The sequence below is a fragment of the Crotalus tigris genome, unplaced genomic scaffold (genome assembly GCF_016545835.1).
Source record: "Crotalus tigris isolate CLP2741 ecotype Arizona unplaced genomic scaffold, ASM1654583v1 scf7180000024445.887990, whole genome shotgun sequence".
Lineage (NCBI taxonomy): Eukaryota > Metazoa > Chordata > Lepidosauria > Squamata > Viperidae > Crotalus > Crotalus tigris.
Genome location: NW_024100614.1, coordinates 149,409 through 378,815, shown reverse-complemented (window position 1 = coordinate 378,815; position 229,407 = coordinate 149,409). Strand labels below are relative to the sequence as shown.

Genomic DNA, 229,407 nt, shown 5'->3' with positions numbered 1-229,407 from the left:
TTCTCTTATCTCCATGAGACATTTTCTCAGAAAGTCCAGTTAGACAATATATTAAAAATTGTGAAACAATCATATGCTCAGCAATGCTGTTTGGATATTAATATCCTATTTTTTTCAGTGAAGATGGATACTGTGAATTAATTAAGTTTGCCTGCAGTCTCATATCTTTAATTTCACTTTCTTCTAATCAGGCTTCTATTTAGGAAATTTGCCTCAATGTCTGTAGCAATAGCCAACTACGATTGCATTTATTTTGCCAGACTCCTCTGTTGATAGCAATCTGAGAACTTCTACTTAGAACAGACTTTGACTGAATTATGTGTAATGTGCTATTTAATGCTGCAGTAGCACATACATTTTTGTATAATTGTACCTCATGTTTATTGTTATTAGATAAGCAAACATGAATCCATTTTCAATGCTGCTGCTGCTGACTTGAATTGGGTCGCAGATTGTCAGATGGGAATACTTACCAAAACACACCAAATGAAGCATATGAATTGTTTTAAAGTAATTCCAAATCTTCATGTTCTGGTCCAAAACAAAACAACTTAAATTGATTATTGTGAAAATTATTTTAATTCTTTCATGAATTACTAAAAACTGGAACAGGGAAGATATATTGGTTGTTAAATTTCATTAATATAATCTACAATATTTGCAGTGAAGGATGATCAACTGGCAGGATAAAATAATATAATTGTTGCTAGTAATTTATTAAAATGTGATAAAATTGCTTATATATTAAGTCATTCCTATTTCTCAGCATTTTCAGACCACCAGTTTTGTCTAGGTGCAAATGACATGGAACTAGTTTTAGTATTCAGTACTGTATCTTTCATGCTGTTTATAGTTAATGCCAATAAAAAAGGATAGGTGCACAGAATAAAATTCAGTAGACATTTTTGCATTCAACTGCTAAATTGGAAAGGAGAAAAACATATAAAATAATCTGCCTAAAGATGTCTAAAAACTGCATCTAGCTGCACTTTATATGATTTCCCTTTATATCCATTTACTTTTTTAATGTTTATTGTGGATACTATAACTTTTCAGTAATATCAGGAAAGGCAGCCAATGGAAGCAAAATAAAATGTAAACATTAAACATTCTAAAACAACTGAAAGGTGGTTGAAATGATGTGCTTTTCAATTGCTTTTCTAAAGTTTATTGAGATAGAATATAGTCTGAAAGTTCTCTCTCCCAGAAAGTTCTCTCCCCTATCAAATATAAAATCCTTTTGAAATGCGTTAAAGGCTCTTTATAGATACATAGCTTAATTTGTATAAATGACATGACTCTTTAACATTTTGGGGAAAAAATAATATACGGCAATTTATCAAATGTAATCAATTGTATCTTAAATTTAGAGTACATTGGTAGAAATCACTTGACTCACAGCTTGTACTTAATAGCACATAGTCCAGGGGGGCTTTTCCCAATTTGTCTTATGCACCAGTTGTGCCATTCTAAGATCAGAATATTCTTATGGAATATACATACCTTAATCAGCTGATGGTTGGATGACTGCAATATATTTTATATGAGGCTGTTCTGCAAGCTACTTTAGAATGGTCCAAAATACAGTGGGGCAAATTGGTATGGGTGCACCATTGAATACCCATGTCATACTTTGTGAGCTGCATTGGTTACCAGTGAGCTTTCAAGTAAATTCAAGGTCCTGTTGGTCATCTATAAAGCCTTTGTGGTACAGGGCTAGATATTTGTAGCTTCTAGCCTATTGTTTCTGGCTGCCTTAAAAGAAATATATCAGGATCAGCATGTTTACGGTTCCATCAATTAAAGAGTGCCATCTTAGGGGACACACGAAGTATGCTTTCATTGTTGCTGCCCTTGGAATGGTATCCCCCCCCCAAAAAAAATCCTAATGACCCTAACCTTGCTGGCATTTAAGGAAGACATTTAAGAGCTGGCAATTCCCATAGGTTGGAAAGGTTTATGTTTGGTCTTGCTAATTTCCAGGTAGTAATAGTAATAGTAGTAAAGTTGGAAGGGACCTTGGAGGTCATCTAGTCCAACCCCCTGCTCGGGCAGGAAACCCTACACCATTTCGGACAAATGGCTGTCCAGTCTCTTCTTAAAAACTTCCCGTGTTGGAGCATTTACTGCTTCTGGAGGCAAGCTGTTCCACGGATTAATTGTTCTCACTGTCAGGAAGTTTCTCCTTAGTTCTAGGTTGCTTCTCTCCTTGATTATTTCCACCCGTTGCTTCTTGTCCTGCCTTCAGGTGCTTTGGAAAATAGCTTAATTCCCTCTTCTTTATGGCAGCCCCTGAGATATTGGAATACTGCTATCATGTCCCCCCTTGTCCTTCTCTTCGTTAAACTAGACATACGCAATTCTCGCAACCGTTCCTTATATGTTTTAGCCTTTGATGTTTAATGTTTGGTTTTTACTGTTTTGAACCATTGCAAGCTGTCCAGAATCATTGAGTGGTCTTAGATATTGACTAAATAAATAAATAAATATTCCTGCAGAATATACAGACTGCTTGTTACACAATTGCAAAACAGCAAGTCTCAGAGCTTTGCATAAAAGCAACTGAAAGCTCCACAGACTGTTGATGGAGGCAGACAAATGTTTCATGTCAACAATTAAGTCATAAATAAGTCATTTGTGGAGAGAAAGATATGAGGAATTTCATCTGGTACTTCAGTCAGTAGTGAGGGGAGATGGTGAGAGAATGCCAACAGGTCTGCTAGCTGTGGTCCAGGTGATAGCACAGAAGTGTCAGGCAGGGAAAGGCTGCTAAATTGCTTGCTAGTTGCTTGGCCTGAAAACATGCATCTTCTAGCAATAAATTCCAAATGGGACGTCCCACTGTGGAGAAATTGCAGCAGTCAACAACATGGTAAATAGAGGGAGGTAGCAAAGGAAGAGAAGATGCCCATATTCCTCTCTCTAGCTTAAACACTTGCAACAGCAGTTCAACGGTGATGTTAACTTACTAAGGGCTGTGTTTACATGACAAGTCCAAATTTCTATACAGTTAAATAATCAGATCTAACCCAGTGGCGGGGAATGGAGGATACTTGTAAGGGACAAGATTGGATGGATGGTGGATGCGAAGAAGTGGAGGAATATTTCTAGTTACTTGAATCAAGTAGCATGCATTGTATTAGGGTACCCCAGTAGCAAGAGCTAATTCACCAAGGTGAAAAATCAGACTTGAGACAGGAAAGGCCAAAATATAGGCTGTGCAAAAAAAAAAAGGAAATTAAAATCCATGTCTGCTTTCTCTTCTAACAAAGAGCTGTATCAGTTGTTTGATAACCCAGGTGCTGGGTTGAAATGATGCCCAAAAGTGCAAGAAAAGATCAAATAAGTTACCTGGCATTGGGGGCAGGGTGAGTGGGTGGAAGGATGATAGAAAATCCAGTACTGAAATGCACTTGTTTATGGTTTACCACCAATAAAAGCAGAAAAAAATGTCTTGTACTCCTTCAGGTTTATATCATCCAAATAAAAGTATTGTTAAAGGGAAACGTCTTTTCTCCATCCTGGGACTGAATCCAGAGGACGGCGGTGCCTTCAGTTGCCACCGGAGGGCGCGAAACACCACTCGGGGTTTGGGACTGGGAGGCGCTGGGGAAGGTGATGCAGAGGCGGCTCTTCGCACGGTGAGAACTTGGGGGGGGGGGGAGCAGTCCCGCATAGAGACGCTCCAACCTAGGCCGAATGGGCTAGGTCCCGGCCAGAAATCGGAGAGCGAGCCGCCATGGCGTCGGCGGCTGCGCCTTATCGCGGCGTGCAACGAGAGTGGAAGGGTAGAGAAGCGGTGGGTTGGAGACGACTTCCAAGGCGGGGTCGCTTCTTGTTAGTATTCGCCGATTTTGACGACGTCTCCAAAGTGTACCGGGAACCAGGTAACCTTGGCCGTACGGCCCGTTGCGAGGACGGCTGGAGCGGACTCTTCCAAAGCAGCCGCCCTGGCCTTGGATAGCCGCTGGAGATGCTGCCGCGGGACAGAAAAGAGCTGCCTCCTCCTGCGGCCTGTAGAGAGGAATCGAGCTGCGCAAATCCAGCCCTGCCTCTTTTGCTCGTCACAAAATAATAGAGTTGGAAGGGAACCTATAGTCCAACCTCCAACCCTACACCATTCCAGACCTGGGGTTGTCCAGTCTCTCTCTTTTTTAAAAAAGCCTCCAATAGTATCTTCTGAAGACAATCTCGTTCGGCTGAGAGACGGGACGGCGGGGAGCCTCTCGTTGTCCCTTCGAGAGCCCCTTATCCGATAGGACAAGGAGCGCCCAGGTGATATATCCCACCTTGGGAGCCTCGCAGTGTTTCTGAAAGATCAGTTCAAATCGGGATGTTCAGGAAACATGTCAAGGACTTATTTGTGTATATATATATATACATACACACATCTTCCCATGTAACTTAACGGATGTCCCATTTGACTTAGTTAGGTCCGGGGCTTTTTTTCTCATAGAATGCTCAGAACGGAGTTCCAGCAATTTTTTGGATGGAACCTTGTAGGGTAGGCAAGGCGGGTTGTATGTGTGTGAGTTCCGGCACCTTTTTTTTTTTTTTTTTTTTAGAAAAAAAGCACTGGTTAGGTCTCATTTCACTTAACAAAGCTTATTTCTGAAATGTATAACATCACAGATATGTAATGTTTTTGAACAAAAATATACCCACATAGTTAATCATTATTCCTTCAAAACCTGAAAAATTTTGATATTAACATTGTACCAAAAGTAGAACTAAAACAGCATATTTTCATTGTACTGGTTTCATGCCTACTAAAATCAAACTCATAGATATGTTAAATAATATTGTTCCCAACGCCTTCCTCTCTTAATTGTTCTCTTGTTTGGTTTTTCTTAAAGAACATTTCAATGATGAAGGCAAAACTATGTTCTAACTCTGTATAATAAGTTTGGAAGCTAGTTACTTGAATAAATTCTAGACTAAATGAAAATTACACATGCTATAAATAATTACAACTAAATATGCTTTCTTGAATTATTTAATAAATATATATTAAATTTAGACTCAGCATTCCTTTTAAGATGTCTGGGCAGGCCCTATGTTTAAGATGGTCTGGTCCTTCACTATGATCTGGTTCAGACACTGAGATATGATTAGATATTCAATGTCAACCATTAGTTTTGTGGCTGAATGGAATGCTGAGCCCATCAGTTAGACCAGGGGTATGAAACGGGCCAGTTTCATCATACCGAAGCCAAGCCCACCCCATTGCCGGCAATGCAAAAAGAATTGTGATACGTTGTGACATGTCATGTGACACGGCGAGTTTGACACCCGTGAATTGGATTAACTGAAAGTTTATTTAGATGTAGCAGATATTTAGATTCAGTAGAGCATGGGTGGCAGCTTTAAGACTTGTGGATTTCAACTCTCAGAGATTTCCTAGCCAACAAGTCTTAAAGTTGGCAAGATTGTCCAACCTTGGCAATATTAAGACTTGCTGGTACTGCAAGAATAGAGTACTATGTTCCTAATCAATGATATTAAGAAAAACCAAATAATAAATAAATTGTTATGCCAGTTGCACATTTTAGTTTGGCTTGATGGTATTTGAGAAAGTGACTGGTTTGTGTTTACACAGTGTATTTATGAGGGCTGAATGAAAAATAATGTTTGCAGTGTTATAAGTCATCAATACATGGCACTGCTAGCACACTCAAAACTCTGATATCTTCTTTAGCATTTGTTCTTTATTTTAACTGATGGGAAGTTGTTATAAGAAAATGTTGGTGTTTCTGTTATTTTGTGATATAGAACCCTGCAGTGAGTGCACATTGGTGCACTTTAAATCACATGTTATAACTATTTTTTTTCTGGCAATGGGAAGAAATTCATCACCAAAAGCAACTTGTTTATAGAATTGATTGAATTGGCATGAATAGTGGGCATTGCTGGCCCAAAAATATAAAGTTGGTAAGCCAGAAAAAGTTGATCTGGGTGAGCATGAATGAAGAAGATAACATCTAACAGCAGCCAATGAGTTTCACAAGAGAAGAATTGATGAAGTGATTAAAGACAATTGATGGATAACTTAAAGGGAAACTGCTATCAAGCGTGAAATTTCACAGAAATGTGTGGGTCACATTATTGATGTTTTGTGTAAGATAAGTTTTTAGCATGTTGACTGCAGAGATGAAAGCTTCAGGAACTGAAATTTGCTAGCAGTTTTTGCCACTTTACGAGAATGAAAGTGAAGAACCTCTTGACATCATGATGACAACACAGTAGCTCATCATTATGATCCAGAAATGAAACAGTTACAAAATAATGTCACTAAAATGTCACCTGAGGGGGGGGGAATCAAAACAAAGAGGCAGGAAGACTTGTGGTCACATTTGTTTGTGACATAGATGATTCTGTTAGTATGGATTTATTTGAACCTGGTATGATTATCAACTCAAGAGTATTGACTATCGTAACTTTTAAAATAGTGATTAAGAACCGTTCAGAAGCAAAGAAGGAATTTTTGCTATAATATAATAATGCTAGGCCTCACACCTCACAAGCCATCCAAGAGGCCATTGTGAAGTTCAATCTTGCCATTTTACCCATCCCCATTTAGTGCAGAACTGGAAATATGCAACTTCCACCTTTCCCCAAAATTGAAAGAATACCTTCAAGGGCATCTGTTTGATTCAAATGAAGAAGTAATAGTAATTTCAGTCTCTAATTGAAGAGACAAAGCATGTAGTTTTTTCATGATGGCTTCAAGAAGCTTGTCTGGCATTGGCAGAAATTTTGTATAATGAATGGCGGTGAGTATGTGTGAAGAAGTAAATACAAATAACAAAAGAACTCAATCTAGGCTATTTTCCTGTTTTACTTAACTAAACATCTCTTTTTAAATTAAATATATGGAGATGGAGTTTCTTTTCATTCAACCCTTATTGCTTTATTTTTTAATAGTTTGTGCATATGCAATCAGACAATAGTTTTGATTCATTTTACCCCGCATTATATTTAGATTGAGGTTTCATAAGTGTCTGTATTTTCTGGATTTTATTATATGTAAATATATGTTGTGACATATGTCACACATCACAACTATTTATTTTACAGAAGTAAAGTTGGTGGTCCTCAATTTAACACACAATTAAAAAAGAGAGGGGGAAAGCAAAATGCTCATTATATGTAATGAGCATTTTGTTTCCCCCCCTCCTTTCTAACTGCGTGTTTCATTTAGGACCACCAGTTTTACTTCTGTAAAATAAGTAGTTGTGATTTGTGAGAGCAAACATGAGATTAGACATTGAGGTTCTGAGATGTCAGATCTTTCTAATATTCAGCTTGTAGGGCATCTGAAATGAATGTTAAAGTAGAAAATTGTGCATTCAAAAGAGTTGCTTTATGTTTTGGATCTTATCTCATACCTTGAGGAACTTTGGGGGGTGTTATCTCAGAAGGTGCCTTTTTTATTTTATGATTGATATCCTCATTGTGAAGGAGATTTCATGAAACACAATTAAACAGATACACAAACATTTTGTGTAAGAATTCTCATGTGTCCATCAGCTACCACTCCTGAATAGGAATCACTGCTTTATTCCTTTTCAAAGTGGCCATTCAGAAAAATTAATTGGTGATTAATATTTTATGCACTACTGTAAGAATAGCCATGTGAATGCACAAGCCTTTGAAGTTTTAATTTTAATGTTTTAGCGTCTTTTGTCATACTGTGTTTGTACACACAGTAAATAGCCTCTATCTTAATGTAAACACCTCATATTGTATCATTCAATGTTCATTATGTTTAGTTTGACAATATAAATTTTCCTTTTTAGCCTACTTAACATCTTCTGGAGTAGCCTCCTGAGTAAATGAGATTATCTCCAGGTTTAAGATTTAGAGATTTTGTAAATTTAGATCCGAATGTTCTAAATCAGGGGTCCCCAACCTTTTGGGCACCAGAGACTGGTTCCATGGAGAGACGTTTTTCCGCAGACCAGAGGGTGCGTGGTTTTGTGTGCTGCCTGCATCCTGGACTGGTTGCTGGCATGCCGCAGCCTTGTACTGATCCATGGACCAGGGTTTGGGGACCCCTGTTCTAAGTTAGTGGTGCTTTCTGGATATGATATTTTGTGATTCAAAGGTAGGAAATAGAAGCAATTGATCCTGGTATTTCTGTTATGTCTGTTAAATATAGATATACATTTAACTATAGATATACATTTCTGTTTTTACAGCCTGTATTATTCCAACAGTGAAATTGAATTGTCTTGCTATGAAAAGACAGAAGGCTGCCATCTCTATACCGTTATATCAAAAACCAGCCCCACCTAGAGAGCAAATTATAATTTTTGTGGTATGTATGATCGGATGTTTGTGCATTTTAATTATATTTTTAATTATTGTAGGTCCAATAGCATTTTAAAACACCAGCAGATTTTAACTTTTTAATTTGTGTATGCTGCATTTCATTATTTAATACTTTATCTATTTCAGGTATGCTTTAGTTTCTGAATTTTCTTTTCCTTCACAGTGAGAGAAAGCATGTGGAAAATTAGCAGGAAATGAAACAGTTTCCCAATCTCGGTAGATATATATTACATTGTTTGGTTTGCAAACGTTACTTGATATCATTTGGTTTATTTTAAAAAAAAAAACTCCTCATTTTACATTTTACAAATCCTTCTGTTCAAGACATGTGGAAATAGATGGGTTATAGTCACTGCGTATGAATAGAAAACCTTCCTGACCAATCGCTACACTAAAAAAAATTACCATTTATGAAAGTGTATTGTAGAGGCAAATGTGACAATAGAGATATTTGGGTTTTCTTTCTGCTATCAGATGATATGTGTTTTCTCAGCACTTTGAGCCAGTTAGGAATTTCTGTATCGTCAGTATGGTTTGTAACTTAGTCATCTAAAACAGAGCTGGCTGTACAGTTCTTTAAAAAACAAACAAATTAAGGCTTCAATTGATTCTTGAGTGGCAGGCTAGTTGCATTTCAAAAAGAAGCTAGGGCCAAAGAAGTTGAAAGGCCAGTACTTTAATATAAATATAATATTATTCCTAATTTTCCTCAAATTTATTTTAACAAATAAATAAGAAAAACAGTTCGGACTGTACTGAAGGTTTAAGAACCTTGAGGCCTTTCATCCTTTGCATGCTTTTTCTATCAATTATTAGTTGAGAAAATTGAGGCTGCATTCATATATCATAACAGTAGTACAGAATACCCGTGCTACATTAGCACGATCACATAGGACTCAGTTTAAGAACTTAATTTACTTAGAAGTGGACAATCACTTGACTATGAGCCAGCAATGTGCAGCAGCAACCAAAATAGCTAACATAATCCTGGGTTATATAAACACAGGCATAGAATCAAGATCACGAGAAGTACTATTACTGCTTTATAAAGCCCTAGTAAGACCACACCTAGAATACTGCAGCCAATTTTGGTCACCATACCACAAAAAAGATGTTGAGAGTTTGGAAAAAATTCAAAGAACAACTAAGATGATCAGGGGACTAAAACATACGAAGAATGGCTATGGGATTTGGGTCTGGCTAGTCTAAGGAAAAGAAGAAATAGAGGAGACATGATAGCAGTGTTCCAGTATCTAAGGGGCTGCCATAAGGCAGAGGGGGCCAGGTTGTTCACCAAAGCACCAGATGGAAGGACGAGAAACAATGGTTGGAAACTGACCAAAGAGAGGAGCAACCTGGAACTAAGGAGAAATTTCCTAACAGTGAGCACAATCAACCAGTGGAACAGCTTACCCCCAGAAATTGTGGGTGCTCCATCACTGGAGATTTTTAAGAAGAGATTAATCCACCTGTCTGAGATGTTATAGATTCTCCTGCTTGAGCAGGGGGCTGGACTGGAAGACCTCCAAGGTCCCTTCCAGCTCTATTCTATTCTAAATAAATTTGGGAGTGGGACACGGTGGGGAAGTGTCTGTACGGTCCTTTACAGTATATTAAAAACCCTTGTGCTCTTATTTGGAGTTATAACTTCAAGATTATCTATATATTATACAAAAATTGCACATAAGCAGTTCAAGACCTGGGAATATCTGCTTACACCCAAAGAAGTAGAAACTCAATAAGGCTTGAGGAAATGATATGGGAAGCTCATGAAAATGCTGTCACAAAGCTTGTGCTCATGGTTTCTATTTGCCTAGAATGATATGAAAGTCAATCTGTGGAAAAAAAGCTTTGAAAATAATGGTTATTTATCCATGCAAGAAATGAAGTTTACAGGATCAATTGTCACTCTATGTTTAGAAAATAGTGTAACTTAAAATAATTTTTATTGGCCATCAGAGGGCAGTATGAATTTATTATTTGTTTTTAGCTTTGACTACAGAAGCTAAGGCATTTTTCAGCAGACTATTCTTTACACTCTTTTTAGACTGCATTATCCTGTTCCATATTATGTTTTTAAAAAGGGATTAAATTTTTAACTCTGGCTATTATAACATTTTGTAACAGCTTCTTATTTTGAAAGGCATGTTGAGTTTATGCTAGATGTTAGAAAACCTAAAGAACACAGCATATGGCCTATATACCACAGAAGTATTTTTAACCTATGCCATTATTTCTTGCAAAATGCTTGTTTAGTACTATACCTATACAATTATTTCTTTTCTTTCTCTCCTCTTTCCATGCTCTCTCATTTCTCAACATACTTCACATACACTGAAAGTCTATGGCTGAACAGTATACCGTGGTCATTTTCCCCAAATCCTGGCAACAATTTAATTCTAGTCTGTGAAATAGTAGATTCTGTTGAGCTGCATTCAGAGAGTAGGAAGGTTAAATTAGAAGGCATCCAAAACTAGGAACTGGGGAAATACTTCCATTATGGGGACAAGCCTGGAGGAGAAAGAGGGTTGGGGTTTGATACCTGCAATCTTAACCAAACTGGGTTTTAGGCAAAATAACTTTTGCCTAAACTTTAAATTCAGAGAAGATTTCCCCAACCTAATATCCTCTTTAGTTAACGAAAGCATTCTCTGGATTTTCCCTATCAATGTATCAGTGGATAGACCGGCTTATGAATTTTTGGATTTTAAGTTCAGCACATTTGAAAGGTATCAAGTTCAGGAAAATTGAGATCAGTGCTTTTTAATGAGATAGTGTTTGATCAGTGAAGCCCCTGGCAACAATTCTCATGTTCTTACATAATTCAAGAGTCCATGCAGTTGGACTCTTGCACTGCATTATCTATAGGACTGAGATTGAGGATAACTCTTTAGAGTAAAATCAGCAGCCCAGTTGTTATGAGGTAGGGTCTACTGCTATAGAATAACAGCTATCTTTATTGTTGCTATACAATACTGGCTTTCAATAGACATCCAGGCTCAGTTCAATAGTATTTGTTATCATCTTTAAAACCCTATACAGATAGTCCTCACTTAATGACTGTCCTGTTTAGTGATCATTTGAAGTTAGGGTGGCACTGAGAAAGTAATTTTACAACTGGTCTACCCACTTACGACATTTGTAGCATTTTGCAGTCATATGATCATCAGCTGGCTTCTGACATACAGAATCAATATAGAAGCCAGTAATAAAATTGCAAATCCTGGTCATACGATGTCTTGCTTAATGGCTAGGTGATTCGCTTAACACCTAGGAAAGGTATAAGTTTGGCAGTCATGTAATCTCACTTAAAAACTCTTAGTGACAATATTACCAGTCCCAATTGTGGTTGCTAAGAGTGTGATTGCAAGTTTGATTGCCTTGTTCAGAATAAATCTGCCCATTGTGTCAGTTCATCTAAAGCATGGGTGTCAAACTCGCCATGTCACGTGACATGTCGCGACGTATTGCGACTCTTTTTGCATTGCCGACAGTAGGTGGGTGCAGCTTCAGTATGATGAAACCGGCCTGTGGGCTGGCAGTTTGACACCCCAGATCTAAAGAGAGGTTATGAGAGTTTTAGCCCATTAATAGGTAAAAAGTACAAAGATTAGAATCCATACTTTCTTGATACTATAGAATTGTTTGGATCCCTTGCTCCTGGATTTCAGGAATAATCTCAAAGTTTTTCTTTTTAACCCAACCTTAAAGGCTGAAGCCTAGTTGTTTATGTTGGCTGCCATCTTGTATATACAAAGGGAAAGCTTGCTTAAATGTGGGATGGGTGATATAATGTGAGGCTTTGTTTTTAAGGCTGTTAGTTTATATTGCCCTTGCAATCTTGCAGTTGGGGCAAATTCATAAGAATTCCCAGTCAGAATTCTGGGAATTGTGTTCTCATAACATCTCAGCATGGTATGTTGGGGAAGTACTGTAAATGTGAAGATAAGTAAAGAATAATGGTTGATTATAAAAGTTGTACTATTTATAAGTAAATATAAGGACGAGCCCTGAATTTACACGATTTATGTTCTCTTCCTAAAAAAAGAGAATCTTCTTTGTGAAAAATTTGCCTTAATGTCTTGGTTGTTATTCCAAAACTGAAAATACACTTATGAATGAAGAATAGCATTTATATTTATTTAATCCCCTCTTGCCTTGATTTTTTTTTTTCTCCATCTCTTTTCTTGCCTTTGCTGGAGGCAAATTTTAAAGTATAAACTTGGGATGAAGAATTGTCTAGGATTTTTTGATTTCAGATTTTTTTTTGTTTCTTTGATTTATATAATGTTTTATAAACATTAGCAATATTGTCAATAAATTATATTGTATATATTAAAGTAAAGTAAATCAGAGGTCCCCAACCTTTGGGGCACCAGGGACCAGTTCCGTGGAGGGAAGTTTGTCCGCGGACTGGTTTTGTGTGCTGCCTGCATCCCATGGATGGGGCTTTGTTTGTGTGGACCGGTTGGGGACCCTTGAAGTAAATTATTCTACTACAATTTCTAAGCAGTGGAGTGAGGAGTAATCTGGCTTCAAGACTGCAGAAGTATAAAATATGATAAAAAAATACATCAGTGGAGGAGATCTTGTAATTGGCCATAAAGATTGAGTAATCTCAGTGGGCATAGAACGTTGATATCATTGCAGTTATATGTGTAAATAAATAAAGTTAACAACAACAACAACAAAACTAGAACATGATTTAAGTACAATAACCCTTTTTTTCTAGGACATTTTGTCCTTTCAGTGAATATAGTACTTTTTATATCTAGATCATTAAGTATTATGTGTAATCAAAACAAACCCTCTGCTAAACCTTTTGACTCTACAATTTAACTTTTTCTCATGAAAAGCTTAGGTTTTCTTATGCTTGCCATTGTTCATTCTAATTTTTAAGCATTATGTAATAAGGAAATATTCATCTTAATAAATTGTCCAGATTAGCCTGATGTATATAACATCAATAGGGATAAATATAATGCTAAATTAAAGGGTTGAAATACCTTGTTTTCTTTCCTTATGTAGCCAGTATGGTGGCAAATACAGCATTATTTTCAGGTTACAAAGATGATACTGCAGTAAGATATACAGTATTTTTTATATTCTTCTGTTTCAAAAATTTTGAAGTATTTAGTAAATTGTCTTTCTAACCACTCAGCATGGTGGGTTATCTAGTTCATGGAAACATTTATGTGCTGAAATAGGTAATAGAGTTGAATAATCTATGACATAGATTCTGCCTTTTTTAGTTTGCAAAAGAAACTTTTTAATTTCTTGCCTACTTCCAATCCCAACTGCCATCATAACCCCAGGACTACTTCTATAAGAAGTAATGCCTTCTGTCCAAAAAGTATTACATGCAGAAAATCTGAATTCAAATTACATTTACATAATTGTAATACAATTCAAATGCATTAATTTACTTAAAAGGGTAAATTTGTATTGTCCTCTAACTCAGCTATGAGAATATACCTCTTTTCCTTGTAAATTTTTGTCAGCTTATGAAAGATATATTTGCATTATATGGATAGGGTGCTTCTTAAATATATCCTAACTAGTAAGTCCAAAAATTAATATAGTATGACATGATGTCACCATATATTATTTCAGACTCAGAGAAAATGTTCATGAATTCTAGAGCAATTTTGGGAGTCTTGTTCAAACTTTTTACATAACATTAATCTTGTTAATTTATGGAAAGGATTAATAGTTCATTTAAAATACATATAGTCCTCAATTTACAACTACAATTGAGCGTGAAATTTCTGTTAAGCAAGACAGTTGTTAAGTGTATTTTGTCCCATTTTACAACTTTTCTTGCCACAGTTGTTATGTTAATCACTACAGTTGTTAATTTAGTAACATGGTTGTTAAAATGAATCTGGCTTACCCATCAGCTTTTCTTGTCAAAGGCCACAAAATGTGATCACATGACCTCGGAACATTGCAACTGTCATAAATATGAGTCATTTGCCAAGTGTTTGAATTTTGATCATATGTCCATGGGATGTTGCAATGGTCAAAAGTGGAGATGTTTTGCCTGCATACAAAGTTCTTTTAGATTCCAGGTAATGCGTGGTGTAGAAATTGCTGTCACATGGGTAAATATGTTTTAGAATTGTAATCTTCCTAAAACTATGGCAGAATACAGTGATATGTTTTCAGGAAGAGTAGGTCTTGCTTTTCTTCCATACACTACTCTCAAATACTGCTTTGGGGTTCCTTCAGCTCTGGAACAAATTTTGAGAATGCGGAAGGAGGACATCAAAAGGAAGAATTGGGAGATGGATGTACTTGTTTAACATTGGATTCTACCTCCATATTTTGTTCATAATAGAGGCAATCCTCCTCCTCTTCTTCCTCCCCTCAGCTCTTCCTCTTGCAGTCACACCTACCCATGTTGCCTAGACTCTGAAATGCGTTTTTCCAGGATAGAACATGTTTGGATTTTTCTGGTTAATTTAATCAGAAAAACCTCTTAATCAAAGTTATTTTAAACCTGTAGGTTAATACTTCTCCTTTTTTACTTCATCTTTAGTCTTTTAAAAGGCACAGTTTGTTTAAAAAAATTGAAGAAGGATCACATAAATTGACTTTGTTCCACATACCAAATTGTATTGTGCCATTGATCAGCTATAGATGGATGTGAATTCTATAGGAAACAGGGGTCACTAGTTGACATGGGCAGCTATAGAAATCAATAATAAATAAAATAAAATAAAATAAAACATAATTTCTGCTAATTGAATTTTATTTCTGTTTTTTTTAATTGTTACTTTATGGCCTTTGTTTTACAATCAAAATTAATAATTAAACAAGCTGGATCTACTGAAAACCTTTCTAAATTCTTCCATAGCAGCAACTGCGATCACAAAACTGATCTCAGCTACATGACTGCCTTGAGATCAAAATAAACAGTCAGATGCCTTTAATCTACTTTGTAAATGTCCCTTAATGATGTCATTATGTAACCAGATCAGAGAAGTGTTTAATAATACCATTGTTCTTTGAAACAAAAAGTATCATTTTTTTTACAAACACCCCCCCACACACACACACAAACACACACAGATACATACCCATGCCCCTGGGATATATGCCCAATGTGATAAACTGCATGGCTATGAAGGAGTCACCCTCTGTGCTAACAGACAGTTATAGTGTAAGAGCTCTTTAGAAGAGTATCAGAGAACACTTCCTCTAATGGATTTCTCTAGATCAGTGGTGGCGAACCTATGGCACGGGTGCCAGAGGCGGCATTCAGAGCCCTCTCTGTGGGCATGCGCGCCATCGCCCCAGTCCTATGCCTTCATCTGGGTTTTATAAAACCTTTTCGCCTTAGGCTTCCGCCGCCATGTGCAAAAAAAAAAAGAAAAAAGAAAGAAAGGTTGAATCAGTCAATTTCAACTTCTCGCGGGAAAAAAAAGATCTTGCAAAGTTGGAATTGATTGATTGAACTTTTTAGTCCCGCCCAGTCTGTCGTTACCACTGCAGCCACGCCCACCCAATTGGCCACACCCACCCAATGGGCCACACCCACCTAGCACTCGACAATGCATAAGTGAGTTTTGAGTTGCAGTTTGGGCACTCGGTCTCTAAAAGTTCCCCATCACTGCTCTAGATGGTCCAATTCTCTTTAAAGGTTCTTCTCTGGATATTCCTGCTGAGGAATGTTAGGTGCTTGACTCCAGCAAAAGGTCTTTTTCACTTGCAGGTACCTACTTGTAGAAAGACCTTCTAAAGAACCAAGAATTGATTTCCCTTTTATTCAGGAGATTGCTCTTCTGGCATTTTTGTAGTATCTGGATACTTTTTAAAGTTCTCCTGCTATTTTAAAGTAGTCTTAGTTTAGCAACTGCCTAATTTAGCAGTTCTTCAGTTACAGTGGTGATGAAAAAGTAGCTTTACAACCAATCCTTGCATTTACAACCTTCACAGGTCTGTAAAACAAAGGAAAGCTGAAGTAAGATCATAAGCAGAGTTGTGGTTTCAGAATCACTTTGTTTAATGACTGAGTTGCCAGTCCCAATTGTGGTCATAAAATGAGGACTCTCTGTAATGTCATTTACTTACAGAACTCCCGTCATCGGATTGATTAAAAATGTTATAATATATTTTTAAATGAGTTTTCAGGACATTTGTATTATGTTTTATTTTGTCAATAAATGTTTTGCAGTAAAAATAGAGAATCTTTGATTGCCTCAGAAATAATGTGGTATAAACATGTTTATCCAAGAACTTAATAGGCAATTCAGAAAATGCTAAAGGAGGCAAACAGTGCACAGACCTAGCTTTATATTGCAAATTATAATATACAAAGAAAATGGAATTAAATACAAGCAGTTCATACTGCTTTGAAATTTTACCCAGTTTGTTAGAAGGTTTGTAAAAACATCTACTCTTGAAGGAATGTTGATCCCATAGAGGAATCTGAAAAAATATGGGAAATGCAATAGGTTATTTCATAAAATAATACTTTACTTTTATGCATATCTAGTGGCCATACATGGAGAAGTTTTAAGGCATATTTAGTATGCAATTAATATTTGGCTAGAAAGTATAGGATTGATTCAGCATGTGTGTTTCATATGACATCATATTCCATTAAAGTTAAAATAAACATAAATTTTGTTTGCCTCTGTGGCAAACCAAAATTAGTTTTTTAATTGTCAACAGTCCATAGCAATTTATTTAATTACAATGGCGCCTAATCACACCAATGTGAAGGCATATTACAAATCCCTTTTCAGATGCTAAAAACTAGTTGTAAACATTCTTTATTGCCTAAGAACTTTGTGCTGGATCATAGCTTAGAAACTGAGTTCCAGTTTAATATTTTTAGTTCTAAAATGGTCTCCTATTGGTGGTCTTCCAAAATAGTTGCCTATCTTGAGAATTTATTTTAAACCTTATTAAAATATTTACGAACCATATACTAAATGTACTGGGACCTTTGAATTTTTCCCAGGCAAAACCCCTTTGATGAAATTTTCAATTATACTTGTAGATTTGCCACAGAAAAAAAGTATCTGATCATTATTGTCATTTCAATGCTTCATAAATGTTACATTAAGATAATGTGAGTAATGGCTTCAGGAGAGTCACAGTTCACTTATATATTAGTTCTCTTGGTAGTCACTCATAAAACCTTTGCTTGGGTTGATTAGAAACATATACTAAAAAAATGAACACCCTAATTAACAACTAAAGCCACACACAACCAGGCACCATATACAGTATTTATTTATTTATTTATTTATGAGACTTATATACCGCTTTAAGTGCAAGCACTCTCCAAGCAGTGTACACCAGTAAGCAATGTATATATATATTTACATTGCCCCCAACAATCTGGGTCCTCATTTTACCTACCCCAGAAGGATGGAAGGCTGAGTCAACCTTGAGCCGGTGAAATTTGAACCGCTGACCTGCTGAACACAGTCAGCTAAAGTGGCCTGCAGTACTGCACTCTAACTGCTGCGCCACCTCGACTCTTACAACAGGTAGGACATCCCAGTGCACATATTAAGGAAAGAGAGATGTTCCCTGATTATGGCCTCCAGCATGAGCCTAAAGCTTGGAAGAATAAACCTTTGATCCAGGTGGCCAACTCAGATTGGATCCTGCAGAAAGATTTAGATCAGATTGATTTTGAAATTTGCTGGGTGTTTTGGGGCTAGCATTAGAAATTCATCTGTCCTGAATTTTTTAGAAGAACTGAATGATAAAATGAATGATAAAACTACAACTGAAATATAGTTTGAAAAATGAAAAAATGATAGTTTTTAATTAATGTATCCAACCAAAATATTATACCAGATCTTAGCTCTTGGTGATATGTTTCACTTATATTTATGTACAAATTGTTTAGTATGTGGATTTAACGTGTAGTGACAAACACTTTCCCCATATTTTTTTCTTAGATACCACTACCCAATGCCTAAGTTTTTCTATGTTCAGTTAACTAGAGGTGACCATTCTTTTTTTGGTGAAGGAAAGATTCTTCAAGTTGCTAGACACAATGCTGCGAAGAGCAATACTCTTCAGAATGAGCCAATCCCTCCAGAATTCTCTTAGATGAGTGATTTATTTTTGCCTTCTAAACACAGCATGCACACATTTTTAATTATATAATTAAATGAAGTAATTAAATGGAATAATATTTGGAGGAAAGTTGGATTTTGCTGTTCAAAGGAAATGTGCATACACACAGTCACACATGAGCTAGTGAAGTGGAATGTTGGATTAGAGCCAAACTCTTGCTAGATTTACTACCAAGCCTTCTACCTCCCTTATCAGCACTTGTTTCAAGTTTTAATTTTGTATTTTGTTTTCAATGTAATGGTTCTCATAGATCATTAGTCTCAATCTAGTGCTTTGGTATGTGGCTAGAGTACTGTGTCTTGATTGACTCTTCCATTTCTATGGGCATGTTAAAGGTTTTCTAGAAAGAACAGTTGTTCTTAAACTTCATCACTGTTGATTCTAGCATTAGGACCATGGAACTGCAGTTCCCCACCATGCATGGGGCAGAACAGGTTGAGAAAGAATGCTTTATATGTCAGTTATGTGGCATTCCAAATTGATGGTGGAATCTGTGGAATATATTGCTTTTTCGTATAAAGATCTCTACATGGTCATTTTTATTATTGTAACGTAAATATCATGATATAGTTTTATTTCAATGTAGATTTCAATGCAGTAATGTGTATATGATTAAAATTATTAACATTCTACTATTTAAAAACATTAATTAAACTAAAAAGAGAAAAGTAACAATTTTATCATGATTAATTATCATCTAGGTGTCAGTGAATTAATTACCTAATATTGAGATCTCCATTGTATTGTTACTTAATGTGTGTACATAGCTAGGTGTAAGGGACTATATTGTGTGTGTGTATGTATGTGTATACACACAGATACATGTATACATATGCATATATACATGTGCACACAGAAACACACATGAAGCAGATTTAACAAAAATTAAATTATAAAATTACCAGATATTAAAAAAAACCCAGTTTATGGGTTGTATGTCATATTATGTCATATTTAGTCATAACAGGCGCTATCCAATTGAATGCAATTCCATGCAAAACATCAGAGACATTATAGGAAAGTATTTTGATTGTGAGAAAAGAATTATTAATGCAGTTTGAAATAATATTTCTATCTCTTCTAGTTTCAATCACAGCATTACAGGAATGCTTTCATGTAGCAAAAAATAAAAATACAGACTGTTAGATCAACTGGTTCCAACTACCTATTCTTAAGAATTTGTTTCCTTCAGATCTTCTAAATGATGACATTTTAATGTTTTTGTGAATGAGAATGAAATTACAAAAACATTTTGACTGAGCTTCAGAACAGCTGTCAGATGGTTTTAAGCAGTCTATTAATCCCTTGGTGTATCACTAAGCAGTTGTATGAAGCTAGAGTTTTGTTATTCTTTCCGCCTGCCCCCAGCAGCATTTTTTTAAAAAATGTAAAGATATTATGAAAATATATAGGACTAAAATAAAAGGACTAAAGTAATAGCATTTCTATATTTACCAGAAACGTCTAAATGAAGTTGAAAGGGACAGAATAGATTGGAACTTTGAAAGTAGATGAATGTAGTCTTAGTTTTCTCTCATACTATTTCCAGATTTAAATTACTTTCAGAGAATCTTTAGATCCTGCTTGGGAAATTCAAGAATTTTCTCTGTTTGCTAAACAGATTAGAAGGAGTTGGGAGAACTTTTCCTCCTAGCCCTATTAATATTAATTCTTCCCATCCTTGAGTCAGAAGGAAAGTATATTGATATAAGTTGTATTGCTCCTATAGTCTAATTTTAAGTACCTCAGCATCAAGGCTGGGCAGCATTGGTATCTTCACATAAGTTGGTGGGAATAGTTTCACCAAGGGTAATGCATAATAGATTCCATTTTGTCCTTTCCTATTTCACCTAGCATCACCTGCTGGCGGAGAAACCAACCACCAATTTCTCTCCTGAATGTGCAGTGCATCAGGGTTGGGAATTAAAGACCTTTTTAAAAAATCTACTCAGTTTTAATTATTATTATTATTGCATACTTATTCTGCAAATTAATTTCATAGATACTGCTCCCCCCAAATGTCTGAATAATTGAAAGAGGTTATTTGAAATACAAAGCAGAGAAACCCATACCAAAAAACTCTCAGTGCTGTTAGTACTCTCTGGATCTATGTTATCTTTCTCCCTCCTGAGATCACTTTTCTGAGAAAATCCCTTTTGATTAGACAAAAAACCTCTTTTCCTTTTCACTTCCTGTTCCTCCTTTGAGTGTGTGAATTTCAAGGGCTTTCCTGAATTTATGATCATCCCAGCACACACATACTGTATGCATGTGACTTACACACACAGACACCAGCATGTTTGCTGACTGACTTATTGCTAAGAGTTATTCCAACATAAAGCAAAAAAGACCAGGTGTCTGGCCCCTCTTTACAGCCAAAAATGCTCAAGGGGGTACAATACCCAGCAATCCAATAGAGAGGGAGCATTTTTAGTAGTCTGGCAGATCACTGTCCCTGACTAGCTCATCTCCAAGTTTGTCCTAATGTCGGCTTAGATTACTATTATTAAGGATGGCTTTAGGCTGCCTTAGCAGTATATTGGGGATGACATGAAGAGGAGGTCAAAAGGACACATCTCTCAAAAACAATTAGCAAAATACATTTTTTGCAGTGGCATGCATGCTGTGAGTCTGAGCCCTGAGAAATAACGCCTTTCCTTCAGCACTCAGTACAAGTTACTTGACTTTGAATAGCCACTTTTAATTGGAATTCCTAAATCCTGAACATGGCTCTCTCATATTCCATCTAGCATAGAATATATATAGTGGCTAGATATCAAAGTGGTTAGAGCATCACCTTCAGGTGGGAGACCGGGGTTCAAATCTCAGTTGGTACTTACCAGTAGGGGTCCTTGGAGAAAAACCCTCTAGTATTCCACATGCCTACCTCAAATATGACGGTGACACAAACTAGTAGGGTCATGCTATCTCACTGTCACCAGGATGAACAAGGTCTGCCTCAGATGTTGGAAACCAGGGACTGTCATGCCTCCGTCCGAGCCTGACTCTGAGGACGACATGGAGTTCCCTATTGAGGCCCAGGAGGGGGTGTCTGTGGCTTCGGAGGACTGTGGGGAGGAACAGGCTGAAGCAGGCCAGGGCCCTTCAAGTTTGGAACAGGGAAGGCAGAGCTCAGGCGAGGAGCAAGGCCCCTCCCTAACAGATCCCAGAGCAAGGAGAGCAGAGAGGAGGAGGGAACAATGGAGGCAGGCTCACTTGCTCGGGAGGAGAGCGTCACACCCCACTTCACAAGGCACACCTGGGGAGTAGGTATTTAAGGAGACGCTGTGGGATGGGGCATTTGCCGGGAACAAACGTGAACTCTTGTGATGTGAGCTCTTGTACCTGGACTCTTTGTATTTTGGATCAAGTTTGTTTCCTGCTGAATTCTCCTTGCTGTCCTCAGTTTTGCAGTTTGTAGGTTACGCCTGGGGAGTAGGTATTTAAGGAGATGCTGTGAGGTGGGGCATTTGCCGGGAACAAATGTGAACTCTTGTGATGTGAGCTCTTGTACCTGGACTCTTTGTATTTTGGATCAAGTTTGTTTCCTGCTGAGTTCTCCTTGCTGTCCTCAGTTTTGCAGTTTGTAGGTTACAGGCAAGCTGGGCGTGGAAAAGATCATACTTTGTTATCTGTTTTAGTTTAAAGAACTGTTTAACTCCATTGACTGTTTTATTGAACTTGTGCCAGCATATGTGGGGGCTGTTGGATGAACGTTGGCAGTGCTTACAAAGACAATTATTCTGACCAGCTAAGTGCTTTGCCTCCGTTCGGGCCCTGGGTCACCACAGGGACAATCTGAAGATAGGTATCCTACTGGAATTGGACAATTAGGCTTGACTGAGTCTGTTTTGGAAGGAGGCAGATGAAATACTTTTATTCTTTTCTTGCATTCAGTAATAAGTGTTGTCCATCGTTTGGACAACATCTCTTGCTTACTTATTTTAATCCTATTTAATATTTATGTTCATTCCAAATATTTAAAATTCTTTACATGTTAGCACAGTAAACAATCTAATAAGACTAACAGTATTACTACTATCATAGATTATTTCATTGTTAGTTTTGTAATAGGAAAATCCAAGAGCCCTGGTGGCGCAGTGGTTAGAATGCAGTACTGCAGGCTACTTCTGCTGACTCCCAGCTGCCAGCAGTTTCGCAGTTCGAGTCTCACTGGCTCAAGGTTGACTCAGCCTTCCATCCTTCCAAGGTCGGTAAAATGAGGACCCAGATTGTTGGGCAATATGTTGATTCTAGAAACTGCTTAGGGCTGTAAAGCACTGTGAGGCGGTATATAAGTCTAAGTGCTATTGCTATTGCTATCCACGTATTCTGGGAAACCTGATTCTATATGGTCCTCAGATCAAATTGCTATAAAAAGTGCTGTCCTGATAGCTGGTTTTGCAGCTGATCAGAACAATCATGAATCGTGTAATGGAGCAACGGAGATAGTAGATGTGTGACACATTAGATACAAACTTCTTACTGAGCAACAAGTTTCCAGTGTGTTTTCCTTTTGCTTAATGTTGGACACACAGTCTTTCCAAGTACTGTATGGTGGAATGTTATGAGTTTGAATATTTATTGGGACTGTTTGGTAAGATCACAATGCAAACAGCAGTGATGAAAACAGGGAGTGTATGGGAACACAAACTTGCATTCATGAAAGAACTGCTGTATAGTTGCCAGCTTACCCCTGCCAGGCAGCCAAAGTGAAGCCTGAGAAGGGAATAAATAGCCAAGAGTTTTAGTTTTGTGATGAGACTCACACGTAAGTCAGGGATCTCTCGGTACCACCAATCATCCATCCAGCCCTTTCCTTTATTTTTGACAATGGTTAGGAAGCTGATGTGAAAGGGTCTCAAAGACTTACTGTTTGGTGCCAATGCCAATAAATAATGCAGAAGAGTTGTTTTCCTGTTTACTCTTGGCTTGACTTTTACTGTCTATTTTTATAATGTGATTTGAGTGTAAAACATTTAGTTGCTCACTAACTTAGAAGTTATGTTCTTCTTATATTTGATTATTTAGTAAAATATAAAGTTGATATACTGATGTCATATAGATCAACAACTGGGCTTCTGTTGCTTAAATTTTGTGAAGACATACTTTAGAATATGCATGCTGGTCAATATCTGGGATATGAGATCATGAATTAATGTGGGTTTGCAAACCATTGCTTGTAGCAATAATAATCATTATTCCTATCCTGAACAACTCCTAATTAAGGACATTTCAAATATCTCTAATAGGTGGGACTTAATATTCCACTGTATATTAGTTGCCATATTGAGGGTAAATATATGTTTTCAATCTCATTTACAAATGGAAAATGTGTTCTTTTCCAGTAGCAAATTCAGCTATTTTTATAGTAATAAATGGCAATCTTTCATTTAGCTGTTCTGTGTTTGGATTTCAAGAACTAGTCCATGTGCATAGAATCAGAAATAAATTTGTACCCAAAGAAAATTCTGTTTGATTTGTGACAATAACTCTGTGTATGCTTAAATGCAAGAACTTTTTTTTAATTTAGGGCACTTTAAGAATCATCAAAAAATGAATCAGTCATTGAACAGAAAAATAATTTTCAACTTCCTTTATTACTTTGCTGACTGAAAATTTTACAGATTGCTTTTAAAATAAGTCCAAGGAGTATGGATACATACAGCATGGATGACAAAAGCAGACAGGATGAAGGGAAGCAACCCACATAATCTAACAGTCTCCAGAGCCCTTTAAAACACCATTAGGTAGGGGCAGTTCAGATCTTCATGAAGTTCATTCCAGAAGGCAGATGCTTTTACAGAGTAGGCACACTTCCAGGCTATTGATAGATGGTATTGTGTAATTGAATCTTCAGTGAACCCTGACCAGCTGATCAACACTTTGAATCATACCTGGAAGCAAACTGGGAACTAGTGTAGCTCACAAAGTAGAAGTGTTATATGGGCATATTGAGGCACATCCATCGTGCCACACCACTGCGTTCTGGACCTGTGGAAGCTTTTGACTAGTCTTCAATAGCAGCCCTGGGTAGAGGATATGGTCATAGTCAAGCCATAAGGCAGTGGTTCTCAACCTGTGGGTCAGGACCCCATTTGGGGTCGAATGACCATTTCATGGGGGTCGCCAAACAAGGCTGTCCGCCATTTTTTTACCCCTTTGGCCACACCCCCGGCACCCAGTGATGTATAAGTGGTTGGGGGTCACCACAACATGGGGAATTGTATTATGGGGTCGCGGCATTAGAAAGGTTGAGAACCACTACCATAAGGTGTCCAAGGAATAAGTGAATTTCAGAAGGGCTCCCAGATTTTGGCCAGCTGGCACAGCAGCTGAAGCTGTGCAAAAGCTTTCCTAGTACAGCTGCCACCTGCTCATCAAGTAGGAGCTGGGAATCCAGGAAGATCTCAAAATGTGAATCACCCTTGAATGGGGCTGTGTCACTCCATACAAGATTAGTTATAGAATATTGTGAAACCTAGGTGGTCTAAACACCCAAATTAGGCAGTTTAAAGGTTTCTTCCAAACCTGCCCAACTTCCAGACACTATGACAAAACCTTGACAGCTTGGATGGCACAGGTTTGAACAATATAATTATGTATTATTATGTACTGATGATACTAAATCCCAGACTGGTAGATGATCTAATCCAGCATTTTCATGTATGTGTTAAAAAGGAGGCAGGGGAGGACTAGAACCCTGAAGGACCCCAGAAAGAACAAACCTAGGAAGTAATCTCTCCCCCCAGTCAGCACTGTCTGGAACCAGCTCCAGAAAAGGACAAAAAAATATCCAGAAATGGTGCTCTCAATTCCCAACCTGCGGAGCTGGCTCATAAAGATACCTTAGTCAAAGGTATCAAAAGCTGCCAAGGGTTCAAGCAGAAGGATGGTGACATCACCATTATCCACCACAGGTCATCTACAAGTGTAACCAAAGCTGTCTCAGAAAATTCCAGACTGAAAACCAACTCAAATTGGTCTAGAATAGATAAGTCTGTTTCCTGTAAGGTTCTCATCAGCTGCAAACCAATCACCTTTTCAATTTCTTTTCCCAACTTGGAATGTTGGAGACTGTTCAATAGCTAGCAAAAAAAAAGTTAGTCCCAAGGATAGCATCTGGAGAAAGGGCCATTGCACTGCCTCTTTCAAGGCAGGAGGCACCATATGCTGCATCAAAAAGCCATCATTGCTTCATGGATCCAACTATAGATCACTTCCCTGGCCATTTTGTAATGATGGCAGATGACTTCCCCAGGGGTTTCATATAGAATGGACACAGGAGTGTCTACTTTGAGGCACTGCATAAAGTAGAGAATTCTTGTTAGATCTTCCTTCTTCCAGCACTACATCTGGAACCCACCCTGTAGAAAAGAGAAGAACCACTGCAAAACAGTATTCTTTTGTCCAGTCTCTCATAAACTGGTAAGATAAATACCATGTTCAATGGTATCAAGAACCACTAGGACAGTGGTTCTCAACCTGTGGGTCGGGACCCCATTTGGGGTCGAACGACCATTTCACGGGGGTCGCCAAACAAGGCTGTCTGCCATTTTTTCCCCCTTTTCTTTGGCCACGCCCCTGGCACCCGGTGATGTATAAGTGGTTGGGGGTCACCACACCATGGGGAACTGTATTATGGGGTCGCGGCATTAGAAAGGTTGAGAACCACTGCACTAGGATATCAAGGAGGACTAGAATGATTATACTCTTTCAATCTCAGTCTTTCCAGAGGTTGTTCACATAATCAGTGCAGTTTCCATGCTGATCCTTTGCAGTTGTAGTACCACCACTTTTTCTACTGCCTTTCCTCCCAAAAAAGTATAGCTATGTCTATACTTTTGCAAGATAATTAGGTCATATGAAGAATTCTTGAGATGTACCACCATTTACTTCACAGGTGATGGAAACATTTCCCACTCAGTGTTATTTAGTAGTTGGATCTTAGCTCCCACCACCTCAAAGGAGGTCCTCGTTAACCTTGAAAATCAGGAATATAACTTAGAAGTAGCAGAATTAACTTTGCAGAAGACCCTATTGTAGAGAACCATGGAGGTGGCCTTGAGAGAAATATTGAAAGTTATTACAAAAAACAAAAAAGACCAGAGGCATTCCTTTATCCCTGGGGAAGGAAGGAATATTAGGAAGATATTCTGTTCTGACTCCCTGCTAGAGAAGAAGGCACACTTATTTGATGAACTGTTGATACCAAACCTGAAATCCTTAAAAATGTACTGTATAGATAAATTACAATAAAAAATTTAAAAGAATATAAACAAATATAAAAATTGCATTCTTTGTGTAGTTTTGAAGAAAAATATTGGATAATTGATTCTGTTCTTAGAAGAAAGATGGTTCAAGAGTAACTTCTCATGTTTGATCAGAATGGATCAGACAGGAAATGAAATGGAAGAAGAAAAAAATGCAAATAAGTCAGAAACCAGTACAATGTTTCAAATTGCACTGAAGCACAACATGCCTGCCAGCTTTGAGGTATGTTTTACGTGATCTCTCTCCCTCTCTCTCTCTCCCTCTCTCCCTCTTTCCCTTCCAAAGATGATGATGAAGGAGAAGAAGTAATAGTTGTTCTTCATTTTTATCTCATGGCTTAATTGATAAGCCTGATTTAATGGCAAAAATGAAGTAGATTTCAAGGAAGTATGGATTTGAAAGAAGCAAGAATAATCTGGATTTCAGTAAGGGATCTTTCATGTTAGTGTGGGGTAAATAAAAAATCTTGCAAACTGTAATAGGAATCTCCCAGCCTCACTCATAATTAGTTAAGGCAGAGCCTCTTTGTAGAACTTTTTTCCCAGATCTCTCAGCACCTGGACTGAGTTGCCATTTCTGAAGTAATCTTTCAAGTGACTTGCCCCCAACCTTCTTATCTCTCACATCAACATTTATTCCATTAGCTCTCTATCCTTTATCAAGAGGAAAATGTTGGTTCAAGATATAAATCATAGAGATTAGATTCAAGTCAATTTACTGGCACCCAGGTCCCACTGATATCAGTGGAAAAGTTCAGTCATAATTATCTTGTATCTTTTTGATTTTAGTGAATATTAAGTGTATTGAATTTTCTGTCAATATGTGCTCCTTTGTATAAACATATCTAAGCTCTTGTCAAAATAGGACATGAAGCAAAAATAACACTAAAGTGGGAAAGGCAAGAAAAGAAACAGTTAAATATAGCAAATAAATAGCCACTGATGATTTTCCCCCTAGTATACACTGTAGGTAGTTCAGCTTTCAGTTTCTTGTTTGGTTCTGACAGTTGCTGAAATTCTTTTCTTTGGCCTTCGGCCATGAATTACCAATAAAGTTCCTTTGTCATACTGAGACTTATATGCCGGACAGTAGCCACGTAGAGATTCAAAGGGATAGTAGACCAGGATAAAGTTTGGTTTGATCTCCAGCCACTAAATGAAAATTGGTTCCCTACTTATCTCTTTCTAGCTCATTCCTCTCCCTTTTATCCTTCCAACATTTTGAGAAAGATTTTCATTCAGATCACTGTGACAATATGACTACAGGAATATTTTGCAGGCAATATTTTCTGAAAGTAGTGACTATGGCAAATTTTCACAGAATGTTTTTTCACAATTATAGCTAATCTTATACCTGGGTTAGACCAGTAAAACCACCAGGTGAAATAGGCTGTTAAGACTTGTGGACTTCAACTCCTAGAATTCCTCAGCTAGCCCTGGCTGGCTGAGGAATTCTGGAAGATGAAGTCCACAAGTCTTAAAGTTGCCAAGTTTGAAGACCCCTGGTATATAACATAATTACCTTAAGGCATAGCCTTCACTTTGCAGAAACTTCCTCTGAACACATTTACCCTGGGGCATTCTCTTAAGTAAAAATTTTACAGAGCACAGAACGTATTTCACCTGCTGTTCGGTTTCCGTTTTGACCCAGGTGTTATATTTGGAAGCTAGATTTTAGAACAGGGGTGTCAAACTGCCGGCCCATGGGCCGGATGCATCATAGCAAAACCACGCCCACCCCATTGCCGGCAATGGCAAAAAAATCGTGATACGTCGCAATTTGTCACATGATGTTGCAAGTTTGACACCCCTGTTTTAGAACATACAATGACACACTATCTTGTAATTTGCCATAAGATTTGCTGTTAATAGGATTTTAATTTAAGAATTTTCAGTATTCAATTACGGAAAAAACAGAAATCACGTATTATAGAGAAAATAGAATATAAAGGTAAAGAGATATACCAATAAAAGTTGATTTTTAAGAGTTTTTTAGATTTTTATACAAAATTATATGCTAGTGAAAATATACAAGCTTTAGATATAGATAAGTACCTACAGGCAGCACATTTTCCTAGACTTTCAAATGAACAACAAAAGGAGATGAATTGTTTAATTACTTCTGAGGAAATTATTTTGGCAATTAAACAGTTAAAAGTGGGTAAGGCTCCTGGTACAGGTGGATTATCAGCAATTTATTATAAAATATTATCTGAAGAGATGATAGAACCGTTAAAGGAACTTTTTAATAGTATTCAGATTGGAAGAGAAGTGCCTCCGTCATGGAGAAGGGCTTTTATATCGCTGATTCCAAAGGAGGATCAAGACCTTACCAGCCTAAGAATTATAGACCTATATCGCTTTTGAATACAGATTATAAGATTTTTTCAAAAATTTTGGCAAATAGATTAATGCAAGTTTTGAAGCAAATGATTCATAGTGATCAGTCTGGATTTATAACTGGAAGATATTGAAATATAATGTAAGACAAATTGTTAACTTAATTGAGTATTTGGATAAGAACAATCAAGTCCCTGCGGCATTGATATTTTTGGATGCTGAAAAAGGTTTTGATCAGTTGAATTGGCAATTTTTATTGAAAGTTGTTGATAAAATGAATTTTGGGGATAAATTTTTATATTCTCTTAGGGCTATATATCAACAACAATTGGCACAAATCATAATTAATGGGGGATTAACAGAGACATTTAAAATTGAAAAGGTACAAGACAGGGATGTCCGTTGTCGCCATTGTTGTTTGTTTTAACATTGGAGATTTTACTGATTAAAATTCGTGAATCAACTATAATAAAGGGAATAAAAATAAAAAAGAATGATTACAGGTCGAGAGCTTTTGCGGATGACTTGGTGGTGACATTATCTCAACAGATTCAATCGGTTATAGATTTGATGGAAATTATAATTCAGTATGGGAAAGTTTCTGGTTTTAAGGTAAATAATAATAAGATTAAAATATTATCTAAAAATATGACTATGAAGGAAAAGTAAACGTTAGTTAAATTGACAGGTTTTGAAATAGTGAAAAAGGTTAAATATCTGGGAGTATATATTACAGCTTCTAATGTAAAATTGTATAAAAATAATTATGAGATATTATGGTTAAAAGTTCAAAAGGACTTAAACAATTGGAAAAAGTTGCAATTATCTTTGTTGGGGAGAATTGCAGCTGTTAAAATGAATGTTTTACCAAAGTTTCTTTTCTTGTTTCAAATGATACCAATTTTAAAAAAAGATGCCAATTTGGACGAATGGCAGAAGGGTATTAATAAATTTATTTGGGCGGGGAAAAAACCAAGAATTAAACTTAAGATCTTACAAGACGTACGGGAAAGAGGAGGACTTAAGGCGCCTAATTTGAAATTATACTATGATGCTGTGGTTTTAACACTGGTTAGTGATTGGCTTAATTTAACAAATAAAAGTATACTTTATCTTGAGGGATGGGATTTATTATATGGGTGGCATGCATACTTAATTTATAATAAAAAAAGTTGACCAAGCTTTTAAATCTCATATTTTAAGAAGTGCTTTATTGCGTGTCTGGAAGAAGTATTATTATAAGTTAAATATAAAATACCAATCTGGGGGATTCCTGGACAGGCGATAGAGGGGGTATCTATGGGTGTGAATTTGGATAGGATTTCTTATAAGGGACTACTTAGATTGGTAGGGAATGATTGGCAATTAAAACCGTTAGTTGAGTTAAAGCAAGAAAATATTGTACAATCTTAGTTTCAGTATAATCAATTGTTGGCTAGGTGGAAGTTAGATCAAAAGGTTGGTATTACTTCAATGGATGAGAATTTGGTAAAACAGATTAAAGATCAAAACCAAGCGCATATAAAGAGAATTTATAATGCTTTAATAGAATTGGATTCAGAAATGGATTTAGTTAAAGATTGTATGGTAAAATGGGCCCAAAATATTGAAGAACCGATTCCATTGGATATATGGGAGGTAATTTGGGTTAGAAATGTAAAATTTACCCAGGACCAAAATTTAAGAGAATTTTTTTATAAAATGTTTTATAGATGGCATCTGGATCCTAAAAAGTTGTCTTGTATGTATCCTAATTTACAGCCCAAATGTTGGAGATGTGGTAGTTTGGATGCTACTTATTTTCATATCTGGTGAACTTGCAGAAATATAAAAGCTTTTTGGATTAAGATTTGGTGGAACATTCAAAAGATTTTTAGGAGAAAGATAAAGTTTACTCCACAATTATTTTTATTGGGTATTATTGTAGATTATGATGCTAAAGAAACTAATTTGATGTTGAATTTGATAACAGCTGAAAGGTTATTGGTAGGGCAATATTGGAAGAAGGATTGTTTGCCTACTATAGAAGAACGGATGCTTAAAGTCTCAAATTTAGCAGAAATGGCTAAGATTTCTGCTTATTTGAAGGATCATTCACAAGAAAGATACATTTCGGTTTGGAGAAGATGGATAGATTATATTCAGAATAAATATGGGACTAAAAAGTTCCATTTACTTTATGAGTAAATTTTAGATTATTATTATTATTACTAGTTTACTGTAGTGGAATTTTTATTAGTTTTATTATTATTTTTAGTATTAATATTGTTTAACAATTTGGATATTGTATTGTTCAAGAATTAGGATATTAACTTGTTTATATTAATATGTTTATTTTAAATTTGTTTATTTTAATGTTAAAGGGGAGTTAAAGCGCATTATGGACTTGGTTATTTACATAGTTGGTTAATGTTAGTTAGAGTATGATTATTATATTTGTTACCCTGTACTCAGCTCTGGGAAGTGGGGGAGGGAGGGGGGTTAAGGGTGGGTGGGTTTTAGGGTGTATATTGTAACTTTTATAAAATTTTTCAATTAAAAAAAAAGAACTTTCAGTATTATTTCCTGTCAAACACAGATATAAATTTTCACAGAGCAAACATGATATTTACAAAGTAGTTTGTATTTATTTTAGGTTACAAGACCCACAGAAAATGTATCAGCACTGTTACATAAGTTAGCAAACAGTTAAAATATTTGAAGTTGCATGTAAACAACTTCTTGGACTTGCACAATATTTGATGAATGGGTAGGGTGTGTAATGTGACTTGAAGCCAAGTTCTGCCCAGTGAGGTCAGCCACATAGCCTGAGGGCAAAATCTTGTCCTAAATATTAAGTCGAAAAGGATTATGCGGTCATCTAATCCCATTTACTCTGTTTTATGAAATAGACTTGAGTTTTATTTACCTTTTTAAAAAGAAATGTCTCAGAACTCTTTAGTAAATTGTCTGGTTTTTCGTCATAGTTTTTCCAATTAAATTCTATTGTTGTCTGCTGTTGCTGTTCAGCATTGTAACGACAGTTTTTCTAGCCTGCCATAGTTCAATTGTGTTGGCTGGGATTTCTTACGGACTGAAATCTATCACATCTAGAGGGGATCAAGTCAGTATCAGTGCCTATAAGAAAACCCTTGCTATGTAATGACCATTGCACAGATAAAGAGCTGCTGAAGCACTTTATATATGTCAGTGTTAACAGGATGAAAATCAGGTTTTAAAGAAGTTCTAAATCATAAAAATAGTAAAAACAATGAAAATGATACTTCGTTATCTGAAAAAGAAAATACACTATGAAATCTATTTAGCACAATAGATTATTCATTTATTTTCAATAAATGCAGTTTTATATTTTAGAAGTTCAGTTTTATAACCATTTTATTTATTTTTTTCTTGGCAAATAGATAATAAAGAAAAGTGGTCTCCACATATGAAGAGTTTTGTTACTCAAGTATCAGTTGGAGATTTCTCAGCTTAAGGTGATGGAAACAGCAAAAAGTTTTCAAAGAAATATGCTGCAATAATTGTTCTGCAAGAACTTCGAAAACTTTCTCTTCTTCCTGTGATTTAAAGGCCAAAAGCATTTTAAGAAATAATGGAGCTATAAGAAGAAATAATGGGGCTATAAGGACAAATATTCTAAAGAAGAATAAGGGGGAAATGTAAATATTAGATTACCGTTACATAATTGCTGTAAAAAAAAAGGAGGAGTATATATTGTATGTGTATGTGTGTTATATTTTGCTTTGTTCTGTTTTGTCTTGTTGGTTAAAAATAAAAAAATAGAAAAAAATAAAAGCCAAAAGCATTTTAAAAATGTCAAAGAACAATGTTAAAAGTAAGAGACTTTGTATAAGTGACTTAAAACTTGGTATGTCCTAATAAAATAGCTATGAAATCTTCCACTTAATCTGGAAATACTGTATATATCACATTCATTGACCAACAAGTCATTTTTAATTCCTAGCAACCATATAGATAGAAGGAAATAACATTTCTGGGGAAAGCTTGCAGCAGGTAATAGGCTAAGCATTTAATTCCCATGTTCCCACTTTCCCAGAGCTGCACTGCAACTTTGATTTGGACAAAAAAAAAGTAATTTAACTGCAAAGAATAGCAATGATTATACAGGTGGACTGCAGTTTATGGCAGCAATCCAGGCAGTCCTGATGCCATTGTAAGATGTGTTGGTTGTTCAGTGGGAAATAATGAGTGACATAGGTAAGGAGTGCAGGAGTGTTGCAGGGAAGTGGGGGTGGCCTTAGCAAGCCTGGCACAGGGATGCACAAATTGGGATACAGGGGTACCACAGTGTGACAAGTGCAGGGAGACCAAGAAAAGGAGGGCATGGGACAGTGGAAGCAAAGGAATTCTAAAGGTAGGAGGCATAATCCATGTGCACACAGGGAGGTTGACGAACGGAAGGAGCAATTTGGTGCAAATGCAGGGGAATCAAAGGAAGGAAGCTCCAGGTTGGTGTGGTGCACGGGTAGGCTTGGTGGGACTTACCTTCGTTGCCTTTGACTTTGTTTGTGAAAAGTTGACAGGAAGGATCATAAATGGTGATCACTTGACTGTGGGATGCTACAACCATTGTAAATAGGAATTGGTGGCCAAGTGCTTGGATCATAACTATGTCACTTCAGGGGATGCTGTAATAGCCAGAACTTTGAGAACTGATCATAAGTTAAATTTGTTCAATGCCCTTGCAACTTTAGACAGTTGCTGAACAGGTGGTCAGTAAGTGAGGGCTACCTGCATCTAATGCATCTATGATATGAATTAAAAATGGAAAAGAATACATTTTAGAAAAGATAGATGGTTAAATTTTGCATTGTTATCCCATTCATATTAAGAAAAGGTATGAGATAGAAAGATAGTCATTTAAAAAGATTGCCATATGTTATATCATGTGCTTAATATAAATTGAGAATACAAAATTAGCTAACCATTGCTTTTCCTGAGAGCCTGGGCCACCAGAATGTTTTTATGAAAGGACAATAGTTCTCACATAATGACTCCTATATGATGAGTAGCTTTGTTTGTTCTGTTTTTGCTTTTATCTTTTCTCTAAAGATCTCTGATACAGACACAAAGCAGTCTGGCTGCATCCAGTTAGATAGACCTTATGGGCTAATGTATATAGTCAAAGCTGAGCAATATTAAAAAAACAAACATATATTTTATCATCTATGCATTGCTGTTTCACCAATCTAATTCCCCCCACTCCAAAATTAACTGAGGAAATAGATGCTCATTTGTTCAGTAGCAGCCTGAGAACCCAGGTCATTTCTAAACAAGTGTAAAGCACTGAAGCAGTAGCAATGGAAAAGGCCCATAATGCTTCTCCTACCTTTTGCTTTCTCTTTGAAGAGTTTCCTCTACAGCAGTGGTTCTCAACCTGTGGGTCGGGACCCCATTTGGGGTCGAACGACCATTTCACGAGTATCACCAAACAACGCAGTCCGCCATTTTTTTCTCTCTTTTCCTTAGCTGTGCTACTCCCTTTTATTCTATTGGCTTTTGAAAGCCAACAGAATAGACTGTCTTGAATAGAGTCTAATTCTATTGGCTTTCAAAAGCCAATAGGAATTGTCCAAGCTGTCTCTGCCCTGCTGAGCCCACCAAAAGTCCCATTCTGCAAACGGTGCTGCAAGTTGTCTACAGCGAAGGCGAGCTGTCTGGAAGTTTCCACCCCTCCCTGCTGAGCAACTACTAAAAATGTAAGTAAAAGAGGGCCAGGGGTGGGAGGTGGGAGGCCGGCGGGTGCAGGGAGGGTTGCTGGCATGTGTGGGGCCCGGTGGGTGCCTTACCTCCCTTGGTCTGGGCTAGCTGGTGGCCCAGCCGGTGGTCAGCTTGCTCCATCTCTGCCGCTTGCCAGCTACGTCTCGGCCGGCGCAGGGGGCAGCACCATGCATACGCGGCACTCGCGGGCAGGGAAAGTCCTCGACTTACGACCGGTTGGGTAGTCCTCGACTTACGACCGGTTGGGTAGTTCTCGACTTACGACCGGTTGGGGTCGCGGCATTAAAAAGGTTGAGAACCACTGCTCTACAGCTCTTCCTTCCTTCCTTCCTTCCTTCCTTCCTTCCTTCCTTCCTTCCTCCCTCCCTCCCTCCCTCCCTCCCTCCCTCCCTAAATTACATTCTGACATAATCTTACTGTGTAAATAAATAAACCATACCAAATAGATTGATGAGGTAACTATCAATATATGAAACATTAAAACATTCTATGACACTATTCTTATTATTGTGGCTCTAGTTCAAAGCAACAGCTAATGCTTATCTGTGTCCCCATTGGATGTAAGGCTTAGTGTTGATCTAAATACTAATATTGATGATTGAAACAGGTCCCCCAAACTTGCCTATTATTGAACAATTCTCTGCTCTTACTGGACATGTAGCAATTCCATCTTGTTATGTGTTTGTGTTCCTAATCTCTCATACATAGGCAATTGTCTTATTTGAGATTAAGCAGATATTTTATTTTTGATTTTTTTAAAAAAAAACTAGAAATGCCAACATTTGTTAATGGTATTATCCTTTAAAAATTATTATTTTTATTATTACAAAATTTTTCAAATCTGAAAATTTCAATTGGAGTTTCATAATTGCCTTATAATTATTATGTCTATAAGTACAAATTGAATAGTAACATGCTTATCTATCAAAGATGTGGGTTTTCCCCCCTTTTACTGAATATTGGTGTGCTTTCCTGTGCTTTAATGCAGCTTCTTTCTAAATTTCTGTGAGGTCAAGTTTCCTAAATGGAGTGTTTATTTCTGGTTGTAGTAGATTTATTGCCACTTCTGTAATTCATGAGCTTCAGTTTTGAGGGGCTGGCCCTAATTTGTGTATTCATCTGAAATTCCTTTTGAAAATGGGGGAAAGGACTACACTTAGTGTTATCTGCATTAAATCTGATCAAACTCAGGTGTGTAAGTCAGCCATATGCCATTCTCTGTATAGTTTGTGAAACATTACCACTAGGTCTTCATCATAAAAGCCATTCTTAGCCTCTCAGCTAAGTAGTCAGTTTTGTACAAATCCCTTCTTATGTTATTTTATTGAAATAAGTTAGGAGTCAGGAAAAAAAATAATAATGGAGTGAAGCAGTTAAAACCCTTTAATCATAAGTGATGTTTCCTTACATAAACAGCAACACAATACAAAGCAACATCTTTCTCAATTAAATTTCTTTCATTATAGTTACTCACTTTACAAGCTTTATTAATACCTGAGCAGCAAAAAAATATCAGTCCAAGGAATGTGAAAGCTTATTTACTTTTATTGGAATTTAATTGATAGATTGTCCATAAATTTGATTGGAATCTAATGTATATTCATCATATAAAAATCACTTTCTAATTAATGTACTCTGCTAAGATAATCCATTTTACTTAAAGTCTTTGTTTTCTATTTGGTTTTTGTGTGTGTCTATGTGTCTGTCTCTATGTTTTTTTTCTATAATCGTTCATTATTTAATAATGTAATATGTACCCAAATGAACATTTTGGATAACTGAGTTGCTTAAATCCAACAACTTTATCTTATCTGTTATACTGATATACAAACCCCTGCTGACATCTGATTTCTATATTAGTGCTGCAGTCTTACTTTATTTATTTTGAGTTACCTGTAGATTCTTCTCTAGTACTTTACAAATATGTGTTTTACTTTCTCTCTGCATATTATATCCAGCATACAATTCTGTACTATTAGTATTGATAACTAGCTATATGACTAATCATTTTTTTTACTTTTAATTTATCATGAGGGATCCTTTATATAGATTGTTTAGAGGAGGAGTGATGTGTGTCAGCCCTAACTTTTGATCCTATCTAGTTGTGTACTATTAGGAAAGGTAATCTCTCTGACCCTTCTCCTTTTTTCCTGCAAAAATAATCCAGTGAAATTAACATATCTTACAGAATTGTTGCAAGGTTTGAAGCAGTCAGACGAAGTAAATCAGGATGGTAGGTTTGCTGTTGTTTGTACCATTTAAAGCATATTGTATATAAATGATGGAGAAGAATTTAGAATAAAAAAAACTTAATTATCTTGATGTGAGGCAGAAAAGTTCCTGTGAATTAAGAAAGTTGACACAGAAATTATATAGAAATGTTAGTTTGATGTGTATTGCATTTGTAAGATTTTTTCCTCCCAGAATGGGCTTATGCAGTTTCTCTTTTCAGATCAGAAACTTCTCTCCATTCAGTAGGAACTGAATGACTCTCTAGAATTTTGCAATTCTAAAACTATGTAATATTCTGATATATAGCTAAGTCAGTCATGGTGACTGCTAAACTGTGAATGTGGGTACTTCCCTTTCATTTCAGTTAAATCACTTTATCTCTAACATTTTAGCTAACATCTTGTTAAATGCTGTTCACAGTTTAACTTTTTTATTATCTTTTCCTACAGTCCATTTTAAAAAAATTCTTAGCTTCCTGTCCCGCTCAGTGTATTCATCAATATACCATATTTTAGAAGAATTCCTAAGATAGCAGAGCACAGAGACTCATTGAGAAATATGGATATAAAAATCTAAAACTTGCCCTGCTTGTTTTTTTCAAACATATATGTATGGATCATCCAAGAAATCTACCCAGAATTCTTATCTGAGGCACAAATGACCAGGCTCAAATTATCCTACTTCCAACGCAGTATGCAAAGACCCAGCTCTCTGGAAAAGGTTTTTAATACTTGGAAAGGTGGAAGGAAAGAGAGTAAGAGAATGACAATAGCAAGGTGGTTGGACTCAATTATGGTGATGATGAGTATACCCTTGGAAGACCTGTAAGACCATGTTAGGACAGATCATCATGCAGAAAATCTGTCCATTGTTTTTCATTTCAAATAATAGGAAGATCTTAATTTTCTCCATTGCAAATACTCTGCTTGGGATTTAATAACAGATTCTTTTGTTTGCCTTCTTTCTCCTAATAATACAACTGCTGTAGTATTAACTTTGTATACTTTTATCTATACACTTCTCTAATGGGAAAAGGAAGCCCCATCAGTACGAATTTTGAAGCTAGCTCTGGGGATTCACAGAGAAACCTTCAAAGCTCCAGCTGACTCCTAAGTCAACAGTTTCTTCTCAGACACATATAATTAATCAACTTTGAAAACAGCTCTGTGTTTATATTCATGTTCCAAACATTTAATTTGTTTATTTAGTTGTATTTGACTTACTTGCTTTGTTATTTTTAACATTTCCTACATGGGCTTCATTTATTGGTTTGTTCAACACTGTTCTTGGGTTGTTTTTTTCCAGACAAACCTTAAAAATGGTTAAAATGTTCATCTGTATAAATAGCCAGATATATAATTATTTTCCAAACCAAAAAAACCACTTTGTGATGCATTTACTTAGAAATGAGATTTGCAGGTTTTAATAAATAGGCTAAAATTAAAGGTTAACCATTAGATAGTGCTTAGTAACATACAGCATAAACTTTTATACAGGTTGAGTAATTTTATCTTATTTATATAACATGAATCATATTCTAAATTGATGTATAATTATTTGATTATTTATAATAATCATTTTTATATAGCTGCCCATCTCACCAAAGGCAACTCTGTGTGGCACACAGCAAAAAAATCCCAAAATCTTCAGAAGGGATTCTAGAGCCTTTGGGGTGAAGGGAAGGCTCCCATTTTGATCACAGTAAGGGGGTGGAAGAGATAGACTTCATTTCCCAGTAAGAGGTCCTAGTCTTTTAATTATTTAAAGAAAAACAAGTTAACATAGCTATAATCAATCAGTGTTGAATACTTTCACGTCTTGTTGATTTCAGTCAGAGCATTAAGCATGGGTTTTAATTGCTCCCATGAAAGTCAAGAAGAATTAACATGATTTAATGTTTTTGGGTACTATTGTTTTTAGTTTGATTGCTTTGAGTAATTATAAATAAACTTTATGGCTTGAGACATACAAGACTGTTTTCAAAATATTCACACTAAAATCATATGATATCTGACAGAAACAAAGTCTTGGTAGATTTATTACTGCCTTCAAAAACTTATCAAAGCAAAATGACTTTTGTATAAAGTACTTAAACCTTGCTTTCATTTGTTTTAATTGAATGTGGAAGTAAAATATCTGGAGATAATATGTTCATTTTTATCTGTCACACAAAGAACAAGCTTAGATGTGATGAAATGGATCCAATTACTTATGCTGGCTGTTAGATAAACAGAAGAAAACCTCTGATGACATTAGTTGAAGTTTTGTTCCCAAAGTTAATTTCAGAAAACTCTTTCTTTGTAGTCAGACCTTTAATCCTCGATAGAGGTTATAATAATACTTAAATCAGCTCTACGAGTCTGAGAAATAGCAGTCCATGCATCAGGCATTGAATTTTCACTTCACTATTTATTTTAAATGTTATTTTATTTAGAGTGCAATCATAAACATGTCTTTTAGCAAGTATGCCCTACTGAATTCAGGGGGGATTATTCTCTGGCAGCTCATAATTCTGTTCATTTGGTTATAATTTAAGACATTTAATATTTTTTAAAAAAATAGCACTTAGCATTTTGACATATACTGTTCCATAGTCCTTTACAACACTCTCTGAGTGGTTTACATTGTCAGCATATTGTCCCCAACAATGTGGGTCCTCATTTTACCAACCTCAGAATGAATGAAGACTGAGCCAACCTTGAGCTAATCAGGATTATTTTTTAAAAAATGATTCATTTTAACTTTTTAATTACATTTTACTTTTTTGTTACTGTATTTCACATATTGCAAGAAAATACTTTATTTTCCAAAAAACTGAGAGACTTAGTCCATATCTAAATTACAACAGCAACTGAGACTTATCCTCACAAAGTGATGCAATCACATGATACGCTTTATGATTTCATAGCTTAATAATAGCAATTTGGGAATCCACCTGTACAAATATCAAGAGTTGCTTTCATACTTCGCTATAATGTGCTGTCACCTCTTCTATCTGTCCCTCTTCCTTTCCTATATCAGTTTCCTACCTTCCTTCTGATTTGAGGTTGATCATAATTTATTTTTTGAACCATGATTAAAACGATATCATTATCATGTTATTGTTATGTTATCTCTTTTTTCTAACAATGTAGGTATCATATATAGAAAATATTCCTTGCAATCATAACTAGATTAGGCTAAGACAAAGTGACTAGCTTTGTAGCTCCGTAACTTAATGAGAACTTTGGTCTTTGCAGTCTGAGCCTAATCAATAATATATACTGGCAATTGCCTAATGTACAAGGTGAGAAAGAAGACTTGAATAAAAATTCCTCAGGTATAATTTGCCTTGTGGTTATATTATTTTTTTATTCATTTTACTAGGTTAAAGTGGGACATGAAATTACAACTGGAACAGGACCCAAGAAGAAAATAGCGAAACGGAATGCCTCTAAAGCTGTGTTATTACAGCTTGGCTGTAAAGCCTCTTCTCTACTTCAGGAACAGTCAGAAACGGTAAGGGTTTGTTCAATCACAAGAAGAGAAATGCCTCATGCTTCTTCAATATTTGTTTTTTAAATATACTCAGTCCAATTGCTGTAAGAACATGGTACAGTTATTTCCGATCTTCCCAGCCAGCTTCTCACAAGCAAAGTAAATTGGGAAGTTGGATTCGCTTAATGATCTTATGATTTCCTTAACCACCACACTAAAAATGGTTGTAAAATTAATCCAGTCATGTGACAATTTATTTAATGACTGCATTGCTTAGCAATCAAAATTTTGGCCCCAATTGTGGTTGTAAGTTGAAGAGTGCCTGTATGGTTATTGCCTTCTGTTCATGTATGGACTTCTCCTAACCATCTGGTTGGCCACTGGGGCAAATAGGATGGTAGAAGCACATACCACTCAACTGTTCTCATTGAACAATCTGGTGTCCTTATTTTCAAAGCATCTCATCTCCTATGTGTACATAAACAATATTTAATAGTGATTGTATTCTTCTGTGTCATGCACATTTTATGTTCTTATGTATATTTATATATCAGCTAGAAGAGATCAAGCGATGGAATTGTCAAAATGTTGGCTGTCCAGAACCAAAAAGTTAGTGAAACATTTGTATTCATCCATTTTTACATCAATTATATAAAAATTTTAAATAAAAGATATATGATATAATAAGATGCAATAATGCAAATGAATAATGTTTTAAAAATGTGATCATTTTAATATTTTAATCAGAATAATTGTTTCAACAAAATTATGGATAAAGCTAATTTGATCAGAATCAATTGCAAATGGTGATCACGTGACTGCTATGTCTGTTACTGAAGGCCCACATTTGAACATGTGACTGTAGGGACATTGCAATAGTTGTAAATATGATCATAAGTCACTTTTTGTAACTCAGAAGGGTTGCTAAATTAATGGTTTTAAGTCAAGAACTACGTGTATTATAGGAAAGGTACTATAAAATCCAGTGACTGACTGGTTAGCTTGCAAAATACAACTAATCCTTGCCACCATTGGTTTGTACCACCAATGTTTGGGAGAAATAGAGTTGAAAAAAACTTTAGAAAGTTTATTCAACTTACCCCTTAGAAGTTATAAGTTTCATAACTATCCTGTTTACTAACTTAAGAACTATATCTTTTTTAATGCTCTTTGCCCTTGTCAATCAGCAGTGCTTTAGACAAAATCATTTGAGACTGTCTTCTAGTAATTTATCACAGATAGTTCTGTTTGATCTGCAAGTTTCATTAATGTTTTTCAAAATAAAGTTATGATCATTTTTTTTATTGAAAATTTTTAAAATTTTACAAAAACAACCCTGCCCAACCCTCCCCAACCCTCCCATTCCCTCCCCCAATCTTCCCAGAGCTGAATATAGGCTTAATTGAAAGTTCTTCAAAAAATCTTTAAAAAAATTATAAACCATAAATAAATCTAAATACATTACTTAAACAACTTATAAAATGATTAACAATAATATACATGTAAAAAAACATAAATATTAAGAAAAAAAATACTTAGAAAGAAAAAAAAATAAATAAAAAAGAAAGGAAAAAAGAAAAGAAATATAAGAAAATAAAATAAAAATAAAAAATAAAAGAAAAAAAGAATACAATCTATAAAATATTAAGTTTTATATATAAGTTATTGAAAAACTAAATAATATTTTTTTATATCCAACTTATGTTGTATAAAATCTATCCATTTTTTCCATACCGCAAAATACTTCTCTTGCGATTGGTCCTTCAAAAAAGCCGAAATCTTTGCCATTTCGGCCAAATAAGAAACTTTAAAAAATCACTCTTGCAAAGTAGGCAAAGATTCCTTCTTCCAACATTGCCCTACTAACAACCTTGCGGCTGTAATTAAATTTAACATCAATGTAATCTCCTTAGTATCACAATCAGTAACAATACCTAACAAGAACAATTGTGGGGTAAATTTTACCCTCCTTCTAAAAATTCTTTGAATATTCCACCATATCTTAATCCAAAAGGCTTTTATATTTTTACATGACCACCAGATATGATAGTAAGTAGCATCCAAACATCCACATCTCCAACATTTGGGCTATAAGTCAGGATACATATGAGACATTTTTTGTGGATCAAGGTGCCATCTGTAAAACATTTTATAAAAATTCTCCCTTAAGTTCTGGGCTTGTGTAAATTTGACATTCCTCACCCAGATAATTTCCCAAGTTTCTAGTAGAACTGGTTCACCAAAATTTTGTGCCCATTTAATCATACGTTCTTTAATTAATTCTGCTTCTGAATCCAATTCTACTAGTACCCCATAAATTCTCTTAATGTGAGTTCGTCTTTGATCTTTTACTTGTTTAAAAAAAATTTCATCTTCTCTAAGCAAACCCACATTACAATCTATCTTCCATCTATCCACTATTTGTCTATACTGAAACCATGAGTACATAATATTTTCTTGTGCTAAATCTTCCAAAGATTTTAACTGCCAATTTTTACCGTCCCATCTAAGTAATTGTGCGTAAGAAACACTATCCATCTTGACTCCTCTCCTTATCCCCTCTATGGCATGCCAAGGTATAGCCCATAATGGAATTTTAGAATCACTTCTATGATATTTCCTCCAAACCCGAAGTAAAGAAATCCTTATAATATGAGATTTAAAAACCCTATCAACTTTTTTATTAAAAATTAGGTAGGCATGCCATCCAAAAAGTAAATCCCAACCCTCCAAGAGGAGTATTTCTGCATTTGTTAAATTAACCCAATCACTAATTAATGTTAAAACCACAGCATCATAATACAATTTCAAGTTCGGTACCTTGAGTCCACCTCTCTTACGAATGTCTTGTATAATTTTAAGCTTTACTCTTGGTTTTTTCCCTGCCCAGATAAATTTATTAATACCTTTCTGCCATTCATTTAAATTAACCTCATTCTTTAAGATGGGTATCATTTGAAATAAGAAAAGGAACTTTGGCAGAACATTCATTTTAATCGCTGCAATTCTTCCCAAAAGAGATAATTGCAACTTCTCCCAATTTTTCAAATCTCTTTGTATCCTGACCCACAACCTTTCATAATTATTTTTATACAATTTTACATTAGAGACAGATAAAGTAACCCCCAAGTATTTTACCTTATCAACCACCTCAAAATCTGTCAAATTAACCAAAGTCTGCTTATCCAGATTGGTCATATTTTTGGGTAATATTTTAGTCTTATTGTTATTAATTTTGAAACCCGAAACCTGTCCATATTGATATATCAATTGTAATAACTCTACTACAGAATAAGTAGGTTGAGATAAGGTAACCACCAAGTCATCTGCAAAGGCTCTTAATTTATATTCTTTTTTATTGACTTCTATTCCTTTTATTTGTTGTGATTCTCGAATTTTAATCAACAATATTTCCAAAGTTAGAACAAACAGCAGTGGTGACAATGGACATCCCTGTCTAGTCCCTTTTTCTATTGTAAAAACCTCTGACAAACTCCCATTAACTATAAGTTGTGCCGTTTGTTTTTGATAAATAACACCAAGAGCTTGTAAAATTTTTTCTCCAAAATTCATTTTCTCAATTAGTCTTAACATAAATTGCCAATTCAATTGGTCAAAAGCTTTTTCAGCATCTAAAAATATCAATCCTGCATAAACTTGATTATTTTTGTCTAAATATTCTAATAAATTAATAATTTGTCTGACATTATTCTTCATGTACCTTCCAGTTATAAAACCTGTTTGATCCTCATGTATAACCTGATGCAAAACCCTCATAAGCCTATTAGCTAAGATTTTTGCAAAAATCTTGTAATCTACATTTAGGAGAGATATAGGTCTATAATTCTTTGGTAAAGTAAAGTCTTGATCTTCTTTTGGGATTAAAGATATAAAGGCTCTACCCCATGACGGGGGAGTCTCTAAACCCTGTAATATATTATTAAAAAGCTCGCTTAAAGGTTGAATCATCTCTTGTACCAAAGTTTTATAATAAATAGATGTCAAGCCATCCGTACCCGGTGCTTTACCTAATTTTAATTCTTTAATCACTGTCTCAATTTCCTCACTAGTAATCGAGCCATTGATTTCTTGTTTCTGATCTTCTGTTAATTTAGGGAAGTTTGCTTCATTTAAATAATTATCTATATCTAAAACCTGTACTTTAGTACTCTTATATAATTTTTGATAATAATCTAAAAAAGATTTCTTAATCAACTCCTTCTGATATACCAATTTGCCATTATAATTTATTTTATCTATAATTCTCTGTCTCTGTTTCTTTCTCAATTGGTAAGCCAACCATCTCCCTGGTTTATTAGCATTACAAAATGTATTTTGTTTCATATACAATAAGTTAGTTGCAGTTTGATCAGCCATCAACATATTGAATTGTGATTTAAGCAATTTTATAGATTCTTTAACTTTTTCATCTGTAGGATTTAAAATCAAAGTTTTTTCTTTTAATTTAATCTCATCTTCCAATTCCTTACGTTTCTGAATCTGCTTTTGTTTATAAGCATTATTCATTTGTATCAAAATCCCTCGCATGAAGGCTTTACCTGAATCCCATACCATTGACATTGAAGTTCCCTTATGCATATTTAAAGCAAAATAATCCTTTAACTGTTCCTTTAATTTTTGAACATTCTTTTCTTGTCTAAATAAGTTTTCATTCCTCCTCCATGATCTCCTCTCCTCTTTTTCATCAACCAACTCCATCCAAACTGGACCATGATCCGTCAATGTCCTAGGAAAAAATTTAACATTCTTTACCCTAAAATATAAATCAGTTGTAATCAAGAAAAAGTCAATTCTTGAGAAGGATTGGTGTCTATCTGAAAAGAAAGTGAAGTCTCTCTCCTCCTGATTGTGTTCACGCCAGTAATCTCGCAGCTCCCAGTCCTCTTTCAAATCAAAAAAAGCTTTAGGTAATTTAGCCTGTTTAAAAGAAATGGAAGATCCTTTTTTATCTCTTTGTGTATCTAACACACCATTCCAGTCACCCATTAATATAACAGATATGTAGTCCAACAAAGTTAATTTCTGGTGTAACAATCTATAAATTGTTCCGTTGTTGATTTGGTGCATACAGTCCCACTATAAGTACTTTCTTTTTTTTTTTTTTTTTTTTTTTTAAATTTTTATTCATTAATACAATTAAAACAACAATGGACAAACATGACATTCCAGAGTGAATTTTTCTATCAGTTCCTATCATAGTACAAAAATTTTATAATTTTATAATTTTTTGTTCTTAACCTCTATATAAACCTCATCTTTTATACAATACAATTATATATACAATTATATGTACAGTTATGTATATCTTTTAGTTCTACCATTAGTTTGAAGTCCGAGCAGTTCTTAATTCATACCAGCGGTAAAATTTGCCCCAGATTTCGAAGTATTCGTGTTCCGTTTTGTCTTTCATAATCATTGTAAGCCTGTCCATCTCAGCACATATTAAAATTTTATGCAGGATCTCTTCTTCCGTTGGGGTTTCCTTGTTCCTCCAATTTTGAGCAAAAACCAGCCTGGAGGCCGTTAAAATGTGTAGCATTAAATAAAATACGCCTTTGTCATGTTTTTGCGTAGTTAAACCTAATAGAAAGAGTTCTGGTTTTGGTTCTACCGCTTGCTCTAATATTTCTTCCAACCAAATTTTAATCCTGTTCCAAAAATCACGAGCTCGCGTGCATTCCCACCACATATGATAGTAAGTTCCACTTTTCAAATTGCATTTCCAACATTTAGGGGAGACATTGGTATACATTTTAGACAATCTTGTGGGTGGGAGATGCCATCTATAAAACATTTTGTAAAGGTTCTCTTTGTAAGAGGTGGCCAAAGTAAGCTTCTTGTTTCTTGCCCATAGTTCTTGCCATATATGCAGATCAAAATTAAGACCAAAATCCTTACTCCAATTCAACATAGTCACTTTTACTTGTTCCTCGTACGTTGCCTGATCTAGCAAATAATAGTATAGTTTTTTAATCATTTTATCCTCCGACCCCAAAATTATTTTATCCAATTCTATTGGTTCTAATTTAATACCTAACTCTTTTTTGTCTTTCCGATATCTTGCCTGCAGTTGCAGGTATGCCCACCATTCTAATTCTATCCCTTCATCGTGGATGGTTTTCCTGGATTTCAATTCCCCTCTTTCATCTAAAATATTTTTATATGTTATGATCTTGTCTAATTGAGTAAATTTTGGGTGTACATATATTTCTAACGGTGAGATCCAACTAGGTACTTGGGTATAATTTGGTTGCCAAATTTTTGTCCATACATCAATAAGAGCTTGCCTAATATAGTGACTTCGAAAATATTTATGTACTTTATATTTATGATCCCATAATATGGCATGCCATCCTATTTGTAGGTCATGGCCCTCCAGACACAATAGTCTCCTATTTTTTAGTAATATCCAATCTCTTACCCATACTAATGCTGCGGCCTGGTAATATTTCTCCAAGTCTGGAAGACCAAATCCCCCCCTTTCCTTTGAGTCCTGTAGTAATTTTAATTTAATCCTTGCTCTTTTTCCTTGCCAGATGAATTTACACATCATTTTGTTCAAATTTTGAAAAAATTTCTTGTCTAATTTTATAGGTATACATTGGAACAAAAATAAAATTTTTGGCAACACATTCATTTTAATCACCGCGATTCTGCCCGTAAGAGAGAGCTGTAGGTTAGTCCAAATATCAAAGTCTTTTTGAATCTGTTCTATTAACTTATCATAGTTATCCCTTTTAAGCGTAGCGCATTTGGCAGTCAGTTGTATCCCTAAATGTCTAATTTTATTTGTAATTTGAACACCAATTCTATCAACCAATTCACTTTTCTGTATTTTAGTCATATTTTTGACAAGCATTTTAGTTTTTTCTTTATTTATTTTTAAACCTGCTATTTCCCCGTATCTATTCAATGTTTCCATCAGCCTAATCCCTGATTGTAGTGGTTCTTCAATAATAAAAACTAAATCATCTGCAAAGGCTTGTATTTTAAATGTCTCTTTCTTGATTTCTAGACCTTGGATCTGTTCATCTTGCCGGATTGCTCTAGTTAATACCTCGAGAGATAATATAAATAACAATGGTGATAGTGGGCAGCCTTGCCTTGTGCCTTTTTGCATTTGGAAACTCTCAGTCAGTTCTCCATTGATTATTACTTTGGCCACCTGCTTAGAGTAAACTGATTTAAACATATTTAAGAAATTTTCCCCAAAGTCCATATACAATAATTGATTAAACATAAAATCCCATTTTACATTGTCGAATGCTTTTTGGGCATCAAGAAAAATTAAACACATTTGCTTTTCATTATGTACTTCATAATATTCCAATATGTCCAAAACAGTCCTAATATTGTTTCTTATATATCTTTTAGATAGAAAGCCGTTTTGATCAATATATATAAAATCCACTAAGAACCTTTCCAATCTTTGTGCCATTATTGCCATGAAGATTTTGTAATCTGAATTCAAAAGAGAAATGGGTCTATAGTTCTTAATTTGTGTCAGGTTGGTGTTTTCTTTAGGAATCAACGTGAGGAAGGCTTCTTCCCATGAAGCTGGTATTTTAGCTTGGGTTAAAACCTCGTTAAATAAGTCCAACAGCATTGGGCTTAAAGATTCTTGTGCAATTTTATACATTTCTGCAGGTATACCATCTGGTCCAGGTGTTTTATTATTTTTCTGTTTCTTAATTGCAACCGAGAGCTCTAAATGTGTTATCTCTTTATTTAGGAGAGTTTTAAATTCTTCTGGCACCTTGGGTAAATCGACTAGTTGTAAATACTGTACTATGTCATGGTTATTTCTCTTTTCGTCGTCCTTATATAAATTCTTGTAAAACTCATATGCCACTAGCTTTTTTCCTTCGTTCTGGCACACCATATCACCTTTGGCGTTATAAAGGTTGGTAACTCTCTGCTTATTATTGTGTTTTTTGATTTTATAAGCCAACCATCTCCCTGGTTTATTAGCATTTTCAAAGAAATTTTGTTTAGTACGTTTTATCTGCTGTCCTAGATCTTCCTTCGTAATAATATCCATCTTATGTTTAATTAAATCAATCTGTTGTTTCAAATCACATCTTTGTGGTTCATTTTGCAGGTTATCCTCAACTTTACGTAGTTCTTCTTCCAGTTGTCTTTGGCGTTGTGTTTTGATTTTGTGTTGCCTAGCCATATAAGAAATTACAACGCCTCTCATGTAGGCTTTGGTTGTATCCCATAAATTTTGGCAGTTTGTATCCTCCTTTTTGTTTGACTTAAAAAACAGATCCAATTGTTCTTCTAATTTTGATTTGAATTCTTTATGATTTAAGATTGCCCTTTTTAGAGTCCATCTCCTCGTGTTTTTTTGCCCCTTCCATTTAATTCTAATCGGATTGTGATCAGCCCAGGTATTTGTATCAATCATAATCTCCTCTACTTCTAAATTTAAGTCAGCTGACATCCACACCATATCAATTCTGGACCAAGATTGATGACGTCCAGAATAAAAAGTAAACTGTTTTTTCCCAGGATTCCTTTCTCTCCAAATATCCTGTATATTAAACTCATCTACCATTTTAAAGAAAATATCAGATATTGTTCCTCTAATTCTTTTTCTATTCTTTCCACATTTATAATCTAGATTATTATCCACAATTGCATTATAGTCACCCATTATACAAATGCTATCATGTTCCAATTGGCTAATAATGTTGTAGAGTTTTTTATAGAAATGTTTTTGCCCCTCATTCGGGGCATAAATTCCAACCAAAAGAATTTTGGTTTTATTCAAAATTACTTCCACAATTAGAATTCTGCCATCTTCGTCCTTATAAATTTGCTTAGCCACAATTTCTTGTTTAATATATACTACCACACCTCCTTTCTTATATTGCGAAAGTGCTGCGAACATATTCCCCAATTTGGGACAATTTAATAAGTATTGATGTTGTTTTTTAATGTGGACTTCTTGTAACATTATTATATCTAAATTCATCTTATTGAGCCTATTGAAAAACTTCTTCCTTTTTGTTGGAGAGTTGAGGCCATTAACGTTGATAGATATAGATTCAACACATTTCTTCCCCTCCTTATCTATGTTTAGATCTAGTTACTATTGCTGGTCTAGACTCTTGAGTTTGTAAATCCTTCCCTCTTTCCACTGTTGATCTTATCGGTCTAGCCTCTTTAATTTCCTTAAACCTACTCTCCTCCTGCTTTTCTTCATTTTTCCCTTCATCAGTGTCCTCTCGAAGCTCAACTCTTTTACCTCTAGCTTCAATGGCTTGCACCAGTGTCTCTCCTTCCTCTCTTGCTTCTCTTTCAACTAAATCTTCCTTACTACCAAAGTTTTCCCTGTAGAATTCCTCTGCTTTTTCTATTGAGTCTAGGCGAAACTTTTTCTCCTGCCATGTTACCAGAATTCCTTCCGGAGTTAGCCATCTAAAATTGATATTTTTCCTTATCAGTTTGGAAGTTATGTATTGGTAAGGCCTTCGCAGGTCTCTCACTCTTTTGGGCACTTGTTTAAGTACAATCAGCTGTTTACCTCGATATTCCAGTGTATCATCTCTGAATCTGAAAAGAATTTCATCCCTAACTGATTTCTTAATAAACCTAATGTGCACTTCTCTGGGAAGATTGTGTCGTCTTGCGTAATTTGTGTGTATTCTATAGGTTTCATCTATCTCATTGGCCATCTCCTCTCTTGTAGACCCCAACGCTCCTGCTAGAATATCTGACATTATTACTGGGAGATCTTCACCTTTCATCTCTCCTACATTTTGAAACCGTAGATAATGTGCAGCCTTCTCAAGTTCCAAAGAAATAACTGTGGTTTCTAATTCTTTATTGGCTTGAACTAGCCTTTCATTCATTTCATCCACTCTCTGCTCTTCTTTATCAATCCTTTCCTCCATTTCTACTAGTTTTTGTTCATTTTTCATAAGTTGGTGGTGGAAGGATTCAAATTTCCCATCCATAGATTTAATTTTATCTTTAAGTTCACCTGTATCATTCCTTATTTCACCTATTTCTTTTTTCAGATCTTCATGGTTTTTACACATTAACTCTTGCATTGATTGCAGCATTTGTTGCAAGTCTTTAAGTGGGTTTGCCCTATCTTTTTGAGCCATTTCTTCTAGTGATCTTTGCCTAACAGAACCTGGTTCCAGCAATGTAGTTTGAAGTGTCTGCTTTCTCCCTATTCCAGCCCTTGTAAGATTTGGAGTGCTAGACATTTTTTTCAATTTTCCAAACCAACCTCCCCACTTATTTACAATTGTTAAAATGTTTTCCAGAGTATCAAAGTTGTTACTAAGAATCAAGAAGTTCTTAACATTACAAGGAAAGGGCAAATTTGCTACACAGTCTCTTTCCCTAGTAGTTTTTCCCTTCCCACTCTTACAGCAATTCTCGATTTAACCAGCAGGTGTCACTCTAATATTGTCTCTGGTATTAAACTTGTCTATTCATTCCAAAATGTCTACCTCCGTTTTTTTCCTTCCAGACGATCTCTCTTGTGCCTTAGAGTAGCTAGCCTTCCAGGGCTAAATTTCAGTCTCTGGAGTAAGGGAAGAAGGAGGACGCCCCCTTTCTCTTCTCTACAAATCCAGCCAACGTAGCAAGTAAGCAGGCAAGCCTTTTTAGCCAAACCTTCCTTTTCGCCGCTTTTCCAGGAGTGAGGGAAATCCCTCCTCCCCTCTTGTAGGCTACTAAAGTCAGTAAGTTTCAAGTGAAATCCTCCAGTACGATCTCACACCGGATCCCTTCTAGCCAGAATCTCTGCTCAGATGAATTTGACTGGAACTGTCATGTCACCGTCCAGCTTTTCCACCGCTAAGCTTCGGCCAGCTGACTGCTGGCCGAAGCTTAGTACTTGTATCGTAAGTACTTTCTTACGATACAAGCCAACTTCAATCATAACATATCTCCCTTGAAGATCAGATTCTACCAAACAGGCTGATAGGTTTTGCTTGACATAAATGACTACACCCCCTTTTTTCCCAGGAGCGGGAGATACAAAATGAGATCCCAAGCGAGCATTAACTGAATATTTTTGATCTTTAAATATAATATGTGTTTCCTGCAAACAAATAATATCATTATTATGTTGCTTTAAATAATGAAAGATTTTCTTTCTCTTCTGGGGGGAATTAAGGCCATTAGCATTCCAAGTCAGGAGCTTTACCATCTCCCTTGACCAGAAGCCTGGAGAAGACTGCTTGAAGATCTGCCATTGAAGAATGTACCACAGAACTCTTGGGTCTTGCTCCTCCCACCGGCAACGAAACAATTTCTTGAAGAGATTCTTTAACTTCTTTCTTCTGTTGTTCCTTTTCCTTACGTCTATGCGCTGCACGGATCATTCTTTGCTCTTTGATCTCTGTTTGTCGCGACCACTCCGCCTGTAACTCTCCAGCCAACATCACACCTAATCCTTCAGACTGCTGTTCCACCTCTTTGCCATCCAAAACTTTCTGCATCATAGATGATGGTGAGCCTGCTCCCAGGACCGAGCTGTAAAACTCCTTTGCTTTAGTAACTGTATTAAGTCTATAACGCGTCCCCGCATGGCTCATAATACCCATCGGAATCTCCCATCTGAATGGCATCATTCTTTTTTTCAGCTCGTTAGCTAAAAAAGCAAAATCTTTTTCTTAGAATTTTAGATGGGATCTCCTTTAAAATAATGACGTCTTGAGCAGCAATCTGAAACCTCTTATTATAGAAAGCTTGTATGATTTCATTACGCAGAGATCTCTTTGCAAAATAAATCACCACATCTCTTGGTAAATTTTTCTGTTTTGCGACCCAAGAGTTAACTCTGTAAATTTTTTCAACTTCTCTGAATATCTCCTCTTTCTCTCTATTCAAAATAACAGCAAGGTCATTTACCACAATCTCTGTCAGATCTTGATGCATGTCCTCTTTCAGACCTCTGATTCTTAAAGCGTGTTCCATTTCCCTGTACTGAGACATAACAATGTCATCTTGTGAAATTTCCATCTTTTTTTCCATGCCTTCAAACCTATCTTCCAGAATAGCAACCTTGTCTGCGACCTCTTCCACTCTAGAATCTAGCTTCTCAACCAAGAAGCAAGTCCTGATATAGCCATTACTATATCTTGCCTCAGAATAGTATTATTCTGCTCTAAAAGATTCTTCATTTCCCATCTGATTTGAGATACAGCATTTCCCATTATATCTTTCATATCTTGTACAGTTATTGCTGACAGAGGAGGAGAAGGTGGTGATGTAGCTTTAGGTTGTTGTACAGGTAGAATCGCAGGAGAAGAAGCCACCTTAGGAACTGTAGAAGCTGCTTGCCTCTTTAAAGCCATTTTAAAAAAAAATCTTACTTCTTCTTTCTTCCTTCTTAAAGAAAAGCAATAAAAAAATCCTCAAAAAATAAAAAGCAAAGGAGAGTTTAAAGAATATTTCAAAAACACAAATCCACCTTCAGAAAAAGAAAAAGGTTTAAGAAAAAACTATAAAAACTATAAAAAAAACTATATAGTCCATAACGTTCCGTTTAACTCACTTTTTTCCGGAAAAAAAAAAAACTTTCAAATCGCCATTTTACTTTCACTCTCCACACAAACAAAGAACAAAGAAAAAAAAAAGATCGACCTAAACTAAAAAGCAAATAAAATCAATAAGTCCAATCCTTTATCCAGCTCTGTCCGCTTTAAAAATCACTCACCCGGTCCCTTTAAGCGCGGAGATGGTAGCGGCGTTTCACTTTGTTCCCGAGGGAACAAAGACAGCTGGGAGGCAGAGGCAACCCGAACTCCAAGGGAGCTCTCTTTCCGCCCCCCAAAGAAAAGTTCCTGGGGGGTTTAAGAGGCTCTACCTCTATTCGCGTGGTTCTCTTCCCCCTCCCTTCACCCGGGAGGGAGATTTCAAGCCGCGGGACAGCTGGTGTCTGCCATACTCCACGGTTCTCACGCTCACCCAGGAGGACGGCTACAAAGTAGCCGCCATCATCGACGCTATCCACCGGAAGTAAAATAAAGTTATCATTAAAAAAAATTAAAGGCATGTAGCTTTATTCAGTAAGGCTCTGCAATAGTTTCTGTGACATTTGAGCATAGTTTATCTATGTAAAATATTCTCTCTAAAAATGTCATCATAACCTGATAAGAAGCAGTGCTATAGCCATTTATTTATGTTTTTCCCATGCTAGATTATGAAAGGGTAGATTATGGGTTTCAAGAATAAGAGACTGGTTAGAATGAACTAAGCCAAGACCAAGGCATAGTGGGCAGTTTTCCCAACTAAGAGTTCTGCTTTGAAGCAGGTCAGCTTGTCCTTGTAGAGTCCTACTGTTTAGTATCTGTTCTGTCTCATTCCAGTTTTTGAAGAGTGGCCAATTTTTATTCAAAGCCCAAAATGTAGCTTTTGGTCTGACAGCTTATTCAGCTCTGCAATGGAAACAATCCCTGTATTTTCATATCAATATTTAATTTAAACTTTTTATCTATATTTACTGATTTGAATTTAGAGGAAGAAAAAGGAGATATATTCCCAGTCTCTATCTTGCAAAATCTGTTGGGATAAATATTTAAGTACTGAGAATTATATATACATAAAATTATATTGTATGAATATTCCATAGTTGGTATTAGATTCCTGGAAGCTTTTATCTTTAGAGAAATATCTATTTCTGGGCAACATTTGCATGACCACACTTGGCCCAGTTAGTCACTGACCCCGTCACCTCTCATTGCTTATGGCTGTAGCAGCATATGGGTTTTTGCACTAAAACAATATTTATAGCTAGGCAGCAATGGGTATAGAAGGAAGTACAGTACATATGGAAGAACTGATAAAAGACAACTCTTTCACTCTGACTGACTGTCCCTTTTTTACCTGCAGACCATCACCCATTCTTCCTTTCCTCTGTTCATCATGACCTCCTCCATTTGTGGTGCAGAATCTTTCCCCTTGTCCTTTCCCCAATTTGGCCACACAAGTCAGAAGGCAAGCTGCCAGAGGAAGGGCATTTCCTCCCCCACCATCCATCTTTCAGGCTAATCTTCATAAAATGTCCTTTAAAAAATTAGATGTATTCTTCTGGCAAGGAAAGCAGAATTTTAATTACAGAAGAAAAGCAACTGCAAATGTAGTAGATGTAACATAAGCCCCACAAGAAGCATAAACTAATCCAATAGAAGCAGAAAGGGAGAAAGTAAAACACACAAGTACCTTAGGATATACCCCTAGCACCAGGATCTCTAAAAGAGGAGGGGCATCATTAGGACTCTGTTCACATCATCTGTGCTGGATGCAAGCAGTTCTCCAAACAGTATTATTTGGAGCTTTGCTGTTTGTTTACATTTGGAAGTGTATTGCAGAGTTTGTGAGTATTTTCCCAGCTTAGGTGTGAAGAGCTCTGCCAAGTGTTTTTTGTTTTTGAATTATTGATTGTAAGTAAATGCCTGCAGAAGAGTACTGTATTTACAAGCTATGTGATGTCCCAATGGTTAGTTGGCCTGGCAGCCAATAAGCATTAGGGAGATGTGCTCAGTGGCTGTGAAGATTGAGTTTTAAAATGAATATCCTGGCTCTTCTGGCCACTCTTCCCAATCCTTTTTCTTGAAGGACTGAGTATTTAAGTTGGGCAAGTGGAGAGAAACTTTACCTAAAAACAAATCCAGGACTATTTTAATCAAATGGTCTACAACCAACTGTATTGAAGAATTCCCACGAAACATTAATCCTAATTAAGCCTGCCATGGGAACACAGCCAGAATAAATATTTTGTGATTAGTTATACTAGAGGTGATTATATAGAGGAACTACTTTTTATCTATAAAACAAGACAAATTGTATTCCGTGCACACATTTCTCAGTTAACATTCTGGTATAGGGAAGAATAGTATTTTAAGTAGAAAATTTGTGGGCAGTAGGGAAGCTGTTCTCCTCTGTTGATTCTCAGTAACAGTGATTGGTTTGGGTTCCTCATAGCTGACCTTATTTATGGTTTCAGAACTGTGGAGAAAGATTTGGACAAGAATTCTTGGGTGGAAAAAAAGATCCACGCAGATTTTGAGATTCACCTTTTGGTGGGGTGGTTTACAGAGTATGAAGAATAATGTGTGAAAGATATTGTGAGAAAATTGAAGATGTTAAGGAACTGTTTAAGAGAAAATGCAAAATTTGGAAATGTGAAGGAGTTAGCTTTAGAATTAAAGGAGATTATGAAAGTGAAGTGAAATAGAAAGAAGGGAAGACATAGAAGATGGAATGTCAGAAATTGCTGAAAATTGAAAAATGTATCATCCCGAAAAGGTTCAGGGCTGGTGGAATGTGAAGGAAGTTAATTGTATGATAGAATTGATCTGGCAGAACACGACCTGAGAAGAACAGTCCCCAGCTAAGGAATGAGTAGTGCTCAGTATTAGATGAAGAGTAGCATCAGCTGAGGAATATGAAATGGGAGCTGCTAGCAACTAGAGGGAGAGAGTTAATACTAATGTCAATGTCAGAACACTATTGGAACAGTACTCTATCACGTAAAAGAGGGAAGAAAATTCACTTTCTTTGAGAATGGAGGACTTGAGATTTGTTTTTATAAGGAAATAAATGTTGGTATATTTCTGGGTTTCTTTTTGCTTGATACAAAAAATGGAGAAATGGAGATGGAAATGGAGTCTGTTCTTTTAAGACCTTGGCTCTGTCCAATGTTGAAGAGCGTTCTTTAAAAAGGCCCATACTGTTGTTCTTCCATCATTCTGTAACAGGACAATTTCAATAATGGATGTGCTTGGATCTCTTAGAGCAGTCAAAACCATTCAATGGTTTTATGGGAATCGTCTTATGGAACTTATTTCACCTTTATTATTGCATCTTCCTGGATGGGTCAGATTTGTTTTTCAGAGTGAACAAGCATAAAACAGCCAAATTTTATGTTGTTACTTGTAGAAAATGTGAGAATATTCTGAGGTAATGTCTGGCTCTGTTATAAATGGGATATTTCCATTTTAAATCTGTGCCATTAATATAAAGCTATATAAAAGCTTATGTAATAAAGATCAATTGTGTTATACTCAAAGCTTCCCTGATTAAAGTTATGAATAATATTAGAGGCCCAGGACTATTCCTGGATATCAGTAAAATAATAAATAATTTCAGAGAAACCAGTTGGTAGTAGAAACAAATGTCATTTTGTTTTTTCCCCCAATATGTTTTAAAAAATTAATCCAAATAGTATTTTCTATGACTCACAGCTATTAGAAAAATGTATTACGTATATATGCAAATTTTAGTGTAATTGAAAACTATTTCTTAGTAATGAAAAGTAGCTACACCTTTACAAATAAAATCAATAATGTTGCTTAGAGTTCTAAATAATAACTTAGTATTTCTTTGTATCATTGTCCAATAAAAAATAATGCAGCTATAACTATACTTCAAGAATCAGAGTAAATATTTTCAGTCAGACAACCAAGTATATCAAGTAAATTAGCTTCTGAACTTTAGAATAATGCTTGAACATAATTCCCCAAGCTTGTTGGTATGTATATTTTTTCTATATGCATTGGGACTAAATTCTGTGTGCATCTAAAATGTTCATGTGAAAATCAAAACCATGGAAAAACATTTATTTCAAAACACTTGTTTTTCTTCGTAACTCATTTATTACTTTGGACTTATGCATGAAACCAGGAACTTTGTTCCTTAGGAGTCCATCTGCTCCTGCTGTTTGTTCACCATCTGAAATCATAATCATCTGTTTGTGACACACTAATCATTTTCACAGTAACTAATTGTGATGTCACAAACAGATGATTATGATTTCAGGTGGTGAACAGCCAGCAGGAACTAATGAAGTTTGAAGGAACAAAGAAGAAAAAGCATGGGGAAAATAGATATTCATGTCATAGTTGTTGTTTTTTACAAATTCATGTTTGCATGAATATAGTTATTTCTGGCCTTTGGACAGCACCAGGTAGGAAAACATGTCAAAACATTTTTAATCCCCAGTTGACTAAATCTCCCAGAAACACATTGTCATTTACTTCATTTTTTTTGCATAAACACAGTACACCAAGACAGATACTATAAAATGCAGCATATTTGCAAGTATTTTATGTGAAATGAGAACCACATTTATAGACTTTGTGTTGAATAATTTTGAAAATTCTTTCTTGCATATCTCCACATGTTTCTTTTGATCGAGGGAGGGAATATTAGTTGAGCCTTCCTATGGCTAATGGAACACTTGTGAACAATAACTACAGCTATGTAAGATTGAATAAAATACCTTCCTTATATTTTTTTTACCTGCTAAAATCTGATGTGGTACTTAGAAAAGAGATTGTTTTATGAGTTGATATACTGTATGTTTTTACTACATCTAAAATTTTACAGGATACCCATTTGTATTGTGTTTTACTAATTTGGCTTTTATTTTTTAATATGTGTGCATTTTTTCTTTAGATTTTTCAATGTGCCAAAAATCATATTTAGCACAAGTTCCATAATTGTAAAAAAAAATTGACAAAGGAATCAGCAATCTGTACCTTGATGCTTTGTTGGGCAAAATAGGAACATTCTCTTAAATTCCTTGACAGTGATATCCCTAAAACTTTTTCCTGCCTATGAGAAACTTTATAATTTCATTTTTGTTGTTTATTTTTATTAAGTGATACTGTCCATCTACTTTCCTTATTTTCAGCGCATATGCATCCCAAAGGTGCTTTTTCATGAGGTAACTGGACTTTCTTGTTTTTTCTTTGAAGACGTTTCGCTTCTCATCCCAGAAGCTTCTTTAGCTCTGACTGGATGGCGGGAAATTGAAGGATGGAAGGGAAGGAGAAGTGAAACGTCTTCAAAGAAAAACAAGAAAGTTCAGTCGCCTCGTGAAAAAGCACCTTTGGGATAACTATGACCTGGATGACTGAAAATCTCCATAAACATCCAGTGCATACGGTTTCAAAATCTCTTTTTTATGGTCTAGGTTCATACTCTATCTATTGTGAGTCACTTTCAGAATTTATAAGTATTGCCTTAGTATTGGTATCAGCATTTTCACAATGTTCTCATTTTTCTCAAGGAATTGTTTTACTTTAGGAAGTTATTGGACAACTTTTGAGAACAGAAAAAGAATATTGATCTCTGCTTCTTCAATTTTGTTACACAGAAGCTGTTGAGTTTGAATACGTTGTTGAAAATTATGTACACTTGACATTTTTCTGCATGTTTGTGGACTACTCTTTATTCTTTGCATTAGCAAAAGAATTCATCAAAAATTTCTCAAATTTTGAATAAAGCCACAATGTTTCAAGTCAAAGGAGTTACAACCTTTTTACCAGAATAAACTTTTTCCATCTATTGATAGATGAATACCTCATATTTTTAAAATTTCTCAGTAGCATTTTCTAGAAAGTGCAATAATTGGAATTAGTTTTTCTTAATTTATGTTTTTACTTATAGCCATATTAAGCTATTTGTTCACTTACCATTGGCTTTGTGTCAGCAATATCCATCAACAAGGTTAAGAAACTGGTCATCTGTCATATGAGATAAGATTGCCCTTTGATAGCATTAAGAAAAACATTAATTTCCTACTCCTGACCCCAGGCTAATTGTGAACAGATGCAAAATAATTTGAAGAATCTGAAGGTTGTCAATTTATATTTTCATTAAACTTTGCTATCATATCTTTTTATTACTATAAAGATGTGTGCATAAGCATTTCACAGTCTTGTTTTTAGTTTCCTTCCTTGAGTTGAAGAGATTTGCTTAGTATTGCTTAGTATCTATTTTTACACAGAATCTTCCATTTTATTGTCAGGTTTTTGTGACCCATAATACACTTTCAAGTGATAATGCAAATATATTGTCAATGAAAGCATTTTATGATGCTTAGCTGTACTTTATCATTGCTGTTATTCACACTTCTGAATTTCCATCTATTTTCTGGTTCCATTAGCTGTGCCTCTTTATTTTTTATTCTCCTTTTAGGTCATAAAATTTAATAACATATAAGACTAGTGTTCCAAGATGTATTTTTAGTTAGGCTACAATTTCAGTTAACAGATTTATTTTCACAGGTGAGTATCAAGGTTTCAGAGCATTTAGTTGTGATTTCTTTATTTTTTATCTATTAAAACCTAGATAATCAGGTATTTTTATTGATTTTATATGTGTATGTATATGTGTGTGTATAAGTGTATACATATTCAATTAAGCAGATAGGTGTGCATATTCCTTACTCGCTGGAAACCAATTCTTTTAAGAGAGATGCATGCTGAAATACACATTGGGCTGTAGTTATTGTTTTTCTACAGAGCATTTCTTTCAATGGAATGCATATACATCTTGCTGTACAAATCAGCAGAGCTAGTCATGTATACATTCCTTTTCAAAGTGTAATATAATTGGACTAGATTTTTACAATTAAATTAGTTCCAGAGATAAAATGGATAATATTTACAGTGACAACATCAGGATGTTTTGCAAGAGATTTCATAATTATTTTACAGTTGTTCATATTCTTTATAAAATGAAGCAAACACAGTAATAAGAAAGTGAAATGAATTCAATTATTTTTATTAAATATTATTGATAATTTAAAATGGGAAGAGGTGAGTTAATGTAATAGAAAAGCAGAACTGAAATTAATGTTACACTGTTGTATTTTTTTTATTCATTAACCAGATATAAAATGAGAATTCAAAAATGGGTATTTAAAATGTAATTGAAATTAAAAAAAATCATTTACTGTAGGGACTGAGACAATTATATTTTAAATGTTATTTCTAGATAATATGGATAGTAGAAACCTCAAAAAAGTATTGGGTGACATATTTGTTTTTGTGTATACTGAATAGCTTCCAAAAACCTCATAATAGAAGGTGTTACATAAGTGGAAAGTCCTTGTCATTATTGCTAATTGAATGATCATATTACAATAATGTGGATGCAATTTAGAAACATATGGTATATCATGACAGAGAGCTTTTTATTCATCCTGTGATGCATATTAGTTGTTTTAACTTTTAAAGAGATTAGTAATCTGGAAGAATTCCCAACTATTGTTCCAGACAGCAGTTAGATATTTGGGTGGATCGTGTAAAAACACTGAAAAGGCTGAGAGAGCATGTGAAATGTTTGTTTGAAGAGATATTACATCAGTGAACAAGACATCTGTACTTTTTGATGTGGTTTTAGAAGGTTTATAGTATTGTACAGGAATTTTAAATGGGCACTCTTTCGCCATATTAATTCTATTATTTCTGTATTTTTCAGTTATATTATTAAAGATGTGGCATCCTTATATATCCGGAGTGCTTTTATGTTAACTGAATTTGCACAGGTCCAGTTCAAAGGAAATATGAGCACTTGCAGTTTCCCTGAGCTGGTGTTGCCTTTTGTTTTGTTTTTCTGTAGATATATCAAGAAAATCTTGTTTTACCATTGTAATTCACTACTTATTATAGAACAAAAAGAGGAATATTTTCCTGATTAAAATAGGTGGGAGGTAAGGCACAATTAAATTAATAAATTCAGTATTTTGCATTAGGGACAGTGCTTGCACCTGGCATTGCAGCTGCCAGCTGAGTTTACTATGGATACCCAGTTTGGATTCCCTCCCCCCAAATAAAGAAGAATTGTGCTGGATTAGGCCAAAGACCTATCAGTCCTATATTCTGTTCACATTGTGATCTGCATGTACTTATGAGAAGCAACTGTGTGCCTCAGCAACTATATTGACACATATATTAAATACTTATATAATATCTACCACATTGATAGCTACTGTATATTAGTGGCAGCATTCATAAATTTATATAATACTTTTGAAAACAATATAGATTGATGTCCATTAATCTTATAGTTGTAAAGTAATATTTTCATATTTCTCAGTCTGAAATTTTATTTTCTATCGTGTGATTTGATATCGCATTGTTTAGTCACATTGTGAAAAATAAAATGTTGCCCAAGTACTTGGCTCAAGGCCTTAAAGTAGAGGTTTTCTTAAATCTAGATCTACAATTGTAGAAAGTCCTTATTATCAACAGCCAATATATATGTTAAAAATATAGGCTAGACAATTGCTCCATTGAACTGTATTATGAAATTGTCTTATAGATAGGCAATAATTCTCTAAGGATTGAAACAGAAATGTTTCTTACATATGCTAAGTATTATGGATTGGACCTGGGACTGTACATGTGAAAAGTTGAAGTTCACTGAAGTAAACCTTATAGCCTCTTCAATTCACCAAGAGTGCCCAGACAAGATGGTGAACTTAGGAATCATAGGCCCAGATCTGATATTCTACTGAATCACACTGAAAATAAATTTAATTATATTTTGTAAAAAGCAGGTATGGGATGATGATAGGTGATAGACAATGATGACTATTAGGAAGAGAACACAAACAGAGAGGCATTATTCTATATACTACCTTAAATAACTGAGGGAAATACATTGTTTAAAATTACAAATAATTAAATACATGAAAATTACATGAAAATTTAGAATGATTGTTGCTCTTAATTTTGGCACCCAAAATTAAATCATCTGTCTCCTAATGTTTATCAATGGAAACCAGCTGCAACAAAACATCCCCCAGTGCCTCCATAAACTATCTGACATCCAAGGAAATGAGCCAGACATCTATTTGTTTTTTCAGTATATCTCCTGCCACTAAGAATACTGCTACAATTGCAAGAGAACTCCTCATGAATGGAACATCCTCAAGTGGTAAAGCTATAGGTCTAAAAGGAGTGTCATTCAAATCCCATTGTTGTATAGTATAGCCTTCAAAACAACTGAAATACATGGCAGGTATAGTAGATTGGAATAAATTACTCTTTACAACCAGTACTCAGACATTGTTGTATTATAATTGTGATCTTAGTAAAAAAAAAATTTGCACAGCATTTGTAAATTTAGCCAGTGTTCTAAGAAAGTAGAAGCTCCTGTAGGAGGAATGGCAGAGCCAACAGAAGGGCTAAAAAGAGGGGCCAGTTTAGAGTCTGTTTAGAGTTTGTACCCACAAACAAGTTAAGTTCAGACCCCCTTGATTGCTAATGAACCTTATCTAGCTCTAGCCCATGCTGATAGTTGAGAAGAGTCTTGTGCATAAGCTTTTAGAAATAATAAGTTAAATTGAATCTTCACATGGAGCTGGTTTTTCATGCTCACTAAAATAATCCACTTCCAACATGCTTTGATTCTTATTGATAATGGGTGACTATTATATTAGTTGTTATATTATTTGATATTGATTTTTTTATTGTCTCACTATGCTTTGTTGTACACTGCCCAGAGTATCAACTGATTGGACTCGAAATAAAATATTCCATATGCTAAATGAACCCATAGATACTGACCTCTTACCACCCATCATGGTTTTGGTCAGTTGAGGCTTTCATATAATGTTTCTGAATAAGATTTAGACATAAACTAGGATCTTAGCCTCAGTTGTACACATGCTACATTCCCTTTCTTTGGTAAAGATAGTACTAGTCAATTTTGGCAAATTTTGGCCAGTAAGACTCAAGCGCAACAAAAAGAATAGCCCAGTTTACCCCAAGTGTGATGATACTATTCTGTGCTCAGATAATTACACACTATGCAAGCCACATATTGCAGCCTACATAGGAAGTATATGCAGTACATATACACTAAAAATATGTTTCATTCTTATACTGTAGTGTAAAACCCTGTTCAAGATAATATTTTTGCCAAATTATTTTCATACTACCCTAGCTCTAGGATACTATTACTAGACACCAATTATGTGCGCATTTCCCCTTTCCCCACCTTCATTATTTATTTGAGCTTGAAAAACAGAAGCTTTGTTTTCTTTTTGCCGAGATTGTAGCTAATCACGCTTGCTTCATTCTTACTGAACTTTGGCAGATATTATCTGTAATTCTCACTTATACCTTTAGAGTTTCAAGAAGCTTGCGATTTTGGCTTCCTACCCATATTCTTTTGTAAAGTTCAGCTTAATATCTTGGCTGCCTGAATTTTTGGAAGGAGCAAGAAGCTCTGTGCTGGATCACTGAGCACCAAGGAGAAAGTTGAACAGAATCTCTGTGGGAAATGGCTTAGTGAGTTGTCAAATGCCTGTCACTGGTCTCTTCACTTTCTCACCACAGAAAGCAGTTTCTGTTCATGATTTTAAAAGTCTTTTCCTTTATAAGTTATTGTGTTCCAGCCGGTTTCCAATTTAAAAAACCCTACATTTACTGAAATACTGCACCATATTTTAAAAGAATAAAATAAAATGAATTTCCTATTTTCTCAAGCAATAATCATTATCTTGTCCATCTTTTAAACCATAAACCTATCTTTGTTTTTTACTGACAATCCTTGCATGTACAGTTCAATGTACTGTTATACTTTTAAATTATTCAAAATGTAAACATTCAAAAATTACCTTGAAGGGTATTATTCACATAATAAGAAGGGGAAAAAATCACATGAAATCATAATTAATCTCCAGCTAGAAAATGCAACATCTTTTTCAAGATGGTTATTTGATGTGAATTTTTCTTTATTCATATTGCTTATAAAACAATACATGTTCTACAAGCAATAATTATTATTGGAAATATGGTCTGATTTTATTTATTTTTGCTATTTAAGCATATCAATATATTCATTTTCTCCTTTAGCAATTTTTATATAAAAGCTTTAACAGTGTACTTCGATTAATTTCAAATTAATGGAGTCAAGTACTTGACGTTTTGCAGTACTGAATAAAGCATTTTAATAGATGAGGTTACCTTGAGTATTTAAACCATTTCTTTATATCAGTGTTTCCCAAACTTGACAATTTTAAGGCATGTGGTCTTCAACTCCCAGAATTCCACAGCCAGCAATGCTGGCTGTGGAATTCTGGGAGTTGAAGTCCACATGCCTTAAAATTGTCAAGTTTGGGAAACACTGCTTTATGTATTACCTTTAAAATCATATTAGCTATGTGTAAAAACAAGATTGCAATTTATAATGTTAAAACACTTAAGTAGGATTTTTTTAAAGGTTACAACCGCTCATTCTGTGACCATTCAAAGTTATAAAAGAACTGAACCCATGTTTTCCCCAAAATAAGACCTACCCCAAAATAAGACCTAGCTTGATTTTTGGAGTTGGGCCTAATATAAGCCCTACCCCAAAAGTAAGCCCTAGATTGTGGTTGCCCATGGGGGTTGGGCATGGCTAGCTTGACGTTGCTCATGTGGGACGTGAGGGAGCCCGGCTGGGAAAAAGAGACAGAATCTACGGAGTTTCGCATGGTACCAATGAGGTAGAAGATACTGTTACCATACCAAAGCCATTTAGTCCAAGGTGACCAGTGAATGTGGTTTCAGCTTTTACATTGTCCCTTGACTAGAAAAAGTCTAATTCAGGGATTGCTCCCATGTTCCTTCAGCATGGCCCAACCTCCTTGTGTTTCTTTCCAATTCTGACTCAAAGCCTCAGTGATTCAGCAATTCAGCCTTCCTAGCATGCAAGCATAACCCTACCCCCTTCCTTTGACTACCACCTCCTCATTTACCTATTTCCACCCACCAGGGACAGGCTTTCTTTCTTGTTGCTTGTTCTTCTCTGGACCAGTCCATGAAGTTCCAGTCATCACAGCATCCCTTCAGTCACATGATCACAATTTGTGTACCTGGCAACTGGCTTGCATTTACAACAGTTGTAGCATCCTGTGGCCACATGATCACTACTCGGAATTTTCCCTGCCAACTACCCACAAGTAAAGCCAAATCACTTTGATAAGTTGTTTCCACCACTTTTTCTGTTATGGAATATGAGATCCCAAGGACAGGGATCCCATCATAACCCCAAGAACTCCCTGTACGTTGCAACTGTTATTGCAGTGCCTCCTTGCTAACATATTACCATGCATGTACTACGACAATGGCTAATCAAACAAGTAACTAATAAAAACATATTTAGGTCAATTGAGTGGATTTATATTTATATATTTATTTATTATTTATTATTTATATATTTAGAATATCTAAAGTGTAAACTCCATCACTTGAAATTACGTAAGGAGCAAAATACTTGATAGTGAATAGAATGAACAAAAGTCATTGTGTACTCGACATGGCCAGTTTATAAATGTGATAAACAAACAAATAAATATTATAGCAAACTCGGAGTTTAGGAATATTTTTTTTAGTAAAAATCAAGCCTATTAGTGTTCCAGTATTGCTTTTAGATGATCAAAGTATGTGTAGTTTTAGTGTCCTAACTGGAAGATATCCTTGACAATCTTAGCATTGACACTTCCTTTTCTGGTGAAATTTTACTACCACCTATCAAAGTTCTAACAAAAGTTCCTTCCCCTCCACAATACATTTAAATAGTAGGAAGTGTGACCTTCTCAGAGGTTAAAGGTACTGTAGTCTATATAAAGTTAAGTAAATTATTTTCAGTTCTCTACCTGCAAAGATTAGTTTTATGTTTAATGCATACAATATGCCCTTCAGTGCAACTGCAGTATTTTTGCTCTTTTGACACTTTTTACAACTATTCATCAGAAAATACGCAGATTATCCACATTTGGTGCACTTCAGAATAACTCTGTTAATGTCAGAATCATACTGATACTCACCAGCGACTGGAGCATAAGATCCAAGGACATGGATTATCTAATAATCAATCTAATCTGGATATTTTTCTTTAAAGTAGGGTCATATAATAGATAGGAGTCACAGTTGTGAGATGTGTAGCACATATAAATCAATATATATTAAAATGAATAAACTATTCAAAGAGCATAGATTTGTAATGAACATTATTACTGAATTTTTATATGAATTTTTATTTATGTTTTAATTTTTTATTTTAAAATAGACATTTTGAATCCTTATTTGAATACAAAAGCTGGTTATGATTCAAAATAAATAATAGAATATTCTATTCTTATATATATTAATGTTTTATGCAATAACAAATGGCATTCTTATTTTCTCTAAAATATGCTAATTGGGTTTGGATCTGTCCATGCTATGAATATTCCTCTATCACATAGGCTGTATTGGCCTGAAATGGACTGAAGACTCAGGCTGTATGCCTACTGTGACATGATTTAGAAAAGCACCTGTAAAACATTATATTTTTTGAACAGACTGCATATATCATAATGGCACCTGTTTAAGTAAAATAGGTTTGTATGATTTAACTGTGCATTTTTATGCTGTCATGTACTCATGGTAGCTTACAAACTTTAGAAGCAAAAACAGAATATAAAGATGTTTAAAACAGATTAAAAATACAACAAAATAAATATAAATATTGAAATCCTAAATCATTTAACAATTAACAGCCAAGCAAACAGTGGGAGCATAGCATAATGTAGCCTGGGGACAATGCAAAAAAAAAAAAAAAATGTTTCTTATTCCAAAACAAAACAAACAAAAAAACAACAACCCTAGCCTCTGACAGCAGGGCCATCTTCAAAAAAAGTTCTCTTGTGGACCTTAACAACTAGTTAGGGTCATAATCTTTTTTGAGCTATAAAACAAGTCTGTTTCTCCCAAATGATTGGCATTCTGAAGCTCTCTTTACGAAGCTGCATTTTCAGAAAACTTGCATTGCTCTTAGGAATGAGGCCTGCATGTTTTGTTTTGTTTTTTTTAAAAAAAACCTCTATATTGATAGAATCTAGGATGTGTTCACATGTTATGTGCAGGTCTGTCACTTGGTAACAATTGCCAAGTAATATCTTTAATTTGAGAAAGAGGAAGGACTATAAATTCATAATCAAGGTTATTCAAAATAAATTGCCAGTTTGAAGGCATTTAAGCACCTTTATTTGATGTTTTATACCTAATAATAAATCCTAGTCATCATAATATGTATGTGCTTTTGAGAAATAAAATGCAGCAGATAACTTGATCTCTAAAGTGCATTCCAGGGATGAATGACTCCCACCTTCTCTTCTCCCTCAATTAACATTTTATTTATTCTTCACACCTTTGCTGGAGAATTCCTCAACCTTTTAAAGCAGATGAATCTTTCATATTATTAGAGAGTTTGTTTTATTATTTTAGACTGATCTTTTCAGTGATAGATTATTATTTATGATTATTTGAACATAGTGGCAATTTACAGTCAAAAAGTTGGGTTAGTCTTCTATTCTAGTTATTATTATTGATGTTAGTCAGTAATCTATCTTCTTTCATAAGTTTATTGGTGCATTTCAGTGTTCAGATTGCTGGATATTTGTGGTGACTTCACGCTAACTGAGCAAAACAAAAAACCTTTCTATTTTATCTAATTAGATGACCCTCTCCCGTAGCAAAAAAGATAGTCATTGGTTTAATCTTTTAGTCAGTGCTTTTTTGTTAAAAAAAAAAAAAGTGCCAGAACTCACACACGTCATACAACCCGCCTTGCCTACCTTACAAGGTTCCATCCAAAAAAGGTGCCGGAGCTCCATTCTGGGCATTCTCTGACAAAAAAAGCCCTGCTTTTATTGAAAAAAAGGACAAGGGGTGACATGTTAGTGATGTTCCAATATTTGAAGGGTTGCTACAAAGAGGAAGGGATCAACCTATTTTCCAAAGCACCAGAGGCAAGAAACAATGGATGAAAACTAATCAAGGAGCGAAGCAATCTAGAACTAAGGAGAAATTTCCTAAAAGTGAGAACAATCAACCAGTGAAACAGTTTGCTTTCAGAAGGGTGCTGCATTCCTGGAGGGTTTTAAGAAGAGACTGGACAGTCATTTGTCTGAAATGTATAGGATCTTTTGCTTGAGCAGAGGATTAGACTTCAAGGTCCTTTCCATCTCTGTTATTCTGCTAATCTGTTATTCAGTTAGGTGCCCAAAAGTATTTTATTTTGAATTTTGTGCAGCATCTAGGGACAGATTTCTCTATTTTTTTCATCGTTTAGCTTTGAAAAATGCTGTTCAGAAAGTAAACAAGAGTCAGTCAGATATTTACAGGGAAGAACACTAAAGTGTTTGGACTGACATGGACAGTTGCATGAAGTTGATGCTGATTTTTTCTTAAGATAGAGAAAGCAATGATACTGACTCTGAAATCCGAATTTCTGTGGTGTAACTTTTAAAATTAACACATTTAAGATCACATAAATTGTATGTGGATGTTCTTTAAGTAGAGCTTGAACTTGTTATGCCTCCTTTCTGTTCCCAGTTCAAGGTTGCTCAAAGTTTCCGGATCTAGTCATGCTTAGATTAGATTTAGTGAACCCCAACTGGTATGAGTATTTTGTCCCATTGATTTCAGTAGATCTTTTCTTTTGCACCTTTGTTATCTTCACCAGGCTCTTCCAGTCAAGGTCTTTATAGTTCTATGTAAATCTATTCTTCAAGGTCTGAAGTTTATTACGATGTTCTCTGGTCTGGCAACAGGACTTGGTTGGTTTTGCTAGTTTTTACCTAATAATTTGCCTATGATCCAACTTAAGATGAGGAAAACAACAAAAACTGGATTGACACTGGGATTTTTTCTGCTTTTAATTCCGACTGCATGAAAACAACCAAGCTTAGAGAGCACCAAGGACTCCTCATTTCAACCTTGAGCTACAAATATTGTTCTTCATCGGCTTCTGATTTCCTTTGAAACTTACTAGGCCATAGTAGATCATTTGATGCAATGAAGAACCACATTTGTTATCATCTGCAGTACCTATTTCCCATAGCAGAAAAGGCCTTTTAAATTTGGGCTTCTGCGATATATGAAATTAGTTTTTTATGCATATATGCATTTTCACATAATTGTTGGAGTTGGGAGGATTAGTAAACAGTAGGCATCCAGTTGAACTGTATTGTTGAAAAATGAGAAAGAATTGTATTTTTAAAATATTTGAGTATATTGCATGTTTATATAAAGTATTATTGTTCAGTGGTGTAATTCTTCTGGACTTTGGGATATCTTTCTCTTTCATTTCACTTTTGTATGCTACAATTCAGTATCGTTCAGGAAGCATCCCAATTTTATGTGTAGCATTTTCCATGGATTCTGGGATACGCCCATTGAAAGAAGAGATGCTCCCATCTTTGAGCTCAATTTGATGGCAGAGTACTGAATGAAATGAAGTATTATTACTAAAAAAATGGAAAGATTATATAAGAAAATAGAAGTGTAGTGATCATAAATGGAATAACATAATTCTGAATTGTTTATTAATATGCTCCACAATGTAACTCATTATTGAAACTACTTTTACAAATGGATAAATCTAAATGACATTTTTAACACTGATACACTGAAGTTTGATTTTCTAAAATAGCTGTAAAACTGTTAGAACCTTTCACAATAATGTAACCAGTACTAAACAAAGCAGCTTGTGCTCTCTGCCAAATTCCTGTTAAGCAAATCTTTGATAAAATTAGAAGCCAACCTTTTACTGGAGTGAAGCCAACACTTCAAAAAGCTTAAGTTGCTACAGACAGAACAGCAAAAGCATAGTGCTGAATTGTTTGTCAGGTGATACTTGCTCAAAATTAAATTCAGCGCATTTAATTTATAAAAATATTTCTTCACAAGAAAAGCCAGAAAGAAAAATTAAAATGGGAGGGGGGTAGAGAGAGAATTTGACTGGAGAATATCAGTTTGTAAACCTCCAGCATATGGAGAATGAACGAGCTTTTCTTTTCTTTTCAACAAATGAAAATCGCTCTGGTTGCTCAATGTCATATTGTGAGGCTATAATTGAATTACCATCATAATTTTCAACAGTTTTGAACAGATTGATCAATATCATTTGCCAATTAGTTTGCATGCATTCCAGATCTGAGTTCACTAGCAAGCATAAAATCTTTCTTCATTCTCACTTTAGACAAATAACAGTTCTACTAACCAAGAAGAAAATTAGTAGCAGGTGAAAAACATTTCCACTGAAGCAGAAAACAAAATATTATTTGAAATATGATCTTTTTTATTAACTAAACCTACCTTAATTCTTTACTGAGATTGGATACAGCTTGCTCAGTTATTCAGCAGGATCACATATTGTGAAAAGAAATGTATTGTATTCTATATATAGAGGCTTAGTAGGCTTTGAACTAGTTTTTTTTTTTTAATCTTTGTGAGTCTTTACTTTGCCTATGATGAAATAAGAGGTAATTGAGACCTCTCTCTATATATTTGGCAATCTCTATTTTTTTACTATGAAATCTAAAGAAATTTTAGGATTTTGCTTTTGGATATATTAAGCTATTGTCAACAGAATTCATGCCATGCAGAATAATAAATTTGGTTTTCTATCTCTCATTGTTCTCATCATTTTCGTGAAGCCTCTAATTTTTTCTTAAATGACTGAGATATATATATATATATATATATATATATATATATATATGTATATATATATATATATATACATATATATATATGTGTGTGTGTGTGTGTGTGTGTGTGTGTATATGTATGTATGTATGTATGTTTGTGTGTGTGTGTTTTCTGAGGTTTTCATGGGTGTTTGTATGTAGGTCTTTGGTTATTCGGGTTTTCTCCCGCGATAAAATTGGGAGTGTCTTGGCGACGTTTCGACGAAGTCTCATTCGTCATCTTTAGGCTGGTGTTTTCAGCTTTGTGCTTCTGGGAGCAATGTGTGAACGTAGCTGTTTCTTCCTTTTAACTGCCAGTGGGGGTATGAATTGATTGGATGAGAGCTTGGCTGTGTTCTGATTGGATGGAGGTGTGTTCTGATTGGTTAGGAGCTTGGCTGTGCTCTGATTGGATGGGGGGTTGCCTGTGCTCTTATTGGTTGGGGGAGTGTTCTGTTTGGGTGGGGGCTTTGTTGTGCTCAGGTTAATCTGAGTTGCAGGGGGATGTGAGATGATGCGCATTGCTATTGTTTGGCTTCGCGTTCGTGGTCGTGCCTCATCTTCATGGTGTGTGTCAGTTTGCTTCATGTATGGATTGGAGGGGTTTAAAGTGGCTAATGATGCAGCTGTGGTCTGGCTTCTGGTTTGTGGTCGTGCCTCATCATCGGTGTGGGTTTGGGTTTGCTTTTTGCGTGGACGTGTGGTGGTGACATCCTGTGTGGCTTTCATGAGTGTGGGTCTGGTTTCATTCTTTGTGTTAGGGAGTCGTTTGTCAATAAGGGTGGGTTTCCAAATGGCTGGTAGGCGGGAGGTATCATCTGGTTTCTTCATGCTGTGTGGGCGTTTTTCTATCTCGATGGCTTCTCTGATTATTCTGTTATTAAAATATTCAGTTTTGGCAATAGTTCTGGTATTTTTAAAGTCAATTTCATGTCCTGTGGCTTTAAGGTGTTGGACCAGGGAAGATGTTCGTTCCTCTTTTTTGACTGAGTTCTTATGTTCTTCAATGTGTGCACTTATTCTTCTTTTGGTTTGTCTGATGTATGTGTTGGGACAAACAGTGCATGGATTTCATATACTCCTTGATTTTCTAACTCAATTTTGTCTTTGGGGTTTCTTAGGATGGTGGATATTTTTCTGTTTGTGCAAAATGCTGTCTTGATGTTGTGTTTATGGAGGATCTTGCTGATTCTGTCTGTGGTTCCTTTTATGTATGGGAGGAGGGCTTTGCCGTTTTCTTGTTCTCTGTCTTGGATTTTAGTGGGGGTTTCTTTTTGGATTAGGTTTGTAATCTTATTTCTTTGGAATCCATTGGATGTTAGTACATTGGTGAGAGTGTGTAGTTTTGTTTTTAGGTGTTGTTCATCAGCTAAGCGTTTTGTTCTGGAGATGAGTGCCTTGGCTACGGAGTTGATCTGTGCTGGGTGGTGGTGTGAGAGAGCATGCAGATAGCAGTTTGTGTGTGTTTTCTTCTGGTAGATGGTGCATTCTGCAAGACAGAGAACAAGAAAATGGCAAAGCCCTCCTCCCATACATAAAAGACACCACAGACAGAATCAGCAAGATCCTCCATAAACACAACATCAAAACAGCATTCTGCACAAACAGAAAAATATCCACCATCCTAAGAAACCCCAAAGACAAAATTGAGTTAGAAAATCAAGGAGTATATGAAATCCCATGCCCCGCTTGCCCCACCACATACATCGGACAAACCAACAGAAGAATAAGTGCACGCATTGAAGAACACAAGAACTCAGTCAAAAAAGAGGAACCAACTTCTTCCCTGGTCCAACAACTTAAAGCCATAGGACATGAAATTGACTTTAAAAAGGCCAGAACTATCACCAAAACTGTCACTTTAATAACAGAATAATCAGAAAAGCCATCGAGATAGAAAATGCCCACACAGCATGAATAAATGCCTACCAGCCATTTGGAAACCCGCCCTTATTGACAAACGAGTCCATAACACAAAGAATGACACCAGACCCACACTCACGAAAGCCATACAGGATGTCACCACCACACGTCCACGCAAAAAGCAAACCCAAACCCACACCGATGATGAGGCACGACCACAAACCAGAAACCAGACCACAGCTGCATCATTAGCCACTTTAAACCCCTCCATACATGAAGCAAACTGACACACACCATGAAGATGAGGCACGACCACGAACGTGAAGCCAAACAATAGCAATGCTCACCATCTCACATCCCCCTGCAACTCAGATTAACCTGAGCACAACAAAGCCCCCATCCAATCAGAGCACAGCCAACCCCCCATCCAATCAGAGCACAGCCAAGCTCCTAACCAATCAGAACACACCTCCATCCAATCAGAACACAGCCAAGCTCTCATCCAATCAGTTCATACCCCCACTGGCAGTTAAAAGGAAGAAACAGCTACGTTCACACATTGCTCCCAGAAGCATGAAGCCGAAAACACCAGCCTGAAGATGACAAATGAGACTTCGTCGAAACGTCGCCAAGACACTTCCAATTTTACGCGGGAGAAAACCCGAATAACCAAAGACATATATATATATATATATATATATATATATATATATATATAGAGAGAGAGAGAGAGAGAGAGAGAGAGACAGAGAGAGACAGAGACAGACAGACAGCAATAAATGCAAGAGCACCAGGAAATTATAAAACTATACAAAGTTTTAATAAATTTAAAACACCAAACTTTCGCCGGCAACTGCCGGCATTGTCAGGGTGGTTTCCAGTCGATGGGAGAGGCTATTTATGGTTGTGACGTTCTTTGCGCCCAGCTCATGGATCTCGTCATGGGCCCCAGCCAATCCATCTGCACTTTGATCCTAGTTTCCGTGTTACTGATCGTTGTTTTCTTGCTTTCCTTTGTATCAACATTCTCATCCTTTTTCTCCTCATGTGGTTGTGGGTTGGGGGAGCTTGCACGTTTTTGTTGTTTGTTTTCCTTATCCTACTTCCTGTTACTCCCCCTTCTCATTCTCCTCCCACCTTCCCTCTTTCCATAGTCTTTATTCGCAATTATCACCTCATTGCTTTCTTCTATATAACCAGCTTTCATTGTACTTGTCTTATTGTGACTCCAATGAAAGCTGGTTACGTAGGAGAAAGCAATGAGGTGATAATTGTTTTATAATTTCCTGGTGTTCTTGCTTTTATTGCTAGCTAAACATGAGTTTACCCAGGAATCACCTTTTTATTTTTAATATTCTTAATTTAAAGTTAAAATGAAACACTTGGATGTATAATAAGAATGGTGGCTTTAAAGCTACATGTGCCACCAAAAACATTATTCTAGAATTACTAAATTCTAACTTTGAATATATATATAAGCAAAATCATATTAATGACATTGAATTAAATTTAGATTACAGTAAGTTATAGTTAGTTAATTTCTCCTTATCATTGGTTTGCTTCAGTCTACACATATTTAGAAGAGTCGCCCCAAGCATGTTTTTGTGCCTATCTGTTCTAGTACTATACTTCCCATTTGGTGCCTTTCCAGATAATTTGGAAAGTGTCACCAGTGTTAAGAACTGTAATGTAAAAATCCTAGGGGGATGCAGATTGAAGTTAGAATACTGGAATAAAACCTAGCTGTAGTTTTCACGCAGCTGTGCAGCTGTGTTGGGTGACTCACATTCTTTTCTTAAACTGCTTTATAGAATTGTTTTAACCCTGAAAATGAAAAAAGGAAATAAATAATTAGTTACATGAGTCTAAAAGTTTGAATATGTTTTATCTGCTTCATGCCAAAGCCAAATATGAACATGTTATTCAATATTTTTGTACATTTCAAAGTATGCTAAATGCTGCACAGCGCATTAAAAAACATTTTGCAGTGATGTAGAATTCATTCATTCATAATAATGTACATAGCTTTGGTTCTAGTAATCTATGTTTTATTTTGTTCTGCTTCTCTATAACTATTTATGTTTTCTCTCCATAAAGTCTTGTAATATCATATATTAGGGATGACACTATAAAAAGTTCTCATTTAGCAACCATAATTGGGACCACCAGTTCTGTTGTTAAGAGAAACAACCAATAAATGGAAATCACATGATGAGGGAACTTCTCTAGTAAGGTGCTGCCGGTATTCAGCTGCTTTGTATCTCCTCCTTGATTCAATAGCTCATCACTATAAGGCAAGCACAGCAGATAATGAGTCTGAGGAGTACTAATCAAATAGTATTATATGCTATTATATATATTATGTATTCTATAATACATTCTAATAGTATAGCATAATAAAGCTTACGACATTAACATGTGATTAATAGTTTTGGGAGAAAGACCCGGAAAAGAATGTTAAAAGATAATAGGAAGCCTCAAGAAAAGACAGAAACTAAGGTATGGATGAATTAATTAGTTACCGTACTTCAGATGTAAAAATGGTTTATCTGTTTAATTTATTTATTGACCCAAAATCACCTAGGAATGTTTCATACCCAATGTGGTACTAGAACTCACAATCTTTTGGTTTCTAGGTCAGCACCTTAACCTCTACACCAAACTGGCTCTTTTAGTAGACATAAATAAGTACCAAATTATGTCTTGATTTGTTACTATAATATACTAATAAGTAGAATTAAAAATACAAATACAAAACAATGTATGTAAAAAATAACAAAAAAGAAAAGAAACTAATGAGAAAACAATACATAATGCATATTACAAAAGCTCTGTCTTGGCAAATCACTCAAATAAAGGTTTAACCTGTACAGAATCATATTCTGTCCACATAGAATCATATTGATCAGTGTTTTCATGGTATTGATAAGTAATACAGTTCAAAAATTGAAAGTGAACTTATTTATAATTCAGTGGAAATAGTAGCTTCTTTCCCAAAGCACAGCCACTGCTTTAGCTATGCTTCAAGTTCAAGAAATCCAAAAGTCTTTAAAGATAAATTCCAAAGTTTGATGTATAATTGAGCATGACATTAACTTATTTAAATCTTATTCCTCTTGGCAGAATCATAGTAATAAAGTTTTAAATGTCAGTCTGAAATAGAATTACTTTATAGCAAGCCCAAATCATATGTTTAAAACTCCTCTCAAATAGAGTGCACTGGTAGAGTTCAAATAGTTTTGTAATCTTGGTGAACATCAACTGTCATTTTTCAGTTGTCAAAAATCTCCTTTGTTTAAACCGCAACACATTTCCACATGTCTGCATTGTAAAGATTAGACATTTGTCATGAATATCCTGAATTCTGTTCTTTAAATAGGTTTTTCCACATTTGCGTGGGATTATCAATTCTCATTGAATGACTCTAATATCTGCTTGAAATGCTAGAAGTTCAATACTTTCGCCACAATGAGCTTTGAATCATTTTCCTAAATGAATAAGTGATGAAGATACATTTGTTTAAACGGGCTGTCTTTTAAATGAGTTTTAGAAAAAGATCATGTTTTAAGTTATATTTATGCAGAAATATTAAAAATGCAAGAGTTCACAAGCTGGTAAGATAAGATAAGACAGGACAGGATAGGACAAGATAAGACGACAAGATAACATAACCTTTATTGTCTTTTTTTTTTAACTGTGGGCACAATGGCACACATCAAAAATGAAATTCAGTTGCCCGCTCTCGAAGTGAAACACATAAATGACACACACCTAAACATACTATATATAACATATATATAGACCCACACCCCTACATATACATAACAAATATTAAATACTGTCCATCTTGAATATATAACGGAAGGAGGAAGCTTGAGAGTTCACAAGGTTAATGCTGTATGGAATGAAACTATGGCTGAATATGGATGTTCTGCTACAGATACCATGAAGCCTCCTCTCAGAAGGAAACAAGGAAAACAGGTCACTTTAAGTATATTGCCCATTAAGTAATTGTATGGGTTCTCTAACAAATCTTGTACTGACATAAATCAGAAGCCATATCAAATTAATAATGTGCAACTGGATATTTTTTTTTTCATTGTTTAAATAAATAAATATTAGAGATATTACTTTAAGCAGATTTCCCCTTGGCAAATGGCAGTAAGTTGTCAATGGTTGGGATTTGTGCACTGAAGGACATAGACGTATTTTATTTCTGTCTGGCCTTCTGAAACTCTTGTTATTGTTTTGAGTCACACGGGGTATGTTTCATGGGTTGGATGCATGAACTTCACTGTCATCACTTTTAAAATAATTTTTAAAGTTAATAAATGTTAAAGGAAGAAAGCATGTAACCAGACCGAAATGTGTTTTCAAACTGTGAGCAGCAAAGCTGTGGTGTGAGAAAATTTCTTCACCTAACTAATTTTTAAATCCCATTGATATCTGCTTAATGAAAGGCCAATGTGTTTTACATACAAGTGTCTGGAAATGAAACAGACAATATCTTTTAATGATTTGCAGCAAATAGCACTAAATAATAAATGGCTGCTTCAGAGTAAAACCTTTCACCTACAGTTCCTGTCCTAAGCTTCTAGTTTGCCAATTTTCTTCTTGAGCCCTCTGATACTATGCCCTCTGACATAGATTTCTTCTTCCAAGAATCAGCAACAAATAAGTCCAGGACAGGAAAATGAAAATACAGAGACATGGCAGAGCATCTAAAAAGTGAAATAGCAGAAAGTGAAATACAGAGAATCAGAAAAGGAATCCATCAAATCATTATGTTGAACCCCTTAACCTTTTGAGATTGTGAATGAGAAATCTTCAAAGAACCTCAGTAAAAAGCAGCTGAGCGGAATAAATGTATTTGGGTTAGCACAGGGATTGAAGAATTACTTCTCCAAGGGATGATGGGTCTGGGTACACAAATTCCGAAATCAGGTATCTAGCATGCAAGCAAACTGAGTGTGCCAAAATTAACTTTATGTTTAATTCAGATAGAGTTTGTGCCCCATTCCTGGCTCATTTTTGGAAACTGTTTCAGGTTAAAATATTTGCTTTATATTTGTTTTATTTTTATTTTGCTTATTATTAGGCTCCCTCAGCTGAGAGTCAGAGATGAGCACCATCCACTTGAGTCTGTCATGACTGGACAAGGGAAACCTTCAAACATTTCTGCTGCTGCAAACTAGATGTTGTTCTATACACCCGTAGTCTCACATCTTTTTTAGTAAGCACAGCTTCAGCACAATACAGTGCTACAGTGTTGCCCTTTTTCCGGATGCTTGTGTCCATCTTTGTGACTTTGTGACTTATTTAAATGAATGGTTAATTGATGTCACCACATGAAAAACCTTTAGTTCCCCAAACCATTGAAAAGCTGGATGCTATTTAATATTCTGAAATCCAAGGATGAAAGCACCGTCTGTTAATTGTCAACATTTGATTAGAAGTTCTATTTTTTTAAAGGATAGATTAATGAATTTTGGAACATTAGCCTATCATTCCTGTAATATAAAACTCCTGACAAACTGGCGCAATAATTCATTCTGTGCCTCAAGCCTTATTCATCCTTTTTCCAGTGGAAATAGGGCAACAGACAACACCCTTGTATGTATGTTTACTAGAAGTAAATTTCACTTAGTTCAATGATTTAAGAGAATATAGGATTATAAATTACATTTAGTATTTTTTTTCCTACTCATCTTTCTCTATCTTTGATTTCTTTGGAAACCAGATAACATTCTTAAACATTTTTAAGAATTTGTCTCTTTTGAATTTCAAATCTTTTTGCGTTGTCCAAATAATAAATTCTACATCTGTGAGACTTCTAAGAAGTGTTCCAATGACAGTTGAAAGCACGATTCAAAGCACAAAATTAAAATGCTAAAATTTAAACTAGAAAACTTTTGTAGAAAATGATTCAAATTATACAGAATAATATAAGGAAATCATAACACAATATTATTTATTTCTGGCTTAATAGTTTTATTAGAAGGAATATTTCTTGGTTAGGGTTACATGCAGCAAGATCATACAATTCCAGAATACTGCTAGTAAAATGAATTCAGACATAATTTGAACAGGCCATAGGAAGAAAATCAAACTGCATTTTGCTTTGTTACAGTGAATAGGATTATTAGCTCAAGAAATTTCTCTTCAGTCACCTTCTCCTGTGTTCTCTTTTTTCCTTTTCTACTCAACAGAAATTTAGCATACTCAATGTTATAGAAAATAAAATTTTCATTATATTGTTTTAAAAGTGAAAGTTATCCAAAGTCCTGAAGGCTTTCTATCTCCTGACCAGGCCTGCATCTTCATTTTTTCAGGCCATAGGCTGAAATATAAAGCCTGCTTGCATTATGCTCTTGTGCTCGTTCTCAGCCACCAAAAGTGACAAAAGCATTCAGCAACTATCCAGTTCTGAGTTTTTCAATCTTTTTCATCTCATAGGTGGGACTTCTGGGTCATCAAAATAGATGGTATGATGTTACATGTTACTGGGGCTTGCAATGTGAAATGGAGGCTGTCCACCCCTGGATATGTCACAGAGGTGGGGCTCCAGCACATGCAGCACACTTGTAGACTTTTCAAGGCACATTAGTGTGCTCTAGCACAGTTGTTGAAAACCATTGATCCAATCTCAGGACAATGTTCTAGTTTCTAAACATGTCCCTTTAAACTGATGTAGAGGAAATATGACCCTTTTCTTGCTTGATTTATCAGATGTGCATGTTGGGTGTTTATTTATTTATTATTTAATATTTCACCCCATATCATAACTCTTGGTTGTTTACAACAATTACAAAATACAACAATTAAATGTTCACGATAAATCAAAATGTAAGCTGTTCAAAGTTACAAGTTAACAGAACCTTGATGATATCATAATGCATTCCAATGTTCTCTGAAATAATTTGGAAGGCTTTTAATGATGGAGCCAATCTTTTTCCAAGGAGAGTCCATTGTAGAGAATAGGGACATCATGGGAGTCTTGGATTGGCTTCACTTCCTGGAAAGGGGCACTACTTCATCATGGAAGAGACACTTTGATCCCAAACATACCCAGGTGGCAAGCCATATAGGATTTCAAACATGCATAGAAGAGGTTTCCAGAAGCACTATGAACTGGGGGGGACTTTGGACTAAGTTACTTCCTTTCTACAATAAAAATATACAGGAAATTTACATATTTATTTAAAGACTTAGAGGACAGCACAAGAACTACAACTATGGTTACCTAACCACCATTGACTTCCCAATCAAACACAAGAACACATTTTTCTTATTGCAGAAGTGGCTGTTGCTATGAAATGCCAATAACAGCAAGTATCTGCACTGTTTTAAGGCTTTGCACTGTTGCATCTAACTTTCTAGCATACCAGAGAGAAAGTAAAAGTGTGTTTTAAGTACTTTTCTCTGAAATTTTTCAGAAATGAAAAAAAAAGAGTCCAGAAAATTGCTTGTGGTTCCCTTCCCTCTTAAACTCTATATTTCAATAGCTGCTTCCCTTCCTTGATTTTTGTGAAATGGATTGTTTTTTTCAAGTATAGTGAAATGCATGCCTTCGATTGCTGTATGAGATATATGCCAGTCTAATACACAGGTCGGCAACCTGCGGCTCCGGAGCCGCATGCGGCTCTTTGAGCCTTCCCCTGCGGCTCCCAGCCTCCTCTGCCTTTGCAGAGAGAGACAGAGACAGAGAGAGGAAGTGCGCTTCCCTGCTTCTCTCTCTCTCTCTCTCTCTCTCTCTCTCTCTCTCTCTCTCTCTGTGTGTGTTTTTGTGTGTGTGTGTGTGTGTGTGTGTGTGTGTGTGTGTGTGTGTGTGTGTGTATAAAAAAAGAGAGTGCACTCACAGTGTTCTCCGAGGAGCTGAAAAGCTTACTGGGCGGAGCTCTTCCCTTTGCTGCGTCTCTGCAGGAAGCAGGAAGGGCAGGAGAGAGCTAGCTAGCCCAGCTAGGCTGACTCAGGAATTCTGGGAGTTGAAGTCCATGAGTCATAAAAGAGACGAGGTTGACTACCCCTGATCTTGTTGGACAACAGCCTGAAGCTTGTCAGGTGAGCAGCAGATAGGAGAGTGGGGGGAGAGAGAGAGAAAGAGAGGGAGAGAGAGAGAGAGAGAGAGAGGAAAGAGAGAGAGAGAAAGAAAGAGAGCGGGGGAAGAGGAGTGGTAGACCAAGGGCAGATAGAGAGAGAGAGAGAGAGACCCTTTTGACATCTAAAATGAAGATAACACTGCATATATCCTTTTTTTACCTGTGTGTGTGTGTGTGTGTGTGTGTGTGTGTATACATACATACATACATACACATACACATATACATATACATATACATATATATATATATACACACACACACATACATACACACACACAAACACACATACACAAACACACACACACCTATAATAAAGGTAAAAAAGGATATATGCAGTGTTATCTTCATTTTAGATATCAAAATGGTTTTGCGGCTCCCAGTGTTTTGTTTTTGGTGGGAAACGGGTCCAAGTGGCTCTTTAAGTGTTTTGGGTTGCCTACCCCTGGTCTAATAGATTCCACTACTCTTCAGTCTCAAAGAAATAAATGAAATTAAAAATAAGCTTTTAGTAGTTTACAAAAATTTTGAAATGAACACAGGTGTTTTTTAGGATACCAGACCAAACTGCATTTTATAACAACTTTGAAAGATTGTTGTTTTCAGCAGCAAAATACTGCCTTTTGGGTACTGAGAAAATTTGATATCTTGGCAAGACAAACATTGCTTGGAAGGGGGGCCTCTGGATTATATTTCATGTCATTGAGTAGGAACCAAGAAGGAATTTTAGTACAAAAAACAAGTCATAGGTTCAAAGATGTATCTGTTAGACATAATCAGTTTTAAATCACTGAATAAAGGCTTGTATTTTTAGAGCAACTTTGTCACATACAGACATTACATACACACATAGAGTGTAATAACTAGAGATGTAACTACTGTGGAGTAAAAAACAGGAATTATTAGGTAACTGAGAAGTTAAAAATCGATTTTACATGTTTATAAGAATATGTATTTCTCTTAGTTTTCCTCCTGAATTTTAAAGTAAAAATTTGTAAAGCAAAGTGATAAACATAAACAGTTTTTTATTCTTATAAACCTCTTTTAGATTCTGCCCTTTTCAGTTTATTTTTTCCAAGAAAAGTTGTTGACCATAATATATTGGCAGTCCCATCTACAAAGTTTTCGTATACTTTGTGATGCTGAAGTTCTCTAGGTATAGTTTTCTCTAGCTGTCTAGATATTCCAATACATTTGCTTCTTACAAGGGAATTTGCTGACAAGATTGTTTGAGATCAGCCATCTTGCAAACTTTTAAAATGAACTATTGGAAAGAATAGCTGATCAAAAATAGTATCAGTTTATTTACTTCCACCAGTATGTGCTGAACTTGGTCTGATTAAATTGATTTGATTTAAAAATATAAATATATTTCCATACTACTTACTAATCCTTGTGAGCTAAAGTCCTTATGAAGTCTCTCTGTTAAGTTTATTTGCCAACTTTCTCATTTTTCCATTTGTGGCATGTGTAAAATCAGCTAACAATACACCTTCCATCTGCTTTTGGAATTATTGTACTGCCCCGATCTTACCCAAATGATATATATATATCTTATTCTGTTACAGATACATTACAGTAATAGAATGGCAAAGAATTCATTACCTACTTGATTCTGAACTGGAAGCTCCACTGAAGCTAGCCATGATCAGATATGAATAGATTTAATTGATCTCCATTTTTTTTGCCTGTTCCAAAATTCATGGCTATAATACATGAACATTCTAAATTATTTTATAATAATAATTATAAAAAATTGTGGTTATTTAATTTTGCACATCTCATCATGACAATGGAAGGATTAATCCAGCTCTATCTGTAGTAAAAAGATGAATATTATGGTGGCATTTTAAAATTGAAAATATGAAAAGTTGTTCACTCATAAAGGTGTGTGTTCCAGTTTGAATCAACAGTGTGAGTATAGAGACTCTTCATATATTATCTGAATGATATAAGACATTGTTCAGATATTTTTTTCAATGTACAGTGAGATGAGAAATGTCCCCCGTGGTTTGTCTCCAACATCTGATAATTACATATACTACTTTACAACATAGAAGTTCCATTTTAGCTATTGTAGAAAATAACTGTCATCTATTAATATAGTCATGTCATCTATTAATATAGGTAATCATTTTGAATGCCCTGTGTACTCATAACATACTGTGGTAATGAATTTTAGAAGTTGTTTATTTGTTATTGCTTTATCAACTGAAAATCTATTACTGCTTTCACAAGACTTCCCAAAATGCAGTATTTTTAATATAGTTTTAGCTTTAACATAATTAATAACTGTATATATCTTTTTCTTCTTCCTCTTCTGTTTTTATTAATGTATTTTAAAATACTATAAATATTTCTCAAATTATTGGTGTATTATCTCTCAAGCAAATAGCAATATACAATAACACAAATTATTTCTAGATGAGGCAGAATATATATAAATAAAACCATATTTAAGCACTTAATAACAGAAATAGTTTTACAGATACATTTCAAGAAACAATCAGAATAAGAAACTTAAAAATAAAAACATATTATGGAAGCAAAACAATATTTAGATAACATTCTTAAAATAAATTAGTACATTTTTATCAAAATGCTTGAATACATCTATATAAATTTATAATATTTTACAGATTTATAAATTGATCTTTCCCTCATCATTTGTCATATGAATTTGTCTATTATATATAAAATATTCTACACACTATTTAGCTGCTTAATAATCTCTGATTCTTTTCTTGATCTACAGTTCCCTTTAAATGTATCCTTTTATAGTTATACAATCCTTTTGATATGTGATAATACAAATTATATACCATATTATAAACTAAACTTTGTGGAGGTTTATATAGTGATTCTGACTGTTTTATTTTCAGTACTCCTCTTATACATTCCTAATGTTTACTGTGCAAAATAAGACATTCTTTTTCAGTGTTCATAATACGTAAATGAATACTAAACAATAGTTCTTTATATTTTATATCCTTTGCAAAAATAGTTATTAAATTTTCTTTCTTGAGTAATAACTTTCTTATTTTCCTCTATTTGAAAACCTAATTAAATCATATTTAACATGCATTTACTAATACTAAATTAAATTTGGAAACTACTTCAGGTTATTTAATTGATTATAAGAATTGTCATATTCTTATAATCAATTAAATAACCTTATAATTGGGAAACTATTTGGGTGAAAAATGTTGAATTTACACAAGCCCAGAATTTAAGGGAGAATTTTTATAAAATGTTTTACAGATGGCACCTTGATCCACAAAAAAATGTCTCGTATGTATCCTGACTTACAGCCTAAATGTTGGAGATGTGGATGTTTGGATGCTACTTATTATCATATCTGGTGGTCTTGTAAAAATATAAAAGCTTTTTGGATTAAGATATGGTGGAATATTCAAAGAATTTTTAGAAGGAGGGTAAAATTTACCCCACAATTGTTTTTGTTAGGTATTCGTTATTGATTGTGATACTAAGGAGATTACATTGATGTTAAATTTAATTACAGCCGCAAGGTTGTTAGTAGGGCAATGTTGGAAGAAGGAATCTTTGCCTACTTTGCAAGAGTGGTTTCTTAAAGTTTCTTACTTGGCGGAAATGGCAAAGATTTCGGCTTTCTTGAAGGATCAATCGCAAGAGAAGTATGTCGCGGTATGGAAAAAATGGATAGATTTTATACAACGTAAGTTGGATATAAAAAATATTATTTAGTTTTTTAATAATTTGTATTTAAAATGGAATATTTTGTTTTTTTTTCTTTTTTTTGTTCTTTTTTCCTTTTCCTTTTTTTATTCTTTTCTTTTCTAAACATCTATTTTTTGTATTCATGTTTATATATATATATATATATATTAATGTTAATTATTTTATAATTTTTCTAATTAATGCATCTAGATTTCTAACTAACGTTAGATTCACTTATGGTTTAAGATTTTTTGATGAAATTTTAGTTAAGTCTATATCCAGCTCTGGGCAGGTCGGGGGAGGGCATGGGAGGGTTGGGGAGGTTGGGGGGAAGATTGTTTTGTTTTTGTAAAATTTCAAAATTTAATAAAAATTATTTTGAAAAAAAAAAGAATTGTCATATTTTTCACTGTCAAAATATATGTGCATATTTGACAAATCTCATCTTTCAGCATGAAAATGTGTCGTTCAATCATAATGTCCCTGTTGTTATAGTCATCCAATAAGGTTTTACATGTGTCTGGAACATTATGGCATATTTTTCCTGATGATTTAGAATTTTCTTCTTGTTTTTTTACATAGAAGCCATTATATATCAATCCTTTCTTTGTCTTCTGCTTCATATTAAGTTACTTTCTCTCTCATATATAGGAACTATACTACAGAATGTTTTCTTTTCTGGCAATAGCTGGAGATTTTTCTGGCACATAATCTATAAAAACAATGTATTTGCATAGAATGTCATATTTCTTCCACACAAGTAAGTTATTAGTTGCATCCCAATTAGAATCTGAACTGAATGATTTAACTGAACTACAAAACAGAATTGCTAGATTATGTATCTTTTCAATATTTAGGCCAGGTTTACCCAGTCTGACATCCAAGATACTTTGAGATTACGATTTCCAAAATTGTCAGGCATCAAACTGGGAGTTTAATCTTGTTATAGCTGAAGGACACTAGATTGGAGAAGATAAATCTAAGTAAACATAGAACTAAAATGTTTATTACCTCATTCCTGTTCCATCAGACAGAAAAATGTGATAAGAGTAGGGAAGATACATAATAAAAAGTCTCATGTTACATGTGCATAAAAAGTAAAGGAAGAGAAATCAGAGACAACTGAAAGCAGAAGTTGTACATTTTTCAGTCTATTTAAAGTATGCAAAGTGTGTCATCTAAATATATACAATAATAAAACTAATGGCAACTTGCCTGTTCAGAGTGGAACAGGCATTCCAAAATTTAGTTATTAGTAAGTTTTTACGTTTTCTGTAAGGTATGTGTAATTCTGAAATGATTTTTTTTCTGTGCTTTTATTCTTTTATTCAATAAACCATCCATGGGTATGTCACAATAGAGAAAACAGTACAAAATGCCAGCAGTTCTTAATTCTTTCCTCTGAATGTTGACCAAGGATATTTTTTGAAACAGATTCAATAGCAGCTTTGCTCAAAGCTCTTTACTGAGTAGGCTTTATTTTTCCATCACTCCATCATTCAGTCTCAAAATTTTAACTTTGGCTTTTTTTTCTGTTCTTGTTATTTGTCCCAAGAAATGGAAGAATTTTATTAAAAGATCAAACGCTTAACTGCAAAGATAATAGTTGTAAGACCAAGTGCTCTTCCATACTTTGATCAGATTTATTACTCAATAGATTCTTAATCATTTCAAAGCAAATGTAATGTTGTGTTGTAATCTGTTTCTTGATCTAAGTCAAATTATTTGTTCTTACTGTAGAAAATTTCTCCTTAGTTCTAGGTTAATCAACTAGTTAAATGACTTGCATGCAGATGTTATGGGTGCTCCATCAATGGAAGTTTTTAAGAAGAGATTGCCCAGCCATTTTTCTGGAGCTGTACAGAGTGTCCTGCTTGAGGAAGGTTGTGGGGTTGGACAAGAAGACCTCCAAAGTCCGTTCCAACACTTTTATTCTGTATTCTCTAAATAATTTAATTTCCTTACATTAGGAGCATATTGTCTGGAACCAGATATAGATTTGGAAAAAGTATGTTATGCCAGTTATACAAAAATGATTTAAGTTCAGAACAAGATGAAAATATTAAAAAGAAGCTTAAACTGACTCTATCTTAACACTCTTGAATAAAACAGAGAGGCACAGAAAACATTGTCAGGCTTTCAAGTTTCCAATCAGTATTCTGTTTCCTGATCTGGTCTACTAGCTGATAATTTTGGGGGATAAAATTTAAAATTTAGAAAATATTCTAAGCTATAGAGACAGTGTACTATAATTTAAGTAAATAAATAGCTGAATAAAGGTATTCAACTGTCACTGGAAGGTAGAACTGTGCATTATATGTTTATTATCCAAATAATTATTTATTCTTGAAAAATAAACATTATTTGTATAATAAATGTATAAATGAATCTTTTTTTGATAATTTAACTATTACAAACTTCTTTTCCAGTATAAAAACTTGACCATATATATGCACTTTTAATACAGAAACATATGAATAATCCTGTTTATAAGGTGTACAGAATAACCAACGAATAATCATTGGCATGTATATCTCCTCTTTTGTTTTATTTTCTCAGTATTCAAAAGTAACAGTCAAGTTAGACTTCCTTAGAAAGATAAAATAATATTAAGTTAATTAATTCTTTTTATCATTTGAGAAACTACTGAAGAGAATGCTTTTCTGAGGAGCATTTGCTTAAATAGTTTATTACTGTTATTTTCTTATATAGGTTTAATTATTGATATTATTTTATTTCTTATGATTATTTTTTATTATCACAGGTATTTCAATTTATTGTATTATAGTTAGTTAATTTGTATTTATTGTGGATGTTTTAATTGCTATGGATGTTCTTTGCATAAGTCATAGACTAAGCTAAATCAAAGTTTGTCCGATCTCTTTTTTATTATTTTTTGCAGATAAAAGTATATACTTTAAAAGTTCAGTTTTGAAATACTTTCTGTCTTAACAATTAATTTTGTACATTATAATTTTATAATTGTATATATTTATATAAAAATCATGTTATATTACTATGTTTTCAGAAATTAATATTAACAGATACAGTTATGGTTAGCTAATCTATACCTTTTCTATCTTATGGAAAAACTTACCTGAAAGTTTTGATTGGTTAAAACACAATGGGCAGTGGAAATCAGTATTAGTGGGCCCATGTGATGACAACCACATCATACGGAAGATTATAAATTAGCAAAGGAAGTGAAAAAAAGAAAAAATAAATTACATTGTGTTTCTGTGAAACTAAGTAAAAAGAGAAAGAGCCTATCCTACCGGGATTTTGAAGAACACTAAAGTTCTGGCTCTTTGCTCAGGCCTTGGTGAAGATGATTGATGCCCTTTCTTCCTTTCTTGTTCTTCTCTTGGTTTGTTTTCTTTGCCATTATTGTTCTTGTGCTGTTTTTGTTGTTTTGTCTTGTTTCTAAATGGTTTTAAAAACATTTAGGGTAAACCACCCAGAGTCACAGGAAGTTGGCAGCAGATAAATTTAATAAATTATTATTTTTTGTCTACTAGATCTTAATGAAGTTATATTGGAATGGAGTTGATGAACACAAGCAGGGAAGGGAGAGTGTAAAATATATGTCAGAAGTACATATGTAAGAAAATATTAATGAATACAGTTGTGTGCAAATGATAATAATACATATTCTAGAGATAAAGTTTGAATAAATGTGATCCAAAAGAAAAGGTTAGATCGTAAAAATGATGGAGAAAGAGCATTACAAGTGCTTGCATCATTTCAAAATCTAAGAATCAATGATAATGGTGACTGTTGAGATTTGCAATGAAAAAGGTCTTGACCCAGAAAATGGCTCAATCATAAGTTGAAAAATATGAAACCTGTATTTAAAAGATTAGAAGTTAATGTCCTAACAAAGTGAACAGAAATTAGACATAGGATAGGAGAATATGAAAAGTTACTTGGAACAGAGTGAAAAGAAATACATTATATAGTGCTAAAGAAGTGTGTAGAATTATGTCGAGGGGAGTATGAAATGGATGATTAGTAGAGAGGTGAAATAAGATAAGCTGGGGCTGAGGAAAGTATAATGTAATTGCTGCAAAAATGAGAAGAGAGATGGTACAGTATAATGTACCTAGAGAGAAACAAGTTCAGAAAACAATTAAAGGCAGCAAGGAACAGTTAAACAAAAATACAGACTAATTTGGATGGAAATAAAACATTGTGTATTTACTGCTTTGCCCACTTTGTTATATAGAAATGAGGGCTAGGTTTGCTGTGGGATATTTAAATGTGTCTTGTAAAATAAGAAGTAGCAGGTCTAAAATGGAGGGGATAAATGAATGTGAATTGAATACAAAAATGAATGAGGATTGAATTACAAAATGGATACGTGAAGGGTCACTGCTCAAGAGGAATTGCAAGACTGAGCTAGTGGAATTACTAATTAGTATTTTTACTTGATATATGTTTATGTCTAAGCACAGAAGAAGGCTACTCCTCAAAATAACCATCTTTTGAGCTGGCCCAAAGTCATTGAGACCTTGAGTGGTTAGAGGGGGACGAGAGTCTAGAATCCTGCCGTTCCTAATCCATCACTTTAACCTCTGCACCTCACTGAATCTGGTCTTCATAATCATGGCAGGCTGTCTGTCTGGAGCTGACAAGAGCGTAGAAAAGAGAGAATTGAGAAATTTAATGAAGTCGTGCTTGGAGTTGGGAAAGCCAGATAGTTTGTAAGGCAATGAGAGGTATTATGAATGTGGCTTGTGTAAATTAGTTTTAACTATTTTTCTTTTTCTTATCTCACACCTTTAATTTCTTCCTCTCATTTTTTTGTGTTTCTGTTCTGTACTCTGAAAATATTGCTTATCATGAAAGGAATAGCATGATGGGTGTGTATGGATGTGTATATGTAGATGGTAACAAGATTATACATCTTTAGGTTCTCCAGTGGTGCATTAACTAAACAAAAAAGACAGCTATTTGCTTTGGGAGGCTAAATTAGACAAGGAATTCCACACAAAAGATTCTCCTATGTTTAGACTTTATAATATAAACAACTAATTTAATGCATCACCAATGATACACAATAGATGCCATCTTACAACTTGACAATGGGTAAAACACTGATGTAATCTGAGAGAAATTTCAAAGTGATTAATTTGGAATAGAAAAAGATCTGTTGTGTAAATTTCCTTTCCTCCCTTTTATTAAAAACATACAGTTAATGTAATTTAATTGTATATAATTAACAAGACATAATAGCAGCTGGTTTCTGTAATATGAACAACAATTTTGGGACTTTGTAGAAAAAAAAATATGGTGCATTTGATGATTTTTTAAAAAATTTCATTTCTTTTGGCATTTAATTATGAAAATAAGTTATTTTTTCCTGGAATACCTTTCAAACTCTTATGACATACACTTTTCTACTAATTTTTCATAAAATACACCTTTACATAATATATCTATATTTTTATAGTCAAATATACATTTTTTCTAATTTGTCCTTATTTATAGGAAGTATTCTTTGAAATTAATACATTTAATAATGGGCAAAAATAATGTTTATCTTTGTTCTTAGTACATTGCTTAAATTGACATGCTATGTTTTGTGTGTGTGTGTGTGTGTGTGTATATATATATATGTGTGTGTGTGTGTGTGTGTAGGTCTTTGGTTATTCAGGTTTTCTTCCACGTAAAATTAGAAGTGTCTTGGCAACGTTTTGACAAAGTCCCATTCGTCATCTTCAGGCTGGTGTGTTATACTTTCTCTGCTATGCTTCTACAGCTTTTAAAGACACATTAAAAATAGATTTGGGCAATTCTTATTTTTTCACTTTTATTACCACTACTATGTTCTTTAAGGAAATTTTTAAACAAAGTTCATGTTTCAGGTGGGTGTGGATACCAGCAAGGGCTGGCTGAATGGAAAGATTGCTTGGCTCACCTGCTGTTTAGCTTGTTGCCTGTCCCTACCTCAAGACATATTTAGAAGGCAGTGGTATTCCAAATTAAGAAAGCTAGCAATTTGACCTGTGTTGTGTGAGGGAGAGGGTGATTTAGAAATACACAATATAAATAAATAAATAAATCCCACCAAATGAGAAATCCTCAAAGTTTACTCAATTTACAAAAGAGCTGATGAAGACAGTTAAGGGGTTTGGTGAATTTCAGGATATAAAATTAATCTTAAAAAAACCCTACATAATAATGAAACACCTATCTGGAAGAATAAAAGTGATCTCAAGAAAGAAGGTGGGGCAAGGGTTTTTTTTAAAGTCAAATGACAAAATTTGAAACACAGAGAAATAAGAACTCTTGTTAAGACATATATAAAATTGCTATTAAAATATGGCAGGGAGACAATAAATAAAAGACTGTATGATTAAATGGTTGCAAATTTTTTAAAAAACAATTTCATTACAGCAATGGGAGAACTTATATAAATATTCAGTAAAATTTACCACAAGATATAATTTGAGAAGAAATTGGTACAAAATGTTATAAAGTAGTACATAACTCCACCCATAATTGCTAAAATATATAAAAATCATATAACAATAAACGTGGAAAATATTTTTAATACATTAAACATTAAAAGTATTGGAAAGAAATACACAGGATTATTTTAAAAAATAAAAATAATGCATAAAGAAAGTTTGTTTTGCCTACTAGTAATTTTTCTAGATAAAATAATTTTTAGAAAATCACTACTTATTAGTTAAATTCTAATGGTAATATAAATTTGCTAATAAACAAATTGCTAATAATAGCAGATAGGGAAATCTGCTTGATGTATACCAGCAATGGCAAAATTAAGAGAATAATTCAGAGCAGAATTTTGACTTAATTTAGACAAGAATGATTTCTCTATATATTATCTAGCACTCTGATAGTACAGGTTTTTAAGGTGGAAATATTTAATGTAATATTAGTAGCCTGAAGCCATTTTAATGTGTATAAATATTTATTATAATTATCAGTCAGGTATAATGGGAGAAAATTTAGAACTTAATATTTTTACTAGGCTTTTTAAAATTATTAATTTTAGAGGATTAAGTGCATTTATTTTAGGAATAGTGATAAATTGTAGTGACACGTAATATAAACATTAGTGTTTTGTGGTCATTGTCAATTATTTCTTAAGATGACATAATGAGTATATAAATTAATTAATGAAATGATGAAAGTTAAATTTTATGACAATTGTAAATTCTTTGTTTATTTACTAGTATTTTATTTTTAATTTGCTATGCTCTTTTTCATTTTATTCTTTTTCTTTTTTTCTTAAATATTTTAAATTTAAAACATTTTTAAAAATTTAAAATGTATTAAAATAAATTTTAGATTGTCCCCCCCCCCAATTTACATAATTTAGTCCTCTCAAATTCAAGGAAGATTTGAACTTTCCCTGTTTAAGGGATGATGGTGGTGGTGATGATTTCCTGTTTATACTGATGTGAATCTTTTATTCAACCTCCAATGGTAGGAAATTATGTCTTCTTGCATCCATTTGGCACCAACTAACATCTGCATTCAGCATATATAGAAGAAAGAATAATTCTTCAGCTATATGGAATTAATATTTTCAAAGTGCCTCCATACTAATAAGTAATAGCCATTGAAAAGCTAAAGTATGCTCAGTTTAATCATTGAAGCAGAGATGCTATGCTTCCTTTATGAAACTTGCTGAATGTTTATGAAGTTTTATAGGTGTCTTATTCTATATATATTTACTCATAAGTATTCCCAGGTGTCTGTATGCGTGCTTACAGTCAGCAAGGTTCTAGGAGAAATTCATTAAATTTACTTTCTATGTTAAAACTATACTGCTATGTTGAATTTTGAAAAAGTATAAGCATTAATGTGTACTTGTAAAATAAACAGCTTAAGAAGTAAAGCAACGTTTTAGAAATTAGCAGTAAAATTTGTCATATGAATGTAATTATTGTCACCTTCTACTTAAAATTAGCAGAGTAATAATTATGTTTCTTTGGGCATTAGATCATTCAGTTTTGTTTGCAGGTGCAAAATAGCATGTATCATATTTAAGTCATTTTAGGAAGTATAGACACTAAAATTTATTTTATTTATTTATTTATTTATGAGACTTATATACCGCTTTAAGTGCAAGCACTCTCTAAGCGGTGTACACCAGTAAGCAATGTATATATATATTTACATTGCCCCCAACAATCTGGGTCCTCATTTTACCTACCTCGGAAGGATGGAAGGCTGAGTCAACCTTGAGCCGGTGAGATTTGAACCGCTGACCTGATGAACACAGTCAGCTAAAGTGGCCTGCAGTATTGCACTCTAACTGCTGTGCCACCTCGGCTGTAACTGAATTCTAAAGAAGTTAAGATAGGCTTGAGTTATTTGCTCATATGTCCAGTCCCTTTTCTCCTTTTGTGTGCAACTGCTAAACTAAAATCACATTTCCCATATTTTTCCAAATCTAGAGATTTAGAAAAAACTAGACTATTGAGGGTTTTTTAAATGGAAGACAGCTTAATATTCTGACATGTCCTAAAGCTAGTAATCATAATTTTCCACTTTGAACAAACAAGAAAATATGGATAGAGTTTTTCTTGTTTCAGTATTGTAAAATGTGAAATTAAGGAGCTGCTTATGCAGAAGGAAAGATTATGTGTAGATGAACTTAGTAATAAAATTGTACATACTGAGTTGCATAGAATGTGGCCTGTAGCTGTCAAGATTTTATTTTCTTATTTATTTTGTTAATCAAATTTACATAACTGCCCATGATTCTGAGCAATGCACAACAATGGTTAACATTAATTTGCGGGTCTCAAGAATTGCATCAGGAAATCTGAGGGTTAATGGCTATAGTCAAAAGTCAATAATAATAATATCTATAAAATATCATCTATAAAAAAGCAATGGCAAACAGAAGAGATGTCTAGGGCACTAGAGCAGTAGTTCTCAACCTTTTTAATGCTGCGACCCCCAACCGGTCGTAAGTCGAGGACTACTCAACCGGTCATAAGTCGTGGACTACTCAACTGGTGCAGCACCATTTGCAGAATGGGACTTTTGGCGGGCTCAGCAGGGCAGAGACAGCCTGGACAATTACTATTGGCTTTGAAAGCCAATAGAATTAGACTCTATTCAAGAGAGTCTATTCTATTGGCTTTCAAAAGCCAATAGAATAAAAGGGAGTAGCACAGCTAAGGAAAAGGGGGGAAAAATGGCGGACTGTGTTGTTTGGCGACCGCCGTGAAATGGTCGTTCGACCCCAAATGGGGTCCCGACCCACAGGTTGAGAACCACTGCACTAGAGAAATATGAAGAGTGAATCCAACTGAGCATATGGAATAGCTTACATTAGCGATTATCCTGCGACAAAAAGGGTGATAAAATATAACTATTTTCATGTTCTTACTGCCTCTGAAGATAATCATCCATCAGCCTCCTTTATGGTGGCCCTCCCCTGTAAGAGCGCAATGGGACACAGGAATATCTATTCTATAGGGTTGTTGTGAAGAATTCTAAGAATATGACCATAAGAATCATTTAGATACTCTCAGGGTTTAATTGACTTGGCCAGTCCATTCTTTGGAAGAACCATGTCTCTTTTGGTTGTTGAAGGCAACTGGAGCTGACATATGGTTAAGTACATTCAGTAATGATTTATTTGAACGGAAGGTGGTTTCATCTGGCATGAAGGAGGCTCACTCCTCAATAGACCATTGCTAACTTTGTTCAATTTCCAATTTCCTCTTTATGCAGAAGGTTGCAGAAAAATTGCTAGGCTGCAGCTTCAGAAGAACCCTATTCAGCCAGGATTCTTAGTGAGATATTCACTGATATGACATTGATCTACTTGTCAATAACCATTAGCAGAGCTGGGATAGACATGGTACAACTGTCTTGGATCTCTTTGAGTTCTTGTTAGCTATTGATTTAATTATGTGTATCCTTCTTGTTCAATTATGAGAATTGAGACCAGGAGGATCAGCATTAGTGTTGGTTTTTCTCCTTGTATCCAATTGCATTTGGTGTTGATGGGAGACAAGAGATCAAATCCAAAGACCCTGACTTGCAGGGTGCCACAGGGCAAAAAAACTCACCCTTTTTAAAACATGTTCATGAAGCTACTGAGTGAGATCATCTGTTGGCATGGGGTCAGATATAATCAGTACGCTGATGATTCTCAGCTGTATATCCTGATTCCTGGCCAACTGAATAATATTGTCAAGATCTTGTCTCAGTGCCTAGAAACTATGGGGATCTGGATGGGGAAGAGAATACTTAAACTCATCCTTAGCAATACCAAGGAAATGGAGATGTATGGACCTTCCAGATTTAGGAACTTTCATATCTAGCTCTGAATGGTGTTGCACTTTCCCAGACAGAACTGGCACACCTTTTAGGTCTTCTTAGAATCTCTGCTACTGGTTAAGGAACAGGTAGCATTTTTAGCCAGGAAAGTCTTCATACAGATTTGTCTTGTGTACCAATTGCACTCTTTCCTGGATTGGGACTCCTTCCTCATGGTTATTCATTCTTCCCTACATTATTTCATATATGGACTTTGCAATTTATTTTATATGTGGCTGTCCTTGAAAACCATATGTCAGCTTCAGCTGGTCCAGAATATAACAGCAAGAGCAATTATGATGGGCATGCCACCATATGCCCATGTAAGTCTTCTGCTTAGCAAACAATAGACTTCTGGCTGCAGTTCAAGGTGTTGCTTATCACTTATAAAACATTACATGGCATAGGTCTTATTATTTGAGGGACTGTTTCTCTTCCATTTTTTCTGCCCTGAGTCAGCATGTTCTGTATCCTACTCGTTAAACAGATCGTCCAAATCAAGAAATCAAATCCACACGAAGGCTATAACTAGTTTTATTAATTTAATAACAGAATCTTTCAAGAGTGTATCTGTCTGAGCCTCTCCTGAATATTTTCTATCTATGTGAACTTGGACTTAAAATATATTTGATCCTTCATCTCTTTGGTAATAGATTTTGCATATCTCCATCAAAATCATCTTCCTTACTCTGTACGTGCCATCTGATGGGACCCATGAAGCATGCTTTCTCTGTCATAGTGCCTATTCTCTGGAACAGTTTTTACCCCAGAGATTCAAGTGACCTCAACCTTACTCTTTTTTACATAAGCCTTGGAAAAATGAGTTTCTTTCCCAGGCATTGGCCTAAGATGTGGATGTGGGTTTCCTATGTGAAGCATTTTATGTCTCTTTAACTGGGATGATCCTCTTCCTGTCTGGTGTTGTCCTGTTATTTTGATTTTACCTTTGTGCACTGCTCAGTCATCAAGCAATTGGGCAGTTTTAGAAATAACTAGCTAACCAATTCAGGGATTTTCTCTTGATCTCCATCCAAATACTAACAAAGTCAGATATTAGGGTTTTTTCAGTCAGGTGGGAGTGAAGGTCAACTCAAGGGAGTCTTTTCATTTCTCTGAGCATTAAAGTGACTCCCTGAAATATTACACTTGAGATGTTTTTGTTCTAAGTCCCAGATAATTTGTTCCATTCTGTCCTTACAGAATAACTGCTAAAACTCTCTATTCTACCCTAGATAAGCATTTGCAGCAGTGTGGCATGTTGTGGAGTACTGTTCTGAGACTCATAAGAACCCTCTTCTCTTTGTTATATCTAAGCAGATATCAAAATGCTCATCTCCATTGTTATACTGCATTATAAATTTAGAGTTTGAACAGATGTGTACTTAATCAGAATCTTTGTGTGGCTGTGTAATCTCTATTCTACAAAACCAAGTTAAGAGCAGGTGATATCTATAGTTCACTGATGATGCACATTGTATTTAAACAAGTCTTTGCACTGAAGTAATATGCCATACATTTTAGAAGTAAGGTGACAGGAACTACCACTACACTTTCATGTTCTTCAGCGGTGTGGAAGAAATGTTGACATACAGCCAAAGCAATCAAACTGAACTAATTTTCTTTTCTAGTTTGATTTAACATGATGCTCGGAGCCCTTGGAAGTTATTAAACTCTGCAGTGTGTATGGTCAATTTAATTTCCCCATGGAGATTGTTTATCAAACAATTATAAGAAGGCACTTAAAATCAGAAACCTTATGGGAAAACTCTAATCCTCTGTTCATTTGTTTTTAATTTCTGATATTTCATTTATGTTTTGCACCTTTTATTTTATGAAGGGCACTTTTTTAAAAAATATTTTTCTCAATGTTCTCTAAAGCAAAAAAAATTCATAATTTTAAATATTTTTAAGTAAAAAAAGGAGCATTGTTTGCTTTGAATTATTTTGAAATACACTTTCATTCTGGTTTATATATACAGTTTACCAGTTTATATATACAACTAAGACAGATAGATAGATAGATAGATAGATAGATAGATAGATAGATAGATAGATAGATAGACAGACAGACAGACAGACAGACAGACAGATACAAACACAAACATTATATATGAAAACTGATGCCCCAGACTGAAAATAAATTTACAGTGTTCATTATAATAATTAGAATAAAATCAAAGATCTTGAATTTGTTTTTACATGAACAAAATCTCCATGTTGCTCTATATTAAAAGAAAAAAATGTTTAGAATTTTGGTATGCTTATTAAACTGTCTAGGCTGAAGTAGATTTATATTATCTGCAAAATTATTTTTCTCAAACTTTGATTTTATATTATAGAATGAAACTGGGATGGTAGTTTCCAACCATTCTTTGCATGCATGAATAATAGTAAATAGTATAAACATTGCCTAATTCCTTCAGCAAATTAGCCAAACTCAGGGAAAATTGTCTTTAAAATAATTGTACAAAGAGCTCCATTAAATTATTATTTTTATTCAGTGTAGAATTATTTTCTTCCTTTTTTCTGTTGATACCAAAAATTAGGCTGAATCAGGGTAGTTGCAGGGGAGGGGTATCACAAAACCTAAAATGGCCATGTGATTGAATCCCTGTCCTTTTTATATAGTTGCATGAATTAAAGGGTCAGGGCTTTGATCATGGGATTCTAGTCGCCATCTTAACTTTTTTGACATGCTTCCTCTCATTGGCTGCTGCTGCTGCTGAGTCTATGACTTGTATGACTAATGCAGTTCCCAAAATAATTTTTCCCTCTAGTTATTAAATTTGATGTGTTGGAAAAACAGGTACTAATTCAAACTGATGTCTACTTTTCTATGTGCAAGGATTTTTTTTAAAAAAAATAACCTCCATCAGAAAAAAATTAGAAATTAAAATTATGGGAGAGTATTTTGTGCTTTTCTATTGGCATCCTTAACAGTAGTGAAAACCTGAGGCTTGAAAATCAGAATTGTATTTCATAAACAGTTTCTCATATACAGACTTATGATCTGGAGCATATATTTATTATTTTCAATTTGCAGCAGCATGTAACAAGCCTCAAATTAGCATATTTAAAAGTGTATATACCTCTTGTATATTATCTTGACTCTTGCTCTTCATTAAATACAAATTAATATTTGAAATTAATAATATAAGCAAAATTGTTGCTCTCCAGTCAGTGCTAATTTGTAAGAAGCTACATAGAAGAGTAGGGAGGAATGCTTTTGGAGTATGATTGAGAAACCTGTTGAGAAAATAGGCAACTATTGACAGGTCTGATTCATGACTGAGTGACTGTTCTGCTAGTCTTCACATGATCCCCACAGAGGGAAAGCTTTGACCACCTGCTAAACAAGGTCTGTTTGAAGTTTCTTCTTAACAGTTCCAAGACGTTAATTCAGCAGGACAGCTCCACTGGAGTTCTCGATGTCACCAAATCAGCAGCTGTTGAGGTCCATTCACTCCAGCATGAAATGTTTATATAAGGGGTCCTCCCCCAATTTATTTTATTTATTACTATGGAAAAATAAATAGGAAACTGAAATGTTCACAACATTCAGCTTTTACAGATGCCAATATATTAATGGTTCTACTGTTCTTAGGATTTCTGTTCAGTCTCTCCTTTCCAAACTTGATCTGCCCATAATAGAGGAGAATAGCTAAAATGAAGTAGATTATAGCACAATCTGTACATACAGATGTCCTATTAAGTTTGATAAGTCTTAATGCCTCATATACATAAGTTTCACTTTAAACAGTTAAGAAATGCTATATTGAGGAAAGAAGTCCAAATATGAAAGCCTTTGTTCCTTTTTCATTATTTAATTTATCAATAAAGTACTGCGGGGGGGGGGGGAAACGGGACAGAACAACACATTCATGTGATCAAAGTTTTTGATATTTAAGTGCTTTAATTTGCTAGATGTACTGTCAGTTGTAAATATTATCAGGAGAACTGTTTTAACCTTAGGGAATATAACCACATAATTTTTTTTCTTGGTATAACCAATTTGTTTTTCTTTTTATTGTAGACTTGTAAGTCTTAAGTGTATTTTTATAAGACTGTTAATGTGTTCCATTCTTTCTGATGTGTTTTGTCCTCCCTACTATTATCAGATTTCATTATATGAGTAGAATTATCAGCTCAACCCATTGTACAGCAAAGCAGTATTAAGTCTGTCTGGAATTTGCTGCTCTTTAAGTTTACAGAAAAAAATTGTGTAAATCAGGCTCTCTAGTTTCAGTGGGAGGCACAGGGTTGAACAGCATCCATTTGTCAAGTTGATTGCTCCTCACTGAGGTTGCCTTTGCTTGTCTTTGAACAGGAGTGAAATCCTATGTGAAGCCCCATTTCTGTCATTTACACTAACATCCATCCTCTTAAACCAAGGCCTCCAAGAAAAAAAAACAAAGTGTTGGCACAATATAATCAGTCACTCAAGTTGTCCGTCATTTGTTTTTTAAAAAAGGAAGTTACTTTTAAGTTAGTAGAGCAGAAAATTGTGGAAAGTTGGGTATAGAGCTGTAGTAAAGGGAGGACAATTTAAACATAAAGAGAAGACATCCTGTCTGTTTTGTTCTTTTTTGTCTTGTAACCAGAGAGTATTCATTTATTTGTACATTGATTTCAGTATTCTTGGTAGGTGTATAAATATTTTTTTAACTTTTATTTCAAAGAAATACTAGGTTTACACTTTGCCTATATTATAGCTCACATGAATAATCAGGATGGGACCATTAGGCACTAATCAGAACAATGAAATTTAATCAGAATAAGAATTAGCAGCAGACAACAAATTCCACACTCATATAATTCTTTCCTGGCTCAAACATAGCTGGATATGCAAAACAATGTGCACAAAATTCCACACTTATCTGTATTCTTCCAGGTAGAAGTGGTTCAAGGTGAGGGTAACACAAAAAAGAAATTGGTAGTTAAGAGAAGGAAGAGGAAGAGAGGCTAGAAAGATTGAGGGAAAACAAGCTGGCAGAATAATCCATGATGGGATTTTATGTATTTATTAATTAAATTTATATCCCAGCCTTCTCACTGTCAAGCAACTCTGGGCAGCTTATAACATCATACAGGTTCTTCCAATTCTGTTATTCTGTTATGTTGAAGCCAAAGGGGAAAAGTGTAAGCTTTCATGACTTACAGCTCCCTTTTCTTTACATTCTCCCCATAAGACGCAAGTCCACTCCCAGATAGAACCTTAAAACATTAATATTAAAATTCATAGAAATTAAATAAGTTAGGAACCAGAAAGAACAGTGCCTGAATGAAAAAAAGACAGGAAGGTGGTCAGACGCTGGCCAGCCACTGGGAGATGCCGTACAAGGCATTAGAAGCAATAACTATGATGAGGGAAGACCCAGGGATGATCCGGAATGATCTGATCCACTTGCCATTGTCCATGATTTAATCAAGAATTCCAGATGACTAGCACAAAAGACCTTATGAGCAGTTAGAAATCTATGTAGATCCCCATTTTTTTTTTACTTAGATTGTGGGATAGAGACAAACTCTAAAGCTGCACCACTTAAGAAAAAATATATTTTAAAACTAAGCATATTAATACAGCATAAATGCAAATCTATGCTTGCTAATAATGTATCATTAAATTCCATACTTTATTTTTTTTAATCTAAATCAGTGTCTGGAAAGTGTAATCCAAAAAGAAAAAAACTAATCAAATGTTATTCTTTGTTTTAAATAAAAAAATATTACATTGTAATATGATGTGAACTTCATAAATATCACAGCTCTCCTTTAGAGCAGCCCGTGATTATTTTTCTTACTAAAGATATTGATAACATTCCTTATTCCTCTGAAGAGGAATGAAATATTGTTCTAGCTTCTGCACTTAAACTGTGAAAAAGTATTTGGGTAACTTAATCTGCAGTATAGTGAAAGCTTAAACTCAAAGTTGAGTTTTAAATTACCCCTTTACCTCATAATTCTTCTTTATTTAGGTTAAGTGGTAGATTTTAAAGTTAGGGCTTAATTACACAGCTTTATTTGGAGCATAGGAATTCTGTCCTAAAGCAATTTACAATGGATTTTATCCATGAAAAGAATGATAATATTTTAAGTAAAGAAATATTTAATAAGATTAATTTATGCTCTGACTGGGTATTTCACCTATACATGTTTCCATTTTCAGTACCAGTCTAGATTCTAAGAAACATCCACTTACAGGTATCTTTGACTTGCAACTGGTTGCTTAGCAACCATTCAAAATTTCAACAGACCCTGAAAAATTACTTACAATCAGAATTCAAAGTTCAGATGCCTGAGTCACTTGTATTTTGGGTGCTCAGCAACTGGTTTGCATTTATGGCCATTTGCAGCAGCCACAATCAAATGAACATTATTTACAATGTTTTTGCCAGAAACTGGTGTTATTTCTGGTTTCTGGCAAAAATCACCCCATAATGAACAATGGGTTCACTTAACAACCACAACCACAACATTTGTTTAATGACTGCCACATTTGCTTAACAATTGCTCCCCCCAAAAAGTTGCAAAATTGGGCATAGTCGCATGATGACCTGCTTTATGACTGTCTAGAGTCTTATCACTGAAATTGTGGGCTGCCAATGTGGTAAGTGGACTACCTGCATCATAATAGGCTATAAAATTACATATACATTTTGCATGGAATACTTTCAAAATTTATACTTGAGCTTTTTCTGTGTGAGGTTTTGATGAACACTACTTTCTACTGGTCTAGACAATAGAACAAGAGTGTGGAAAACCAGCATGTAAGATCCCTTAATTTAAGGGTAAATTAAGGGCTCTTACATGCTGTTTTTTTCCCACTCTGGTTCTGTTGTCTGGACCTAGCAATGTGTCATGAGCATAAGTATGCAAAAAAAAAAAAAAAAAGGCAGAAACAGTATACAGCAAACCACATTTGACATTCTATTAATTTATAATATTATGAACTGGTATTCTGAAAAACAAAATCTATGTTTTTCTATCATATTTACTTATAGGATCATTCAACATATAAAATAGGTGGGATCCTAGCTTAATCAGAGTACAGCTATCGAAATGAATGTGCAAATTAATATGACTACCATTAGTATGGCTGATTTAAGTGGCTTTGCTCTAGTTTTGATCAGTTATATGCAGCTGATCATCCCAAAACATGAGTTTCAGATTTTAAAACCAGCTTTCTATTTTTACCTTTTTATAATTTAGAAAAGTATTCATCAAACAAATTAAGCCTATAGCAAATCATGTATATATCCTAATGAATATTTTAATTTTTTTATTCAGTTGTGGACCGTCAGAAACTGTCTGTTTTTTTAAAACAAATAATTGTCAAATAGGTTCCCCAAAAAATATTCCTGTAGTAAATGAAATGAAAGTAAAACTAGAAAAGTTATTTTTTTAAATGTTGATATTAAAAATGTTCATACATTTTTCATTTGATTTGTATGAATTTGAACTTAGCTATTACTAGGACTGTTCAAAACATGGTTCAAAGAAGGAAAGTAAAAAGTTTGTCAATCTCTTAAAACATTCAGTAGACAAATTATAACAAGAATTAAAAGGACAGCACTTTTATCTATGTAGAGGAAAGAGGAAACGGCCTTGAGGGAGAGAAGAAAGAACCACTCCCAAGGCAACAGATAGAGAAAAAACTTCTAAGTAAGGGACAGCAATGTAATATTTGCAGACATCTCAGACCAGCCCCTTCCTAGTTCATACAAAGATAAAGAGAGGGACACCCATTCAGACTTACAAGATTTTGTTTCTATAACTTTACAATAAAACTAGTATTGACCTACATGACTTTGATTTCCTAGTCTGGTCTATCTTGAAGGACTGACATGCATGAGTATGCCAAGTCAGAGTCTGACCTTTTTTTGCTTGAAATAGTGATCCCCACTTCGTCTCACAATATAACATTATTATTCATATCTCTGCTCTCTTGAAAGTATAAATGCACAGCAATTGCCCATAATTTTTTCTCGGAGGGAGACAGGAGCAGTAAGTAAATAGGGAGATTTAATAAGTAATTGCATCTCTAACGTATTAAATATATATAATTAATAACACCAGAGGGAAAACTATCCATTAAAATATTTTTAAATCATCCTAAAATGTATTTTTAGGATTAATAAGCTTTCACAGCCTCACACAGTACAATAGCTTATTAGGTTTTGTTAACATAGACTACTTAGTTGACTCTACAACCTAGATAGTTCATGTTTCTTGATAGGATAGACTGTATTGACTTTAACAGCTGGAATTTGTATTGATAAAGATTTGTTTGCTTCTTTCTCTAAGAACATTTTGGAAGAGCCTTTATTACTGAATAATACAGAAGCCATAATAGCTGTCAAATATGGCCAGACAAAGTAAGGGCCTCTTTAGAAGAGGTGTGCCATAATCTCCTTCAAGACTGCATGTAATGCTTTCTTTTGTTAAAGAAGTGTTCACAATCTCCTGGATCTAGCAACTGCTGAACTACCTGTGTCCCAAAGGTGTCAGCATCTTTTGAGAAAATATACAATGAAAAGGATGTTATGGTTAGAAAATAGAACACTGATGTTTTTTATAGCAATCTGTTTATTAGCCATACAAAACCAGAAGAAATCTACTCCTTAAAACTTTGAAGTGTCCTGTTCTCAAGGCAGCTACTTTAAGGTCCTTCTCATCTATCAGATCACGTATGCATGCATAGACAATGCTTGCAGTGGTGTGACTACAAAAATATTGTCCTGGAATTATTAGAAAGCCATTATGCATCCATTGATAAAGAAGCCTAAGCCAATAGTATTAGAAATTTAAAAAAGAACAGATCACAAGATACTGTACAATTCATAGAGAAGAGCTGAGGATTTTTATGCAGAATACATAAAATTGTATCAGGCATGACATGTAACCTATTGAGGCTGTTGAGTATATTGAGAAAGAATGCATGCAGGTACTGACAGCATTGGGTAAAGATGAATATGAAAACAGCAGGTTTTACTTCTTTTTTGAGAAAATATATTGCAAGACTTAGCACTAGAATTCATAAATAAGTTTACATTTCAACCTTGTATGGTGGATTTGGAAATCTTTGTTCTTTCCCAAGTGCTTTACATTTTTAAATATATGTTAGACTATACACCTGAAACTATAATGTATGGAAAGGTTTTTATGTGAATGCATAGCAGACAGATGCCAGTGTAACAAAAATTCTTTCATTATCATGAATCTTCATGGTAAAGTATTGATTGCATGGCAAATTGAGCTTGAAGGTCATACCTAAGAAAAGTTGGCAAAGGAGTATACTGTAGGTTTCTTTCCCTTCAAATATCTCAAGATTACATCCCAAGAAGTGACTGAAACACAAAAGAATATGATAAATACTTTGTGCCTTCCTTTAATCTCTGCTGTTCAAGCAGTATTTTGATCAGTAGTGGGCAAAGATTTATATATAGTTCAGGAGAAAGAGAAGCAAGGAAAAAAAATCTTCATTATCTGTGTATCTAATTCCTCCCTGTAAATTTCTAGCTACCTCACTGCTTCTCTTGCCAATTTAATGAGTAGATAAAATTTCTTATGTGTGTGTAAGTGATTTTCTTTTCCTTTGTAAATGATGTGAACCTACGATCAAATGTTATCTTTGCTGCTGACGCAAGGAAATTAAAAGCGGTATTATCGTTCTGTTCAGTGTTCTTTTTAGAGAAAACTGCTGGTTAGGTCAATTTACTTGGCTCGATACCATGCTTTAATCTTAACCTGGGGCGTACTTCAAATACACAGCAGCTGGCTCAGACATCTTCATGCATGATTGCATGTTAATTTCTCTTCGTTGAGAGGTGGGAATCCAGCAAAAAATTCTCTGCTGAATGAAAATGTTATGGGATTCCTAACGGGTGAATAAGCACTCTCACATGATCGAATAAACCTGGAATTGGTTGCCTGAACTTTCAGGGGCCTGATTCCTCCAGGGCATAAGACTTTAGTTGTATTACAGTATGGATAAATTTGTCCCAACAATTTTCAGTCTAAGAATGTGGCAAGAACAAAGCATAGCATTCTCTTCTGCTGCTTTGCCCACTTTAAGTGCTCTAATTAGAACAAAATGTGCATGATTTTCCAGTAAAAACAAGAATTAGGAGATTTGGGCATGTGACGGCTAACTGCTGGAATTACCTATCTGTGTGAAATATTGAGAAAGAAAAGATGCTGTAAACAGCCTTTACCTTGTAATATCTAATGAGTACCCAACATCCCATTCAGCAGATTTTATGGGCAATTCATCAGATTGTTCATGCAAATTAAACATATGCGGTTGAAGCTCTGTTCATATTAATCAGGGTGACTAGTTTTCAGTACAGGTTGGCAGAGAATTTGGCATCAGGAGCGTTGGCTGTAAAACTCCCTTTATAAATACTACCTTACATTTACTTTTCAGGCTTTTATTATTGCATTTTCTAATCTTCCAATATCTTTTTTTAACTTCTTTCTTGAAACAAATATTACACAGAGCAGACAAACTTCAAGAAGAAAGTATTTTGCAGTGGAAAAAAGTTAAACTCTAGTCTTGAATAATGTTGTCGTCGTCATCATCATCATCTACTTGTAGTGAATTATGAAACTAAACATGCAATCCTTCATCTAGGGTGAGGAAGAATACAAGTAGGTTTAGCAAAATTTCACAGAAATTTTTAAAAAGAATTTGATAAACAAAAAAAAAATAAAAACTACCCATCTAATATTTCTACTACTTTCACAATCTTGTTTGAGGGAGCTGTTTTTTAATTAAAAAGTTATATATATTTGTCACATATTATATTAGCCATTTGTACATGAATAAATGCAGGCGCCAATCTTGTTGAAGCCTCTAATTTATTATGTGTCTGGATTTGTACATAAGTGAGCTAAAACTAGTACAAAGCAGAACCAATAGGACCTGTTTGAGAAAGGTTCTTGATCATTCTGTTACCTTACAGTCCACAATGGCTGGGTTCTGAGAGCTACTAGCATAGCATTTTGCAGAATCAGTTGCTTAATGAACAGTCTGTTTTCTCTCCCTGTTAGATTAAGTGTTGCTTCTTTTAAATCATGTGTGTCATTTTTGTATAAATTTATTAGGAAAGACAAACTTCCTTTGAATTGCTCATTATTGTTGTTTCCTGCTGCGGTGTATAAAGAGGAAGGCTGTCATCTCAGAGGGGGTTGTGAATCAGAACTGTGGGGCATGTCATTGTCACATTGTTTTTTTTCTGCCATGCCTCTGAAGAGTTTGCCAGAGCTCCCCATTAAATATTCTTATTTTTGGATGCAACTTGATTGTCACTTCTACTTAACTGCACTCATTTCCAGCCTCCAACAATGTGCAAGCTTTGTTTTAGGACCATGAATTGTGTAAAGAAGCACTTTAACAAAATATAAATGTTGGCCTATTTAGTGTAAGCAAATCTAGAAATTAACCCTGTTTATAACAAATACCTTCATAACAAATGCACAGAACTCCGTTGCTACATACTTTTATGTACCTCATTACATACCTACATACTTTTACATATCTACTACATAATCATCACATAATTTTCATAATTTTCTCCTTTTACATAATGTTTTAAGTGTATTCCCTCAAGTATAATTATTCAGATTGATATAATGAAGATAAATTATCTCAGTATTTAAAAGCTGTTTTCATAACATGGGCCTTCTTTGTTTTTGAATAATAGCCATAGCTCTTAATGAGTTCTGAGCTTTATTTTGGGTTTTAAGTCACAGTTGAAGTTGAATAGTAGGTGCATTTTCCCCGTGGCTAAAAGATGTTACTGTTAAAAGAAAAGTTAAACTTAGAAGCTTGAAGACAAAGAATTCTATCTTTAAATTAGAAAAAAGTTGTTTCTGATTGCTGAGATATTTGTTTGACAAGCAGTCAGGTGGAAGTAGTACAGTATGAAAGTTAATAGTGTACATAAAAAAAACCTAATCCAAATTAGAAATAAAAAAAAACTTTGCCAAGGTACACTTTCCTTTTATAAAGATGACTAAGGCTAGAGGTAGAAGGACTTAAGAAAAAATGTAATTTAAAAAGAGTTTATGTTTGTAGTTTATTTAGATTTAAGCAGATTGGTATTCCAGGTTGTACTGGTCTGTTTTATTTTATATCTCAAGGTAACACAAGTGTCCAGTACAGTCATTCTATTGAAAATATACTGGCCCTTCCTTTTTCTGCAGTATATGAAATTAATTTTTACTGAGACAAATTAGTCAGGTTTAGGCAGTATTGTCTTTCTTTAGCGGAAACATTTTCATTAAGATCCTTTATCTGATAATGTTTTACTCAGAGTCTTTCTACTGAGGCTATGTAATCCCTCAGATTCAGTTTTAAAAAGATGCTTTGGAATATGAAGGAGCATGAACAGCATTGTCTGTGACCCATTAAAACAACCAAGCCTGTTCCCAGAATTACATGATCACAGCATGTACATAATCCTGCAAATAGACAAGGCTGCTGGAATTAATCACTGATAGGTGCTGCATATATGCTCCCATGATTTCTGAAGCACTCTTCTGAATCAAATGCAAAACATCCTACATACAAGGCATAAATTTTGTTATGGTATTCTAGCATTCTCCAATGCTTTCTACATGTCCACTAGCAGCTAACCAGTAAAGGAAGATGCTGCCTGGATGTTTTTTGTGATACATGACATCAAGAATGCAGTAATTCAGTCATAAGGCCATCTCAGACTAACTGACTATCTACATTGGTCAAAAAGCACTAAGCAGGCTAATGTAGTGGGCAGGTGGGAAGGAAGGAAGGAAGGAAGGAAGGAAGGAAGGAAGGAAGGAAGGAAGGAAGGAAGGAAGGAAGGAAGGAAGGAGAAAACTGTATAACATTTAAACTAATGCCTTTATGGGGTCAGGGGAAGTATGCTTGGAAATTTTCAACCTATGGATAACACAATTTGAAAAAAATGTTCAAACAAACAAGTTAGAGTACTCCAACAAATCCATTGTTCTGCTTGAAATGAGTGTGCTGGAGTTAAAAAAATGCATTAAAAGAGAATTCACTGCTTTTTTCTTTGGTATATGTACTATAAGGAAAAAGTCCCTTCTAATGTGAACAATATAATTTCTGGTTAGACTTTTCAGGATACTGATCCAAGATTTGATTGCAATACAAATCACACTAGTACAATCAAGGAAATCTAAAATATTATAGATTACTAAGCACATGAGCATTAATAATTAGGCAATTACAAAAAAAAATATGAAGTACACATTATTGTTGCTGTTATTATATTTTTATCCCACCTTTGCTAAAATGTTTACAGTAAACAGTTCAAAATCAAATCAATCTTTATTATGGTCATAGACCTGGATAAATAAACCATTTCTCTTGAACCCCAAAAAACAACAATAGTGAATACTGAAATAAATAACAAACTACCATTAATCCTCAATTTATGACCACAATTGAGCCTAAAAGTTATGTTTTTAAGTAAGAAATTTGTTAAGTGAATTTTTCCCCATTTGACGTCTTTTCTTGCCACATTTCTTAAGTGAATCACTGCAGTTGTTAAATTAGTAACAAGTTTGTTAAGTGAATCAGATTTGCCCACTGACTTTGTTTGTCAGAAGATTGCAAAAGGGGATCACGTGATCCCAGGGCACTGCAACCATCATAAATGTCAGCCAATTGTCAAGCATCTAAATGTAAATCACATGACCATGGGGATGCTGCAATGGTCATAAGTGTGAAAAATGGTCATAAGTCACTTTTTTCAGTGTTGTAACTTTGAACAGTCACTACTAAGTGAACTATTGTAAGTCAAGTACTATATTAGCTAACAAAAGATAGAATATCTGAATATATTTTTACATATTGCAGAACATAAAGAATAAATATATGTAAAATAACTATGATTTGTGGAAAAAAACCCTGAATGTGGAGTTTGTAGTTGAAAGATTAAAATTCTAAGATTGCATTCAATTTACTTGACAGTTCTTAATGAATTTCGTGTAAAAATATTGATTCATTATCAAAATGATATGATGTTACTAAAATTGGCTTCTATATGGACGACTAGAATGTTAGCAAGAAATCATTGATTTTTTTTCCTAAATAGTACTTAGGAAGTTATTGCAATTTTAAACTTAACATCTGTATAAATAGATTGAAACTAGAGTTTTTATTAAAGCTACAGTTGTTAAACATAAGGAAGAAAATGCTCTCCCAAGAATATACTGTATTAGCTGATTTTTAAAGAAGGAAATCCTCACTATTATTTTGAGATATTAACGGAGAAATTAAAATTTTAATAATGATGATGGAATGATGGAATAGATTAAATACACTTGGATTCTGAAATATCATTCCAAAGGGTCTTGAATAAATTTAGAAATCATAAAATAATCCATTAGTCTTCAATCTTTTGGGCTAATAGCACTGATCATCTTACACAGACAATCTTTTTATAAATAAATGTTTCAAAGCAGATTGATGATTCCAGTTGCCTGTCGTTGTAGTCTTCATTTACAACCATAATAAAGAAATATTCTAGAAAATGAAAGTAACAGATAACCAAAACATTTCTCTCTTTTTTAAAAAAGCCACATTAAAAATAATATAAACTACTAAAATCAGGAGCACTTTTGGGCATTGGAAGAGGATTCAGGGATCATTGGAATTGGCAGTGCAGAACTTTTGTCAGAGTTGAATGAAATTTGGTGGCATAAAGAACATTACATGAAGGAGATAAATTTAATATTCTTTTCCTATTGGAATTTCTTCTGTTGCTTCTCTACTATTGCATTCAAATTTTACATCAATGTGCACCATACAATCTTTTTCTTATTTGGGTTGTTAATTATATTTTGCCAACAGTTTATAGATAAGGCCCAGCAAATGTTCCAAATTACGTATTATGAGATTTTGAAATTCAATTACTTGTTTCTGCAACTCTTTTAGTACAATACTACTTATCTAAAAATATTGAAATCAATCAGGTAGACTGGACCATTATAAATCAAGTCTCTGAAAATATTTTATCTTTCTCTTATTAATAATTAAACTTTGCAAACTAAATGACATTAGTTCTTTACTGAGCTTTTAATGCTTTTCTATTCATGGAAATAAACATTTAATAGCAAAACAAGAGAAGAGAATTTGGACTTACTGTTTTTCTGTTTATATTCCAGACAGTCAATATTTTACTTACTGCATTATCTTTTATACATTGTTTATCTCTGTTTATATTATCCCAAAGATATTTATGCAAATTCTCTGAAAATCCTGCTCCTTCCAGAAAGGTAGCTAGACTATAAGGGGATACATTCTCATCTGAAATCTGACAAATACCACTGTTTCCACTTTTGATCTCTCTCTCTCTCTCTCTCTCTCTCTCTCTCTCTCTCTCTCTCTCTCTCTCTCTCTCTCTCTCCCTCCCTCCCTCCCTCTCCCTCCTCCCTCCCTCTCCCTCCCTCCCTCCCCCCCTCTCTCTCCATCATGTCTTTTGATCCACTATATCTTATAAAATTCATGAAAATAATTTTTAAACAATGCATTGCTTATTTTTCTACTTATTCAGAGTAAGGGTAATGTTTTCAATATTTTCTAGCAAAGGTTCACCATATTAGTTGGTTACAAGAGAAACACCAACGTGTTTTCACTATCTTAAAGATTAAGAGTACATTGTGACATTTGTTTGTTGTGGTCAATTTTCTTCTTCTTCTGTTCAGTCCTGTCTGATTCTTGGAGGCTGCCTAGACAAATCCCTGTAGTTTTCTTGACAAGGTTTTCAAAAGTGGTTTGTCATTGCCCCCTTCCTACGGCTCCTCCAGGGGTGCATTCAGCCAGTTCTCCGAACTCAACAAAATTTAGCTACCGGTTCTACCAAACTGGTGCGAACTGGCTAAATCCCATCACTGTTGAGAACCACTGGTATACATCATTAAAAGTCACAATAAATGACTGAGTCTTACAGATGCTACACAAATTTTCCAGCCATGCTCCCACAATGTTTTTTAGTGGATTGAGTTGGGAATTAAATGCATTGTGGGAATCCCAGAAAGGAGCCAGCTATGTTGGATTTGGTACCAAACAGATCCAGTCATGCTATATTAAGCTAACAGGTCATCCATGTGACAGGAACTCCCAAATTATGAGAGATCAAATAGGGTTTGAAGTGAGTGGGATGTAAACATTTTTGTATGAATTGGATCTTAGAATATCACCAGTTTTTCTGTTAGTTATTTTTCTTCCTTCTCTCTTTCCCTTTCACACTCATTGGTCCTGCTTGGCCAGTGGGGAAAGGGTGAAGATGTTATGAAACCTTGCCAATACTTGTGTGAGGTCAGGTTCATGGGGTACCTGGCACTTCCTTGAGAAATTGGTTGATTCCCAAAGTGTATCTTCAGTAATTGTAACCTATCAGAACCATTGTAAATGAGATTTAACAGGATTAATGATTGACCCAATCAGTCTTTAACAAGTTTTTTTCTCCCTTATAATTAGCATATTTTCTGCAATCCAGAAAACAAGTTCCTGGAGCAGTTTCAACTCCATCTACAGCCCAGGTAACATCTATTACCAATACGTTTAGACAGTGTAGTTTAATGTGAGTCTGTGAAACCAAAAAGTTACTTCTAGAGAGGACTCAGGAGATAACCAAGACTTGTGGGAGATTTCTGTCAGCACATCATCAAGGCATGGTATTTTGGTGAGTTTTTATGATCCCTGCTAGATTGGTCCAGTGACTTGGCATATTGTCTAGAGAGACTTTCTAATCTATAATGAAAAAAGAGGCATATTTCCAAGAAATGTTTGTATTTTGTTAACTAGTGTACACATTTTCTCTGGAATTTTTCCAAGGTTTATAATGTTACAAGTTTGAAATAATGCCATAAGGAAGATGGCCAAATTAGTATTGTGCATGAAATTCAAAATAGTGGTTGAAATTAGTCAGCAACCAAAGGAACCTTACAAAAGGCAATTGAACAATTGATACGGAATACCATTTGCAGTGAGACTTGGGCCTGGAAATCTGTCTCATTTCCTGATACAGTTGGGGTTTCAAAATCAGAAGAACACCTGACAGTCAATTTGAACAATATTTATCAAAACAATATTGATCTGCTGCTACCCCAGGACTGTATATAGCTCATGAGCCCTATTTATCAAAGCCCAGAGTCTCCTTTTGTCATAGCTGCAAAAAAATAAGTTTAACTTTGCTTTAACAAACATACTTCAAAATTCTTTGCCCAAACCATGGCACATAGAATTCAACAACCCAAGCCACATCTCTTTGCTTCATCACTCTTTCCACTGCAGTCTTCGAACTCTTTCCAAATACTATGTACTGTAGTTTCAAAATATTGTCCAGTCTTGAACTAGATGAACCATAGCTTGACTTGCTTTAAAACATCTTATTATGTTCTTAGAAGTTACTGAATTGACTTTATTTTGGGAGACATGCTCCATAACCTATTTGGCCTTCATAGGTAGGACCGAACAAATAGTATCACTTCCTCATCTATAAATAATAATATCTTTATTTTGAATAGATGAAGCCTTCTACAAGTCACAACTTTAGATTCATACTCATTTTGTCAGCTTCTTGCTCACCCAGAATTCTTCTTTTTCCACAAACACAATTGCACATTCCATAAGATTTGTTGTTTTTGATGGTTTGTACTTATCTATCCACTTGCAAGAGAAAAGAAGGCATATGACAACTGATTCTCTGAGATATTTAATAGTCTAGTATTTAAGTAAATAGGTATGTTGATGCAACTGAAGTTCAAAACACCTGTTAGATTGTCACAACAATAATGTACTGATTATAACAGATTGAATTGAAATTTATTTTACAAGCAGTTTTTTCATGAATGAGCAAATAAACCAGATGTTTGTGGTTGAAAAACCTGAGGAACGAAAAAAGGAATCACACACTTTAGGGTATATTCACATGGTCTATCTTCCATACACAAATTTTATAAACATGCAGCAAGATGATGACCAGATGGTGACCAGGTGGTGGACAAATGTGAATAATCATACCAGATTTCTTGTGGGAATATTCATATTATACACAGATTATATGGGCTAATTTCAGCCGTAGGCTTTACATTTAAACCTCTGTCATTTGAACTGCAAAAGCCACTAATAAGCTTTTAAAAAATAAATTAGTAACAGAAATAACTTCCCCAACAAAATGCAAAGCACTTTCTAGAAGACCATGCATTTTACCAGGCAAAGCAGCTGAATGACTAGACTATAGCATTAGCTCAAATAGAGTTGTTGTTGTGGGCAAAGTAGGAGGCAGCCAAAACTTAACAAATGTAGTTAAATAGAATCAAATGATATAATTCAATAAAGTATTCCTTGGCATCCCTCCTCTGGCAACAATTTTAACAATTAACATCTTCGTGAATCTGGGTCCTACCTATTTTCTTGAACATCAGAACGAAGGGTAACATATCTATTTCTGAGAGGTGACTGTTGAAGTGGGATGGAGGCTTAACTGAAAAGCACTGGATCATGTTCCGACCTAAATTTCAAGTAGTAGGAGAACTCTTAATTTCATTATGTATCCATGTGGGGTGTTTGTCTCTCTGTGTGTGTACTTATTATCAGCAGTTAGTCCATTGCAAAATGAAAACATCTTCACTGAAGGTTAAAGATTATACTCTATCAAGCTGGTCCAACTGCAGGTTAGTAGATAGAGTTTTTTTCTAACTTCTCAGTCTAGGGCTGAGAGAAAGTATCTGGCCCTAAGTCACCCAAACAGTTTTCCATACCTAAAGAAGTACTATAATTGGTATCTCCTGTTCCTACCCTAGCATCATAGTCACTACACTACATTGGGTCCTGGATAAGCATCAATCTAATGCTCTTCAAATAGCTTAGACTTTCAGAGTTCATGAAAATGTGTCTTAGAATTTCACATTGTTGCTTTTATATGATGTCTAAATATGTGAAATTACTATTTTCTAAAATTAATATAATTCTTGCTTTCATGTCTATCAAAACTAAATAGTTAAAGTGAATATATTCCATGTGAATATATAATATTCATACTTCAAGAAAAAATGTTGGTTGAATTTATTATTTTTTGCTAATTCAACTGTTTGGGCTAACTTGTTTCATAACTGAAACCCTGAAGTGCTTATAAACATATCATTTATCCATGATGGAGGTATATACAATCACACAATATCATCAGACTAAAAGTTGAAAACTGGATAATAATAGTTTACTAAGAAATACAGAACCATAAAAAAATGATAGTTTCTCTGTGTTCTCCCTATTTAAAAAAATAGACACATTCTTTTCTACACCAGATGAAGCAACTACTAAAGAGTCTTGAGGTTGTAATCTGAGATGTATTTTCCCAGCCTATGATGAAGTAGTGCTACACCCTCTTGAAAAGACAACAGCACCCACCGGGTTTATTAGCACTAGCATTCTCTTGATCCCCCAAAGATTGCCAGAAATTTTCAAAGGGGAAAAGATAAATCAGACCATCATGTTTAATCTTACAAGAGTAATCAAACAAGTCCTTTCTAACAATTTGAAAACTAATCTGTCTTAGTCCATTCCATGACAGAGTGAGATACTAACAGCCAATCTCCCTATTTTATTTTCACCACCACCTTCTTAACATCCAACTCTCAGTTGCCAAATACTGAAAGTTAGGATTACTTGGCATTGTGAACTGTATTAGAGTTTACAGCAGGAGCAGCCAACCTGGGTTAAATAAATCAGTGACCAGGAACAAATGTGACCTTTCTTTCATATCCCTGTCCAAGCTCTGAGTATAGTTTATTGCTTTTGACCTTACTGGCCCATACCCATGCACTCTATTTTTTCTGAGCCATAGATACTTTAAATGTGATATATATAGCATTATAAATTAACATGGAACAGAGATGGACTTTGTTCAAAATTGTTGATAGAAGCTGATTCACTGTCATTTGACTGTCTTTTATCCAAAAAGCATTTGCAATAAATAAGTTACTTTATTGCCAAATAATATCCCTTAATGTAACTATTGCAAATAGTAATTTCTTGATTTAAGTCAAGAGGCACACAATATTTGGAGGCTAAGGTATGGTCTTTGAAGGCGGTACCAAGGCAGCACGTCCAAAAGCAGAATGAATAAAGACACAGGAATAGCAGGGACTGATCAAATATTAAATTTGTTGAAGTTCAAATTTCAAATGAATGTGATTAATATGATTATCCTCCTCTGATTAATATAGTTAATATGATTACCCTCCCCCCTTTAAAAAATCATATTCTATCACATTAGATTACAGTGCACAGAAAATGATGAGAAAGTTCTGTGCAGTGGGTATCAAATTTGAAAATTTTTGGAGCCACATAGAGCTCTTGTTCATTTCTGTATCGATAAGGATAGGATGCTGCATAAAGCAAAATTGTTGCAGAAGTCCGTCCCTGAATCTTTGAGAATAGTTGATGTGTCATCATCATCATGATTAACAATGCTTGATAATGTGACTCATTATGCTTTTTTATAATGTACAGAGTATATTTACTGTGATCATCCACAATACCACACAATTTATTTTGGAAATTCTTTCATTCACCTGTGTCCTATGCTCTATAATATAATAATCCTTATAAAAACAGTCTTTCAATTTTACAAAATCCAATCTGGGTCAGTCATCAGGACCAGAGGTTTAGTCTTCTGGGACACCTATATTTGCCTTCATTTGTGTTTAGATTTTATTTATTTATATATTTATATAAATAATATACATGTCACATGTTCCGACTAATGAAGCACTTCAAAGAACTTTCAGGCATGTTTCCTAAAATCTTTATTGCAGAGCTACAGTTTTGCCGGTCGCCATGATGGACTGGTTGATGCCAGAATCTGAACTTCCTTTCGCTGGCATCAAGCTTTCCTTGCTAAACCCCTCCCTTCTTATGCAGTCACAGGTCACATTATCCAATTAGTGAGAAGGTCAAAAGTTTGCTTCCTCTTTCTTTCCCGGGCTTTTTCCCCCTCCCAGTCTAAGCTAAGTATTAACCCAATAAATGCCAGACAGTTTTGCATATTGTCAAAGCAAGAATATACAGTATTTGCAGCATTGACAATACATCTATAGCTTTTATTTATACAATATGGGGTGTGATGGCTCAGTGGTTAAAGACACTGAGCTCGTCAGCTGAGAAGTTGATAGCCTGGGTTTGAGATCTAAGCACCACGCAACAGTGTCAGCTCCAGTTCCTGCCCCAGCTCCTGCCCACCTAGCAATTCAAAAGCATGCAAATGTGAGTAGATTAATAGGTACCACTTTGGTAGGAAAGTAACAGCAGAATAACAGAGTTCGAAAAGACCTTGGAGGTCTTCTTAGTCCAACCGCCTGCCCTGGCAGGAAACCCTATACCAAGGGTAGGCAACCTTGGCTCTTTTATGACTCGTGAACTTCAATTTCCAGTTAAAGTCCACGAGTCATAAAAGAGCCAAGGTTGCCTACCTCTGCCCTATACTATTTCAGACAAATGGTTGTCCAATCTCTTCTGTAAAACTTCCAGTGTTGGAACAATCACAGCATTCCGTGTGCCTTTGGCATATAGCCATGCTGGCCACATGACCACAGAAAATGTCTTCTGATAACTCTAGCTCCCTTGGCCAAGAACCAGAGATGAGTACTGTGCCCTAAAGTCGGATATAACTGAACAGAGAAATCTTTACCTTTTACCTTTATATTTAGTGAATATGGAAAAATTATGGACTAATTGCAATATATTTCAGTAGCTTTAGAATCAACCACTACAATTCCTAGAAAACTGAAATTTATGGACATTTTTTTCCAGTTCCCTTAAATGGATAACATGGAGGAAAATCCACTTCTTACCACCTATTGAGGAAAAAAAACATTCTGTAGAAATTACTTTGGGGATTAATGGCAGTTGCCAGCTGCATAAACAATATAGCAGCATTGTTCAATTTGGGGAGTAAATGAATTCTCATCAGATTAGTGCAAATCTGTAATTAATATGACATCTTGTAAATATTTTCCTTTAATCTCCAAAAAGCAGGCCGTGGACAGCTTTATGTAAGGATAGGAAGCTGGCTGGGATTCTGTAGAGTGATGAACACATCCTGCAAAATGTGCAATCATTTTGACTCCCACTGAAAACAGCATGTGATGTTCTTATAGAAGAGGAGATCCTTTATTCATTAAGAGAGAAAGGAGGGGAAGGCCTCCTCCTGTGAAATGCTTAGCATTCACTGTACTAATTAACTTGCTTTGGTAATGGGACCTGTGAGAGATCACAAGCTCACTGGGTGCATGCGATACCCACAGGATCGGGGTGATCTTCTTGTAGGATTTGCAGTATCCTGGTCTATTTCAAAAGACTTTCCTTTATTTCAGCATTTTCAATAGAAGTGTACACATCTGTCTTTATACCCAGCAGCTTTCCTGGCCCACAACAAGTCCTCTGTGAATTTCCCCAACCAAGCTCAGTGGGATCTCTGTCAGCTGCAAGATTTATGTCATCTTTTTCAGCCCTGAGAACTGTTCCTTAAGCTTTTCACATCTGGATTTAATTGGAAAGACATTAAAAGACATTAAGTGTGCTGGAAAAGCATATTTTAAGGAGGATCTTTATAGACACTTCCATTAAGGGAACTAGGAGAGATTGGAATGGGATGTGGACAGGACATCAGCTGTTATTAGGGACAAAATTGCACTACGAATGGCTTCCTAACAGTTCTTGAAGGAGACTCTGTTGTACTCCAGTGCGAATTAAAGGCAAGGCACAATCATAGAAATTTTAAATATTCATAAAACTATATTTTGGGCACTATTTATTATTGCTCATTTATTCTTTTAAGTGTCACATTTTTAAGTTCTGTTGTTTGGAATCACAGTAAGTTACAATGTTCAAAAATAAAAAAATACAGACTGTGTTACATGTTTTTGGTGATAAACTAAGACGGATTGGAAGGTTTGCTTTACAGATCAGAAGATGCTGCTATGAGCCAGCATAGTTGGCCAAATAAATGATCATCTTAAGAAAAGAAAGATAAGTTTCATATCTGAAGGACATTGGAGAAAAGGGCTATATCTCTATTATATCAGATTCCTCATTCCAAATATGGGCACCCAAAAGCAAATGTTCTATTACAGTGGTTCTCAACCTGTGGGTCGGGACCCCATTTGGGGTCGAATGACCATTTCACGGGGGTCACCAAACAACGCAGTCCGCCATTTTTTCCCCCTTTTCCTTAGCTGTGCTACTCCCTTTTATTCTATTGGCTTTTGAAAGCCCATAGAATAGACTCTCTTGAATAGAGTCTAATTCTATTGGCTTTCAAAAGCCAATAGGAATTGTCCAGGCTGTCTCTGCCCTGCTGAGCCCGCCAAAAGTCCCATTCTGCAAATGGTGCTGCACCAATTGAGTAGTCCTCGACTTATGACCGGTTGGGGGTCACGGCATTAAAAAGGTTGAGAACCACTGTTCTATTAGATTACAATGGAAGGAGAAAAGGGCAGAGAGGATTATATTGCTCTTGAATACTTACTAGCTGACTTTGATTTCCTTTATCCTAAATTATTTCTATTCCATATAATTCTTAATTAAAACTGTAAGAACTTATTCTTTTCCCATATTTTTCTGTTTTTTTCTTTTAAATTGTGGTTGATGCTAAGCTGTTCTGGCAGTCTATGATTAAAAGGATGTCTAAATATAATCAATCAATCAAACAGACCATTAAACAGGGAGCTATAGAGACGGGGGTCTATCTTTTAACATTGCATGGTAATGCTATCCTACAATATAAATGTATTTATATCCATGAATCTGCCTATTAAAGCAATATAAATAGAAAAGTCCTTCAACAAGTTGGCCTATTAATGTGTACTAGGATATCTAAGGAGACAAAATGACCATGGAACAATCATTGATAGTTTAGTATGGTTTTTAAAGCGTTGATCAGCTCTGAAACCTTCACAACAGTTCAAAAGGAGAATACATATTAATGCATAGATGTATACCTTAATATTGCATAATTGCAAATTACATTGGGACTATTAAAGATTTTTTTGTAAATTACACTAAAATTGGTACCCTAACTTGGAATTAGAGTTTAGCAGATAGCTGTTTGCTGTGGTCAAATAATTTGTTGCTGTTGACAAATAATTTAAGATGTTAGGCTATATATGGATTGATAAGCAGTTAAATGTAAACATTTTTTGTTGTGGAAGCAGAGTACTACAATCTTTCTTTCATTGTTCTTAATATATTCTTGAAATAAAGGTGATATTAAAATACTTTTTCCGAAGCAAAAGTATCTGTAGCTAAACAAACAGGCCTTTGAAGTTAAAAAAATGTGTATGTGTGATGGTTTCCTTTTTATCTTTCAAGAAAAGCAAAACAAACAGTAGTAAAAATCTCCTTCTGTAAACCATCCCAGCAAAACAAATGGGTTTGATTTATGATTCTCCACCTAAGTCTGGGGGGGGGGGAGAGATGAGTTCAAGATTTAGAGCACATAGAATTATTATTTCTAAATTATTTACTCACAGATAGCACTGCTCTGAGTCAATATCCACCCATCCGCATACACAGTTTTGCATATTATCATATGTAACGGATGCCAATGAGAAGAGGGTTGTTGGCATGGAAGAGGGTGGGCTGGAACTAAAGGGTATTATGAATACAATACTGGTTTTGTATTCAAGTAGAATAACAGTCCCATTGAGACATCTCATCAATCTATTGAAACTGTTACAGTTATATATGGATTCCCCAAGTGCTTGAGTTCTAAGATAACTTATGAATGAATTGGAGGGCTTTTTTTAAAAAAAAAGTTATTAAACAAGTAATATTGGCTTATCTTTAAGCCAAACTTGAAAATACAAATTCTAAAGCCTTCAAAATGTTAATATCAATCTGTAAAAGCAATTGATAGAGTTAGGAAGGAATAAAAATATACTGGACAACTCTTGCCCCATTAGGTCATTGTTTCAGAGATATTTCCTCACTAGAAACAGAATAACCAAGGACAGGCAAAAAAGCAGAGGGATAGGAGCAATCCCAACGTCCTATGGCTTCCCCATTGAGTTTCCGCATGATATTTGTGGCAGGAGGCATTGGAAATTTCCCTTCCCCTCTCTTCCTTTTCCTTGAGGCAGGTAAGTCACTGCTACTGAGTGGGGGGGGGGGAGCAAGGGATTGCAGCACTGGCTGGGAAACTTTAACACAACACTGAAAATGAAGATCATGTCACAGCATAGCAGCATAGCAGCAGTTACTAGCAATGAAACAGCCAACATTTCCCCAAATTTCATTCTTGTAAAACTTGGGTCCCAGATTTGAACATATTTTATACGTTAGCCCATTTGAAGTACCTTGGTTCAAAAAGTGTTGCCCTATGAATACACCATTTTGCTTAGTTAAATATCATGATAATGAGAGTTTTAGTAATATATACGTAGATTTCAAAGAATTTTATTCCACATTAGAAAAAAATACCTTCTATTTAAGAAATTTTCTTCTTTATGTGAACTAGTTAAAATATAAGTTATGGTATAGCTATGATATAGGTATCAATAATGCCTGGTTTGAAAGTCAGGTGTAGTAGTTAAGGCCAGGACTGACAACAGCAAAGCACTTCTGAAAAATGTTGCCAAGAGAATTTCATGGAATTAAATTAACTAAAACTCAATTAATTCAACATACTAAATATGAGTATTTAATAACTTCTCTTCTGTTACATTATAGACAATGATTTGTTACCAGATTTTGAAGAGGTTCTAAAAAGGCCATAATAAAAATTGGCAAGAACAAAGATTATTTAAAAAAAAAACCAAATGCCTAAAATATATATTGCAGCAAGATTGGTGTTGAATAGAAAATCATCTGGAATGAAAACCTTGAAATTCCTCCAAGTTATATATGTAATTTGATTATGTAACTGAGAAAATAAGATAGGGAAAGCATGCAGAATATGACTTTTTGAATTCTTCTCACCCACTTTATCAGCAATAGTCACAGAAGGCATCTTTATTTTCTTCCATGTAGTGATATAGTATCTATAGATGCTCTTGATTCATATCATTGTAAAAATGCTTTCCCTAATATTTTGAAAATATTCTGATATATAATTAAATTATAACCTAATCTAATATTTCGGGAAAGGAGGAATATGATGAGAAATAAGCCTTTCCTTTCCTGACACCTCCTAAAGATAAAGCAAAAAGACACTGATAATCAAGGGTTATTAGAAAACTATTTTCTTGAGAAATTATTTTAGGAGATATTACAGGTAATCCTCAGTTTGTGTTCATTTATTCAGTAACTATTTGAAGTTATAGCAGCACTGAAAAAAAATAAGATATGACTGACCCTTGAAGTTCAAGCTATCGCAGCACCCTCATGGTCACATAATCATGATCCAGGCGCTGGGAAGTGTGGTCACGTGATAACATTGATGACTTCTGCTGGCAAAGTTAACGTGGAAGCCAGCAGGGAAGATTGCAAGGTACTCTGGTAAGGTTGCTCCCACTTTTTCTCCCACTCACAGCACACATGATCGCACACTCTAGTCCGCATGCATCCTCCACCAATCCTCCCCTGGCTCCTATAACTTATATGCAGCTGGCACCAGCTCTTTCAAGCCTTCCCTGGCCTACACATCCACCCTCCCAGCATCCTTGCACTCCTTATCTGGGACTCCTGCCTCTCCCTGCTTCTTGTAAACCCAAACATTTTGGGTTTACAATGGCAATCAGGACTGCCAGGGATTGCTGTCACTAAGCAATGTGGTCAAATGATGTCCTTTATGACTGCATCATTTAGCAACAGCTATCCCAGCCCCAATTGCCATTGTAACCAAAGGAGTTCCTGTATTCAATTAATTGCATAAAACTTGCCCTGGGAATCTATTTTATCTTCCATACTGAAGGTATGTGTCTCTTTTTATGCAGATCTGAGATCAAGAATTGTGGATATGCTAATGATACTCTGCTTTGCTAAGCAATTTGTTTAAATATCAGGAAGCAGGCAGAAACCTGAGCTGGGGGCTAGTGAGGAATATAATATTTAAAGGATTGAAAATTAAAAGGATAGAAGACTCAAATTAATCTCAGTTATCCCAAGTTTAAACAGGCCTGTGCTGAATAGCATTCCAGATTTCTTTAAAATGTGGTTTTGCTGCTTTTTTAATGTACCATAAGTTGCTTCCAGATAAACCTTTAGTGATGTAAGCCATAGCTTTTTTGGGGGGGGGGGGCTGGAGAAAGAAACCCTAAGTTTTCTCAATCTCCTCACTTGACTGTTGTAATGAATTGAGTTTCGATCATGTTGCCCTTAGAAAACATCTACAAATTGTAGTTAGGCCAAAGTATTGCCATTGGACTATTTTGTGGCAGGTGGAATGCTTACAATCTGTTTAAATGTTTGTTTGCTTCAAGGTGCTGGTACTTTAAAGATAATAAATGGTTAACTCAGACAGAAAATAGATCAGGATCTACTGGTAACTTTCTGGAGAATGTAGTAACATGAAAATTTTTAGGCTTCCAATGTTTAACAACTGCTCCTTCTAAAATAGGCTAATGAAATCAAGAAAGAAACAATTCACCAGAAACTAATTTGTGAAATAATTTATGTGGAAACTTCTAGAGTGAGAACAGCATCATGGACTGCAACTGCTTAGCAGCATGTTGTTCTGCAACTTTTTGTCTGCCTTTTTAAGCCATTTTTGCACCTAACTCTAGTCAATGATCTTATGGACCTAGTAAGTCCCATATGTCTATAATCTGCCCATTCCTTCTTTGAAGAGAACTTTTTGCTCCACTGGACAATAGCCATTACTTGTTTTCTGTTCAGTAACTGAGGTCTTATGCCATGTTCCCAAGCTTACCTGAAGGTTCATAAGTAGCCTTGTAGCATAGAACCATTTCATTTCCATCATCTAACTCTGGTGATCTTCCCAAGAGAAGTCTGGCTGCTCCAGATGCTAATTATATATACTGCTCACAAAAATAAAGGGAACACAAACGTATAGGATCCTATATGTTTGCATTCCCTTTATTTTTTTGAGCAGTATATTTTGTTCTATAGTATTATTTCTATAGTTTGCCTTGGTGGTATCATATCTGTTGTGTGCTCATTATGTCCTTTTTTGTTATTACTGGCATTCCCCACCACTACCACACATTTAGTTTTTCTTTCTTTCTTTCTTTCTTTCTTTCTTTCTTTCTTTCTTTCTTTCTTTCTTTCTTTCTTTCTTTCTTTCTTTCTTTCTTTCTTTTTGTGGATTGATTTTTCGTCCAGTATTAAACTGTTAATATTTTTGTTGGTGGTGTTTTGTTTTTCTCAGTTCCTTTTACTGTTTTATAAGTTTTGTGTTCGGAGGGCTTTGGATTGCAATTCAGAACTCATAATATGGAACCACCAACAATGACATTTCTATTCTTTCATCTAATTTTGTAAGCTTCTTTACATAGTTGTCAAAAAATCTTAAGTCAATTAACAATATAATACCTAGAATTAATCCCATTTTGCTCAGTGCTATTTGCTCCCACTTACTCAACTTGCTCCAGCATTTGTGGAAAGATTTACTTAACAGCATTCTTTTAAAATCATAAGAATTCAGAATTAACTTAGAAGTGGACAGCCAAAACAGTAGATTGGTTCAAGGTTTAGGAGCATTATTGCTTTAATAACAGATTTTTTTTAAATAACTGCTCATAGAACATTAAGAGCTCATGCCCAAGTTATCTTGTTTTATTTCTCCCCCATCATCTTCTTTTCTTAATGTGCTGCATTCTTTAGTTTATAAGCCTGAAGGTAGAGACTGTGTGGCTTTGGTTCTGTACGTTGCTCTGAGAGCCTTTCGGCTAAATCTTGAAATAGGCATGTTTTAGATGAATGAATAAATATAGGAATAACTAAAGAGTGTCCTTTCTATAAAAATAATTAGATTAGGCTTCCTTCCAATCTTCAGAATGTCTGCCAGTTGTATAAGCTATCTTATACAATCTTCAGAATGTGTGCCAGTTGCCTAAGATATATGCACAGGAGAACTATTGAGTCGCACCTTGGAAAGAAATTGAAAAGCATTGTTATTGTAATAAGAACTATGCTCTTAAAATAATTAATTAAGACAGTCACTACATATCAACTGCAAACTATTGTCATTATCATAAAAACCAAACTGAAATCATGTTTTTCTAGAGTAGCCTCTGGATGCAAACTGTTTTTATAAGAACGATCTGATGTTATTAAATTGTCATTACAATATCCAGTTTCCCACAAAAGAGAACCAAAGGGAAATAAATTAACAAATGTCAGTATGATTTTCTAATTGCTAATTGGCTTAAGGAAAGCTAAAAACCACCAAGCTGATTGGAAACATACATCTCCAGCCAGATCCAGACATATTTATAATAAGAAGAGGAGCCAAGACAAATAAAGAATGGAATTGTGCATCCTGTTGGCATTGTGTTTTGGCATTGCTGTATCTGTACAGAAAACAAGTGATACATGAAATGTGTAAAGACATCTGTTTTGTAACCTATGGGGCTCTTCTTGCAGTTATAAAATCTTCTGAGGGAGAGAAATATTTCTGTATATCTATGCAGATGCTTTTTTGTTTAAAAATAATTCAAAGAGGTTCTAGAAAAGAATTTGTTCATGTTTGATATTCCGTCTGTCTTCAGTTTAACAAAAATTGACTAGCATCAAGTTATCAAGATTCTGACCCAGTTCATTGCAAATATGCTGAGTTTAAACTCACTGTCTTTGGAACACATCATGGATATGATTCCCATTCATTTTTTCTCCACAAATACTGTATATTGAAAAGTCTTTCAGGATATTACAGGGGAATAGTTAAAAGATAGTAAAATGTATTATAAAACGTTAATGTTTCATTTAATTCTTTCACTCTAGTATTTGATTTTAAGAACCAATCCTCAAATCCCTATCAGATGCACAAAACATCCTGGAGGAAATTAAATATGCTTTTATGATCAAAACTCAGGAATCTCCAGAAACTAATGACCTCAGAATCTAATGACCAATGTGACTTTAGTGGACACTTTATTCCCATCCCAAGCAATTTATTCCAAATATTTGTGCTACTCAATTTTTGCAATCTTCAAACAAAGAGTGATTGTTCTTTTTCAGAAATTTCTACTTCTCAGAGAATTTCATGTTTTATTTCTTTGTTTATTTGTTTGATTATTTCCTGTTATGTCCCCAGAAACTCAAATGGTCCAGAATTATACGTTCTTCTTGTAAAACACAGGCACAGGTATTATTCTACCTTTCACTACCTTTCACAAAAACCTCTATGGAGATTTTTTAAAAGATTACCATAATGTTAATGAATGAAGGCTAATGCTTTCATAAAGTAGATGTTGTCTTATTGTTTTTATAGTTTTTATTGTTAAAATCGTGCCACATTATACCTTAATCTTTCCATGATTAAAAAAATACAGTACAAAATGTGTTTTCATTAATGCCCCTTCCTTGCATTTTAGCACAGTGTTTTCATAGAGATTAAAAGTACTTTAACTAATTCACAGCTATTTCATCATTTTAATAAAGTTCTTCATCCTGCATTATTTCTCAGTCTAGTTAGGAATTACTTAGAAAATAACATAAGAATTCAAAGCCATGTTGTTAATCAGATGGGACTTGAAGGTAATGCTATTTAGAATAAATATAATTACCTTCATTCTAAGAGTCTGAGAATATTCATTTCTTTCAGCCCTATCTCAACCAAGTCTCTTTAATTTGTGTGTTTATGTGTATGTGTGTGTAATGAAATTATAGTATAGTGAAAGATGCAATGCAGTTATTCTATCATGTAAAGGGTTGTAATAAATATTTAACTACTTTGTTTTAGCAAAGAATTCAGACAGATACATGTGTTTCACCTTTTTATCCTTGGAATTCCTTAAATGGGAACTAGTGCTCTTACCCAGAAGAATTACTTGCTTTTGTTGTAATATTTTCTTCAAAGAATTAGAGATACATGTTGTGGGTAAAGAAAGAAACAGAGGTTCCCATGAATGAATTCTTCAAACTGTGTGAGAAACTAGGTTAATATTTCATTAAGGAGCTACAAAATTGCTGAACAAAATCAGAAATACTCAACTGAAGTGACAATGAAACTGTTTTATGTTAATCCCTGTTTTAAAAAAAATTCACTGTCATCATTTGTGAAAGTAACACCAGAAAGAACTGTGAGAATGTTTAAGAAAAGTTGTCTCCAAGAAGTGATCAGCCTATTGAAAAGTTTTATTTAGCAAACCAATGCCATGTTCTTGCTTTGGAAAGCTCAGGGTGACATTCAAATGATTTCCAGATGGTCTTTCTTCAGGAAACCTTACAACATAATGCTTATTTTCATCACCATCTTCCAGAGTTATTGTTTTGCTAGGAGATTAACAAAATAGGGAATCTCACAATCTTATATTTGCTCCAGTCTATCTAGCAAAGTAACAACTATTGTATAAGGTGATGAAAATTTAGCTTCTGATTTAAAGTACATAATGATGAAACCCCATCACATCTTAAAGTTGTTGATCAGATGCCAGAATGATATTCATATATAATAGAAACACATCATATTAATGAGTAGCTAATGGAATAATGGAAATACGAAAAGACCATTTTCTGTGTATTCTTAGAGGAGAATACTTCAACTTTATTTTATTTATTATTAAATTTATCTGCCCATATAAAGCAAATTATTCAAGCAAAGGATATGATGAGACAATTGGATCTTATTCCTGCTTTTTTGGAATCTGTATTGCCAGGCAGATATCATTAGAAAGTGCGCAACGCAGGAGAAAGCAAGAATTTTCAATTGATATATAGTGGTTCTCTTAACTGATTTAATCAGAACCATTTACCACATGATCTCACCACCATAGTATCTGAACATAAATATTGTTGTTCTATTTTCAAAAAATCTCCCCTTGAGGTGACCTTTGAATCTCATGTGCCATTTGCTAATAAAAATGTCTTGAAGATGTGCAAACCTGGACTTTACTTCTGTTGTTAATGTATTATTAATCTTTCAGAAGCGTCAAGCATGAGGGCAAAAATTTAGACAATAAACAGACTAACTCAGGCACAGTTGCTCAGGACTGCAAAGATTCAAAGGCCATCATCTAGGAACATCCCAGCACCTGTGACTCTCACTGCATCCTTATAAACCTGTCATCAGGCAATGTGATGTGTATGTAGAAGGAATAAAATCAATTATGCTATCATTTCAGTCTTATGTGGAGACAGTACCATAATATTCATAATACTGTTTATGAGCAATAGAAAAAGAAAGAAAATATTACATTTTTTTCCTATCTATACTGATTTTTTTTAAAAAAATTAGTTATTTAGGCTGCCCCAGAGATATTGAAAATCTAATTCAATAATCAGAGTTCTTAAAAAGCAAGTAATTAACAGTTGACCCGGAAGGGTAAAGAAAGCTACAGTTGAATCCAACTCATGGAAAACTAGAAATCAATATTGAATTAAGTTTACTTTTTTGCAATGTAGAACAAATTCAGCTTTTCTCCTCTAATTAACCAAGGGTAATGCTGTGATAACTGTTTTTATGTCAGCATTATACATTCTTCCTACTATTATATTATAGTTGTAAAATGCACTTTTCAAGTTGTTTCAAACTGAAATGTAGATCACGAATTTTTGCTTATACATTAGTGACAAATCCCAGGGGAAAACTATGGTGCTTTTAAATTTCTTTTTCTGTTTGATGAAATATTTCTCTCCTCAATTCTGTTCTCCATGGTGTGAAACACATTTATACTTTGTTCTGTGTTTTTATTTGCCCCTCCATTGTATTTACATTGCCCCCAACAATCTGGGTCCTCATTTTACCTACCTCGGAAGGATGGAAGAGACCTCCAAGGTCCCTTCCAACTTTATTATTATTAAGGAAGGTTAATAAGGTCAAAATGGGAGGTGTGGCCAGGCAATTGAAACTCCTCACCTTTTGTAAATACATAAAAAATGGTGGTGCTTTGTTTGTCAGATCATGCCCACTATTGAAGACTGAAACACACACATGTACAGATTGCCCTGCTATCCAGCTGCAGAACTTTGAGTACAATTCAGCGTGTTAAAAAACATCTGCACTAATATTTTTAAGATTATTATATGGCACTTTATGTTAAAGATGGATTTCATTGGACACATCTCAACAGTCAGAACCAACACTAAGCTGAATTTTCAATGGCTAAGAATATAAGTCTCAAATGTCCTCCCAAAATCCTTGGCTTCCCCATGCCAATTTGAAACAAGAGATTCAAATGGATGCAACATGTAAGTGCCTGTTGGTCATAGATTCTAACTGTATGGATTGTATCTAGTTTTTCTCCCACAGCAGAATAGACATTGCTAGCAGATTGCATTCCTCTTCCACCTCCACTTCTAGTAATGTACCTGGCCCTCATCTCCAAACATGAGCAAAAGAGACTTCCAGTGTTGATGGCCGTGGCGATGGCAGCTTTCTTCAGCCGTCCACCCTGAGATGTGTCAAAGCCAGCTGAGACAGCGAGCAACAGCTGTCTCGCGGCTTGGAACCTCTCTCCCCAGGCGAAGGGGAGGAGGTGAGCTTTCCTCAGATAGTGGTAGAGCTCCCTGAGGCCCCAAAGTTTTCTTTTTTGGTGGTCAGAGGGTGAGCTCCCACGGAGTCTGGGGTGTTCTCCACATTCCAGGATGCCTTTGCCCTGATTTTTCCAGGGCAAAGCTAGACGCTGCTTCCACATCTGCGCTTAAAATGAACTTGTGAGTAAAATTTAAAGCAGACAGAGCTGACCAGGAGAGATTAAAATGGGGATTATTTCGGACTTTAACTCTGGAAAAGAACTTATCTTCTCCTTCCTTTAATTAAGAGTGGTGAAAAATGGCGCTGAGATGTTGATTCATTGAGTGAAAGGACCGGAACTTCTACTTGGAACAATGTAACAGATTTTGTATTTGTATAAATTGCAAGAATCTTGTTTTTTTCTTTTAAGGGGACTATTGTCTTTTTTCCCCTTCTCCTTTTTTCTTTTTTTTGGGGGGAGGGTATTTGTTGATTTTATAAGATTTTAGCAGACTTTTACAAGTGGTCTTAAAAATAAAATGGCTTCAAAGCGTCTCAGAGCTTCTGTTGCTTCTAAAGCCTCGATCTTCCTGGTAATGCAGACGGCTCAGCAAGCTAAGTCTAAGTTTCCACTACCTTCTCCATTGCCTCCAGCATGTATACTTAAAGATTTACAGGATGCCTTGGAAAAAAAGGCACGACAGATTAAAGAAGAGATGGAGGTTTTTATTGAAAATAAATTCATAAAATTGACAGAGGACATAGCGTTTGCGTTTCAAAAGTTTGTTGGTCACATAGATCTTCTGGATGAGCGTATTGATGATGTTGTGGAAAATTTTGAAAAACTGGAAGATCGAATTGACAAAGTGGAAAATAATGTGGAAATAATACAGGATGAAGTTACTATGTTATAATACAAAAACATGGAATTTGCTTTAAGAATAAGGGGAATGAAGGAAAATATTCAAGAGGATTTGAGACAAGTGGTGGTAAAAGATATAGCTCTTATTTTGGGGGCTGAGCCTCAAGAAATATTGAGAGAGATGGAAAAAGTTTTTAGGGTTAATTCTAGGGTTGCGAGACAAAGGAATTTGCCACGAGATGTGGTTATCTATTTTTCTAGGAGATCACTTTGTAATGATATTTTACAGGCTTTTTATAAGCAGAGATTTCAAATTGCAGCTCAAGATGTTATAATTTTAAAAGAAATACCTTCAAAAATTCTTATAAAAAAAAGGATTTTTCTTTTTTGGTTGATGAGCTCAAAAAACGCCAGGTTCGATTCAGATGGGATATACCTGTTGGGATAGTCCTGAATTATGCGGGGATATATTACAGACTTAATACAATGTCAAAGGCGAAAGATTTTTACATTTCGGTTTTGAAGGTGGGTTCTCCCATTATCTTTACGACCTGAGATAATAGAAGAAAAGTTGGAAGAGCAGTCGGTTGAAAGTGCTATGCTATTGGATGTGGGAGATAAACAGGCTGAACCTTTGCAGCAGTCTCTTGAGACAGCAGATTTTTTAAAGGAACTGAGAATGACTCGTGCAGCCTATAGACATAAAATAAAAGAACTGCAGAAGATGGATGTTGGAATAAAGAAAAGGAAATGATGAACTTTTGTAGTAGTTTTTTGAGATAGAAGATGTTTTAAAGGAAAAGTGAATGATTTGTATTTAGTATGTTTTAAAGGAACAGTGAATGATTTGTGTAGTATGCAAATGTAAAGTAAAAGAATAATAGAAGGTGTTGATTTAGTGGAAAAGTTTAAATATTTGGGAGTATATATATTATAAATTCTTAATTTAAAGTGAAAAATAATTATGAGACATTATGGGTAAATGTGTAAAAGAATTCAAAATTTTGATGATCTCTGTTGGTGAGAATTTTAGAAGATGAATGGTTTGCTGAAACTTTTTAAGTAGGAGGGTATTAATAGACTTTCTTAGGGGTAAAAAGCAAAGAGCCAATTTTATCGAACGTAAGTTTGTTGGTTAGGTTATATTGGAGGGAAAATTTTGTGTTTATTATGGACAAATGGTTGTTTAAAAGAAATATACACTTCAGCAAGGTAAAGATGGATAAATTATATGTAGAGTAAATATGGGTTATGATATGGGTTTAAAATGCATTATGCAGATTATGAATTATTTATAGTTTTTAATTTGGAAATGCTTATATTATTTTTTTTTCCTTTTTTGTATTTGAGTTAAAGTATATTATCGATTTTATTATTTGTATAGTTGGATAAGTTTATTTAGAATTTGTTTATTTATTTGTAACCCTGTAACCAGCTCTGGGGAGGGAGAGGAGTTATTTTAGGGGGGGATATTGTTTAAAACTTGTATAAAACTTTTCAATTTAAAAAAAAAGACTCCTGTTGCACCAACAAATGTTTACTCACATGATAAATTGATGAGAATGTGTGTGTGTGTGTGTGTATGTGTGTGTGTCCATATTAACCATATATTTTATTTTGAAATTTAGATCATAAAGCAACCTACTACCGGTATCTCCCAGTTGCTGAGAAGAAATTGTTTTAAACTTAGTTGATTTACAAATTAACATTTTAATTTGATAGATAATATCAAAATATCCACATCAATTTAGCCAAGACTATGACATCCTAAAAACTCCTCTGTGGTCTTGCTCAATGTCTCATTTTCCAGAAGCCAATAGGCTTTCTTGCATGTGATCCTAATGAACAGAGATTTTACTCAAGAGGCAAAGAAAGCATGACCATTGGGAGGAAGTGACTTTGTCATCTTGGATCAAATGCTGCTGAAATTAAAATTGGAATCTAATTATTTTATGCACATGACATTTCAGAACATCCAAGTTCAACAACCGTAGAGAAATATTAGGTCAGATGATCCATGGAGAGAAATCCTGAGGTCAAAGGAAATCTGAATACAGGAGGGTTGGGAACTACTGAAAAATAAGATACTGAAAGTACAATTGCATATCATTCTAACAAGGCAAAGTGCAGCTGGGAGTCAGTTTAGGAAACAATTGGAGTATTGTTTTCCTTCCTTCTTCCTTCCTTCCTTCCTTCCTTCCTTCCTTCCTTCCTTCCTTCCTTCCTTCATCCCTCTCTCCCTCCCTTCCTCTCTCCCTCCCTCCCTCTCTTTCTCCCCCCCTCTCTCACTCCAGAATAGAACAGAATAGAATAGAGCTGGAAGGGACCTTGGAGGTCTTCTAATCAGGCCCCCTGCTCAAGCAGGAGAACCTGTACTATCTCAGACAAGTGACTGTCTAGCCTCTTTTTAAAAATCTCCATTGATGGAGCGCCTACGATTTCTGGGGGCAAGCTACTCCACTGGTTAATTGGCCTCACTGTCAGGAAGTTTCTCCTTAATTCCAGGTTGCTTCTCTCTTTGATTAGTTTCCAACCATTGTTTCTTGTCCTGCCCTCTGGTGCTTTGGTGTATAACATGACCCCCTCTTCTTTGTGGCAGCCCCTCAAATATTGCTATCATGACTCCCCTATTTATTCTTTTCTTTAGACTAACCAAACCCAAGTCCTGCAACCAAAGCACTTAGAGCAGGGTTTTTCAACCTTTTCACCCTTTGTACCACTTTTAGGATATGGCAATATTCGAGTACCACCAGTCGCCTAGCAAGGTGTCAAAAACTTGATGACCCATTAAAAAAAGGAAAAAAAGTAATGAAGTTCAGGTAGTCGACTTACAACAGTTTGCTTAATGACTATTTGAAGTTACAATGGCACTGAAAAAAGTGCCCCCCAAGCCCCAGCTGAGCAAGACTCCTGCCTGCCCACCTGGCGGCGCTCTTCTTCCTGTCCAAGGTTTTCATTGTTGTGAGCATTTCTGTTGAGGATTGGCAACGGGGGTGGGGTGGGGGATGTTTTTATTCCCCCCATCTGCTGGGTGATTGCAGCAGGTTTTGGTCACTTCACATGACCCTGGGACATTGTGACCGTCATAAATATGAATCAGTTGCCAAACATCTGAATGTAAATCACAAGACCCTGGAGATGCTGCAACATTCCAGCTGATTGGCGCTTCTTCTGGGCTCAGCAGAAGCGCCAGGATCAGCGCTGAGCTTCAGCTGGAGCCTGGCGCTGATCCTGGCGCTTCCGCTGAGCCCTGACAGCCCTGCAGCTCCAGCCATCTCTTGCTCAGGCTTGTGCTGTGCTGCCACCGGTTCAACTCATTCCCCCGCCACCACTTTTCTCGGATGGTCGCGTACCACCTGCCAGGTGCCAATGTACCACAGGTGGTACCTGTACCACTGATTGAAAAGCCTTGACTTAGAGGACTCAAGGGAAGCTAAAAGCAACAAGAAAGGCTTCCTGACTATGTCAGTTGTAAAAGGAGAAAAAATGAAATCATAAGTCTCTTCCTAGGAGTGCAATAAGAAGAAGAAAATGGAATCATCAATGCCTATTTTGCTCCAGTCTTCTCCCCAAAAGAGAATTATATTATTCCAAAGGTTATATATGTTTAATCCATTGCAGTGAGTAGAATAGATATAATGTTTTTCATTTCTTCAATCAGTTTGTGAGGGATCATTTTAATATATATTCCAAATTATAAACCTTCTGAACAAAACATTTTTACATATTTGTCATTCATCACTATGGATTTATACTAAAGATAGTATTAGCAAATGTATCATGCTGATTATTATAATAATTTATGTAATACTAATTTGTACTCTATATTTTTTGAATTACTTGTACTGAGTTTACATACTAAGCCTAGACTAAAAAGGTACATGCCACTAACTTAGATGCCACTAACTGGGTAGAGCACACCTGCATGAAAGTTCCTTCTGTTCCAGGGTTAGATGACCAGGAGAAACATAGATGCGGCAAGTGGGATAAATGTGGCCTGACAGGGCAATACCTCTTAGTCAGAGAAAGAAACAACAAAGCCAAGTTCTTTATAAACCAAGATCAATCTGAGAACATTATCCATAGATCCACAAATTGTATACAAAAACTCTACTTGAAGATGGATGTTGTCTAAGCTTCCATTTCTCACAGTGGCCAACTAAACGAGTCTAGGAAGCCCATCCTTAGGACAGAAGGGGCAATAGCTTGTCCAAGACTGTTCCTTAGCAACCAGAAAGTCAATGGCAAAGCACACTGACAGGATGCTGAATGTGCATTTCTCCCACAGGACTGCGGCTTGTTTCAGCCTTTGCTATGGCAGTGCATCTCCAGAAATCCCCTTTGTTGTAGAATTCTTTCTTGCTGACTCAAATTTTTAAACCCAAGTAATTTAAAACCAAAGCATAAACTTGCAAAAACAGATTTTTAAATGTAAAAGTTGTTAAGAATATATAATATAATCATTTCTTTTGGCTGCTTTGTTAAAATCTTTGAATTGTTTATTTGTGATTTGTGTTATGCTGTATTAAGAATTCATAGTTATTCATACCACATGAAAAGAACTGGTTTTAAAACAGTTAGCTCATCTTTTTCATCAAATATTTTATACATGACAATATGTAAATATTAAGAAAAACATGGACACATTAAAACAAAATCCTTTGATTGTTAGCAGCGCTGTATATAATTAACCAAATGTATTCACAATACACCCTTGGAAACTTTTTTGGCATAAGATACATCTTTGAGCCAGTTACAAGAGAAATTAACTTCACTATCATTTGAGATTCATGAAAATCAGGGACATCTGTAAGTGAGTTAAAAAATTAAAATGGCAACTTTGTGATTGAAGCAGCCATCTTGACATTTTACCCCCCAAATGGAAACACTAAGGAATGGGGAGAACAACTTGACCATTCTCTTACTTTTAATAGACATCTCTAGTCTTTCCCACAGATACAAAAATATTCTGTAAGCTTTTGTTTACTTTATGGACATAAAAACATTACTTGTTTTAAAAAAGAAATAATCAATGCTCTAGTGAGTGATTTGGTCCAGTATTCTGCATCCCAGAGTGGTCATCTCTTCCTTCTAAGGATGTCTAAAATAGGACAAAGGGACAAAAACTCCTCCTTGATGCAGCTGATTTTTAATGTGAATCAGAACATAACCATCAAAACAAGGCGCTATAGATAGCCTTTTTTTCCATGAATTTGTCTGATTCACTTTTAAAACTAACTCACATCCTAAATCTCTCTGCATTTTACTTCAATGTGAGTAAAATATTGCTGAAGTTTTTTTTAAAAAAAGCTCTTTTTATACCTCTATCAGCCTCCTGTCTAATCTAAAAAGCCTCAGATATTGTATATTTTTTCATTATAACGCCTAATTATTTTGATTAACACTCCTTGTATTTTTTTCAGCTCTACAACATTCTTTTGAAGAAGTATGACCAAAATTGCACACAGTGGTATGCATAATTGATGGCTTAAAATTAATTTCTCAAAGACACACAAAACCAAATCAACATTTAGCAGGTGGGTATTTTGAAAATGGCATGAAAATATCAGTCATACACCACCAGTTCTAAGAGTTGCAGTGTTGTGGGTCAATTTATATATTAAAAGAAGAAATTCAGAGCTCTGAATTCAATATACTGGTCAATGGAGCATATCCCTGTGCAACAAAAAAATTAACAATAATAACAGCCATAGTTTAAAACAAGAAATATAGCAATTTCATAACTCAATATTGAGAATCTCAGTAGGTGAGTCCCCCTGACTGAACTTCTCTAAGCTTAGAAGTTAAACAGAGTTAGATGTTTGGAGTCTTGGACTTGCAAAGAGCAGGAACTAGTTGTGGCCAGGTGGGCCTTTGTGTTGCTTTAGGTGGCATGCCAGTTGTGCCTGCTCCTGAATTGTGTATCTGTTCCTGGATTGTGAAACCCCTTAGATCACTGGTGTCAAACTCGCCGCGTCACATGACATGTCGCAATGTATCAATGATTTTTTTTGCATTGCTGGAGCGGGGTGGGTGCAGCCTCCGCATGATGCAACCGGCCCATAGGCCAGAAGTTTGACACCCCTGCCTTAGTCACTTATGCCTTAGTTACCTTACAGTTGAATTATTGCAGAGTTCTATATGGGGCTGCCCTTGAAAATCATTTAGAGGCTACAATTAGTCCAGAATGCAGTATTGTAGGCAGTATTGGGCCTGCCTCTATATGCCCATATACTACTGCCCATGAGCTACGTTGATTGCTGCTAAGTTTCCAGGTACAATTCAAGTATTGGTTATTACTAGAAAGTACTTCGTGACATAGTTCAGCTAGTTGAGGGACAACCTGTCTCATATACTTTCTATCTTTGAATTCCTTCAATCAAACAATGGGGATTGGGATTGGGAAGGAGAGCTTCTTTGTGATTCTTTTGTTCTTTGAAATGATAACCCCTCAAAAATCCATGTAGCTCCCATGTAGGTTTTGGGGTAGATTTGAAAATATGACTGTCCTGTCAGACATTGGGGTTGGGTGTTTGTGGCACCCTCTCCATGCTGGGAGTTTTTTTATGTATGGTATATGGATATCTGAACCCTTAAGATTATCTCTCTGTGTATTTCTTTTTTAAAAGTGTAAGCCATAATTCTGGAGTTGGGCAGCCTCTAAATCTTAACACCACAAACAATACCACCAGCTTGCAACCCCTGTGCAGCAGGCTATTATTGTCTACTGCAAAATCTGGGTGGTAATTCTGACAGAAGGGAGGGAGGGAGAAGGAGAGAGAAGGAGTAATAATGATGCCCAATTTATCTATGTTTTATTATTTTAGAAAGGAGATGCTTTAAGAATAACCAAACATTCTTTTTTAACACCTGACATTAAATGGTTTTGTTCCCATAGGCTCTCACACAATTGCTACTTCAGCTTGTGATTTATATGAAACTTTCCTTTCACCTACAAAAGCTTCATTCTTCCTGTATGAACCTGCTTTGTCAGTATTTGCTCTGATTTATGGAAGATTTCAACCAAACAAAATAACTATCCTTTTTCTTTTCATTAGAGCTAATCCCCAGAAAGACACTTTCATCTGCTGATTAGTCATGCCCCTGCAAGCCTCAATAACCTGAGGGTAAGTTATTGATGTGTTAAAGATGTAATCGCAAAGGCTCAAGGCAGCCAAAGAAATCTCACTTTGTTATCTAACCATGGCATCATTTTGAGTCATTTTAACCCTGATAGGAGATCCAAAATGAGTCCATTCATATGGGTGTCTTGATTTATGACTGCAACATCTGGATTTCCATCCTAACTGTGGTCATAAGTCGAGGACTGCCTTAAGCCTTAATTACAATTTTAATTGCTTTTTTATTTCATTTTTATAATAGCATGTTTGAGTGTTCTATGGGCAGAAAGGTGGAACATTTATTTATATGGTTTATATGGTTGCGATCTCACCTAAGTGGCTGTGGGTTTATATATATATATATATATATATATATATATATATATGATATTAATCATACCAAACAACAACAGCAACAACAACAAAAAGAAATGAATTTGAATATACCAGTATGGCTATTCAAATGTAATTAAAAGTACATCTTCTATAATTTCTAATCATTGCAGTGGGAATACACTTCTTTTGTTTTCTCCCTGCCAACCGTTCAGATAAAAAATGCACCCTTAATAATTTTTTTCCAAACTAAACTTGCACAGCTATTTCAACCATTCCTTATAGGACTTGGTTTCCAACCTCCACACTGTTCATTCAGTTTCTTATCTTCTAGACATATTCCAGTGCCCTTAAAATATAGTGTAGGGAAAATTATAGAAAAATAAAATGAGAAAATGAAACATCCAGAATATATTACAGGGCATTAGACAAGGAAGAAACAGAGAAATGACAAGACTGCATCATTTTTACAGGGTCTATGACAACTTTTCCCGGTTATTCTGTAGCTGCATCCTTAGCAAATCTCTTTGGTTCTGCCCTCCACTGGCTCTCAAGATAGAATAGGGCTAATTGGCATAAACTGAAGTCAAAATCATCCTAAATCTCATTCAATAAAGAAGACCAGGAAGAACCCAAGCATTGCACAAAGTATGTATTGCCTATAATGTAATGTATACTCTATACATGTAATATATAAATGTAAGTGTAATGCACATGAATAAATTTGGAAATAATTGTGGACATTTAAATATAAATCCAATCTTCTATCCATGAAATGAAGATAATAATCTCTGTGACTCTTATTGTCCAGCTGCCTGATAACTTGGATTAGGGAGCCCTTTAACTGGATAGCACATTTAAACAATCTGCTTAATGGAACAGAATCCTATTTAGCAGTGTATCTCCACCTCAGTATCTTTAAGGTAAAGATACTGTGCTTCAACTCCCAGATCCTGTAAGCATATCTTAAAGTTGTTCAAGTTGAGAATCATTGCTATAGACAGTAGGAGATATTGCTGAGGTTTTCAGGAATATTCTTAAACATGATCTGCAATAAGGATGGGGATCTGAATCTAAATAGAATGACGATCTAGTTCTGCTCATGCTCTGTTGGGTAAGATTTGGTTGATCCTTAGTGAGGAAAATCTCTGCCTCCTCTGCAAAAATCATCATCATCATCATCATCATCTTCTGTATCACCACTTAGTTCAAGCTCAAAGTGTGGTGGGTGCCCCCTAATGCTCTATGTGGGGCAATCTCAATGGAATGCTTTTGTTTATGCAAAGCAAACCAGGGAGCCAGATTTTTCTTTATATGAAGAAATGTCAAATATCCTCTATCTTCCTTGGGGAAAAGACAAGATATATAAAAGCGCAAGGATGACTTTTGCTACTTTAGGTTACCTCATACTTTCCCACATCTTACTTTCCCTCCCCCCTGGGAAGATATGGGGTTGTACAACCCCATATTGGCATTGTAGAGCTTTTAGGAAGATTCTTAGTTGAGGCCCCTTTGGCAGGATGGCCAACCTGGATGACCAGACTAAGCCTGTGGTCAGTTACAATTACTAATTTACAAGTTATTTTAAAAAAATCCTTCATGGTAATAAAGCTACAGCTGGGATTAGGCTTTTCTAGTTCTCAGCATCAGCAAAGTGTAGTGCCTTTCACACAATGTTGGCTACTGGACCTTTGTGTATCTATTTCGGTATCTCTTTTTTCAATTTGTTTTCTCTGTATTCCCTTATTTTTCTATTCCTTTCCAAAGAAAGACCTCATTCCACAGAGTGCTTTTACAGTAACTGCAATCTAATTATTTTAAATTATCATGTTTGTTTTTCTTATGGAGTTTCAGCGTCATGCTCTGTGGTCCAAGTTCCCATATTTCGTTCAACAAACAAATGACATCTGGTTTCCTTTTACTTGGAAAGAGATACTTCCTGTTGTCTTCCTTCCTTCCTTCTAATGCTAAATTCCTGAAAATATTATATTTGAAAATGATTTTAATCTTTTATCGCACAGCCACGCCACAGAAGGGTTCTTCCTTTACACTCAAGGAACATCTTTTGTCATTTTAGGTTTTGGTAATCAATTCAATGAAAATTGAGTGGAATTTGATCATAGAGTTATAACTCTTAGTCATAAATATGGGAATTTAACAAACCACAATCATTAGTCAAAGAGGTCAAACCAGTACAGAATTTCTTTGCTCAAGAATACAAGTTAATTGCCTTACAGATAAATATTTTAGAAAGGAAAATATTTCATGAACCCCAGATTATTGACCTCCTTTTGTAAAAAGACATGCAAGAACGCAAGTATGCAGTCCAAGTGCTATTTTTTATTAATAAAATTAATGTTTTATTTTCACAAGCTCTAAAATTAAAGACACAAATTCCTTGGAGACTGCAGTTGCATTCTTGTTTTGTTCATGTGCTTTCTGTAGACAACTAGCTGGCTACCAGTTTGAATGCCTCTGATAGCTACCAACTGAGATAAATTAATGGTGGGGAGGATCTTTTAACAGCTACTGGTTATGATGGTTATTTGTTGCTTCCAACAAAAGCCCATTTTTGTGAAGAAGCACTTTGCCATCATGTTCTGCTTGTGGGCTTCCCATGAGTCACCATTAAGAGCCACTGTACGAATAGAATCCTTGATTAGATTGCCCACTAGTCTTTATCAGTACAATCCTTATATTCTTACATTAAGAGAATAAGGAACTAACAGAATTAATGAAAAAGAACAAAAAAAGCAAGGATAACTGAAGTTTTTCTTTTAAAAAATTGAAATAATAAGTGACACATCTAATAATACTCAAGGTCTGAATAATGTTCTGAGCATGTGTCAATATACTGCATGTACCTCCAAATTAGTGGAATGGTGTGAGGACTTAAGATATGCCAATATAACACCACTGCTTCATGAACTACATTGGCTTCCAGTAGGCTCCTTGATACAATTCAAGTTACTATTATCAGTTATATAGCTCTTCACAGCATAGAACCAGGTTATTTGTGAGATTATCATTGTTCATCCTATAAGATTCAATAGAATAAAAGTTTCTACTATTAAATTATGTCATCTGATGAAACTGAGATGTGTCTTTTCTCTTATAGTGCCTGCTCTGTGAAGCAGCATACTCTGTGTGATTAAGACGGTTCTGACTTTGTTGCCTTTTTGTAAGACATTGAAAACTTGTTTTTTTCCTCAAGCATTAAGCCAGGGTGCTCTGTGAGCCTATTTTTAGTGGTTATTGGTTTTGAATAAATTGGCATTGGATGCACTACGTTTTTAATTTTTTTATGATTTGGGAAATTTTAATTCAAGCTAACTGTTTGGTGGGGCCACCAAAAATAATCAATCAGTAGGCAAACTGATTGTACAGAGAATGAAATTGGTCAGAGAATGTTGTCAAAGAGAGTGAAGAATGTTAAAATTAAAAGAGACAGCAAAAATGCACAGCTTTTACAATGTTTTGTAAGTGAATGGAGAAGCCTAAACATAGAGACTCCAATAGAGTATGGAATTAAGAATAAAATTGGGGGAAAAAACTTGATTTGGGATGAAATTAAAGTGACTGGAAGGATAATTTAGAGATTTCTATGAGAATGATTTGTTGTGACAAAAAGTGGAATTTAAACAAATGCTATTAATGTTAATATCTAGGAAGCTTTTTCTTTAGCAATTTCCATCCTTGAACCAGTAGCTCTTGCCCACTTGTTGTGGTGCTTAGTTGATGCCAATCTGCACTGTCTTCAGGGAACATCCTAGCATTGTTCAGCATTCTATATGTCTGTTGATCCATTGGTTGTGACAGTGTCAGATATGAAAGACCAGCTCCATATGTGAAAGTTGATTTATTGCTAAAAGCCTATGCATGGGAATCTTCTCAACTGACAATCAGAACCTGGTTAGAATTAGATAAGGGTCAACATCATTCAAGGGAGAGTTGGATTGTGATCACTTGTGGTTACATAGGGATTCTAGGCTGATCCCTCTTTTCACTCTGCTCCCAGATTCTGCCATTCCTTCTCCTACAGATAGAAATTGATATACCAGTTTGTTGACTGAGCCTCATGGTTAGTCCATGTTCAACTCAGTGTCACCCTTGCAGGAGGGCAGTTTACAGTCAGTCAACAAAGAAGAATATACCTTGATGCTGTTAGTATCTAAGAAGAAGCTGGTAAAAAAGAAATTGAAAACACTGTAGAAAAGTGGGGAAATGGTAATGATGCAGGTGCAGTTTGTGTAGCTGGACAAATCTTAAATTTTAAGGAATGTTAAAATATGGAATGTAATTTGCTTATGGAGCCAGTGGCATCCATAGCAAACCACAATAATGTCAAAATGACAACATGGACTATTCTGTTCCAAACTGAACAGGTTGCTTTCTATACAGTCCAAACAGATAGATAGTTCAGAAGAATAAACAGAAATATAGCCTTTATTCTGGGAATTCTAGACAATGACTTACAGTCATCTGGAGATGCATCCAGAAGCACATGCTTGCAATATTGGTTTATTCCCCAGGTAAATTGACATTGGATTTTCCCCTCTTCTCTTCCTGTGTGTTACATGTTGGCAAGGATCTCCTAACCGTGTGGCTAAGAATCATGCGGCTGGTGAACAAAGGATCCCATCTGGCTTGTGTCCAGGAAGTCTCTCAATGACCTTTGATACTCCTCCCACTGACCCATCAACATACGTAGCATTTAACCCAATAACTGACAGATACTCCAACCCACTGATACCTGCTCTCTAGTTAGTGCTACATAAAGCTATACGTTCCAGAATACTCCCCGCTTGGAAATTTATATTTCCACTACTAAAATAATAAAAACGTAGCATCAAGGCATGCAATACTCATTGTTAACTAACTTGTGCCTAAATAGGTAAAAACTTGGTATCAAACATGCATAACTATTGGTAAATATAAAACATGCACAATTATAACAAAAGGCAAGTGTTACATCAAACAATGCATAAGACAATACATATTTTGAGGTTTGATCTTCTGGTTTAGTCTTCATCAGCAACGGGAACAAATTGGTAATCAGCCTGGTACAAGTGTCTTTGAGTCACGACCTGACTCACGTGGCTTCACGATCTGGACCTCGGCTGGGCAAACTAGTTCATCAAGTGGGTGGGCCCGGTGCGCAAGTCCCATGGGCCAATAGTTCTGGTATGCAGTCTTGTGTCCCAGTGAGACAAGGTCTTCTTCCTGTGAAGGAAACTGGAACCAAATCTGGAACAGAAAAAAAACTGGAACCCAAGCTTCTCAGGAACAAGGGGAACTGGATTCACAGGATACTCAGGAACTGAAGAACATGGAAAGACATAAACAGCTGGATCTGGAAATACAGGAACAGCCGGAGCTGAAGAATCAGGATCAGGAACATCTGGAAACTCAGGAACAACAGCTGGAACTGAAGAATCAGGAACAACAGCTGGAACTGAAGAGGTTCAATTTTCCAAGTTGGTCTTCTTTAGCAACAGGACTAGGTCGGTGATTAGTCTAGTGTAGAGCTAGTTGCTTGTCGTGACTCCTTAGACACCGTCTTAGGTTCTAGGTGTAAGACTGCTGGGTGCCTATCACTGTTGCACAGGTGGCATTTCATCTTAGCTGTGCAGTCTTTGGCTGTGTGATCCATAGAGTCATAGCATTTGAAACATATCCTAGCATTTGAGTAGGGTCTTTCGGTCATCTAGGATTTTTTCCTAAATTCTCTGCAATCATTTAGAGAGTGAAAAGACTTGTGCATTGGGCAAGTCAGGCCTTTTGTAGTTGAAAGAACGCTTCTCGGTATTCGTTTGTCTGGAGACTTTTTGGGGGGAGGTGTGATGTCTGTTTTATACACCGAAAGGGTGGTTCTGTCCATAGCTTGGACAGATCCCTTGGTCTGTTCCAAACTGAACAGGTTGCTTTCTGTACAGTCCAAACAGATAGATAACTCAGAAGAATAAACAGAAATATAGCTTTTATTCTGGGAATTCTAGACAATGACTTACAGTCACGTGGAGATGCATCCAGAAGCACATGTTTGCAATATTGGTTTATTCCCCAGGTAAATTGACAAAGATTAATTTTCCTCTCAAAGCTGCAACAGTTTAAAGAAAGAGAATCAAATTTGTTAGCCTTTTCTCTACATTAACCCTTAAGGAAGTAAAGCAGATACTTTCTTGCAAGTAGTAACTCGATGTGACTAATCTTCTTCAATTGCCTGCAAAGTAATTTCTGAGATAGCAAAGCCAGCGCGTTTGTGTTAAAGACAGCCTAAAAATCCAATGTCAATTTACTATTCTGTTCCAAACTGAACAGGTTGCTTTCTGTACAGTCCAAACAGATAGATAACTCAGAAGAATAAACAGAAATATAGCCTTTATTCTGGGAATTCTAGACAATGACTTACAGTCACGTGGAGATGCATCCAGAAGCACATGTTTGCAATATTGGTTTATTCCCCAGGTAAATTGACATTGAATTTTCCCCTCTTCTCTTCCTGCGCGTTACATGTTGGCAAGGATCTCCTAACCGTGTGGCTAGGAACCATGCGGCTGGTGAACAAAGGATGCCATCTGGCTTGTGTCCAGGAAGTCTCTCAATGACCTTTGATATTCCTCCCACTGACCCATCAACATACGTAGCATTTAACCCAATAACTGACAGATACTCCAACACACTGATACCTGTTCTCTGGTTAGTGCTACATAGAGCTATACGTTCCAGAATATGGACGATTTCTTCATCATTCAAATACTGCCAATATGTATGTCATCCTGACATCTGACAAAAGTATTTTAAATTGTAGCATTTGAATGATTTCACCACTTGCCTCCTTCCCCAGCTACATATGTAGTGACTTGTTCACTGTGTACATGAAGGCCGAATCTATGACTTATAATTAAAACATTGGTGTTACTCTTCTGCTATATAAAGTAAAGGTTGGGATGGAGGTTCTAGTGTTTTTCTAGACATAATAATCTTCATTAATTCATTAATCTTATTTCAGCATATAAACCTTTATTAGTCAGAGTGAAACCTACAGTAAAGCAGCTGAGGGTTTGGACATAGGAGGTACAGAAGCACTACAAGACTGCTTTGAGTGCACGGATTGGGGCATGTTTAAGGAAGCAGCTACTGATAACCAACATACAAATGTTGAGGCGTATGCCACCATGGTGTCTGCATATATCCAAAAGTGCACAGAAGATGTCTGTGTCCTGAAAAGCATTGTTGTGAGGGCGAATGAAAAACTTTCAGCATCTTGCTGACTTATGAGGTCCGCAAGATGCTGAAAGCACAGAATGTGGCTTTTAAATCTGGTGACATGCTGGCACTTAGAACAGCCAGAGCAAATCTGAAAAGTGCCATAAAAGGTGCAAAGCAAGCCCATTGCCAGAAAATTCAGAACTTTTTTCAGGGCTCAACAAACACCAGGCGAATGTGGCAAGGGATCCAGGCCATTACGGATTACAAGGTGGCTCCATCAAGATGCAAGGATAACACAGACTTCCTAAACAAACTGAATGCATTTTTTGGTAGATTTGAAGCATCAAATAGCACTCCTGCTAGGAAAGCTGTGCCTCATCCTGGTGAGTAAGTGCCAAGCTTTGATGTCACCTCTGTCCGGAAAACACTGCAGACAGTTAACATTCGGAAAGCAGCAGGCTCAGATAACATCCCTGGACGTGTCCTCAGGGAATGCGCAGGGCAGCTGGCTTGTGTTCTCATAGATATTTTCAACCTCTCGTTGCAGCAGGCAGTGGTCCCATCATGTTTTAAGATGGCCATCATCTTGCCAGTGCCAAAAAAGTCCACAATTACAGGCCTCAATGATTACAGTCCGGTTGTACTGACATCCATCATCATGAAATGCTTTGAGAAGCTGATAAAGGACACTATTGTATCTAGCCTCCCACCAGCTTTTGACCCACTTCAGTTTGCCTACCAAATCACTCTACGGACGATGCTATTTCTTCCATTCTCCATCTGAGCCTGAAGCACTTAGAGGAAAGAAATATTCATGTGTGTTGCTGTTTGTCGACTTCAGTTTAGCGTTTAACACAATCATTCCCCAGCATCTAGCAGACAAACTGGGCCTTTTAGGCTTAAAGATTCCTTTGTGCAACTGGATTCTTGATTTTCTTACCAATAGGCCCCAATATGCGCGAGTTGGAACAAATACCTCTAATACCATTTTCTTGAGCACAGGTTCTCCTCAGGGCTGAGTCTTAAGTCCGCTGCTGTTTACCCTGTTAACCCATGATTGTTATGCTAGGTTTGCCACCAACCATATTGTGAAGTTCGCAGATGATACAACTGTAGTAGGTTTTATTCAGGATGACAAGGTGGAAGCTTGCCGCAAGGAGGTTGAGGGGTTGGTGAACTGGTGTAAGGAAAACAGCCTAGTTTTAAATACCGGAAAAACCAAAGAGATCATTGTTGATTTCAGAAAAGGCAGGCACAGCCACACTTCTCTGTGCATAAATGATTCACTTGTGGAGATGGTTACCAGCATCAAATTCCTGGGTGTGCAGCTAACGAGTAGGCTGACCTGGTCACTCAATAGTGAGAAACTGGTGAAGCAGGCACAGCAGCACCTGCATTTTCTGTGTCGCATGAAAAAAGCACATCTTCCTTCCCCTGTCCTGACCATTTTCTACAGAGGGACAATCAAGACCATCCTGTCATACATCATCACAGTCTGGTTTGGAGGCATCACTGCTTCAGAAAGGAAGGCGGTGCAGAGAGTGGTGAGAATGGCCGAAAAGATCATTGGCAGTTCCCTTCCTCCCATCCAGGACATAGCACAGAAGCGCTGCTTGAGCAGGGTCCGTAAGATTATCTGGGACACTACACATCCTCTCCACGACCTGTTTACCTTCTGGGAGGAGGCTTCGTGGTATCCGTAGCAGTTTCAGCCAGAGTTTCATTCCATACAGCATTAACCTTGCGAACTCTCAAGCTTCCTCCTTCCGTTATATATTCAAGATGGACAATATTTAATATTTATTTGCTATGTATATGTAGGGATGTGGGTCTATACATATGTTGTTCACAGTATGTTTAGGTGTGTGTCATGTATGTGTTTCACTTTGAGAGCGGGCAACTAAATTTCATTTTTGATGTGTGCCGTTGTGCCCACAGTATAAAAATGACAATAAGGGTTATCTTATCTATCTTATCTACAGCTGGAAGCTTTGGATGAAATTTGATTGAATTAACCAGTGCAGTAACAAATAACAATGCAATCATACATCCAGCATTTTGGATGATTATCTAGATTGAAAGAATTGTGGAAAGGCATATGTGAGCTCCAGTAGCAAAGGAGGTGGCTTTTCTGGTAATGTCAACCAGCATTTTATTTGTAGGAAGATTGTTAAGAACCTATTGTTCCTTCAGGAGTTTCTATGTGATGAAAGTTACTAGAGAAAGTGGAAAGATAGATGGTAGTCATCTGAGGCCTGAAATGTGACATGCAAGTAGAAAAATAAATTCAATTACTATAAGTGAATTCAATGATAGGCAAAAGTGAGGCCAGTTTTCTTCCTAATAGTTTACATAGCAATTAAAGTGTTGCTCAAAGGTAACACTTGAGCTTTCTCAGAAGTGCAAAGGAAACCATGACAGGGAATAAACTGACTCATTTTAGGGGAAGAAATGACCATTTAGGCCATGCCACAAAATAAAATCCAAGAAAAGTGTGCTCCATGGTTCCTACGGAAAGGGAAGGGAAGGGAATGCTTGGTGCAACAAGTATGGCAAGGAGAAAATTAGGTCTTGACATCTGCTGAAATATGGGGACATCAGGAATTATGGAATAGGAAGTAGATAATTTTAAGTAAACTAAAATATTCAGCTGACCAGCTATCACGATAGAACTATGAGACATCCTTCTTCATGGAATAAGAAATATAAAAATAATTTTGGGCAGTTCCCCCCACAAGATTGAATTGGGGAGGTTGCTTGGAGGACATATATAGAACCTTGCAATATGTACCTGTTCCTACAGTATAGGAATGAAATTGCTTCATCTGCTAAAGAATAATTCTTTTGCCTTCTGAGTTTCAGAAATTAAAGCCAATGTTAGAGGTATATCATATAGAATGAAGTCAAATCAAGAAGGTTGAGAGAGGATTGGAAACAAAAGCCTGAGTAAGAGAAAACCCTGCTGTACATTGGGATCCCTTTTAAAGAAGGTCATTTTCCTAAATTTGTAGGAATTTTGCTTCAGAATGAACAAATCAGGAGTAAAATAATAATAGAAGTTGGCAAATATCCCTGAAAATCCAAGGGACCAAGGGCCAAGATAAAATGGATTCTGCTTTGGCAGGATCATCTGAATGCTTTCTGATGAAATATTGTAGTCCATATAATCTAAGCAGGCAGATCAAAGGCACATTTCTCCAGCTTTAAATACAAGTACAATTGATGAAAATGCTACAATATAATTGAAATCATTTCAGTGTGAATAATTGGATCTTCAGAATAAATTAACTAGTCATCAGAAAAACTATCAAATAGCTAACCAATATATTGTGAAATACTTCAAGCATTGCATGAATGGTGAGGGACTTAAAGTAAGCCCAAATGAGATTACTCTGCATTCAAGTTTTCCATGCTGATATTAAAAGCAGTTAAGTATTCATGCTTTTCTTTCATGTGAATCAGGTTTGAAATGACTCTGAGATCTAATATGGGTAAAAGATGTGCCTTTCTAAAATATAGCCATTCTAAAAGCTTGAAAATTAGAGGAACAGACAGTGATTCCTATTAGTTATAAGCAAGCAAGTAAACAAGAGGTTATATTATAATATATATACAGTATATATATAATTTTAATCTCCTTTTGCGATACTATAGGCAAAATATCTCTTTTTCAGTATAGTGCTAAGTATCATGTATCTTAATAAACTCTAGTATTTTTCATTCATGTTTTCTGGGTTTGTGTTTATGTTTCTTCAGTTTTTTTTTATTAATTATTGGGTTTTAAGGTATTTCTTTCCAATACTTTTGAGGGGGGGAGGTTTGCATTACCATCATCTACATTTGGCATATATTTTTATGTTTTATCTATCTAGATGATTATAGATAGTCATATGTACCATCTACTGTATATTTATTTTATAGATTTGTTTTATCCCACCTTTATTACTTTACAAAACAACTGTTGACCCCTTGGGTCATTGTCTCAGAGACATTACCTTACCAGTTTTCTCAGTGCCTTCAACAATGGCAGAGCTTCTAATGTTTTTCAAAAAAGTTCTTAAAAATTTAGGGAGATATTCAGAGATATACTGTAACTGCCTTGAAAGTTGTCCATGTTGAACTTTACAGCATTGTCAATCAGGAGCTGGCCACAGGAAATGTTTTATGATATTTGCTTTATAATAATTTTTATATCATAAAGTAAAACATTATAACATTTGCTAAATTTTAATTCCATTGGAATCATGGGTCTTGAATTTTGGACACATTTGGTAAATTAGCCCCTTTGAAGTACCTTGGTTGAAAACATTTTCCCTGAATACTTAACTGCTTTTAATATCAGCATGGAAAACCTGAATACACTGTTTCACCTAGTTAAAGTTTACAAACACAAAAGTTTTACTAGTATATAAATACCTCAAGGTGGCAAACATATGTAATATTACTTTGTCCTCCTATTTTCCCCACAACAACAACCATGTGGGGTGGGATGGACTGAGAGAGAGTGGCTAACTCAAAGTCACCCAGCTGGCTTTCATGTCTAAGGTGGGATTAGAAGTCACTTTCTCTTGATATCTAGGCCAGCACCTTAAGCACTACACCAAATTGATTCTTAACGTATAGAACATTTTATACCAGTTTTCTTTTAAATTGTAGCTTGGATTAAATTTTATTAGGGTTTCCCCCCCCCCAATAGTTCTCCATGTTGGTCCACTGATTACTATAGATGGAATCTATGTGCAATTTGGAAGTCCTCCTACTCCCTTTCTAGTTCACACAAGAACAAAGTAAGGGAGGAGAAAGCACATGCGAATTTGCAAGATTCTGTAACAGTTCCTGTTGCAATAAAAGTGAACTTGACCTATAAGACATTGGTTTCTTAGACTAGTCTATCTTATTGGACTGATACTGATCCTGGGGACCTGGGTCTATGGTTGAGCCCATATCAAGTTGGTTGCCCGTATGTTGTATATATTATTTATTGATAAACATATCAATTGATTAATGTTGATTAGAACTGCTTAATTCTATCATTGATATTCTACTATTCAGAGATCTTATTCATTCATGTTATGTATATTGGGAAATATAAAGCCTGAATGCATTGGGAGTGGAAGTACATATTATGAAACAAAAAGAAATGGATTGAAAGGTGCTGATTGACTGTGCACTAAATAGAAAAGTGAATGATTGGTACAAAAGAAGTACTTTGAGAATCACATGATAAACATATGAAAGAAAAGTGAATAGGTTGAAAGGAAGAGAGTGACTGAAAAAGTTGTAATTTTGGATAGAGTTCATAAGGTTCTCAAAAAAGAGAAAAGTCAAGTTTATAAGACAAAGGGCAACAGAAAGTAAATAAAAAATTAAGAAGTTTAGGATATGTTTAGGTTTGTAATATAAAAAGGTATGGAAAAAGATAGTGAATGTGATAGTGTAAATTATATTTAATTACATTTCCTTTTCTCAAAAGTTAGCATAAATTATGTGTTCCTGTTTATATAATGAACTGAAATTTTAACAGCATTATCCTTTTATGGTTTTAGTGTATAGATATTAATACACATATAAGAAAAAGTAGTACATTAAAATTAAACCTCAAATTTAATACCCCTATTTGTAAGGTTTGAAGCTAGAAATTTGGGGATGCCGATTTGTGGGCCAGAAAGAATTGCTGTATAAACAATGAGCAGATGTCTCCAGTGAGCTTGGTTACCATGTTCTCCAGTAAATAGATCTTCCGTGTACATAAGCCATCTTTTTTTGGCAAAATACAGCAATTCATCTAGTTGTATTTGTGAAGCTTCTGCAATCATCAAGTTCCTACATAAAGGACTGGGTATCTGTGGTATTAAGATTTAAGATTTAATGCCAAGCCTAGCATGAAGACTAACATTCTAGACAAATCTCATTATTACACCTGAGAACATCTTTATGATGGATTTTTTTTGCAATTGAAAGTTAATTCCTGTGTTAGGGGGAAATGTTATCATGACAATATATTTCTACAGGCATGTTTTCTTCACAGTTACATATATCCCCATATCAGATAAAGTAATAATTGCAAAACAATTATGAAATGTGGAAAACAGCCTTTGGAAATCTCCATTTATTATAACCATAAATACTTCTTCAACTCATCCTCCTTTTACCATCCTTAAATAATTCCCTTACCCAGATTCCTTGATACATTTCCTCTCAGAGGAAAACCTGGGGAAATTCCCTGAGGTGAACTGAGTTCTATAAATGTTTTTCCCCCATTTCGCATTCCAGCTTGGAGTGTTCATTGAAGATAAATCTCTTTGTCTATGGAGCTTATCTTAAATTTGGCATCCTGTTATAATGCTAAGCACCACATGGGAACAAACTCCATAGTAAGACTTTACTAAGAATTTTTTTTTTTTTAGATACTGAGGAATTTTTGTCACTGTATGCAGTGATAAAGGAACTGATATATTACTTCACAAAATACCAGACTGTCTAGTAGGCGGGAAAAATTCCAGTATTTGTATTATCACTTTGCTGCTCATTCATAGTTTTGCATCATTTTCTGTAATGTGAAAGAAAAACCCAGCTGAAGCATTTTTCTCCCTCCTTAACAGCACACAAACACCCACACACTTTGTAGTTGGAAGATACAGTCATTGCTTATTCAGAATAGAGGCCAAGGTCCATTCGAACTATCCTGCCAAAAGACAATATGCTGGCTTTTCTTTTCTGATTCATCAGCAACCAATCAAATAGCATTGTTTTTACTATAATCTTGACAAGTGGAGGGAAATTCTCCATTTTCTTGTAAATTTGTAGTTGCATAGTTATGTTGTTAAATGTTCTTCGGTGGAAGTACTTTGATAATTAACAGACTCTGCTTTTTAACGTATAAATCAAGATCTTAACTCTAGTGGAACAGTGAGAACTCAGCTCTGTGTCCCTCTATTTCCTATGCTGCCACTGATTTTTCTTCCTTAGAAAAGCTTGTTCAATGCCATTTCAATTCCTGCTCAAGAAATATAAATAGTTATTAGTTTTATGCACATTTAAATGTGACTCGAGGGTTGAATAAAAATCATCTGAAACCATCAGAGCTACCAGTAATCTGACAGAAACACAAAGCGTTCTTGCTATACGCTTACAAAATTATACAATGATTGCTAGGAATTCATTCATACTTCTATTTTCATCTCTATGTTTCCCCAGATCCTATTTAGATACTAACAAATTCACATAGAAAAAAAATGGTATGGCTCTCTATGCACAACAGTAACATCATAGTCCTTATAGAAGTAATACTTTCTCTCTCTCTCTCTCATTTATTGCACTACTGTTACATGGTACCTTAGATTTTACAACACAGGATGTTACAAAATCTCAAGCTCACCTCTGTATTACTTATTTTAGGTTGGTCAGTCGTATGTACAGAAGAATAATTGTGTTAGGTATGGATTTCATGCCCTCCTGTAATAAATGGCATATAGCTGTGTGAAGAAGGAATGTTGAACAAGAGAAAGCAAGGAGGTTTATTTTATGATAGATTGTCTCTTTTTTTTCAAAACAGATATCTTAAATAATATACTGTTCTTAAATCGTAAATGGGAGCTATTCTGAGGGAAAGCAACAACATATTGAATTTGGTAATAATGTTGTACTGTACTAGATTGGTAATATTGTCCCCATAAAAAGCAGATAGCATAATTCTCACTGATCACAGACCTACAGAGATTAACACATGGCCTTTCTCTGTGAAGCAGAGGTGATAACTAACAGTCCTATGTCCATAGACAATCAAAGAATCTGAACTGAAATGGGTTATTTAGGCCAGGGCTTTTCAACCGGTGGTATGTGTACCACCAGTGATACATTGGCACCTGGCAGGTGGTACATGGCCATGCCCAGTCTAGCCAAGTCTAGCTGGGGAAGGAAAGAGCCAAAGCAGTGCAGCGCAGGACTTGCTGTGAGAGAGTCCTCAGGAGTTGCAGGGCGGATGGGGCGAACCAAAGGCCCCAGGATCAGGACTTCCAGCTCACCCGGAAGAGAAAGGAGGAGTAGGGGAGCGGAGACAGGAGAGGCTATAAAAGGAGGCAGTTTTGGCAGGAGAAGGAGAGGGAAAAAAAGGATGCAGCTTGGGAAGATAGTCAGCTGGAGCTGCACTGAAGGGAAAAGGAGGTGGGGGGAGAGGAGAGGAGATCAAACAGGCCAGCCGGGAGCCGATCTACAACTTCTGTGGCAGCCATCTGTGCTGGGCGCACACAAAGGTGGCAGCAACAGGCAAGAAGTGCAGTGGGGGAGGAATCACCCTCCATGAGGAATGAAGAAAGGCAGCATCAGCTGGAGGTGAGGCATGGAGGGAGGGAGGGAGGGAGGGAGGGAGGAGATGGAATGAGAAAGAGGGAGGTAGAGAGCAGGAGGGAGGGAGGGAAATGGAAAGAAAGGAAATGTTGGAAGAAAAAGCCAGAGGCTTGCTTTCCAGCCAGGAGGCTATACCTTTAAGAGAAAAGAAAAAAAATTGCAGCCCTGCGGTTTGAAATAAGCGAGAGGAAGCTGGCTGCTCAAGAGGAGATGTTTATTGGCAGAAGTGAAGTGCCTTTTCAGCAGTTCGGTTCTGGATCAGCTGAACAACAAACCGGAGAGTGGAAGGATTCTTATTTTGTGACTTTGAAGTTCTGGGATTTGTGCAATGTGGGCTTTGTGTTCTTAAGAAGTGTTTGGCAATTTCTATTGTGGCTTATGGTTTGTGTTGGATTTTGTGTTTCTAATTCTTCTGCTCTGCTATTGTTAGCTGTAAGTTTTGCTGCAAGGGATTTTGAAGTATTTTTGTTCTGAATGGATTTTGCCTATAGCATTCCTTTACTTATGAAGGGAGCCATTTGGGGAGGCTGCCTTAGCTGGCAGCCAGTACTTGCTACATTTTTGTTTTCTTAAGTGCCAGCTGCCAGCCAGTACTTACTACATTTTTGTTTTCTTAAGTGCCAGCTGCTGGCTCCTTAACTTTCCTTTCTAGCCAGCAGCTAATTCTTAAAGGGGAATGCAGCTTTTTAAGCTAGTTCCCTCAGTGGCTTGTCTTTTCTGTCTCTGGAGGCTTTTCCATGTTTGATAAATATATGGCAGAGGGAAAATATGGCAGGGGGGGGGTTCAAATTCTTTCTTCAGAAGGAAGGAGATGGGAATGAGAAAGAGGGAAGCAGGGAAGCAGGGAGGGAGGGAGGGAGGGAAACAGGAAGGAAGAGGGAGGGAGATTGGAATAAAAGGGAGGGAGGGTCTGAAGGAAGTTCCGTCTTAGCACTTGGCCAACAGCAGCCCTGCCATTGACTTTGCTTGTCTAAAGGTTGCAAAAGGGGATCACATGACCCTGGGACACTGTGACCATCATAAATACGAATCAGTTGCCAAGCATCCAAATATAAATCACATAACCCTGGGGATGCTGCAACGGTCATAAGTGTGAAAAATGGTCATAAGTCACTTCAATGCCATTGTAACTTTCAACAGTCACTAAGCAAATTATTGTAAGTCGAGGAATACCTGTACTTTATCACTTTTTTCCTTTTTTTTGTCATCAAGTTTTTAACACCTTGCTAGTGGTACTCGAATATTGTCATATCCTAAAAGTGGTACAGTTGGTGAAAAGATTGAAAAGCCTTGATTTAGGCCATCAGATCCCACCTCCTATTCCTATTCAGTGCATAAATCTAAATTAAAGTTGGTGTGAAAGATGGCAATATACACATCATCTGAAAACATCTCCACTATTTCCTTTGGCAATTGATAACATTGTTAAATACTCAACACTAGAAGTAGAGCCCAGAATGCAGGCAAACTATTACTTCCCACATTATCAACTGTGCTAATGCAATGCATAGCTTTACAAATTACAATTAGAAGTGCCTTTCAGTCCACTTTCACAATCACTGTTATTTGTCTCTTCCACATAATATTCTCCATAGGAAGAAAAAGACAGATTAGATATTACCAATGTGCATATTTCCACCCACTTTTTGACCTTACTTCATTTATTTCAGCCCTGCCCACTAATGACATTATCTTGCAACAGACTACACATAAAAGGAAGGGACTACTAGTCCTTAATTTAGAACTTTTCTATACATAACTCCAGGACCCCTCATTGTGATGAATGCTTTGCTAGGAAACTCAAAGAAAACTGTCAATATAAATGTGTCACTTTGTATAAACAGAACCTAAATTAAAAAGTTGGAAACATTTAAAAGATGGAAAATTTGTTTTGATTTTTTCTTATTAATTACATCTATTTGTTTTAATTTGATTCCAGTCTGAATTAATAATAAAATATTGGAAACAAATGGTAGCCCAATGCAGAATATAACTACTGCCTGATTCATAACATGAGCGCCAGTCAATCTATAGACAAAACTTGTTTGATCCATGACTGTATTTTTAAAACAGCCTCTTAACTATGTTAACCTTTCCCTATCTTTAAGGGTAATTTTCATTTAAACAGGATCTCTCTCTCTTTTATTTTTATTTATTTGTATCCTGCCTTTATTATTTTTACAAAACTCAAGGTAGCTAACATATCCAACAAGACTTCCTCCTCCTATTTTCTCTACAACAGGAACCCTGTGGCCCAAAGTTACCCAGCTGGCTTTCATGACTAAAGCAGGACTTGAACTTGCCATCTCCTGCGTTCTAGCCTGATGCTTTATGCATTTTTTTCCTTTTTCCTGAACCTAGAGAAAAACTCAGAGATGTCTCAGTTGCTGGAAGCACTTTAAAAATGTTCATAGAACATGAATGACTTATGCTCTAGTCTATGCCATATGGAGATATAGGTTGGACTATGACTGTCCATTCTAGTTATTCTAATTCAATTTAGAATTTAAGATCCTGCATTGAAACTAAACTTGGGGAAATTCAGTTAAACTATGGAATGTATTGTTATCAAGTATGACAGTAGTCACCAAATATAGCTAATCTTAAAAGGGAAGTGGACAATTCACTTAATATGGCACTATTAATTACTAACTACTGTCTTCTGAATTACAGGCAAATAAAGCAGCATACCGAAAAAATCAACTGTTGGTGAGCAGAACCTGGAGTAAATAGATCCTAAATAGGATTATACTCATAGGCATGGGAGGCATAGGCCTCTCATATGGAAAGAAGCCTGTGAATATTTGTATTTTGTGTTAATCTGATGAAATTACTCCTCTTGGACAGTAAACCAGGAAAGAAACACAGACCCGCACACATACATGCAGGAACAGGAAGCATCAGCTGCTATCAAAATTTCCCAAAGGGTTTTTAGCATTTGCTCATTTTCTCAGACCTGGTGCAGATTTAATTTGTGTTATTCCAATATATCTCTGTCCTTCAACTTGTTTAGTTCAAGAGTGTTCAGCATGCTAGACTGTCTTCTGGATTTTATGCGAAAGGGCAAATTTAGTAAATACAGTAACTAACTGTATTGAATTTTATTTATACACCATTTATACACCAAAAAGGTCCCCCTAAATTATGTTCAGGCCCGGAGCTTAGACTCCCTAGATGGATCCTAGAACTTTTAAAAATATTGTGCTATTTAATTGATCAGATCAGGCAAAATCAAATAAAGTAGGAAACCGGCAATCCCAGTTTTTAGGAAATGTGATGATGTGTGAACTGTGGGAGAACTGCTGATTCACCCAAATTTTGGCTGTTTTAATGGAATGCAGGGCATGAAGGTAATCACCAAATAAAATTTTGTTCTTTCAGCTTTAGAAAGTTAAATAATAACAGAAGAAAAAAGATATTTACTAATTTTCTAATTATAATTAATAATTATAATTAATAATGAGATTTGAAGACATCCACCTAAGAGTTCTTAAAGAGTTCATTTGTGAAATTGCTAATCTTCCAGCAGCAGTGTCCTACGGGGGGGAGGGGGGAGTATCAAAAAGTCAAAATGACAATCGTGGAAACATGATAAAAACTCTCTCCCTTTGTTTGTATGATCAAGTTATCACACAACTGCTTTTGACAGTTCTTGTAGAGGTTGACACCACTGCCTGAAAGCAAAAAAAAAAAAAAAAGCCTTTAAAATTGGGGTAGATGGTAGTTTTTGTTGTACCAGTTTCTAAAAAAGATCTAGAATTGATCCAGGAATTTGAAGATTAGAAAATTGTTTTTAGAAAACTGGTGGGTTAAGCATTAAGAAGAAAAAAACAATGTTAAAAGAAAATCAACATGATTTCTATAAAGATAAATTTTGCCTTAGCAACTTTTTTGAACTTCATTAGGCATATAAACAGAGGAGACTTTTCAGTTACTGTATTCTTGTATTTTCAAAAAGCCTTTGATAAAGTTCCTAAGAAAAGGCTCTTGCAAAAATTTAAGGATTATGGATTCAGAGGTCCCCAACCTTTTGGGCACTAGGGCCTGGTGCCATGGAGAAAGGTTTTTCCATAGACCAAAGGGGGTGTGGTTTTGCATATTGCCTGCATCCTGCAGATGGGACTTTGCTTGTTTGTGCGCCTGGTTGCTGGCATGCTGTGGACCGATGCCGGTCCACGGACTGGAGGTTGGGGACCCCTGGATTAGAGGATTTGTTCTTTTATAGATTGTTACCTGATTAAAAATAGAAAGCATACAATATTAAAAACAACAGAGGGATTTTTTTTTTCAATTGGGGAAACACGAGGACAGGAACCTTACTAAATTGCCTTGATTTTGAAATAATCAGTGAACTGGAAATTTGATGGATGTAACTAAACTATTCAGGATTGTAAAGTCCAAAATTTACTGAAATTATCCAGAAGGATCTTATTCCAGAATGCTTTCCAACAACCAACAGATCCAATTTGGTATAGTATTTAAAGACACTGGGCTAGAAACCAGGATAGAATGATTCCCCCCACCTTGGACATGAAGCCAGTTGGTTGTCTTTGGACCAATTAATTTCTCTCAGTCCCAGGAAGAAGGCACTGACAAATCACTACCAAGATATTGCCATCAAAAGTACACATTTACCCAGGAAGTCACCAGATGTCAAGACTAATTTGAAAGCCACAAACGCACACAAGTACAAGCAAAGGGCAAATACAATTGAGTTTAGGTAGGTGTGAGTAATACACATTGGAGAAAACTGTCTAACTTTATATATACAGGTGGAGCCTGAGTTAACTATAACTAACCAGAAAAAAGTTCACAGGGATTGTAATGGGTCACTCAGAAAAGGTGTCAGAAAGCAAATGAGGCTGTCCACATTGTAATGCCCTTATACAAATCTATGGTACATCCATAGTGTGGTCATATTTGAAAGAGAATACAATACGATATATTTTAAAAAGCTATATAACATATTTATAACCTCCTTTTCTACTTGACTGCTTGACATCCATATGCTTTACATCTATTTTAAATATATTTTAAATTTAAAGTATATTTATATACTTTATACATTTACTTTAAATTTGTTTTATCCTCTTTTCTAACTTTTTTAATGAGACATTTTTACTTAGTAAGTGGCTGCTATAAAGCACATAGTTTTAAAAGATTAGCAGGGGCTCTTACCAAATTTGAACACTTTGTACTCTTCTAAAATATTTCACCAGCTTTAATTGTACTTCTAGCCCAATTTGTAGTGCTCAGCTTGTATTATAAAGCCCTATATTGTATGGAACTAGGATTTCAGGGCAGGCTTACTTCCATCCTTCCTTTTCACTTCTATCTTATGGTGAGATCCTTCTCCAGATAACCAAGACTTAACACTATGGTGCCTGGTAACAAGAACAAAAGCTTTTTTTTCAGTCAGGGCATCCTGGTTTTCAAATTCATTGGTCTATACTTATTCATTTGAATGTTCTGTGCTCTGAGGGATTTATTATTCATTATTTGTTGTTTCGATCAGTTGTTTTGCATGGTGCTTATCTCTACTGTATTTAGTAGCTCATTTAGTAAGAAATATAAAAAAGATCAGCATGAATATATACCATTATTATTATTTATATTCTTTATAAGTATTTAATTTAAGGATAATTTTTAAAAGATCTGGCAATCATGAGTACTCAATAGTGTCACTGATGCCTTAATGATCAGTTAAACTTTTTATTATTTTACCTCTCTTCTAGTACAACTCCCTGCTCAAGCAGGAAACTCTATACCATTTCAACAAATGATTCATTCTGATCTCTTCTTAAAAACCTCCAATGTTAGAGCACTCACAATTTCTGGAGGCAAGGCGTTCCACTGATTAATTAAAAAGTGGAAAAAGAGGTGAGTTCTTCAGATAGCCACTAGTATGGCTAATAGGGAATATCTACCCCTTAACCATATAATAACTTGTTTACAATCAAAGGAAACAATATCTGCTGGAACTGTACATAAGTGTCAGGAAGGGCATCTGGCCAGTAAATGCTCAGCTCCATCCAGCTACCCTGATTCTACCCCAAATAGGAACTACAGGATCGTAAAAATGGAGCTTATAATCATAGAAAGTGTGCAATGCTCATTATCATTTTCCTTTTACAAGCCTCCAAACTGAAACAATAGTTTTAATTAACTGTAAGTTTGATACAGGTTCATCTTGTGATAAAGAAACTGAACATATAATCTTTTGATTTAAGGTTCTAACATTCAAAAAGACACATCTAACATTTATAAATTTCACCTGGTTTAATAATTATTCCTCCTTTTTAGAGTTTTGACATGTCACTGGAATTGTGTGCCTATGTGTGCCAGGTGTATGCAAAAGAGAGAAAGTGTAACTGGCAAACTATAATTACTGAGGTTTGAGGCACTGCAATTAAACTAGTATAAAATCTATACAGGTTTATAGAACTATAAATTCTTTCTATCCTGAAACTGCCACTAAACTTAGATTCAAATATTATTAAAGGAAGCTGAGGTAAGAACAAAGTTGGAGAAATCCCACCTCACCTTCCAAGTATTCTTTTAAAGTAAAAGTTTGGAATGGAACATGGCAACAGAACTATAGGATTTCCAGAAGAGTTTAGCTGAAGAGTAACCAGAAAGTATGATTATAGCTGTCATGGAACTTTTAGTGATCTTTAAATGAATCTCAACCTATTTATAGATCTATCTATAGAAAATGAAAATTTTCAGAGCAGAATAGGAAGGCCCAAAGGTTTACAGCAGAATCAATCCTCTAGGATCTCCTCAAAATAAGATATACTGATTTTAGTGTAGTTGGCATGAATATTCAGTCTCAGTCATTTAAATCTTAACTTACCGTTAAGTATTTACACAGACACATTTAGAAATTCTTCTCCATTTGTCAGCCTTTTGGGGTAAACAATTCTTCTCAAACTTTAGTTATAATTGTCCTTGACCAATGTAAAGAAATTTCTACAAACACACATTATGATTCATCAGGAGGAGATGAGGGAATATCAAATAGTTTCATTGTTAACTAGGCACCAAGAGTAGAATTATATCAATTTGTGGTAATGTTTAGACACCATTTTAGTCTGGGCAGCCACATACCTTGATTTTCGTTCTGAATCACAGTGGTCTACAGTTCAAATAAAATGCCCCAAAGATTTAGCATAATATTCCCCATCTTAAGCTACATGTCAAATTAAAATCTTGGAGGGAGTTATTCAGTTATCTGGTAGATTCAGCACATGCAGTTAACACTATCTAAGTATAAATATGAAAAATGTATAGTGTGGTCACTGTCTTATGTAAAGGTATATCCGCATCCCTGAAGAGTTAAATGCATTTCGGTATTTCCTTTTATCTATTTGTTAATGGTATAGTAACATTTTTTTTTCAGGTATATTTCTCATTTATAATTTTTCAATGTATGTTAGAGAAATAGACCTGCTTTTCAATGCAGCTGCAGGTTTCTCTTTTGTGATTTCAAGGAATTGCCTAATACATTCTTTTGATTCAGCTTTGGTCACCAATCAACCAATCACAGATGGAAGGGACAATCAGTCATCATGAACAGATACCTACACATTTCTATTGGAAACTGTGTAAAATAAGCATTTCCAAAGTTTCTTAAATGCTGCGTAGTCTATTTGGATGGTATTCCATTATATGCACTCTCCTTCTTCAATGTAAAGAATGTACTGATACTTTTGAAGAATAGGCCAAACTTTCTTGCTTTAAGTCAATTATAAAAACACATCAATAAGGATGGTTTGGCAGATCAGCAAATATGGAAAATAATTGAATATTGAATATTCTTGCTTTGACATTTATGGTGTGAGAATTAGGATATGAGATCAGAGGGATGTTGGGAAGATTCGTGTCCTTTTCAGTTTATTATTTAATTCAATATTATAATAATAATTTAAAAACTCCTCTGAGTGGACTTTGTTTGATAGGTGTGTTTAGGATGAAGATTATATAAAAGTCAAAGGAATACGTAGACTTTCTGTGCTAGGGTTGAGAGCAGAAGTGAAAGACTTGGAGGGTCTGTCCTTAAATATTGCAATTATAGTTCCAAAGATTGATATTGTGCTTCATTACATCTATTGGGTATCTGGTTACTGGCCAAACATCTTCTCCTTTAGATTTATCAGTTGCTATGAATTCTGCAAAATGGTCTGTGACTGTTTTCATTCACTGTGATAGATAGATATGTGCTGTATGTTAGGTGTATATGACCAGCCAATTCAGACTTGCAAGGTTGGCAAATTCAATTAAACAATGCAATCTATCAGGATCCCAAAAGTGGCACCCTCTGTAACAATGACTATCCCTTGGAATGAGGTTCTCTGGAATTCAAAGGGCTCCAGGTCTGCTGTTACTCAGAAGGGCCATGTAAACCTGGCTCTTCATCCAGGCCTTTGGTAAGTGACAGTGGGATCCTTTGTATCTTTCATTCTTGCCAGTTTTAGTCTTTTTCTTCTTCTTCCTTTTAAATGTAATATTGTATTATCTTTAATTGTTGAAAGCAACCCAATTTTAGGGGAGGGGGGGGGTTTGGTGGCATGGAAGCTTAATAATAAATAGGTGATACTGTCTACAAATTCCAAAATTGGAAATTCCATAATTGGTTCAAACTCCAACCTTTTCCTGCAAAATGAATGAATGAACGAACGAACGAATGAATGAATAAAACAACCTTTTGTGGAAAGAAAAATCTAGTGGAACAAATGATCACCATTTTACACCATTATTACAGAAGAACTAGCATGAACAAATCAAAATCAAAATATATTGTTTTTAAAAAGTCTACTGCAAATCAAACTTTAGATGCTTTGCACCTGTAGTTGTTAGGTCTTTAACTGACCTGGTTAAATACATTATGTAAATACAGCTGGTGTCTAACATAGAACTGGGAAAAGCACAAGTTGAACATGTCCTGCCTGAGAATGCTTTTATTATATGGGCAATTTTAAAATATAGTAAGTTTTTAGTGATCCATGATCTTTCTGGGTTATAGAGGTTATTTTTAAATATTGTTTTTAATTCTTTAAAAGCATAAATGTGTAAAAATCTGATATTTCTTTTTAAAACTTTTGGAATTCTAAAAACCAATTTGTCAGTTATAACTATCAAGAGATGTATCTGGGAAGAGACTTACCTAGATGTGATGTGTGAAAAAAAGAGCATGGAAAACCTACTCTAGAGAACCTTTATGTAAGCAAGGTACTAATGCTGTCATGGAGAAAGTGGTTATGGCTTTGGCCAGGATGCTGCTCTTAATGTTTTTAAGGGAGTGGATTGCAGTAGGCAGGACCATAAGCATCTAAGGTACTTGAATAAGATAAGAATTTAAGTACATTTTAGACTTGAGCTACAGCTTCCATGTGGTTTCCATTTCAAAATAGTAGAAACTGAAATTTATCAAAGTAGTTAGAAATGACTCTTGCAGCTATTAGGGAAAAAACAAGTCTAACAAAGCTGAGAAAAACAATTCCTATCATACATGTCTTAATTAATTATGATTATTTATTGGATAGTAGAATATAGTGCTTTATAGTGGCCAGAAGAAGAAGTGTTTAAAATATACAGCATTGTCTCCTTTTGTCTGGAATAATGTAAGATAAAGATAAGCATTTTAGTAGTTTTGCTATAGCTGCTTTTTGTTTTTAAAACTTTGATCTAAATGTTGTGGCAGATATATTCAATGGAATCCGTATTCATTGTAGAGAATTGAAGAGCAGTACATACTACAGCTATCCTCCCATAAAGAATGCCTTCTGGAAAAAATGCACTGCTCCTCTAAAGGTCCCATTACAGTGAAAATATGAGGATTGGTTAGGCCAAGTCATCAACTACAACTGTATTTCTTGATACCATTATTACCATAGGAACAGAATATAAAAACACATATTCTCCTGTGTTGAAATGGAATGTAATTAGCATAAAAAAGTGCCCCAAACCTGGACAGCATTTAAAACAAGTTATGTCTTAAACAACAAGGTGGCTAATTTTAATAACCACAAAAGTTGGTCAGTATTTAACATAGCATTCTAAAAAAAGGTCAGAATTTTATAACAAATTTACAAATGAATGATATACATTTAGATATAGAGGTAGAAATTCACCTTTACAATATTCTACTAATACAGTTTACCAAATTCAAGGCACAAAATTGTTCTTACAAAAAAAGTAAAAATGTTTTCTGCTCTGTAATGCAATTAACAAAAACATTTTACAGACTTTCTAACGTTCAAGTTGCATCTAATAATATTGCATTTTATTTATGTAACTCTTTAATGTGACAATTGGCAGGAGGACCAAGATTTATTTTTTTCTTAACTCAATTTGCTTTTGAATTTTAAGTGAAAACATGGGTTATTGGACAGTAATCAATGATAGGTAAATGTAGTCTAGAAAGACTAATTGTATATTCTTTGCCCATCCAATTCCATCGAAGTTGGCTTTTATAGTGGTTGATTTTAAATGCAAGCCATATATTCTTATCTAATAACAGAAAGAAATGGTATGGATTATGACTTCGATTCTGAAAGCAATTGAAACTTCCCATTAATGAAGACATATTTAGGTTCAAAATATGCAACATTGAAAAACAAAAAGTAATTCAAATGTATTATCCCACACAGACTGAGTGAGCTTTTGAAACATTGCCCTGCTACATTACATATTGTAAATGACAATGATGAAAACATCACAAGAAAATGAACAATTGATGAAACAATTGAATCGTCTAATTGCATGACCATCTCAAGAGAAATCATACAAAGTTTCTATAAAAAGAGTAGCATATTACTGTACATCTAATAAAGTTTCAAAAGAATAAGGGTGATCACTACTTTTTATAAATTTGCCTAGCACGATTCTCAGGTATTCTGATTATTCTACATACAATATGTAAAAAAAAAAAGGTTTTCCTGTTCACTATCCAGGTATAGGATCCAAGAGAATGTCATCATAAAATGTTAACAGTTGCTCCTGCTAAATGCAAGTGCCCTCCAGAATACAGTTCTAGCATTTGATAATAATTCTGTTACAAATAACAGTCCTTTATAAAATGTTATATTTCATTCTTTGCTTCATTGTTATTTGTGGCCTGTTTTCGTTGAGCAATGAAAGGATACATACACTTGTCTGCTCCCAAAAACCGGTACATGCACACAACTGCTTCAAAAGGTAGGATGCTAAAACAAGGAAAAAGATGAACAGGATTGTAAATATAGCAATAAAGATGGTTATTATTTGCTTTTCAAAATTGCAATAGTAAGTGTAAGAAAATTAAAATACTATCTAGAGCAGATTCCCTCAGATATGATAGGCTAAGGATAGAAGTTTTTTAAGTTCCTACAGTAATTGCTTCTATTCTACAAAATCAACAAATCAGAAACAAAGTATAAATAATTCCTAAGACTAAATTAATAATGTATCCATTATTATTAAATGTGTCAAAAGTAATATAATGAGTCAAAAGCTTTACTGGTGCAAATTCTAACATTGTTCCAAAGAGCTACAGGCTCTGGATGTTAATAAAACTATTCTGTACAAGACTATGAACAATTGAAGGGCTTCCTTTGAAGCACAAACCCCACCCTATTTTTCACTAAAGAATGCTTCCCAGGTTGGCTTAGTCTTGCCTGCACACACTTTTGACTATTTTAACTACTGACCTATTGACAATGCCTCTGTAGAATACTACAGTAATTTCATCAGCAATGACAATTCATCAAACTGTTTGTTACCTATTTTAAAACCAATATGTATTTCCTTTCTTCAGTCTTACTCATTTTTAGCTAAAAAAAATTAATAATACTCAGAGATCAAGGCCAAAAGATCAGAAGGACCATTTGACTGGATTCCATATTCAAAAGGGGCCTCACACTGAAATATTTGTTAGCATTTTTTTTTATTTCAAAATATTTGCGCTATGCCTCATTCTTTCTTTCCTTGGTACTTGGCTTTTGTTTTCATGTGTTACTGTTTCTATTTTCATTGTATCTAGAGACTTTAACAATTGGAAATGGTATGAGCCCTTGAGGAATTTTATAAGACTTTATACAGATTTGTGAAGTTCCTTGCAAAGGAAGGTGGTTTTACAAGAAATAAATAATCCATAAAATCAAAACAGGGAAAATATCATAGAATGTAACAGTCCAGATGCCTTTGATTAAGGAGATGCACTGTTTTTTAATTTCACTTTTATGATTCCTCCCAAAGACATTTGGGAGCAGACCAATATTGTTATGGGTAAATCTCAACTTACAACCAGTTATTTGATGACTATTCAAAGTTACCATAGTTTAGAAAGGGTGCTTTAAGGTTTATAAACACACTTCCAGCTATTTGTCCCCCACATGGTTACACCGATCTGAGTATCTGGTAATTTATTCACTTTTATGACTGATAACAAAGTTTAGATCTTTGAGATCTGAGCCCAACCCCGTTCATCTCACAGGATTGTTGTTGTGGTGTAAACAGGAAGAGGAAGGTGTGTTAGACATATTCACCATCTTAAGTTATTTGTAAAAATAATAAAGGTAATAGAATAACAGAGTTGGAAGGGACCTTGGAAGTCTTCTAGTCCAATCCCTGCTTAGGCACGAAACCCTGTACCATTTCAGACAAATGTTGTCCCTTAAAAACTTTCAATGTTGGAGCATTCACAACTTTCCTTTTTGGTACGCTATCTATGAAGTCTATTTTGTGTTTCTGTTCCTTCAAAAGAAATACAATTTCCCTAGTGATGTCCCCATATTGATGGACTATTGTAGTAGTCCAGTTATAGAAACTTGCTTTTCCCCTGAAAACATCTGCAGGCAATGTCTGCTACTACCCAAAAAATCTCAAGTAGTAGATGTAAAGGACTTCTGCTTCATACATTTTGCTAATGAAGAGGAAACATTACTAGCACAGACAGAAAGAACGAAGAGAGAGATCCCTGGTGTTCTCTGAGTTTGGTTGTTTTCTTGTAGGCATTTCATTACCCAAACTAGGTAATATCAGTGCTAGTCTAGCACTGATGATGTTACATAGTTTAGGTAAGAAACATCTATAAGAAAACAGCCAATCTCAGAGAGCACCAAGGAACTCTCATATTCTCTTTTATAGAATTAACACTGCTTTATGCCATGTTGGAGAGCTGGTTGTATCAATCCCATAAATTATGAATAATTATAATTCCTGGGCCACTATGTGCTATCATATTTTCTTTGACAAGCAATACTACTTGAGTTAATTAGAAGAATTGGACATCTATCCCAAAGTCTGACTGCCCATTTATTTCTGAAAGATGTACATTTTACTGAGTAGATCTAAATAATGACCTTTTCATGAAGGTAACCATATACATCAAACGAGGTGTGCAAATCATAGGTTGGTCTGTCAGTATAGCTCTCATAGCTTGCTTTACACAGTAATCTGGTTTCAAAGGTGGAAGGAATGGCTCTATTTCTTTTCTGAAAAAATAAAAATAACAAACCACATTTCAAAAATATATCAGATAAAAATTACATGAAAACAAAAGACAATGTCAAGCACATTTGTTTTATTAATTCAATAGGATGAGATTGCGGTCCTTGCTTAATACAAATCATCCTTCCCCACAATGTATGCACCTTCAGGACAAATAATATAGGTAGTATAAAATTTAAGAGTACTATACATTGTAATTGGAAACTCAGTAGCATAGTACAAATACCAATAATGAAGTCAAATTAAATTACCTAGACAAAAATTATAAAACTAGACTCTTACTAGAATTTTAATTGTTTAGGACAAGAGCTGTAATCAGGGCCACAAATCATGATTACAAACTTCAGACTTAACTTTGAGTTAAAACAATGAATGCTCTTTAATCTAAAATATTTAATATATATTACATTAAACAGTAATTAATGTAAGAGGTATTTATGCTACACTAAAAAAATAGTATCTTGCAATCACAGTAGAACCATAGGTCTTAAACTAGTTATGGGAGTCTAATGAACTATTTTAAACATTATCACATTAGAATCCAACCCAATATATTTTCAAATATAATAGACCATGTTTCCCCATAACATAGGAAATATGATGTTTTTATTATGATTTTGTTCACAAAGGAATTTTCTTTTTAATTCAACAAAGCAGACTGATGCCATGTGTAATGTATTTGATATATATATATCTTGCCTGCTTACCTAATTCTGCAGCCTCTGAACATTCCTGTATCTACAAGGTAAGGACAAACCAGTGTTGTTTTAATACCATCTTTTTCAGCTGCCTTTAGTTCATGGCTCAGGGACTCATGAAACCCCACAGCTCCAAATTTACTGGCACAATAATCCTAAATTGGTGATATAAAAAACAAACATGGAACAAGTTACACAATTAAAAAAAAAGACTTAAACCGATCATCCCTTATTAAATAAAAATGTCTTTTTGAAAAATTAAACTTAAATAACACTCTTTGATGTTGCTTTTTGAAGAAATAAAAAGCCATCTGTCTTTCAAGCAGCATTTTAAAAAAAACCCCTATGTCTCAATTCAGCCATTGTTTTCTTTTAAAGAAAGAACTACCTCAAGCAATTTAGAGAAATAGCTACTAAATAGCATCTTTTTTCTTAGGTTTCTCAATGGTTTTGATTCCAGAAACTGGAAAGTTTGGACTTTTGCACATTAGTAGCTAGGTCTGAGCAGTATCACGGCAAATCAGAATCTTAATCCATAGTAAAGTTTAGTTTAAAACAGGAAGCATTTGATAACAGGGTACTGAGAGAGAGAGAGAGAGAGAGAGAGAGAGAGAGAGAGAACAAAAGAAAGAAAAAGAAAAGAAAGAAAGAAAGAAAAAGAAAGAAAGAAAGAAAGTAAGTAAGTAAGTAAGTAAGTGCAGGGGAAGGAAGGAGACTACGACAAAGGTCAGACATATCTCAGATTAATGCACTAAAATTTATTAATTTATCCCTTTTTATGGGCCTAACTAAAATTATTGCTGCTCATCCTTAATCCTATCTTCAATAGTAAGAAGGAAAATACATAGCTGATATTGGAAACCTGCTTTTGTTATAATACAAGAAGAATTTATGAATATCCTGGGCAAATATAGAATTACAGAGTTGCACTTAGGCTACTAAGTCCAACCCCCATGCTCCTAGGAGGAATCTAGTTTAGAGCATCTCTGATAGAAGGCTGTCCCACAATGTTCCTCTCATTGTGACTCTAGCTGCTTTCATTGTTAAAGGAAGAAATAGTCTCCTCTTGATCAAAGGTTTTAAGCACCTTAAGCAACGAAGAGATGCAGAGAAAATATGCTGGTAACGCTAGAGACAATACGTAGTGAATAGACTTGCCAACAAATATAAAAGATCTGAAAACGCTAGTGGTAATCTCATTGCAATGTCTACTGCTTTTAGTTCACTGGTGATTTTGTTTTCCAAAGATACTAGATTAGTTACTCCTGACTGGTGGATTCCTTAAAAGTTGAATTGTTTTGTCCAAGTGCTGCACATAATTACCTTGTACACCAAGCTTGATGATAAAAGCAAACTCAACATGCAAGAAACATGTTTTAAGAAATTTGTACAAACCTCTACTCCAGCAGTACTAAAGAGGCCAAGAGAGCTTGCAACAGTGACAATGTGTCCATGGTTCAGTTCCAGCATTTTGGGAAGGAATGCTTTAGTGGTCTGCAAAGAACACAAGAAATAATGTCTTAATCTTTAATGAGCTGGCCCAAAGGTACGACAGCCAAAACTGTCAAACTTAAGCAGTCCTCCAGTCTGAAACCTGTTTATTTCATTTCAGGATCAAGATGGAAATTTAAGCAAAAAATAACTATAAATAAAAGTTAATTAGTAAAGTTGTTGAAGCAAAAAGTAAAAATGAATTTATGAAAGTGCATTATATAAAATTACATAGGATAGTACATGTAGTTCTAATTAATTGTCTACTGAAAATATGCAGTTGTTGTATTAAGTCATGCTTCTATAGGACTGTAAGTAAAACCAAGCCTATATTTAAGGCACTATGTGTAACTATAATGTACAATAGTTGATTTGATTTGGCAGCTGGGGGAAGGGAATATATATCCAACTGTGGATTACTCAACAAATACTGAATAAACATGATAGGTAAACTTTCAGAATCCTTGACAGAAAATGCACTTTAATGTCTTAAAGATAAACATGCATGTCATCAAATTAAATAGATAAAAGCTAGCTTTGCTTAAAATGTTCTGATGCATATGTAAAAACAATTACTATAGTTCAGACAAAAATGCTATCATCATAGCGAGGTTGGTAATCAAAGGACTGTAATGTGCTGAGTCAACAATGATGACAGCTTCCAGATCCTTGCTTTTTTTCTTAATAATTACTTTAAAATGAGGTTTATCATGGATCAGCCTTTCAGACAGAGAGCATGTTCAAAGGGAGGAACGTTCTCTAAAATGGCCATAGGCCATTAAGATAACTTCAGAAGATCTCTTCTGCTAGTTATCAGTGACCATGTCCATAAATACACATTAGTGTATGAATGAAAAGCTACATTACAATGCAGAACTTTCCCCCTTAAGATTGTCTTATTGTTTGTATTTCAAAATTTAAAATTATTGCAGTCCCTCAGAGCAACATTTAGCCAATTCCCTCTTACTAGTATACAAGGCCAGAACATCATCATCAACAACAACAACAAAAAACTCTCCACAAGGTTTCTTTTAAAATCTCATCCCACAACACTGGGATATGCCTCTGTGGACTTTTATGAGCTTCCCCATGCAGAAATCTGTTTGAAATAGTAAAACTTTTATAAGGTGCAGCTGCCATGTGCTTGCAGTAAGAGATAATGTGCTAGAATTGCATTTCTGCCAAACTAATTGTATCTGTAAGCCAAAATAAAGGCTCAGTTTTGGACTGCTATATATCAATTCTACATACATGTGGATTCTTCTCCCTTGTCCTCCCTAACTTAAATCACCTGCCATATGAATTTGCTCTCTAAATAACTGTTGGCTTAAATAATTTTACTAACAGCTAACTCAGTCTAATTTCATTTTTATGACAACTCTGTTTTTCAATCAGAAATGAGTGAACAATTTTCACATGTTCCTTGAACCAGAGTTATTAACTCTAAGCTCTGAACACCACTCAAATAAAGCATTTTTATGTGCAGTTATTGGGTGACAGAAGATTAAAGGTTGTTATGTTTTTGCTTCTACTGATTAAAATATTTATTTCAGAAATAATCGTGCTTATTTGATCTATCCACTCCATTTTCCTTTGGAGTTCTTGAAAACATTCTAAAAACTTATTGCAGAGCAGATAGTCACCTTAATTAGAAATGCAAAATCTAAGGTCCATACACATGGTTGTTACCAACTTGCAATTTTTAATGTAAGAGAAGGGAAAATAAGCACATGATTTGACAGTATCAAAACAGTTTGACAATATGTATTAATTGTATTTAATTTTAATTAAATGTCAATGCCATAAAATCAAATTTAGCTTTTTCATTCTCACCCCATTTAACTTCAACTATTTAAAATACAAATGTAGCACTTCTTTTAGATGTTGCATGCTCGAGACCTAAATTGTGTGATTAAAGTATATATTATGGAAACAAAATATGATATCACTTTTCTTAATAATGTCTGGAGTATTCATTTTGTTAATGATCTGAAACTAGAAAGAACGTATGTAGTAAATCCTTCTTGTTCTACGTCTGTGTTTGCCCCGGTTCCTGTCAAGGAGTTATGACTGGAAAATGCTGAACGCCCAACTGGTCAACATAAGCAGTTGTAGCAGCTGATAAAATGTAGACTCTCCTTTCTTTTAGGAACTTTTCCCAAAAAAATTAATGTCTTTTAAAATGATTTCTCAGCTGCTACAAAACTAAAAAAGGACATATTATATTGAAAATTCAGATTTGGTGCCTAATACAAATTTCTATACACAGCTCTGTATTCACAAATTTAGTATAGAGTTTCTTATTTTGAGCTTGTCACTCCTCTTACAGCAGAAGGCATCTGCAAATATGTGTCTTGAAAAAAAAAGGGTCTACTTCATTTAATCTCCAAAGTGAAGCTTGTTAAATCATAATTAAATACAATTTATTGTAGGCCAATGATTGCCTAGTTGCTTGTAAAATATATGAGTTCCTTCATAAAATAAGACAGAAAACCACACTGCCATTTGCTTGCAGAAAACCTCAAGTTCCATTTTTGGAATATTTAAGTAGATTTGGACAGTTGCTGCCAGTCAATGTCAATAATAATGAGCTAAATGGACTGCTAGTTTGATTTAGCAGGGTTGGACTAAGAGACTCACCAATAGCCACTCGGTCACCTTTCATGCATAAGGGAGAACTAGAATTCACAGTCTTTTGGTTTGCTCCTGATTGAGTCTTTGACTAATATGGAAGAACAATGCAGCTAATATATGAAAAAGTACCAATCTAGATTTAGAGGGAAGCTGTGAATTAGCTATAATCACAAAAATCTTTTAAAAAATATACCTAGCCTCATTATTAGAGACAGCCAATAACACCCATAACATCAGGATAATTTCACTTGCCGTCCTTAAACTTACTTTTTAAAAAAAGTTGTTTAATTATTTCCACTAAATAGTCTTATAAAGTTTCTGAAAAAAATGCCCGATAAAACTAGTATAATGAAACTGAGCAAGTATATTGTTTTATGAGATGGGGACTAAGATATTTCTATGCATGGAAAACTTAGTTTCCAATATCCCCCTCCTTTATTACTTTAGTTCTAGTTTTAAAAATATCAAGAAAGCTAGATGAAAAGATAAAACAATGTCATACAAGCACAGAATTAAAATTTTAACCAAGAAATATGAAAATATAAATAAAACAATGAAACATGGTCTGGAACCAAGTTTTAGTCTATAATGTGATGTAACTAGTATGGTTCCTACCAATACCAGTACCTATTTAATGGAGCAACTAGGTGAACAACTATTAACCATATTCTATGCACAGATGCAAAGGAACTGGCTCAACTACTTTTACAACTATAAAAGGAATTCCCTTGATACCTGCATAGAAATTACTTTGGGCTCTAGGGTAAGATTCTGTATACTGTGTCTAACCAAAAAACGTGCCAAGTTGTGTGTCAAGAAAACTCAGATCCTGTTGCTAAGAAGAGGAAGAATATAAATAGTAATAATAAGGAATTATGATTCTGTATTAGGACACTGGTATTGGGGGACAGCATCACAAAATTTTAATTTACATTCAGTACAATTGTTTTTAGCAAACTACAAGGACTTATATTAGTCAGTGGCACAGTGGTATTTTTATGTCATTGACTGTATAATCTGAAATGTTAAAATGGGGGGGGGACAGCAAATGCATTAGGAAAACCATGAACTTTGAGTAACGCTTTGCTAGCCAGTCTACTAATCAGGCCTTGGTCAAACTAATTTTCATTTCAACTGTCAGGGTAAATAAAGAACCAAAGTATTGGTCAAATATAAATATAACCATATCATATTTTTCATTATTACTGTAAACAGAACAATGTGAAGTCACATCTGCCAGTTCTTCAGATGGTATTGGCCTTCATATGCATCAAGTTCTTCCCAAGAACCTATGATATTGTAATGTATTGGCATAATATATGTGTGGAACTAAGCAGTGTGGTCTTTTATAATTGATAGGAAATTTTTGTCAATATACAGTAATAACTATAATAATAATAATGCAATTATATTTATTAGCCTCTCATCCCCAATGGGCTCTGGATGGCATAGAACCCCCCTATAATAACAGCTATAAATATCAAATCAGGCAGACAGTCCAAACTAAAATAATCTAATAAGCACAAAATCAAATAGAAAAGGACAGGTCCCCAGAAAAATATTATGAGTCTCTTGACTCTACAACTCTCTTAAATGCCACCTGAGAATCTTTGGTTTCCAACAGCTTCTAAGAGTTCCAGTCAAAGAATAAAAGCCTTAAAGTTGATTATATACACCCATTTTGTTCTGGACAAAAATCTATGTGGTTGCAACGACACATAATCAATCAATCTACACAGGTTACTTACCATCAAGAAAACAAATAAGCCAAAATGGAAAATGAACTAAGAAAACAAATAAGTCAAAATGGGAAATGAGTTAAGAAATTAAAAGTTTAGCAATCTTTGTCTCTACATTTCTCACACTTTAATTCAGAATGTCAAAGGAAGAAAAACAAGTTGGTAGAGACTTTACTAAGGAACAACAAAGAAAACATCAAAAGCTTATTTTTAGATGCAGAATCTAAACTACCGAGTTCCAGCAAAAGGAGTCACCTTTTGTCTTTTAGTTGTTCATTACACACTAGAAGTTTCCTAGCACCTAAATCCTAAGTCTCACCTACTAACACATTTAATTTCTAGTTGTGAAAATTCTTCACCTCTGTTCAATTAGCACCAAAGCTTGTTGCCATTTGGTTAAAAATCAATAAATAATGCAAATACTTAAACCTTGCCATTTACCACCCAACTCAGTTTAATACCAATTATTGAGAAATGTAAGCACACTACTGTGTTCATGTCCTGCTTCTGGAATTTTTATAAGCTGATCCCAAGAGAAGCAGAATGCTGGACCAGTTGTATCTCTGGGGTCTTCCAGTACAGGGCCTCCCTGAGATGGAGAACAGCGAAAGGAAGAGATCACCTGTAGCTCTACTAAGACAGGAAACATCCAAGGGATTACTTCAGTACATCTAAGAATGAGACACATCACTTTTACACAGTGCTAGTAAAGTATAATATTGATCTAGAAGTTGAAATGAAATCAATATTTTAAACCTGAATTGTCCTTCCACATGGACAAAAGATCTTTCTGTTTATGGAGGGAAATATTCCAGAGACTTCCTGTAAATAGAAGAGAATGGAATCTCCACTGCAACTCCCAGTATTATTTTCCATTCTGCTTCAGAAAGATTCCATTGGAGATGGCCCTAGGAAAGGAAATTTGAAAAACCTACTCTCTAGACCACGGGTGTCAAACTGCTGGCCCATGGGCCGGATGCACCATAGCAAAACCGCACCCACCCCTTTGCCAGCAATGGCAAAAAAAATCTCGATACGTCGCGACACGTCACGTGACATTGCGAGTTTGACACTTCTGCTCTAAACAAACCAACCAACCACCATATAAGCTTCATTCTCATACAATGAGCATTTACTGCAAAAATCTTTTCCCACAAATTGGAGGAAAAACACACATAGGATCTGTAATTCTGTAGAAAATGATAAATACAGCAAGAAGATAAGGTTTCAGAAGTTCAAACAAAAATTTTTAATTAGGCTTTCCTTAGAAATACACTTTAAATGCTTCATCAGTAAATATAAATATGCAATACTGATAGCTTACAAATCAGTGTTGCCGGGAACAAATTAAGTTTTTTATTATTAGAAACCCAATTTAAGATAACTGATATTTGCATAAGACAGCCTAATTTCCTTTCAATAAACAATTAGAAAAAAATTGTTTACAAATTTTTTGCCTTTTTACCACACCATTCTATACTTTTTTCAGAAAAAAACTCCATTATGTTCAAGAGAACAGTTTGGAAAGTGAATCAGTGTGTGCAAGTATACACCAGACCAAGAAATTACTTAGGTTATAATGAATGGATTAAGTTAAATATATGGGCCAAGTAGTGACAACAAAATATCACATCTTTGCCATAATAAAGTAGTGACAAAATAAGTTTCTTACAACCCCTACCCCCAGAAGAAAAGTATTGCTCCCAGATGTATTATGTCATGCACTTCCTTGTGTAATATGTATCACTCCCATTTTAATTTGATTCTGGGAACAAGCAGGATATGTGCATATCCTACTATAATAAGGAAATAAAAAGAGTACTATAATTCATTCCTTAAAAAATAGATAGAACACGATGTTAGTTCTTTCTGCTGTTAATTTTATATAATTTCTACATTGCTTTTCATTACAAGGAATCAACTGGTTTTTAAAAGTTTTCTGAATCATTCTGAAAAGTACTTACACCTTATTAAGCACTGCAGAAGAATATAATAGAATTTTAAAATAAAGCAAAATAAAAAATTGGAAACAATAACAAAAATATATTTTAGTTAAGGCCTATTATAGATAAGCAGAAAAGAAAAATTAGTAAGAGTTAAAAAAAACTTTGGAGATATAGGTAAAGATAGAATTGGTAGGAAATTCTGGAAATTGCAATCTGAATGCATTTTTGGGTCACCCAGTGGAGAACATGAGTGTATAGTCCCATTTTGGAAAATAATAATAATGGCGGTGATAATCATGATGTTGGAAGGGACCTTGGAGGTCATCTAGTCCAACCCCCTGCTCAGGCAGGAAACCCTATACAATTTCAGACAAAAGGCTGTCCAGTCTCTTCTTAAAAACTTCCAGTGTTGGAGCATTCACAGCTTCTGGAGGCAGGTTGTTCCACTGATTAATTGTTCTAACTTTCAGGAAATTTTTCCTTAGGTCTAGGTTGCTTCTCTCTTTAGTTAATTTCCATCCATTGCTTCTTGTCCTGCCTTCAGATGCTTTGGAGAATAGCTTGACTCCCTCTTCTTTGTGGTAACCCCTGAGACATTGGAACACTGCTATCATGTAACCCCTTGTCCTTCTCTTTATTAAACTAGAAATACCCAATTCCAGCAACCATTCTTTATATGTTTTAGCCTCCAGTCCCCTGATCATCTTTGTTGCTCTTCTCTGTACTCTTTCTAGAGTCTCAACATCTTTTTTACATCATGGTAACCAAAACTGGATGCAGTATTCCAAGTGTGGCCTTACCAAGGCATTGTAAAGTGGTATTAACATTTCACATGATCTTGATTCTATCCTTCTGTTAATGCAGCCTAGCACTCTGTTGGCTTTTTTGGCAGCTGCAGCACACTGCTGACTCATATTTAAGTGATTGTCAACTAGGACTCTGAGATCTCTCTCACAGTTACTATTATTCAGCGAGGTACCCTCTATATTATACCTGTGCATTTGGTTTTCTTGCCTAAATATAGAACCTTATTTTTTTCACCATTGAATTTCATTTTGTTAGATAACACCCAATGTTCAAGTCTGTCAGATCATTAGTTTCGATTTCAGAGCTTTCTGTATATCTGTCATCAGACACAGATCTTATAAAGGGCTGATGAAGTTTCCAATAGAAGACTGTTCCAAAAGTAAGAAAAAGTCAGAAAGTCCACTTTCCCTACTAGTGATATGGAAATATATTATACCTTTATATTTTCCTTAAGATTCCTATTGCCCCCTACCCTGACTTTCTTCAAACGGGCTGTTGAAATATGGTTTTTCCTCTTGTGCCTTGGGCTAGGTCCCCTGTGCGAATACATTGTGCAAGAGAATGTTATTTTCCTTGTCATTTTAAAATTGTTCTAATCTGTTTTTAATACTGCATGCTGCCAAGAGTTGCTATGACATTGGGAAGCTTTACAAATTTGAAAAATAAATAAATTGATGCCAACAGATACTATTTAGGTTATCTTTGTATTGTAGATGTATGAAAATATATACATTCAATTCTAGCATCTCCAAAGAAAGAATTTGGGGAAGAAGACTTGTGCTCAAGGAGGGCCACAGACAACCACAATAGATAAAAGGGAGATAGAAAGTTTCATTTCTTTTAATTTAAGGTAGTTTCATCTGTATACAATTGTTGAGTTGAAAGGTAGTATCACAAAAGTGAGATCAGTAAGTACTACTTATGTCAACTGAATCTAATTCTTTGTAAATAGAAACTGATCAAAAGAAAAAATCAGAAAAAGGGCTTTTCAAAACTATTGATGTGCAATATATAATTAGATCTCAGTATCAGTACTTGGACTTTACATTCCAACTATTTATTGCTAATCTAAAGCACCGAGCACAAAGTAATCCAAGCACACAATGGAGTATCAAAAGACTTTAACTTCTATCAACTTGAGAGTTTTTAATAACCATCAGCTTTCATGACTTTCCATTTTTATTCAATAAGCATACCTCAAGTCTTAGACTTGATGTATAGCACTAATTGACTTAGTTTAATTCAAGCTTAATCAAAAATCAAATAATGCATCTGATGAGAAGGTTGGATAGTAAGTGCTCAAAAACTATACATATAATAAAGATAAGTATCTATGGACAAGCTTGCTGAGCTTTACATATAAAAATTGGAGTTAAGATCGATGATGATGAAAAAACATATATTGAAACAACTTAGATACACCTACATTCAGCCATTTTTAAAATGCACAAATGAGAACAACTGTCTAAAAGATACTTGAGGGCATACTTAAAAGCACTTGTTAAAAAAAGCCAACTAGTCTGTATTTAAACTTTTGCACAGAAGTAGACCCATCATTTATCACTGAATTCAACATATGCCTTTAATAAACTATAGGATATTTTTCTATATATGCAGAACAGTACAGAGGCTGTTTAAGTTCATCCTTCTTGGAATCATCTCAATTTTCTCTGGAAAGATAAAGAAACAATGTATACAGACTAAATATGGGTTGATGTATACACTCCGAAGCTATTTTAGCTTAGCCATAAAAGTGTCTATAAAGCCTCAGCTTAGAGATCAAGAGAGTCACAAGGACCCACCTCCCCTTTCTTATATGAATTTTCCCATTTATTTCACTCCCAGTGTTGTTAGATATACATATCAACACTAATTCTGGAAAACAGTTATTGAGAAGGATGTTTGTAAATCCAGGATGACTCGGGTAGTGATAAATTCATGATAAATTCATAAAACATATAATAAAACAACTAAAATAAATAATAGAAGGTCTGATAATTTCATATAAAACTGTACTTGAACTGGTAGTACACTTTCACTGCTAACCCTACTGATGAGGTAGGGAAAATTATTCTGACCAATAATTGCAACCAATAGCTCTGAATTCCCCTGAAAAATATAATGGGCAGATTTAGTACAAATTAAAGTAGATTAGCTGAAACAAAATTTGATGAATAAGATTCTAAGGTAGTCACCTAAGGTTGGACTAGATGACCTCCAAGGTCCCTTCCAACTTTATCATTATTATTATTAAATAAAGCAACAAACAGAATAACTTGGTATGCTTTTCAGCCACATCACAAGAATTAACGTGAACGTACGGTGCAATGCTTATTCTAATGCTATATATATATATATGTATGTATAAGATCAAGTTGGTTATGTTCTCAAAGATGCATCATAGCATGGCATGGAGACAGTAAGATATGCAAAACTATTTTCTACTATACTGATACTAAAAACTATGTTTAGAATGGACTATTATGTGCAAAGTTAAGATGTACTTAATGTTATTCTTCTTACAATTGTTACTGGCAGGTAAGACTCATTAGCAGCCTTATTTAGAAATATATTTCTACAAGAACAATAGTGCTTACCCCACTCTATGGTTTAAAGACCTTTGCTTATTCATATTATAATTAAGAAAGAATAATCTTAGTAGGTGGACAGTGTTACAATTCTTAAAGCTCAATGGGCTAGAAATGTTTGCATAAAAAACAAGAAATACATATATTTAATGTGGTGATGTGTGTTTTAATGCAAAATTTACTTAAAAGTTCCAGTTCTTTTATCTTTGCTAGAGATACATTGTTTAAGCTGTTTTTGCAGATGAAACGTATATTACAGAACATCACATTTTAAATAGATACTAGCAATAATAGCTCTTAGATTTATATACCACTTCATAGTGTTTTATAGCACTCTCTAAGTGGTTAACAGAATCAGCATATTGCCCCCATATTGGTCCTCATTTTACCAACCTCGGAAGGATGGAAAGCTGAGTCAACCTTAAGCCGGTCAGGACTGAATTCCTGGCAGTGGGCAGAGTCAATCTGCATTACTCCATTCTGACCACTATGCTACCACAGCATAATGTTTTAAAGAACAGGTTATTGAGTGGTCATATGTAATGGATTCCAAACATGATGAAAAAGAGATTTGGAATCTTTTTTCAGTTCACAGCGAGAGAATTATACGCTTATAAATAGTTGAATGAATTCTAATGTAGACTAAAAACTGTAAGTACCATTTTTTAAAAAAAAATCCCATATATTTAATAAAATACTTCACGATGAACTGGCACTGCATTTAAAAATGACACTAAGGACTGTGTCCCATTGTGTCTTCCTTGTGGAAGAAAGCCATCCGTCAACAGACAAAGCAGTAAATCTCATATGAGAGTAATTCTGGGGGTCTTGTGCAGAGTGAGGAAAGAAATCTGCACAAAACCTCCTTTCCACTAGGTAACATAGATGAATGAAGGCAGAGCCTATCACCCAACTTCTTAAGAATCAAGATTGTAGCTTAATCAACAATGGAATTCAAGATTGTAGAAGACCAATTGTAGTCACCATGCACACAATAAAGATTTGCTATAGTAATATACTAAATGACATGTGTATTTATGATCATCAGTAGCAAATGTCAATAGCTCAGACTCTTTTAGTTTTAATTGTTTTTGTACTGGTAGTTTGTACTGGAAAACAAGAGATGCCTAAGCATCACATAAGAAAGTAATTTCTTCCTAAAGACATTTTCATGTACATGATTTCATGTACAGAAATCATGTACATGAAACTAGAAAGGTTGTGGCTGCTAACTAAAACTATATAAAGTTGTATAACAAGGAGTCATTTTTAGTGTTTTATTGGGTCTGTCTGTTTCAAATAAAACACTATTGCTCCAGAGCACAGAGAAAAAGTCAGAAATAAGAATAGATAAAAGTTGCTACAATAATCCTACATACTTTACTCAAATTCTGTTGACCACAATGGAGCTTATTTGTTAATAAATTCTTATAGGATTAAAACTAAATGTTCTATTAGTTGGGGATTTAAAAATGATTCCTTAAACCACGCAATTTTGTAAATAAATGATTTAGTTGCCAAAATGAAGAACAAGATAATTCAAGAATTTAATGAATGACACTACCAAAGCCTCTCATTTTTATATTATGCCACTAACCAAATTTGTGAAGTTAGCACTTTTTCTACTTTTCTGAGTATCAGCTGGCTGTTTATCCTTCTAGCAGAAAAAGTTTCTAAGTATAGTACTTTCCTTTTGTAAAATATTAAAGGCAAACTTCTTTGAATTATGCAACTGGTATGTGCTGAAATGGGGTCTCAGATCAAGTCACTCAGTAGCATACAGTGTGGATCTAAAGAGTATGCTTGACAGAAGGATCATGAATTACTTGTCTGCTCTTCTCTCTTAAGATACATTCAGCATGTATTTAAGATTCTCAATAGCAAAAAGCTACAAACTATATCAACAGTGCAGGTGGTGGGATGGTGACTACTATAAAATGGTGTGTGAATCATTAAAAAATCATATTTAATGAAATATTTGTTTATAATCAGTAATAGAAACCTTAAAAGTAGCATTCTCAACATTAGAGGATTTAAGACTGCCAAGAAAGCAAAGGGGGCCAAGGAACCATTTCTATTACTCAAGTGCTCTTTAGATTCAATCGGCTATAGACTTACCTGGGAAGCAAGCCCCTCTGGGGATGCCAGTACAAGTGATGAAAGCCACAATCATTCAAAGTCTACTTCAAGTAGCAACAGAGCAGAAAGTAGACTATGAATACAGCACAGAACATTTACGAGCCCAGTGATTGAAAACAAAGCTAAAATGTACTTCTGCTTGTGATTTCAGATAGCTGCTACTACTCAAAAGACAAAATATTCTGGTGAGCCATGATCATAGAGTAGTGAAGCTTCATGTTTTTGAGGAATAGTTTCTTATAGCTAGTTCCAACTAGATAAATCAAATAGGCTGTAAAGCGTGTTCAAAAATATGCCTTTTTTCACTGTCATAACACATTAAATATATTACAACTTCTAAAGAGCCAGCTGTACGATATAATTCAAAAGGAGAACTAACAGAACTCACAAGTGAATGTTAATTAAATCTATTGATGTTTCTATAGTAATGTCTCTGAACTGGAAGATCTATAACATTCCCAACTCTTACTGAAACCTGGAAGTTAATTTGACAAACGTGTAATTACTATTTTCATGGCAGAATAGTTTCTATGGATCAGGCTCAGTGAACACAAAGATCAGCAAAAAGGTAAATGACAAGGTAAAAGTCTAGGACAAAACTACCTTGAAGCTACAGTCTTACGCAAAAAAAAAATGCTACAAATTTTAAACTTCATTAATTTTAAGAGAAATGACAAAATAAAAATGGAAACATGATCATGAACTAAGTAAATAGCCTTGTTCATCTTCAGAATATCAAAGTTCACTGTAATTCTGCTAGAAATAAATATATTTACCCAGAAATGTGCATGGCAATTAACCATCATGGTCCTCTCAATAAGCTCATCAGGACATTCCAAAAGATGGTGCCCGGAAACAACACCAGCGTTGTTCACGAGGACTGAGACTTCACCAACCTCCTTGCAGACTCTCTCAGCAGTCTTGTACACATTCTCTCTGTTGCTCACATCACAAGTGTATGTATGAACTTGTAAGTTGTACGGAGGTAGCACTTCCTCTTCACCATGCCCAGCTACTTATAGAAATCCAGAAAAGCAAAGGAGAGGGACAAATAAGAATTTAATTAAATATATATTCAGTGTTTCCATACCAGGAAATAAGAGGCAATTATTAATCTACCCAGTTTGACAAGATTCTTGTTAGTCCTGTTTCAAAAAATAAAGTGTGACAACTACATACCAAAACAATGAAGTACCAAGCCCTACAGAGCTAATCTTCAGCAGTGATCTACTGATGCCAATTGGAAGGTAACATGATCAAGGAATGCACCATTACTGATTAAAAAATGAAACTAAGAAGCCCCAAGCTCAATGGGGACATGTAGACCTACCTTTTCCATATTTGTTCAGAAATAAGCATTATTGAGTACCATTAATTTATTTTGCAGGCTGCAATCTTTGAGCTATTTATCTGGCAGTTAGTGCTATTGTACTAATTAAGGCTTACTACCAAATAGATGTAACATTATTTAAAATTATTTATATCATTGTGCAAAGTTATTATTATGCCAGTTATTACTTCAAGCAATATCTACATCCTTATGTCAAGAAAAGTGTTTGACATGAGCCCTTTTTGCTTATTTTATATTATAGCAACTATTTCTTAAATTATAACAATTTATTTTAAAAAGCCTAGCTCCTACTATGATAGAAACAAATTCTGTTGTCACCATTATCATTTTCTGTAAACTTTGAACCATTAAATTTTCAATTATTTATCCAGTGTTTTTCAGTCATTCAAAGTCAAGAAGTAGAATGACATGGAAATTTATTTATTTAATTTGTACAACCACCCATCTCCAACCAGTGACTTTGGATGCAAGAATCACGAAACATTTAAAACAATAAAAATAAAAGTAAATGCAAATGCAAATAACTAAGAGACATCATAATACAATACTATCAACCTCAGTCAGTTGAACAAAAAAATGCCCAAATTCCTAAGCTTCTTGGGTGACAGGAATGGAGAATATTTTCCCAAGAGCCAATTTCAAGGATACTCTTCAATGCTTTTCCTCCACCCTCCTCTCCTAAACCCAGAACTTTTGAATATTTTCAAGTCTGCTGCCCTTAAGAAAAAAGCAGGATAAGTCACTCTGGAGAGGCTGCAAAGCAGCAATGCAAGTCAATGGACCTCCTTGTGACTCGTGGAAATGTCTCCTGCAAAACACCTGGATATTCCTACCTTAACGGTAGGATATTCCTACCTTAGTGGTTAGACCAGAACCAATCAGTATTTTTATTCTAAGTAAAGAAAGCTTAATACAGCAATGCTTCTGAAGGCTCATCTAGATATACATTGAACTCAGTGAAACAGGAAATGCCTATTCCAAGCAAGCGCTATCAAGAGTAATAGTTTCAATTGTGGCAATCATACGAATTTTCTCCCCTTCTCATTTCAGCGCACATCAGGCCAGGAGGTGATACCCACAGTCCAATTTTCCTTCTTTCATGGATGCCGTACTTGATGCCATCTTTTCTTCCCCACTCGGAGAATTTGGCGCCCGCTTCACGCGCCAACGCCAACCCCGTTACCTTTCTGAGCCGCGACCACAGCTTCTTCCGAGATCTCCCGGTAGATGTGCCGCACCATGCCCGCCGTCTCCTCGTTGCTCTGCGTGTTGATGTCCCACAGGACCAAGCGTGCTCGGCAGCGGGCGAACTCCAGAGCGAAGAGCCGACCCAGCCCGCTACCGGCTCCGGTGATCAGGCACACCTGCCCCGCCACGCTCTTCTCCTTGGGGCGCATGAGCCATTTGGCGGCGGCCACCACGAACGCCCAGAGGACCTTGAAGGTGACCACGAAGAATTCCAGGATGATGTTCATGATTACCGAGCCTCCCTTCGACGGAGAAGCCTCGGGAGATGCGGGGAGCCGCGTCTGGCGATGGCGCGAGCGAGGGAAGTGAGCGCGCGGGGTTCCCGGCACAGGTCTTGGGCACCGGCGCAACCAGTCAAAAGCAGTGGGCCAGCTCAGAGCAGGAAGCGCCCGTTCTCGCGCGCCTTGCCCCGAGCAATTCAGGAGAGTGGTTCCCACTCTTTAGAGAGACAGGCAAGAGTCTCTCTCCCTCTCTCTCTTTCACACACAAACTTTGGACAATCTCTAAAGACACCTGGCTGGCCGGGACGGACCTCCAGGGAGTCCAACTCCTCCCCGCCTCTGACTCAGCGGTTGTTTTGTGCGGCGAGCACAAGCCCTATTACTTAACGGCCACCGTGCCTCTCTCCTGCAACTTATACCCGACGTGTCGACTAGGGAAGTCGGCAACGTAGGAGAGCAAAGTACAAGTTCTGATAAAAGCAGCCGGCGCTCCCGACCAGGATTTCCCTGCGTCCTACCTCACCCCTCGGGCACCGCTGGGCTCCCCTATAAAAGGGCGTGCTGCGCGACCACCTTGCCTGCTTTAACTAGAATACCGAACGGGGCCAAGAAGCGGCTGCTTCGAGTCCCACTGCCGCTCTTCCACGCCTCCTTCCCCAGCCCTACCTGCAACCTGTACCTCGCGCTTACGCCACAGCTCCGCGCAGCGCCCGCTATGTGAGCATGTTCGCACCGCTCAAGGCTCTATATAGCCCCGGCGCGAGAGCGCCAGCCCGCCCCCCAACGCCCCCTCCGTCCGCGCTTCGCAGCCCGGCCCCTCCTCCTCCTCCTCCTCGTCGTCGCCCACTTTGCAACCCGAACCGTTTCTCCCCACACATTTTCGCCCAACAGCGCCACCGTCGCAATTTGGCGGACGGTCCGGAGTGGACCGAGCGGGCAAGCCCGCCACGCGTGGGATCTTCCCCACCTCGGTAAGCCGCCCAACTACCACCGTAAAAAAAAGCTCTTGGTTTTTTCTTTTGTTTCGCGGCGTCCACGAACTCGGCCCAGAAGTGGGCGATTGCGAATAACAAGCCTAAGCGCGCGTCCTTTGGCAGCGAATCCCATTTAAGTCAACAGACACCTGAGTAGAGTATAGCGCTGAACTACGGTGCCACCACGGGTTAGAAGTCCCCATGGCTAAATTCACGTAATACTTGCAATATACAAAAAGAGGAGCCAGGATTTAGTTTAGGGTGGTGAGTGTGGTTTGTAAGCCCATCCAGAATTCTGTACCATCTTTAAACATTCTGTACCATCCCATAAATTTACCTCAGATTGTTAATCTGATTCCAGAACAAAAGGGGTGGTTTTTAAAGGTAGTTCTAGACTGCTGTTTGCTGTAGCAGACTAATCCCGCTGTAAACAATGTGAAACGGGAACATTATTGAGTGGAACTCCTAATTTTCTCCACAAGTGGAGAAAACTGTGCAGATTGGAGCAAAAGATAGGCGCAGTCCTTTCTACCTGAAACAGCTTCAGTCATTTGGTACGCAAGACCACCTCGACTAATTTTTTTTCCCATCACCATTCTCAATCACCAGAGATCTGATTAATCTGATCCACAAAGCGGACCCAAATAGAGGAAGGCATTTAAAGTTGATTTAATCCTATCCCACATAAACTTCCTAGACATCTGCAGTGATTTCAAATGGAATTTACGGCCAAGAAGCATTGGGAAAGTTCAGAAAGGATTTCTGTACCTGTGTAACGTCAAACTGGTCATTCAGCTAGATTTGGAAGGCTGAAGTTAAGGTGACCTATAGACACCAAAATTCCTAACTGGCCAACGATGTAACATCAGAAAGCACCTGCTGCATGCCTCTGGGTAGAAAGACTTGCTGCCGTAGCATGTTGTAACTCATTTTTCCTTTTGCCCTCCTAGAGTTGAAATGTATGCTGGAGAATGTAGTTTTTATATCAGCATTTGACTTTTCTTTCATCTTTTAGGCTTTCCCATGCTTCGGATTCAGTTTACCCATTGTAATCGTAATGAATAAGATCTACTGTAAACTAAAGCCTTTCAAGTCGAGCTTCATTCCCGATGACATGATGGACAGTCTGCAGTTTCTTGGCACTAAAATGAAAGAGGTTTGCCTTTACCAAACTTTTCAACTAGTCTTTCATCCAAATGCTAAACAAACTAGACTCTGCTTAGCTTTCAAACCCAGCCACGTGCTGCTCTTCTTACACGCACATTGAAATTTACATGGAGTAAATAGAACAGAATATAAATCCATGTAATGTAATGTAGTCCCCATGAAGTATTCCAATTTCCATATAGTAGCCTAGTGAAAAAGGCACTTAGGAAAAGCCTTAGGAGAAAACTCCATTTAACCAACCTGGGTCATATATACAGTAAAGACGGCATGCTGTATTCTATTCCATGTAGACGTCACTTATATGCTTCTACACGACATCTGTTTGATTGCCTACAAAAGGAGATTAAAAAGTAATATTATCAATAAAATCCCAAAATTAGCTTACTTTAATACAGTTATAAATAATGTACTTTAAATGTCATCCTCCCCCCCTTCTTATCGCCTACCCTGGTTGGCAATAAAAACGAAAGCATGAAAAATCTTTCACCATTTGAAGGAGTCATAACAGCTTCCGCGTTCGTTTCAGCACTAATCTGGCCACCAAGTGGACTACTTGGTACAGGCGTTAATTTAGACAGCTAAGCAGGAACAGGGGCTTCTCATTCAGCAGTCCCTTCTATTGGCCCGCCAAGCGACAGTTTATGTACTCTGCGCATGCTCCCCATCTTTCTTTTTCCGGTGGAGACCATGGCTGCCGAGGAGTAAGTAATCCTTTTGAGAGGCAATCTGTTCCCATCCACCGTATTAAGACCTTCTTCGAAGGCCTTTCTTTTTAAAAAAGTTTTATCATGGCTTTGTAATTTGGAAGGTTTCTCGTAAACTAGTGCAACAGGTGTTTGGAAGGATTAATTAGGGAGATCCGGCTGAGAACTGGATCCCTTGCTGTAATGGGTCGCGTTGAGTGTTGTAGATGTTTATTTTTTCAGAGCGAGAGAACTCTTAAGGGAGGAGGGCATTTGCAGTCTCTCAGGTCTACTATGCTACTTTGTTTGATTAATGATTTAGTCTAGGCCTAGTTATTGCCTTTCGGTACTGTACACGCATACAAGTGGGGGTGAATGGAAGACAGCAAGGTAGACGCTTCTGTTGTAAAAATGCCAGAATGTGGTCCTTCGCCCAAAATCAGGGATCCGGAACTCCGTGGTATTCATCGCTGAAAATGGCAAAAAACAACCACCACCTTGGAATTCTTCCTGCTTTTCCATGATTTTTGAAAATAAATGTCTTCCAACTACTGTCAATCAGTAGTAAACCTGGTTTCACTACAAGTTTTAGAACTTCAGTAAGGAAAACATGCAATAGTAACAGACAGAATGAGTTGAAGGAAGTGGTCTTTTTCTTTGACTGATAGTGTAAGAATGGTTGATGATGCATATTTGGATAATTAAAATAAATTCTATAAAAACTGCAAAAATGTACCAAATTAAGAACAAATATATCTCTGTATTATCTGATGTGCTTATATTTTTGAAGTTCTAGGTTTTTTAAATTGAGTACATTTTGTTATCAAACATTTTCATTTGAAATATTTTGATATAATTTTTGTTAATTTGCTGCTTTAGAGGAAAAAAGAAGTTGCCTTCAGTGCCAGAAAGCCTTTTAAAGAAAAGGAAGGCTTTTGCTGATTTAAAGGTCAGACGCCTGAAGAGGCTGTTGGTCCAAAAGAAGGTAAATACTATATTTTTAATCTATCCCATGGGACATTTCTTCTGACAGTTTACATAAGAGTACAGTAAAACAATAAAATCTAGCATGATTTAATAACTAATTCTATGCTCATTTACATAGAATATATAGACACATTGTGTTTGTTTGGCTTACTAGCAAGTAAATCTGTATCAAATTGCAAATTAGTACTTTTAATTAAAGTCAGAAGTTAAAATTGTTGTCATGGTATGTTTCATTTTGATCTTAAAAGAGAACAATCAATTATGAAATGGCAAAAACTGCATTTATTTTTAGCTTTACTTTGAATTTTCTTTTAGTGTTTTGTAGTTTTAGTGTGGCATCTAACCCCAAGTTTTTCCCATTTCAAACAAAACAGAGCAGCTTATTTTAAACATTCTGCTTTTATCTTGAGTGTTCTGCTTTTTTCCCTGGAATGGACTGCATTCAGTGTATTAAATAAATCCAATTTATTTGAGATTCACATACTACTTTATTTCCAAATCATTCTAGCTTCTATTCTAACATTTTTCTTAATTAAAAATACCTTATCCTGGATCCATTTTTTCTTAATATATCTTGCATATATTTTTCTTAATATATCTTTAATTTTGCATGGATTGGCAAGATATATGCTAGAAAACTTTCTACCACTCAGGGTTTTGCAGCCATTCTTAAACTCTACTTTGCTAAAATAATTCCTGCTTTCACTGTTCTCTCATTGAAAATTCTTGTCTGTCCTCATCTGTTTTACATTTATATATAATAGTATTCACATTATATTTATATATAAATTTATATTTATATATATAAAAATTTATATATATATATATAAAATGCTTGAGCAGGGGGTTGGGCTCCAAGATCTCTTCCAATTCTGTTATCCTGCTTTAGTCTTTTGTCTTTAGCTTGTATCTACCAAAAATGTGGGAACTTGCCCTTCCCTGCAAGAAAAAGGTAAAGAACTAAAGATTAAAAAGAGAGTAAGCATTCACTTTGAAATGACTTTAAACAATTGAGAGCCAGCATAAGTTGATTAGAAATGAGGAAAAATGTTTTTTTTAAAAATGAATTTTCTGTCTTGGGGCTATGTTGTCTTTGAAATGAAGTAAAAAATAATCAGTTGCAGTGTTATGACTAGAGTAAATTGAAATTCATATTCCTTTGGTTTGATATTTAATTTTCCCTGACAACATAGTTGTGAGATTAAATGGGGGATAACTGGCCACTCTGATGATCTGGGGGGAGAAAAAAATAAATTTCTCAATATAATGTTCTCATTTCAGTTGCGAAAGGAGGAACGAAAACTCATTTATAAAAGGGCCCAGACCTATCATAAAGAATATAGGCAGATGTACCGTCGTGAGATTCGCATGGGACGTATGGCTCGCAAAGTTGGCAATTACTATGTACCTGCTGAACCCAAATTGGCATTTGTAATCAGGATAAGAGGGTAAGGTAAACAAGTGTAATGCTAACGTTTTGTAGTACTATCTAAGCCGTGGTAGGAAAGCCACTGTTAAACAGTTAATTCTAGCCAATACTAATTGGACAGTTTTATTTAGATATCAAATTTTTCTATTAAGAGATTGTGATTATTTGTTAAATCACATTTACCTTGTCCAGTATTCAATTTAGACACACTTTAAAGACAGTCTTAAGTAGAATTTAATGCTTTATTTCTGTCCCAGTATTGTACTGATTATTTATTCTGTGAAGTCACTGAATCAGATCATTTTTCACACTGGGGTGTCAAGTAAGATTTTTTTTCTCCTGTTGTAACTTAATAAGCTAAAAATTGAAGTTCAACTTCTTCCATACAAAGTGATGGTGTATTACTGATCTGTTAGTGAAAAATTGTAAATTAACAAATGTTAGGTACAAAATGAGTCTGTTATATGCAGAAGTATAGAGGATATAGAATAATAGGTCAGTAGGGATGTGAAAAGCTCACTGATGCAGAAATAGAAATTTCCTTAGAATTTTGGAAATTTCTGTTCCCCCTCTAAACCCTGCCAAGTGTCCTCTGAATCAAGCTGTTGAGAGGGTGGTTCTGCAGGTGCTGGAACTAAATCCTCCAAACTGGAAGCAGTTTGAAGTGTTCTATGGGTAATCAGACCTGAAATAGGCCCCCTTTTTCAGGATATCTCAAATCCGCTTCTGGTTCTAAGGATTTACTTCTGGAGACCATGAAACTGTCTTTGGAAGTGTGGTCCAGAGTGCGAATGAAACATTTCATAAATCTCTGAAAGTTTCCATGCACAAATCAGTGAGTTCTGTAGATTACTATATGATTGCATTTCTTAAGACAGATCTGAGATCAACCTAATTTTTCTACAAACTATGAATTAGTGCCTGCAGTTGTCAATAAGTAGTCAAGTAACCAGTGTATGCTATGTTTGATCATCTATATACCTTCATAATTAATTTTCCAATTGCTTCTTAGTTTAGATCAGACATGTCAAACTCGCGACGTCCCATGATGTCGCGCAACATATCGGGATGGTTTTGCCATTGCCGGCAATGGGGTGGGCATGGCTTCCATGTGAGACATCCGGCCCGTGGGTCTGCAGTTTGACACCCCTGGTTTAGATTAATCAAGATATGCATTTTTAGGGTATAGATCAGTGGTTCTCAACCTTTTTAATGCCGCGACCCCCAACCGGCCATAAGTCGAGGGCTACTCAACCGGTCGTAAGTCGAGGACTACTCAACTGGTGCAGCACCGTTTGCAGAATAGGACTTTTGGCGGGCTCAGCAGGGCAGAGACAGCCTGGACAATTCCTATTGGCTTTTGAAAGCCAATAGAATTAGACTCTATTCAAGAGAGTCTATTCTATTGGCTTTCAAAAGCCAATAGAATAAAAGGGAGTAGCACAGCTAAGGAAAAGGGGGAAAAAATGGCAGACTGCGTTGTTTGGCGACCCCCGTGAAATGGTCGTTCGACCCCAAATGGGGTCCCGGCCCACAGGTTGAGAACCACTGGTATAGATATTTAAATTTTGTAGAAGAGAGTTTTGCATAGTTCCTAGCTAGATGACAGCATTTGCCTACCTTGATTGATACCATAAAAGCTAAACAGGATTCGACCTAGTAAATGAGAGACCACTAAAAGGTGTCATATGTTTAGGTAGGCTGGAATGCTGAAAAAAACAAGCATATTGATGTTCCTAAGAAATAGATGGACTTGTATTCTTCAATTAAAGAACAGATTACTAATGTAGGACAACAATTATATATATTTTATACTATGTAAGTTTATTAGTAGCAAGTACATTTGAATGTATGTGCTAAAAAGAGTTTCTGTTTTGCTGTTTAGAATTAATGGTGTTAGTCCCAAGGTGCGTAAGGTACTGCAGCTCCTTCGTCTGCGACAGATTTTTAATGGGACTTTTGTGAAACTCAACAAGGCATCCATTAACATGCTGAGGATCGTTGAACCTTACATTGCTTGGGGGTAAGTTGAATCAAGTTTAGTGATTACTGTTTGTCTGATTTTTTTAAAAAGGAGATGTTATTTATTAAAATCTAATGAAATCTACTTTTTTTTTAGTGCTCACATTCACTTTTCAGTAGTGTCTTTGCTGATTTGCCATTGGGAGACCAAGTAGTCTTTGATCTAGAAGAGATTTTGCAACCCAGCCCTCAAACAACCCAGGTTTTATTATACCAGACTGTATAAGACTGGTGGTAATAATAATAATAACAACATCAACAACAACAATCCCAAAACAACTGGAGCACCACTTGAACACCATTGGCATTGACAAATTTGTCATTAGTCAAATGCAAAAGGCGGCCTTACTAGGAACTGCTTCCATCTTGCGACGATATCTGTAATACCATCAAACATCCACATCTGCCTATCCCAGGTCCTTGGTAAGGACTCAATAGATAGACAAAATGCCAAATCCAGTCTGAACATCTGGCTGACTGTGATGATCCATAATAATAATAATAGTAAAGTTGGAAGGGACCTTGGAGGTCATCTAGTCCAACCCCTGCTCAGGCAGGAAACCCCATACCATTTCGGACAAATGGCTGTCCAGTTTCTTCTTAAAAACTTCCAGTGTTGGAGCATTCACCGCTTCTGGAGGCAGGTTGTTCCACTGGTTAATTGTTCTCACTGTCAGGAAGTTTCTCCTAACTTCTAGGTTGCTTCTCTCCTTGATTAGTTTCCACCCGTTGCTTCTTGTCCTGCCTTCAGGCGCTTTGGAAAATAGCTTGACTCCCTCTTCTTTGTGGCAGCCCCTGAGATATTAGAACACTGCTATCATGTCCCCCCTCGTCCTTCTCTTCATTAAACTAGATATACCCAATTTGCTACATATGGTTATAGGAAGCATGATCATATACTTGCTACAAGTGTTATAAGATGAAAAACTCTTTCTTGCTTTATCAAGAAACTGGTTGTTGTTGTTAATTGCGAAGTCGTGTCCGACCCGTTGCGACCCCATGGACAATGTTCCTCCAGGTCTTCCTGTCCTCTACCATCTGCTGGAGTCCATTTAAATTCACACCTACTGCTTCAGTGACTCCATCCAGCCATCTCATTCTCTGTCGTCCCCTTCTTCTATTGCCCTCAATCTTTCCCAACATTAGGCTCTTCTCCAGTGAATCCTTCCTTCTCATTAGGTGGCAAAATCCAGCATTGCCTTACCATCTCAGGATGGCTTATTATAGTTGTCACGGTAACTTTGTAATTCAAGTTGTTCCTGAATGTTGTTGTTGTTAATTGCGAAGTCGTGTCCGACCCATCGCGACCCCATGAACAGCGTTCCTCCAGGTCTTCCTGTCCTCTACCATCTTCTGGAGTCCATTTAAGTTCACACCTACTGCTTCAGTGACTCCATCCAGCCATCTCCTTCTCTGTTGTCCCCTTCTTCTATTGCCTCAATCTTTCCCAGCATTAGGCCCTTCTCCAGTGAGTCCTTCCTTCTCATTAGGTGGCCAAAGTATTTGAGTTTCAACTTCAGGATCTGGCCTTCTAAAGAGCAGTCGGGGTTGATCTCTTCTAGGACTGACCGGTTTGAATGCCTTGCAGTCCAAGGGACTCGCAGGAGTCTTCTCCAGCACCATAGTTCAAAGGCCTCAATTCTTTTGCGCTCAGCCTTTCTTATGGTCCAACTTTCACAGCCATACATTGCAACTGGGAAAACCATGGCCATACATTGCAACCATGGAAAACCATCAAGAAACTGGGGGCATTACCAATAAATAGTATCTCATTCTTATGCTACAGAAACTTACCATGATGGTTTTGGTCCGGCATAGAGTATAATTTATTTTGTGTACCTGCTCATTCCTTAATGACTACAAAAGTGGATGTTCATAATGCCCTTGCTATGATTTAAAATAGAGTTTGACACATAGACAGTGATAACCACAGACTATAGAAGTCTGGAAGATTTGACTGGACTTCCCTCTTGATCTGCCTGTGAATAAGATACCTTGTTAGAAAATAATTGGCAAGCAGGTATTTAAATATATTTTAATAGCTTCCGTGTATAAGACTATTTTTTCCTGCAAACACCCTGTTCAAAAAGCAGATTTATACACGAAAAGATAATGGTAACCTCCGCAGCCAGAGTATGCCTGTGTGGGTTCTTTACATGCCGCTGCCATGCCACCTGGTGCAGGAGGATATCGCTGGCCCGAGATGCCGCTTGGATGGGGAGAAAGCTGGCCCGAGATGCCACCTGGTGCTGGAGGATGCCGCTGGTCCCACTGAAGCCCCCTTCTATGATCCGTTTTTCACTGGCGCAGTTTGGGCTGAAGCCGCAAGAGGCCCTGGGAAGCCGCCTCAGTACAGTGATTGACAGCTGAGGGGGTGGGCGGGACTAAACCCGCAGAGCGCCATCTGATTAGAGGAAGTTGCCTCTCTTTTGTGATGGTACTGAGAAGTACCAGTAAGCAAACATCTTACTCTGCTAATTTAAGCTGAATGTAACCAGTTATGCAAAAGAGCATAGAAACAGAGCTGCAGGGAAACAGTTTGGACCACCTCCCACTGAGTATATGATCAGACAATGGAGAAAACAGGAAGAATAACTCCTTAAGATGCCAAAACAGAAGAAGGCCTTGAGAAGAAAACCAGCAAAACGGCTAGACTTGGAACAGAGGCTTAAAACTTGGATTATGGAGCAGCGCCAGAGTGGATTATGTGTATCAGCCAAGCTTATTCAGTGTCAAGCAAGAATGTTTACAAGCGAAATGAAGATTGTTGGATTTACAGGAAAGGCAAAATTGTGCTTTAATTTCATGAAGGGTTGGCCATGAGAGCACGAACAAAGTTAGCACAGAAAATGCCACCAGTTTATGAGGAAAAAATCCAACAGTTTCAACTCCTATGTCATACAACTTTGGAAAAAATATCATTCTGAAGAAAGTCAGATTGGAAACATGGATGAGATGCCTCTTAATTTTGATGTGCCTTCCAACAGAACTGTTGATATGAAAGGAAACAAAACGGTGGCAATCAAAACAAGTGGCCATGAAAAGACACATTATACTGCTGTCCTTTCATGCTGTGCAGATGGTACTAAACTGCCTCCTATGCTTATCTTTAAGAGGAAAACTTATCCTAAAAAAAAACATACCACCTGGCATTATTGTTCAAGTGCATGAGAAGCAATGGATGAACGAAGACATTATGGCCATTTGGTTTGCAAAGGTTTGGTCCAGAAGAGCTGGAGGGCTGTTAAAGAAGCCAGCTCTACTTATCTATGATCGTTTCCGAGCACATTTAACAGAAAAGATAAAAAGGATTGCATTGGATTTGTGAACATAGCTAGCAATTATTCCTGGTGGGCTTATGGGTCAGCTACAGCCTCCGGATGTTTCAATTAACAAGCCATTTAAAGCCTTGATGAGAGAAGAATGGAGTAGATGGATTGAAAAAGCAAGTGATAACTTGACACTGACAAGAAGAGTACCATTACTGGGGTTTGCATTTGGGTTCTAAACTCATGGTGTGGTGTCAAGAAAGAGGTTATTGGTGAAGTCCGTCAACAAATGTGGAATCCGGAATGCTGAGGATGATCTCATCTATAGAGACAATGACTCAGTAGAAAGTGATGCAACAGAAGTTGAAGAAAGTGATATGTTTCAAAGTGAGGAAGAACAAAGCAGTGCTGCAATAGAAGCTGAGTAAAGAGTATACCACCCCTGCTGAGCATTGTACCAATGCTGTGGATGGCCCTGTGCATGGCCACTTGTTCTGATTGCCACTAATGATGTGGCCTGTTGTGATAGTAAATGCTGTGCATGCCACTTGTTTTATTGCCATTAAAAATGTGGTCTGTTTTCATTGTTTTATTACCAGTAAAATAGAAAATATGCACAAAACTAAAGATGTGGTTTATTTAATATTTAAAATGTTGATTTCTGAATTTTTGTTTAGAAAATTGGGGAGGGGCGTCTTATACAAGGGTGTGTCTTATATACGGAAAAATACAGTATGTGCCTATGTACCTTACTACTTAATATGTAATATTCTTAATTGTTTATATGTGCCACTTTAAAGTTAGGAACTATCGTGTTTATCATGCTTTCAGCAGGAACATTTTTTTTTAAAAAAAAGTATACAAAACAATTATGGGGTTTCCCCCCCTAGCCCTTTCCATCTTTCAGTCTAAATTTTCTGAGCAAATATTATTCCAAGTAAGGTTTTCCTCAATACCTTTAATTTCAGTGCACTGGGAGAAGTGTCATTTTCAAAAGCTTCAACCTGCAGACTTTTTAATAATGTTGTATCCCAAATGGATTTAGTATGTAAGAAGAGTAAGTACCAAATATATACAGAATTTGGTTTTGTGCTCATTTTATTGATTGTATTTTTATTGGTCAATGATCAAAATAAAGTTCTGTCTGTAATTATACTAGAGTAATTTCTTCTAGATATCCCAACTTAAAGTCTGTGCACGAGCTGATCTATAAGCGCGGTTATGGGAAGATCAACAAGCAGCGTATAGCTTTGACTGACAACTCTCTGATTAAGAAATGCCTGAGTAAGTACATTTTACTTTGCATTGCTGCTTAAATAGTGATGGTTTTAAGTTTTAGCTACACTTGTAAACCTGAGGTATATTTTCTTTGAGTTATATATTATAACTTCTCTACACAACATGGTGTGCTGGTTTGAATGTTTAATCTTTGTTGTATTTTGGGGTGTTTGTGTGCACGTGCAGAGGCTACTTTTCTTTGAAAAATTCACCCAATCCTTCTGCAGTATAATATATATTTGCTCATATTGAGCTATCTTTTCAAATCTTGGTAACCTATTGTTTCGTGAAATAGGAGCATAAGGAACACAGCAACATAATGTTCAGAATAGCCAGAATAAGATTTTAGAATGTCAAGATCATCTTGTTTTGCAGCATTTATATCAGGTCAACCTATAAACATCTAACTCAGGGGTAGGCAGTCTTGGCTCTTTTGTGACTCATGGACTTCAACTCCCAGAATTCCTCAGCCAGGCTGCCTGGCTGAGGAATTCTGGGAGTTGAAGTCCACAAGTCATAAAAGAATCAAGGTTGCCTACCTCTGATCTAACTTCATTGGAAAAGTTCTAATACTAGGAATTATATTTTCTGACACGTTAAAATCTAGTTTCATATAACATCTTGTAACCTTTAAGTAATAAAATTTTTATAATGCTTAGAAGAATTAATTTTGGAAACCTACTGATAAATATTAGTCCCATTGAGCTTTGAGATCTAGCAAATTAGAGATAGAATAACAGTAAAGGTTAACAATTCCAGAAGTTTAAAATATGTAATATGCCTTTTCTAATGCAGCATATTTAATTTAAAATAGTACATAGTACATATTTAATTATAAATATCTTTTTAAAATAGTACATATTTAATTATAAATATCTTTTTAATCCAAACAATAATTTGGGTATATTTGTATTTAAAAGCTGCAAAATCACAGATGTCATATTTTATGTGCGTATGTTAAATCAGAATAAATTATTAGTTGTATGCAAAATGTTTTGAATTTGAATCTTACAACTTTTTGATGAACTTGTAAGATGAGTTTGAAATGCTCTGAGTTTTGAACAGCTATTCCAAACATTTAAAAATTGTTCCAGACTTGAGAAAGTGCTACTTGGAGCTCAAAACAGAGTGCAAAATCAGCACTTCTGAAATGATACTTCCAAAATGGCCAAAGCAATCCATTTTGAACTTGAAACCACTGTTTTCAAGCTGGTATTAGTTAGACTTTGAAACATTTTGCACATTTCTATTAATTTGAAAACAATTGGCAAATTTTAAGTGAGTGTGCTTTACAATATACTTTTGATACTATTTATACTTGGGACATTTAATGTTTCACTGCTTTAAAGTTCTCTGAATGGAAGGACTTTGTTATATAAATAGTCAGAAAAGTACTGAACAGATGGTTTGTCAAAGGGTCAAGTGCCTAGAATGTTGCTTCACCTGGGGACTCTGGCTTGTTTTTTGTTGTAGTGAATACAGGACTGTTACTTTTATATAAGAGCAAGCATAGGCTATATCCTTCAAATAGCATACATAGTCTGATTGAAATATTAATAAGGTATATTTCATGCTGGGCTTGTTATTGGTATGTGTAGTTGCTTATGCACCGGCAGGTCTGTGGTGAACTGGGCTCCCTGTCATCCACACCGGAGTCTCTAGATTTCTGGTTAAAGCACTTCTGCTGCAATCTCCCATCCTCCCAGGGAGATTCAAAAGTAGAATTGCAGTTTAAGTCCTTCCAATTTAAACATTTTACTATGTATATTTAAACATTTTACTATGTATATTAAAGTCTCAAAACTAGACTTAAATGGTAGGAGAAAAAAAGAATTGGACAGTTCATTTGAAGAAGAAATTTCTCAGATTGAGCTCCAATTGAATCCATACAGGAATATCATGAATGGAAGGAATAGTTGAGATAACAAAGGAAACAAATTTCCATCTTAGATCTTAGATTACCCCATGAAGGAAATCCACAATCCTTATCTACATCTAATTCTATCTTTAGATTACAGGTAGTCTTTGACTTAATACAGTTCATTTAGTGAACATTCAGAATTATAGCGGCACTGAAAAAGGTGATTTATGACTGTTTTCCACTTACAGTGGTTGCAGCATCCCCATGGTCACATTATCAAAATTCAGACCTTGGCAACTGACTCATATTTAGGACCGTTACAGTTTCCTGGGATGATGTGATCCCCTTTCGCGACTTTCTGACAAGCAAAGTCAATGGGGAAGCCAGATTCACTTAACAACTGTGTTATTAAACTGAACAGCTGCAGTGATTCACTTAACAAGTGTAGCAAGAAAAGTAGAATGGGGCAAAATTCATTTAACAACTGTCTCAGCAAGGGAAATTTTGGGCTTAATTGTGGTCATAAATTGAAGAGTATTTTTGTGGTTCCCCAGTTACAGCTTCTTGGAGCTTTGTTTGCTTAGCTTCTTGCTGTCTGGAAGAAAACTATTTTGCTCTTATCATTAGGGAGAAGGCACAACAAAAGCAAAACAGAATATTCTTTCTTCTTTAAAGGCCACCAGAGACAGGAATGTTTCTATTTTGCTTGGTTCTTCAGAATTTCATTTGTTCTCAGAACACCACCTTTACTGATGGTGTAGATTTGATTGACAAGATTTCCTTTTAACTGTTTCATGTCTGAACCTGCCACAATGGGAAAGTTGAAATATTTTGACTATGGTAAAAATAACCAGACTCAGTATGTTTAATATGCCTTTCATAAGCAAGTGAGAGCATTTTGCAGGCTGAATATTTTCTGATGTTCATTTTAATTTTCAGAAAAATATGGCATTATTTGCATGGAAGACTTGATCCATGAAATCTATACTGTTGGCAAAAACTTCAAAGCTGCAAACAACTTTCTCTGGCCATTCAAGCTATCTTCTCCGAGGGGTGGAATGAAGAAGAAAACAACTCATTTTGTAGAAGGTGGTGATGCAGGAAACAGAGAGGACCAGATTAACAGGATGATTAGAAGGATGAATTAATGGTATGATACAGTTAATTACATTTCCAACATACAAATTTTGATTCCTTCATTTTTTTATTAGTGTTATGTTGTGAATTCTGCATTTTAAATAAATAACAGAAAAGGAATTGGTTTTTTTTCCTTAATGTGTTTTAAATATTGCCTTTCTGCTTAAAAGAAGTTAAAGAACAGTTTAATATCAAACAGCTATCTCAGTCTCATAGGTGTGTAGAAATTGATTAAATTTTTATTGAGGCATAAGATAAAATTATTAAACTTTTAGTTACAGCCTTGTCTATTCTAATTTTATTTTAAATAAAATTTAGCTTTTGTGCTGGCTATAGCCAATCCTTCATCTAGTTGCCATCTGCTTTGTAGAATATAACCCTGAAAGTACCACTCAAAAGGTCCTCTGTGATCCTTGATTCAGAAATAGGGAAGTAAATGCAGTATAGTATATTGGTGATTTTCAGCAATTTTAATACATTACCTGTATTCATTTTTTCTCAGTGAAATCTGATTTGTTTTCTGCTTTTTAAGTGTTAATATCTCTTCTCTTCTAGAGGCTCAGAAGATGACTACTATACACATTGTTAATAAAGAGAACTATGAAAACTGCTTCCACTCTTAAATTCTTTTACTGATATATGAAGTGCTGCTGAATATTCTGATTCCACTGAATATGATTAGGCAGGACTTTTTTTGTCATAGAATGCCCAGAACGGAGTTCCGGCACCTTTTTTGGATGGAACCTTGTAGGGTAGGCAAGGCAGGTTATATGACATGTGTGAGTTCTGGCACTTTTTTTCTTTTTTTTTATAGAAAAAAAGCACTGTGATTAGGTAGTACAATAATGAAGTGAATGTTGTAATTAAATAAGCTAAAAGTCATAAGATAACTTAAATGTACAGATACAAGGTGTATCTGTAAGTGCATAAAGACAGATGACGACTTATATTATCTAACATTTGACACCTGTTTTGCCAAAGTAAGAGTTTTAGCTAAATAATGTGCCGTTATGTTAAATAACTTGCTCATTAATCTCGTACATTGCCCGTGCATTTCAAACACATATACTTAGTCCTGTTTCTTTCAATAAACCAGTGGGATAAGCTAATGGAACTATAATTCAGTTACTGGAAGGAAAGCATACATGCTTTATGTTATTTGATTAACTTAATTGCTGAATAGCCTCTATAGTAATACCATAAATAATTTGTCACTGTATACTCACTTTTTAGTCAGGAAGTTCTTTTCTAATTAAATCAGGGTTTGGCATCTAGCTATTTTTCTTTTTGGCATCCAGATGGCATTGCCTACAAAGAGAATGGGGCCCAAAGTAAAACATGATATAGTATAATAATTAAATTCTGGTTAAGCTGCTTGTCAATCACTGGGCTATTAAGTATTAAGAATAATACGGGGATTTTTTCCTCAATATTTGGACATAAGATAAGGAAAATGTTCCATCGTGGAACAAGGAAAGGAGTGGTCTCTTTTTTTGTATTAAATGTTTAAATACAGAACACTAAAATGAAATTGACTGCATACCACATCCAGCCCCTTGGCTGTCCCTGTCTCGCTCCTATGAGGTAAATTAGATATTAGAAATTAAATGTAAATAAGTAAATAATTATGCTATAATTGTGTGCAATTAAATTCAGCCTGTTGGTTTGGTAGTCCACAACAATTTTTCATGGGGCCCCTTGGGAAAATCAATTGCCCATTCCTGGGTGCTATGCTTTCATAAATGTGCTATTCTATAATTAGTTATTTTTGAGTTGCTAACAAGTCAGTTTAAACTCTAGCATTCTTAATGAAATAATCACAATGGGTCTTTTCATATATTAACAATGGCTTGTTGAATAAACAAATAGCTGATTTCAGATAACATAGTAAAATAGAATTAAATCACATTGCAGATTATGGTATCTATCCCGAGGCTGCCTTAGCAAGCTTAACTATGGTGTGCATGAATGCAGCCATTAGCAATTAAATAGTGGGGAAAGGAGAAAATGCCTACAACTTCAGAAATATGTTCAGGATTGAAAGATCTGAAGCAGCTAATAATTGCAGGAAATAGACAATAAATATTTCCTATTTCTTGTATTCAGCATATTCTGGGTTTATTATTAGGTTTATGATCTTTGCATTATTGCAAGCAAGATCTATATAGATAGTTTTATTTATTTATTAAATTTCTATGCTGCCCATCTTGCTATCCAAAGTGTTATAATTTAATAAAATCAGTTTGCTGTAGTGATTGAGGCATAAAGTTAGAAGCCAGAACGTTGAGTCCCACCTTAAACACAAAGCTGGCTGGTTGACCTTGGCCAATCACTCAACCCTAGGAAGAGGAGGTAGTGGCAAAATACTTCTGAAACAAAACAGTAGGCAGTCTCCAAGAATCAGAATAAACTTATTTGCCTACTTAGATGAAAAACAACTTACTAATCACAATGACTAGGTTTGCATAGTATTATGGCTAGGTCATGGCTGGGAGTCTGAAATCTTAAACGCTTTGTAGCAGGTTAGAGAAGGTGAAAGATTAGATGAGAGGTTGAAAGTTGGGTTTTTAACCTCCCATTTTGAGTAACAGCAGTTTTAAACAACTCAACATTGATTTGAACAATGACAATATATAATTGACAATACATTTATTAAGCATCCATTTTTTCTTTAACTGATTCACTGATCAACACTATGTTAAAGGAAATCAAACAAAAACATCTAATTGCAAAGGAGCCTGCTCGTTGCATGATAGATGTCTATGCCTCTTGTTTCTTGGTCTTCCTTATTTTTCTGGTTTTCTCTTCATGAATTGTTGTGCATTCAAGAGCAGCTAAATCAGCAAGCCTCTGAAGGAATTGAGATGGGGCTCCATTGACAGGATCAGCAAATTGGTAATCTTAAGAGAAGAAAAAAGATTTTACTTGATTGCCTATTGTTCTTATTTAATGATACAGGTCTAAAAACCATTTGGAAAATACAGTCTTTGGGTCTGTAATCAACTGAAGATTCCAGTGATATGTTCCAGTTCTTTTGGCCACAATAGAGAAATGGTTTACCAGTGCTTAACCCCTCCCTGCACAGCTATGTCTATGGGCCTACTTTGATCATCAGAATGTTTTCTCTCCCATAGGAGCTACACTTTACAGTATGGGGGAAACAATTCTGGATTCCATTCCTTGCCCATATTTTAGAGAGAGTAATATTCAATACTGAATGTAGAAACAGGAAGAAGACTTCACAATGTGTGAGAGGATAGGTTGCCTACGGAATGACTAACACCTGTGTTGCTGTTGTCCCTTTCAAGCCTTGCAGAAGTGTATACAGTGGGGCAAAAAAATATTTAGTCAGCCACCAATTGTGCAAGTTCTCCCACTTAAAAAGATGAGAGAGGCCTGTAATTGTCATCATAGGTAGATCTCAACTATGAGAGACAAAATGAGAAAACAAATCCAGACAATCACATTGTCTGATTTGGAAAGAATTTATTTGCAAATTATGGTGGAAAATAAGTATTTGGTCAATATCAAAAGTTCATCTCAATACTTTGTTATATATCCCTTGTTGGCAATGACAGAAGTCAAACATTTTCTGTAAGTCTTCACAAGGTTGGCACACACTTGCTGGTATGTTGGCCCCTTCCTCCATGCAGATTTCCTCTAGAACAGTGATGTTTAGGGGCTGTCGCTGGGCAACACGGACTTTCAACTCCCTCCAAAGTTTTCTATTGGGTTGAGATCTTCCATCAGCAACGGCATTGAAGATGAAACGTGGCTGGGTCTTTCAGCATGACAATGATCCCAAACACACTGCTCAGGCAACGAAGGAGTGGCTTCGTAAGAAGCATTTCAAGGTCCTGGAGTGGCCTAGCCAGTCTCCAGATCTCAACCCCATAGAAAACTTTGGAGGGAGTTGAAAGTCCGTGTTGCCCACGATACATGGCCCCATTCATTCTTTCCTGTACACAGATCAATTGTCCTGGTCCCTTTGCAGAGAAACAGCCCCAAAGCATGATGTTGCCACCCCATGCTTCCCAGTAGGTATGGTGTTCTTTGGATGCAACTCAGCATTCTCTCTCCTCTAAACACAATGAGTTGTGTTTCTACCAAATAGTTCTACTTTGGTTTCATCTGACCATAGGACATTCTCCCAATCCTCTTCTGGATCATCCAAATGCTCTCTAGCAAACATCAGACGGGCCCGGACATGTACTGGCTTAAGCAGGGGGACACGTCTGGCACTGCAGGATCTGAGTCCCTGGCAGCGTAGTGTGTTACTGATGGTTGCCTTTGTTACGTTGGTTCCAGCTCTCTGTAGGTCATTCACTAGGTTTCCCCCGTGTGGTTCTGGGATTTTTGCTCACCGTTCTTGTGATCATGTTGACCCCACGGGGTGAGAACTTGTGTGGAGCCCCAGATCGAGGGAAATTATCAGTGGTCTTGTATGTCTTCCATTTTCTAATTATTGCTCCCACAGTAGATTTCTTCACACCAAGCTGCTTGCCTATTGCAGATTCAGTCTTCCCAGCCTGTTGCAGGTCTACAATTTTGTTTCTGGTGTCCTTCGACAGCTCTTTGGTCCTCATCATAGTGGAGTCTGGAGTGTGACTGTTTGAGGTTGCGGACAGGTGTCTTTTATACTGATAACAAGTTCAAACAGGTGCCATTAATACAGGTAATGAGTGGAGGACAGAGGAGCCTCTTAAAGCAGAAGTTACAGGTCTGAGAGCCAGAAATCTTGCTTGTTTGTAGGTGACCAAATACTTATTTTCCACCATAATTTGCAAATAAATTCTTTCCAAATCAGACAATGTGATTGTCTGGATTTGTTTTCTCATTTTTTCTCTCATAGTTGAGGTCTACCTATGATGACAATTACAGGCCTCTCTCATCTTTTTAAGTGGGAGAACTTGCACAATTGGTGGCTGACTAAATACTTTTTTGCCCCACTGTAAGTAGGAAACAGTGGGAATAGTGAGCAGTGAGTACTAGCTTTTGAGTACTTGTATGTTGCCAAGGGACCTATGTGGTTCTGTTGGCCGTCTTGGGTTTTGGAGCCCACTGACTTGGGTATATATAAAAGAACCTGTGATGATACAATGAAATACAGTGAATACTAATTTGCTTTATTTTTTAAAATAAAGGCAGAAGTAGGAAATGCCTCTTTTACCAGTTCTGTACTTGGGCCTTCCTGGAAATGAAGCCAGTCTGGAACACTGATTGTGTTTTTTCAACCTATGAATGTGCAAGAACATATTGAATAGCATATTTTAATTACCAGTAATTATCTGTTTGTATGAAGTCAGAGGTGTGGAAGGAAATTAAAATATTGATTTAGTAGTCATATACAGAAATATTTCTCATTTTACATTTTAAATGGTACTGTATTCTTAATAAGTACTGAAATTGTAGATTGAGATACAGAACTATCACAGAAAGTCAAATGCTGACATACTACAAACCATTTTGGAGGTTTAATATTGCTGACAATAGTATTTTTACTTAATTAGAATATTTTCTTTAACATTTATTGATTACATTTTCATTCTTGCCCTTATTTCAGGAGCTCAAAATCATTTAAATTTAGGAAAAAGACTCACTATCCCAAAGTCATTCAGTGCTTCCTGGTCAGTGGGATTTACTCCCAGATCAGAGTGTAACATTTAATCAGTTCTTATTTGTTTGTATAAAGAATGTTTGTGATTTTTATTCAGATGCAGTACAGTGTATTCCCAAAATTTACCAGATATAATCAGTCAAGTATGAAAAGGATTTTTAAGATTTTTTTTTAAATCTTAAGCTTTTATTTATATCACTAGAATAACTCCTAAATTTATAACAAGTGACATGTGAAATCTGAATTGTTGAAACCAAGCAGCTATGCTACTATATTATATCTCAATCACATTCAAGCACTTAGATAATAGCCTAGTAAAAAAAAAAAACCTAACTTCCAGCATTACACTACAGCATGCGTCTCAAACTCACCATGTCATGTGACGTGATGTATTGTGACTTTTTTTGCATTGTCAGCAATGGGGTGGGTACGGTTTCGGTATGATGAAACCGGCCCGTGGGCCAGCAGTTTGACACCCCTGCACTAGAGAGTTAGCTATATTTGCCCTTTTAAACCACCTTACCTCACAACACCCAACTCTCCAGCTTGACAGTGTGGTTCAGAGTTCTTCAGAGGTGCTGATATCTGAGGCACCTCTTTTTTGTTTGGGCTTTCCATGGCAATGTCTCCCCTACAAAGAATGATAAATATCACAGGCGTGAGTGTATTAAATCTGTCTTCTAAAATCACTTATTTTTCACAATGTGTTATGTGGAAAGTGCTTATGGCCCTGTATCTTCTAGATCAGTGTTTCTCAACCTTTGCAACTTTAGGATGTGTGAACTTCGACTCCTAGAATTCCCCAGCCAGTATCTTACGCTTGTTAAGGTTGAGAAACACTAATCTAAATATTTGAACTATGGCCCCCCCAGAGTGCATAACCAACTGGCAATTGTGGCTAAGATTAAGTACAATTGAAATGAAATAATATCTAGAAGCACCAAGCAAAGTATTTGAGAAAACTGTATTATGAGCATATTCAATTACATACAATTTATATTCTTTACCATATCTGATACTTTAAGCTATACTGAATTCAATTGTGACCATCTCCCTAATATTTGGTACTGCACAATAAATACCAGCTAAAATATTTGGTAAGGGCACTTTATGCTGGGAAGCTTGAATAGATAAGATTTTGCCTTGGAGATAATGATTTCCACAAGGTAACCTAGATTTCTGATAACTATATAGGCAAGTCCATATAGTTTTCTTGGCAAATAGTCCAGTTTGCCATTGTTTTCTTCTGTTTTAGTTTTGATTTTCCAGTCCAATCTACAGCTCTGGAATTTCTTGGTGGCTTTCCATCCAAATACTAATCAAGTTTGATCTTGATTAGTTGATTAGCTCTGATTTAATTACATCAGCCACAGTTGGTTAGGTGCTGCCATCTATTGGATAAGTCATAATGAGCTATTTCAAAGTACCACTTTTGTATAATCTTTAATGTACAATTACACAACTGATGAAGACCAGGATGCACTTTTATCTTCCAACCACAATTATTAGAAAGGTGGGTTAAACTGCCAATCATTAAATTTTCTGGAACTTTTGAACCAATAGAAAAAATTGCTAAACAGGTAAGTTGTTTTATGGCCATTGGCAAGACATAGCAGCGGTGGAGCCAGCAATGTTGGTGGAATCCGGAGGCATTGGATTTTTTTTTTTTTTTTTTTTTTTTTTTTTTTTTTGGAAAGCTGGTTCATTACCAGCATACCACTGGCCAGACCCATGACATCTGAAATACATTTTATTTAATTTGACAAAGCAACAGTTTTGTCTCTCCAACACTAAATGAACCTTAAACATATGCTGAAATCCAAGAGAAAGTAGTAATATAACTCAATTAAACTGACGACATGTTTTGAAATCCTATTTATGTACTTGTCTTCCCCTTGTTTTCTATATTCTCCTTTTCTCAAAATATTTTCATATCTAGAAGTTTGGCTGCAATGGTTTTATTTAAAAAAACGTGAATTTATAGAACATTTATTTATTGAATCATGTAAAAATACCAACATTAAACTCAACAGATATTAACAGATTTTTATTAAAAACACTATTTTTAACAAAAAATGAGAATAACATTTTAATTTTTTGCAAATATCTTCAATATCTGCAAGTTATTTGATTTTGTGGACCCTCCAGGGTCTTTGGACCATACTATAAAAAATGCTGACTTCGATGGTTACAGCACTAGTAATAGTTTTATTTATTATGTGCTTATCACTAACTGCAATACATGAAAGAAAACTAAAAGAACACATTTCAATTTATCATAAAATAAAATAATATGAGCCACTTTTGAAGTAGAAGGCTCATAACTGTTTAATTAGATCAGACCAGAAAATGAAGTCTACAGGAAGACCAGTACTATACTTCATTTAGATTGGTTAAAATAAGAGAATCTTGCAAGTCAGTTTATGCTTTACCTCTCCTCTTTATGCCTCAAAGACCTAGGGAGATGCTTGCCTGAGCTGCTTATGAATATTATCTTGCAGGACTTAAGAACTTTTCAGTCTCCAGAGGTTGTGGGTACTCCAACATTGGAGGTTTTTAAGAAGGGATTGGACAACGATTTGTCAGAAATGGCATAGGGTTTCCTGCTTTGAGCAGGGGTTAGACTAGAAGACCTCTAAGGTCCCATCCAATTCTGTTACTTTGTTCTGTTACTCAGCTTCTTTATCTAGGTAACAGTTCTTACAGATTTCTTGTTCTGTACAATAATCTATAAAATACCTTTTATATATTTAAAATGACAGGTAATTTTTTTAAAAAAATAATAAACCAACTCCATTGGCGCCCATGGAAAAGAAGAATGATCATGTTTTTAATTTTTTAAATGATCTGATTCCAAGTATATAAGCTACCCTTTATATTGGCTTTTAGAACAATATATACCAGAAACAGACTGTCTACTTCAATTGCTTTTATTATGCCTTTATGTCAGCTCTGATTCCTGGCAAAATCTCTGAAATTTTCTTGGCAAGCTGTTTCAGAAGTAGTTTGCCATTGCCTGCTTCTTAGGACTGAGAGAGAATGACTGGCCCAAGGTCTCCAGCTGGCCTTTTGCCCAAGCTGGGACTGGAACTCACAAGTTTCCTATTTTTTTAGCTTGGGGCTTAACCACTACACCAAACTGACTCTTGATCTTAAGCTTTACAGGCTTGCAGTTGACCCATTTGAGGAACGAAGAAGAGTGAAAATGTTAAGAATCAGAACAGATCTTTTCAGTTCTCTGAATTCTTCCAAAAGCAACTGTCTCCTCCTAAAAATGACAAATTGTCCTCACCCGTACCAGTGATATTCTGGGGCTGTAAAATAGGTATGTAAGTAATATATGTGGCCTACAATTTGTTCACATAAGGAACATAATATTACAGTAAAACTAATTCCTTTCAATAAGAAACGAAGCCTTACCTGCTTTTGTAGTAGCCTTCAAAAAGCAAATATAAAGGTGGCAATCTGGAATCTTCATTACTATCAGAGCTAAAATGATGAAAATAACAATAAAGACTAGTATAGCAGCTGAAACACTTAGGAAATTGACAATGATGACTTACCAGTGTCCACTTCCTTCTTTCCCTTTGATTTACCCAATAGAGTAAACTTCTACTGATTCTAGACAGTAATGAATATTGCAAATTAGCTTTATTGTTGCCTTAGCCAGGTGGTTTTTGAACTGCTATCATTTTAGCTTATTGAATGTTTTATCACAGTCTGTTTGTTCAGATGTTATTTTAACAGAATTTTAATAGTTTATTATGAACTGCTTTGGGTATAATTTACTGGAAACTTGGTAAGAGTAAAAGCCTTAAACTGAGGCCCTTTATGGCCTACATATTATTTCTATTTTTACTTTTTTCTTTAAAAATAATCAAGCATTAGGACCAACTCCTGGAATATGGGTAACAATCTGAATATATAAGAAAGTATTTTACTCAGGAATAGCATCGTGACAACAATTACAGTGACTCTGGGTGCTAACCCTTATACTGCTCTAATTTCTAAAAACTGTCATAATTAACATCAGAAATACAAATAGTGCGATAATGGGATCATTATTGATCCATGCTTCATGAGAGCTGTTCATACCCATTCTTTGTAAAGTATTTTGATGGTATCAAATAAACTATCCAAACAGGGATAATTTGGAAATGAAATGGCACTTATGATTCTGTAAATTATTCTTTGCAGTGCAATCTGAGAAATAACATTTGCATATTCTTCATATTAAAACCCAAAGTAAAGTAATATACCTGTTTGGAAATTGTTTAGCACAACTTTGTGTCTTTTGTATAACAGGAAGGGGGTTTGGTATTGTAGGATATTTCTCCATACTCTGAGAAAGACACGCCATTGCAGTATTTTCATTGGAATCACTCAAGTCATATGCAGAAACATACTCTGCTTAGGGAAATAATTCAAAATAGGAAACATGAAACATCACATCAAAACTTCAAACAATCTAACCTCAATTATAAATGCATAGAAATCAAGCACACTGAAATCAATGGGAGAAATATGTCCAGGATAAATAAGGACATGGTTACCTAGAGATACGTTCAACTTGGCTGTCTAGGGGAAAAAAAAACCAAAACTACAACAGAAACAATCCTCAACAATGGGAACACCTATGAAATCATATTTAGGTATCTAAGTGCTTAAACCAAAATAGAAGAAACAAAAATTAAAAGCTGTCTTCATCATAACAATTCCACATTAGAAACTTAGACACAGAATAACATGTTCCTTATGAACTGCACTGCCAGTTCCCGTCATCTGCTTTAAACACGCAGACAACTGCAACAAAAATATAAACTCCACAGAGTTCAAGTAAGACTTACTCCCAGGTATGTGTATATAAATATTACTTACAAATGTTCAGGTTGTGAATTTTTCCTAGTGCAAATCAATCTAGCCACAACTCTAACTTAAAAGGTCTCACTAGTCGAAAGAAGATGGGAAAGAGTTAGCAGTGCCAGAAACTAATCCTTTCCCACTCACATACATCCAAAATGGTGGAACAAAGTATTAGAGATATACTTGAAAGGTCTTTAAATAAAATTTGCCAATTCGTTGAACAGCTGTGGTCTAAGGATGATAAAAAATCCTCTCAAATTACTTAGATGCAAACATTTGGAGAATGCTACCATAATACCAAGGCAACTTCACAAATAGTTGAAACTTCACAAGTAATTGAAAAGGCAGAAAATGCAGAGCAGCTCATTGCAGTTTTGGAAGAACCTAATATTAACTTTCATTATTATGATGTAAATAAACTCTCAACATAAAGAAGAAGAAAAAAAATGTGACAAAAACATGCAATTTTGACTTTGCTTTGTTGATTACATAGATTGCTGTTACAGAAATGGCTAGTTATATAATAATAAGTAAAAACAAAAAGTTGAGGCTAGAGTGCTTTTATTTTGTACTGTGCTAAAAAGAGTCAGAAGTCAATACTTTTTTTTTCTTTTCCCTTCTACCTCACATCTTCTCTTTCCCTTTTCTTTTCCCTCTCTTAATCTCTTATTTCTATTTTTCTTTGTATTTTATATATTAAATAAAATTATTAAAAAGCTTTTACTCATTATGCTTTTTATGCTTATTGGATTTGCAAACAAAACAGAATTATGAACAACCTTTCAGAATGTAACCTGTTTGTAACTAGAGCACTGATTGTATAGAACTACATCCTAAGTAGATGAATCTAAATGTACAGGTATCCATCTCAGAATGCCGTGAATGACAATATCTTCAAACATAAGGAAAAAACCCTCCAGAAAAAATATAGAAAATTTTAGATATGCTAATCTTAACCATATATTGCTAATATTACTATAGTTATTATTTAACCTGTTAATATAACTGACTTATTTATACAAAAGATTTATATATTGCCTTTAGTCCTGCTTCTCAAACAATTGACAAACAAATGCTCAAATGTAGATATCTGGGGAAGAAAGACTCTTTGAAATATTTTAAAAATATGTAACATCATGACAACACCTGTATAAAAATATACAACTGGATTTAATAAGTATTTTAACAAATTTCCTGCAAAATTGTTATAATATGTTTTACCTTGTTTAATTCTTTTTGTCTTTAAACATGCATTTTTCCAGCTATCCATAAACGGTTGACTTTTAAATAATTTTCCTTTATGATCCAGGAATTTATGGTCAGGTGTCAGGAATGGCAATTTTCTTTCTTTTGGAATTGGCTGGAAAGTGATATCTTTCCTATTTCAGACAGCAAAATGGAACATCACGGGAATATGTAAAAACAACAAATAAGTAATGTTTTTTCTAATGTTATAAAGCACAAATATATTTCAGATAAACAAGTCACTAAAGAATCTCTTTACAATGCTACCTTTCATTTGAAACACACCTTCCTTCAGCTTTCGGTAACCAAGGTCCTTTCTTTGAGTGGGAATATAACTTCTGGAATTCCAAGAAAACAGGGCCAATGAAGGATGAAATGCTTGCCAATAGATCTGAAGGGACCAAGTTATAAAAAACTTCCCTAACTAACTGATCATCCCTAAACAATATTGATTTGGCTAACTGACAGGTTCTACACACTATCATGGGTGGTTTTAAACAATATACTTTTAGGAATCTGTTTCTGTATCAATAGTTTTATGTGCAACTCCTAAACATCAGCCATTGTACATTAAAGTAGTGTGGAAAAACTTAAAAGTTCTTGCACTTTGTATGTAACCTTGTATGTAGTACGTACGAAGAACTTTTCAGGCATTTAGTAAGAGTAGGCAAGCTGACTTTCAGAAATTTGGGCATTACATTTTTAGTTAATTCATTGAGGAAGTTTAATGACTCACTTTAGAAATCATGGGTCTTAGACAAGAAATAATTTTCCAAAAGCAAAAGATCGTTTTATTAAAGAAATAGATATTACCATTGCTATCACTGTCTTAGCTATTGATTCTTTTATACATGTTTCATCTTTAACATTTCCAAATAAGTATTTCAGTTTGTTCAATTTCCCTCTACCCTAAATTAGCAAATGGTGTATCCCAAATGTATTTATCTACCAAAATATCAGCATGTTTTATTAAGAATAATTATAATAAATTCCAAAGTGCCAGAAAAAAGGATAAAGAACACGTCTTTATCAAAATCATCATCAAAGAAAAATATGCTACAATTTTAACCTCCTGACCACATTCAATAGAAAGATACTTTACTGATAACTTCTACCTAGTATTATTTTGGTTCAGACATTGATTGATTGATTACTGTATGTACTAGCAAGTGTTGTTAACACTTAGACAGATTTCCTTCATGACATTGTTTCAGATCTTCCAACAATGTACTCATTGATCCTGTAACTAAGTCTATCCTGCTGCTGGTCATTCTTTACTCTTCTTTCTTTCACCTTTCCCAGCATTAGAGCTTCTCCAGAGAGTCAGTCTATGCATACTGTGTCCACAATGGGATAATCTGACTGGGAACTCTGGGTGGATTTGTTAAATGATCCATTGATTTGTTTTCTTGGCTGTCCATGTATTCTCAGGAGTCTTCTCTAACAGCGAAGTTTCAAAAAGTGCCCAAAGTATTCAAGTATTCTGCTTTTAAACAAACCAACTTTTGCTTCTATGGAGTGTCATGTGGAATATGATATTTGTAGGTATAGACCCATCATGGCATTTGAGTGTCATTTCCAAGACCTTCACAGATGTTTTCTGCCAAGTACTAGTTTGCAGTGTATTTCTTGATCAGACGTAGCAAATAGTAATTTAGAAGAATCTCATGCTTTCATACCACTTATCTTTGAGTCCATCTTTCTATCCCACTCACTTATTTAAAAAAAATGAATTGTCTGCCTCAGTTAAGAGGTACAAATATATTTATCTGGAAATGCTAGATTGGAGTAGATTAACAGTATGGTGTTTTCTATAAAGAAACAATAAGTCATTTTAAAATAAAAAAAAAAGAATTTAATTAACCCTGGTTTAAAATACTTACCATTTTGGAACACAAGAGATCTTTGGGAGCTTGCCATTATCTACCTGTAAATCTGCAATGAAATATTTTGCTTTCATTTGAAAAATGTAAAAAATCATTACTTTTTAAAAAATCTGTATTGGGGAGAAAAGTAAATATTTTATAGAATAATGAAAAAAGTATTTGTATTAAACATATGTTATAATTTTTCCCTTCTTTTGTAGGAGCAAATAATTCAAATCAAAATCTGATTAGATATATAGGTAAGCAAAGGGGAAAAGAGATATTTTATCAAATGATAGCTATGATTTTTCTTAATAACAAAACACTTTCTGTAGTATTGGCATCCCAAAGTAAATATTATAATAATATGGAACATTAACTAATTATAATTAATATAGTATGTAATAATAAATTTGCAAGTACTAGAGAAAGAAACGAAAACATTCATTTAGCCTATTTATAAAACAAATTTAAATTGTTTAACAAGTCCATACTTCCTGAAATTTTTTATATATCTATACCAATATCTAAATTCCACACAAGACAAAATAATCAAAATCAGTAAAAACACAGAAACCCCAGAATATCTCATTAAATCTTTCTTGCAAGGCAATAACATAACTTTCCCAGCTCTGTTGGTTCCCTGGATAAGGGGGATTACTATTCACATCAACCCTAGCTCCAAATCTTTGGAGGAAATAAAATACTAAATTGGCAATAAAACATGTTGAAATATCTGGGCCATAAAAACAATTGTTTTCCTGAGACCAACAAAGATATCATAACTGGCACTATATGTACTTTTTTTAGGGAGGACATTCCACATCAATACTCAGACAAGGCTGGTCACTCTGTGCTGAACATAAAAGTGTCAAGAGACACAAAAAAGAACCTCAGATAACAAATAAAAAGTTCAGCCAAGCTCATGTACTATAAAATATTATTTCAAACTTCCTATGCTAGGCTTTATACCATTTCTATTTTGGGGGCACTAATTGGGCACTGATAGTATATAGGGTTAGAGCAGGGGTGTCAAACTGCCGGCCCCTGGGCCAGACGCGTCACATGGAAGCCATGCCCACCCCATTGCCGGCAATGGCAAAACCGGCCTGATACGTTGTGCAACGTCATGTGATGTCGCAAGTTTGACATGCCTGGGTTAGAGGAACAATAGCACAGCTATATAAGCATTAGTTACATATGCATAGAGTTGTCTCCAGTTACTTGGCAAGATGTATGCACTGCATTTTGTAATACAGATAGGTTAAGATCATTTATTCAGTGACTAGTCAAGTTACGACAGCACTGAATGAAGGGGACTTATGATGAGTCCTCAGAGTTCTGGCTGTCAGTTTCCCTGTGGTCATAAGATTATGATCTAGGTACTTTGTCCAGCTCACAATTATATGGCAGCAAGCTGTGGTCATGTGATTGTGCTTTCTGACATAGATTGCTGGCTTCCCACAAGCAAAATCTATGGGGAAACAGGCGGGAAATTGGAAGTCACAATAACATAAGGCTCTCAACAACTTGTATGATCCTCATTTAACAACAGCAACAGAGACTGCTGGAATTGCTATCACTAAACAATGCAGTTATGTCATATCAGGCCTTATGTCATATCATGCATTGTTTAGCCACAGACTTCTCAATCCCAATTACTGTCGTAACCAGAGGGTTACGACTAATCTAACTAAAGATTTTCTACCAAGTTTTTAGACAGATCCTTGTAATGGAGGATTCTTCAACTTGTCATATATCTTAACACACACTGCAGAATAAATCCAAACAACCACCACTGAAATCATCAGTTAATTATTAATGGACTGCAATTTGTAAGATTGTTTAAAAGTGTTTTTGTCCTGAAAGGAGCCTTGAACACAATATAGAAATAACAGGAAGGATATGAGATTTTGGTGTTGGTGTTTTGGTTACAATATTATACTATTATACTAGAAAAAGGAAGTCATAGTTTCCAAACTGACCATGATTATTTAACATAATTGTTCATCAGGTAATACAAATAATCCTCACTTAATGATAATAATTGGGAATGTAATTTTCATTGCTAAGCAATGCAATCATAAGGCAGGACATCCCATGATTGAATCCTTTAAATGAGTTATAAGGACTGACATGTATGTGTGTGTGGAAGAGTGTGTGTGTGTGTGTGTGTGAATGTGTGTATAAATGAGATTTATGCCTTTCTGTATGAAATATTTATTTATTAGATTTATATAAATATTTTATTCTCTCCCCAGTAATATAGTATATATTTTACTAGGAAAATTAATATATCCAAATAAAATACTGTATACAGGTAGTCCTTAACTTACAGCCATTTGTTTAGTGTCCATCTGAACCTACAATGGCACTGAAAGAAGTGACTTATGATAGTTTTTCATACTGAAGACAGTTGCAGCATCCCGTGGTCATGTGATCAAAATTTGGATGCTTGGCATGATAGTTGCAGTATCCTGGGGCCATGTGATCACCTTTTGCAACCTTCTGACAAGCAAAGTCAATGGAGAAGCCAGATTCACTTAACAACCATGTTATTGACTTAAGAATTGGATTCATTCACTTAACAGCTGTGGCAAGAAAGGTTGTAAAATGGGGTAAAACTCACCTAACAACTATTTTGCTTAGCAATGGAAATTTTGGGCTCAACTGTGTTTGTAAATAGAGAACTACATGTATAAAACTGAGACACATTCCCATAAGTGATGTGATGCTTAATAATTTTAAATGTGTATAATTCTATTATACATTCCTTATATAGAAGGACTAATAAAATAAAATTGCTGTAGAAGGGAGTAATCAGACATTGGTTCTGGCATTTATATAACCTCACTGCATTTTACAAATTTCCTGCTGGAATGCATTCAATGCTAAAGAATAAAAAGAGGCACTAATGCGGAGAGGAGTTAAGATGGATAGTGTCTCTTACACACAATTACTTAGATGGGATGGTAAAAATTGGCAGTTAAAATCTTTGGAAGATTTAACACAAGAAAATATTATTTACTCATGGTTTCAGTATAGACAAATAGTGGATAGGTAGAAGATAGATCGTAATGTGGGTTTGATTAGAGAAGATGAAAACTTGTTAAAACAAATAAAAGATCAAAGACGAACTCACATTAAGAGAATTTATGGGGTGTTAGTAGAATTGGATTCAGAAACAGAATTAGTCAAAGAATGTATGATTAAATGGGCACAAAATTTTGGCGAACCAGTTCTATTAGATACCTGGGAAATTATTTGGGTGAGGAATGTCAAATTTACACAAGCCCAAAACTTAAGGGAGAATTTTTACAAAATGTTTTATAGATGGCACCTTGATCCACAAAAAATGTCTCGCATGTATCCTGACTTACAGCCTAAATGCTGGAGATGCGGATGTTTGGATGCTACTTACTATCATATCTGGTGGTCGTGTAAAAATATAAAAGCTTTTTGGATTAAGATATGGTGGAATATTCAAAGAATTTTTAGAAGGAGGGTAAAATTTACCCCACAATTGTTTTTGTTAGGTATTGTTATTGATTGTGATACTAAAGAGACTACATTGATGTTAAATTTAATTACAGCCGCAAGGTTGTTAGTAGGGCAATGTTGGAAGAAGGAATCTTTGCCTACTTTGCAAGAATGGTTTTTTAAAGTTTCTTATTTGGCGGAAATGGCAAAGATTTCGGCTTTTTTGAAGGATCAATCGCAAGAGAAGTATTTTGCGGTATGGAAAAAATGGATAGATTTTATACAACATAAGTTGGATATAAAAAAAATATTATTTAGTTTTTTAATAACTTATATTTAATATTTAAAATTTAAAATATTTTATAGACTTTACTTTCTTTTTATTTTTACTTTTATTATACTTTCTTTTATCTTTTTCTTTTTTCTTCTTTATTCTTTTTCCTTTTAAGTATTTTTCTTTTGGTATTTATGTTTTTCTATATATATATTATTGTTAATTATTTTATAATTTGTTTAATTAATGTATTTAGATTTATTCATGGTTTATATCTTTTTAAAGATTTTTTGAAGAAATTTTAATTAAGCCTATATTCAGCTCTGGGAAGGTCGGGGGAGGGAATGGGAGGGTTGGGGAGGTTTGGGGAAGGGTTGTTTTGTTTTTGTAAAATTTTAAAAAATTTTCAATAAAAATGTATTTGAAAAAAAAAAGAGGCACTAATGCTTGGTAGGTTTGGAAGGCAGCTTTACTACTTTGTATTCGGATTGGCAGCTGTAAGGAAAAGATTACACTCTCCTAGCAAAGACAGATTTACAGTGGATCCAATTGCCATATCTTAAGGCTATTCTTTGAATGCTGTGGCTTAATGAGATTTTTCTTCAGAAAATGTAAACTTCAAATCCAGCAGCTTTATTAGTCCAATTCAAAAGTTACCAGCTTTAATGCTTACAAAAACAAGCAGGTTGTTTAAAGCTGCACTGAGATATGAGGATGGTTAATTATGGAGCTACCTGAACTACACCTGGTTATATTCTTCAGCTAGACAACCTGTGCATTGTTGGGTCATTTCAGAAATATTTCCTTAGCATATTTCTGAATGTTTTCAACAATGACAGTTTCTAATGTACAGGTAGTCTTTGACTTATGAATCATTTATTTGGCAACTGTTTAAAGTTTTAGTAGTATATACTGTAGAAAAAAAAGCTTTCAGGTTCGTTTCTCCAGCTGGGGACAAGCTGTCAGCACACAAAAAAATAGACACAAAACAAAGCAAGCTGCCAGAAAGTGGTTTTTAATTCAGAAGCCAGAAAATGTGGTGACACAGCAATGGGTTCTAGACTAGCTAGTAAAAATCACCTAAGTAAATGGTATAATTTATACTCTTTTCTTTCTATTTTAAGTCTTGATGAGATTTGTAAGAAGTGTGTTCTTAATTTTCTAGTCCGGTTTTTCCTGTCAGGAGGATTGATTAATCCTATCACGCAGGGAAGGAAATAACTTGTTGATGAAGTTTTTGTATATGTAGGTTAATCTTGTCATAGGTTTTGGTGCCTGTATGGGGTAATCCTGTTATTGGTTTCTCTGTGTGTACAGTATATAGGGCAATCTTGTCAACTCTTGTTTTTTTGTTTATTCAAGGCTAGCGCTTATCGCTACATTGTTTCTTTTGCTAAGTGTTTCTTGGCTGCCTGGGGGTTATTAACTGAGCTGGGCGGGGGAGGAAGGGAGAGGAGAGAGAGAGAGAGAGAAAAAAAAACCCTTTCTCTGATACTTTTATTTTTCCGGCTTGGCTTTTTTAAGAGAAGGGAAATGGATGTTTCTTTTGGAGCAGCCTTTCGTATTTGTAATAGTTGTTTTTTGAAGCTAGGCTTTCTGCCTCTTTTCCTATTGTTCCTGCCTGTTTAATATTTCTCAAAATTGTTTCTTTTTCAGGGGTAGGTAGGTGCTGACTTCCAATATGTTCTTGATTGAATACTATTAATAATTAATCAATAACCCATCAATACATAGATGGATCTTACCAAAACACAGTAGTTCTACCTGTATAGTTACCAATCTTTCGAACGATTACATTGCTATTACAGCATTTCCTCAAGTTACAATGTTCAAAATAAAGCAATCAACCAAATTAAAAGAATGCTAAAGCTCTAACTTTCGGATTTTGTATTCCAATCAATGCTATCATTCAAATTCTCCAAATCAACAATTTTCCCAAACCACATTTCAAGCTTCCCAATGTCTTTATTTGCATAATCATACCATCCATATTCTTGCTCAGTTATTTCAACTAGAAAGTTCTATTCTGTTAACTTTAGACAATATCATTGTTTTGGCTCCATGGTCAGTCATATAATCTAAAGTTTTTAAAATTTATCTAACAGAAAAATACAGCTGTTAAGAAAAACCCAGTAGGAACAGATCGAAGTCCCATCTATTCTGGCATTCTATTCTCACAATGACTAACCAAACACCATGTTAGCTGGGGAATTCTGGGAATTGAAGTATTTGTATTTTAAATTAACAAGGTTGAGAAGCACTAGTAAGGGTAGTGGTTATCCTCCTGCCTAACCCCCTTTTAAATTTGTACATTTTCTGGCAGAAAGTTGTTTAAAAGAATGTTACTTTTTAATTTGTTCTGAATCTGCCATTATTCAGCTTTATTGCATGCATTCTCAAAAATTATGATAAACATTGTTTCTAAATGATAACATTTTTATACACATGAAAAGTCAACCTAATGATTATAAACATTTGCCATACAATTATTCCTATTACCATTTGCCCCTTACAAATAATTGGTGCTCCAACTTTTTACATTACTTTCATGCTTTACTAAATCAGTTTTGTTACTTTCATTCTGATTTTGCTAAAGCTTCGTTTCTGTCAAGCTTCATTCTGGCAAAATGAAATTTATTTTTGCATTAAGTTTATGTAAAATAAAGTGAATACAGTAAAAAAGTATGCTTAAGCATTGGCATTACATTATTTTCTGCAAATAGTCATCTCTTTTCTTTAATATCTGGCATTTTTAGGCTACAATCCACCACAGTAGTCCTTGAGCACAACTGAGTTAAACATTTCTACTGCTAAGCAAGACAGTTAAGTGAGTTTTGCTCCATTTTACAATCTTTCTTGCCACCGTTGTTAAGTGAATCAACTCAATTGTTAAATTAGTTAACACGGTTAAGTGAATCTGTCTTTGCTTGTCAATAGGTCGCAAACGTGATCCCATGTCTCTGGAACATTGCAACATGATAAATACATGCCAGTTTGACTGTGTGACTATGGACATGCTCAATGGTCATGTGAAAAATGGTCATAAATCACTTTTTTCAGTGCCATTGCAATTTCAAATGGTCACTAAACAAATAGTTTTAAGTTGAGAACTACCTGCACGCTATACTTTGAGAATCAGTCTTCACTGAAAGTTGTTCAATGAAAGTTGTGTTTCTGACTGGTTTCAAACATTATTCTATTCCATGGTTTGTTTTAACTGTAGCTTCTTGAAAATGACTAGACTCACAGACATTGCTAAACCAGAAGGTATGGTTTACATATCATAATAGTTGGACTTACACATTCCAAACTATCCAACACATTTTTACTTACTTTTTATTTATTAAATTTATATGCTGCTCATCTCACTATCCAAAGTGGGCTACACTTAGCGTTTGGGAGGGGCCTGAGGGCAGCAGTTAAGTGAGATGATGACATCAATAAGTAAGGGCAAGGATTTTGTTTTGTTTTTCCTTGGTCTTTAGAAAGTCAGACCTAATTAATCCTTAGATAGGAGACTATAAAAAAATCTGAGGTTAGAAAGCAGTTTGTTTACTGAAATGGCTATATTGACCTATCTGTTTAGGAAGGAACTATAAATACCATTATAAAAAATTAGAAACCCTTTACAGATTTTTTGCTGAAAATGGATAAAAGTAAAGTGGTGATATGGGAATTTACTGATTAAAAAGGGTTGTTTATGGGAAGAAGGGAACCATGTTACATAATGGTAATAACTGTGTTTGCAAGGGCTTCAAAGACGGTTATTTTTTCTCTTTTTCTTTCTCTTTTTTCACTTCCTTTGTATCGTTTCAGCATTTTATATCTTTTTCTTTTCCAATGTTCTCTTTATGTTTCTGTAGTTTTTGATCCTGTCCAAAATTCTTTTTCTATAAAAGTTATACAAAACACTGTATTCAGGACAAGAAAGCAACATGGATACAGTACTTCCCTCAAAATGTTGCAAACCTCCACTATCCAAATATGATTAGATGGGCAGCAAAGAGGAGGTTCAGAAGCTGCCTATCACATATCCCATGTGATTTCTCCATCTGTATTCATAGGTTCGTGCTGTTTTCTGATAAAGTGTAACTACAGGTTGTCCTCGACTTACAACAGTTCACTTAGTGTTCGTTCAAAGTTATAACGGCAATGAAAAAGAAGACTTATGACCACTTTTCACACTTATGACCATTGCAGCATCACCAGGGCCATGTGATTTACATTCAAATACTTGACAACTGGCTCATATTTATGACATTTGCAGTTCCTGGGATCACGTGATCATCTTTTGCGACTTTCTGACAAGTAAAGTCAATGGGGAAGCCAGATTCACTTAACGACCATGTTACCAATTTAACAACTGCAGTGGTTCACTTAACAAATGGTGCATAACTCACTTAAATTTTTTTCCACTTAGCAATATAAATTCTGGGCTCAATTGTGGTCGTAAGTCGAGGACCACTTGTACTTCACTTCCATTCTTTTTATTAAAAATCTTGTAAGGTAGACTCTCGTTGTTACTCCTGTACTGGTTACCACTCCAAACCTTTTTGCGAATTTCCCCTTTCTTTCATTAGGCGGCCCGTCCCCCGTGTAGACCCCCTCGAACTACCCCCCCCCCCCGTCCCGCGCCTGCCGGGCTCCCTCACGCACCGCGTTGCTCGAGACGGGGGAGTTGCTGGCTGCTATTCATAGCGGCCCTTCCGCCGCGCTCCCGGGGGCGAAAGGTAGCGTCTTTTTGCAGAACTTGGGGAGACGGAAGCTACCCGGGACGCTCATGGTCCCCCGCGGCGGCCGGCACCCAAAGGGTGGCGGTATCGGCGGCGGCAGCAGCATTCCTGCCCTTCCGGTTTTTGGTACCGCGATCGCCTGCCAGAGCAGGCAAAGAACCGAGGCCTCCAGTCACTAGGCAACCGGGAAGCCGCAATAAAGAAGTGAAGCTCCGGGTACAGTCTTACGTTTGGTAGGAGGGGAGAAGGTCGCCTCCAAGACGCGGTTTCCTTCTGCCCATAATCCCTGTCCTTCCCGTGGCATTTACAATTCTTATTTCAGTGGGCGAGTACGGTGTTGTAGCTACGCGAAACTGGAGGTCATGGGAGATTGCTAGTAAACTCTTCTTTTAAGTTTCCCGGGGAAAGAAAGGCAGGCAGGCAGGCTGTGTTTATGAAATGGCAGGTGAAAGAATAGAATAGAATAGAATAGAATAGAATAGAATAACAGAGTTGGAAGGGACCTTGGAGGTCATCTAGTCCAACCCCTGCTGGAGCAGGAGAGCCTATACGATTTTAAGACAAATGGCTGTCAAGGCTCTTTCTGAAAGCTTCGAGTGATGGGGCACCCACAAGTTCTTAAGTCAAGCCATTCCATTGATTGATTGTTCTCACCATCAGGCAATTTCTCCTTAGTCCCAGGTTGCTTCTCTCCTTGATTAGTTTCCATCCATTGCTTCTTGTCTTGCCTTCTGATGCTTGCACGCCTCATCTTTGTGGCAGCCCCTTAAATACTGGAACACTGCTGTCACATCTTATCTAGTCCATTTCTCTAGACTAGATATACTCAATTCCTGTAAATGTTCTTCATATGTTTTAGCCACAATCCACCCCCCAACCATCTTTGTTGCTCTTCTCTGTATTCTTTCCAGAGTCTCAACATCTTTTTTATATTGTGGGCACCAAAACTGGATGCAGTATTCTAAGTGTGGCCATATTAAGGCTTTGTAATATGGTATAATACTTCACATGATCTTGACTGTATCCCTCTATCAATGCAGCCTAGGATTCTATTGGCTCTTTTGTCTTTATGATGCTTTATGGAGAAAGGAATTTGGCTTATTTATTTCTATGCCTGTCTTAAAAAACAGACTTTTTCCAGGTCAGTTTACCTAATGTTAAAGGCACAGATAGACATTTTACTGAATGAGTAAAATGCACAGGCATTAATTAAAATACATTGTTTAAAATTAAATTAACTTACAATTAAAGGCACTTGCTAAAGAAGTTCAAAGTTCCCATGAAACACACTATCTATCCATTTAAATTTAACTGTGTTGAAAAAGAATGAAAATGTTGACCCCAGGCAAATTGCGTGAGAGATTAACCCAGGTTCATGCACACATACAAAAGGACAGGACTTCAATCTATGGTCCTGCCCACCACATTGGCTTCTCAATTGTGGGTAGTCCTACCACTATGATTGAGTTCCAGAATGCTAACCACCTACTTGCAATGCAGAAAAAAATCCAGAGGCTCTTTGTGACAACATAAAGCTGAGCAAATATGGAATATTCCTTTATTGGCTCAGATTACCTAATGTAGTTAGTAGGCAAGTCATCACATGGCCAGATATGATTTTATGATCATTTTATTACCATTTTTTTTACCTCAGTCATTAAACAAATCTAGCTTCCCCAATTGACATCACTTTTTGGAGATCAGCTGAGAAAGTTGCAAATTGTGATTGTTGACCACTACACACTGCAACCCATTGTAAATGTTAGCCATTTGCCAAGTATGCAAATTGCAGTTAGGTGACTGTGACCATGGTATCCTTTTGGGAAGACTTAGGGAGTTAGAGGTGAATGGGACATTTCTGTGCTGGTTCCCTCCCTCCCTCCCTCCCATCCTCCCTCCCATCCTCCCTCCCTCCCTCCCTCCCTCCCTCCCTCCCTCCCTCCCTCCCTCCCTTCCTTCCTTCCTTCCTTCCTTCCTTCCTTCCTTCCTTCCTTCCTTCCTTCCTTCCTCTGAGGTCAGTCCTAATCAGTGTTGATAGAGTCTAGCTCTAGACCTGCTTTGTGGAGTGCCACAAGTCTTGGAGCTCTCTCTGCTCTTTTTAACATCTACACGAAACTGCTGGACCAGATCATCCATCCCACAAGATGAGATATTACCCGTACACCGATAATATATATTTCCATCCCAGATGAAGTGAGTGATGCAGTGGACATCCCTTTGTGGTGCCTGGAGGCTGTGGGGGCCAGGATGGGAAACAACAAACTTTAACTGAATCCTGGTAAGATGGTGTAGCTATGGATGGTCCCTCGGTATTCAGGAATTTATCATCTTTGGTCTTGGATGGGGTTGCACGACTGAAGACAGACCCGGTGTGTAACTGGGGGGTCCTCCACGGCTCATGATTCTTCCTCAAAGAGCAGATGACAACTGTGGCTAGGAAGGCCTTTGCTTAGCTTTGTGTTATGTGCCAGTTACATCCTTTCCTCAATAAGGAGCCTGTCTATTCAGTCAGTCATGTTGTAGTCTACATGGGGCTATCACTGAAAAGTATCCAGAAGTTTCAGCTGGTACAAAATGCAGCTGCTTGGGCAATTTTAGGCACCCAAAGAAAGGCAACACCTCTGCTCTGTGAGCTGCATTGGATGCTGATTTGCTTCTGGGTCCAATTCAAGGTATTATGACCTATAAAGCCCTACATGGAATGGGACCAGGCTATCTATAGAATTGTCTTTGTCCCTTTGCATCAGCCCATCCTACCCGGTCAGGCAAGGAATGTATGTTGCAGACTTTATCACTTAGAGAGCCTTCTCTGCTGTTACCGCTGCCCTATGAAAATATTCTTCTCCAGGAGGTGAGGCAGGCCCCCCTCTCCTGGCCTTCCAAAAAGGCTGGTTAGTCCCCTGAAAAGGCCCCTCCTTTGCCTTTTAACTAATTTTAATCTCTTGCCTTGTCTTAACTTTTTTTTAGATTTCTAATTTTTATATATGCTGTTTTATATTTTAACATTTTATTGTATACCACCAGAATCCCTGTCAGAGGGAGACTGGTTGTAGAGAAATGTCATATCACTTTCTATATAAATTCCTGGTCATACACGGTCACTGTAATGATATATATTGACATCACTTTCTACAAATGGTTGTCCAGAATTGGTTTATAGCTTATGATAATAGACACAGAACATTTTGTCATGTCCCTGATATTTAAGGTCAAATGTTTCCCAGTTGGAAATATACCATCTGGCTGTCTTGTGATTGTTATGTAGAGTCTTCATTTTCATGCTTACTTTATTTTGAAAGGATTAGCTATATAGAGCTGCCCTGCAGTGAAAAATCTGGAACTCCAAAAGCATAAAAATTATTTTCATGATGACAGCACTGAGGCTGAAAATATCTTTCTGTATTTATAATTGTTATGAAAAATCAGAAACACAACTGTCTAGAAATGATAATTTGAGAGAAGAGGAAAACAAAATTGACCTACTTTAACATACAAATGATTCATTAATGACAATCATGTCTGGGCAGGAAACAGAAAACAAGATTTGTGGTTATCCAACATGATACAATCTGTAGTCTGGTTCAAATGCAGCAGAAACAAACTGTATAAGCAATATACACGTCTGTTTTTTGTCTGAAAGATTAATCAAAGGTTTAGTAAAATTGTTTGGTAAAATGTGTGCAAAATAATTACCCATATCCCATTACCTTAGAGTGCTTTTCTTCCATCCCGTTGCTAAGCTGTGGAAAAAGCAATACTATCAATACACAATGCATGTGTGATATTATGCACAAAGTATTTGTAACTTTTTGTAAAATAAAATATCAGATACTATAGGGCAAATTGTATGATCCTCTGAGATTGATTGTTCACTACAGTGCTTGCCTTATAAAACTTAATTATTTTTTACAAGTTATTTTGTTTTGTGTCATTTAATGTTATTTATTGACAACTGTTTCTCCATTCTTTGGAATGTCACTGATTATTTCATGCTTCATAACATCAAGTACCACATACTTCCTAATTTTAAATTAGGTACTGTATTTCCAATATCACTACATTTTTAACATACTGTTTGGACCAGGGGTACGCAACCTCGGTTCTTTTATGACTCATGGACTTCAACTCCCAGAATTCCTGTCAGGAAAGAGTCATAAAAGAGCCGAGGTTGCCTGCCCCTGGTCCAGGCAGTCCTCGACTGATGACCATAATTGAGCCTGGCAATTACAGATGTAAGTCTTGATGGTCATAAAGCAGGTCATCATTTGGCTGACCTGATTTTATGATCTGTTCTGCAGTGGTCATTCATCAACTATTGTTTGTAATGGGGAGCTTTTGTTGAAAACCAGAAGTAAATGCCCATTTTTGACAAAATTTGTGGTCATGTGCATGGGATGTTGCAAAATAGCTTAATTGGTGCTAAATGGCCAAAATGCAGTCAATGACTGTGTGTGTGTGTGGGGGGGACCATCAGAACTTCAGAATTGACATATCTTAACTCAGACATCTGTGTTTTGATAACTTAACTGGGGTATCACATGAGACTGTTTTTTACCACAGTGCAGAATTTTATGACCTACTTTTAAGCAGAGATAATATGCTGTAAAAACCTTTGTGGTTTGCTGATTATAAGTCAAAGCAAGATTCTTATTTATTTATACAATTTATACTGCTGTCTTTTCTAGTACTTTATACCTGTCTTCTCTGACAAAGCATATAAAGCCTTAGCTGGCCATTATTGTATCACTGGTGGAAGGAGAAAGTTGTAATTCGGAACTGACAAAGATAATCAAAGCCTATTTTAATGAATTCAAGACTCCAGGACCAGATGAATTACAGTCTAGGGTACTGCAGGAACTCCGAGGATGATTGCAGAACAGGTAATTGTAATCTATGAGAACTTCTGGAGAACTGATGAAGTCCTTGGAGCAGACCAAGTATTTTCTTTATCTTTCAAAAAATGAAGAAAGAGGACCTGGGAAATTATAGACCTGTCAGCCTCATTTCTATACAGCACAAGATTCATGAGTATATTATTAACTAACATACAGTATTTGTTGCAGTTAGATAGAAAATAAAAATCAACAAGAACAGCCTGTTAATTATCTGTTTGTATCTCTTTTTAAAAGAATTACTAGTGCAACAGTTTTGTGGAATGTCATGCACATAATGTACTCTGACTTTAGCAAAACATATGAAAAAATATCTTAGTATCCTCGTTTATAACAATGTACACTGTATGGACTAGATTATACATTTGTTAGCTGGATTAATAATTGGCTGAATGACTGCAAATAGAAAGTAGACATTAATGGGTCCACGTCATGTGTAAGTTAAAGTTCAATATTTCTGTTAAAGATCTAGATTTAGGAGTTGAGAGGGTGATTATTGAGTATCTGATTGATGCAAAATTAGGAGTACTGGCTGAATACTTTAGAAAAGGAACAGAAGCACAAATGAGTCTCAGTGCCCATATTAGGAAAGTTACAACTAAGCCGTAATACAATATGTGAATTGAGTGTGTAAAGAAGTAATAGGAGCATTTCTTTCTCTGTTGCCACAGTGTTCAATTTTGAACAGAATGTTGGCTGAACAGAATCTACATGCATTTATCTTGACCTTTCTGTCCAATGCATGAATGTGTAAGAGCTTTGAGTTTACTTTAGTCAAATTTGGAAAAAGAGGTACTATGCAGAAATCCCATGATATTTTAAGTGCTTGGTGAGATCAAATGTAAAAGTGATACTATATCTTGGGTTTCATGTTAGTGCCTTCCTGCTAAGTAGTAATTTATTTTTCCTTCAGAAACTGGAAACTCAACAAATTTGCCTGACTTCTGAGAATATTTTTTTTATTTGTCATTCAGCAATGGTTGGGCTCTTCTAAACGGTATCAAATAAACCCAAAATTAGGTTCAAAGTTGTTAACAGTTGGCCAGAATCTCTAGGATTGAGCATACATAACACAATAAGATTGCCTTTGAATTATTTTCCTGCTTGTAATATACATTAATGTCAGACTTAATTTTCCAAAAAGATTCATGTCATTCCAGGGCCATTATGTTGTTGACATATCTTGACTTTGTACTTGGCAAGATGCTTAGGCACGTTTTCAGGCAAGGCACTTCATTCTTAGAAAGCCTGTTGAATTATACAATTAGCCACCAGGTGGGGCAAAGAATAAAGTGCTTATTACATTTACAGATCCATCAATCTCAAGATTTGACTTACAATTTATATTTGAATCCTCTTCCCTATATTTTTCATATCTCTTTTTAAATATTCTAGGTGTGCTACAGTATATTGCTGACTGCCATAAACAACCTCCATCGCAGTGAGATCTAGATGTATTGGACTTTGGGTCTATTCATGCTACTTTAGTATAGTGGTTAAGGTGCTGACCTAGAAATTAGGAGACTGTGAGTTCTAATCCGACTTTAGGCATGAAAGGCAGTTGCATGACCTTGGGCCAGTCACTCTCAGTCCAACCCACCTTACAGGGTTATTGTTGAGCAGAAAAGGCAGAGGAGGAAGGGGTATTATGTTGCATTACTTTATAAAGTAATTACAAAGCAATAAAGGCAGGATAAAAGCCAAATAAATAAATTCTCAGTTAGGAGGACAAAAGTTCATATTGGCCATACATTAAAGACCAACATATTTGGACAAGTTTGAAACAGCTATACTAAGAGCATAATGTTACCCAATACATGTACCTCTTCTATTCAAACAGTGAAAATGGAGAAAGTCCATATAACTCTTCCTGTTATAAGTGTACACATTACTTTTCCAAACAAGGGTATTTAGTTGTTATAGATTTAACATTTTTATCTATGATTCTAGAACTTGCTAATGTAACATAGCAATAAATTATTGGTGAATGGTGTAATGTAGTCTTCCAAAGTTAGTGCAGTATTAAAGACATCATTTCATTAAACAGTAGCCATGATGTTTGGACTGATTAAAGTTACATTAGGCCAAAATTGATGCAGTATTCAGGAACATGGAACCACTGATTGGTTCAAAATTGGAAAAGGAGTCCGGCAAGGCTGTATACTGTCGCCCTGCCTATTTAACTTATATGCAGAGCACATCATGAGAAAGGCAGGGCTAGATGAATCAAAAGTTGGAATTAAGATTGCGGGGAGAAATATCAACAACCTAAGATATGCAGATGATACACTCTAATGGCAGAAAGTGAAGAGGAACTAAAGAGCCTCTTGATGCGGGTGAAGAAGGAGAGTGCAAAAGTTGGCTTGAAACTCAACATTAAGAAAACCAAAATCATGGCATCCGGCCCTCTCAATTCCTGGCAAATAGATGGGGAAGAAATGGAGGTAGTGACAGATTTTATTTTTCTGGGCTCCAAGATCACCTCAGATGGGGACTGCAGCCAAGAAATTAAAAGACGCTTGCTCCTGGGGAGGAAAGCTATGGCAAATCTAGACAGCATTCTAAAAAGCAGAGACATCACCCTGCCAACAAAAGTGCGTATAGTCCAGGCCATGGTTTTCCCAGTTGCAATGTATGGCTGTGAAAGTTGGACCATAAGAAAGGCTGAGCGCAAAAGAATTGAGGCCTTTGAACTATGGTGCTGGAGAAGACTCCTGCGAGTCCCTTGGACTGCAAGGCGTTCAAACCGGTCAGTCCTAGAAGAGATCAACCCCGACTGCTTTTTAGAAGGCCAGATCCTGAAGTTGAAACTCAAATACTTTGGCCACCTAATGAGAAGGAAGGACTCACTGGAGAAGGGCCTAATGCTGGGAAAGATTGAGGGCAATAGAAGAAGGGGACAACAGAGAAGGAGATGGCTGGATGGAGTCACTGAAGCAGTAGGTGTGAACTTAAATGGACTCCAGAAGATGGTAGAGGACAGGAAGACCTGGAGGAACGCTGTTCATGGGGTCGCGATGGGTCGGACACGACTTCGCAATTAACAACAACAACAACATCATTCAGGAACAACTTGAATTACAAAGTTACTGTGACAACTATAATAAGCCATCCTGAGATGGTAAGGCAATGCTGGATTTTGCCAATCTTAAAGAGAAACTAGCTGAATGAAATCACATCCCATTTTCCTCTTCTTTTTTCCCAAATTTCTTAGAACTCATAAGGCAACAATCCAGCTAATACAATTCAAGCAATAAGGAAAGGACTTACAGTAGAAGACAATATCAATAGACCAGCAATAAAGCACATGCTTTGCACATAGAAAGCCCCCAGTTTCCTTACCCTAATTTTTTTCTTTTATGGAAAGAGTATATTGTAATCTCCTTTCCAGTTATGATAATTTGGCTAAAAGAAAGCAAAAAGCTTTGTAATTTCATAAAAGTAAGTAGCCCTCTCAACTATAGGAAAGCACAGCCAAAGGCATCTTTGCCCTCCTCTGCATCTCATTTTGTGGCATGGCTGTTTAATTAGAAACAAGTTTCTCCACTATGGGAGATATTGGCAATGGTATAAACCAGTGTTTCCCAAACTTGACAATTTTAAGGCATGTGGACTTCAACTCCCAGAAATTTAAGGCATGTGGACTTCAACTCCCAGAATTCCACAGCCAGCATTGCTGGCTGTGGAATTCTGGGAGTTGAAGTCCACATGCCTTAAAATTGTCAAGTTTGGGAAACACTGGTATAAACGAAAGAACACATTCAGAAGCTCTTGAATCAATCAGTTGCTTACCATTACCTGATCTCTCTGTGAACTAGAACGATGCTGCTGTTCTGTGAACTGCACAGTTGTTTTATTTTTATTTTATTTTGCATGGGGAAGCCAGAACTTTATAAAAGAAATATTTAATTGAACATCCAGAATGACTGCTGAAATCACTAAAAAAAGTGATGCAGTATTAATTTGGTTTCTGCAACCTAATAGATACATTCTAGTGATATAAGGGGAATCTTGACAAATAATTATGTCGGGATTTTATTTATTTTTGGGTTGCTGCTTTTTTACATTAAGTGTAGGAATAGGAAGCTTCCTGTAGATCTATAAAACAGATCCATTTCAATGAATGTTTGGCAACTGACTTTTACTTCCAACAGGAGAGAATATCTGTAGCTTAGAGTTGAACTGTGAAGTCCTTAATGCTCTCTGCGCTTGGTTGTTTTCTTGCAGATATTTTACTTTTAATTGCCTGGTGGTTTATTGGTTTTGAGCTTTAGAGTTCATCACTGAAACAACATCTTTGCAATTCTAATCTTTATATCATTGAAGAGGCAACTGTTTGATGAAACAATGTATAAAATAATTTAAACTTTGTTTAGACTTGGCAGAGTAGATAACTTCCAAATTCCGTAGAATATCATGTTGTATACATTTATTTGGATAATTCAAATTCTTACACATTAATAAGTGGTGCTCATTAAAACAACAAAACAAACAACAAAAATAATATGACTAGAAATATTGGCTTATAAACCACCCCAATCCAAGCTAATCCTGAGCAGCAGCACAAAACAGCCATAATCCAACAAATCACAGAAAAACAATATATAAAACCTGGGAATATAACAAACTACTCTAGCTTAATGTTTAATTTTCCTCTTCTCAACATCATGGTAAGAAATTGTGGGAGGTGTTTGGAACATCTGGAAGCTATTAGTGAACATGGCTCTAGGTACCATAGTGCATAGTCTTATCAGTGGTTTTAAGACAAAACATGTCCTTTTTTGGCAATTTTGTCTTGGTAGTAGGTCCAGGTTCATACATTACACTAAATCAAAGTGTAAATTGTTTTATATTAACATGTATGAACCTAGTCATTACAAATTGCAAATAATGATCTTTATTTTATGAAGTGTGATCTGAACAGTATTATTCTTTAAAACTCCAGCCACATTTTTTTTGTTTCTTTGAGCTTGTGGTAGTTATTTTTTTATTATATGGATTATTGTTTTCACTGTGGTCCTGGGTGCCTTAGGTTA

At 35.5% G+C, this 229,407-nt stretch overlaps 4 protein-coding genes across 15 annotated transcripts; 2 read left to right on the top strand and 2 right to left on the bottom strand.

The window, feature by feature from the left end:
• The first annotated feature begins 3,650 nt into the window (after positions 1–3,650).
• Positions 3,651–184,967, top strand: STAU2 (staufen double-stranded RNA binding protein 2). Of its 8 annotated transcripts, none has more exons than XM_039332045.1 (8): positions 3,651–3,887; positions 8,202–8,320; positions 40,395–40,526; positions 41,060–41,114; positions 111,271–111,332; positions 134,654–134,767; positions 136,289–136,357; positions 184,585–184,967. In XM_039332045.1, exons 1-6 carry the CDS (start codon positions 3,740–3,742, stop codon positions 134,708–134,710), a joined length of 573 nt encoding a protein of 190 aa, XP_039187979.1. In that variant the 5' UTR covers positions 3,651–3,739; the 3' UTR covers positions 134,711–134,767; positions 136,289–136,357; positions 184,585–184,967. The 8 variants fall into 8 exon arrangements, with proteins under 8 accessions (XP_039187979.1, XP_039187978.1, XP_039187980.1 ...); XM_039332044.1 differs by lacking the exon at positions 184,585–184,967 and adding an exon at positions 182,177–182,300; XM_039332046.1 differs by lacking the exon at positions 184,585–184,967 and adding an exon at positions 154,916–155,940.
• On the bottom strand, positions 162,161–185,299 carry RDH10 (retinol dehydrogenase 10). 3 transcript variants are annotated; one of them, XM_039332042.1, is made up of 8 exons: positions 185,224–185,299; positions 184,977–185,066; positions 182,310–182,562; positions 180,552–180,787; positions 167,827–167,925; positions 166,441–166,586; positions 165,586–165,717; positions 162,161–163,449 (listed from the first exon to the last, which is right to left on the bottom strand). In XM_039332042.1, the coding sequence occupies exons 2-8, from the start codon at positions 184,983–184,985 to the stop codon at positions 163,326–163,328; spliced, it is 999 nt and encodes a 332-aa protein (XP_039187976.1). In that variant the 5' UTR covers positions 184,986–185,066; positions 185,224–185,299; the 3' UTR covers positions 162,161–163,325. The 3 variants fall into 3 exon arrangements, with proteins under 3 accessions (XP_039187976.1, XP_039187975.1, XP_039187974.1); XM_039332041.1 differs by having other exon boundaries at positions 185,183–185,274; XM_039332040.1 differs by lacking the exons at positions 184,977–185,066; positions 185,224–185,299 and having other exon boundaries at positions 182,310–183,344.
• Positions 185,300–185,362: 63 nt separating this feature from the next.
• On the top strand, positions 185,363–198,013 carry RPL7 (ribosomal protein L7). Its single transcript, XM_039332059.1, has 7 exons — positions 185,363–185,437; positions 186,299–186,404; positions 187,688–187,854; positions 189,721–189,858; positions 194,301–194,410; positions 197,205–197,415; positions 197,958–198,013. The coding sequence occupies exons 1-6, from the start codon at positions 185,391–185,393 to the stop codon at positions 197,411–197,413; spliced, it is 777 nt and encodes a 258-aa protein (XP_039187993.1). The 5' UTR covers positions 185,363–185,390; the 3' UTR covers positions 197,414–197,415; positions 197,958–198,013.
• Positions 198,014–200,034: 2,021 nt separating this feature from the next.
• Positions 200,035–219,902, bottom strand: CUNH8orf89 (chromosome unknown C8orf89 homolog). Of its 3 annotated transcripts, none has more exons than XM_039332055.1 (8): positions 219,708–219,902; positions 211,011–211,062; positions 209,104–209,261; positions 207,279–207,429; positions 206,440–206,508; positions 203,543–203,650; positions 202,573–202,637; positions 200,035–200,302 (listed from the first exon to the last, which is right to left on the bottom strand). In XM_039332055.1, the coding sequence occupies exons 1-8, from the start codon at positions 219,781–219,783 to the stop codon at positions 200,163–200,165; spliced, it is 819 nt and encodes a 272-aa protein (XP_039187989.1). In that variant the 5' UTR covers positions 219,784–219,902; the 3' UTR covers positions 200,035–200,162. The 3 variants fall into 3 exon arrangements, with proteins under 3 accessions (XP_039187989.1, XP_039187990.1, XP_039187991.1); XM_039332056.1 differs by having other exon boundaries at positions 207,279–207,426; positions 219,708–219,894; XM_039332057.1 differs by lacking the exon at positions 219,708–219,902 and adding an exon at positions 219,403–219,682.
• Positions 219,903–229,407: the final 9,505 nt, after the last annotated feature.

Coding starts and splice junctions, on each gene's coding strand:
- STAU2 (XM_039332045.1), top strand. CDS start 3,740: ATGGCGTCGGCGGCTGCGCCTTATCGCGGCGTGCAACGAGAGTGGAAG. Junction 3,888..8,201: donor CAAAGTGTACCGGGAACCAG/GTAACCTTGGCC, acceptor CTGTTTTTACAG/CCTGTATTATTCCAACAGTG. Junction 41,115..111,270: donor TGGCTGTCCAGAACCAAAAA/GTTAGTGAAACA, acceptor CCTTATAATTAG/CATATTTTCTGCAATCCAGA.
- RDH10 (XM_039332040.1), bottom strand. CDS start 182,601: ATGAACATCATCCTGGAATTCTTCGTGGTCACCTTCAAGGTCCTCTGG. Junction 180,788..182,309: donor TGTGGTCGCGGCTCAGAAAG/GTAACGGGGTTG, acceptor TTCTATAAGTAG/CTGGGCATGGTGAAGAGGAA. Junction 167,926..180,551: donor ATTGCCATGCACATTTCTGG/GTAAATATATTT, acceptor TGTTCTTTGCAG/ACCACTAAAGCATTCCTTCC.
- RPL7 (XM_039332059.1), top strand. CDS start 185,391: ATGCTCCCCATCTTTCTTTTTCCGGTGGAGACCATGGCTGCCGAGGA. Junction 189,859..194,300: donor GAACCTTACATTGCTTGGGG/GTAAGTTGAATC, acceptor AATTTCTTCTAG/ATATCCCAACTTAAAGTCTG. Junction 194,411..197,204: donor TCTGATTAAGAAATGCCTGA/GTAAGTACATTT, acceptor TTTAATTTTCAG/AAAAATATGGCATTATTTGC.
- CUNH8orf89 (XM_039332055.1), bottom strand. CDS start 219,783: ATGCCACGGGAAGGACAGGGATTATGGGCAGAAGGAAACCGCGTCTTG. Junction 211,063..219,707: donor CTTCTCCCCTCCTACCAAAC/GTAAGACTGTAC, acceptor ATTTCATTGCAG/ATTTACAGGTAGATAATGGC. Junction 200,303..202,572: donor AAGGCCCAAGTACAGAACTG/GTAAAAGAGGCA, acceptor TCTTCTCTTAAG/ATTACCAATTTGCTGATCCT.